General features: G+C 37.5%; 1 long non-coding RNA gene across 5 annotated transcripts; it reads right to left on the bottom strand.

Annotated features, from left to right (window-relative positions):
- Positions 1-19922: 19922 nt before the first annotated feature.
- Positions 19923-197898, bottom strand: LOC137865507 (uncharacterized). Of its 5 annotated transcripts, XR_011101944.1 has the most exons (12): positions 197762-197898; positions 191067-191168; positions 112064-112101; positions 111793-111938; positions 97598-97640; positions 79288-79331; positions 79075-79159; positions 78877-78936; positions 77776-77847; positions 76909-76989; positions 21677-21930; positions 19923-20899 (listed from the first exon to the last, which is right to left on the bottom strand). It is a non-coding gene; the product is annotated as an uncharacterized lncRNA (long non-coding RNA). The 5 variants fall into 5 exon arrangements; XR_011101947.1 differs by lacking the exons at positions 19923-20899; positions 21677-21930 and adding an exon at positions 24352-24410 and having other exon boundaries at positions 76913-76989; XR_011101946.1 differs by lacking the exons at positions 19923-20899; positions 21677-21930 and adding an exon at positions 55665-56251 and having other exon boundaries at positions 76913-76989.
- Positions 197899-209738: the final 11840 nt, after the last annotated feature.

Raw genomic sequence — 209738 nt, 5'->3', positions numbered from 1 at the left:
TGACACTCATTCAACAGATTTAAATGCAAAGCATTTGCAAATGCAGAGGCAGATTCACAAGTCTCTAACTTGCCGATTTGTGAATTGGGCCAGCTCGGCTTATTTCCACTTTCCATTTGACATGGCTAAAATCTTCTTACTTGCTTACACGAGTCTTTGGCTAAAGCCTTCCATTTACTGGGTCTGCAATTTCTCAGAAAGAGAGTGAAGTACTTTCTTTCAAACAGGGATTTGAAACCTATATAGACTTTATTCCTAACCTGGAACTGAACCATGTTTCCTTTCTCCAGACCTAGATGTGATGGCATTTCAGCATCACGGATAAGCTATTTTCTTTATGAGAAAGACTGCAGAGCCTATAAAACAGAAGTCAAATTAACAGGCTTGAAAACAAGGATGCAGAGAAGTTGATCTGGTATTTCTGTGTATTGGGGATTGACATTTGCTTTCATTATGGTGCTAACAACTGAAGTTGTTTGCCTCATCCTTTCTGGATACTTCAGGCATTCAGTATGTGGCCAGAGCTTAGAAAAGCTGCATTTCAAGGAACTCAGTTGCTTGTCAAGGAAATTAGTCCTAATTGTTAACCAAGATATATCGAGCCACTGATGCACTCAGCATCCCTGTTACATCCTGCTGATTGCTTTCACAAAGTTCTGCTCTCTGCTGTCTGCTGAGGTATTCTGAATGCATGGTGTAGGCACAGATAGCACTGTCTCAAATAAATAGCAGGTTACTGATAAATCTTCAGCCTATTTACTAAGGCTGCCCTCCTGCAGATTGCTACACTGAGACAAGTTGTTGGACAAAGAGTAGAAGAAGGCAAAGAGCTGTACAGAACAGGAAAGGGGTTACAGAAAATCTACCCCAGAGAAGAATACAGCCTGCTTCTGATTTCTGTCAGGTCACAACTCAGTGTCTTCAATGCCCTAAGTAAAAACACAGGTAAATGCATCTGTGTCTGTTTGAGGTCACCCAACAAAGCCATAATAACTACCACGTGTCTGACTAAACAATTGAGGCTTATATAGTTTAAAAATGGCTTTATTGTCGTATGGGAATAGATATTTTCATGTTTGTGAGGGATGGCAAGGGCTACAAGTACTGTGAACAAGAGACCTCATGTAACAACAAAATTTGGTACTGCTGTAATACTATTAGGAAAAAGTCTTGCTGCAAACTGAAATTGTAATGCTGGATCATAACCCATGTGTAGTCCAGTTCTGAATGTGAAGATTACAGGTCAAAATTGAAGGCTAAAAGTACAAAAATAACATTTCAGGGTAAGTAGCTAAAACCTTTTATAAATAAGAAGAATTGAAGGTTGCAGGTAGTTTCTTTAAAAAACAGCCCTGGTAAAGGACAATGTTTGAAAAATACAAGTAGATTCCAGTAAGAATCTGGAAAGGTGAGTCCTTCATAAGTCCTTTGTTCTGTTAAATGCTGATGTTCTCCACCAATCCCTTCCTGTCCTCACCAACACCTATGGATTTAGCTGTGCAAAGTCTTTAGGATTCAGCCCTGAGAGGATCTGCAGCTTTTCTTGATTCTGGTAAAAACAAACCCTGCCTCATTGTCTTTTATGAAGCAGAGCAACAGCAGCAACATCTGGCAAAACAGACACCGGCTTGTGTTATGTGGCAGCTTTCCTCATGGTGCTGTTTCACCCTTCTGTATGATGCAGAGAGCAGTTTGCTAACATGTCAAGTCTCTGGTGAAAGCTGAGATCTTTTTTGCCTCGCAGTGTTGCAAACTGGGCCATAACTTAGTCCATCCATGCAGCTGCCTAAGACCGTTTAATTGCTTTATAACTGAGAAACAAATTGTGGTGATTTAACTGTGTTATAAAAGAGGCTTTGATATAATTTCTTTGCAAAGTGCAAAACCCTGGCTTTTTTTTTTTTTTTTTTTTTTTTTTACTTGAAAATTTACTGTCTTTTAAAATTTCAAGTTAATAGCTCTTCTGACAAATGTGAAAGAACTGTATTTATGACATTATCATCCTAGTTCTTACATACCTCAGTCTCGGGATATGTCAGCACTTTTATTCAAGTGTTAGCTTTTGTTGTATTTTTTCCTTATTCTAGTTTTAATGAAAATTTTAAGAATGTAATGAAAATATAATCCTAATGTTTAATTATGGCAATTGCTTGTAGGGTTTATGCATAACAAAAATGTCAAGGTCTATACATTCTACTGGAAAACCTTACTTTTAAGCAATGAGATTAATTATTCTTGAACATCTCGGAAGTTTATTGCTTCAGATATAAGCATTCAATGCAGCTTTTTTACTATGATTTCTCAAAGACAAACAATGTAAAATAAAGATAATTAAAGTATCTTGGACAGACTTTTTTTTTTTTTTTTTTTAATGAAGTGTGTTGCCTTAAAAAAAGAACCTCCTTAAACAAATTTACTAGAAACCACTTTGCACACAAAATTTTATGCCAGGCTAGATCATAATTTACTTTATTCTGTGCTTTTAAATATACCATTGTTCATTTACATTGCTGATCTAGATGCCAGTTTAATTATCTAATGTCAGCTTCTGTGAGACTGATAAAACTATTAAAACAGAAAGTCAGTGCTAGGGTGGAATAGCACTACTAAAATTGAAAAATAGCCCTTTAGTTCTGTCAGCAATACTGACACTGCTAAATTTCCTTCTAATATAAAAGGTGTTCGGTGTAAGTGCTACTGAATGGAAGCCCATGACCATATTATGAAGACACATGAAGCTAAATCTGAGGGCTGCGCCTTCAAGAATTGCACTAAGCTATTTTACTGTGGTTAGGATTTTGACACTAATGTGATTGACTGCTGTATGCATCTTCTGGAGGAGGAAAAAAAATCCATTAAAACGTTACACTTAAATAAAAGCCCCCAGCAAATTACTTGCTGCAGTGACATGTTTGCATGAGAAAGAAGCAAGGACATAAGAAGCTTTTTCAAAGCAGTGGTATACGTTTCCTGATTAAATGTGCAATTCTTACCTTCTCATTGTGCATTTTAGTCATAACGTCTAGTTATAACAAATTCAACCTGATTTTTATCAATTTGATTTAAAAGTATATATCTTTTCCAACAGCCAGGTTTAGTTTCTTCTGGAGCAGCTTTTATTTTGTTTAATCAATGATATTGATTTCCCTTTAAATATAAGGATTGCACAGTTCAACACTGGATGTAACAACAGTATTTTAAAGATGAAGTGACTGCCTGGTTTGCTAAGGTCTCTTCTCAATAAATCTCCCTTGGTTTAACAATTTTGGTTAGAATGAATCTTCATGAATTAGTGTCTTTTGATCCTTGATAGTGAAAGCTTTATAATATGGTAAAACAAAGCTCATAGCTTTTCTGTATACATTTTAGATTATTTTTTTCTAATTAATTTTAACTAATTAAAAACTATGATATGGAATTCCTGGGCCTCCTTGAGTTTGCTTCTCTTATTCTTTTAAAATATTCTCTTTTTTCTTCCTCCTGTCGTTTATGGAATTATGAAAAATTATTAGCCTATGCTAAGCTCCTCCTTGTCTCACTTTTCTAAAACTTTCTTGTAAAAATGTTGGAGAAAAATCACCACAAACAAACAAAAAATCCAAACTGGATCCCCAACTCATCCTCTTATTATGTTAGGTGTTTTTATTCAATGCATGTGAAGGTCTACTTAATATATAGGAATATATATATATATAAAGATAATAAATAGGAATGCATTCTCAGCCAGCCCTCGTCCCCATTTTTCTTTCTTTCTTTTTTTTTTTTTTTTGGCCTTCCACCACTTTTTTCTGCAATAAAATAAGAAAAAAAAAAAATGAGAGAATCCTTTATATTCTCCCCATTTCATTTTGTTACAAGTTTCCCCAAAAGAATTTAAGACATGTTAGATAGTGGTGGTTGTAGTGAGGGGCCTCTGTGCTCCAAATAACTCTAATTTTCCTACACAAGAAATTGAAAGGACCTAAGCTTTTAATTCAAGTTATTAGACTGGAATGCAGATGAAAGAAGAATGCCTATTTCATTCTGGATTGAAACTTCTGAGAAACCTTTAATGGAAAATTTCTGAATGGATTTTGAACACCAAAAAGAACTACAGGAAAAAGAAAGAGGAGCATTTGACCATCTGCAGCATGACATGTTGAAGTCTGATCTTTTTATCCTTCTTGTAAAGAAAGGCTGATGTCTTTTCAGAAGAGGTATTTTCAGTTTCTGCTGTTCATGGTTTCTGTGTGCTGCTTTAAGCTGAGCTCAGAAATCTGGAGGGCTAGAGATGTTCATTCTTAAAAACATTAATATTTATTAGATGTAATTAATGCTTTTACACACTACTTACACCTAATAGAAAAGATCTGTGAGCTTGCTACAAGGTGTGAAATGCATCTATTTATAGTATTCAGAAATACATTAAGTACTTTCACAGCCACTCTACATAATCAGCACGAGAAAAAGGAAGCTATAAGAAAACAAAAAAACCCAAAGCTTTTGAATGAAGCTCACTCCTGTATGGAGGGGTGAGTTAAATGGTGATTCAGCGAATCAAAATCCTTGCACTGATGCTGTGCAAAGGGGTAAAATTCATCATAGTGGAAATAAGAGGGAAACTATAGCAAGACTTGAATTAGGAGATATGAAATTACACCACTAAATTTTATGAACTTTTAAATTCCAAATGATACATCTAACATAAAAACAACAACAAAAAATGAAATAAAGGAACCAAAATATTGGTTTCTGACAGAGAAAAAAATTAATGAATTATCATGGCAATGTGAATTGCTGAATATTTTTGCTGAAGGTAAGACAGGACAAGTACTGGTCAGAAGATTATCATCCTTTCCCATATAAGTATTTGGGTTTGCTCCATGCTGTCCTATACAGAGCTGAGCTGATTACACTCTTCTGAGAATCACTAGAGCAAGCTGTCAGTAAGACATGAAGTGGGAGTTAGAAACGTTTGCTCTCCATATGCTCTGATTTGAGAATATCTTCAAGAGGATGACTGTGAGCAAGGGCTGTGTGTTTGGTGACTTTGGGTCTTCCTAACAGAACAGCAGTTATCATAGAAAACACACTGTGCTGATAGCAGACTTACAGATTGAATGGCATATACATATTAGCACAATTAAGCATGCTTCCTTTAACATCGACTGTTTTTTTGAAATCAGTGGACCTACTCCGATTTATTCTACCTGGAGATCAGGATGATATGCTTTTGTACAGTCTCAGGAAAGAGAGCAAGATCATGTAGTTTAAGTTTAAGTACTTTAATGTAGTTTAAATCATCCTTTAGTTTCTCTAGCTCCCAATTCATGCTTGTGGCTTCCTGTCTTTCCACTTTGTCCTGGGACCCTCAAAATTGTCTTTCTTACATCATCAAACCTTATTAGTATTGCCTCTATAGCATAACACATTTGATATCCTATAATTCAATAACAGTCAACTGGTCTACTTTTGACATCTGAATTATATTAAGAAAGGAAAATCATTATAAAGTGAATATGGTGAGTTTCCAGGACTCTGGATGATGCCCTCCTGAAGGCTGCTCATGTGCCACTGAAGCCAAGGAGAAAGAAAGGGCATCACAAATGCCTTGAAGATTTTTTGACAGTCATAGTGTTTGAATATGAGCAAATTCTTATTTACTTTGTTCAGTGCCACAATTAGTGAAAATCAAAGTGTCCGTAGCTGCATTTTATACTGTAAATTATTAGGTAATTAACCTTAATGCACCCTGCTCAGACTCCACAGCTTTCAAACATAGCCAACAGCATCTTTCAAATGCAACAATACATATGACTGCATCACTGCTTAATTATAAATAAAACAAGCCTCTAATGCAATGTGAGGGATTTGGATGGTGCTAATGGAGAGTGCAGGAGGAAGAGGGAAAAAGAGAGATAGAGAGAATGAAATCATCTTTCAGCAGAGCAGAAAGACAAAGATTCATATCACAAGGATGCAAATAAAAGAGCATCCAACCAAAGGATGCACACTGATTTATTTTATTATGTTCATTATCTTCCACAAGGGATTCTGTTTATTCTCTTTCACATGCAAAAGTGTTTTATATTTAATAAAACATGGATGATAAATAATTAAACCAGACTGTCTATAAATAAAATTGAGATTTTAAAAATCTGTATCAGTGCTATCCATTTCTGGTTTTATGTCAGAAGTGGGCCCTAGCAATGCCAGGGACTGCAAGACTAAAACTGGTACCTTCACAAGGATTTTCACAGGGAAGCAGCTAATGTTTAATAGAGGATCCTGCCTCCTAACAGACAGTAGGAATGTGCATAAAGTAACAGGACCTGCTTAGATTTTCCAGTGTAAGAGTGCTGATGTACTCCTGGAGGTCGAAATATTTCCTTCTAAGTGTACCTACTGTGTTTGACAGGAGCAAGACAGCATTAATCCTAGCTACTGGAATTATATTATGTGTATTAAATAAATTATTATTCTCTGTATTTGAGATGTAGGGGAGAGAGAGTTTGTATCACCGCTGGCTATATAACTTGATTTCAGTTTGAGGCACTGAAGTTGCAGTACATGAAAGTTTTACCCTCCACATCAGAAAGCTCAGACAGGGCAGCTCAAAGCAGCTTCACTTGCAGTGAATTTTCCCCCTCCTGGACAAGATGGGGTTTGTCCCCTAGATCATTCCTTTGCACTTCACATCTGTGATAGCTGGAACCCTATAAAGAGCAGTGATACAGAAAAACCCAGCAGGGATGCACAACATCTGTAAGACAGTGTTACAGGTGGGGTTAGATGAGCTCTACATTAGGTAGAAAACCACCATCAGAGGCAGAGCACAGGAGGGCAGACTCCCCTTCTCTTGCTGCAGCAATGTATCTTATCCCAGATGTGCTCCACCTTGTCTGTGAAAAAGCTCATCCAGATTTGTCAAAAATGAATGTGTTACCTTTTGGCTTCAGCCTTGCAGCTGGAGCTGTTAGGCAGAAGTAGCTAAATTATGACTTACTATCCAAATAGTATTAATATGAGAAATGGGGTATTTTCCCAGTGAATGGGATTGCTGTGACATTGTGTTTGTATGAAAAAAAAAAGAAAAAAAAGAAGGAAAAAGAAAAAAAGACACTCATTTAGTAACACGTTGCTGGCCCCATGGCTGTTTTCAAAGGACCAAATATAGGCCATTCTTCCGTAGTCTGAAAGGGGAGGAAGGAGGAACAGGTCTGATGACACAGATGAGATCTGTCGTTAAATTACAGCATTAGAAAGAATATTTCAAGATTTCTGCATGCACACAAAGAACTGAAAGGGCTATTTGTCCCTCCATGGGTGTGAATAACGCCTATTGACATTAATGTCACAGGTTTAATTTATGCTCTGCACAGCTCAAGGGGTGAGGCTGGTTTATGTGCTGAGTAACGGTGGTGAAACTTGCTGGGGGAAGCAGAATAATCGGAGAGGAGCTGCTAAGTTTGGCAGAGCCTTCAGCTCCTGCGTGCTGTTAGCAATGCTGTACTGTGTCAGCTCTCCACAGCCGAGCAAGGACTGCAGACTTCTTAAAACAAGGGAGTTGTAGCTGCAGGTCCCCCACTGTGAAAGCAAGTATAAATGCAAGTGTCAACACAAGAGTACAGGGCTATGAGGAAATGGCAGGAAACAAGCTTTTACACAGCAGATTATTCATCTCCTGTGCTGTAGCTTTCTATCCTGTGTGCTGCCATATAATATGACTGCAAATATTGCACTGTTCACACTTTAAAATACACTAAATAACATTTATAAAACAGTCAGAACTGAGAAACAGGATTAGGGATAAAATTCAAGACTGTTGGCTCTGGATCTGCTGTACATGTGGATGCTGCTGCAGAGGTTGATGCTCTGCATGGCATGAAGAGGAACGCAGACACCGGTGCCCGAATACCAAGCAGCAGGGTGGGTAAAGGCTCCCAATTTCAGTGGGAACTTTCTCTGGAGTCCCAGGGATGTTTTACCTCCATACAAGCACTATTGTAAGGGGATAGGCAGGATGGAGGACTTTTGCCAGTTACAACAACCAACCACAACTACTGCTACCTTGCAGGACTTCTCTTATAAATCAAGAAGTGATTATTCTCTGTCATTTCAGTTGTCACTAAACAGCCAAAGCCAGCAAGCACCTTGTGAGTCACAGCTTCAAAAATGGCTCATTACAAAACGGCTATTCCTCTAAGAGCTGAGCAGCACAGGTCAGGTCCAGACGCTGTCTGGGCCTTTTCATCAAAAGGCAAAGAAGAGGGAAAAAGGCTTTTCCCTTGTGATCGTGATCCAGTCAGCTGGATTTTTGCTCTGTGTGAAAGAAAGTACCAGACATGCTGTCTTTCCCCTATCCTAGATCTCACTCGGAGGCTCAGCATCTTCCTCAGCATCAAACACAACACTGTTCCACCTATGAAGGGAACAATGTTGCCCACCTGTTTATCCCACAACTCCACACAGTTATAACAGTTATACTTCTGGAAATGTTGTGCCAAGACCAACAGCTAATATTTCATTAGGACTCATTAGGACTTAAACAGGGAGAGATTTAAAATTGCCAGGCTACACACACAGCTCCAGCAGCCATGTCACCTTACATCAATGGGGTATCTGAGGCCAATTTCCCTAACCAGAGGTCATTGACTTTTAGCACATAGAAAGGGAACATACTTTTCTCCACTTTTTTTTTTTTTTTTTTTCCAAATTAGGTGTGCCTAAAAATGTCCACAGTCATGAAAGACAGCTCAGCAGAAATGTACAATATATTATATAAACACACTAGAACACAAATCAATTTGAGAGGTTGAATCCTCTGTGCAAAACAAGGAGCACAGTAACCCTCAAAGATGAGTCACAGAGAAACAAGCTGCAGAACTGCAAAAATAAAAAATATAAATTTATCTGAGAATAATCACTGTTTCATGCTTGATTACAATTATAATTTAATTATAAACCCAACTTTACAACAATTTTTTAAAGTAGGCAGTTAGCACTAAAGTATTTTATATGCAATTATCTGCTATTGAACTTCCTCATTATACAATTGTTACACAGATTTTCCTGTTGTTTAAGCATATTTTTTGCCTCTTGCAGATTTCAGTTGTAATCTGATAATATAAACTGTTTGATCCAAGATCAATGGCACTATTTTACATATCACATTGCGAGAAATGGTTGTTGAATATTTGATATAATATATATTGATGGAGAAGCTCTTATTTTTTCCTTTTGCATGCAGATGGACTGACAAGTAGCAAACTTTTGGATATCTGATAGTCTTCCCTGCCCCCATAATCTTTCATCTTAAAAAAACAAATCTATTTAATAAATCAGAAGTTTACCCCATGTGATGGCCCCTACACTTCAGCGGAACTTCTAAGTAGAAGAGGAACTTCTAAGAGCAGAGGGAAATCCTAGATTAAAGAATAAATGATCTCAATTTCATGCGCTAATCCAACTGGTTCAAACCACTGAAGCTTCACTGACTTCAGCAGAACCAGGGCAATTTCTGTTTTTAGAGGATCTGTCACCTAACTTCTAGAAAGAGAATAAATTTCTGCCTCTTGCAGTGCACAAAACTAGCTTATCTCACAGGTGTGACAACTGGGTCTCCAAAATCATCAGCAGCTATTCCTTTGGGAGAAACATTGCCTTGTGGTGCAGATGCTGTTCTGGTAGGTAACGTCGTGCAATCAATATGTAGAAAAGGACCTCACATTTCATTTGAGCCTGCAGGAGTCTGTAGGAATCATATTGTGTAGGGACTTTCCTATGATTACATATTGACTCTTTTACAATATGATAGAGAGAGGAAACTATTTCATTTGATCTCACTGAGAGAAGGGGGAAGAGGTAGAACGCAGATTTTTCTCATCAGGTGTTCCCAAGGAGGCTCTGATTTTTTATTGTGTATATGGTAATAGCTTCGGACAATTTTAGCAAATGGCATGAGTTGCACCTTATGGGGAAAAGGATAAAGACATTCTTTCACAAAGAAAATCAGAACATATCAAGCTATAAGTGTTTGGGGATAGTTGCGAGCACATTTTAAATTTGGGTGACTTTTTGTTGAAACTGCCACGTTGTGGTCTGCAGTTCTGAAAGCTACAGAAAGTAAATCCTGTGTGAAACAGGGCCCTGGCAGTAATAATCAGTTCAGCCCCTGAGCAACAGTGGCTTAACAGTGCTATTGAGAGGTTCCTGAGCTACACCAGGCTATGCAGAAATTCCTCATGCTTTTCCACACATTCAGATGTGTTAGGAGAGGTGTTTGGTGAGGCTCCCAGACATTTCTTCAGCTCCGTGGGAAGACCCAGTCAACACGTGGCTATGAGTGTTGCCAAATCAATTATATTTGCAAGCACAGAAAGGCAGGGAGAAGGGGAAGGGCTGGGTTTCCATGTGGCATATGCTCTTCAGTTTTCCTGCTCTAAACTGTCATGCAGAATGATTTAACAGTATTGGAAAGACTAAAAGAAATTGATTTAGCCATTAAAGAATAAGAAGAGCTCTCAGTGTTGTATCAGCTGTAGCTGGAAGGAGAGTTCAGGCTGGCACTAGAAAATTTATTAAATTGTTAGAGTCCACAGAGAAGATGAACTTACAAAAACTCAGTGGTTGATCTATTTTAGTATTTTTGGAGAGCAGCAAAGTGCTCCTCTCCTGAAGCACCAGTGAAGATTTCAGGGAGATTTTTATACGACCATAGCTCTGCTTTAGCAAGAAGGGTAATACTGACAATAATAATATATACAGTTCTATTATTTTTTTTTTTAATCTGAGCTATGAAAGGCGTGAATATCCTGGCCCCAAACTGAGATACATCATTTGGCTTCCTAGGGTGGAGCTGGAATTGCTCCTAAATTCCACTGGGATAAATCAGAGAACAAATCTTTAAGTTTTGAATGAAAATGTTCTTCATTGAATATGATTGCATTTAATAGAAATAAAACAAACCCACAGACATACTAAACTAGGGCAAATCGACCTCAATGAATAATACACAAGTCTTTGAAGTGAAGCTTCCCACTCAATTTTTGTATCTATTTACACTGATACATTAATTAATACTAAGTAATTCCTAATTGTAGTGATTTGATGGCAAACTTTTAAGCATACTGAAAAAGGGAAGAAAAATAAAAAGAGGTGAAAAATTTCCAGTAGCCTGAACTATTTTCTACTAATAATTTCACTTGAATGTAAAATACTACACAAAGCCAACTAGTCAATTAATTAACAGTTGGTGAATAAACATACATTTTACTTCTGGAAGATATATGTAGTTATTGTGTAGCATCTATATTCAGGAAGCCATTGTAACACGAAAATATACCTCACTGCTGTATTAGTAATCATAGAAATGTTATTCTGTCAGCATTATAAAATATTCCTAGTTGAAATTTAAGCTGGTAGGATGCAAGCAAGTATGAGTCAGGGAGTTCTGGGTTCTCATATACTTGAGTCGCATTTGAAATAGGCGTATAAGCACAGATTTCTCCAGCTCTTACATGTGTAGACATTTTTAATGCTTTCTGCTCAAAAAAAAAAAAAAAAGAAAAAAGAAAAAAGATAGAAAAAAAAAAAAAAAAGCTCTGCCCTTTGTGCTTCCCATTGTGAACAGAAATTAGAAATTGTTTTCCCTCAGATTGATAACTTATTGATAGTTACCTTGCTAATCTTGTGGAGTTACGTCAGCTGAATTCATTTAAACAGTGCTGTTCACTAAATCCCTCTGATCTTAGAAAGAAAGCAGGGCTTGAAGAAATCAGAAGGCAGCAAAAAATTCCAAATTAGAGAGAGCAGCTGATCTATGGATGATGAACATCTACTCCTTCAGGACCTCCTGGATCCATCTTGAGCAATGCAAGACATAGACTTGACTCTGATTGTCTGAACAAATGACCACCAAAGGGTTTTTGCTTCAGGAATAGCATAAGCAATTTTATAATCACATATTACAGACTTATAAGACAGGAATAACATGGGAGATATGATCATCATAGCTTTGTACTGTTCTTTCATATTTAAAAGCACAGCTGGAAACTTTCTGGGGATGAAAGATATAAGATTCAAGTAACAAAGTACAAGAATCTTAAAGGTATGAGGTAATATTGCATATATCACAGAACAGTCACTCACTGTCCCCAGATTAGATAATTCAAGAGACTGATTTCCATGAAGTTGAGATATGCAGTTCATAAAATGCATGTGTAATTGCTTTCCTAAACTGATTAAGCAATTCCCATGTCTGTGCATCCCAATCAGTAATTGCAGACCTAAACATCCATTTGCATATTTTCTGTTACCCACTCGGCATATACAATCACTGTGCTTGCAAACTAAGAGCAGTATTTTACATCCTAACAATTTGAGAATCAAATCTCTAAGCCTTTTTCTTATCTAACTTTTGTAATAGGTTTCACATTGTTATATTTAAAGTGGATTTTGGCCATTCCTCCTTCAGAACAAATAATAGGAGTCTTTCACTGTAAACTGAGATAATGAATCAGACACTTTCTGGAGAGGTTTCTGATAATTATCTCCTGTAATTAATAAACCTGAATGAACATGCATTGATCTGGTTACTTCTTGTCCACCAGTGATACCAGAAAAATACAAAGTTTGTGAGGAAATTTGAATATTTATGTAGGAAATTAATAGAAAATAATAGAATACAACATTCCTTGTTTCTCATTCTTTGCATGTCTATCACCTTCTCTTTACCACACTCTTTTATTCTTTTTGTCAGCTTCCTCTCCCTCCACCCTAAGCCCCCTCTAAAAGAAAAAAAAAAAAGAATTAATTATTATCTGTTTACTTTGTCACCTAAGGTCTCAACTGCACCTGCCCCAAACTGCATGTAGACAAAAACAGAAGATGGTTTTGGAATGCCTCTCCTCAAGGTAAGCCTTTGCTCCACCCCATGTAAGCATTAAATCTGCCTCTTGTTGAGAAGTGAAAAGCTTCAACAGGGAGAGGGAGAGGGAGAGTAGCACCAACCTGGGAACAAGGGCAAGTTCCTGGGCCTCTGTCTCGGCTCCCCATGCAGAGAGTGGAACTGAGCTGAGTAGGTGTGCTCCATCCCAAATGAGCTGTGTTCTGCTACCCTTTGTTTATTATAGTAAAAAAGTGACCCTTGCTTCCTTTTAAGAAAAAAAAAAAAAAAAAAAAAAAGATTTTTACGAGGTAACTCCTCAGGTGACCACAGAGTGACATAAAGCAAGAGAGGCAAATGCTGTTCTTTCCCTTCCCAGCCTGTACTGGCAACCCTCTTACTAATGTGCTGTACCTCATAAGACTTATTCTGAGCTGTTCTGTACCTCCCCTAAGCTGCAGATGGATGCATGCATAAATCCAGAGGGGACAGCCACTGACAGTTGAGATGCTGTGATGCTTCCTGATGCCAATGTCCAATATGGATGCGCTTATTTGTTGTCTTCTCAAAAGCAGTCAGAATTCCTCTTCTCTGAAACTATTTAGGTGGTTCAAGATGCAGATAATAATGACAGTGTTTTCTGGTCTCTAGGAATAGATCCAAATTTGGGATCCAGATCCAAAAGTTAAAGTGTTGTAGGTATTATAGTGCTCTATCATCACCCATAGTACGCACAGGGAGGAGATGGGTCCCCACCCTCTCCATCATCAGCCTAATGCACAAGATTCTGAACTAACATGAATCAAAGCTGCAGGAGATTTTTCTGTATTTGTAATTTTACCAAGTCAGACTTTATGGATAGAGAAAATGAATAACCTCATTTTTAAATGGGTCTATATCTCTGAGATTGTAAATGCATAAGCCACATCAGTGTTAATGGAAGTAATGTGCATGCATGTGTAGCAGAATAAACACATTAAGTGCTGTTAATCATCACTTAAACACAGAAATCTCTTTGAATAACAACAGTGCTGGCAGCTCCCTTGACTACCACGTTTTGGGATGCGGAGCCAGAAATGTCTTTCACTTTTTAATGATTTTTGAAATTATGTTATATTTTATGGATTAAACTCTGAGGAGGTGTGAACTGACTTAGCTGCACTAACTTCTATGGAGTAGTGCCAATTCATTCTTTAAGGCAATCTGTCTCTTCATATGAATAAGAGGGAAGATCAAATATAGATAATATGGCGGAATCACCTTATTTTTTAAAAATACAGAAAAAAATACTTCCTCACCGTATTCTTGAAAGTAGCCTTTTGTAGTAAAATAATTTAGATTTTTTTTTTCAAAAAGTTGATTTTATTATACTATAATAAAATATACTATAATATACACTCATGACTGTTCAAAAATAGTTTTCATATCTTTGAAAACAGCTGCCATCTTGAGTGCTGCACGGAAGGGTTACCATGGACAACATTTTCAGCCTTCCAAAGCTCAGTTTCATTACAGCTATCCTACTTAATCCAAAATTAAGCTAATGAAGCTTGGGTCAGAAGCACCACAGTTGATGCAGTAACAGTAGATAATAAGTTGGTATATGGGAACTGCATGCAAGGTGGAAACCTCAGGCCAGTGAAGGAATAGTAGGGACTTTATAACTGTTAACAGCCTTGATTTTTTTCCAAAGCCATACCCTACTATATGAATTTATGTTTCTTATTGATCCTTTTACATCATAGAGAACCCGAATGTGAACAAGTAACAGGAGCTACTGTACACTTCAGATCCAATGACTAGTTATGCATATGTGTACACAGGGTCTGAAGCATGGACTCATACCATACTTCATGCCTGAAGTATGAAGGCAGAGTTAATTTCAGTGTCTTGCTTGCGTCCCTGCTTCTGTTTGGTACACAGAGCCTGATAGAAAAAGACATTCTTCAAAGACTCACTGAATCACTTTTTTGAGTACTTTAGAGCTTACACATTTAATGCAGGGTGCTTTCTCCTGATTTCTTGACAGTCGCTGGCTACAGTCCCAAGGAAAGGTGGTAGAAAGGGAGAAGATACAATCCACAGAATGATCCACCCCACTCAGCCTTAATCTCCTTTGCTCTCGAACTGTATGGTTTATCAAAACATGTGACAGCAAAATAACATGCCCAGCCTATGTTTTCAGACATAAGAAATTAAATTATTTTGCTGTATTAATTATATTCTTCTATGTTCAAAGGTTATGCTGTAACTCCTTTAATCATACCAAACTGCAGAAGTCCAAATTACCTAGGCCTTCCAAAGCCTTTCAAACCTTCTCCCAGCTTTAAGTCCTACAAAACTAAAATCATTAATGTAGTCAATGTTAGGATTCAGATATTGGCCAAGGAGCATAACATTTTGGTCTTCTAAAACACAGATACCATCTGGAGGCCCTAGTTGCCACTGAAGTTAATACATTCCAGGGTAAGATGTGTGAGTCAGCCTCACCACATCATGCCACTTTGAGAGCTAGCTCCTACCAGATGAAATGTATTTCTGTATTCTGTGACATGTTATCTACCTCCAGCTCTTTGAATGAGGTTCAAAATCAGACTGAGACTGTCAAAAGGAGAAATAAACGGAGTTTCAAGCTCAGTTTTTCTAATGCAGCACTGGACTTATCACTGCCAGTGCTGAAGGCTGCCAACTCCTCCTGCAAGTCAGATATCTCAGATAAAGTCCCAGACAGCTTTTCTTTGAGGTCAATATATAACCAGAGTATAGCTGCGAACCTTATAGGGTTTAATTAATCATCTGTGATTTTTGAGGAAAAAAATACAGTCAATGACCCCTTTTTTTTTTTTCCACACAAAAGATTTTATATGCAGAGACAGTAAATAATTTTATATTCTTTCTCCTCCAATGCCTTTGGTGGTCCTCATGAGCAGAGCTCATCCAGAGAGATTCTGTTTCCAGCAATAAGAGATGAACGTACCTTTGATACATTCACTATTTGGAGCACGCTTTATTGCCAGTCTGCACTGTGTATTTGCTTGCCAGGGAAGTTATAACACAACTGGGAGCACCAAAGTGACTGTTTTATGCACAACCAGGATTCAAGTGTGATTCCATTCCATTGGGCTACTAAGGAAAGAAAGGGAACGAAATACCTGCTGAAGTGGATAGCCAGAATTTCTTGTCTTATACAAGCCATTTATTTCTGTGTCATTTGTGGGGTATGTTTTGAAAGGATAAATATTTTTAAAACCAGTCAGTATTTTACTGCATTGTCATAACTTATTTAAAACCTCAAAGCAAATTTTTTACTCTATTACTTTATATATGTATATATACATATATAGAGAGAAGACAGCTGTGTATCATCTGTAAAAATATCACTCACTATTAGTTTCTTCTATTAAAATGCAACTTTATTACCTACTGTAATTATGAGAAATTTAGGCTGGTTCATATATTTTCCAGTGTATGGAGAATTACATCATATTATTTTTGCTAGTAGACAGCAATGCATTGTGCCTTTCTCATAGCTAAGTCTAAAATTATATACTAAGACAGTGATTCCATTACAGAATATAATTTTAAGATATTCTTCTAATTTTTTCATTAATGGCTTGAATGGTCACAGCAAATTCCAGATGATGTGTGGTAGTAACTGCTTTTCTGGTTCAGATATGAACCATCACTTAGCCTAAGAATTTCTTTCAGCTCGGCTGTGATTATATATACAGAAGCAGAGAAAATAGTACTTCTATTAGAATTAGTGACAAGCTAGCATAAGTCATTGGGACACATCAGCGAAGATCACTCATATGAGAAAAAGCTTTCTGGATTGAGTCCTAAATCTTTAGGATGAAATTCTAGCCCCACTGAAGAACTGATCTAAATTCTACCTGTGCGTACAAAGCAGCTTCTCTCAAAGCAGGTATTTCTATGAACCTACTTCATTGTTTAAAAGTCTATTTGCATTTTCTAAACTCCACGGAGCAGACTGAAGAGAAGAAATATTTTTAAAATTTAAACTACTGAACTTGAAAAGTTTTCTGGATCTCATGCAAAGGGAAGTTAATATAAATAAAACAAGACTTCAGTACCTCTGAATTTTTTATTATAATAAAACAATTTTCACTGTGTTCACAAACCTGAGGCAAAATATTACTCTCAGTGATGTAAATAGGAATCTTTTCAGTATGCATAAAAGGTACCAGCCCAGTCCTAAATTCATGTTTTTATTAGAGAAAACTGATCAAAAAAGCTGTTTTTAAACATTATTGGGTTAGATAGCAACATCATGCATTCCCATATGATAATCTAAAGTTATTTCTGAGAGTTCTGTCTCCCATGCTAGCATTGCAGAAGTATCCGCCAAAAATTCTCAATGTTTTTAATTTAAAAAAATGCCTGAAAATGCATTTTACTGAATTTGATGCTGTCACTTCAGGAGCAACAATGCTCAGAGTGGGCTGCATTCATGCTTGATCGGTGAGAGATAAGAGTGTAACCAGGGGGAGGTGGAAGACAGGCAGATTTTGGGTCTGAGAGCAACAGGAACAGTATTTCTCCAGGACACGTCCCAGGGAGATGGAAGAGGCGAAGCCTTTTAGGCTAACAGACATTTGAATGAGCAAGGGATTGGACTGTAGACCCAAGCTGAATAGCCTGCTTAGTATCCAGAGAGGTGTTTGACTGCGGCTCTAACAATTTACTAGACCCTTAATTACTCGAATAATTAGTAGGTGATCAATTTGATGAATTTGGTCCATCTGAAGTCAAGGCACTCTACTTTATTTATTTATTTATTTATTAATGGAATTAAACTGTGTTGTGATAGATTTTTCCACTTTGCATTTGTAACTCATAGCATTCCATTTAACATAGAGAGGCAAAAGTTATGTTAAAGCAAATCAAGTATAGCTCTGCCTTCCTTTTCCACTTTTTCAGCTATGGAGAAATATATTGCTAATCAACATGAAATGCAATTTTGACTGCATGAAAAGTACTTTTGCAACTTTAGGCAATTATAGCAAGTCTATTGAAAAAATTTCACTCTTGTGGTACTATCAAAATGCAGTATTTTTCAAATTACACACTGGATACAAACACTGTATTGAACTGACTTTTTCCACTACCTTGGGATGGACTCTTATGCCCTTATCCCTGCTGAATAGGTATTTCTTGAAGAGCAAAGCTATTGACTTCTGAGGTGCTATTTGCAGTATCAAGTTTTAAGAAACTCAAAAACTCATCCTGAAGCTATTTTCTCCCCTTGGTTTCAGACAGTTATTAGACAGAACTGAGAAGGGGCCCAGGATCTTAACACCCAGAACAGCACCCAGAGCTCCCTCAGCTTCTGCCTTTGCTAATTCAGAAAGTATTTCACTCAGCAAAAACTTTATTTTCCCATTTTTTTCTAAAGTCAGTATGAAAGCATTCACAGGGACCTGGAGATTAAACTTCCTCAGCTGTGATTGTGTGGTCTGAGAAACTGGAGCCTGGGCAGTTTTCAATGCTGAGAGTAGCAGCACAGGCGATGCTGTAGCCTGGAAGAGGTAGAAGGAACTCAATGTTTGCTGTGTTCTGACCCATCAGGATCCAAACTTTTTCTTGCTTTGCCTGCAGAAGTCTCTTGAGTTCCAAAACTGAGGGAACAAAAGCTGATTTTCATCCTCTGGATAAATTTTCTGATTTTAAAAAAGCTCATTTCCAATGTGATTAATTTTAAGAATACACTCAACTCCCATTGCATTCAGGGGGGGCTAAGAGCGTAGTCATGGCTTTCTGGATTAAAAAAAAAAAAAAAAAAAAAAAAAAGGACTTTACCACCCCCTAAGAGCTGTGATTTACAGTTTTGTTAAATTACAGGATTTCCCACAATCTCACTGCCAATCTCACTCCAAGTTCAATGAGCACCAAATTAGGCAGTGTTTGCATGCAGTGGTGCACACACTGCTCAGTGACTGTACACAAGCTTCTGCTATATTTGCCAGCTATGAATCACACTCCAAAGTGGATACTTGGTTCATCACACTTATTGTGCTGGCAGGTTACTGTTGCTGGAGTAGGGTAGTATTTCTTATAGATGATTAAAATGATGAATGAGTTAGAAGAACCAGAAACTGGACTGGGAGCTGAAGTCCTGTACTCAAAGCTTATGGGATTATATTTATTGGGATGTAACTCATGAAAGACAGGGGCTCTTTGGAGTACATGGGGGGAAGAAGCTCATCTATCTCAGGTGTGAAGGTCCATAAAGCAACAGGTAACAAATCACCGGCAGAATTGTTGGTGGACAGATGGGCAACATGCACCAGCCTGCATCCACCATCCACAGAGTGTCCTTAATGGTCTCTGTCTACAAATCTGGCCTTTATTGCTCTTAACGTTATTCATAGAAGAGAGTATGCAAGCTGTGCTGATGTATAATTTAGAGGTTCACAAGTGTAATACACACCTGGCTTGGGTTGCAAAACTATGGCATTTATTCCCAGTATATAAGGAGTGGCACTTGATATCCTTTCAATTAAAGGAATACTTGTACATAGCCCAGAATCTTATTATGCAATTCAGGGCTTCTTAATCCTCTCTAAATTCTTTTTTTTTTTTTCTTTTTTTTTCCTGTCTTCTTCCAAAAATTGTTTTAGTCTTCTTTCTTATATTTTTTGCTTTAATTTTCAGTTTTATTCATTTTTATTCTAATTAAGCTCTGAAAAGCCTTTCTTCATATTATATTCAGATTGATAATTAGTTTGAAGGCATGCGTCAGCCTTCATTATAGAGGAGTTTTTATAAAAAAAAAATAAATTAAATATTGCTACCTTCTCACTCCTGAGAAGCCTGTAATCCAACTTCCACAAATAACAAGGAATAAGGTATTAGTCCTGATTTTATATCTTTTAAGCTTTGGTCTGAGACCAAAGAAGATATATAGATTTATATAGTCAAACAGAATTAGATTTATATTAGTCAAACACTGACACACATTTAATGGAAAAAAAGGGTAATTCTAATAACAATCACTTAATCTATGACAGTTAATACTGACTTCCTTTCTTCCTTCTATTCCAGAGTCAAAGATGGGAAATCCAAGAACACAAAAAATTTTCTCCCAGTGTATTAGCGCTAGTGTCAGGTTATTTGACCTTCCCACTATCTCTGGACAGATTCCCCCAAACACAGTAGGACAGGAATAGACCCTTGACAAGAATGCTAAATTAAGTAATCCAGCAGCCTTGCACGTAGTGTTTCAGATATTTGTTTGTATTTGTTTATTACCTTACCAGAGCTCGTTAGAAGACTCTTACCAAGGGCAAAACTGAAGCTGGTCATGTCCGTGTAGGGAGGCCTATGTGAACACTGATTCAGTGGGGCTGTATAAAGTCCTACAGAGCATTAGTCAATGCCTACTACGGTTTAAATCCCTTTATATGCTGCCATGCACGCAGTTCCAATTGGCTCTCTCATAAGTGAAACTCCTTGCAGACATATAATGAGGATTTGGTATTTTCTTAATAGAAAGTACTAATACTGAAACAGATGGTAGAAGAGGGGGAAAGTATCAAGAGAGATTATTGAGTTTTTATCTTGCAATCTGCCAATAATCGTGAACTGGTGCCCTGGGATGAAGACAATGAAAGAAATCAGAATTAGCAGGTGAGGTCAGGCCTGTGAAAGCAGAGGGGATAAAAGTGCTCCCTCCCTCCCCCCCCCCCCACAAACACACACACTTGACACTTCAGGAATCGATCTATTAGTCAGTTTCTTTAGGGAAAAGCAACAGCAAAAAAACAATTTGCAATTAATTTTCCTCCTAACAAACTTTATAATAGTCATTAATAGCTATTTATTTTGGCAGTTTGATGAAAAAATAGTCCTTGTTTCATATAGTTCCTGTGGTTACTGCTGAGCACCCAGCGGTGCTCCCCAGCACATGTCCTCCAGATGTGCTGTGCTTCTGCTCCACTGAGCAGCCCAAGCACTGGTTGGCACTGGAGCTCCCTTCCAGCACTTTGGTGTTCTCCCAAGGAAGATGAGGGCCTGTACAAAGAAGGAGGAAGATGGGAGAGACCCCAAGTTTGGACACCAGCAGGAGCATCCACTTACCAGTATTAATGAAGGCACGTGACTCGTAGGAAGCGTACGAAAAATAAACCTGCAGATTTCATCCTTCCCACTGCTAACACAGAGAGTCAGAGCCTGCTATGATCAGGTAGTAAGAAAAGTTGTTTGAAAATAATTATTGCCTAGCCTCTTGAAGGATCAGGGAATAAGACAGAGAAATATGCTGTGGCCCTGAACATACATTTTATAAAAGCCAAACAATATTCTGGCTTCAAAGGATTTAGAATGTGCTGTAAATCCAGAATAGGGTGTATGCGTTTTTCCCTTCGTGAGAAGCAGCTTCTTAAATCCAGTCTGAATGTGAAAAAATGAGTCAAAAATAGGCAGGTTGCTGACTGTTAGAATTAATGAATTCTGATTCCTATGGATTTGTGTTGCCTGATTAAATAACTCTGCCTGAATTCTACCAAGGTTTCCTGTCATCTGCATATACCACTTTCTGCATGCAGCTACAATCTCCTGAGTTAGATATATTGATATATATCGACCCCTGCAACATTTTCTAGCATAGACAAGCCCCTGGAGTCTGGCACTGCTACACTTATAGAAGAGTCCTGAGCAGCTTGGCTTTACCCAGCCTCTCACAGTTCCCATCAATAGTGATTTCTGAATGCTAGGAACTAAAGCAATCCACAATCCCCTTCTTCCCTCCAATCCCATCAGCCCCAAGCACTGAACAGTCCCCAGACTCACCGGTTAAGGCCCTTATGCAGCCACTGGCTGGTGCCTGGTGTCTTCACAGTTTGAAAGCTGTTTTCTCTCAGGTCACAAATTCACCCCATGTGAATTTGCTCAGGAAGTTGTATGTCTGTGTAAAGCTTTTCCAGTATTTTGAATCTTGAAGTGTTTATAATGCTGCCGGCTGCTGTAGATTCTCTGGTGTTTATTAAACTGCAAACTCCCACTTTTCTCACTTTTTTTTTTTTTTTTTTCTTCCCCAGAGAAAACTGAAATGAAACAATGGGAATTCTTAGAAGTGATAACAGAAGGACAGATGTACATGTGTAAACCTCCTACCCACCCCCCAAAGTGAGGATTTCCTCAGGGAACCAGGCTCAAAATGAGAGAAAACATCCTTAAGAAAACCCCCAGTGTTTTACATATCTACAAGAGACTGCAGTGCCTTGACTACAAAATGGTTGTCTACCTCAAAAGCCAAAGGATTCCTTAGAGATTGAAAGGTATAACGTACAGTGAAGGAATTTGTAGTAGTTATCTGGCTCAATACAACATTCAAAAATTTTTTGGCAGAATGAGCTTTCCTATTTCTGCTCTAAAAGCCATCCAAGAGCAGAACAATCCTTTAGCAAATGTCAGCAGCAAAAATATATATTCTGCTTTTTATTAAGCTAGTCTGTGCTAATCTGTTTTAGACACTGGTTTCAAATTCTTTAGCCAGAGTCTTTTTTGTTGTTGAGAATGGGGTGATTTGACATGCCAGCTGCAGAAGTGTCTTTTGCATACTCAGACATAGTCTGAATCTCTGCCAGCACTCAAAGAAGGTCCTGCTGAGACTGTGCTACAGAAAACTGCTTCTGAAGCTGGAGAGCTTCTCTTCCACAGCTCGTACAGATGGTTAGGGCTCATCTACTTGACTTGTCAGCACTAGGTACTGTCAGTTGTGCACTCACCTGGAGTTTCCCAAGGATCAGTAAAGCCTGATTGACTACCTGGCTCGTGATTCACAATAGAAGGAAAATTCTTGACTATGTTACCCAACTACCCTCTCATTCTCTTATTTTGATGTGTGTGCATTTTTTTAGGGAAAGGGGTTTTCATGCCAACAGGCACAGTTGGCAGCAGGCTGGAAGCCTCCTCTGCACAGTGCTGGCAGCGAATTAGCTGAAGATCACAGCCTCCACCGAGCCAAGGAGGAGTTCAAAGAGACAAGGACTGCACTCCCTGGGAAGCTGGTGTAGATAAAAAGATGAGGGGTCATGTAGTGTTTGTAGTTTAATAATTTAATTCGGGAGATCTTAGAAAAGTTTGTGATGTTTCTTTGTCCAATCCAAGCAGGTTGATAATGGGACATGCCTGGCATTCCCTCCTCAAGTGGCCCATTTGCCCTCTGTGTGACACTGGGCAAACCATGAGGGACAAGACTTTTGTGTAGTTCTGAGGTTTGACATCTGTGGCTCTTCATATAGATCAGAGTTTGGCATGTTGAAACAATTGCCAGCCTAATAAACCTTAGCTACTGTGAACGTGCTAGACTTTACTAGGAGATTCACAGAAATAGCTATATGGTTTGTCTCACAATTTAATACACGAAACAGCCATTACAGCCATTCTAAGCAGTCAATACTGAGAATTTTTTTCCCCAAGATGTCAGCTCAGAGCAATAATTTTGGAAAGAAATGTAAACAATTCTTAGCTTCTGTCAGATTAAAGTGGTTTACACTGTGATACCAAGCTTATCTCAAACGCACCAAAAAAAGCCAACTGTAATAGTCTGATAGTCTGACTAACTATAACTACTTATATTTTGCAAAATCAGAGATGTTACATCACATCTAAAAAAAAGAAAGCTCATCCTTTTGCTGGCTGCAGTATTCCCTGTGTACTGTTTGTTAGAGACTGAACAAAGGCTTCAGGCATGAAACAAACAGCCAAGAACAGACCTATCTAAATTATGGTACTTTTGAAAAACAAAACAAAACAAGAAATCCCAATAAAATCCAATCCCAATTTTATTAAAATACTTATTTGCATAAAATTTTCATTTCACCTTTAATGCCTATAATTGGAAGACCATGACATATTGCCAAGGCCAGTGTCTATCTCCAGAGTTTGCATGCCATGCAGAATGAGATGCACTATTAGGTAGGGCCACCAGGCTTGTGTTGTATTCTTCATCTGTGATATGTTAATAGCATCTGTCTAGTTAAGAAGTATTGCTCTGTATATGCGAGTTGTAGCCCAACTACAGCAAGGAATTCTGCATATGAAACAATTTGGAAATTTCATATTTTTGGTAATGCTTAGTGCTTATTTTAGAATGGAGAAGCAGCACGTCAATGTGTTTGTTTATCCAAGGTGTGTGTAAGCACCTTGTGCAGGGATGGTTAACCTGTGAATGATTCACAGTTTCCCAGTAGATCAAGAGCAGAGGCTGTATTTTGTTGTTGTTGTTGTTGTTGTCACCTGTTGCTACATGCCCACAGTATCAGGAAAGTATGCTGATTAGTGGGTTTTCAGAAGAGCCAGAATCTGGCACCCAGTGCATTTCATAGAGAATCCCAAGATGGAAGGAACATACAAGGATAATTGAGTCCAACTCCTATTTCCCAGTTTCAGTGGGAATTTCCTACTCTGCTAGTAGCCATTCTTTGTCCATCACAGTATATGTATCTTTAGTTACCTAAAAGTCCTTCTGCCTCTCCGTTCTGTTGTTTCTTCAAAGTCAGTCATTTTTCATGTCTAGAGACTAAATAGAGAGATTTGGACTTTATATTACAAGCACCCAACAGTCAAATACATGAAAGAATTGAAGTCCCATACAAAATTACTTGACACACACAGATTTTCAAAGATTTTGACTTTAGGGCATTTCCAAAATCCCACGGTTACATACATTGGATTTTAATTTATATTATTTTCTCCTACATAAATCAGAAATAATGCCACTAGGGTCAGTGGAACAGCAAGGATTTAGAACCATCCTTAAAATAATACATATTGAAAGGTTGCATGGAAGCACATTCTTGAGTGCAAATGTAACAGGAATTTGGTACAAACCATTACATAAAACACTCCTTGAGAATCAAACTATTCAGATTACTTCTGTGTCTCCTTTTCTAAAGCTTTGCCTATCAAGCTATATTGGAAATGGCTAGATTGATTAGAAGTCTTGGCAGGCATCAGCAGTATATTGTTGAAGGTCTTTTGGAGATCAGCTCATTTTCAGTAATCTTTTCTTTCTCCATGGACCTGAAGGGTCTAGGTTCCATGATATTAAATAAAGCTAGTGCTTTAAAATAGCTCTTTAAATGTAGTTAATGTCTTATTCCCCAGAAGTTTATGCAAGAAAGTAAAGTAAAAAGATGAAGACAGTCAAGAATTTTCAATGAGAATGGTGGTTTAGCAACCATCATTTTCTGTGAGAAAATATAATTTTCATCAAAAATTTGATGCATCTGGCATCTGACTCTTCAGGAAAAGGGAAAAAACAGAAGCCAAAATGCCCATTTGATGTCTCTTTAAAGAGTATTTTTTTTTTCTTTCTTTTTTTTTTTTTTTTTTTTTTTTTTTTCCCTATGTAAAATTGGAGAGAATTCTGTTTGTTTGGGAAAGGGTTGTTTTGAGTTTTGTTTTTGTGGTTGGTTGTTTTCAATCCCACATTAAAAATGAGATAAAAATTATGTTTTCTGGCCATCATTACTGGCTGACTTCCGTATGTATCTTATTTATTTTGTGATTCTACATTCTTTCTTTTATTGCCAATATAGACACTTCCATTACTGTTGAATACAAACTAAATGAAAATCTGTGGTCCATTGTACATTCCCTTTTCATTGCCTAGGAAACCATGAAAGATTAGCAAGGCAAACTTGCGAAGACACATAATATCCATCATCTGTATGGCTGTGTGAAACTTTATCTCAGGTATTAATGCTTCTATGACAGTAAGACAGTGGATTTTTATATCCAAGGCAAAAGGATGTCAGTAAATCCCTTCTGAAACTGCAAAAGTGAATAGTTCAGGTGATGTGGCCTTGGATCTGGTCTTCATTCCCAGCCTTGCCCCTACTGTGTTGGCCATAGCAAGCCACTGCAACATCCTGTAAGTGATCATATTATCCTAGGCTTCTTTTTAGATAAAACTTTATTCTAAGGGCTATCTGCTGTCCTGTGCCTGCTTTCCCCTAGTGCATGCAGATTCTGATTACAACTGAGGTGTCCAGACAGTGCTGCAATATCTGAATGTAATGAAGCACCATGCAAAACCAAACATACTTTTTTCCTCTTGATTTCCTTAAAACCTTCCTCTTCTCTGTAGACATCATCTCACCTAAAGTACAGCCCATCTGACTCAACACAGCCTTCCAAGTCTTGTTGAACTCCTGAAGCCTCTGCCTTTGTTGTACAGAGGACTGGACCAAGCAGGGGTATGTCCTAGAACAGCATTTCCTCTGCCTTGTCTTACACCTGTCTACATTGAAACATGCCATGGGAGCCATTAAAATCTCGTAAGTTGCAGTATCTCCTTTTTAAAGTATAAGAATATGTTACAATTACTGCAAATGCCTAAGGCAGTGAATCCCGAGCTTTTAGCAGCACCCATTGTATGTATGTTTTACAGTCCTTTTTTGCAAACCAAATATTTGATGGAATTATAGTTCTGGCATCATGAAAGGGAATGGTTATCTGTTACTTTTTCAGTGTTTCCCAGCCTGGGGCATCTGTCTGCAGATGACAGCAATAACACAAAGAACTCTTATCCCAGTAACCTGAAGTGCTCTGGATCTCAGACACATTAGAGATTTACATTTACACTTTGTTGGTACCCTCGATGAAAAGAACTGCAAACTCATCATAATAAAGAGATATGCAAATCCCTCTTTTGTTTTCAAAGAAACCATTTAATTGTCTATTTTTCATCCTCAGATTTTTCCCAGCAGTTTCATTAGCTGACATGACAAAATGCCAGCTCATTTCATATTTAAATATAGGACCAATTTGAAATAATATATCTTTACTTTGGGAGCAAATTCATCTGTTATTATTCTATGAATAATATCCAAAAGAAAGAACTTAAGCCCTTTTCTCCTATTTGCATTATACCGTATAAATGCAGGGTAAGTTGACAGAAAATTTGTAATTTCTGTAATAAAATAAGGTGCTTTTAGTTGTTTTCTTTTTTATTTTCTGCAACTGTAAATGTTTAAAAACAAACAATTATCAGAAAAATTGAAAGAATCCTATAAAGACTAGCAGCAACATTTTCTCCAAGCACCCACATTGACTGCCTATTTTAATGCTCTGTGTGAATAGTAGACATGTCTTAAACCTTACATTTTGGTCTTCAACCTTCTACTGAAAGAGATATAGGTACATGTATGTATCTTCCCCATTCTCCTTTTCTTCTTAACCAAAAAGCCCTTTCAGAGTTCCTTGTTACAATATACATCCAAAATAACAGGGCCATCATTCTGGCACTTATGTTTGTCCATGAAAGTGACTAGAGCTGCCCAAAACAGTTCTACCTGCTGTTTCCACGCAGTAGGCTTGCTAGTATTTGGGCTTGGAAGTGAATGTTGGTGAGTGGCTCCCCACCAAGGTGGCTGGGTGAGTGACAATACACGATGGTCCCAGGCAGCCTGCAGCACCCAACAGCTGCTTATAGATCCCTGGGTCCTTCCTGACTCACGAAGAATCAGTGGGAGCCCTGCTACGTTTCTGAGAGGTTTTGGATCCTCCATTGTTGGAAGAGTTTAATTCACTCCTCCCGACTTTTTTTTTTTTTTGTCTTTAACATCTACAAATTTAGGGGGTGTGGAGCATTGTGCTTCTCCCTGCAGAATCCCTGTCCCTTCCTAACTGCCGATTTTACTGCCTTTTAACGTAAGTCTCCCTCTTTCATGCATGCACAAAAAGGAAAAAAGAAATGTAATTACATACATTGCTACTGATATTTCCATTGAAGTGGTGGATTTTTTTGCTAATAATAGACAATAAATGAACACAGTAACAATGGATCCCATCTGAACTCTCACTTACACCAAATTGATAAAAGCAAATTCCAATTCCTTTGCTATTTTTATCAGATACTTTCAGTGTAAGTGACTCATATGGTGGATAATGGTTTCCAATCCCTGCTGCAAGATTAATGCCTTAGTGAAGTCCATGAATTTATAGAGAACATATTTGTAAGGTTTGAAGCTTGGTTTTATTCTTAAGAGGGGACACAGAGAGGTACGTCTTCTAGGTTCACTCACAGTTCTACTCTTACACAAGTACCTAATGATTTATGTCAAAAGAATTAAAGAGGAACATGCAGGCAGGAAGCCTATGTACTCTCTGTCTTACTAAGACAATTCATCCTGAGACAAAAGATCTGTAAAATGGACTGTGAAGTTACTTAAACCCATCTTTAAGCACTTAGAATAATAGAGTGAGGGGCTCTGTGTGATAACACTGCTATTTCTTAAAACAAAAGAAAGCAAAACAAAACAAAAAAGTTTTCCAGCCCTGGCCTACAACTTACAGTCTGTGAAAGTCCACAAAAACCCATGGAGTTCCTTCTAAAAGGAGCAGAGTGCATTCATGATCCTTTTACATTTCCTTCTAGGCTAAGCAGGTTTTTCCAGGAAAACAGAAGTCAAGCAGATATATAACAGGTAGGAGATGTTGCTTTCATTCTGAAAAATCACACTCTAGATACTGCTAAGCTGTTTCACCCGGGAGTTGAAGATGAAAATTTTCTGCGGAAAGTGAAATAATTCCTTTTTTTCCCCCACCAGAACATGTTGACTCATTGAAATAGGAACATTTTCCAAGTTCAGTTTAACATTTCTAATCAAAACATGAGAGACAAGGAACTTACATAAGACACAGAAACCCTGAGGTCATATCCCGCCCTGCCTTATTATGTCCAGATAAATGTCCTAATTGCAGAGCTATGGGTAACTGGGGCAGATCTCACTTTCTTTTCTGAAAAATTTCAAAAGATCTGAGTTTCATTCTCTTGGAGAACAAAAAAGTCTGTTTCAGAACTCCTGATATTTTACAAAACACATATTCCCAGACAGGTATAATGCCTGAAATCAGTGAGTTTCAATTTTTACTTCAAGGAGGACTTTAGAATATCAACCACCTCACATAACCTCCTCAGCTGCAAAGACACACAACAACACCCTAGCCTCACGCACATCTGCCCACTATGGTCCATTTTTTGTAGGAACTGTGCTATAAATATCTTTCCAGAGTAGTTTAGCCTATGGTTGAGTGCCAGCTATGAAAACTGCAAAAAATTCTTATTTCAGCCGTAGCATCACAGGCAATAAAATCTGGGGAGAAATCTAATGGGATATAGCATGTGCAATGCAGTAAAGAGACAGTGGCTGTAGCAGTGTGGCAACAAACCTAGGTAGGTGACTGGAAGGCTTCAAGGCAAAGCCCTGCCTTTGTGAGAGGCAGTTAGATGGCATGTAGTTTTGCACAGCCGAATACCATTCCTGCCTATTCTATGCTACATTAAGTTTTGCTTTAGCAAGTCACCGAAGAACACACTTCAGACCAATCATACAATCACATGCTTCCTTGAATGAAATCCAGACCTTCTGTGACCTAGGAGTTTTGTACCTGGAAGACTTATTTTCTATCCATAAATGGTATTATTTTTTTGCAGTCTTGAATGTTTTAATTGTTCCCTTTTGCTTTTGTTGTGCCCTTAATTCCAAAGCAAAGCATTTCCTGTTGTCATTACCACAAGCACCTTTCACAATGCACTTAACCTTGGGCACATATCACTGTCAAAAAAAGGTATTTCAGTAAAACTGCATTGTCAGTAAAACAAGCACTGCTATTTTCATAAATATCTGCACCATGATATTTCTGACAAGGACTGACAACAATTCCACTCACTGACAGTCCATAGCAGAATAATATAATTTTATAGGAATGATGAGGAGTAACATTATTTCACTGTTTGACCCAAATTATTTGGTATTTGACCAGATATCTTCCTTCAGTATAGCTTTTATTACTGTGAGGGAAGGGAGCTCTTTTGTGATTGGCATGCACCAAGTTCATAACTCATCAAAGATAATGTAATCATGGTGTTGTATTAATTGATCTTATTCAAAATGACTGCTGCATGTCATGCAGGCTATCCCACAGCTAAAGCAGACAGTAGTATACTCCTTAATATATTATTTAGGGCAGGAGAATTCACTTCTGACAATGCAAGTTTTTATTCTACCCAAGTTTCAGAAGCTCTTGTTTGGGAGATATTCAACAATAAGGCAAAGCTCTGATCTCCTTTCTCATGAATGATGGAAGAAATCTTAGATTTATTGCCTAAAATTTCCACTTTATTAAGCTGTCAAGTTTTGCTTGCTGGCCTACTACAGAGTGAAATACTAAATTTGATTTAAAGGTCAGAGGAGATGTGTGGCACCTACAATCTGCCTTTGAATTGTTTTTGTAACACTAAATAGAGTTTACAAGGAGAGAAAATTGGAACTGGTCAGCATAAGTCATTCCAATCACAGTGTCTTTGAAAAGACAGCCCTACTTTTAACTACACTAAAGGAGATAAAGGAAATGGATACATTAGTGTGTTGCTCTGGGATTTATGAAACTCTGAGCAGAATTCTGTGACTGTAATTGTAACAGCTAAGTAAGGGAAAGGCATCAGAAAAATGGTTCAGGTTTTACTATTAATGCAGTAACCACAATTATAAACAAAACAAAACACTAATTTGTGGAGATGTTTTAATCTGAATTTACTAGAGGTTTAAATAAACTTGCAACAACAAACTCTGACCACTCTCCCAACAGACCTTATTATTATCTCTGCTTCTCTACATCTTTTAATTCACAAGCCAAATAGGGCCCCAGAAGAAATTATTTTATTTTAAAATGATTTTACCACTGATGCTAAATATATTATCATGTTAATTAAATATATGAAGTATAACAAGGGCTGAGATATACATTTGTGGAAGAAGGAAACTTAATTTAATGTCCACATTTTATATATAAAACTCTTGAAATATAAGAACTCCTAATATCCTTATTTACCTCTTAGTACAGTCCTTTATCATGAACATTTCATTAGTCACATAGATAAAAGAAAACAATTACAAACTAGCTGTTAAGTCTATATGAGACACTGCTAGGTAACAAAATTTGGTATTATACTAAGTGGAAGTTTGTGTTTCAGAAAAAAAAGAGAGGCAATTTCCTTCTGCCTCATTAAAGGAAATAGAAGTTCACTCATAATCACTATCTAATTCCCTAACGGTGTCAGACTTCGTTTTCTGATTTTCTTGTTTGGAAATGTAGAAGAACATATCTCTTGCCTTGATTAAGAATCCTGAAAAAGAACTAAACCTTCAAGGACTTATTCTGTTACATTGCTCCTCTGCAGATAGAAAAAGAACAATGGCAACACTGAAACAAACGAAAATAATGACATTCAGCTGAGAAAGGATCAAGGAAGAAAATTCGTCCTAAACTTTCCAATGCTACCTCCTGATAGAGGCAGTGAAACACAAAACAACTTGGGTTTGCTGCCTGGGAGCACATTGCTCAGATTTGGCATAATCCAAGATCAGAGTAAGCAGAAACACACTAAGGGTGCTCTCTGTGTTTTTATTTGACAGTTGCCATTTGGGCTGTGTAAAACTTCGTTTTGGAAAGCTCACACTTCTCTCCCCAACCGTTTTACACAACTTTCAGCAAAAATGTCTGTAACTATACCTAGCAGTACAAACATTTTAGCTTCTGTACTTGAGGTGCTGGTAAATTTGAACATGACTGCAATGTGGTATATTTTGGGACATGTTGGGAATAAGACGCTGTAAAATTAGGAAACGGTCACTATTTAAAGCTGTCCTGAACCCATCAATAAGTCACTGATCAAAGGACTGCACAAATTTTAGCCAACCTTGGCAACTTTATTTTGCAGTAGAAATGAACAGAAATTAATGTCTCTGAGCTGGGGGGAGAGAAGTAATGAAGCAGAAGTAGGTACCATTTCTAAGGCTTTGTAATAACGAGTCTGACATGCCATTATGTTGGTTTTAGAAAAGCAATTCACATAAAGTAAAGTAGGTTAGAACTGAAGAACAGCACCAAAACAAGAGCCCATAACAGCGAAGCCTGGATTTGCTCATTCTGGAATGGCACAAGAGAACCTTTGGTGTTTGCTCTTTGTTTGCTGCCAAGATCTCTCTGATACCTCTCAAAATTGAGGCCAATTTCTCTGCTGGAATCAAAGATATAATGTCACAGAAATGCTTCCCAGAAGTCTGTCTAAAGTGCCAAGCTAAACACATGCTAATCATCCGTCAGATTTCATTTCTTTTACAGAGACGGATTCTGCTAAAAGGTGTGACTTTAGGAGTGTCCTATAGGCTAAATAGTGATGGAGGGATTGGTTTTCAAACAGAGAGGGATTTTTTGATAAATGGGGCTAGTGGGGTCTGGACTTTAAACAGTAAAGTGGCTGCATGCCAAGTATGGCAAATTGCTGAGGAAGACAAAAATTATAACTATATCCTTTTGGTTGATCACTCAATCCCTTGGGACTGCCCCTAAAGCAGTAAATTCTGCATATAATACATAGAAGTTCTACAAGCATTTGAAAGATACTGAGTGCCTTCAACTTCTATTGATTACAGTTCTGCATCTTTGCAGAATATAAATGATGAATTGCTTGATTCAGTAGCTCTAAACAAAAGAAGAGCCTAGATGGAAAATGTTTAGAAGAACCCATTTAATAAGCTAGCACAGAAAAGATGTCAAAGCTTTCTTCATACAAATACTTTCAGCAGCAATCATAGAAGCATATCCATGGATTTATGTACTCTCATTATTTTGATGTATTGCTGCATTTCTGCCTAAAAATAAAATGAAATGTGTTAAGTTTGGCCTGAGATGAAATACTGAGTTTCCCATACTAAAATGTTTCAATTATTCATACTGAAAGATCAGGAAACTAGCAAGGAGATAAACATTGTTGTTCATATACTGACAAAGTGTGCCAACTGTTAGAAACATGTGTTTCTATTTCAGAATAATCTAATTAACATTAGCAGGAGTGTCAAGTCATTAACATATTCTTCTGAACAAAGTTATCAGGCTCTGATTTAAACTTCACTTTCACTCAATTAAATGTATAGCTAATTTAGCCATCATTCAAGTAATACTCTCTTAAAAAAAAAAAAAAAAGGAAGAGAGAAAGAAAAAGAAAATCATACATCATACACCTGTTACCGTAGACTTCAAATTTCTATATTAAAATGTCATTTTCAGGAGTTCTGGCCTGAAGTTTTGATTCACAGCTATCTCCACATAAGAGTGAGCACACGCAAATCAGAATGGTGTTAGAGAGAAACCTGAGAGCACACTTGAGATACATACTTCAGAAATATCTCCACAGGAAATAACTCAATAACTAAGATTAAACAAGTTGGGGTCTGGTTTAAAGTAACCTTGGTTATATCTCTTTTTTTTTTTTATTATTTTTTTTTTTATTTTTCATCTCTGTTTTCCAGTTTATCATTAAACTTAGTGAGAAGGCTCCTTTCATTTTAATGGAGCCACAGAAATTTTAGAAGCAAGATGTGGTTATCGCTGCTGAAATTAAACCAAGGAAAGAGAAGATCTAGTTAGTAGTCAAATAAGCACTATTTATACTAGAAGACAATATTTTTCAAACCTTTGAAGACTGATATTCTCACAGCATGAAGGACAACAACAATGTTGTGAGGTAACTACAACTAAGGATTAGTAAGCAAACTTCAATGATCAGCAATCCAAAGTTGTTGGAAAAAACATTTACCTGTCTATCTCTATTTATTTATTATCGATTATCATTAATTGTAAAGCCTCTGACTACTGCAATATCTGACTGATGATTTTTCATTTTTCAGGAAGATCATTAGCATATTCATCTGGATACTGCAAACACTTTCAAGTATCATAACTCAGCTGCCATACAGATTATCTAATTATACAGCATTCACCTATAAAGAAAAATACCTCAGATATGAGAACTATACTAATAAAGGCAACAATTCACAGTCTGATTCGAACTTTATATATAATATGCAGAGACAGAAGTAAAAACATACTCAAACCTTTGGAAATTGAAAAACAAAGCCCCTTGCAAACAGCACCTTCTATTCAAGATAGCAATGCTCAATCTGCCACCTGTGTTTTGGTACATAAAATGATCAGACTGTGATTTTTCTTTGAACCTGAGTATTGGTGTTTCTTTAAATTGGGGTTTGTACAGAGCTTTTATGATGGTATCTCAAGAAAAAACAAAACAAAACAAAACAAAACAAAACAATGGGGTAATGGGAATGTCTTCAGTTATCTCATAAATACCATTGATCAGTTCTAGTTGTCAGTGAGGAATGACATGATTTGCGAGCCAATTCCCACACAGAGGTTGGAATTGGGGGCCACTGTGCAAAATGGAGATACTCAAAAATTGTACTCAAGGTTTTTTTGAAGCTGCTTGGTGCCCTGCTTATTTATACAGCAGCTACAGCACTGTTATGGTTTTCTTTACTTTCATCTATAATGCTGAAGTATGTCAACACATCCTGTAATAGTACTTTCAGCACCCTGAAAGCACTCCCTGCTGGAAACCTGCAGCTTTTTGTTTGACCCTCATGCTTGGATAGATGCTCAGATAGCTTTATGGTCATCTTGCATGTTACTTGGCTTTCTGATGAGACCTCTTAAACCATGCAATGGCATCAGGATTCAAATTCAAACTCTCCTTTTCCAAAAGTATATTCTAAACTGAATCAACCATTAGTGGGGCAACATTTGAAAAAGAGGATGGTTTGTACAATTGATGGAGCTCACCCCCTGTATCCTCACTAGTTTGTTTCATTTAAAAAAGTCCATTATGTATAATATCATATACTTTTGCTGAAAGTTTAATAAGAAGTGACTTCTATGAAGCTCAGAATAGCAATAGTAAAACAGAAAGATCCCTATCAAACTACTGAAGCAATGAAATATATATCAGAGTCCCAAATGACCTTCATAAATCCTTGTTCACCAACAGTGATATTTGTTAACAGCAAAATTAACTTTTATTACTTTCTTTCTCTGACTTGTATTTGCCAACACTCATTTTTGAAGCTCCTCAGATCAAGCAGAACAGATAAATTAGATTAAATTAGTTTCAGTGGCCAAGATGTGAAGACACAAACATAACTCTGAGGTTTATATTAAGCCATGATTTGAAGAACTTCATATAATGTACTATACACTGGAGGCTAATGGAGAGAAAGAAAAGGAAAAGAGCTGCTCTATCTGGTTTGTACAACATCTTCTGGATGCTGTGTACATAAAGAGCTACCTCCCAACCTGACATGCAGCATATAGTACTCTGCATGGGGGGGGGAAAAAAAAAAAAGCCTAAATAAAATCTAGTATTTCACTGATGAAGTGGCAATAGGACCATGCTCTGAGTAAATACTATGGACAAGTTTTCAGAATAGAGACAAAGATGAGACTCTGAGGCGCCAAAACAGCAGCAGGCATAGTCTTCTCTTGATTCAGATGAGAGTAAAAAATGTCAGATGCAAAAAAAGTGTTTATTATTTCAAACAGGAGGGGAAATAAAGTGTGAAGGTCATGCAGGTGACAACAGTAACAGATAATCGTTTTTGGAATGTTTTTTACTGGTGACCTCAATAGCCACAGCCATGAGACTGTTGAACCTTGAGTACAGAACTGATGGGCAGGCCATGGAAAGGCCAGAGAGATGCAACAGGTGACCTGAACTCAACTAGGTGAACTGAGCCTCAACTAGGCTAGTTTACTTGTTTCCTGTTGTTCATACTGGTGTCTCTGTCTCAGTGCCAAGGAGATAGACTTTAATACAGCACCACTGAACACTAACCTTGGCCCTCACTGTGAAAAATTTGCTAAGTGATATATAACAGGGAAATATGATTCATTTTTATCCCATCAAGATTGTCTACAGGCAGCAGGCAATATGTTTTTTAGCATACTGCCTTTATACTGGAGCTTTCCTTGACATGTTTGTGCTGTTTATGAAGACGAGAGGTTAGGATCCTTGGCAGAAATGTAAATTGCTTTAATATTTTCTTAACAATTCTTTGGCTTGAATTTATGTGAGAAACCAGATGTGAGGATTTATGAAGGACACTTGTGACAGGTCTGCTCTGCAAAAACTGAAGAGCAAAAATCAATAAATAGCATTAAAATAAATAAATAAAGACAAAATAAAAGTTGAAAGTATCTCAAAACTACTCTGCTCCATCTGTAAGCAAGTTCCTAGAAATGCACCAATATCTTCTAGCGCTCTGCCTGTACATTAATCAAATGATTTGAAATGAGACAAGAGACGAATCTGAAGTGCAAAAGAAACTAAAGAGATAAAATTAATCTTGCTCCAACTTGACTTTCTATGATTTTGCAGCTGCTCCAGTATTTTGTGAAGTTCCTGAGGTTTATCTAGTGAAAATAACTATGAAGTACCCATGGGTAAATGTCAATGCTTTAGTGTAGATTGGCATGAGGCCTTACCTGGCTCCCCCTCTGATGATGTAAATCCTGTATGGGGTCTTGCTTTGGTCCAGTGAAGGGGAAAATCACTATAGCCTGACTGGAGATGTGTTTGCTTGGTTTGCCAAGAATGCAAGTGTGCAAAATTTCTTAAAGAAGCTTATTCCTAAAACATAACTTCTCAATGTGCAAAAGCAAATTATCCGTGAGTCCTTAATTTTACTGATGGGTGACTTTTGGCATGGGACATGTGGCCTTTGAAAGAAGAGGATTATTTTTTAAAAAGTTAATACCCATATATATATACATGTATATGGGTATATATATATATATATGTATATATATGTATAATATATGTATTATATATATATGTATATATTTGAGAATCTCTATCTACAGATAAGGAAAAATAAATAAAATCTTGCCTCATGGAGAAAATAAAAAAAATGGCAGAGCTAGGAGAAACATTATTTCATGGATATCAGAAACCTTAGTCTAAAATGACTGTTGCATGAAAATATTTTTACTATACCAGAGCAGGGTGCCCAAGGAGCTAGCTCAAGGCTCCCTGTAGCTTTTTCCCAGGTCCAAGAATTTCTAGAATTTCTAGAAATTCTAGTATTTCTAGAATTCCCAATTCAGACTAACATATCGTTCTTACTCCAAAACTTTTTTTTTTTTTTTTTTTTTTTTTTTGTGGGGAAATAATTCCAGTATTCCTCAAGAGTCTTAAATTCCCTTTCCCAAACATTTTGAAAACTGCAGCATTTATACTTCTCCAGGAAAACACTATAGCCTGCCCATTCATATGGACTTGACTCAAATAAATTCACTCCAGAATAGACTGTACAAGAAATTACCTCTGTTTCTGAGAAATACTGAATTAGTCAATTTCTAGTGTTGTATGTCTTTGAATTAGCTTAATAACCAGGACTTATATGTCCCAACTGGAGCAAAAACAAACAAACAAACAAAAACAAACAGAAAAAAATTATCCGATCTCTAGATTCAAAATTCACATTTGTGTTACTGTTACACCAAATCTGGGCTCTACACTGCCCTGGATGAGGCAAAGCACCAGGCCCTGCTGTGCAGGTGAGGGTGCTTGTCTTTCAGCTTCAATTGAGAAGAGCCCAGTGCTGCAGTCCCTGTCCTGGATCCCGGGCACAGAGCTTTGATCGGCTTTATATTTCACTGCAAAGCTTTGTGGTAATGTCAGACCCAGAAACATTCTCAAATGTGAAACATTAGAGCCAGACAATAGTTGTTTGGAAGACAGAAATATGTGCTCTATGCCGAGACTGCAAAGCAGCAGCTGCACTTTTAATTAAAACTTATGTCCTATATATCTTTGTATGTTTGAGTGTTTCTTTGTTTTTAATGAATTTTTTAGATAAAGGGAGCTTTTTTAATTATACTTCTGCCTCCTGGTGCACGCCTTCCTTATTCATTTTTGCTATCATGGCTTTTTTTCAATTTACGTTAACAGATTAGGCCATATCAGAGCTTCTGAGTATATTAAAGGTGACGGCAGCAAAACACAGCTCTGTTTCTTGATCTGTTCAGTAAGAGTCTCTTTAGTCACCCTTCTTTGTGCCCCTCCCCACCACACACACTGTAATTACTGTGACATATACAGATCTTAAGCATATTTGACAAAGTGTAATGAATGAAGTCTCAATGATCATCAAGAAAATGCCTCTATTTGCATAAATTAACATTGCCATCATTCTGGGGATCTGTAGGTTAAAGTTTGGGATTTTTAATTTGGGTGATTTGACTGTAACAGCAATTCCTGAATAGCTGTTGTTCCAATGGATTTCCTCACATAGAGCAGTTTGAACTTTGGAAGAGCTGAACTCATGTCCAACAAAAGTCAGGGGAGATTCTTTTTGGCTGCTTGAAATCAAAACCTTAGATCTTTCCAAATGGGCAAACATGAGGAACAAGGAAGCTAAAGGAAAACTATAGTGGGAGCTGGAGATAAAGCAGATGGAAGCCAAAAGCTTTAAAGTGAAAGAAAATAATTAACCAGGAGAAGAAAGAGTTGAATCTAACGTGAAGTAAAATTGAAATTAAGAAGCAGATCACAAAAGAATTGAGAAAGATAGCATTAAACACAATACATGGATGATGGCCTAGGTCTCCAGATACGGGACTTTGTATTCATTGTTTGGATGATACATGAAAGAGAATTCCTTGCCATTAGCTCGATAACACAACACGAGGTGATAGGAATTTGTCTGCTTGACAATTAATAAATAGATTCAAGGAAACAACTGAACTATATTAAAATGCTGGCAGCTAATTTTTATGATGTTTTCTTTCTTGCTTGCTTTTTCTTGCCTATGCAGACAACTTCTTTAGTTTTCTTTTTACAGGCTAAGACAAAAAACAAATCTTCCTTCCTATGTAGAAAACAGAACAATTTTAGTAATTCTGTCCCTTGAAAAACAGGGAAATCTAATTTAATTTGGTTCCAGAGAACTAGGCAAGAAAAAGGATAATTGGGATGAAGTAGACTTAGTTCTGATTTCCCAGTCCTGCCAGAGATTTTTTTTCTTTTTTTCTCTTCTGTCAAGACTCAATATCTTACAAGCTGCTTGCTACAATTTTATTCTTCATGCAAAATAATTGCTGAGCATAAACTGTGTTTATATCAATCATTGTAGAAATGTAAACAAAATAGAAGCAGTAGAATTATGAATGAAGACTTGATTAAGAAGTGACAGCAAAGATTTGTGATAATGAAGGGATGAATAGCACTTGTTTGGTTATGTGCCAGTTACTTGCAATTAATTTTGCTAGCTAGCGAGCAGGACACCTGCTGGCTTGCAGTCAGAGTGGGCATTTTCTACTCATGTTGGTATGCATCTATCGATTCTTCTGTACTAAGACATTTGTAATTATTTATGATTATGGGCTGGAATAACAAAAGCACAGAAGGCCTAACAGCCCTGAGAGTAGTTCCTGTTGAAATTAGGTGCTCTAATCATAAATTGTTCTCCAGACCTTAGAGCCCTGGCTTTTCACCACAGGTGCTCCTGCCTGCCTGCTGACGGGTATGCCCAGAGCCCCCACTTCATGGGGCTGACAGAGCAAGTTCTCAATTCACAAAGTAGTTGGAGGGTGTTCATCTTTCATAAACAGACAACGGGGCATCCTAGGTTGATCTAGCAAAAAAAATCTACACCTTGCAGATGTGAAATGAACGCTAAACCTTATTATATAGTACCAGTCAATGGGAACGATCCTTTGACTCATAGGCACATTGTCCTATGCATCAGCTGCTTGCAGCTTGGACACAAGCCTGGGGAGCAGGCACTGTGCCCTGGGTGCACTGACCTTATCACAGAAAGGTCAGATTCTTAGCGTTTTTAGAGTGAAAATAAGTGTCACAAAAATGCCATAGCACAGTGTAGTCACTTGAGAAGGGGCCGATATGGGTCCTGGATCCTACTCAGTAAAATGGTTAGCCAGGACCAAGAAGCCTGGCTTTTCTTCCTAGTGAACCCATTTGCACGTAAAAACAGTTTTCCATGGTGAATTCATGAGTTTTCATTTATAGAGATGGATTAACTGAAATGGATAAGAAGAGAAAATGTCGTATGATGTATTTTTTCTTTTTTTCTTAAAATCATGCAGCAAAGTGACAGACCAGGACAGCATGCCCATGGTGTAATGATACTCTAGTCTCTCCTTCTGATCACATGCCTATCTTGCAGCTCACTTAAAGAAAACCAAACAAGCCTAGATCAAACCTCTGGAAAAAAAAAAACAAAAAACATAGCACAATGTGTCCACATGTTCAATGAAACTATTCCCTTATGCTCCTTAAACAATAAAAAATGCACATTTTTATCTACTAGCTGAAGTATTTAACTAGTCCCAAATGTAGGGTGATGACTAATCAATCCCTGGCCGATCAATCTATTGAATTCAGGAACAACCAACAGCCCACCAGTAGCTTTGCAAAAGCTAGTGTATGAGAAGAATTTCAAAACAAGATGCAAGTTTGAACAGGTCCAATGTTTCTTTCTGTTACAGACACATTACAAAGAAAGTTGTCTGAATCATAGTGTAGAAGGTAAGATTATTAAAATGCAAAGTGTTTTTTTTTTTTTTCTGCTGGTTGTATGATTAGGATCATGAAGGAAAACTAGGATGTGAAAGTAAAAGCAGGAAACCTAATGATTCTTTTAATTAAAGGGCTGATTAAACTTGAAGACTTGTTAGACTTCACATTTTCATTAGCAAACATTTCTATTTATTTACTTATTTATTTATTTTTCTTCATTTGTTGAAACTCTTCCAGATACTGCATGCAATTTACTGAGTGTGATTTATGGACCCAGCCCAACCTCTGCTGAAATCCACAGGAGGCTTTACATTGACAAAAGTCACTGCATTCATAGCTTTGTGCATCCCAAATGTTTTTATGTTAAAGACCTTTGACATCACAAAATTTTAGGAATGCTTCCCCCCTCCCCTCCCTTCCCCCTCCCCCCACCCAATATTACTTAGATGTAAATAAACTTAGGACCTATGAGTGGAGATTATAAATTTCCTTCCCTGTTATTATATCCAACTCTATGTCATTGTAAACACTGGACATAGTCAAATTACTGAGATGTCTTTCAGAGAGCCAGATAATATAATGATATCTGCTAATTTATCAGAACAATATTAGCAATTAATGAGGTTGCATTTAGTTGGTGCCAAGTAATTAAATAGAATGTAATGAAGTGCTAAATATATCTAAAACTTTAAGCTTTAGTATTTTAATATAGAAGTCGTGTGTGTGAGAGAAAGCAGGAAAAAGAGAGAGAAAGAAAGAGTCAATATCATTTAATCTTCTATGCTTCTGTCATTTAATTTTCAGCAACCCATTCACTGAAATATACTTCACTGCATAGACGAAAACTAGAGAAATGAAATATATGTTTTAATTTGTAGTTACAGTGAAACTTTCCCAAAACTCACAGATTTAGCTCACCTGAATTTTTAGACAATTAAAACTGTTAAAACATGGTTAAAACTGCATGTACATGTTCATGCATATATCCATACTAAATAATTACAGTTTTAAAATTAAGTTTTTCTCAGAGGTACCTTTGGATACAAAATTTCAGATGTCAAGGTCCAAAAGACTAGGTGAAACTTCCTGCAAATCTTTGGTCACTAAAGTTTCACAGAAAATCTGCAGAACAGCGAAACTATTTGTCCTGTAGAATTTCCTGGTAGAAACAACTCAAAAGCACCCTCTGTTTTGGCACTCAAAATGGAGCAAGAGTAAGTCTGGTCCTGGGAGTGGTCCATGCCTGGCTTTTGCTAGGCAGGAACTGGAAATATAAAATGCTCAGTGTTTTCCCTACCTCGGGCTGCTGCACATTCTCTATTTGTTCCTGATTCAGTATCTAACAGATACCATTTTCCCTTTCCAGTTAGATAACACTATGTAATGTGGGTGAGAAATTTTCCCTTTCCAGTTAGATAACACTATGTAATGTGGGTGAGAAATATAGTGATCATGTACATGATCATGAACATGTAGCTAATTGCAGACTGGAAGATATTTTGATTCCAGTAGTTCTTTATGGGTTTGAATTAGGTTTAATCCTGCTCAGAACTCCACTTTTAAAATCTTCCTTCCAGTATTTGGGAATAAGTCCACTATCACTCACTGCTTGTTAAAATACATGCATTAGTACAGATTCTTCTTTAATAAAATTTCATAGTTTATATATGCAGAAATGCATATACGCTAGAATATATGTGCTATATTTTAAAAGCATTAAAAACACACCATTTTATTGATAAAAACACTTAAACTATCTCCCTTTCTCTCTCAGTGCTTCTCTTGGGAGCTTTAAACTCAAACGACTCTGATAAAATATGAAAGCTTCCATTGATTTATTGTTAATAGCAAATAAATAAATTTAGGGGAGAAAATGTACTTTAAGGCATTATTGTCACTGAGGGACCAACAATATCTTCAGTTTTCACATATCTGTACAGAAATCTGTTGAGAATCTCTTTTGCATATTCATGGACATGATCATTCTAGTAAACACTATCTGTAAGTAAAACTTTTCATTCCTTTACCATACTGCCCAGTTTACAGAGAGAGAAAAAAAGCACAAACATTAATAGTATTTTTGGTAAAAGGTTGATATTAAAAATATAATTTCTAGAATGAAGCAAAGAGGATGTTTATACAAATGATTAAAAAAAAAAAAAAAAAACAACAACAAAAAAAAACAACAACACAAAACAATAGTATCAAGATCATTGCTTTAGAGATTCTCTATGAAATTAAATTGCCATGTCTTTTTGTCACTTGATACACAAATGCATGTTGTGCCTTTTTAGTGTTATTTTGCTACCTTTCCTCTTAAGTGTTGTTATTTCTTTGAAATGTAAATTCATTTGTAAAATTATGATAAAGACATGCCTTCTGAAATGATCTCTAAAAAGAAATCCCTATTAACTGTAAAAGTTAAAGCTTACAGAACCCAAATCAAGTTCATATTAAACATGACATTTTTATGGTTTATGCAATGCTGGCTCAATGTTTCCTATAACTTCTGATTTCTCTAAGAATTTCTTGGAAGAAGAAAATTCTTCAGAAATCACTGTTTCTGACCAAAATGCCATTGAAGATTTTTTATTTTTTAATATTAAGGGCCTTTGTGCCTATTAAAGAGCAGTGCAATCAATTGCTGTAGCTCTACAAGGTTTTCCTTTTCTTATTCTAATGTTAATAAAAAAGGAACCAGGAATAACTTGAACTGCTTTATTTGATAAGGGTATTACTGGCAATGTATTTGCCATAATGAGAGAAAAACCAACACCATTGTGGACTTTTGTTTTTCTTTTTCTTCTGTTTTGTTTATTGCTGTAGCATTTTAAAGTACTTTAATTTCAGATTCTGTGCTCAATTTAGGGCTTAAAGTAAATATTATGCTTTGCACTGCTGCTCAAATGAAACTCATAGTGTAGAACCTACTGGCAGCAGAGTGTGACTTATATTTCACATTTCACAAATGTTATGAAGTCTTACTTAACAGAAAATCAGGGTTTCACAGCCTAAAGCTTGTTATTTAAAACCAACCTTTTTTGGGTAAATCAAACTCAGTACAACACAGTAATAAAATTTTACCTCCAGTACCTCCATAATTCCCTAGTTTCTGAATAAAAACATGCTACTGCAATGCCACCCAGCTTTGCCAAACAGTAAGAAAATACCTCAGAAAGCATTCTTTCTTTCTAGTTTCACAGAGATTTATGAGTGTAAAAGAGAAAAAGAAGCCCACTCTGTAATAACTTTTTGCAGCTGAAGGCTTATTTACAAAAATGTGATATTTGTCTTAGATTATAATTCACTGTAAGTAGAATTATTTCAAAGATTTTTCATGCAGATTGTGTGCTACACATTTTGCTCTAATCCATTTAAACAAGACTATCATTCCCGCAATCTAGACACAGACTGTGATTCACCTCATGTAATTTCAGCCCTGGAGAAAAATCTGGTTTACAGGGGAAGCCAGCGGCTCAGCTCCCTCCAGAGCTGAGGGAGGGAAACACAAACCTCTTGGGAGCAGTTCCTCTCCTTCATGCAAGTCTAATGACAGGTGGAGAGCACTGCTTTCCCTCTGACTCGAGAAGGAGCCTAAATGCTAAGCTGAGCTCCAGATCTGGGGGTCACCTGCACCAAACCTGCACATCCAAACCTTGCACAGGCATCCTTGCATCCTAGCAGCACAGTTGTGCCTTACTCTGCTGGTCACCCAACTGGGCCTTGTGTAACAGGGGCTGTAGGAAGTCCCTGACAAAGAACAATAGCAATTTACTTCATTAAATGATTAAGAAGAACTATAGTCAAGGATTTATGTTTTCCAGAATCCCTTGCACCGGTAAGCTGTAGCCAAGCACTTATAATATAAAATCCTTGGACAGAAATTGAGACCTGCTTGAAGTGCACTTATTGCTGTGTGGTGGTAGATGACCTTGGATGAGGTGGCTGGGTACCAGTTCAGATAAATATTAAGTGGAACAATAAACTTAATGGTTCTTTTGAAAAATGCAGTGTGGCTCAGACTCTAATATGGTTTGTTTAACAGTGAAAAACATTTTTCCTCATAAGCTTCATTTTTTTTTTTTTCCCTTGCATGGACTTAGTTCAATTGGAGACTTCTAACTCCGTGCTACAGAAATAAAATGACTTAATGTGTACCTTTAAACCGGGTCATTAATCTTCCATCATTCACCTCCTGTATTATGCCTTAGCTTACAGTTAATGGAATATTTAACTGCCTTAAGAGGAACAATAAATTGAAGTCAATGCTTCCCTTCAAGTTTTTATCCATAATTTCACAGAAATAAAAGAAAAACTGTTGACTGGGAACCATTGTGATGTTTTCTTAATAGCATTTTTTTGTGAGCATACAGTGAAATTCCATTTCAAAATGTGCTAACAAAAAAAAAAAAAAAAAAAAAAAAAGATGGTTATAATTCCTCGTCTTCAAATGCCTCAGAGTGTAATGCATAGAAGGGTTTTTCCTTGGTTATCCTGGGAGACCACATGATTTTTAGGGCTTGATACAGGGTTCTAAAATGAAAAGCTTTTTTTCCCTTTATTTTGAATAATATATTGTTTAAAAGCACATATTTGAGGATAGGTATCCTCAAAACAGTTTCTAACAATAATGAATTCAGAAATTCCCTTTCCACTGCTCACACCCAAATTTCTTTCCCCATGGAGGATTCAGATAATAGTAAACCTTTTCCAACCAAAACCTCACCCCAAGTATTGAAACATGGAGCATACCCTGAAGACAGCAACACACCAGGTAGAAAACAATCCGTAATGATTTTCTACATAGACTACAGATCTATGGGTTGGTACTTCACGCCTACCACCAGCCCTCCTCTCTCAGGGAAGTCCGTGGGGTTTCTGCAGTCAGGAGGGGTGAGTCCCTCTGCTCCCACAGAATGAGCACATGGGTGGCATCACCAAAGAATTGTTTGGTGGAGATGTGGGATGAGATCATAACACCACGAAGCTAACTCCCCTCTGTTCCCAGTCACTCACAGGGAACCTATTTCACACTGGAAGAGCCCCAGAGTCCTACTCGGGCTGCAGCTGTCCTGGCACACTACCTGCAGAACAAGACCCAGCAAAAGAGTGTTTTCATCCTATTATACCTGCCAAAATCATGCTCACGTGACAGTTATGGTTTTAGTATGCCCTGCTTGACCTGTCGCTGTGCCACAGTTTTAGAAAAATGAAAACAGTAAAATCCCAAGAAAATATTTCAAAATGACACACGTAAATACTCTGGCAGCTTTGAGATTCATTTTACCATGTGCCAGGATGGTGGAGAAATGGCTCTGCCAGTGGATTTCTGGGGACATTAAGGAGACATGCTGGCTGCCAGCTGACTCTGCTGAACAGCCTTTTCCAGATCAACATCCTTTCCTTTCTTTTTCTTTCTCTCTGTCATTATTTTTTTATTTTTTTTTAAAAGGAAGAGTGCCTACAACATTAACAAATAGCTGTCACTGTACGTATGCCATACCTCTGTGCCCACCAGAAAGATGGGATGTGCTCTGATGCACCCAGACAATGATAAAAGAACTACAGCAGGGCCAAAGGGTCTGTCTGTTGCATCATTATTGACCAAAATTTTTTGCATTATGACACGAAAAGAAAGCAGTCTCTTGCCCCAACCCAGGTGAAGAGGCTGACTGACATTTGCCACTTGGACATTTTGCTGCATGAGACTGGTCCTTCCCCGGTTACTGCAGGCAGCAGTTTCCTGCTCTGTAGGTTTTGACCTTGTCCAGATGGCCTTCACAAGTTTCAGATCCTTTTACTCATTCCTCCAGGAAGTACAATTTCTGGTGGCATGTAAGTGCCAAGAAGTAGGATCAAACTGATAGGTACATGGAGCGCAGTGTGTAGGTTTCCACAGACAGCCAGGTCAGTTGCTCTGCTCTGCAAGCTTTACATATAAATCATGGTTATTGTTATTTACCCTCTAAGCAGGGAATCTGGCAGAGTTAGGAGTGAGTCCATTGCATCTGAACCAGATGGCCTTTGAAGAAGTTGTCCAGGAAATCATATATTTGTATCAAGTATCATTTTTTCCGGGAGATTGCAAAATAGAATCCTTGCCCAGATTTCTTCCCTTTCTGCAGACAGCATACAAGATTAGTCCTAAGTGTGAAAATCCAGCAAAGGGTAATAGAGAAATGAACACAGCCTTGGTGTGTGCCCAGCCTTGGTGTGTGCCAGGGACAGGGTTGCTCAGGGCTGAGGTGACACGTGCTCCTGCTCACTGTGAGGCTGGTGGCTTTAGCACGCCTCCGGGATGAGCAGCCACAGTGCTGTGCTCAGCATCTGCCAGCTACTGTGTCAGGCTCTGCAGGCTTGTCAGCCTTGGTGATGCCAGGGCAATTTGTGCCGACGCAGGTAAAGATCACAGAAACCCTAGTCACTTCTCTTGGCAACCTCTGTAATCACAGATGTGCAGAACAGGCTGGGACAGGATGGGGTGTCAGGAGTCAGAAGTAAGGCCAATTCAGATCATTAGGAACTGTTTTCCTCTGTCCCTAGTTTCTGTACACGGAAACAGCTCATCTTTTAAGGCTAACCTTTCTGTTATCAGGGAGTCTCTGGCCTCTTTAAGGACTTATTGGGGAAAGCATTCCAGAGAGGTATGGCTATTACACCCTTAGATGTGGAAAACCATGAACATATACTACAGGGGTGTTGCCAGATTTCACTCCTGTGTGAACAATTAGAGTTACACACATATTCTGTGCAGATATTGTTAGAGTTTAAAATGTGCTTAGCTTGCATGCTGACTGGAGGCACACTGCTTGAAAATCTGCCTTTGCTCACATCTTCTACTGAAAAGGAGAGAGTAAGTTGTTGAGACACAAGCCTATATATATATTGCATATATATATATATATATATATATATATATATATATGCAAATTTCATGCTTTGCAAATGAGGGTCAACATATTGGCTTCACCAAAAGGAAGCAGCCAAGCCCTCCTGAAAGGGTGCACACCTGCAGTGCTGCCACACCAACTCTGAACTGTATGTGGTGGCATGGGGGAAGCACCCCACAAAATCTGTGCAATGCACACATGGGGCCTGCCACATATGCTCAGCTCTCATCCTACCAGGACTCTCTCTTGCTTCAGGGAATCAGGATTTGTCTCTTAATAGTGTTTGCTCCAGTCTTTGCCACTGCTATAATGTAGACCTTAAGCAAAGTTTTGAATAAGACCAATTAGGAAAGTAACATTATTTTATTAAATCACATTAAGTATTAAGGGATCATAATTTACACATAGTCAGCATACATAATCTTATTCCTAGGGCAAAAAGTGTAACCCTAACTCAATATTAAAACCAGAGAGAAAATGAATCTGCATAATATCAAATTATTTAATGCCTAGACACAATAACACTTTGCAGGTAGTGAAAGTTATCTGGGCATCAGGCAGTAGTGAGTCAGCTTTAAAATGGTTTATACTAATCCTGGAAAATCAGTAATTCCATCTGAATTAGTATTTTCTTTTCACAGCTTTTGTTTCGATAAGTAAAAATTTAAAAAAGTAAAACCATTTTTTTTTTAATAGTATCATAGGGAGTTGAATAAAATTATTCTACTCTTCACTAACTATAGAAGAGGTGTTTTGGTTAGACGCTTATCTCATGTCCTCCTCTTCTAGATTTTGTATGTTGTGAATGCTTGAGTATCAGTTAGGAATGGAAATCCAGGTGGCATAATGGATGTAAAAAACTTCTATTCGAGTCCTAAGGATAGCAATGACAAATTGCTGTAAAAAGGTCAAATACTTTGTGACAGTTCATCTCACTAGAGACTGAGTAGTTAATGAAAACCTTATCCAGTTGTTGCACGTTACACTCTTCCCTGGAAAATTTTACTTTTAACTTCTCTCACCCCCGTGACTTTTATAGAGCAGGGCTTTGCCTTTCCTCCAGAGTTTAATGAGATAGAGAAGGAAGCAAATGAAGATGGTATGTGACATGGGATGGATAAGCATGGAAAATATTGATAGTAGCTCAGTATACACAACAGCAAAGGGTCAAATGGACAAATACGTGCTCGCATTAAGTATCAGCATTTCCAGCATGTAGATAGCACTTTTCAGAAGCAGAAGGCATAGTCCACCCAGCCCCATGCCTGCATTTCCATTCTGAACACTGAGAGCAATCACGTAAGCTCTGATAGCATTTTGGTAGGCATGGCCTGTTGTGATGAGTTGTAATCAGCGTTTACTTCACAGATAAAAAGAGCTCTAAAGTCAATGACAACAGAAACACAATTTTTCCTGTTGATTTCTTTCCTTTTGTGCTCCTAAAGTGGCTTCTTTTCATTTCAGCCCAAAGAGACCACAGCTACGGTTCACTTCCATAATGACACAGCTAGGAAAGAGCAACTCATTTCAACCAAATCCTGCTTCTCCTGGGGGCCTCAGACACTTAACCCTGGCAGTCTCTCTTTGAAGGATAAATTATCGTTATGCTAGTACTACTGCTCAGGAAAAATTGTGTATAGTAGGGTTTACATGCCAAATGGCTGATTCAAATCTACTATTATCATCGTTTAGTAATCATAAAGGTAATAGGTCTGTTAAATCTAAGCATGCTGCATGAGTGTTTTGTGTTTTGGAAATCCCAGCCATATTTCCTGCTCACCTGGTGCATGCTATAGGACAAGCAGATGTTGAAATATCAGAGTAACTATTAAATTTCTATCAGTTAAACCAAAATAGGATGCATGTTTCTAGTTTGAGGCCCCTGCTATTTGTTCTGCATGTAGAATGTAGTTATTTTTTAAAAATGCTGTTTTAAAACACAACATCGAGCCATTCTAAATGATTACCAAATACTTAGCAGAAGCCTAGACTCTGACCTTTCCAGGATACACTACCACTAATGATACACCTTAGAAACTAGCAAATCTCCTTTATCCATTATGATTAATGCAGTTTTACTTTGACCATACGCTTTTCTTCCAACATTAGACAGCTCTGACGGCACGAGCTTAGGAACTGGTTTAACTTTTAAAGATATAAATAGCCTTACTGAAACCAGGGAGAGCCCAGTACACACTAAAATAAAGTCTGTACTTAGGCAGTTTTCTCCGTTAGGTTTATAGGTGAGAGAGAGAGAGACTGAAAGTTAAGGTTTCATGTGCAAGAGACCCAGCTGAAACACGTGTAATGGGCACAAGTGAAGAAAGTGAAAAAAAATAAAATAAAAAGGGTGTTCAGGGCTGTGCCCCACATCCCAACACAGAGCAGACAAGGTGCGATGCTAGAGGTAAACCTGAAAGTAGCATTTAACTGACAAATGTCAGATGTATGTCCCTAAGTTTAGATCCCCAGACTGCCATTTCCCAACACCACTGAGCCTCAAAACTAATTTCTGCAGGATTTACGTGCTGCTGAGGCTCCCTTCTTCATCTGGCTTGCAGAGGTCAAATTAGCAGGCACTTTCAAAATGAACCTAGCAGAGTAATTTTTTGCACAAAACACAACCTGGAGAGCAGAGAACCAGACAAAGATACTGCTCCCGTATCAAAGCAGCAGTGTTTTGAGGACTTGTTACTGCCCCACAGCTGCTGTGGCCCCAGCCCACGGGTAGCTGAGCAGAAGGGACAGTGCGTGGATGTAGCCAGGGAAAATGGTCACTTTGGAAAATTGTGCTCCATTCCTACCCTTTCATTGCAGCATCCCTGACAGCTGAAGAGCTGCGATTTGATCAGTTTCTGCACTGATATTAACAGACCTGCAGTCCAAGATATAAAGCGCAGCTGAGAGAGGAAAAAGGAAAAAGTCCAGAGGCTTTTGCTTGAAGGGCTGTAATAGTTTTATTTCTCCTGCACAGATTATAGAACAATTTCACTGTCTCAGGTTTATATGGTGAATAGAAAATTCAGTTTCAAGTGATTGGGTTTAGATTTCCAAGTAGCTGTTAAAATAGAGCCCAAATATAATGGAACATTGCTGTCATCTGAGGGCTCTTTGGTGTTCTTCATGAAAGGAGCTCAGTTCAAAAAGGAATGAGTACCTACAACCTAAAATATCTCGGCACATTTGACAACCTCATTGAAAACCTCAGTGGAGAGGCCTATTCTCAATTTTACAGGTGACAATCTAGGCAGAAAGTGTAGGGTTGCATGAATGTTTCTTCTACTGATGTTCACAACTTTGTTTGAACAAGTCTTCGCCCAACAGTTTTGCTCATACCCCATATCAGCAAGGCATTTGGACACATTCTGTACCTTAACGGTGTGAATTTTTCCAGTGAATTCTTTGACAGTTCCCTGCCCTGCAAATCTTTGAAGATTCAGGGCTTGGATTCACACAGAATGTGGCACGAGTAAGAAAGAAAAATATGTGATGGTTTGTTTCTGTATCTGTGGCATTTCTACTGCCTTATAAAAGTGCTCGTTATCACAGCCTCGTCTACCTTGTCATCTGTACTGAGACAAGGAAAGAAAATATTTGCATATATAATGAAGAAGGTACTGAAGGTAATGAAGAAGCACTGCCCTGTAGGTTCTTCATGGGAAAAACCTAGGATGCTGCTGATACTGTTGCTCCTCTTTGGTTGTTTTATGAGAAGATTCAGCCATACATGTCAGAAATGGTGCGTGGATGAGGAACTAATCAAGAGCAAGCTGCTGGAGAGCACAATACACATAATACTTAAATGGTACCAGGTTCCAGAGTCTCACAGCATAGAGATGTCTCATTTAAACAAACAAACAAACACAAAAAAAACCACATCACCGTATTTACTAATCACCTTCTCTTTCTTTCTCACTCTCAGTGCTTTGGTTTGTGACCTTCTTCCAAAAAATAAAAAAGTAAAAAATTAAAAGAAAAAAAAATTAATTCTCTAGCTTGAAAGCAAGAAATCAAATTTCAAAGTTAATACGTGTTTCTCACCTTCGTGTATATTTTATTTTGTTGTTTTCATTTTTAGCTGCTGTGTAAAATTTTCCCCTCTCCCTTGAGAAATTTTGTTTGGAAACAGACCTGAAACTTCACAGCTTTTATTCCCTTTTTCCTGACTGTCCTAATCCTTACAATACATAACTTTGAGTTCTTTGTGGTTGTTGAGCTGCTTCTCTATTCATCTTTGAACCACCTCGGTGGTTGAGAAATAGCAATATTAACATTGAATAACAGTAAAATAGAGGTAGTAAAAGGGCTATTACCCCCAAATTCCCAAAAACAAAGAGCTTTTTTTTTTTTTTTGTGTGTGTGTGTGTGTGGTAGCATGCTAGCATACACTGGCATGAATGGAAAGCTAACTAGAAAACTAGAATAAGCACAAAGAATACAGCTTTGTTCCTAAGGCAAAGATGATAAATATGGCAACACTTAAATTTCATTTCTAAATGAATGGAATGAAAGCGTTTCGCTACCTGTCATGCCTGGCTACTGCTTTGGATGGTTGAATTCAGCTCTGCTTGCAGGCAGAACTGTGCCAAGGGTGCTTGGGTACCTCTGCCACCCCTTCCAGTTCCCAGCTGGCACCCAGTGTGAATGTTCCCAGGGGAAAGGCATTTCAGACCACAGGAGCTGAAAACCCAGACTGCCTACTCCCCAGTTTTCAGTGTTTGAGGAAAACCAACCTTGAGCGGACCATAGCCTTTTTAGTGTTCAGCCTGCCGGTTTTCCCATAGCAATGTATTTCCAGTGGCAATACAGGTCCAGTACTATTATGTTCTCTTACAAGGACCAACCTGTGTTATAATTTGTTCAAAGAATCCATACCGTTATTAGCTGAATATATCCACTTTTGGCTGACCCCTACCTATTCATAGCAGAGAGAACCAAGGGACAAATTATATCCTTCTGCTTCTGATGTAGATAAATATGATCATATAAAATTACTCCTTCATTTACGGAAATTGCCTTTCAGTCTTAAAAGAGATGTGTGTGTCCATTGTACCCCTTTCTTGATCAGATATTATTTGAATCATCATCTCTGTGATTCACAGTATGCATCCTTATAATTTTTTCCAGATACATCTCTTAGTAATATCTCCAGAGAGAACTAATTATGCATGCAAAGAAGACTGACAGAAAAACTGTTGCTAACAAATCATCCAAAAATCCCAATTCTTAGCAAGTTTTTCTTTTCTCTTCCTGCACTGATATGATCTTTTTGTTTCAACCCTCTAACTTTTAACTCTTTTACCTCCAGTCTCTCCTTCTCCAGTATCTTTCAAAAGGAATTATGCTAATAACAGATGAAGTTTAGATCAGTTATTTTTTCTTTTTGTCAAAAACTTACTGAAAGAAAAATAAGATAAAGATATCAAAACCTGTTCAATAAAGAAATCTTTGCTTTCCCAGCCTACTCAAGGAATCATCTTGAGGAAGTGTGATTTGTCTCTGATGACAGAGACGAAATTATAGAATGTACTAAATAGTCACCTGTGAGAAGGTGGCATTGGATTTTTCATTACATTTTTAAAGAATAAAAGCCCTAATCACTGTTCAAAAGAGAACCATCACAGAACCTTAACATGATTTTACATCTGGTCAAGAGATTGCTCAGAAATGATATGTTGATAGAAAACATAGAATATGATGTGCCACACAGGAAGAAATTCATATTGCTTGGACCATCAAGGAATGGTTTTAATATTTTTAATTTCATGAGGTCTGTATTTGGTAACTCAAACACGTGTTTTGAAGACAGTAGACTCCAAATTAACTGGGAAAAATCTTGCATAAGAATCAGAATATCCTTGTCATTCTGAAGAGTCCATAGAGTTTTTTGTGAAGTAAATATTTTTAGAAAAAATAGTTTTACTCTGATGTTACACAGAAGCAAACTCTGAGAACTTGTGAACACCTCCTTTGCCATTTCTTGCCAGATTTGACTCAGAAAGGGCAGTGAGTACAATACAGACAAATCCCCCAGTTTAGCAACACTACACCTTACCCATGCCACTTGTTGGGCACTGTACTGCTCTATGGCTTGTGTCCTTGCACTGGGTGTTCAGAGGCTGGTGCTCTATCAAACTGCCCATTTTACAGACCCTTTCTGTTCATGTTTTTAGTGTTTTTTTTTTGTTCTTTATAGGACCCCAGGTCAGAAGGATTGTTATGACTAGAGGTGCACAGCCAATTCTTCAACTTACAAAGTTCATTAATATAATTCATTTTTATTTAATAATAAATGGCTATTTCAATTTGCATAAATCAACAGGAGTATCTGATGCCCTCAGCACTCACAGGAGAATCTGAGAACCTAAGAATTCATTGGTTTAAAACTAAAGGCTTAGACTGGAGTTCTTTGTTGACTCAGTGTGCAGAGGGACTACCTTCCTTGTAAAGCTATCCCAAACGTTTTATTAATAGTAAGAATTTCCTGTTTGGCCTCACATTTCTGACATTTTGTGACAAGGTTTTTTCATATAGCCCTATGATTCCTTATACAGATGAATCCTGACTGCTGATATTTTCAAGTCATATTTAACACTATTGTACAACAACCATTCAAAAATGTGTTCACATTCTTCCTTTTCTAATCAATAGCTAAAGCAATTGGCAGTAAAAGTCAAATAGGAAATTATGAGAGCTTAAAAGAGAAAATTGCCCCAGTATGCCCCTCTCAAAAGTCTATAAGAAACTGATTTCATTATAAGTTATTTCCCTAGGTTTGGGCTTTTCTCAATTGCTGATGATTGATGTGGCAAATTTTATTTTCACATTTAATAGATTTTAATCTGTAAAACATTTCTGTATCAAAATGAATCTGGAGATGCTTTTTATGAGGTTTACCTCCCAATAAACTCCTGCAGAATTCTCCCAAGCTGGCAATGAGCCTGTCATTTCAAGTTTAGCAGCATATTCTCAGCAATAGTTAGAAAAGCTGTACCCTTGTGACAGCTTTACTGTGCAATAATATCACTTTGTCCATAACCTTGAAGAAGCTGCTGTCCAGGTTACACTGTCACATTGGAAAACATTTTTCTTCTTTCCTGTATTAAGTCTGTAGGTCTGCAAGTGAGAATAATTAAGCACAATGCTAGGGTTTGGGGCCCAGTGCACCACCTAGAATAAGCCAATATAGCTCCTTTAACATAAACAGATATTCATTGCCTCTCACACAAAAAATCTTGCCCTCAATATATAAGAATTTGTAAAGAAAACAAATAAATCAATTCCAGAGGCAATCCATAGATTTACAATATCACTAAAAAAGAAAGAAATATCTTTTAGACAGAAAAATATTGACTGCAATGGAACCACCATTCAGCAACACCTGCTAATGTCCCAAGCAAAGCTAATGGAAAGAAATATTTGGTCTAACTTTGAGATTTTTTTCTTATTTTGTTCTGAGGATTTCCACAGCGGAAGTTAATATCTTACCCTAAACGTAGATTTTCTCTCTTTACAATAAGTAAATAAATAAAAAAGAAAAAACCCTACCCAGCAAAGAACTTTACTAGGAAACTGAATTGCCCTCTCAAAAATGCAGCCACCAGCAAAAATGGAAATCTTGACCACAGCCATTTCTCTTGGCTGCACATCTCTTAACAAAAAATAATGGAACTGAAAGAACAGCAAGAAGATTAGATATCAAAGAAGGATTTATTTAAGTGAGTGTGAGCTTCTCCATATCTATCTTTGTACAGAACCACCTAGAAAGGGACAAGTTTTGTGTTTTGGGAAGCTACCTATAACCTTGGTCCGTTTCCTACAGAGGCATAGTCTACATGCCTATCTATGACCCTTCTCAGAAAGTCAACAAAGCTCTGACATCAAAAGTGGGAGAGCCTGGATCTGAACATTTCTATATGAAATTTTATGCAAACATCTGTGAGAGATCTCAACACACCCAAATACTTGCTTGTATAAGGCCTAGTGAGATAACAAGAAAAGATATGGTATTGTGAGACAATTCCACATACAACTCCAGCATCCAAACCTTTAGAAACCCAGGCAAAGTCTCATGTTTCAAGTAGTAGCTGTTATTCTATTACACAGCCAATAAATGTAACTAACATATCTGTCATTGTAAAAGGATAATTTTGAAAACCCCAAATTTATAACTCATATTATTTGACCTTCCTTTAGCAACACACACACCAAGTGGAATACTACCCATATTTACCTGTGAAAGCTGTATTGCTCATCTGAAGATAAAGGAAAAAACCTGTCTTCATAAAACTGGCAACATAACTGAACAAGGGGGAAATGGCATTTTAAATCAGATGTGCTACAGTTTTCATGGTTAATGCAAGTCTTTAAACTTGATTTAGGTAACACATGCCTGTGTTACTGCAGCAGGGTCTGCTCTGAGATAGAAAGGGCATTGTTTGATTGAGGGTTTGTAGCTTTAAATAAGAACAATTAAAATGTATTTGATGTTTGAAAACAAACACACTTGTTTTCTTTATTGACTTTTAAAACCTGCCAAGCTGCTACTATTGAACCTGTCAATGGGCTCATGCGATGATTATAGACAGGAACACAGTGACTTTATTTTGAAAATATACAGGAAATGCTCTTGTTCTGGTAACTCAATTTTAAGATCAATATCATTCAATTATTTAGTGTTTTAATCCTACTGATAGTGCAGAGAGTACTACTGTGTGTAATGGAGGGAAGCTCTATCATTATTTATTGGATATGGCATGCTCATGACAGACTGGAGCTAACACTTGTAGGGTAGCTTTGAATAAATTTTATAAAGATGATCCTGACTCATCCTGGGAAGCTGTGTTTCTGAGCTGGTGGCAGAACCAGCTCTCAGCCGTTCCCACGAGGCATCATTGAGGTGTCAGCACTGGGGCAGCAGGGGACCATAACCCTGAGTGCTCAGTGGCAGCAGGGCTTGCGATGTCAGAGCAATGGTGTGGGGGGGGACATTCTGTCAGCCCTGCGGCTGTCCCGAGGTTGCTGGTCCCAAGAGTTGTTTGATAGCATGGCCCCAGATCAACAAACATGCTGGGAAACCAAAGAGAAAAATGGGACAAGTGACTAGCAGAGAAACGATCTGTGAACAGTCTCAGAAAATTAGCTTTGAAGGTTTTCCTGGGAAACAGGAGGATCTGAAACTTCTCCCCACACTTGCACTGAGGCAGGTGTAATGGAAAGGTCTCTGTGAAAGGCTTTTCATGGAGATTTTCTGTCCAGGGATTTTCTATGGGACAGCATTATCACTTGTCACTAAATATTTAAGAGTATTATGCAAGAAAATACATACTGTCATTACAACTCAACACAGCTACAGTTATCAATATTTCACAAAGAGAACTGGCACAAGCCAGAGCTTGAGGATCACTTGACGTATTTTTTTTTCAGCTTGCTATTTGTCATCAATTAATTAGAACTCACAACTTGGAACCAAGACTTTAAGAACACCCGGGAAGCCAATGGCACCAGTCATTTCATAGTTTTGTGCCTCCTTTTCCCAGCTGTACAACATTCAGAAAAGCATTATATCACACGGTAGATGCAAGCTGAATGTTTACCAAGATTTGTGGCAGGATTATTTTCTGTACATTAAGTATATCTTGTATTTGGAGTGGCACAGGACACTGTGAAGGTCTGAAGTGAAGTTTGTGCTCTGCTTCAGTGCTGTAAAAATAGCACTCAATTTTCACAATAAATGAATATACTTACTACTAAAAACATAGAGCAAGCACTCTTACACGCTGCTTTAAGAGCTTCTAGAAAATAGTTTGCTATACTGTAATTTGAGAACAATATATATGGGAATATATTGGCATGACCCAAGTGTGTACATCTGCCTTGTTCACCTGATTGGCACCAGGCTTCTCATGCAACTCATACTTGCTTTGGCTCACTGTACACTTTTCTCCTTTGGAATTGGGTGGCACTTCTTTCCTGTGCTTCTGTGTTTCTGTTTATTACTGCATATCTAGAATCCTTGTGCTTATAGACATTATTCAATTTAACATCTGTTCAGTTGAATGTAAAAAAAATAATAATAAATCTACTTGTTTAAGAGAAGTCAGGGGCTTTATCCTTTGTGAAGCTTCTGTTTCTGGGCACTTTCATTTTTCCCTAACATTTAAGTTGAATTTGCACAATATTGAATTATTTTTCCCTGAAATTAAAGTAAATGGATTTTGAATATATTGTAAATTTACAATGAAGGCCTTGCAGCACTTTCTATAAGTGATCAGATTCTGGATTAATCTAATTCACTCTGGGAACCCATTCCACAGTGAAATCTTCATTACTGAAAATACCTTAAAGATTATTACTGTTTCTTTATCAATTTTACAGATGATGGAATCCTTGAAATTTTGTGGCTAAGGTCTGAAATGGACTCTTTCCTCTCTCTTGGTTAACCGCAGCTACAAATTGTATAATTCATGTCTCCGCAGTGAATAAATATGATTGTATTGAACTATAAATTGCAGTTAGGAATCAATATGTTATATCCAAGAGTGTTTATGGAGAATGCTTATATCCTTCTAAAATGATGTAATACAGCTGCATTTTCTTTCCTTTCCTTTCCCCCCCCCCCTCCTTCTTTCTTTTTTTCCTCTCCTGTTCTCAGATTTACTGTCGTTTGATTGCAGTTCATTATGTGCAAAGGTTCTGCTGGAATTTGCTAAGGAAAATTATCAGGACGTTCCTTTCTCTATTGCTATTGTAGTGAACTGCTCTCAGTGAAATCCCAGGGCATACAAATTGAATAAGTTTATAGATGTTAGTAATCTCTGTCTAGAGACTACCAATCTCCCTCCTATTAAACCACAATATCCACACAATTAATTGATCAGTTAAGGAGGAAAAAAAATCAGTCTTGCAGTTCACTCAGTCTAACTTTTCTGATAAGTACTTCACAGAGAGTTGAAATAGAAGGAAATAATTTTCTACTTAAAAATCTTCCCATGACATTGCATTATTCTATCAGCTACTGAATTATCTTAGTAACTTTCTTAAAAAAAAAAAAAAAAAAGAAAAGAAAAAAGAACATGCTAAAAGCACAGTTGCAGTGTTAGACAATAAACATAAATTGCACAAAGCTATGAAATGAAAACAAAATAAAGAGTGCTTTGTCATGCTACTTGATTTTAGCAAGCATGAACATCTTTTCTATTTGTAATATTCCTTCTGAATACTGTTTCCATATTAATATTAAGTGGTAATACAGAAATATCATATGGCTGAGCAGTAAAAAAATAAGACAAAGTGTAACAAAATAGATGCAGTCATGAAACCTGCCCCACTGAAACTGTGAATTTTGCTGTTTGTTTCAGTAAGTCCAGGACCACCAGTACTAATTTTAAATTAATCCAGATAAATGTATTCTTTCTGACTTCAGTAGAGCTGAATCACTTGCCCTTTTATAGGGAAAATAATCCAGTTTTGACAGAGCCTTTTTTTTTTTTTTTTCCAGAAAAGATTTTGACAAATAATGGTAGTAAGTTGGGAAAGAGACAATGAATGTAGTGCTCTGTGGCTAATTGTATGCCTGGAGTACAAAATCTTTTTGTAAGAATAAAATGCTATAATAGTTTAATAGTTGCCAAGTATAAAAATCTATCTGCACAGAGCATCCCCCAGAAATTTCTATTTTAAGAAATCTAGAACTTCTGAAATAACTGTTAGGTTAAGTGAATTATTTGCCCTAAGACTTAAAAAAAAAAAAAAAAAACAAAAAAAACAAACAAACAAACAAAAAAAAAAAACAAAAAAAAACCCACAACACAACCTTTGTCTTTACTCAGAAGAACTATTTTGCCCTCTTTAAAGTTTTATTTGTATTATATATATATATAAATATATATTCTAAGGTTTATATTTGTAATGCTAATACACTAATGGATCTGGTTGCTGCTTGTCACAGAAGCCTGTGCTTCCAGTCAGTAATTAATTTTCATATCTTCATTGACTTGCAGGACAAAACACGACTCAAATATCACTAGGGTGCAGCTAGTGATATTGTGGCTAATGTTTGAAAGATTGCCGAGGAATTTGATTACTTGAAATTGCACACACAATTGCAGTGTGTGCAGCATTAAGGAGTCAAACAGCCAGGCTTAGTGAAGGAATTCAATGCCTAGCACTGAGATGCTGCAGGAACTGGCATCTGAGCCAACTCCAAAACTAAGTAAGCCTCCTCAACTTTTTAGGCAGCTGGGGGAAGGTAACTGCTTCCAAAGGGCACTTCAAAGCCTCTGCTTGCTGAGCTGAGAGCTGCCTACAACTGGTCAATAGGAAACATGAAACTAAACCCAGGTCTCTGGACAGATTAATTACTTGGATAGATTTATATCCCAAGTGTGTCCAGAAGTAAAAGTCAAAGATACAGGGATGAGTTTCTGCTGGACACATCCTAGAAAGAAATAATCCTGTCTCAACAAAATCTTGCAGCAGGCAAGCATTTTGCTCCTCTGTACCTGTTCAAATAGCATCAACACACAGTTCACGTAGCCAGAGACAAAAGCGATTAAGTACGAAACTGTTGCTTATTCAGAATGTTTCTTGCATATAAGCCCAGTCCTGCTTTCCCCCTGCAAAGAAGAGCTGTGTGTAGAAGTTGCCTTGTACATTTGAAAGACAGTAGAGCACTCTTCTGAACAAGTCTTCCTTCACTGGCTCAGTGACAATCCCCTGGCAGTTTGTTGTTGTTGTTGTTAATCCAAACTTCTTTTTTTTTTTTTTTTTTACCTCTTTCTGCTAAGCTTGTAAGACTTCTAAAAAATACCATTTTCAATAATTCACTAAATAATATTTAATATCTTAAAACTTTTATAGCACTTCAGGTTGCAAGCTGGAAGAGTTTTTGCAACCTGTGAGTCTGCTACAAATCAGAGAATTCATTATACAGCAAAATACCCTCTCAAATAGAGACTAGTTTTGAAAACAAGTCTATTTTTTCTGCTATGATAGCTGCAAAATAAGTGGAGCTCTTAAGGCAAATAGACTCCTTCACCTATGAAATAAGTGTTAAATAATTTTCCAGGCAGACACAGTAGTGCAGAAAGGATTCCCACTGCCCTCCTTCACCAAAATGACCTAGGCAAAGATTCACTTTTAATCAGCTATGGAGTGTCTGGAAAGGCTCAGGTTACTGCAGATCAGATGGTTCTGACAAGGCTACAGTTTGTTCCTGGGTGACCCTGGCTATTTCTCAAGTAACCTATTCAGTAGAGAAAGGATATATTTTTTTTTCCTCCAATATTTAGTTAAGGATAGGAGGAGATACACTTGTGCCCTGAAATATCAGAAGAGTTTAATCACATAAAAAGCTAAAGAAATATAAATGGAAATGAAAAATAACCCTGGACTTAATGCTGTTTGTCACTCCCTCTTATCTTGTGCAATATCAAGAAGAGTGTGATTGCATTTCTGCGCTCCAACCAAGATGCTTCTAGGAAACAATGGCAGACAGAGTAAAGCAATGGAGATGCCAGTTACTTTGGGCAGAGGCAGAATGAAAAGTCTTATGGCAAGGCAAACTGATAACATTTCATTATTTTACTGTGCTTTATAATAGAAACTGAAATAAGCTTTGGTTGTCTATAAAGCAAGCCCAGAAAATATGTCAGTTTTATGCAGAATACTCCCTGAACCTCTCTGTTGTAGCTCTTTTCCTTGGAGACATGGAATTCCTACTCCACAAATCCAAGTTTACTCCTTGTCAGGAAAGATTCAGACCTGTCATGAGAAACTGCCAGGTCGTGTCCACCTTCTGCCCACAGTTAGGAGAGGAAAGCTCACAGAGGTTACACCTGGCAAGGACCGTGGAAGACTTCTCAGCTGAGGATGCCACTAAAGTGGGTGGTAAGTGGGTGAATAAGACATTCTCAAACTGACAGCTTGCATCTAGTTAAAGGCTGGATCCATTTAGCATTTAAGAATCGGAAGGCTTATGCTCTGATGGAGCAGTTGTGAGCTGTCAGCTTTGGATCTAAGAACATGCTTTTGTTGCCAGAAAGATTTCCCTAACTCCCACAGCATCCCTGTCCACTGCACCTCTCCCAAATTGTTAATGTCACGGTTCTTCTGTCATTTCCCTCCAAACTAAAACATCCATCTATTACTTATGCAATGAAGGGTCAATATTTTCCCCTTGATTTTGCAGCTGCTCTACGGCACATCATTTTGTGTCTGCTAATACGTCTTCTCCTTTACAACGTACCTAACAAAAACTGATTGCTTTTGGCAAATCATGTTGTTAGCACAATTTCACTGCATTACTTCTCTGCTGAGTGTCTCTACATTACAGGAGATCTACTGCCATTAAGAGACAAGGATAAGAAAACAGAGTCATTTGGTTTAAAATGGGGTAGGAGATGAAAACACTTCACATTGCTCTTACAGACTTAATCTAGTTCCCTGGGAACCTTTCCTTTCACTTCTTCTTTCTTACTCTTTTACTAAGTCCTCAACAATCAGAAGTCTAAATAACAGAACTATTAAGCAACACACAATGAACTAAATAATTTACTTACTGAAGGGCTTCTTAAGCAGAGCTTTTTCCTTCTGAAGTTTAAGGGCTGTCAATGTACTTCAAAATCTGTTGCTTTTCAAGCTCTCCCTTGCCAGGAATACATCTGGTTTATCTAAGTGTCTGTAAATGTTGAGCTTTAATTGCTTGCTGGAAAGTCTGCATCTACAACCCAGGCTCCTTATTTAAAGGACTTCCTGAATATCTTTACTAAGAGAAAAAAAAAAAAATATCTCACTTGATCTCATGGCCTCAACTTATTTACATACTGCATCAAAAGAACAACAACAAAAATTTGTTATCTTTGTTGTCTTCTGTTCTTTATTCTTCTACAGTCAAACTCTTCCAAAAATTAGGTGTGTGGGCATAACTTTAAATATACAAATATATGAAGCAATTTTGGCAATTAAAGGCTTCTAAGTCAAATTTCAGCTGTAAACAAAGATTTAGAACAAAATTTGAAGGGAAGAAATATTCTAAGACAGATCCTAGTATTTTCATAAACAAATGACACATAAGGCATATGCCAATGAAAAACCCATGGCCCATGACCTCAACAGCACACAGAAGTACACGGCTCACGTACCAGGTAGGAGACAGATGATGAGATTTAATGGTAAAAAGATAAGTGAAGTCACTCAAGAACAGACCCCTATTCAGCCATGAGGTGGCAGTTCATCAGCTGAAAGTCACAAAAGAAGGATCTGCAGGGTTTAGATGCTGTTAGGAAGGACTGTGAGCAGCTGTGATTCAGCTGGTGGGATATCAGTTGAAATCATGGAAAATTTTGCTCTACTTCCACTTTAAAGTGAATGGGTTGCAATACATCCTCACCAGCAAAAACAGAATGACAGCACATGCGATTGCCTTTCCATATCTTTACTTGGTTTTTGTTTAGGCAACTATCTGTTACCTCTCTGAGAAGAAAATAAAGATCTTTAGTAACACATTATCCTACTGCCTTCTGTATTTAGGAAAGTGCTGCTCTGCAGCCACCTTCAGGTCTGGCTGCTGCAGCCCTCCCTTCTCAAGGATACACATGTCAGTACTCAGAAAGTTACGGAAGAATTGCTTGAATTTGCCCTCCTCTTGACCAGATCTCTTTGGAAATTTAATTCATGAATTTTAGCACAAGGTGGATTATAGTAACATGATTTTGGCTGATCTCTCAAAGGTAGTAAGTATTGGCAAACTACAAACAAATTGTTGCTGTCAAACACTTGACAAAGTACCAAGAGCCTGATTTTGTCAGTTTTACATTGGCTGTTAGAGAATGAGAAGAGTTGAAAGTCAACCTGGAACTAATGTCACAGAGAACAGATCTGTGAATTAGGAGGCACAAGTATCGTGTAAGTCATCTCCTTTCCCTGTTTACCCATTATTTCTTCTACAATAATATCCTGTGACTAACGCATTCATACGATTATGTGGAAGTTTAGCTCCTATCGATAAAATTTGGCCAATTATTATTTTGTCATTTGGAGGCATTGACTCTTGACTCAGTTACATTGATAATTCCCTCGTAGTACTACAGAAGTACATGGTTATTTTGTGGGCATAGATGTTCTTTCCTGAAATCCTCTCATTTTAATTTACAACTGCTAAACTTTCAGTGAAGTGCAATTATTTCTTATGACTTTTTCCAACTATTTTTTTTTTCCCCAAAGAAGTCACTTTAAATGACTTCTCATATAAGAAACATTCACTGGGGGTTTACAGAATGCAGAGCTTATTTACTGAACTGGTTGCTTCCCAACCTTTGGAAGGGAGGGGTGATACAATGGTGCCATACAATTCTATAAATTCAGATTAGCATAAAATACATTATTTAATGCAGACTGTGCCCCACCTCCCCAAAAAAAGATTGGTGGAATATGTATGAAGTATTCCAAGTAATTGCTTGATTGTCATGCTAATATGAAAGAAGAAGAGTTACATTTCTCTCTCTTTCTTCCTCTTTTTGTGTGCATGTGTGTGAATTTCAAGACCTTTTCTGAAAGCATTTCCAGTTTCTAGTTATCTTTAATTTACCGGTATTCAGAAACATAAGAAAGAAGGATAGGGAGAAAAAGAAAGGTATGTTTAAGCTTCAAAAAACTCACCAAAAAAAAGATGAATGTCCAATTTAGCTCAAAAATGCAATACCATTTGATGTCAGATAAAAGGCTGGATTTTCATTTACTTTGTTAATCATAAATACAATGAAGAGAGGAGAATATCTTTCTTAATTATTTCATTTCATCACAAGTATGATTGCAGTGATGCAGATCATAAAAAAGCATTCACCAAGATGAACGAAAACCCTTTTACTTACATACTCAATAAAATCAGCAGAGCAAATTGTGTTATTGAGTTCTCTTTGCCAGCTGCCCATACCCTCTTGGAAGCAGTGATCTGTGTGTCAGACACTCATCTACAAGCATGGTTAGAAGTATCAAGGACAGTTGGAAAAAAAATGCTAAATTAAATAAATCAATAATAAACATACTGACATGTAATCACAGATGATCTGAAGTCATGTTGTTCAGCTGGACAGCAGTAATAGGCAATACATGATTGACATCCCTGTCACCTTTATGCCAGATATTGCTGTCAGCAATATGTATTAGGTATAACTAGCGTCAGTCTACCATAGGGGAATTTCTAAAATTTGGGGAGTTCCATCCTGAGAAGAACCTGCAAGAAACCACAATTCACTATCTACAAGAAATGAGTCTCAGAAGTGGGGGAAACTTTAGGAAACAACAAAAAAAAAACAGAAATCAAACTAAAGAAAAACAACAAATCCATAGAAAAAAAAAATGACAAAACTGTCGTTAGCTTGGAAAACACAGCAAACTAATTGCACTAGTCAAGTGCATCTCAGGCAGGTGTTGTGAGCCCTGCACATCTTTGTCCCTTCCCTGTTACTGAACTCCACTTACACAATGCTGACAGCGGGAATACAGTCCTGAGGCAGCTTTGGGCCCAGATCACTCCCATACTGTGTGAAATGGTGTCTCATCCAGTTCTGGAAGCCCACTTCTCAAAGCAGCTTTTGCTCAGTGGCTCCATGGAAGCAACATTACACAAATTCCCTCTCCCCCCACTGCAGCCCTCTGCAACAGGGGTGTAAGGGTCCTTGGTATCACATTCCCCTGAGGGAGCACCATGTTTTCTGTGTCACTGGTTCTTTAGTTTCTCCTTGTAGTGCAGAAACACTGTTTGAAAGGACAGAGAAACATAAAAACATGACTGTGTCCTCAGTGGCCAAGACACCCTCCTTACCAGAGACTACCATTTCCATCCCTGAGACCTAAACTGTTCACATCAATTTAACCAGTTTCATATCATTTTTGCAGTTATGCTGGCTCACAAAGCATCAATGGAGGAATGTGGAATGAAAAGTTGAAGAGAAAGAAGCTGTTTCAGTCCAAACTCCTGTTGCCTGGGGCATCAGGAAGCGAGGCAGCTCACTTTGGGCAGTGGCAGCAGTTCACCCACTAATGCAGGTGAAGAGTTTTGAGATCCTCCCTCCCTGCTCATCGGTGCACAGGGGCAAAGGCTGTGCATGCCCTGTGCACCTTTACCCCCTGCAGCTCTGGTCCTCAGGGCTTACAGGAATTGCTCAAATGGAAGGCAGCAACAAAAGAACACAGAAGGATCAATGTATGGGGAACATACAACTCAGAGAAATCAATCTGCAGAAGTCTGAGGAAATCTTATTCCACTGTATGTTCGCTTTCTGATATTCATATAGAGAATAGCTGAAAAGCATGTTTAGAAAAAATCCCCATGGAAGGACTGATTAATATTCTGTTTACACCTAAAGAAAGGTATGGATCATCAAATGAATAACAGGATTTCAAGTGAGAAAAAACAACAAATAGTTTTTCCTTCTGCAACTTTCTCTCACTCTAGCCACATGGGGTTTCTAATTTTAATACTAAGATTAATCCTACTAAATCCTTGCTTACACGAGTAGAGTCCTTAGTTACACAGTTAGTAACACTGTGTAATCAAATTAGTTTTTTGACACCAGAAATCTGATAGCTACCAAAAGCAAGTGTTGGCAAGCCTAGGAGCTGCTGTCTATGTTTTTAAATCAGTTTCTGTGACCTCACTCCAAGTTAAAGTGTTGCTTTAATACGGAGCATCAGCTTGTTAGCAGCCTCCGCCTTTACTTTGCACACTGGAACAACTGGGATGCCCAAATCCAGAACACATTACATGAACATCACTCCCATCCCCCAAACATTAATATCTTACTTAAAATCACAAACTAGATAAGCCCACATCAGGTTTACTCTTACTAACATGCAGCTTAGTAAAGATTTGCAAAATCAATATGAAAATAGTTTCTGAACCTACTAGTTGTTTTTAATAATATTGGCTAGGCAGGCGGGGATGAAAGGCTTCCCTGGCTTCCACGCAGTTTGCCAGTGCTCTGGAGAAGACACACTGGCACAACAAATCCTGCGCACACAGAGACAGCAGCTCACCATCAACAACCCAGGCAGCAGGGATGATGCATTTCATGGATCACTCACTATGGGCTGAGGCTTTTCTTAAAGCAGATTATCTTAGCGTTGCCAAAGAAGAAACACAGGTAGTTTTTTTCAGATCCAGAGACACTGAGCAGAGGTTTTGTTCCAGTGTGTTGCACTGGAGTACAAAGTCACAGCTCTCTTACGCAAAATCACAACTGTGCAGCAGGGATTGTTTTAACAGCCTGATCAGCTGTCTGAACATTGGTTTCGTGTTGCTGCTGTATTACAAGCTTGACTAATACTGAAGAGACATGTCCTGAAATTATCACTGAGCAAATACAAATGGAAAGATGCGTGTTGTTCTCTGAGGACTCAAAATAAGGCACATTTTGAACGCCTAATTTAGTGTAAAGTATTACAAATAAGGAAGGCATGAGAAATAAATGAAACTTAGCATAACTTTCTGCTGCTAGAGTATGGAAAGAAACATACCAGAGATATACATTACAAAAGGACCAGACAAAGATGAGTGGGGAAGAAAATAATTTGAGGGGTAGAAAAAAAAATAAATGCAAACCCACAAGATGTGAATATTCATTGATAAAGAGCAAAAGAGAATCAGGACCTGCTGTTGGAAAGTCTTCCAAGGTGCCACACCATACACACAGAGGAGCTGAACTGGTCTTTGCCAGAATAAGACAGGTTTTGGGTAAACTCAGCTGCCTCCTGGGCATGCCCCTCTTTGTAGTCTGTCAATGGGGTGTCCTCATTACGGAAAAAGTTTTTAGCTGTTGGACTACAGGTGATCACAGGGAGCCTTGTGGGAAGAGTCACAGCACAGCTCTGAGCACAGGTGCCAAACATACAAGAGTTGTTATTGCAGGAGATTTATCTGAGTGTGCATAAAATAGTTATTTCTAAAGGAATCTGGAGAGAGAAAGGTATTTCTCCAGGTGCTGCAGAGTTTCTTCCTTAGTTTTCTGAGCAGCTTCACACATTTAGAGGGAACTGGAGCAAGTCTTCGAAAGAAATCCAGGCATACTAAATAAAGTTGAAGCTGAAGGGCATCTAGTAGGGACTGGCTGCAATAGCGGATAATTAGATATGCCCATGAGGGTACACAAAGGGCTGGGGCATGTAAACCAAATGTTTTGTCTTCAGTGAGAAATATAAAATATACGGAAGAATTTTCTATTTGAACAGTCACAGAAACTGACATTGAAAAGATGGAAGCATTTATGAAACAGTGGAAACTCCTCACTATTCAGGATAAGCAGGTAAAGTTATTACCTGTGCCAGCTGAGGGGGTCTGTTTGTGTCCCAAAGCAGGGCCTATTGCTGACAGCAGCAAAATTCCCACTGACTGTGGTTATACAAGCTTGGCCTTCATCGTAATCAATTTTCAGGCAAACTATAAATAGACATATAACATCTCAGCAGATACAGCCTCAGAGAGTACAATAACTTAAAAGAAAACACACACACGGCTGTCAGTCCAGACTGGGTAACAGTGCTGGCCAAACAATTTCTTTTGTTAATATTTAGCTTCTTCCTTCCCCTCCTCCCTCCCCCTCCCTTCATTATTGACAAACAGACTTGTCGGATTTCATAATTAACTTGTTCATTAAAAATTATTTTCAAGACAGTTTATGCTAATGCAGAGCAGCCTGTGAATGTGCCATGCCTGCTGTTGCTCTAGGCACTCATTAGCAGCTCCATGCAAGAGGCAGCTCCCACCACAGAGCATCGCTCCATGAGGAGCTGTGGCTGGGGCTCCCCGGGAGCCCTTGGGCAGGCACAGCCCTGGCTGAGGAATGCTTCCAAGAGAGCTGCCTCTGCATCCCCAAAATCCTCCGTAGGAAAGCCACACTCATAAATATTTACAGGAAACAAATAGAATGGATGACGCCTCATGAATGCAAAGTGATTGCTCTGTTTTCATCAAATAGTATCTGCAAATATTTTTCTCTCCCATCTGTCCCATGGAGATTACTTTAACTAAGAAAACTCATTCCTATTAGCTATCAGAGAAGAGTTACTACAAAGGCTAAAATGAATATTGTCAGGAGATTTGAGCAAGACATGTAGCTAACTTTAAAATGCCTTTGTAAGTTGCTGGCTCCATCTTCATCCATTAATAATAGTAGCTAGTGATGGAAATAGCCTCTGTGAACACATGGGATACCCCTACCAGTCCAAGATTGTCTTGTCAAGTGTAGTTTTGATTTTAGCAGGTTATTTGAAGTTTTCAACAAGAGAATAGACCTCCCACTACCTTCCCTCATCTTTATATGTGTCAATTAAGAAATTCACCTGCAATTTATTAAAAATAAATAATATTTTTAAAAGTTTAAACAGGACACAAACTTGGTGCCTATGCAGTGTCCACGTGTCTGAGGCTACTCTGGTAGCCACATCCTGAGTTCTCTCACTGCCATTTGGCAACAAAAGTGCATTTTTGCACCTAAAAGTGTCTCTGCTCTGTGTTGGCAGTTCTGACCAATTCTGGTCTGAAAGCCAGTGTGCAAAATCAGAGAGCAAATTGAGGGTGACTGGAAATGCAGTCTTTAATATATAGTTCCTATATTCTATACTAATACTCATTATTCCTTTCTCTGCAAGCTAGCTTTATGATCTGGCATGTATTCATTGTGAAGGATCAGAAACTATTTTTCCCCTTGTTGAATAGGAGACAAAGGCTTACTTTTCACAAGCTCCTGTATGAGCTGAAAGCATTTTTCCTACCCAGTTGGTTAGTGGTGCAGGCAGAAACAGTCCTGCCTTCCCTATATTTTCTCTGAAAGCTGGCATGGCCAGAAAGCATCTATCAACAGGTTCTTGTCCCTTTTTTCAGGCAAATGAGCTGGCCAACCTTGCTGAGGCAATACAGAGAGGAAAGACACCACAGTGAGGAAAGCAGTGCATCTGATGGCAGGAGCCAAGCAGGACTGGATGTGCTGCCCATCACCCAGGCCCCTCCACAGCATGGATCATGGCCGGTCCTTGGGATGCACCGAGGAGCCCCAGCACCCCTGGGAGAACTCCTACAGCCTGCAAGGAGTTGTGGCAAGAAGCAGGAGGTTGGCAGCTGGCCCCTGTGATGGTTTCCATGTGCTGGCTGCGGAGGCCCATCAAGTCAAAACTTTCAGTTCACTTTTTTCTCCTTCTGTGTTAATTTTCAGTCACAAGTTCAGCTAAGTGAACCATTAAAAGTGAAACAAACTGAGCTGAGCGACAAATTAAGATGTGCCTCAGGCAGCCAACACGTTTCTTTTTTAACTTCCATCTGTCGAGTGCTGGCGTCTGAGGTATGTGACAAAAAAATGTCTCTGCTTATGAACAGCTTCTGACTCCTGCTGCTAGGTGGCTGCGCTGAGGAAGAGGAGGGGGGAGGCAGTGCAGGCTGTGGATCTTGAGTCTATCACTCACACTACTGAAATCTGCCGGGTGATTTGGAAATTACATGGAAGTAAATAAAAAAGACACACACACACACAAAAACACAAAACACAACTTCAGAACTGGAAAACTGATTTGAATGAGGAGATTCATTTTCCTTTTAAAGAAATGTAACATGGGGCTGAGCCAAAGTACCTGAGCTTAACTTTTGTCTTTAGCCAGGAGAGAAATTGAGATGCTCCAAATACAACATAAAGCATCTGATATGGATGTTAAACATTAGGCAGTGTGAATATGCTCCTAATATCTAATATAAGTGAAAGGACATTTGTGGCACTGTTATTTACTGAATTGTAGCCCTAGTTAGAAAAAAAAAAAAAAAAAGGAGTTTAGAAGTATAGTCCCTTCACTGAAGAGTTTAGAAATAACAGTGCTTCTCAGCAGTATGGAAATCAATGCATCCCTCCACTTGTTCATGACAAACCCCGATGCATTAAAAAAAATTATTGCCTGACAGGCTAAAAAACATTGAAAATGTTTCACTGGCAGTGCGAGAGAAATACCATTTCTGTTTTACAGAGAGCTGTGTAATGCTCAATTTTTTGGTTTTCCTGCAGCACATGAAACTAAAAGCCTCTGACAGCAACAAATGAAGGGCTCTGTGAGGGCTTGGTCAGAGCTGAAGAGGGAAGGCTGATTAATTCTCAGTTAAAAAAAGGCTCATTGAAATCACCAGCAATAATTCCACCTGAAGATTACCAGTGAAGGCATTTATTAACATATTTATTAATTTAGCTATATGAACAGTAAAATGACAGCTGGTGAATCAGAATTATTCCTCTCCAGAAACACTATTTGTGAGGAAATAACTGAACAGCCCTGAACTGGGGGATGCTCTGCAGTTTGTTGGAAATGTTCAGTCCACCACAGGATTAGTCCTTGGAGAAGAAAAAAACACAGCAAGGAAGTGCCACAAGTGTGTGTGTTTGTGCCCAATTTTTGTTTAAATTGGATTCTCTTTTAGTTTCTTCAGTATTAGAAAGACCTCAGTGCACATGAGCTGCAGCTCTCTGGTGCAGAGTACAGATTTTAGCAGTCCCCTCTTGCAAAGCTAGCTGAGCAACTGATGACCAGGCCTCGTAGGAAGACAGACTAAGGATTACATAGCAGGCTGGTTCACTCCCTTTCCAACAAAAGGCAAGCTAGTTTGGGTACAGGGAGTTTATAACAAACATTTGTATCTAGAAATGAACATCTGCCAATGTGTCTAGTCTACCATGACCTTTCCTAGCTGGTGCTTTTTAACTAAATCTTTTAATCTTAGCTCTTTCTAAAAGCGTTTGGTTTTAAAACAGTCTGGCATTCATTGGTGTGAGTGCTTATATAAGAGCTGGAAAGCCATTTGCAGGCTACTGACTGGATACATCTGGTAAAAAGATGGATATAACAAAGCAGACAAAGAAAAAATCCTCCAGGGTGGGGAAAGAAGATTTTCCTATCTGTTCCTTTAGCTGTACATTGAAGCTTACATACTTGGCCAAAGCTTAGGCTGACCACAGTGACATCGGGCTGCCAGCCACAAGCTCTTGAGGTGCTCCAGAGAGCTGTTTTTGGGAGAGGGGCAGGATGCACAAGCATGCAGCTGGGAATCTACTTTTAGTCCACATTTTGCTGCAGCCCTAGCTGTATTCACAAAAGCCAATAGACACACGTTCCCAGCTTCTCACATTTAATACCATTCACATTTCAAGACAGTATTGCAGAGTTGCTGTAATTTCAACATGAATTACCCATGAAGCACTAGGCACTAAAAGGTTGGCTGAGGTTATAACAGTGCTAAAACAGTGCTAACCTGGAAGCTCTCCTTGCAACCTGGGAAGACAAAGCCATGTTTCACTCCACCAGCTCGTTGCTGATTCACCACAGCACCCTTCTAACAGAAAGAAGCAAGGACCTGCAGTTTCCTGCTATCACAACCAGAGACAGCTAAGTAAATGCTAGTACTTTGTAGACACACACTGCAAGCTCACATATTTGCCTAGTAATGCATCATAAAACTGATGCTCCCTTTGCATTGTAAAGGCCAGCTCATATCTAAACCTTTCACAGAAGTGTGCAGAAGCACCTTTAGGTGCTAAGCATACAGCCTGGCAAGAAACGTATGCATTTCCAGCATCTGTAGTAGGAATTCTAATACAACAATCGTAACAGAAAGCCAAAGCACCAGAAAGGACATAAATACACTTGAGATGTAAACTGAACACAATTTATAAAAAATGCACTAGTCTGCAACAATATGCACACAATGCTAAATGTTGGATTCACTGGGGAGTTAGTTGTTTTAGCTAACTTGTTTCCCAATTTATCACTAACTTTTGCCATACTAGTTTGTTTTAGTTATTCTCTGACTAGGTAAAAAATACTTCTGTAGATAGCTTACAAGAGATCTCATCTGAGGACAGTACTACATAGAAATATATTTTTAATTTGTTTTTAGCATAAACCCATATTATATACAATTATTAAAACCTTTTCCAAGTGTTGAATTGAGGCTGATTTTGTTGCTTGGATATGGAAAAAAAATGGTTCAGAGCAACATCAGATCTACTGGTTGTACTGAAATATTAAAAAGTATAAAATATTTATATACAGACACAGAAGAGATATGAGTTATTCAGAACATTACATAGATTATATACAATCCTCAATTTAAGTAGAAATTTAATCTGATAGAAAACATCCACCTGAACTTAATTTCTTTTTTTCTTTTCCCTTCCTAAAATCAATACTAGACTCATGCTTAAAAGAACAATATTAGAATTTTAGCTCAACACTTTGAAAGTAGGTTAAAAAAGGCCCATCAACTATAAACATTATCTCTGCCTCCCTATAACAAAAACAATTACATTTACTGAAGAGGAAGATGTACCTTGAGTGAAAGGGAACACCAGGAATTTTACTGTAGTAATAAAGATCTTCATGAGTTTTGAGCATACTCTGCAGGACAGCTGCAGATTAGGATGACACCCCAGCAAAGTCCCAGCTCTTTATGGCTCTTAGCAAAGCTTCTTTCTTAATTACGTTACAGTACTGATTTAGCAGCAAAACTGCATAATAGATATATAAATCTACAAAAGCTTTCCTAACTGTTAGGTTTGTTCTATTTAAAGAATAGTCTCTTTTGTTTTGCATTCTTTATTCAGGCTTTCTGCTGGGACTTCTCAGAGATCTGGATCAAAGCTACAGTTTAATTTTATTTTGCATTGGGCTGTATAACTTACCACAAATAAACTTGCAGCAGGGAAATAAACATCCCCTCACCTTAAGTGCTCATTTATTGTTCTCGATCTGTCACACTTGATTAAAATATAGAGCTTGCCTCCCAGGCTGAAATTAGCTTTTCATTTTAAATGACTAGCATTCAGGTCTGAAAAATAACAACCCATTTGTTTCAATATTTACCATGTCCATTCAGAAGGGGCTTACATTATGGCCAATTAGTAGTTAATTGTGATCCATAATTCAAACATTTGCTTGCTATTTGGAAGTGCAGAAATTGGATTGTACACTCCCCCCCCCCCCCCCCAAGGCTTTGCTCTTCCATTGAGCGATGAGTCACAGCATAGACCCAGGAGATAGTGCAGCACAAGGGCTGTCAGAACTTGACGTGTGTTAATCTTGGGACAGGGAAAGACAGTGTATAATTTGGATAGAAGCACAGATCTATTTGAAGAAGCGACCTTACTCTCCCTTTGAGTGCATGTTCTCAGGCTATGTATGTGTCCACTGCAGAATCCAAGTTCAATACAGAACACATTGATCCTTGCTCTCTACTTACAGGATTCCAACTCCTCAAGCAATATCATCAGTTATGCTTCCTTTTCTCTCTGAGTATGTGCATGGAAAGGGATAGAAACAATTTCACTGCAAAAATATGTTCAAAAAGGAGGCCCTTACATGGATCCTACACTGAAGAAAGTAGGAAAGTCTCCCTAAGGTGCAAACATCCCTACATTGGTTATGGTGAACCAAAAGGCAGGAGTTCACTTCATCCCATGTTCATTCAAAAGTCTGAAATGGACAGTAAATGAGCATCCATAGATCCCATCTAACTGATCTGGATGGCCAAAGCTTTCATGTTCAAACCGGAAGTCCTGCGACCAGGCCTTCTTTAAACAAACAGTGCTTAGGAAAGATAAAACAAAACACCTTCTCGTTTCATTGATTTTCATAGGTATTGCTCTGCAGAAGAGTGTTCTGCACTACTTACAAGCTGCAAGTGTCCAGCAACCCAGGAAAGGACATCCCTCCTGTCTCAAGAGCAAGCACACACAGATGAACTGGGTGCAACAGGATTTGTCTGGAGGCTTTCTCCACCACAACAGGGCCTGCATTGCCTCAAAAAAGAAGCCACCTTTTCAATAAACTTTCCAAAGAAGGTTTTCTACCTGAGCTCCACATATAACGTCACTGTCTGCCACAGCAGAATTTCGCCAGTTCCCAGTGCCACTTACCAGCGGTCACACACAGCGGTGCAAAGCCTACAGGGCCCATGCAACAGGACTTAAATTTTATGCTGGCAGTTTACTGTTTTCCATTTAAAAATACAATTCCTCTGGATTATTGTCATTGCTACGGGCTACGCTTTGTGCTGGAAGGCAAGGAAAATAACAACTTTATTTTAATGGCTCTTCCAGTGGCCTGTAGTTCTGAAAACAATTTTGACAAAGAAGCTGGTAACAGGATTGAATTCAGAGCAATCAGTCTCCCAAATGAAAGAAAATATGAATAACAAGAGATCGAAGTATACCTAAGCTGTTTTCCCAATGCTGTCTTACTCATCTCCTGGCTTCTGTTCTTCTCTCTCCCTTGTCTTTCCCCTTTATTATTGTCAGAGTTATTTTATATGAAGAGAGGACTTCCAGAAATGTGCCCTCAGTACCAGGCTCTCAACACTTTCTGAAAGGACTGCTGCTAATTCTGCATCATAGTCAGTACTAAAACTTTCCTGAGGTTCTCTTAATAGAGGCCTGTTCTAAACGACTTGTGGCAGAGTCATAAAGCAGCTTAAGAACTAAAATCAATGTCACCTGGCAAACTAGCCACTGAGAGATCATCATTTTAATTACACATTTTAAGAAGCAACACTGAGAAGCTGAATTTGTGACAAAGCTTTATGCCTAAAGGAGGGGATTATTCAGCAATGATGGCTTTACCCTTAAACAGTGAAGAGATTTATTGAGATGTACTGTGACAACTACCACATTACAGCTGTAGAAGCGCTCATGTGAAATAACCAACCAGAGAGGATTTTCTAATCAGTAGCATCTACTCTTTTTTATTAGCACTGCAGCCGTGATGCCTATGAAATGATAGCATTGCTTGTCTGTAATACAGGATTTTTTAATGCATCTAATCTGTGGGACCTCAATGTTTTACAATATATTAATATTTTATAGGGCTTTCTTGCCCTCTCCTCCCAATTTTGATAGAAAAAGGAAGGGTGGATGATGTATAGAAATATGAATTTGAAACATTTTTTTTTCCCTTTCCACCTTTTTTGAGGAAGGTTCTTTCTAACACCACTAGGTCTTGACAAAGCAGGTAGTGATATCTTAAGGCTCTTAAATCATAATGTAATCAACATTTGATCCTCTCCCTCCCACAATACATGATTTTGGATACTATAATTCCCCCTTCCCAGCCTTTTATTTTCAAATATATTCTAAAAAAATATTACAGAAAATAACCTGAAGCGTGAGGTGATTTAACCCAGGATACATATTTGACCAGCAAAAGAGCATGACAGAAAAGGAACACAGACTTTTTTCAGACTTCTGAAAGTATGATGGAAGCCTGGAAGTCTGTAATGCTGAACAAACAAGAAAACTACTCCTTGGCAGGTGGACATGGAGTCCAGGCCTGGATGCATTACTGGAGGGGAATAGTCTGTTGCAGGCCACAGGGCTACAGAGAGATATGAGTAAATTTTAAGGAGTTTTGGAAGTGGTAGTGTCCCATGCTCTCACAAATAGCTGTCTCAGCAGCTAGAAGGGAAGTGGGATGGGTAGGGTCAGAGTGTGTGCTGTGCCTATTACCTCCCTTCTTCTTGCTGGGCTGGATCAGGGTGGTAGCCTCATGATGCAAAGCCCCCTCATCAAGCTCTAACTCTTATGTAGAAGCAAGCAAGACAAACTCAGCTTGTATTTGAAGAAGGTAAAATTTGTTCTCTAAAAGGCAAACCACTTCACCCCTTCTCCCCCAGAATAATAAAGACAATTTAACCAACTTTCATTGCCACACAACTTTTTGCTAAGTATCTCAAATATACAAGCACTATACTTAGTTTCATAATAACTTGGGGAAAGCAATTAAAACATACAGCTGCTGAAGCAACTGCAAATACTTAGAAAACAGTATCTTTCAAGCTTGAATACAACACATTTTTACTTCCTGATGCTCATACCTAAAGGATTTTATCGTCTCTGAAGACTAGAGATAAAAACATATTAGCTCAACACATTTTAACTGATAACTTAACAAAAATGTAATTTATGAAATATAATGAATTTCCTACTTTCTGAAACTGAAGAGCTCATCATCCAATACTATCATATACTAGACTCCAAAAAGCACTGCTCCCCCTGGGTAAGATCATCCTCCTTTTATGCTGTTTCTAACTGCTTGTTTCACAGATGAAGGCTTGCATGGGGACACACACACAATTCATTTCTTGAACTTAATGAAACCCGTGTTTCATCTCTCTTTCCAAGAGAACTGTCCCAACAAGAGCACAGGTGATCCACATTATCATGAAACATTTATATTTTGCAGAACTTTCCTTCTACTCTGCTCAGTATAGAGAGCTCCTGAGCTCCACACTAGCTGTACCTGTGCTACAGGAGGAAGTACACAGCAATTTTCACCTTCTTCTTCTTCCCACCCAGACTTTCTGCCAGTGCAAAGCCCGAAATACAAGGAAATAGCATGTGCTCAGGCATTACCCACATAACTAGTGGGTGCAAGGCAAATCACAGAGTGCAGCTACCCTTATGATATTGAGGGAAAAAGTTATTGGACAGTAAGCTAGATTCAAAACAAACAGGAGATTCCCATTTTAAAAAAAAAAAAAAGCACTAACAGCACTACAAATAAATTAGGATACCACAGCAGTTCCCCTCAGACTGGTCCTAAAAGGGCAAGAAAATGAAGCTTCTTTCTTAAGAAATGCAGAGCTTTCATTTCTTTCTCAAAATACAAAATCCATTTGAACATCTCTGTGAACAAGAGAGACAAGCCACCTACCAGAAACCAGGTCCTGCCAGGCTGAGGACACCTGTGGATCACTACCTCCAGATGACTACGTTGCTTTTCTTTGGTTCCTGAGAAATAACACGGTCAACACAATAAAGCCCATCCAACTAGAACTACTGCTTAAATTCATACCCCAAAAGTTTTGTAAAATAGTAATAACATCCAAAGAACTAAGAAAGTTGTTCAAACATAGGGATTGTCTTTGAATTTATACCTTGTATTAGTTAGCATTAACATCTATGCAGATTCAAGCTTTGACTGAAGATTCCTAACTGATTGAGTATTTAAAAGGAATTTCTCTCAGCTTTCTGTGATGTCTAAAAAGGTATTAACTGATCCTACAGCTGGGATCAATTCATTAATTTCCATTAACTGGGCACTGAAGACCTTCTTTCCTTAGCAGAGCTGCCTATGAATGTGATTTTAGAAAAAGACTTTTAAATATTTTCTTAAGAAAAGGCCATGAAACTTAGGCTAGCTCCCCAGAAAGACTAATATTTAAAGACCATTGAATTGTACCCCCCTTATCCCAACCTTTTATGTCATTTCTCTAAAGTTAAATTAGTACATATTAACAGGGCAGTAGAGAAGAATTCTGTCATCTTCCCTCCAGCTGCTGTATGGCACAGCCTAAACTGTTTAACAACCAAGTGGAAATTAATAACTCTTAAAAAAAAAAATTAAAAAAAAAAAATAGGAGAAAAAAAACACACAAGACTATCAGAAATACTGTGAAACAAATCCGTTCATGTGAAATCATGACATTAGCATTCAACAGCTGAAGATTTGCAAAGCATAAGAAGGGTATAATCAGCAAACAAAAGGAAATAAAGCACTACAGTGAGTTGCCATACCTTCTTAGGAGGAATTTGTCAGGCTTTTGATAGCAGGTGCTTTAATTTAGTTGACTTAATTGAGCTCCGTGTCTGTAAGAAGAGAGATTTTGGATTTTTAACACATTCTAAAGCATGGTCTTCCAAAACGGAAACTGTCACTCATGAAGATAAGAAACTTTTGAACAAAGGGTTAGTAAAGCAAGTTGAACACCATGAAAAGATGCAATTTGTGCCTTCTGAACTCCGATAGTTGCATAATTGGATCATATAACACTCCTTGTCACCATTCTCCATTTTTTCCCATTTTCTCTGATTCTCTTATTTTTCTGTGGTTTCCTTTTCAGTTTAGGAAATTAAGAGGGAAGAGAGGACAATGAAACTGTTTTTAAATGGCCAAATGCCATTTCCCTTGCAGAACAGAAGTCATCTGTTCTGCCTATGCATGGAAATATTTTAATTCAACAGCATAATAAACATTTAGAAAACCATTAATATTTGATTACTAAGTGGTGTTATTATACTAGTGCCACTTCTTTCTTAAAAATATTGGCTCTAAAATTGTATAGATTAAACATCTAGAGGATAAAGTGTAAGCACTAGTTGAAACTCTCTTGAATAGCTTGCAGAGAGGGATTGCTTATTGGCCCTTAAATTAGGCCGTATCCTGGATTTTAACAGCTCACAGAGAAAGCTTTAAAATTAATCAGAGGGTTTCTTGTTAGTAGTTCAGTTTTGGTACATAAAAAGGAATGATTAGGATGTGAAGAAACAAAACAGAACAGCGAATTAAAAACACAAAGTGGGACAGCTCCAGAAAAAAATGCAGAGAGGGTGTGTGCAGGGAAAAGCAATGGACTGCCAGGCAGAACTTTCTTTTTCTTTTTTGATATAAGGAAAGGCAGAATAGAGAACCAAACATCAGAGCCTGAATTTCAACCACAGGACTGATAGCAATTCTGGAATATTCTTACTCTCATGTTTTGAGTAGAAACACTAATATTTAAATGTCTTTTTCTGCTGTTCATTTTCCTCAGAGAAATCCATTAACAAAGAAAATTTAACAGAATTAAGTGAAAGAAACACATAATTCTCCAAAAGTTTTGGTCCAGAAAAACTCACTTCCCACCATGCCGTCCTCCAAAGCCGTTTTATGTGCCAAACATTATTTTATATGAAGTCCTGTAGGGAAACATGATGGACAGTCTCACTCAAATGCAATAGATGGTGCTGCTCAGTTACGGTCCTGCCCCGGAGGCAGTCATCAAAGACTCCCATCACAGCACAGCATTTCCATTGCTCTCAGACATCTGTGGTCACCTTGCTGCTCTTCTGTATGTCTTGTTTCTGTACTGAAGTGGTCATTTAGAACTTTTTTCCATGTTCATCGTGATTCAATGAAATGCTTCAGGGAAAAAGAGGGTGAGGAACTGGCATTTGGGATACAGAGACACCTTATTTATTTATTTATTTAGACTACGTTTTTAAGTATGTAATACTGCACAGCCAATATCATGTCTATTCTCTACTTACCCAGAAACATCAGGAAAAGTTCCATTTGAGCCAAGGACATCAAACTGAGGGAAAAAAAAAAAGGAATAAACAAATGAACAAGGCGAGGATTAAACATGAGCATGCCAGCAATTGCAGTGTGATAGAATTGATAGTCCTTGTGTAGGTGTTGTGTTAGCACTGTATTTGTGCAACAATTATCCTTTGATTTTTATGTCTTGCAGTTCTTTCATTTTTACTACTAAGCTTGTTTTTTGGTAATTCAGTCTTTCATTCACGCTATGAAAGTACATCTGTTTTGCGTGAGCACAGACACAATACAAGTAGTGAAGAGTTTTTCTATTAAACAGATTGAACATTTATTTAGTTTCACACCTGTAGTCCAACTAAGAGGTAACATAGAGAATGCAAAATGGCAGCTATATCTGTTCTCACTAATGCACTGGCAAATATCACTCTCTAGCACTAAACACTCGAACCCATTGCACTGATGATTACGGATTTCTCTTTTTCCTCAGAAATCAACATTATTTCCATCCAGAAAAACATTATACATAATGTTAAGACCTAAAGAACACTAGAATAAGTAAAATAAAGTAAAATAAAATAAAAATAAAAAACATCTCTATTCTCTGCAGATCCATCAGGAACGATTATTTCCCCAGCCTGGGTTCAAATGAGAATCCTTCCAGTACAGGCACACATATTTTCCAGGAGAAAACAAACATTTCTGCTGGCTCAATGCCTCATAAAATGAGGCGTGAGGTGGGGGAAAGTGCAGGAAAGCGATGCTCTGTTGTGCTAAAGCAGCACATCACTGCTCTACACCTGCAGTCACCCTCCCTTGGGCAGCCCCAGTGCATACAGGCAGGCAGTGGTCACTCTGTCTGTGGCAGGGAGACAGACAGACATTTGAAATTGTCACAGCCACAAAAGTTCTGTCAATGGTGATGCTGAAGTCACTGTTTTTTATTTTCTCACATTCTCACTTTTTTTTTTTTTTTTTTTAATTAGCACAGACACATTTTCAAATAGACAATCGAGGAAAAAATATTTTCTGTAGCTTTATTGTGAAGCACTTGGCATTCTTTGTTCCTCAGTCTTTTAGGATAATGTGTCTTTTTATAACAGAGGGGGTCTTATGAGTCTCCTGAAATGGTAAAATCTGATCATTTACATGTGGGAATTGCCAGCTGGAGAGGAGAAAACATACGCTTGTGTTCAAGAAAAGTTTCACATGACGTTAAAAGAAACCATCTGTTTTTTCTTTTTTGTTCTTGTTTAAGAACAGCTTGTGTTTGCAGATCACAATTTAACACATGGTAATAACCTACAGAACTTTGTGAAGCATGGATCTCGTTTTCCTGCATGCATAAAAAAATATAAAAGATTGTGAGGAAGACATTTCCTTCTGATCAGTGTCTTTTTGTGCTTGGTTATGTTTTCACAACGTCTACAATACTGCAGTAAAACCGAACTGATGGGTATAAAATGTAAAGTAAGGCATAGATATCAATTTATACTATACACTCAAGTAAATCTGAGCATTTTTTTTTTTCAGTGCACATGCAGCCAGTTTCTGATTATGATAGGCAAACAAATTACTTATCTGCTCGCAATATAAACTAAGGTTTCAATAGTGTTAGGACCTTCAATCATACTACCAATAAAAATATCCTTATCAGCCACAGAACTCCTTCAAGGAATTCCCTCCAGCCCTTTCTAAAGACCATTTCATTATCTGTCTGTTTCAGTGAGTGATTTTCTTCTCATGCTAACAGTAACTAGAGGTAAGGTACATATGATGTAGCATGAGTGATGGCTGGACCCTGTGGGGGCAGTTGAGCCTAACCTTCACACATACTCGCCCATTCATTTTTTTGCTCATCTGCTCTGCGGCATTTCTGTCTGAACCAGGACAGGTAGATGATTATAAACAAAATGCCAGATTTCCAGGCAGATTGTAATTCATTTGATGGTAAAGAATTCACTTTCATTTCCTGTTTCAGCAGAGCTTTGGGGCCCAGTGTTATCTTTTCATAAGCCCCTTCTGGATCCCTTAAGTCAGCCCAGATTTTAAAGTGCCTAGCACAAGGCAGGACTTCTGTGTGACAGGATTTTCAAGAAAATATCCTGCCATCCTACATGAATGACAGATTTAAGGGTCATGTATTTCGCTGCCTGTGTAGCATGGCTTAGAGTTTACCTCTTATTGTGTTTTACATTTATAAATCTTTCTAGGCATTTTAGTCATTGCAACTGCCTGCACAAAAAAAAAAAAAAAAAAAAAAGCAAAAAAAAAAAAAAGCAGAATAAAGCACTAACTGAAATTAGTGATCTTGAACAACTGATCTTTCTCTTAAAATGCCAGTCTGGCCGAATCTCTGGTTGAAATAATATACTTTAGTGCATTAAGAAAGGTAGGATATTACTGAATATTTCATTTCCCTTGTCTCTTCCCTATATCCCCTAGAACATCTGATGATTTGGTCTGGCACATGAATGATCCCATATGCACCATTATGATATCAGACATCTGGTACCCATCAAGATGTCAGCTTAATTTGAAAAGAAAACATCTCTAAAAACATGTATAAGCACCAGCCAGAATGCTTTGTGACCTTTGGATATTTACTTAAAGAAATTAAATGCACATCTGATAAAATCAGAATTATGGTAAGTGTGAAAAGACCTGGTGTGAGTTGGTTCCCTTAAGTGGAACTGTGAATTCAGGAACCTTTTTGTTTTTATTCTTTTGCCTCAAAAGAAGAAGTGACCTTCTACTTTCCCAAATGAAAAATGACCACAGAATATTAGAGCCACTTGTTTACCACATGTTGCTCTGATGGAAGGACAAACTAGTAGATTTAGATGGTATAACTTGCCATCCATTGCATTTCTAGTAGATCTGAATGTAGAAAGTTGTGGAATAGGTAATAAAACTTCTGTCTCCCCTCCTGGATCTCTTCCACTTCTCCAGAATCCAGTAAGATTCCCCAGGTTCACTCTTTTCATGAGAGAAGTATCACAAAAATATAATTTTAAGTAGGCTGGGGAAACCACAGCACAAAATCAGGGGGAAGGTGGTAGTGAAAATCCTACTTTAACATGATCAGAGATCCTGGAGGGTCTTCTAGGTTAAAGTTGTATATGCTGTAATATGTAATGCTGTAATGATGTAAAATCATCATTGTTTATTATTTATTTTACATGTATATATTATATATATTAAAACTAATTATTTTGAGAGAAAAAAAAAAGCATGGTCAGAAATTGCATGGATGTTTAGAGAAAATCTTCAGCAAGTGTCATATGTAATAATGGAAGACAATAATACTTTGCAGCGGCTTTTGATTGCTATTAAAAAGATGGTAGTAGAAAATCAGACCAGTCAAAACACCAGTGTCAATTAAATGGGAAGAGAAGAACAGATCAAAATCAAAGGCAAACTCAATCTGAGAATGGAGGAAACCAGTTAATATGATCAAATTAAAGTGACAAACTCAGGAATGTAAATGCAATACAGGGCTAACTGCTTTAATTCAAAGGTGCAAAATCAGCCTGGAATCTGTAGCCGAACCAGCGGGGAAACGAAAGGAAGAATTGCAATCTAACGGGTTGAAAAAAGCATACTGCAAGTACGTGAAAAACTGCTCAAAAGTCAAGCTGAGTTAGAATTTGCCAAAGGATATTAAGGGGTAAAAGACTTTTTTTAACAATATAAATAAAAGGAGAACAAGAATAAAAATGGTCTGCTATGCAGGAAGGATGGGGTCAAGAGCAAAGGTAATCTAGGTATTGCCCCCAAAATAGTGCTGACACATTTCAGCGTAGGAACAACAGCAGAATGGAAGATGGGTATGAATGTATTGCAATTCATTACCACATTTGAGGTGGCAACAAAATCCTAAGTATTTCTTGCACTCCAGGTGAGAAATCCCATTAATCTCCAGCCCAGGCATCTGCAGGAAGCAATACAGGAAGCAGCAAGTCTGGTAGCAAGCACTGATGAAACCTCGTCTGGACAGGTAATGGGCTGGTCCCTGGAAAGGTGACTTCAGATGAGGGTAGATGCGGACCTGGGCTGTGACAGAGGATGAAGAGTGTCTCACAGGAGGAAGACCTTGGAAAGTTCAGCCAAGCTACAAGCAGGTTGTGAGGGTACGAAAACACTCTCTGAGATTTTTTCATGGAGTAAACATAAGGGAGGGAGAAGTGCTTTTAAGCCAGAGGAAAATGAGACTTCATCCAACAAATAGAATAAAAGCTGAAAGCATAGACATTGGCTAGGAATAAATTTCAGAGGGCAGTTAGGAACCTTCAACACTATCAGGAGAACGATCCCTGGTTGAACACTAGGAACATGTCAGGTACAATACCAAACAGAAATCCACAAGCTTTATAGTTAATACTTTGAGGTTTATGAGTGCATTTCTATCATACCAACTGCTTGGATTAGGTGATTTAGGAAGTCCTTAATCCCTGTGCTATGAATCCCTCTAGGGCAGAAATCAGTAAGGAGTGCCAATGAAATTTGAATGCAATCTCACTTGCTCCCAACAGACTCACATAAAACTCTAATAGGGAAATACCAACGTATAAAAGATTTGTTTAGCATTCCTGTAGCAGTGTCTTTTAAGGCTGAGCTCAGGTGGTATTGTGCTTTTCCTGGCAGAAGCAAGAAGTCTCAGGGGGAACCAGCAAGCACCTCTGCTGTCTGGTTCCCCTTCACCACAACAGGATGTTTTATCAGCTGCTAAGCACTGGTACTTTGCATGGAGGATCATCTCAGTGCCATTTATCAGAGATATTTCTTAATTTGGGCACGCAGGCTGACAAACACCATGTTCAATGGTCGTCATACCACTGGGACTTGTAGTAATGAACCAGCATGGAGCTTTGCAGGTATAAGCTGGGAGCTTCATGCCCTTCTGGACACATTACATGCAGGCAAGCAGTGTGGGCAGGAAAGTGTCCTGTCAAAAGATTGTACAATGTCCTGTGCTAAACTTCTAATGTACAACTGATCATACTTACAAGAGGAGACAAGCCTCACTGTAGTAAACACTGAGGACAGATCATTTCCCTAGCTTTCCAGTCTGAAGAGACTTCACACATTCGATACTGCATGTCAGATTGGGCATATGGATTTGGCATGGCAGGTGAAGCAGTTTATACTCAGAACAGTGTCTGTAGGACACATTGCTATCATGGAAACACCATCCTACCAGTCTGCCATACGAAGTAGCCAGCCAAATACAGCCCTGCATGGGGAGATGACTACCCCTCCTTTTCCATGGTTATTTTAATATTTGTGTGATGACATCTCACTACTTCAATTTATGAGAAAAATGACAAATGCTTCAAAGTCTAGATTCTGTCCAGTCTTTTGATTAATAGTAGAAAACTTATTTTTTCTAGCATTCCTTTCCCTTAAAATCAATTTTAAAACAAGCTGATAATTGGTATAAGCATGCTAATGATCAGGACAAACAATGTGAATCTGGCTTAGAAATTTAGTTAGCTTTTTATAAAATGCTTCTGGCTTCTAAAGCCTATAAAATCTCACCATAACACAAACATCTCATTTTAAGAGGTTTGCAAGTTTCACATCCATGCCAGGGGATCTGATTGTACCAACCAGCAATGTAAAAATGGTGCACGAGCAGACAACAACCCACAGCAGCCCAACATGTCTAAGCCTTCACTAATCAGAGATACCTGAAGATGTTTATCTCTTTTGCCCACTGGACTGTGGAAAGAGTTAAGCTCTCAGTTAAAGAAGCTTTTGTCAGAAAAAGCTTAGTTTGTAATGGATCAGATGTAAGCTAATTTCACAGGGCTCTGAAGACCCTGAAGGTTTGTCACAATAAATAACATATTCCCTGGCCAGCTAATGTTCAGCCTCCCGTTCCTCTGAGCAGCAGTGACAATGCTGACCTCCCCATAGTCGTTTTCTTCACAAATCTCATGGTTTGGAGTGGTTTGTTCTTGTTGAGTTTGAAATGTCTGCTAATTTTGTTCCCATATATTATGATGTACTGGAAATAACATGAATTAATTTAACTAGGTGACCTTTTACAACTGTCAGAGTGAAGTAATTTCAGCTTTCTTGATTGTCTCTGGACCCACTGAAAAAGCATTAGAAAAGGAAGCTTAGTGTGGCTGACACTTTGCATTATATCATGGATATGTTGGAGTCTTGAGAGGTTACCTGATGAACTGCAGCACCAAGAAAAAGAACAATCTACAGTAAAATGACATAATTTGTTTTTTGAGATGTCTCTTAGGCCCTTTCAAAGTGAACAGTTCATGGATGGAAAAAACCTTCTGTGTAAACTTATGTTAGAAACCTACTGGATTATACTTAACAGAAAAATAAATATAGGAATAAGAATATGAAAGCAGATAAAAGATGCTATTTCAACACTATTTCATGCTTCTTGCTAATTCGATTATGTTGTTAAAACCTGACAAATTGGAAATCAAAATAAAACTCCAGCTTTGTTCAGGAGCAGTAAAGATTTGCAACTATATTAAGCAACTTCAGAAGAAAAAGGAATGGTCTTAGAATTTTGTTCTTGTTATTATAGTTTCTGTGGTCTCTGTAGGCGTAAATAATAGTAAGAATGCTCCACTTTTTGTTTTCACAGATACAGTGAATTTACCCTGATGTGTAAGTTAACCAACTTCATTTTGTTATCCATGGTGAAGCATATCTGTCCAGACAGATCTGCTAAGTTCCTAAAAGCAGAATTTGCAGTGAGTATTCACTGGCAAATTACTTCAAAGCCGATTTGCTTAACAGAAGGAGTCTCATAAAAGTCAAAAAAGTCTCTAAAATGAACCTAGCAGAAAATAGGAGAAGCTCTTTAGAAACTTGAGGCACACAATAACACACCTAAGTTGATTGGCAATTCTATGCCCCATTTTCACCTTTAATTCCCACTGTGTGTGTTCAACACAGCTAACTGTATTTGCAAGTAAGTCTTACTGTTTATTTATACTCATTTCTGCTCAGTGTGTTTGCTGTCATGGTTACTTTGCACTAGTTTTTCCATGCAGTTTATATCTGAAAATGCTGGGTGCATAAATATTTTAAAATTGGTAAAAATGTTCAGTCTTGTCTTCTCTTTCATTAGTGCCTACTTGACTACCTGAAAATTAGCTCTTCTATCTAGTGACCTGAGCTGCACTTACCTTTCCCTTATAGATAGAGAGGTGCTGAGCATTAAAATATCTTGCTGCAAAAGTACACTTGTTTCCATTATTTAAGTCACTCATCACAAGAAATTTTGGGTGATGTTACTTATGAAGCTGAGATCCCACCATAAACCATAACTCTGGAGGTTACAGTCTCATTTTAAAATATTTGTTGGGAAATATACTGGAGTGACAAGTGTCAGTTGATCTATTACCATCTGTTGGGCTGCTTGACTGTCCTGGACCTGAGGAGCTACAGAAAAAGATTTGTTCCCGCTACATATTCACAAGCTTTGGAAGATTTCTCCTTTGCCTTGTATTTCTCCCACTATTACTGAGCAACCAGGGCAGTTACCTGGTCTGAATATAGATGTTCACACACACAAAGACACTCACACAATGATGACCCAAAGTCAAGGCTGGGCCAGAACCCATCCTTCCCTTAGCACTCAGAACAGGCCAAAAGACAAAATGTTGTGTTTAAAATTACATTATGCTGCAATGAGAAGGATTTTTAAGTAAACTGCTTTCTTTCTCTTATGTCAACTAAAAACAAAGGGGAAGAGCTAAGCTGAGACATCGTCTTATGGATGCAAAAAGAAAAGATCCAAACATTGCAAGATCTGAATGCAAACAGTTGTGGCCAAAATTATGTTTTTCAGAAAACTGCAGGCAGGCAGTTTTCTTTCTCTACCAGCTGCAGAGCAGATTTACAATGCATATAAAGAGAGTCTATGAGAGTACCTGTACATCCCTACTGCATGCACTGAGGAGTCCCCGTTCTCAGTGCAGGAGCTGGGGAGATGGCACTGCTGACTGGAACACAGCAGTGCTGCAGGGGTGTCTGGGACTACCTGGCACTTGTAGCCAGCCCAAACATTTTTATGGCCTCCATAAGAATGCACAGAGCATCATTCGAAGCCAGTCAAAAACTAAATGACTCATCTTAAAAACAGACAACCTAATCAAACTAATGGCAATGTTTTAAAATAAGAAATATTAGTTTTGTCACTACTTAGCAGTTTTGGAGTGCTCTGCCATGTCTGGCTGTTACCTCAGAAAATCCTGGAAGAAAACTAACACAAACAAACCGGTATTTTCAGCTGCTGTTGCAACTTCAGATCATTTTTCTCTGGAGATGTGATTCTGTCTTCCCATAGTAGTGACAGACGGTGCCTTATATTTTTTAATTGAATTTAATCTTTTACTTACCTAAAGAAATAAAGAGAATTCTTAAGTGTATCATCATGCAAAACAAAGAGAAAATGGCAAAAGAAGAAAAAAGAAAGACTCGAAGAAAGAATCTAAAAGACTTTTTTTTTTTTCTAGTCTGTGACATGAGCAATGCTGCAGCTTGTTATGCCCTTTGCTTGGCATTCTTCTGCATAATTTTTCCTTTCATCCTATGCTGATATAGAAAAAGAAGAAAATACAAATTTAAACCCTTAACATTGAATTTTCACCTTAGGAACAGTAAGATGTGATTTGGCAAACATATAGCTGATTCTCTTATTAATTCTTTTTTTCCTTTTCTTTTTCTTTTTCTTTTTCTTTTTCTTTTTCTTTTTCTTTTTCTTTTTCTTTTTCTTTTTCTTCTTTCTTTTATTTTTCAGAGATGAATTCTCATCTTGCAAATATCAGCTTCCTTAGGTTACAAATTGCTTACTTGCAACTCCATTATTACTATGCGTAATAAATTTACTTATCATTAAGAGGAGTCCGTCAAGTAGGTAATATAAAACAATTAAAAATGTTCTTGCTCTTATAATTTCCCTCTTATAATCAGCAGACGTGATTTACATGAAAACCCCAGAAGTCACAACCCTGACATGGCTGGAGATGTGCAGCTGTGATGCTGTGTGAGAGCAGCTTCGCACTGGTTGTTGCAAATAGTAGGGACAGGCCAGGATTGTGGGATTGTGAGTGGGATTGTTTAGCTCCACAGCTTGCCAAGAGAAGACTTGAAATGGTGCTTCACATTGCCAAGTGTAGCCTTGGAACCCCAACAGGAGCGCAGCCACCTAGGCAGGAGCGCTGGGGTTTTTGATCTTAGCCTTAGCACAAATCCTACTGACTTTGTGTGTGCCTGAAAGTAGTATCATCCTGCAGTAGTAGCTACTGGTCCCTTATTTGCTTTAAAGGTGGATATCTGCTACTGTCTTATCTTTACAATTGTTTCATTTCCAGTAAGTTTCTGTTATGTACAGACTCTCAATGTAACTGCTAATATTTCGGCATATTAGTATCAGAAAAATATCCCAAGACCACGCTATAGTCAAAACTACCCATAATTCATTCTACACAATTAACAAAACACAATGAGTAGGCCAGCATTACCACAAAGTAAAAACAAAACCCTTATCCAGAAACAAGCAAAACCCAAGAAGGATCCATGAGAATGAGAAACCAGCATTATGAGCTACACCACAGACTCCTTTTCTTGTCAATAGTGCCAGAAAAAAGGTTTGAAGAGAAGCTTACACATCTAAATCACCCAGAAAATGGTGTTCTAACAGGATCTTGAACTCAATAGAGCTCACCATAGAGTCATAAACACTCTTACACTGGAGAAAGAAATGAAATGCTCTCCATTCTTGAAAGATATAGATACAAAAACAAGTTGGACTTGCTCTTACTGTGTAGAAGTTAAAAGCAAATGAAGGATCATCTTTCATTACAGTTGAGTGAAAAGAGTATGTTTTTTCTGTGCTGTTCTGTACTGAGCTGGATGGGTCACTCTGTTAAGTGGTCATCTTTCAGTGGAGTGAGCTGTAAATGAATTGTACACTGAACTGACCGAAAAGCATACTGAAAATCTCACCACTGGAAAATGTCAATTCTTGGACCCATAAAACAATAAAATGCCTTTTGAAATGGCATGAAAAAGTTTTGCAAACAGATTTCTCACAAAAACAAACAAACAAAAAACTGTTCAGAAAGCTAAAAATATGCTACCATGCTTAAAGTATCCGTGTGCTTAGAATTAGACCGAAATGTTCTCAATTGGGATTAAAAACTCATTTCTTCCATGACTGCGCAGTTTACAAGGGTGATGTTTGATCAGGACATGGGAACATTCATTATCATCAGATATTTGTTTTGATGGGGGGAATCCTGGGCTGCTCTTCTTATCTGGTGCTTTCTTCTGCCCTCGAGAAAGAGTGCATGCCACAGCTGCTTGTGAAGAGCAAACAGAATTTTCTTTCCCAGTTCTCATTCCAATCTGGTCCCCATGGTTCATTACCCTCACTATCACTTTGGCAATTTCCCTTTTCAGTTTTAAAGGCCTTCTTTTACATGGGAAGGTATCAGCAAAGAATTCATAATCCTTTCTGTCAACCGTCAGCTGAAGAGAGTGATTGATGTACCGTACTTTCTAAAAAATCACAACAAAGCTGTCTGCCACTGCTGGTTTGCTACTACAGGTGTTCTTGACCCAGACAGTTTGCTTTTTCACACATAGTTGTTTTATTTTACTTTAATCTCTTCATATAAGATAAATGCATCAGAACTACATTGATTTAAGAGCTTTTCAAATGGCACTCCAGTCAGGTCAGAATACAGAAAACGTATGGCAGTCAGAGTGTGTTCATTTGCTTATACTAAATGAATTTTAAAAAGAAAGTATTTGTGAATAATAAGTTTGAGTTTTAGCTCCTATGCATAAGGTAAACCTTTTGAGACCCATTTTTTATGGTTGCCATCATGCACAGGAGGTACCAGAGGTATAGCACTTCAGTTTTAGAGTGAGACATCTCTCAAGAGGGATACCAGCCTCCAGAATAAATTCCTGCCAATTTTCTATAGAGGAGCCAAGGAAGCCAGACACACAAATAACTTTGGAAGACCCTTGAATAAAACTGCTGACATGAATTAGAAGGTCATTCCTGAAATGAATAATCAGGAATTTAATCCTAAAAAAAGATTAAATGAGCTTTTGACATAGGAAGAAATATTTCCCTCCTCTCAAAAACAATATCATTTTTTGGTGATAAATTTTCTTTTCTGACAGGTGTCCCCCATCTTATTCATTACCAATGGACTTGAAGAGTTGTACTGGGAAAAAAAAAAAAAAAACGGGATACAATGAATCCTTTACTTTTCAGTAACTGAAATGCCAAAAGATCTGTTGCAGATCATTGCTGTAAAATACTGAGTTCAAATCCAACAATAAAGGAGTAATAGGAACTGGAAGTGTCTGTTCAATGGGGAGGTGCTATAGAATACTGACCAGGGAAGAGATTTATAAGTGATTACAGAAAAATCCCTAAAGCTGTCTGCTCATTGTAGAGGCTCAGTGGAGGAAAGCAAACAAGATTTTCAGATACAGTGAGCTGTTTGAGGAATATAAATGAGAGTAGGTAGCAACACTGCACTCTGTGCTGGGCAGACCGCCCCCAGAAAGCTGTATCCAGCAACGATCAAATGGTCACCATGCTTTCAAGAGCACGTGAGAGCAAGGAATGGATAATGCAGCTTGGTAAAGGGCCTGAACGAGCTAAGGCAGGAATAGTAGTGGGGAAAAACATCTTTCTTTCTACTTGGAAAGGAGTCACGATGAGAGCAATGAGAGCAGATGAAATGCTAATGACAAATGGAGTGAAGAATGGTACAGACACTTAAAATGTAGTAGCTTGAATTGATCGATCTACCTAGAGATTCACCGCCACACCAAATGCTAGAATAAAGGGAGGCAGGGAATAGGCATCACTGGCTACCGGCTCCTAGCTGGCAATACAAGCAACAAATTAGTTGGTTTCTGCTCCTCTTACATGAGAATCTGAACTCACTACAGTTGATCTTTTCTTTGCCTGTAAATTATATTTGATTTTCAAAGTAACCAAAAGATTTCACAAGTTCAGAAATTCTTCTCAGGACTAAGAATGCACAAGTTGAAAGAAAAAGATTATATTTAATTTATACATTGATAAAAGTGATGCTTAAGAAGTCCCCACTAGGTAACACAATATGTAAAGAAGCTGGTTTGAGAGGAAATTCAGCTCCCACTTCACTGAATATAATTTTTAAATTCTAAGCAATGCAGTCATAAATAAGCCAAGGCCAGACCAGATTTATCTTGTATTACATTTTTTATGATAAGATGTACATTAGTCTTAACTTGTGGTTGGTGCTCTTGAGCCCTCAGGCTGTTTTCTCAACTCAGTGTGGAAGTAGCATTGTTATTCACCTCTGATATAATGTTATAAAGGATCTGCAAGCATATTCAGAAGCCAAATTAGTGTTGGTACTCACTGTCTGTTCATGCTAGTAAAGGTGGACCTATGGGTTAGCTCTCCAGGGCCTGAAGGCAAAATTGTTAAGTCAGTATGAGAAGCATGGCTAAGCCTAGAAATGAATAATCAGGAATGACCTTAACCTTCACATTTTGCTCATGACCTCGTTATAATAATTAGTTTTGAAATGTGCAGAAAGAGTCATGGAGCATTTCTTTTTTTTCTCTCTTTTTTTTTTTTTTTGTATTCATGTGTTTGTGTGCATTTTTTTTTTTTGGTGTTGTTGTTTGCAAGGGACGTTCTGCATTTTCCTCTCTTTCTCTGTCCACATGTTCATCTATCTGTGGTTACCCACCTGTACCCTGTGCTCTCACTCAAAACTCTCTGGTCCCTTTCCAACACAGTTTGCTCCCTAAAACCAGCTACTAGTAACTTTTGTTTTAGCTGGTTGGGAGCTGACGTACTAATAATATGCAGTGGGCCACCTTTATGCATTTCAATGAGCTAAATCTCCAAAGATGTGTGCTCTAATATTCACTAACTTCCTCAGGACCTGCAGGAGCTCAGTGGGGTGCCTCTTGGTCCTTTGCTTAGAAGGGAGAAGCAGTAGCACATTGAGATGCCTGAGATTCTCTGCAATGTATCCAGATAAATGAATAAAAGGGTGGTAAGTCTCATAAGGAAAGAAAAGGGGATGAAATGACAAATTACATGAGATCCCAAGGAATTACACTAGGCAATAAAAAAAAAAAAAAGCATTGACACAAACTTAGACAGTGTCAAAAAAAACAGGGCTTATAAAACAATGTAAAGATAGCTCCAGTGCTGTGATGGAAGACTAATTACCACAGGAGACAGCTGGGAGGAGGCTGTTCACAACTCGATGTTTGAAAGTCTTTGGCCAGGCCCAAGAAATGCTATCAGTATGGCCTTCTTAGAGGCAAGAAAACTGGGAAAAAGATTTCTTACAAGATTCAAACCACCTTCATGCAAAACATTTCTCTTTTTTTTTTAATTTTTATTTATTTATTTTTTTAAGTTGTGGTTATTGTAAATGTAATCCAATACTATATAATCTGATAACAAAACTATACAAATCTGCATCGTTACAAGTGGATATGACTGCTACACATGGAGCATGTTATCCTGGAGTTAATTACTTTCCCTTCTTAGAATTATTATTAGTGTTAAAGCAGCCCATGGAGTTAGACTCAGAATAAAACTATGTGGTGTGGATAATTTCCAGCAGGATAGGCTCAGTGACATGAAATGTAGAGGAAATGAGAGACCCAGTGCTGCCATTCTCAAAGTGTCATCTCCTTTCTGTAAAAGAAGGAAAACTGGTAAATTAGGAAACACCACATCTCTGGTCTTTATGTGCTTTTAATCATTTGAGCCATAAAGAGACATTACTTAAAAAAATGATCTGGCATAAGACTAGAAATTGTTGCTTCAGTATTTAGGGAACTCTATCAAGATTTTTTTTTGGATATGAGATATGAATGTGTGTTCCTAGTAGCTGAGTCACAGATTCCTACGTCTCCTCTGCTCCAATTCCAATTTATCCAAGAAATGGTCTTATCTTTTCATACCATCACTTTCTGTTACATGAAACCAAGCCAATTTCATCTGCTGTTATGTGTCTGAACAGAATTGGGCATGTGAAATATATTGTCACCTAGGTATTCCAGATGTACCAGTACAAGCTGGAAAATAAATCAGAAAGGACCTCTTCCTATAGGGAGACTTGATTTCAGATTTATTACACTGATGCTTAGACTTTGGAAGGTCAGCACATTACAATTGATTTCAGTGAGAACAGAAACAAGCCCTTGTTATTCAGAAAGTAGTTATTCCTGTAGGGTGAAAAGGAGAGTTGTCTCCAGGAGGCAAATGTAATAAAAATTAATTGGTACAACTAAATTAAAAAAGTATAGGTATGAAAAATCCTAATACCTTGAATCTTTTAAGACCAATCAAATGTAGTTAATCAACTGCATATTCCCATATCTGGGCACCCAGTAACCCAGGTTCTAGAAATGGTGAATAGGGAGAGAAATTAAAGACTGCTGAACTCTGGAAAAAAGAAAAACCTCAGCTTACAGTTTGGTTATGGATCAGGAAAAAAAAAAAAAAACTCTTATTAAGCTGAGAAACTGAGCTGGTCTTGCAGGAGTTAGGTCAAACTCCTCTAATTAGAGACCAAACCAATAAACACCTTACTCTAGAAAGGGCATTATATAAATGAAGAACAATTTATTAGACCACCAAGTTGGATTTTGGCACAATTGCCTAGCAAACGAGGATAAATCCCCTGTTCTCTTTCAAAAATTTCTACCTTCTGTTATTTCAGATGACTCTTGCTAAGAAAAGGCCAGTCTCAGAAACTATTTGGAGTAGAGCTCTGTAGGTTGCTCAGCCAGACATTTTTTACTAAAGAAGACAAGACTGATCTTGCTGGCCTGTACATAGAACTGACGTTAATCTCCAAACTAGCTGTTGCTTTGAATTCTCTGCAGAGATTTCAGATGTCTTTGTTCAACCATTTCTTTTCTTTCCGGAATGTATCTCAGACTGCACTCTGATTTTCTCATCCTTTTCATGCTTGTTTTACAGTGGCAGAATTCTCTTCAGATTATTGGGTCTTTACCAAGCACACTGTATTCTGGTGTACAGCAGCAATAATATTTTAGATTAGATTAGTCCAAATTTCCTGATGGCACCTCTTTAATTAGAAGATGAAAGAGGGAGAAAAAATATTGTAAGAAAGAGTCTTGGTTGAAACTCTAAAGCTAATAAACCAAAACAAAATACAAACAAAACAGAAACAACAAAACAAAGCAAATAAACAAGAAAAACAAAACAAAACAACAACAACACAGAAAAACAAACAACCAAAACCACTTATATATTTTTTTCTATAGTAATTGGTAGCTTTAAATACTTAAAATATAGGTAATGAATAGAAACACAGCAGACATTCTTAATCATAACATTAGCACAGATGTTGGAAGGCAGACTTTCTAAGGTATTTTGTAGATTTTAATAACACTCGGCTTCTTCAGTTCTTTGGGAATTACCTATTTTTGTAAATCTGGAACTCCTAGCACAGAATAAGTCATAATGTTTTTCCTTACATTGAGTGATGTGTTTGAAAGTGATTTTTTTTTCCCTAAAAGCTCTGCTAGATCACTGCATACTGCATAGTCACTATGCATACACTGCATAGGTGGCAACCTAAATAAATGTTTTCTGGCAATAAAGCTTCCATCTTTGATCCACATGTTCATGACAACAATAACAATCAAAACACAAATGATTTTACTATAAAACATATCCTTGATTTTCCATGTTTTCACCGCTTGTCTAATATATGTTCTTTAAAAATTGTTTTGGGAAGGAATAGGGCCCAGGACAAAACAAAAACAAACAAACAAAAAAATAATGACAAAGTAACATTTACTTTTGAGAAAGATTAAAGAAATAATAGTAAAAAAAAAAAATGAACTTGTATGAGCAAAATCTTTGCATATCTTTTGACATATAAAATGTCATTAGAAGTCAGAATAAAATTATATATGATTTTAATATGATTAAAACATAATTTGAACATGTCTTTTAATATAGAATCATAGAATCATTAAGGTTGGAAAAGACCTTCAAGATCATCTGGTCCAACCATCCCCCAACCACCATAATCACCCGTTAAACCATGTCCCTAAGCACCATGTCCAAACTTTCCTTAAACACCCCCAGGGATGGTGACTCCACCACCTCCCTGGGCAACCAGTTCCAATGCATGATTGCTCTTTCTGAAAAGAAATGTCTCCTCATTTCCAGCCTAAAATCTCTCCTGACACAACTTGAGACCATTCCCTCTAGTCCTATCACTAGTTACCTGTGAGAAGAGGCTGACCCCCAGCTCCCCACACCTTCTTTTCAGGTAACTGCAGAGAGCAATAAGGTCTCCCCTGAGCCTCCTCTTCTCCATACAAAATATTCTATGATATTTTAAATATGATTCTACATATAACATTAATGGGAATAATTTGTAGTTTTCTTTTTGTTATAAAATAAGAACTAGGTTTTAAATACCAATGAAAAGCCTAAATTTGTAGCAATTTTACTCAGAGCCTTGAAAAATTTGAAGGCATCTAGAAACTATAATCAACACAGAAGGAAGGGTCTGTACTATTCTTCATCATTTTTGTTTCTGAAATTAATGGATGTAAACGGAGTACAGAGCAGTTTGCTCACATAAGAGTATAGGGGGAAAATAACACACCAGGGAAAAAAAATAAAAATCTTTAGGACTGATGCCTCTGCAGTAGCAGCAAGTTGCGACTCTGGTTTTCATAAAGGCATTTAGAAATACAGTGTGTGCAGAAAGGTACCAGTGTGAGAGAGAAATGTATTTTGAGAGTATGCATGGACAAAAACACACACCTCAAATAAAGGCTCACAGTGTAAGTTAGGGATAAAGGGGTTATCTACGGGAACACTGAGGACAATTAATGCTTTTATCTCTTGGCAGTACTATACAGAACAGAGTGCAATCAGATTGCAGGGGGATCACTTTTGGATCTTAACTATCAGGGTCAAGTAAGCCCTCAAATTTATCTGCGTATATTCTAGCAAAATCTAGGGGAACTGACCCAAATTGCAATAATATCTTTTACTCTGTTCACTGGCAGAGGTACGGTTGACATCTGAGCTGCACCAAATGGAAAAAGTGTGTCATCTGGAGCCCCTGCCACATCATATGACAAGCGCACATTCATCAGTTCGGGGAAGTCAGCAAACCCAGAAGAGCTTGGCACTATTACTCTAATGTAACACAGCAGAAGGGTGCTAAGAGTTTTCCCCAAAGTTTTGACTCTTTTCTATCTGAGACTGTGGAAAAGCTAAAACAGTTTAACAATCAGAGTGACATTGTAGCTATATTTCAAACACAGTTGTATGAATCCACAACTGATAAGAACTCCTAAATGCTATTCCGTCTGCTTCTGACAAAGCTGCAGCCCATCTCCTTTGCCTGCTTGCACTGTCTGGATTCTTATATTAGCAACATCACACATTTTCTTCATACAACTAAACAAACTCAGCAGGAAGTCAAGAGCAAAGGGATTGTAGGATCACACCCTAAATCCCCAGCATGGAGCACAAACATATGCATTTCCCAGAGAAATTAGTTTTCTAAACTGACTTGGAATAAATTACCCAGACCAGGGTCACCTTAGCTGAAGTGAACAATGAAATGTGAAATCTTCTTTCAAAAACGCTGGGCAGAGAGTGAGCAGCGAAGGGTAAAGTAGTATATTTTGTAGTGCCTCATGAGAAAAATATATCTAATCTGGGTATCAGTTCAGCCATGGTGAATAATTTAATCATACTTGTAAATGACGTTGTAATAAAAGGTCACCAGATCTGTCAGACCCTCAACTGCTTAGGTAAAATTAGATCTGCTCTACTGATGTTAAAAAATTGACATGCATAGTTAATCCTATCTTGCCATTAAAACCAAAACAACAAAAATAATGAACTTTGGAAGGAAGGACTAAAAATTCTCCTTGACATAAACAGCATTAAGAATTATAGATCTTGAATTATCATGATACAAGGGACTAGATCTCAGCCTTCATATAATAAGCCATTTTATACTGCTTCAACAATACAAAACAACTTTAAAATCACTTTTTTTTTTTCTTTTTTCTTTTTCCCCAGGTTGTGCTGGCAATTCCCATCATGAGTCACAGTTCCCATCATAATCCAAGTCTAGTGTATAGATAGGGTGGGGTACCACTCAATACCATAAGGTTCGATAACAAAGCCTCTCCCTGGGACTATCAAAATATGGTCTGAAGGTCTGAAGTAGTCTCAAGTGATTCTTTTACCTGCATGAAGTGTGTATCTGGTCCACACAGTCCCAGAATAATCCTGTGGTAAAGAAAGAAGGTCAATATTAGTGCACATCTACCCACCTACTACTCTGCCATTACACTTCAAGCTGTGTTTGCATTGAATGCTACTGTAGCTGAATAAACCTTTGCCTTGTCTTATCCTTCATGTTCAGTGGCAAAAGGAAATCAGATCTATCTCTGAGATCTTGGTGTACATCACGGAGCAAAGATTGCCCAGGGAAGGAGACTTTGTGCACCAGAAATGGAAGCTTTGCTTATTCACGTTTGATGGAGGTGTTTTCAAATAATGTGTCTTCCTAAAAAGTATATTTACCAGAGATAATTGTTAATAAAATCTTTGTCATCACTCACAGTTTGCTGTTTACCCATGTGATAAATTGGATAACTGTATGATAAATGAACGCATCAATTTATCAAGCACCTTTGATCACTTCATCTTTACTTTGATTGGGAATCCATCATCATAAGGCTCACATTCATAGTCCAAATGTCTCTGCAGCCAAACCGCAGAAAACAAGTTGGTTCATGAGTATCAGAATGGACTTGGCCTGATACCTAGGGATTTAGCCCACATATCCCTACAATTACCCAGTGCAGTAACCCCAGTTCTTCCTGGTGTATTTTGTAGAATCAACCACCAGGTGCCTCAACATCTCTAGTTCTGCCTCAGTCTCTAGTCCCTTCCAGAGTTGTTATCCTTGTCTTTCTCTAGAAACCCCTCAGTAATGGCTGGGCAAGAGGCATAATATATTGTAGTGAGACCAAAGTATACCTAGATTTTTGCTATAATTAAAACTGTTGTAAATTTTGTACCCATTAAAGGAAGATAACACAAGACCCAGTAGATACCAACACCTTTGCACATGTGTGGGCCTGAGCAGCTGGATTTGAACAGCTACATGCTCTTCAGCATAAATTAGTTCTTTTATTTATTCAGGTTCTTCAGTGTTATTTATTAATTTATTTATTTATATAACTTGTAGAGTTAGAAACACTAACAAAGGTGCTAAGCTTTACAGGAAAGATCACAATTATAATTAACTACTTGTTTTACAAAGCATTTAATTATAATTAACCTCCAAACCACATCTCAAATATTTCTGTACTGTATAGAATGCCTGGCCTTTGTGATACTGGGATAATGGAATGGCTGAAACACATTTGTATTGATCTGCATCACTGCTATCACTTTTGAGTAAAAGGGTCATGATAAACCCTTGCTGTCTGTGCGCACACACAGAGGTACATGCCAGTAATAATTAGGTATCACCAAGAAGCTCCCTAAGTGAGCCTAGCTGTTTTATCTGATTACACATAATTTAATATGAGAGCTGCAGTATTTACCAAGACAAAAGTGGTAGAGTTATGTCCTTTTTCCTTGCAGTCTAACCCCTCAAAAACTTTTCCTTAACTTCACTGAATACAGGACAGATATGGAAATAGGTAACCCCTCCCTTTTTACTCATTGAATTATTGGCAAGATAAATTCACGCACAGATGTATTTGGATTCCTCATCTGACATAATCTTCAGAATTTTAGCACCTTTCTGAATTACAATCTGCACATAATGTGACATGTTGATCTATCATAATTAGCTGAACTGTTGCTGCAGAAAAAAAAAAATCTCAAGAAAACACCGAATATACCTAGTGATTAAAAGTATATAAATATAAAAATATATGTAAATATATATATATATATACAGAGTTTCAAACAATAGTCACAATGTCTTCAAAATATGTCATCTTTGTCTGTTTTCTGTATTTTTTAGAAAAAGAAATCACACCACCTTAAAGAGTTTTCTTTTTCCAAGCTTGTCTGAGCTTCCCTTTTACTTTCAGCTACAAAACAACAGAAAGAAAACAAAGGGGAAGAAAAAGGAAGAGAACCAGCTGTCCTATAACCCCTCAAAGTCCTCCAAATATCTTCAAAAGGAACGGCTGAGAGGCAAAGCAGAGAATAAAATGAATTAAAACTCTATTACTTTAAAACCAATTACAGGAAAACAATTTTAGAATCAGTTTTCCATCAGAATAATTTTATTCCAAAATAATTATACCTTTTTTTTTTTTTTTTTATCAACACTTAAAAAGAACTTATTTCCTCGCTATTTGCTTTCTGTGCACAAAACTATCAAAATGTTGCAAAAATAACAATACAGAAAAGCATCCATGAATGTGGAGAGAAAGACACATTGTTTACTTGGCGTGGAAGCTTAAAGTTTGGTCAGCCTACTCAACCTGAGATGAAGCTGTCATCTTTTATAAAGCACCCGATTATGTCTCTTTTTCCCTTTAAAAAAAATAAATCAAAGCTTTTATAAATCAAAGATCTTAAAATTACATCATACAGGAGTTAAAAAGTCATAATTTAAAGATCACAGAACTCAATGAAAGCTTGAGAGAATATGAAGAGGAAGAGATCTATAAAAATGTTTTAAAATACTCTAGACATAGACTAAAATACTCCAGATGAACAGTGTTTTAAGCAAGAACTGTGATGATTTCAATTTTATTTAGAGAGGTCTCTGCATATCATGCTACACAGATGACAAAGGCACATGCAACTACTATTGTGAGGAGACGAGCGATATAGCAAAATGGAAGGAGAGTGTTGTTTTAGGAAGAAAAGAGTTTATGATAAGATACACAGATTTGTCATGCATGGTCAGGAAGATGACAATGCTAGCTGTGCTGGTGCTGATTAAAAATATGGCCGGTGCTCTATGAGAGGCATTTAGCCAGGCAAAAAGAAGAGATTCTCTACTCAGGCAATTTATATTTCCCCTTCCTTATCTCCATTCACTCTTGTTTTCTAGCAGAGGACAACTTTGGTGGTAACCGCTTCAATGGTTTCCCTTGAACTCAAACTCAAACACAGAGAGTTGTCCAGCACAAATGCTTACGCCCTACATTACTTTTTGTATATTGTTTGTTGTGTCAAGAAAAACCCTCAAAACCAGTAATCTATATAAATCTATAACAAATGAGTAAATCTGTTATGCCGGTTTTTGGTTCATTGCTAAACAAACATCTGAAATTTATTGTGCATCAGAAATATGAAAAAACTTAATTCAGTTACTCTTTGAACAGTACGGGAAATGGTTGTGATCAGTGCTTCTTAATTGTATGTTATTCATAAAGTCTAAAGAAGACTGAATGTGACTACTTGAAGGACTTTGTGAAATTAGATGATAAAATTAAGTGACAGAAAGTTTATGTGCATTTAATAAATTACATTATACTATATTGTCACTGGTCAAAAACTTTTTTTCCTGCAAATTCAAGAATAGTCTAAGATTCCTATAACAGACAAGAAAAATCTCAGCTAACAATTAGTTAGCATTTTAGCTAGACCATCATGTAGTTCTGTGGCCTGAGGTGGAACTAAAGTGCTGTCGTTAGGTCAGTTATACATTATCATTTATTTATTTGTATTTATTTCATAACAAGAAGGGCACTTATCCAAAGGTCTAGATATGCCTGCAATTAGTTCCAAGAATGAAAATAAAATTAAATTCAGTTATCTCTGTGACAGTCAGCCAATAAACTCTACTCCCTCAACATGTATAGCTTCTTAAATAGTTTGAACTCTCAAAGCTTTCAATATTAAGATGATAAAGGCTGAATGTGACACAACTGTTCCTTTTATTTTTAGCGTGTTTGCATTTTTTCCTGGGTCTCCAAGGACACAACCTGATAGATGATGTTTCAAGGAAACAAATACAAGTTTTGTTATTCTCAGCACCTTTTTGCATAATAATGAGACTGGGCAGAGAGAAGGTTATGCTCAAGTATTAGTGCACAAGGTTTGCCTCTAGGCTGCTCTGCAGGAAACCTAAGCCCATAACAATTACAGTGTTTGTTACTGGAAAAATGAGAGAGAATAATTAGAATGATGCTCTTTGTAAGTCACCTGCTCTTTGTAATATATGTTTTCTAATTTAGTTTGGCAAAAGTGGCTTGTAACAGTATGAGTACATATTAAAGATGAAGCAATTAGGCAACTAAACAAGCATGATGACAGCTTTTTAGTAAATGGTTTAGCTTTTAATTTTGAAATGGCAGGTCCCACTGAGCACAATATTCTAGAACTGTAATTTTGTAGAATGTGACGATGTGTTGTTGGTAATTAATTAATCCCCACACCCCCTTTTTTTTTTTTGTCCTAAGGAGACAGAGGGCAGTGGTTGCCTGTTTGCAGAGTTCAGCCTGTGATTAACACCACTGTCTATAAAACAGGTTGCAACACATCAACTACAAATTGGAAGCCCTGTTCTTCTACTGTCTGAAGTCGCTTTGCAAAGTGGAAGTTTGAAGTCTCCTCCAGCTGACCTGCACCATACTGCTGACATCCCTGAAAAGTTCCCTATAAATCCTCTTGCCAGCTTGTGTTCACCAAAGCTATGGAAATTCTTTCTTACAGTCCTCCAGGTAAACAGAAGCCCCCAGGGAAAATAAAATAATAATAATAATAATAAATCTTTTGGCAAAATTCTTAACTGGAGGTGGATCTGGTGAGCCTCAAGAGTTAGAGTGGTTCCATTAAATTTGATGGGGATACTCACTGGTTTCAAGCTACACGAGTAGGCAGAGTTTGTACTGGATCAGGCCCAAAAGGAGAAGGAGTGAAACAATGGGCCACCATGACATTTCATTAGAAATGTTTAATAAGCATCTGGAATGTGAGAGAAAACACCTCAAGAATTGAAAATCCCCTCCAGAGAAGAGAAATTTACCACTAAGCTAAAGAGAAAAGTAAGGGTGACACTCAGCTGGACACTGGGATAAAATCCAGCACTTTTCATTTCACTGCTCGATGTGGACCAGGATGAAGTGAACTACAGAGGAGAAAGACATACCTCAGGAACAACCAGGAAGCTTGTTTGCTAAAAAATACCTATCACTCAAACCTGGCTTTTATCACTCAGCTCCATCATCATGAACAGCTGCTGGTAAATATATTCACCTCTAATTTTTTTTTACCACCTAACTGAGCTGAAGTGCTACTGCTGCTCTCACTTGGCTTCCTCAATAAATGCAACAAAGCAAATCTTGTAATTGCTTTCTGATCTAACCTACTTAGACATTATTTCCCATTCTGCTTCTAAAATTCAGATTGATTCAGGTGATCAGAATCATTGTAAATTATCAAAAATGTCAGTTCTGTACCATCATTTTCAACAATTGCCTGTGATCCCAATTAATAAACTGTGTGGTATGGGAAAATGAGATTTAGACCTAGAAGACAGGCTAATCTATTTCCTACTCTTATCAGGCTGGTTGGAAATAATTTATTGCAATGCTGGAAAAGAAAGTTCTACTTTTAATATAATACCAAACCAGTGCATAAAGTACCATACCACCTCATGGCATTTCTAGCAACAATGCAGTGAATTTCCTTTTTGAAGAACTCCAGTACATACTGTAACATTGCTCCTCTTCAATCCCATTTTACTGCATTAGACTGATATGAATTCATACAGCAAAACACTTAGAATTGCTGACAAACTATTTCATCACTAGTATGAATTATCTAAAAGAATTATTAAACAGTATGTTGTACAATATTACATCTAGAGTAAGAGAAGAAATAAAACCTTTAAAACACAATAAAATTAATCAGATATTTCTCTCTCTAGGAAACAAACAAACAAAAGCATTATATTTGCTTAAGTTTAATAGTATCTTTCGATACTATTTCGATACTATTTTGATACTATCTTTCGAAAGATACTATCGATATAGATTAGAAAGTAGAACCGATTCACAGAAAAATCCATTGTTTTACAACTACAAATCAATAAAACTCCCATGTGTGAAAAGTTTGTCTGCTTTAAAAGTAAATTGGAATTGTGTTTGAATTTTTGTTCTTAATATATCCTCTAGGCAATGCTGGAAAATTGTTCTGATAGCATACTGGAAAACTTGTTCAAATTTACCTAGTTCGGAAGACACAATTTAGAAGTAACAGTTTAATATGGAAAAAGTATCTGGCACTGCCAGCAGCCAAGAAGAGCAAAGGAGAAGAAAGGAGGAGATATGGTATTGTAGAAACTTTATTTCCTGTGCTTGTGCAGCTTCTGTGAGATGCATCATATAAAAATAAATGCATTGCACTGCAGTTTCCACAATAAGAACTATCTTGCAGCAGCTGTATCCATTTGAGATGAAATAACCGAGAAGCAGTCTAGCCCCATTATCTAATACCCAGTACTTGATTTACTCTTTAATAAAGTAGCAGATGCTCATCAAATGTCACGTATTGATCAGCACATGCATGGATATTTGCACTTATTTAAATTCCTTGCATTTTTTTGTTCCATCTCACACCTATACGGCACTCTAACTAGATTGGTTCACGACAGTTATTGCTGTACTGTGTGACTGCTACTGTTAACAGGAAAGGAACCAGAAACCCACTAAATCCTTACACATGAGCTCATTAGAATAAATTGTTCTTGCAGTCTTTGTTCTTCATTTCTGCTGAATAGGTTTATGATCAGAGTTTCCTCTCACTGATAGAAGTGTTTATTCTAAAACCTCTCCTCTCTTCAAAGGAAAACAAATCAAGTAGAAATCAGAACATTCTGAGCTATTGGAATTTGATGTTTTCTGTGATAAAACAATTGTTGTTCGTTGTGGCAGCACATTCCCAAGAACAATTTAAAGAAACTGCCTAACTCTCTCTCTCTCTCTTTTCTTTCTCCCTCTCTCTTTTCTTTCTTTCTCTCTGTCTTTTCTCTCTTTCTCTCTTTCTCTTAGAGTGCTGTGAATTACTTGTAGCTAGTGTAGGAGGTTTGGCTGCAAAAAGCAGCTGAGTAAGAAAAATATACATTTAATCCGTGGATCTGAAATTTCACAAGACAAGTTTGGAATTAGAGGATACAATCTTCCTTTAGGATAGACTGAAGAAAAATCTCCTGTTGATCCTTGATACGTCCCAGGTTCAAATTTGTGGAGACCTGGGCTCACTTAGAGCTCCTGGAGCAGCCATTTGTGCACACAACCACTCACACAGCATGCATTACCTGCTGGGCTGGGCCAGAGAACAGCTCAGAGAACAGCTTTGCACGAATTATGGTAATTCTTCCATGCAGGTTAAAACTTTAAAGTGAAAAAGGCTTCCAGAGGTTAAGCCAGACATTTGCAGCAGGGAGTTTGAGCAAATTCATATTCTTTTATGTTGCAACAATTTAGGGATGCTCACCCACTCCGTGACTGCTCTTCAGCAGGTAGGTCTGTAACACCCTGGGGGATAGTGAATTCTTAACACACTTCAGCTCTTTTGCAAGTGAAAATATAGCTTTGGCAAACAAAGCTAGCATGGGAAAAAAGGAGCTGAAAATGATCAAGGTTATCATGTTTTGTTGTTGTTGTTTGTTTGTTTATTTTTTTTCCTTAAAACCTTAATTTTCTTTCTTTCTTTTTTTTTTTTTTCCAACAGTAGTGTATCAGCATTCCGAGTATGTTATACTCTATACATACAGTTTTGTTATACACATATATACAGTTTTATGTTATACAACTGCTCTGTTGGCAGAACAGTATCCAAACAGCAAAACCCAGTGGGGTAAATTTGTTTGTACAAATAATCCTGCCTCATGCCCATGAAGCATGGGATTGCTCTTACTACAACAATTACTTTTGCTTTCCAAGTGGGGAATCTGGAAACTGAAGAACACCATTAGTGATGAGCTGCAGCAGGAACACAGAGGCACCCAGACAGAGCAATGCAACTGAAACGGGTTAATCTGAAACTCTTTTTCCTTCTACCATCTCCTCCTTGCTCCACGTTGCACTTGTAAACTTCGAGTAAAAGTGTAACAACATCTCCAATGGAAAACTGCTATCTTGTCTGCACAGCCTATTATAGGCTCAAACATTATTTCAGTCCAGATATTGAAAAAGGCAAATACCTGGTTAAGATAAAAAAAAAAAAAAAAAAAAAAAAAAAAAAAAGCAGCACACAGGCATGTAATTAAATGTGGCATTTTTTCTGCAAAAGGGAGAAAGACCAAGTAGAGATTGTAGTGGCATTTTTATGCTGGCATTTCCTAACTTGAGCAAAATTATTTTTGTCTCCCTTCATAAAGTTATTCTAACATAATATGCAGTTCCTTAGTGATGTTACAGGTTTAAAAAATTAATCTATGCAGAAATAAAAATCTTAGCACATAGGAGTATGACACCCATTGGATCTGTTGTAATAAATAAATAAATAAATAAATAAATAAAGCCTTGTATTTTTGTTGTCTTTGCCTGCAGTTTAGCATCACTATCTCAATAGCAAGCTTTCCATGGGCCAAAAGATTTGTCAGGCTTTCATAAAGTGCTGAAAGGTTTATCTGACCTCTTGTTAAATTCTTTTCATGGCCTCTCTGCCTCCTTACAGAAGTCTCATGGGAAAAAGCAGTAGCTAGAAATATTCAGAATATGGTAGTTAGGCAACTAAAGGCTGTTGTTCAAAACAATTAACACAAGAAATGGTACAGCACTCTGACTTGAAAATCAGTCAATTAATAAAAGTCCATTTGGGAAATGTTTACCAATTTAAAAGCCCATGCTTGAACAGACAATAAATGTAAGTCAACTTTTCTTTTAATCTTTCATAGACTTATTATGGGTAACAATTCAGGACAACAGTCCTCTGGCCACTGATGCCTTTACAAAGTTTTGATCCCTTACTGTTGTAGTAAGTGGAGGCATTTTGCATCTATTTCTGTACATAGAGCTCCAAAATTAATTTATGTCTGCCTACTAATGCGATGTATTTGTCATGTCATGTCCTGCCCCCCCATGCTATATGCTTTATGTTTCAGCTACAATCTGCCAAAGCTATGCTTTAAACATGAAACCTATCCTTTTATAAAACTTCATGACTTGGGCATTCTTAAATGTAGAAGCTTTGGTTTTGTATAAAAATAAAGTGTTTTTAAGGAATTTTGTTCCCCTGAAGTATCTCATGGGTCTCTCAGGAACACCTCTGAAATCCGTTCATACTGTGATACAACAGGGTCCTTAGAGAGTCATTTATGCAATTACCAAAAACAGAGACCTGTGAGACCCAAACTTCAATTCACAACTTTTAATCAGAAAATTAGGTTAAGCCTGAAAGAAGGATCTTCTGGTGGCTTTTAAAACTGGAGTCTCCCTCTACTATTCTCTCAAGGACCAGTGATGCCACCCTCATTCAGGTCTTCTTCTATGCCCAATTTCATTCTGGGTGCTACCCAGAGAGGACAGTAGAGCAGAGCACCGCACAACTCCAAGCTCTAAGTATCCTCTCAGAAGTATTTTCCTGATGGCTTTGCTCAGTCTACCACATCTCAAGCTGTGAAGAAGTCTGATGTTTTGTATTTTAATGTCATTTGTATGAAGAAGCTGCATTTTATTCTGGACCCCCATAGTCTCTTGCCAGAAAATCAATGCCTAGAGAAACAGAACATGTGAAATTTCAGAGGTATTTTTGCTGACATGGTCGGAAGAAGAAACATTGCTAAGGACACCAAATGCTTAGGAAACTCCTGGAGCACTTGAATACCCATATGAAATATTCAGAAATTCATGGAAGCTCAGTCTGTTTACCCCTTTACTTACTATAGGACACACAACGGTTACCACTAGGGAAAGACTTACCTTAAAAACATGCAAAATGAAATATATGTTCTACAATGCATATTGCTCAAACTGCAATACTCACAACATGCAAGTACAGAGATTACCACTGTTCCTGAAAGGATTAGTTATACAAATAGATAACGTGAACTTAAAATACAAAAAATAAAACAAATGATGCAAATCAGTGAGATTAAGGACATTAGTTAGTTGCAGGTTGCCAGGAGGTAGGAAAATATTCTCTAAAGGAACAAATAATTTTTTTTTTGCAGCAGAGCTCTTGCTTCTCTCTCTGAAATATTATCATTGGCCTCTATTGAATAGAAAATCTTGAATTAAATGAGTGCCTAGTGGGATACAGGATTTATCATCATCATACCTGTGCATATGTTTGACCGGGGGATACTGGAAGCTGAAAATCATCCACTTAAAAGTGCCCTCACTGCATTCTGAATGCAGTGTAATTAATACCATCTATGTTTCAGGTTAGACTTTCTCACTTTTGTCTATTGTCTATGAATACCCTCCAGACAGTCTAACGGAAAAGCTAATCCAAGGATGGATGCTTGCTTGTAAATAAATCTAGATGCTAACCTTCTAATACTACTATGACTCAGGGAGGATACAGCTTGTTACAATATTTGTTATTTAAAAGACTACTAGGACTTAAAAAAATGTAACTTTTGTTGTGTTTGATGTAAAAAAAAAAATCACAAACAAATCCCGCTGAGCCTGTTTTGCAAACACGTTGAATTTATGAGGATGAAAGGCAAGTCAGAAAAAGGTCACACCTATTAATTTCAATCCTTGTGAGAAACCAGCATATTCTATACACACTTAGTAAGATTTGTGACATTTGGCTGAATACATTTGTATTCCTTTAATGCTATTAATAGTATCTATGCTCTACATTGCTAAGTATATTTCAAATAGTGTCCTTTGCAATTCTGATATACTTCAGTTAAATGCAAGCATGATACTACAGGCTTATAATTATTTCCATCACATTAGCTCCTTCTCACTTGCAGAAATCCTTTATGCTTTGAAAGGTCTGTTAATGGGTTTGGACATTTTTGCACTTTCTACTGTGATTTTTTACCTTGACATTGTTATAATCTGGCAATGTCGTGATGTTTGGCAGTGCACAATCAGAATTGAACGGGCCAGAATCAGGAAGAGTAGGACTTCCCCATCCCATTAGTACTGCTCTTTGTGGCTCAGCCACACGATGGAAAGATGCTGCTCTTATCACACTGAGATCCTTCTTCACATCGTGTATATATTCAGACTCCAAATGAAAAACTTTTTCTTTTTTGTAAAGGAAGAAAAAATGTCTTCTTTCATCTTTAAATAAAACCAAGTCCCTTCTAAGCTTCTCTGTGAATACAAAAAGAAGAGAAAGCCTAGCACAGGACAGTCTTGTGTTAGCATGCTCATCTAAAGAGCCTGGAAATGAAAGTTCAATTTTCATCTCATTTTATCAGTCACAAATAGTGGTGAATGTCTGGCCACCAAACACAGAATATTTTTCCTCTGCATTTTCTCACTGGTTTTGGCAAAAGAAATATCAGTCCTGGATCTAAGATAATTTGTTACACTGAGATAAAGGGAATTTCATGTTTGTGGCAGTGTGAAGGTGTGGTAGAAGCAAGCAAGAGAAGGTGCATGTGAAACAAGCATGGGGACTAGTTACATATTAGTGAGATAGTCCCAAAGCTATAAAGTAAGAGTTTGGCGAATATCTTCAGGTCTTACCACCAAGTTGTGATTAGTGAAGGCAACACAACTAGTCCCTGCAGGTAATGGAATAAAGACTGTGGGGCTGTGAGAAGCATAAACTTCACAGGGGCTGCGTAGCAGCTGTGTGTCATGAAAGGCTCTTTGCCTTATATAGCAACATAGCAACATAGAGATGTGTCACCTCACTTCAGCTGATAAGTTCAGTGCCGATGAAGTAAGTGCTGGTTGCTCAGCAGAAAGGGAAGAGTTTGTATGACAGGGTGGGAGGCATTGCCTACAGTCAGGATAGGAAGGAATTCAAAGATAAGATTAAAAAGTAATTAAGAAAGGTTGTACAACACTAATCTTCTAAGTGGGCACAGATGAGTCAGTTTTCATCAGTCTTGTTTACACAACATGTGAAATGTTGGTGGGGACATTTTTTCTACTTTGCTTGCATCAGTATTTAATATTGAAGACTATATTAGTAAATGGAGGTGAAATAAGAGCTTATACAGTAACTGATGGGACTGTATATCAATGCTTCAAACAACACACGCGATTTAATGGATGTTTTGTGACTAGGGACCTTAATCATTAGCATGGGAAGGAGGAGTTGAATGAAGTACTAAGATGAAATTTTGAACAGTAATTGCAAAACTCCCTGACATAATTGTATCAACAGCAATCTTCTGTTCTGTCTTAATTTACTAAACACCAGAACCACAGTCATTAATTAGGAACCTACTAACAGTACAATCGGAGAGCAATTTTACTTGTGTGAGTACATCTACTGATGTCGAAGTCATATGTTTCCGTGTCTGCAGAATTGGATATTAGATGCAATATACCAATCTCTGTAAAACACCCTAGTCCTATAAAAACAAATTCCCTATCAGAGTCCTGAAGACAGCCTCCTAAGCTCAAAAACAGCTTAGTTCTGCTGAAGAAAAATCATACACACCCTTTCATCATATCATGGACAGTTTATGTCAGAATCTCATTTTATATTGAATTTTTAAGAATCAGATTGCAACCATTTAGAGTTCTCAGTTCAGGTCTGGAGGCAGTGATAAGAAATTGATAAGATTGTAAATGGCCTGATTCTACATTACAAATCAAAAGTGATTATGAATTAATCATTAATATGCTCCTTGTAGCTTTAGTGATTGGTAAAACTGGAAGTGCTTGTCCCATAAGTGAATCTTCATTCAAAACAATCAGTTCTCACAGATGTGACTTCTCTATGATCCCACAAACAGGTCATCCCTTCCTCATGAGATGCAAGCAGATTAATTAATGTTACAAAGGTCTACCCAATGGTGAATGCATTTACATGCACTTTTAAGGTCTTATAAAGTAAGCAAATATACAGGAAGGTATAATCTAATAGCTCATTTGCAAACAAATAAATCTGCTTCTAGTGTCTCATCAAGAAAAGCAGATGTGCCCTAAACACAGTTGAGACTGATGCTGATTGACTGAACTACAGCTGGGGTCAAATTTCGGAGAGGAAAAGTTCTCTCATCGAATATACTATGTGTGTAGCTACTGGTGCAGGTGCTTTGATTTGTGCCTCTAGTTCATTTTCTGGTGATATGTTTTGTGACTGCAAGTTGTTATCCTGGAAGAGAACTCCCGTTCTGCAACACAAAGAATGGAAAATGTATCCTCAGTTACACTGTCATGCCCTCTGTGATATGTACCTTTCTAACAGCATGCCTCAGGTTTTATTAGCAATAGTATTTGACACCATTGTGAATACATAAATTCTAGAACCAAGCCTGTGAAGAATATTAGATATGAAATACAGATAACTCTTTCCAACCCCAGGCTTTGTGCAAAGATTACTTCTCACGAAGTGATCCTCCGTCCTGAGTTTAGACTTGCTACATCACTGCTAACAAATCAATGCACAGAAGAGGAACAGAACATATATTTTTGTGGCATAGAGATCTTGGCTACAGGAGTGAGGTCTGATGCAGGACTCAGGTGTCACAGTGCCAGCTTGGGGGTTTTATTCAAGGCTTCCGTGTCTTTTTTTTTTTAACCCAAATGAAGAATTAGCATTTTCATTAAGACAGTCTTTTTGATTAAATCACTGATCCTGTAATACAGGATTTATGATGAAGAATCTTCTGTAATAGAACTACTTCAATAGATTGTGCTTCACTAGAAAATAATTTTTAACATGGAAAAGGTCATTTTAATTACATTTATTTCATTTTCTCCAGGGTATTTTATGCCTCTTGGTCTTTTTAACGCAAGGGTGGTTGTTTCTTTTTTTCCTCCCAATTTCTTTATTTTTTTTTTTTATATTTTCTACTATCATTTTTGCTCAGTAGAGAATGAGAAGAACAAGGCAGACTAAAGCTATACTGAAAAAATGCAACATTCTTAATTCAGGTTAAAACAGCAATGAAGCCAGGGAATCTGATTTTTATTTGGTTTAGTAGTAGACATCTGGCAAACCTAACAATTTGATTTCGTTCAATTAAGTTGCTTTGGTTTATTAATTATAGTTATTCTATCTCAACCTTATTATGTTCAACTTTGTGACCAAAATGAATAGCCCCCTTCCCCCTCCTTTTTTTTTAAAGCTTGCTTTTGTAAAGAAATAATTTCTTTTAATCATCATAATGTAGGTGCATATGCATGCTGTCTTTATAACTTCCAAACATGTTACACCAAATTTATAACCTGTTCCATTTGACAGATCTATCCTAAGCTAGTAAATTCATTGAAATTTCATCAAAGTAGATAGAGAAGAGTGATTGAGTTAATAGTGATGGCAACAAGATGCCATGCTTAAGACATATCAGCAAACCTACCCAGGAGAATGGCCTCGAGGATCATCCACAGGAAACCAGGCTTCACCAGTGCTGGAGCTCATGCTCTTGTCCCTGCAGGATGGGCATGTGGCTGTCACTAGGGCGTGGAGTCCAGTGGATGGATGAATAATTCCACTTTGATCAGTCTAACCAACAAGAGGATTAAGATGCAGGGAGCCATCACTCATCTGAAGATACGAATGCTTCAAAACTGCAAGGGAAGGAACCAGAGAGCAGCAGACCTTCATGAAGAGTGCTCTGCATAGCCCACCTGCCCTGGAGTCAGCCTGCAGATTTCCAGTGCAAACTCTGAGCAGAAGAAAATAAAGAAACATTAGGGGAAAACTATCGAATGATTTAACAACTAGATACTATTTTCAAAAGAGAATTAGGAGCTTAATTTGCCCTGGACATCCAGGAAGATATATAATCCCATGCACATATTTTTAATTTTTAGAAACACATGAAACCATTATGGGTTTCTAAACCACTACTATATATATATATATATTTCAGTCTGCTCAACCTCTCTCTCCCTTCAGACCCAAATACATGTATGAGAATGACTGACAAGCGTTCAAGTCAGCTAGGAATATCCAAATTAACAGTTATCTACTCAGCACCTCTAATTTACTACTTCATTAGAAATGATGGTAATTTGATACACAATAATCCCGAGAATAGCTTGCTCAAAATCCCCTGAGAAAACCTGGGAGAGACAGTTCTGTCAGGTAAATTAAATACCAGGGAGTAAGGGGATGTTATTTTACCTACTGCAAATCAATCATAGGTGCTGTTTAAAAGGTCATTTGTATGTAAGTGGAAAATTTTTAATGTCCCTGTTTAAAGGCACTAACTGTTATATGCAGAGGCATAAATCCATAGAACTCTTGAATACTAGAAAAAATGCTCAGAGGCTTGTCTGTAAGAACCAATTACCTGCTGATTCATGAAATTTTCTGAATTATTAAAGAAAATAAAAGATTGATGGGATCTATTTTCACCCATTTGAATTGGCAATAAAACTATACAGTTTCCCTTTCCAGGAATATTTCAAAACTGTGAAGTTTCTGAAGACAGATATGCCTGGAGCATTGTTTACTCACTGTAATATGGCTTAATTGTAGAAATATGGAGATCAAGATCAAATGTTATTTACCATGAATAAAATAATACTATAGAGTTTTAAAAAAAAAGTGATACTCTACTGCTTTTAATTTTAATTGTACAGTAAAAGATGAATAATTACAAAGCACAAACTTTGACAACAACAGTGACATGAGGAAGCCACAAAGTTTTAGCCTGCATACTGAATATGCACCAGTACAAATTTATTGAAGTGTATTGTCTTCCTCATGGAGTAACCTGAATTTGTTAGCAATAGTTAGCAATTGTTAGTCTGATAGAGAACAAATTCCTTCAAGACCATATGGGGAGAAGTCATGTAAAGCCATGAATTTCCATCTGTATTTGAATACATTGTACATATAAACATATTAATGGCATTTTTTAAACTGCCTGAACACAGAATTGCTATGTTTTTGAACTCAGAAATATATGGACCTGTGTGTCTGTGTTGGTGGCTCTTCCAGTGAGATTCTCAATTTTCAACATCTTTAAAGGAAAAATGCAAATACTTACATTTTAATAAAGTATGAAAAACTGTAGTTCAAGATGGCTAGAGGAAAGATCTTACCACTTCACACAGAGTAACCAGCTAGCTAATCTGCTTGTCTTTCTCCTTGAAGATAAAAGACCCAGTACTTTCACCTCTCTGTTAAAACCATTACTAAAACTTGAAGCCATTACTAAAAGTTCTGGTAACTTACATAAAAGAAGATGGCTCACAGTCTTTGCAATAACTGTCATTACTCATTAATATCTACACAGTACTCCAAGAACTTTGATACTTTTCTTCCTATTGAACTTATTTAAAAACTTTAAATAGTTTCTTGAGATCAGCTAAATGTCCTTTCTATAGCAACTGCTTTTTTTAAACATATATTATTATTATTAAAATTCACTTCTATCTTGTCTCACCTTCTCCCTGAATTAGATGCCACCTTTTCATGCTTTACTGTGTTCTAGATTTTCTATTCCATAGTTTTGATTTATTTTGTAAAACAAGGAAAAAGGATGCTTTTAACAGCATCCCATTTTTTCCTTCTGATTAATTTCCCTGTTCTTTCCTTCAGATTATTCCTATTCAACAAAAGAAGACAACAAAATCATCATTACTGTAACTCAAAAGAGCTTTGTCTTCACGAAGGTAAAACCAATACTTGCTCTGTTGCTATAGTGAAAATTGTCATAGACTAATAAACTTGTACTTAAACAAGAATTTTATTTTTACTACCCAGGATGAAGTGAGCCTTTGACATCAGGACCCTCGCAACAACCTTTCCTTATTAAAAAATGAATTGACAGAAAAGAAGGAAGGAAGGAAGCAAGCAAGCAAGGAAGGAAGAATGGGTCTTTCTATAAGTCCAAGCATTACATTTCACAGAGCTATCTTTAATGAAATATTTTAACATCTTACTGTTTATTTTTATATGAAAAAGAGGAACCAGACTTTCTCTTTTATTGTACTCTCTTAATACCATGCAAAATAATCAAAATACACGAAGACATGCCGTCTTTGCACCTTAAAAGCACCATTTAGTGCATATATTTCCTTGCTACCTTTCCTTGCTACCTCATTGAGTGCCAGAACAAGGAGCCTCTGTTGTGTCTGATTTCAGAGATTGCTTCAAGCTTCTTTTTCAGAGAATTATACTATTTTGGACTGTTAGCATTATTGTGAGCATAAAGCCTTATGATAAAGGCTGCTTAACCACCTATTTCAACAGATACAATGATACTGTAAATCAGACGACAAGATGTGAAACAGATTGAAACTTGAGATTGAAACTCAACACTTGATCCTACCATTTTAGCACTTGGCAAGGCATATATTCTATCTGTTTTTCTGCAGGAGAAAATTGGAAAGATGTTGAACAATGTGAAGCCATTTAGCTTGATCTGAACACTTCAGAAACAGTGGGGCCAAAGAAACTCAACTCTGACCATGAAACAAGAAAGCACTGATATACTTTCAGTTAATGGAAAAGTTGGAAATAACTGCTTGTAGATATGTTGTTCAATGGAATGCTCTTTGAATTTATTTTTAATGAGTATATGATTTAAGAAATACCTTCCAAATCCCATTAGGATTATTATAAATGCTATTTTATTTTGTTTTACATTATACCTATGATTACTTTGCACAGAGTCTCTGAACAGATGAGCACAGAAACTCAACATGTATGGGAAGCCACCAGTTTCATGGCAATTCTGCTCTACCCTTTCTCTTTTTCTTCTAAGCTTTCTTTTAAAGCATACTGAGATTTAAAAATAAGAGGACAAGGGCTTTTTTGGAATTGTGGTATTGTCAACACTATTACATTCAGGCTTCTTTGAATTAGATATTTGTTTTTCTCTTCTGGTTTTATATGCAAGCTGCTTCCTATCTAAGAATTGCATACAAGGGCAAATATTAAAATAGATTTTACTCCTTACTTTTAATTTCAGTCTCAATGTGGTAACGTAATCATGACATTTCAGTAACAACACCAAAAGGACTAATGAGCTGTCTCTTAATTTTCTACTACTTTATTCTTCTGTATTTTAAAATGTCTTCATATATGTAATTTTATTCTGTCTTTCATACAAGAATTGACAAAGCAACATTTGACATTAGTAAGTTATTCAGGTCCTAAGCTAACCAAATTCTGTTCTCACCAAAGCAAAAAATAACTTCATTTAATTAAACAGGAAGCTTCACAACACCATTTGCAACAAGAATTGGTAGCCCTGCTTAGTAGAAAATGTTAACTTAGTCTGTTTTACTAGCAGGGGGCAGAGAAGCTGACAGCATTAATGGAAATAGAGAAGAGAATGAAATCAGGCAGCCTTGTACTGTAGTTATTCTATGCAGTTTTCAGCACTGAAGGCAAGTAGGAAAACAAAACAAAACAAACAAACAAACAAACAAAAAACAACCACAGACAAAGTTTGGTATATATTTTGAATGAAATGTGTTGGATAGCAGGAGCTACATCGGCTGGCCAGTCCAAAAATAAAAGGATAAGGAGGATGATGTATACGTATAACGTCCACCAGAGCTTTCTGAATGCAATACTGGGTTGAAAGCAACTAGAATGAAAGATATTATCCATAGAATCAATCCTGCAAATGCTTGTGTGTGTGTGTTCTGCAATATTTGTCAAAGAAACAAAGCATTTATGGTTACTGGAGAAGCTCAAAATTTATGTATTGATCATAACACCGGCAGTTGTAATAAACAGTTAATGAGTCTGGTAAACCCTGTTCTGCTCTTCTTAGAGAATCTTCTTACAGAATGTTCCTGCAAATTGAGACGGGAGCTCAGCCCTACTGTGAAACATCTAAGTCAGGAAACGTGTGATGTTAGGTAAGCAACAGTAAATTAATTATACTAGATTCTTTTGGTATGCAAACAGATGATATTGATATAGATGTTTGCTCACAGCAGGCAAGCACTGAGCTTGATGCAGAAATTACTATGGGAAAATTTCTATTCTTTCCTTTGCTGAAGATCAGACTATATGGTCTCATTCCATTTTACAAGATTATTTTAATGTTCATTTGTTTGCATTTCCCTGGAAAATCTATATACATTTTACTACCTGGTTGTACCCTCACATTCTTCAAAGCCACAAAGACTAACTCTGCAAAATGTCAAACCTACAACAGAAGTAAAAGAAATGCTATGAAGTGAAGAGCAAAGATTCGTTCTTTTTGGAGTGGTATAGGGTCTTAGACAATAAAGAATTGCAGGGTAAAGTTAAGGTGAAGTAGTAGAGGTGTTTCTAAAGGAGCACACTTCTAAGAGTGCACATTACCCCACAGATTTCAGGCACTGGGACAGGGGTTGAGGAAGGGCTGAGAACAGCACAAGAATTTCTCTCTGCTGCATGTATCCTCCTTAGAAAGAATTGGAGTAGCACAAAAGATCACAGAAAATATCTAGTCGTATTCTGCCATCTGGGAAAAAATTCCTTCTACCACATCTAAAGCTAATGCCTGTGCCATACACTGGCAACAAAGACTAAGGCCTTATTGTAAACTGAAAGCATTAAGCGTATCTGTTCAAATGCAATATTGCTCCTGCTGAGCATATTCTGCTGCTTCTACTTTTTCATATTTTTCAGTTAGAAAGACTGGGTTGAAGTCTGAGTCCTTCAGAGTCTAATAGAAGTTTTATCCGCATTCAAGCTAGAGGAGACACAATTACTAGGAGCATAAGATCACAACCAATTATAGCTTGATCATTGATGCTGCAACTGTGATGGGAAATTTTGCCCAAATATACAGTGAAAGGGAGTTCTGAAATCATTCAATTTTGTGCAAAATAGAAGTGCAAGTTTATAGAGGCATTGGAAAGCTGGGGAAGGTGATAGGAAAAGGAGTTAGCGAGGGAGTTTCTTTAGGGCTCTTCAGTGTATTATTTGCATGATTTTATTCTTGTGCAAACCCAGCAAAATATAGGACTGACCCCAAATGAAATAAGTCTCCGCTGCAAATTTAATGTAAAATTTAGTTTTTGAAAGATACAGCTTTAACCTGCAGAGCTTTTTAGCCCTGTTTAATATGAGGCACTTTTATTACTAAATCTCTCCTGAAGATTGAACAGTCCATTCAAAACAGATAATTTAGATGATATTTAGACCAAATTTAGACTTGATATAGACATTCAAGTATCTTATCGGCACAAAAAGAAAAGAAAACAAACAAACAAACAATAGAAAACACACCTTTTTTCAACTCTCTTACTAAACAATGAAAACCCACAAAGGGCACAATCAATTTTAACATACCTGTTCATTTTAACTCTTCTCAGCCTAATCGTTACAGAGTGTGTGCATCTGAGAACGGTTATTCTCAGCATACATAGATTGATACAGGTGATAGTGCTAAAGAGATAGTGCCTGTTCCCATTATCTGAAAGACATCTGAGCTGCAGGTAAGATTATCAGGACAACTTCCATGCCAACAGGCATGGTATCTTCTGATTCATTATATGCCTAATTATATTCACTGGATGCATTTCATTTGAATAACTGGCCCAATACATAGGACCATTTTTCCTATTAGAAACACCTTACTAAGAAATCAGGTGTTTGCGTTTCCACTGGTTCATCTAGTTTAATAGTCTAGTTTAATAAGCAGCCAAGATGCATGATGGTTTGGGCACTTACAACGCAAAGGAAACCTCTTGTCTATTTTACCTGCAGTAAAATCTCATTGGTAGATCTCATAGGAACATCAAAGACTTCTCATAAGGCCAAAAGCTGAACATTCTTTATACTTAAAGGGGTTTTATATTATTAAATTCACACACGCAAAAGGAAAACAATTTTTGTTTGTTTGTTTTCCTTAAGATCAATTAAGTAATAAAGTATATCACCCTAGAAGGAAAACCCTGAAAGTAAACAATGCATTTTAGTTACAAAGGAGCCCAGGAAACAGTTGGAAGTACTTGGTAATACTGATCAGTTAAAGCTGAAACACTAAGCAAAGGATGTGTCAGAGACTGTAATTAGTGAAGTAAACACCAGACCTATACAGAAATATAAGAATACACAGAAAACAAAAATCAAACAACAACAACAAAAAAGAAAACAGTAAAAGTTGAAATTCTCCAGAAATTTGGAGGGCTGCTACAGAAGGCTTAAATAATGTCCCTTTTTGAATCAGCCAGGAGTAGTGCCAGTAAAAAGAAAGATAGTCAGAGGGCCTTCTTTTATTTTATTTTTTTCCTTTTCCCCAACAATAGCTTATTCTCAAATACTTGATGTTTTTAAATAGCTTTCTTTTAAGCTAGGCAAAGGAGACTAGCCATGAACTGTATTACAGAAATTTCAGGGATAATACTTGAAAATTAAATATAAGGGACTTAAAAAGGTAAAATACAGAAAAGCTCATATAAAAAATAGTCTTTTTGCTTTTCCAAAAAAAAAAAAAAAAAGTTCATTCCTATCCTTCCTTTCTCTCTCTCCCCAGTATAGAAATTACTTTTTTTTCAGTTACAAATGCACGAGTTGCAATTTATGCATTGAATTTAAACATCTGAGCAATCTGGACAAACTTTCTCTCATCATTTAGTAAAAATCAAGAACATTCAGCAGCTCAGTTGAATTCAGTTGAAAAATGAAACAACAAAAAATCAAAAGCAAAGCCTGCCCTGTTCCAGAGAATGATTGTGTGAGCTAGTGTTGTGGATGAAGGCAGGTCAAGCCAAGTATACAAGAAAGGCCAAACTGCATTTATTTCCAAATCATGTTATTAACAGAGCAAGAGATTTATGTCAAATACAGGAGTAAAGCGTACCCACTAGAGGGGAGCAGCAGGCACAGGATTGGAAATACTTTTTAAAGCCACTAGAGGGGAGGATTCTTAAGATGTAGAATATTGTATCTTAGAAATCATGTAAAGACTGAAAAAAAAAATGAATGTGGAACCCAAAATTTTAGTCTTGAATGAAAAGAAAGAAATCAAAAAAAAAAAAAAAGCTGTTGAAACTTGGATAGTTTAGAAACTCTGGCCATTAGTGAACATAACAGTGTTCAGTACAGCAAATCCAAGGGACTGTACAAGGAGTTTAAGCAATTTCATCAGTGCTGACGTATGTCATAAAGATGTATGTTTGCACAAGTCTATATGGCATCATATAATAGTCTGAGCTGGAATTCCTTTTAAACACCATCTAATTCACCCCTCAACCCCATGTCCCCTCACCATGGTCAGGGACATCTTTTGCTAGATAGTGTTGCTCAAAGCCCCATCCAAACTGACCTGGAACAATTCCAGGGATGGGTTCTCTCTGGAGAACCTGTTCCAGGGGCCAACCTTCATAGTGAAGAATTTCTTCCTTATGTCTAATCTAAATCTACCCTCCTTTAGTTATATCCAGAATCTAAAAATTAGTGGAAAGCAGTATCCAAGTAATAACAAAATTTTTGGAATCTGAGTTGTCATCTGTTGGCATTTTAAATTCTTTTAACATTATATACAGATGCTCTAGATGGGGCAAAGGAATGTTAATCACAAAACTGTGACTCCATGGTTCTGCCTGCGTCTTTAGTTGCATCAATTTACATTGGAATCATTTTCCCTCAACAGTAAATTCAATGAATGAATTTGGAAGAAAAACCTTGATAGAGAGGATTTTGGATCTACCATTTTGCTCCCTGATGGAACTCTAGAGTGGCTGACCTGCATGGTAGGCCAACTTCTTCTGGTTCTGCCTGCGTCTTTAGTTGCATCAATTTACATTGGAATCATTTTCCCTCAACAGTAAATTCAATGAATGAATTTGGAAGAAAAACCTTGATAGAGAGGATTTTGGATCTACCATTTTGCTCCCTGATGGAACTCTAGAGTGGCTGACCTGCATGGTAGGCCAACTTCTTCAGAGAAAAACAAAACAGCCCTTTTCAGTGCCTTTGAAATAGTATTAATGCTTCATCTGAGTTGGCATAGACTGAAGTGATTGAGAAATCTTAGAAGACTTCAGCAGATACCACTGGAAGAGAAAGTGTCTAAAAATACTACAGCTTGACAAAAGCTTACTTTTTCCTTAGTTAGAAAAATGCTCTTAAACTAGAACATATCTCAGCATGTAGCAAGGGAAAGATATGCATTGCTGAATAGCTTGACCATACACTGAGGGAACAAAAGAGTTACAGAAGTTCATTACATTATGTAACATCGAGCACTTCATTGGGGCCTGGTGGTACCGATCCAGGATATCTGAGAATAAAGTCTGAGGAACCTGAAGAAGCAACATCTGAAAATATGTTAAAACTATAAAGAAACTGTCATACAGAGAAATAAAAGGAAATGTTCAAATTCAGAGTGATGTGGATACTAATCAGAACAGAGAAGAACATCTGTTAAGTATAAAAGCAACTTTAAAAAAAATCTATTCATAGCCAAATTATTTGTCATTCTAGTATTATGTCTCTCTATAAGAAACCATGATGTGAAAAAATATAAGTGATATTTTTCATGTAATAGAATAACTAGAAAAAGAATTCTAATCAATTCAGACCAAGTGTAATATTGGACCATATGTAGCATGCCATCTTAATGGAATAAAAGGAAAAAAATCACACACACAGAATTTGATTTAAAAAAATGAGTTTGGGTAATCTAAACTAAGTTATTTGGCAATGTAGGCAGCCACTGATAAAGGACACAAAAGTATGAACGATGAAATTACAGGAAACTACTCAATGTGTATAGCAGCCACAGTGGGACATGCAATAAACTACATTTTGTTATGCTTCATAAATGCAACATCTCAACAGTTTTGCTCCAAATGTTGTGTTGAATTTGGAGAAAACCACAGCATCTATTGAACTTTCAGGAAGTACCTTAAATATTGAGTACTGCTGAAATTTCTTGTTTCTATATGTGAATTGCTCTTTTTCTTTCTGATAATTAAGTTTGTCATTTTAACCCCAGAACTATGTGACTATGAAATTTTTTCACACATAAGCAGATGGTAGTTTAGTTGCAAATAATTGTAGCTTCTCTTTAGGACATTTTATTTGTAAATATAAAAGAAAGCAGAAGAAAATTCTTCCCAAGGGTTCAGGTCATCTTTACCACATTTAGACAGGGTGAAACACACTTAAGAAAAGCTAATATTTAAATGCTTATTGGTATCTGGTATTGTACCACAGGGTCACAACCAGTCCTATACTTCAGTCTTGAACAGCCCCACCACACTGGTACATATGACTGGAGATGTATTCACTCCACTTTCAAACCTCCTGGTTTTGACATGAAAGCTCTCATACCCTTTGCAAGGCAGCCACATTTTCTCTTAAGAGTTTGATTTTGTATTTTAATTGAAATCTATTAAAAATATTTGGACACTGAATTCAAGTGGTTCCATTCAGGTTTTATGCAAACAAGGTAAATCAGAGCCACTGACTATAAGCAGTTACCCACTTGATCTTACATATTATAAACACACATATTATAAATACATTTTGTATAAACATAAATATATACACACCTCTATCTATAAATGTAGATAAAATAAAATTGTCAGATATCGCTTTTAAAACTGTCCCTGCTTCTGAAAAAAAAGTTTAAGAAAACACCACAAACCCATTTCATTTTACTTTTAGATGTTTTTATCCTGTTGGAGCTTTTTTCTGCAGAGTAGTTATATTACTTTTCAGATAATAGGATAGATAGCATCTATCTTCCCCACTCCTACTGAAATACAAGCTACACAAACACATCTATCTGCTTAGTGCAAACAACAGTATTGCCGTTTCATTTATTTTTTAAAAAAACTCATTCCATCTCTCAATTTTAGTTTGGCTATGAAAGAAAGCTACCAATGAAAAATACTGCATTCAGATAGATGAGGACAATTTTACTCTGCACATTTACACCGATGTCATTTTTCATCAGTTAATTGGAGACAGTTATGCCTCAGTGTTAAGCTGGGTTCATATTGATGGTAAAAATAATGACAGCATAACAAAAATGTATGACAAACTGTGTTACACACCAATTAGCAAGTCTTACTCTGATACTATTATGAGGGAAATGAAAGGCAGATCCAGATAGAAATGATGCATTTTGTTTTGGGGAAGCCTTTTCCACCCTCTGAAGCAGTAACTTAGCCCCAGAAATGCCTGTAATGAGGCCTCGCAGGGACCACTTTCTCCATACGTCTTATTAGCACGCTTCAGTGGGCTCCAGCCATCCCATGCTCGTTTTGCCATTGGAGACCTAGTTAGGCTGTACAGGAGATGGAGGGCAGAGCATCTATTGCAGGGACTTTTTGCCAGACACTTCATCACTAATGAAATCAGGATTTATAAGAGCAGCAGTCTCTGTCTATCTTAAATCTCGGCCTAAACAAATTGGGAAGGCAAAGTAGAGCTACTGACGGGTTGAGAAAGCGCCACTGAGGATGAGAGTGATAAACCGTCCGGTTCAGTGCGGGCAGTAATTTATAAAATCAACCGAGGAGAAAGTAAGACGTTTCTGTACAAAGAGAGCCATCAGTCTCTCCTTCCAAAAATACCTACTTTGTGTGTGGGTTTTTTAGTTTCAGCTTAAAGAGCTGACAAACACAGAATTGGAGGTAACAGAACAAATCTCAGCAAAGCAGCTGAGTAGGTGGCAGTGCTATAAATGAACCTGAAAAGCTCATATACTGTATTTATATCACGTCACAGAAGTGAATCACAAAATCACTGTCTGGACTTGATTGCTTTAGTAATCAACAATGTACTTCTCCAAACACCCAGACACATACACAAATCTGTTCTGAAAAACAGCCATGATCAGAATTGCATAGACTGATTTCAGCTGAAGGGGATCTAATCTGAGAGTTCCTTGATGATGCTCTATGTCTTTCAGCAGAAAGCAATTTCAAACAGCATTGAAAACAGAGCTAAATGGATACAAGCAAAACTGCAAACAGAATTCCTTGAGTAAATTACATTAGGCAACAGAGTTCTCATCCCTGCTCCCAATTAAATCAATAATCTCTACTCATTTATCAAGGATGGAGGATTGTAACCACTCTAGTTGTTGAATGATAAATAGAATATTGACTGAGAGACACAGAACAAGTGTAACCAAGGCTGTAAGGACAACTGGAAATGAGCTGCTTAAATTAAGCAGGGAAGCTTTTTAGCCTTTGGCTTCACCGCTTATTTCCATTTCTTTTACTTGCTTCCATTGGTGTTGGATTTTGACAGGGCAAACTCCTGTATTTATGCTCACTGACTCTGCTTCCACTTCAGCCATCTCATCCCTCCTTCATCCTACAGGTAAAGGTCTCCTCTGTTTTCTTTGCAGCTTTATGACCCTGATGATAAAGTATGCAATTACTTAGAGATACACTAGGACTTCATGCTACAATATGGATCAAAAAAGTTTTCCAAGAAAACTTTGGGGGAAAAAAATGAAGACAAGATCATTGAAATAGCTACACAAGGATTCTCCAGTTTGGCTGTGCAAAGTGAAAGTGGCTTAAAAATCAGAGAAGTGGGACCAAAAGAAAAAAAAAAGTTTTTTTTTTTTTTTTTTTTTTTTTGCAAAGGCCATTTTTTGCCACTGACACTGCTTCAAACAGAACTATTTTATTTATTCTTACTTAAGGTCTGATTTTAAACATGTTTTTACTTGGGAAGTGCAAAGACTGAGTTAACTTGTAAGTGCAAGTAAATGTATTCAGATTACTCATGTGCCTAAAGGAGGCAGAACATACTGAGTGGTCCAGAATAAACTGGTCAATGTTTTCCACATGAAAACAACAACAATCACCAAAACCACACACCTTTGTTTTTTGTTTTTCTTGCTACTTCTACTTTTTTCTTTTTTTCTGCTTTCCTAGTTTGTGCTTATGTAGGGTAAAGGATATTTCATACTTTCGCTTAAAAATTTGCTAATCACCAATCTGGAAAAACATGCAGTGATTTCCTTTTTGTCAGAAAGACAATCCCAGTTAGCAAAAACTCAGCACATCAATGCTTTTAAGATCACCCAAAGAAAAAAAGAGTTGTTATTATCATTTTAGAATGTAATAATAAGAAAATTTATTGCAGAATTCTTCCTTTTATTATGTGCCATCATTGTAAATGCAGGTGAGATGGCTTGTGTGTTCCCATAGCCATCTGGATCCACTTCTCTGTTAACGTGAATTTTACCCACCCTGTCTTGAGCGGGGGGGTGGGGGGGGGGGGGGGAGGAAGATTGAAAATGGAAGTCTGCTAGAGCACTGAGAGCCCCAAGCTTTTCCCCTTGTTCTCCTGCGAATGGCTCTCCTCCTACTGGCATTTGTACATCAGGAGGTTTTCAGTCTAATATCTGGGATCCTCTGCCCTGAAGACAAAACCCGGACCTTCTCTGCAGGGCTCCTGCTTGCTATCCACTTCTTCAAAATTTTTTAAACTAATTAATTAATTTTTTAATTGCAGGATATAAAAGTGTGCTATAAAGGGGAGAGGTGGCAGGGCTCTAAACTCACTCATCCCTCCCCGTTGCTCAAGTGTATCAGAAATAGAGAAACCTGTGCTCAGCGACTGGAGCTGAGGGTTGGCATGACAGTACTTTCCCTGCAGCAGGTTGCCCATCGCAAAATTTCCCCTTAGGAAAGGCACCCTTGCGCTTTTCCTTCCCAGAAGAATAATCTAACTGCCAGCAATTTATTTTAAAATCTATTTGCTGGAGTGCTGCAGCTAAGCAGCTCAAGCAGCACATTGGCAGGAACATTGGCTGGAGTCTTTTGTCTCTGCCTGAATGGCTGAAATTCATTACAGAGAGGCCATAAATTGGTAGAAACCCTTTCGCTGAGATGCCTCAGAAACATCCCAGGACATTCACAGCCTCAGCTGTGATTCTGGGAGCTGAAAGCTTCTGCAGCACTGGCAGCAGTGATGGACGCCTCACAGGGAAGGGCTGAGGAGCTGCAAATGGGCTCCTTCTAATGGAAACTGGATTAATAGCATTAGCTGCAAGGCCTGGATTAACTAATTATGAGCCCAGTGGTGAGTTGCCTGTTCAGAGGATTGGCAGGAAAATAGGAAAGGGATTTTATTTATTTATTTATTATTCTGGTGGGGACATACTATGTTTAGGTCCATGAGAAGCAGCCTCCTCCATGCCCCTATGCTGTTTCTCTGCATTGGAGCTGCACTCTCCACTGTTATTTCATTCCTTACTGGTTTATTAAAGTACCCTCTGCTACTGTTCCTATTAAGTGCAGCTTAATGTGTAAAGCTTTATGGAAGCTCTCCAGACTATATTTAATGGTAGTCAGTCTGCAGTGAGAGAGAGCAATTTTTCTTCATGGTCCCATGCAGATGGCAGAGTAACCCCTGGGGATAAAAACCGCTGCCCAAGAAACTTCCTCACAAGGCTTACAATGAGAAGGGTGCTCACCCCTGTCCCATGTACTCAACCCCATGAAAATAAATAAATAAATAAATAAAGGAAAAAATTTAAAACCCAACAACCAACATTTTCAGTTCAATCATGCCCAATTCCTTTTGTTGTGCACCAGGTTCAGTTAAACCTTCCAAACTGGGATTATTTCCACTTTCCAAAGAGGACAATATCCACAGATCCCCCCTCCACCCCCCAATAATTCTCCCTTTTTTCATAAATATAAATTGCATACATTAGAGACTCTGCCTGAATTTGGATTTGGTCCCACAGTCCCTTCTAAAAAGTAGTACCAATACCTCTAGTGTTATCTACATGCACATCATGTTTAGGCTCAGTATTACTGTGCAAACAAATGATATCTGCAAATATGGCTTTTTTTCTCATATAAAGCTCTATCCCTCTTCTATTTCTGTTTGCAGAGCTGCACATCAGTTTATAGTCTGGAAGTTATGTAAGTTAATTTATCTTAACTTTGTATTTTTTGCCATTTTCTTTCTTGCTCCCAAGGAAAAAAAATAAATTGAATTTCCTATCAAAAGACTTTTCCTATCTAAAATTGATTTTAGTGAAATGGGGTCTTTGTGTGAGTTCTGTGCTTGTGTAATCCTTGCTAAATGTCTTTACAGGTTGGTGAGCTAAATCTCATGACCCAGATCCTGAGCTTCTTAATTCTGTCTTCATTCAAGCAAACACCACTGGTATCAAAGAGAGTTTGCCTGAGTAAAGGACCTTGGGGTTTATCCCAGGAGAGTAAATAGTGCTTAAGCTTCAGAGTAAGTGCTGAACTCTTTAACATTTTGTTTGCTGATATTGATTTCTTTGTACCCAAAGAATTTTTTCGTATCTACATTAGAGAGTGAATCATTGCTTAAATAATGCACTACTGGAAATACACAGTTTCTACTAACTACAGTTTGCCCTACAAGATAAGAGAAGTTTTGCATAGTATTTGTGTTGTGATGTTCTAGCACCATGACAGCATGCGATAGGATTAGGCCTACAAGGCATTGCATTATATACCCATATACTGCAATCAATTTTTGTTATTTATTTCCTTTCTCAACTCACACTTAATCTGCAGAACTTGATCTTTCTAATAGTAAATAAAAATCATGGAGACTCCCCTCTCTTCTTTAACATGCCACTTCCATATTGATTTTAATTGAGTTACTGAGTTAGCAGCATTGCAGGGAGGAAAGGCAGATCCACAGAACCCAGACACGTTATAAACAGTATAGACATAAAAATGAAATGGAATAGCCCAATCATCCTACCCCAAAACATTTTCACTTCAGAAAAATAAATAAATAAATAAATCTATTTTGTCATAATATAATGGTTGTACTGTGCATGCATCTCTACATTCTATCTTTTTCCCTACAGCTGTTTCATGGATATAAAGATATTTTTCTGGCTGGCTTTGATCATTTTGAATCCAGAATTTGTTCTGTCACTTAAAATGGGCTGACTATTTCTCTACCTGTCGGAATAAGTAGACTTTCACAACCACCAATTTGTTGCCGTTGTTGCTACCAGAAGGGACCACAGTCTAAGTCGCCAAATTAAACACAACCTTGCAGATTCTGAAGCTTCTGAGAAATTGGGCAGCAATTCATTCCAACTGTCTCCTTCTCTTCCCCTTTAATGTCAGTGAAGGCCTCCAATTCTCCAACCTTCAAAATTAGAGACAAATACAAATAGCAGATGTTGCTTCTGCTGCTCTGAATAATTCACGGCAGTTCCCTTTCAGTTTTGTGATATTTTTTGTACCCTATAACATGTATGTATGTCAGTTTTATGGGAAGATTCCTGGATTTTCAAGTTATGGAATACAAAGACATTTTGGGAAAATAACAGACATTACCCCTTTTCTTCTCCCCTTTATGTGTACCCTCTGAATTCATGCTAAGATATGAAATTCAGAAACACTCCCTGAAGTGTTCAATTAACAGAGGATTTGTACTGAACACTTTAAAATATTAAAATCCCAACAAACTTACATCTTTTATTGTTTTATTGTATTTTATATTGTTTTATTTTATTTATTGTTTAGTTGAAAGTCTCCAAACTGAATGTTTGGGGTAGGTAACCTTGCACTTTGCCAGGGCTGGGACAACCTGTCTGAGCTGTGATTTTCCTATACAGTTTTAGAGCAGATGAAAATAAAATCGTAACTACAGACAGCTGACAATTTTTCAATTAACTATTTTTAGCTAACGTGTGCTAGTGTATGAAAATTAAAATGAGTCATAAAACTGTGACAGTTTTGACAAATCCTCCATGTTTCAATATTGTCAAACTGAAACATGATACTAATCAAAAGGACTTGACAACATTTTTAAAAGGTTAAAAAAAAAATAATAAAATGTGTTGAAGACTTTAGTGTTAACTTCTCAAAGATATTTAGTTAATGTTCATATCAATCCTGAATAATGTTTCTTTTTATTATTATTATTTTTTCCCCCCAAGATCTCAAAAAATTCTCATGTAATGGCAAAACAATTCTCTGCAGTGATGTAAGTGCTGAAAACACTAACATACTGGGACACTTCCAGAAATTCTCAGAAACTGATAAAATCACTATAAGTGACATTAGCACATGGGAACTGCTGGTTCTTGCAAAGTGCCATCCTAGAGAAACAATACAGAAAGAGAAGTGCATGGTTGCTTTAATAAATAGTTTCAATGAGAGCTGAAAGGAGATTGTTATATCGCCTTTTTTTTTTTTTAATATATATAGAAATAATATCACTTCTAAATAATCTAACCACCTCTAAGTTACTGTTAATTTTCCTATCAGGCACCATGTTCTACTGATAAATATTTTAGAGAAAGCTCTCATCCCCGTGATAGCTTTGACTGGGACAGAGTTAATTTTCATCACAGAGGTCTGTATGATGCTGTGTTTTGTGTACGATGAGCTCTGCTTTCCTGGAAGTGGCTGAACATCTGCTGCCGACGGGAAGTAGTGAATGAATTCCTTGTTTGGCTTGCACACGCAGTTTTTGCTTTACCTTGCAATCTGTCTTTATCTCAGCCCATGAGTTCCCACACTTCCACCTTTCTGATCCTCTCCCCCATCCCACCTGGGGAGAGAGAGAGAGTGGCTGGGTGGTGCTGAGCTGCCTGCCGGGGCTAAACCACACCAGTCACTGACAACCATGTGTTACAGTGATGGAAGGTACTCACAGAGCAGACTCAGAGGTCTTTTACATAGGGCACCCCTCCAGTAGTCTGAAGGAAAACAAAAATCACAGAAATGAAAGCATGAAAGAACTGCTTATGGCATCATGGGCTTGCTAAGACCCAGCAAAACGTTTTTATGCAGCCTGACCATACTTTTTTTTTTTTTTTTTTTTTTTCCTCCCCAAAACCTCTTGCAGACCAAGCCCTCAGTGACAATGGCTTTGACACTGCTCTCATCTCCCACTTTGGCCATGCAACCACTGCCAGGAGAGGGATAGAGGGATGTCACAAGACAGACTGAGCAAAGCCACTTCCCCAGGAGCTCTTTCTCATTTCCTCAGTTGTTTTCTTTAGAACTGCCCTGAATGATCCCTTGGTCACATTCCCAAACTATTTTTGAGGAAAGTCTAGTATGAACTAATTAACTAATGAATAGACAAGACTGTACCAGCAACCATGGGCATCACCAAAATGTTATTTGGTGTTTGCCTACTAACACAGCTGCCTAATGCAGGTATCACTGCAATTCAGTGCATACCCGTGACACAGCACCCACCAAACCCAGACCAGTCCATGGCGGGGGACACACGGAAGAGATGGCAGCACGGTGGTGCTCACACACAGCAACAGAAGGTTGGAAGGTCAGCAGTACCGAGCCTTACATCCACTGCTGCTCCTGCTGACAGCACAAGCCTCCTCAAGGAAAGGCAATAGGAAGAATTTGGATCGAGTTCTTTATCTATTTACTTTCAATTTATATTTGCTTCATCTTAGTGCAGAAGCCTGTGTTTTAGTACTTCAGTCTATAACCTTGGGCTTACACTGCTGAGATGCCAGTTTCTAAAGAAAGCAGACCTAGCTTTACCGAGTAATAAAATGCTGTTTTCATATTCTCTGCTTTTCAGAGAAGAATGGTTTGTAGATTTAACATCTTGCTAAACACAAAGCAGCATCTAAATATGTAACTGCCCTTGGAGATTCCCCCCTCCCCCAACCCCCCCCAAATTCAGTTCTGTAAATCCTGTTGTGACGTCCCCCAGGAGGTACAATGTGCCCCCCTCTGGAGGGCTGGGTCTCCACCACCTTGGCTGTTTCAGACCAAGACTAACTCTGGACATTTGCTCTTACAGAGAGCTCTCAGGCTGGGCAGAAAGAAAGAGGACATGCAAGTGTGGGAAACTTTCTGGGTCCCTGCAAATTGTCTCTTCAGGCTGGTGCTGTCAGCAGATTGATGGGCTGGGACTGTGGCTGCACTGAGCCTTTCTCTCCAGGAACACAAACAGAAATGCCTGAGATATTGCCCTGCAAGTGACAGCTGCCAGAGCTGTCATCTGCTCTGCCCTGCATGCAGCAGCATGGGTGCCATCCGCTTGGCTCACTCGCAGGAGCATGGGCACGGATGGGGAAAAGAGATTGGAGGTACCTGATGGGACCAGATTGTAATAGCTGTGTTCAAATGAGGCACCTAGCTCTATATTCCCTACAGACACCTGATTCTTGACATGATGCAGAAATAAACTGTCAGCCGTGCAGCAATGCTGTCATTGTAACTCTGCATTTACTTGTGCTGGTGTTTGCAGGCACATTGTGCAGTCTCGAGTCCCAAAGGCCAGTCCCATTCCAAAATAAAATTAAAAACAAACAAACAACAACAAAAAAAAAACCTACAAACATCCACATTTACCAGCAGACTACAGAGAGCTTGTGGCCAGAAGTACTCTACGGTAAGGAGGAGCCATCAGTACAGATGATCACAAAGTGAGGGGAGGTGGGGAAGATAAAGTGATTTTATGACATGCACCAAAAGCATCACATGCTGGCTTGCAGCTGCATGCTTGTGCATTCATCAAGAGACATTGGGAACAAATCACCTAAGAAAACCTGGCATTTCTCATCTTTAATGTTTGTATCAAAATATATACTTGTTCCAGTTCTGCTTGTTTGCAGAATACAACCCTGACTTTAGAGCCAATATTTTATTCCTTCCTTTTTTTTTTCTTTCTTTTTTTTAACCTGGCATCTGGCGTATCAGATAGCAACTGGCACCAACATAAATAAAATTTCAAATTAAAAATAATGAGCTGCATGTGTGTAACTCACTTTGTTTTTACTTAATTGTCCCTAATTTATGCAGCTGAAGTGCTATGCAGTTTCCTATGATTAAAGGCTACCGTGTTTAACTTGTCATGGAATTCATTTGATGTCAATATAAATGAGCTATAAAGCATGTCTATGATTTCTTTCTGAATAATATTAATGAATTTCTTCTGAAATTGGTCAATAAAGAATGAAATACACCTGATCTGTAAATTCCACGATGACACTTTTAGAGCTTTAACATGAATGAAAAATTAATCATAGTAGAATATATTTTTCCTAACATATATATAATTACTGTGTTAATGGAGTGCATTTATAGAATGACAGCTTTATTCAGAATGGAAGTATGGGTCCTCAAAATTAGTAAAAATTTCAAGAAACGGATCTCAAACATAACAATGTTAGTGTAAAACACAAGAGAAAAAAAAAAAAAAAAAAAAAAGACCAACTCCTGTACAATTTTCCAGTGATTCCTCATTCATCAGCATAAGCCCTTGATTCAGAAAATTGCTTTAGGTAGGCACTTAACTTTAAGCATGTGCTTAAGCTCCTTTCTTGCCTGGAGATGGCTTTTGCTGAACCTACAGAGAGTTAACAAACCCCACACCGCAATGTGCAAAGCCAATGCAGGCAGGGAGAAATTCACATCGATGGCTTCTATTTTTAGCTCAGTTTCCTAAACACAACTAGTAAGATCTAGCTACTACACATCTATGTCTTCTTTCTACCCCCTTCCCTTTATAAACTGTTGGCTAACTACAACCATATTTGCCTGCATCAATCTGTACAATTAATTAGTTACAACCAAATATCTCTGAGCAGCCTCAAAGTTATTTTAGTCCTGTAGATTACAATGGACAGCTTGGTGAATGAGAGATTCCCCTCTCTGTACTAACACAGTAAGGAGGTTTCCATCAGAGCTCAGGTCTTAGCACACCCCAGAGATTTGAATTGTCAAGCCCAAGCCCATAGGAAATCAAATGGCTTCAACTCCAGTGCTCAAAGAGCTATGTCTTTCCTTTGGGGCTTGAGGCGGATAGGGAGAGGTAAAATCTACATTTTTTTCTACCCTGTTGGTAAAAGGCAAGCACTTCCTAATTACAGCATGAAACAAAGCACTTGTATACGGTTTCCAAGGAAAGCAGCTTTTATATAATCAATGTGCTGTTAAGAGCCTGAGGGCAAGATGTTTTTCTTAAAACTACACAGATGATCTTGACACAGATAGTCTGCTCTCCTGGTATGTGCAGAAGGCTATTGATAGCATTGGGATGTACAGAGAAGAATTTTGATTAAGGATATATGGGGGATAATAAAATTGCCACTAATCAAATATACAATGAAATAGCTTATGTGACACTTAATAATAGAAATAATGTACTAACGTTGGGATGAAATACAGACAGTTATCTTATTCAAGTCTATTTTCCATTAAATCTGCCTGTTTGCAGGTTGCAATCCAGCCAGACTCAATCTTCCAAAAATAATAACAATAATGTCCAAAACAGACCCCATAAAAATAAACTAATTGATTTTTCCATTCAATTTCTAGCAGTTCACAGTCTGATTTTTTAAATCTTATTTTTTGTAGATTTTCCACATGAGGAGTTTTACTTCTCTGCAAAAACAGGAAACTTTGAACTTCAGGTTTTCACATTTCTAAATTGTTCATTAACACTACAGTTCTGTTTTCAGTTAAAAAAGCAGGCAACCTGAACTCAAAAAAAAAGTCAATATGGGCTCATTAAAAAGGAAAATAATTGTAGGAAATTCAATCTTTCAAGAGGAAGATGAATGTAGGATATTATGTTAGCATGATTTTATTCATATTTTTAAGAGACCCACCTAACATGATGCGTTAGAATAAGTTTCAGTAGCAAGCTCTTCTCTAGTATTGATTAGTACTTTTGTACTTCTACAGTTTGCTAAAAAAGGTAAAGAGAAAAGAGAAGTACAAAAATTTGGTCTTATGTTTTATTGTTCTAGAAAAATTATAGAAATAATAGGTCCAGCTTGAATAGGACGGCATTAGTGTACAAGTCACATTACTCCAGCATTAAGCCTATCATAAAATCTTAAAATTTTGCATTCTTTTGTTTTTTCTGCTATTAAATTTTGTATTATGCAACTTGAGCATCCATTCTGCCAGACTAGGGCAAGCTAAATTACAGTGTTTTTTGTTGTTTGTTGTTGTTGTTTGGTTCTGTTTTCTGCTATTTTCAGCAAAACCTTTTAGGCTACTATTAACATAACAGAAAATTCATCTCAAGGAAAATGAGTAATGATGAATTGCAATAATTTTCAGCTTTTACCAAGAGTCACCAGTAAAGCTTTTATATCTTGAATTATGTTTAGTTTATTAGAAAAAGAGAGATAAATTACACAATGTCATATTTACAATTCACCATTAAAAAATAGTCCTTTTCTTCCTCATTCTCTCCCCACATCATCATCTGGGTGCATAATTTAATGTGGAATCAAGTATATAAAAGAGTAAAAGCCTTTGGTAGCTAACTATGCTATGATATGATGTGTATTTGCTGTTCATGCACTTAAGGGAAAAAAAATGCATGATATTGTGGGGAAAAAAAATTGACAACATTCCAAATGTTGTCGTCAGAATACATACACACACACACACACACACACACACACACACAGACATGACAAGTTTCGCTGTTACTCTACATTTTGTTTGTTCACAGACAGCCATTTTCTATACTAATTGGAAGAATGCTCTTAATTTCATGGTTTGGAGAGTGGAAAAAAACCCACAGCCTGACCCTTAAACTATTCTTCTGTCTCACTGTTTAAAATTCATGGTCTGGTAATCTGCTTTTAACTGACACTCTACTTAAGAAAGGGCCTTGCTAAAATATTTTCTGACAATGAAATATGATGCGATTAACCTCTTGCCATACCTACCCCCTCAAAGAATGCAGGCAGCATATTGCAGGCTGGCAACATTTAGCAGGTTGGTGAAATAATAGTCTTATCGGAGCTTGCATCAATTATTCATTGCAGGGTCAAGGAGGTTGATTTGGGGAGATGCTGAATTCTGCATCTTCTGTTTATCTGCATGGGAATGGAGGGCGTTTGGTGCCTCAGGACTCTGGCTGCATTTGGTAATTAGTCATGTCCTGGTTCCCTGGGTCTGGGCAGGGAGCGATGCATTTTGGGATGATGCAGCCCACAAAAAGCTGGAAACTGCATGAAAGAATGATTCCTTTGAGAAGGCTGAAGTATACATATAATTTAACACACACACACACACACACATATATATATACACATACACACACTATGGATCTACTGCATATTTTGTTTTTGCCAATGCTGCCCTTATACCAAACGTTACTGGCCAAAGAAGAGGAAGAGAAAGTAATTAGCGTAGCTAAAGAAGCAGTGCCTGCCCCTATTCAGAACCAGGAATCTGTCCCTTAGGTATTGGCTTTCGCATTTCAAGAAATGGATGTGGCATCACAGCTGGGAGGACTTCAAACAGTCCCAGGTGAGAGACTGGGGTAGGGGGGTCCTCAGCTGGTTGTGAGGAGCAGCTCCCTGCCTCTCAGGAGCTTCACAGAAGTCTGCCTGTTCCTTTCTTTTACCTTTGATCCAAGCCACCTCTGACTAAAATGTTATTTGGGACAAACCAGTGCATTCCTCAGGATTAGGTACAGAGCACACCACCAGGATCACAGTGCTAGAGGCAACAGCCCCTGGCTGAGCTGGGAGAAACATGACAGGCCCAGAGCACAAAACCCTCTCTGTCACACAGGGAAGTCTCCCTAATGCCTTCCCTACAAAATTCTCCCCCCTTCTCTTGGAGTGGCTAAAAATGCCAGCTGATCTACAAGATTTTGTCACATCTGCATCCATGTAACTTGCTTGTCTGATGCAATCTCATATCTGTCATCAGTAACAAGTGACAAGAACAGCAAACGTTGCTCAAGCGTGCTCTGAAGTGACCCTACACTGATAAGCTCCTCGCCATTTGTTTCTCAGGCCAGTAAGGAGAGCACAGTCTCCCCTCTGAGTGGAGAAAATGATCCAAACACCCTTCAAGTGCAGAAGTCAGATAACCCTCTGAAATCATCATGTCATACAAACAGTGTGATAAACATGACATTTGGTTATGTGTTTGTGAATCACCAATTAGCCATCAGAGAAAGGAGATGAAGAACACTTCCTGTGTTTGACAGCCTGCATGCTTTAGGTCCATGAGCATTGGCATTTTCTATGGGGTTTCTGGAACTTATACAATAATGCCCATCCTCAATTTCCCCTCACCCAAACTATTCCGGTGAGATATAAATAGGTTCTTATATTTTACTGTGTAGAAATTCATTTATAAATGTTATTTTTCCAGCTCAAATATCTTCTCTTCATTTGTTCATTGTGTCTATATAATACACTGTTAAAAAGACATGAAATTAAACAACCAGTGTTTACACTTACTTAAAAAAATAAAAAAATTAAAAAAAATAAAAAAATAAAAAAACTGTTGGGAGGGGGAAAAGAATGGAATTATATTTCTTCTTCTATTTTTAAATAATTGATTTTTTTTTAAAACGTGCAACTTTGAAATACATGACTTTCTTTGGCTTGAAAAAAAAAAGACCAAAAAACACAAAGTCAAGTCATCTACAGAACTCTATCAACTCCCATATCTAGACATTTCTGAGAGAAAGCTATTGTGTAAGTCATTTTCTTTCATCTTAATAGAAGGAATGAACTAGTTCAAGTTCATATTAATGAAAAAAGCAAGCTATTACATGGATGTTTTCAAAATCCCATTTGTGAAAACGGTTGCTTTCATGCATGATCACAGCAAATATTAATGTTCTCATTTGTTAGTTAACCTGTTTCTTAGGAACACTTATTTATAATTTACAAAAATGGAATCAAATCTAATTTAATAATGCAACCTATTAAGGGAACAGAAGCAGCAATAAAGAGAGAAACCCCACTAGTTATAATTAAAGCCCTATTGGGAGGTTCGGCTCTATCTACTCATGTTAAGCCACATGCAGGAAAACACTTGGAGAAATTTGGAATGAGTAAGGTCTGTGACCAGCATAATACATCAACACGCAACAAGCCTGAAAGGTGAACTGCAGGCAGCTAAACAGTTGAGGGAGCAGGCTGTGAAACTCCTGCTCTTCCGGAGAAATACCTGATTCCTCACACAGATCTGTGAAAACCCAAAGGGCTGCTTTTTCTTGTACTCATCAGTATGAAAAAGCTGATCAGAATACTGCCCATGGCTACTCATTTCTTACTGGGCCAGTTTGGGACTGCCTGGTTATTTTTTCTTTGGTGGGGGAAGCTACTTTGTGACCAATGGGCAGATCCAGCCCTGGAAACACCAGGGTCCTCACCCAGTCACCCTCCCCAGGCCTGCTGTAGAAGCTCCTCCAGCAGTACAGCAAAGCTCTGGGGGAAGCGCCAGTACTTGTCAGAAAATCCCATCAGCCCCACCCATTAAGCCAATAGTAGGCTTTGTCAAGTTAGTATCAAAACAGTAGCAAAAAAGCCTTCAAACCTTCTGAAGCGTTCTTCAAACCAAAGATTTAGTCTCCTACTAAGGCCAGACTGTCAATTTAAAAAACAGCAAACCAAACCAAACCAATACCTCAAAATTTCACTGCTATATAAGCATACAAGTTTTTTTTGTTTTTTTTTTTTTTAAAACAACAGCAACAACAACAACAAAAAAAAAAGAAAATGACTTTCATGGCTTATTTATAATAAAACTGTTTCCACAATACTGAGTTTTGTGTAAGGTTAAAAAAAAAAAAAAAAAAAGATGGGTACATAATTTCAAGATCAAAAATGCAGTTACTTATTATCCCTTCCTTCCTTTTATTTTTTTTTTCCAACCTACAGAAATTTCAGAATCACAAATCAGGATTACAGAGCAATCACAGACTTCAGCCACAGCTTTCCTGACTTCATGAAGTCTCATGTTGACGCTTCACCCAACTTACACCCAAATTTGTTTTAGAGATCTCTGAATACTCAGTCTAAAAGGTGTGTTTTTCACCTGTCAGTGAAAAGTTATCACCTTGCCTTTAAAAATTCCTTCTCTGTGCAAATAACCAAGTGACAAATTCATAATAAAACAAAACAAAAACAAACAAAAACAAACAAACAAAAAAAAAAAAACAAAAAAATAGAAAATAATAGGAAATATTAACTTAGATGTCTTCATTTTTTTTTTCTTTATTTATATCCTGTAGTGTTTTTTGTTTTTTTTTGTTTGTTTGTTTTTTTTTTTTTTTTTTTTTTTTTTTAAGCATGGAGGGAAAGAAAACAATACATTAATAAACATCTATTCTTTACTACGGAACAAGCCTTGAAAGGAAGATCATTTAAATTTTGATGTTGAGGTTGAAGTAGAAACTTTGATACTAAAATAACATGACAGAACAACAGCTACTAAAATAAAGCATTTTTGTTTAAGTAAATAGATAGAAGTTTTAAATGAGGCACTTGAGCTTTCTTAACAATTATTTTTCATTTTTAATAAAAATGAAAAACTGACCACAAATTCTTGGGCTTTCCTTAATAAAACAATCTGCTTACAGTACAGTAAATCATTGGATACAGTACTTGGATTCCAGCAAAAAAGAGTGAAAAGACTAACTGCAAATATCCTCTACTGAGGAGAGAATTACTATGCTAGAAAAGATCAATGAAGACCATAGAACTGAACAAGAAGTTAAACAAACAAGTTGCATCATTTATATTATGAGAAACTGAACTTAGCAGAAGGAGAAAACTAGATGTGGCATGGACATTGATTTGTATGAATGTATGAAGAGAAATTTGAGAAAGAAGGTTTTTAATTTTGTCAACAAAGATGCAAGTAACTGGATGAGGACTGGAGACAAATTTAATCTAGAAATCAGGAATGCGTTTTTGAAGATATCCTTGAAGGCAACTCTGCACTGAAGCATTTTGTTGGAGGAGATGGGCTGATTAATCATTTAAAATGATATAAATAGTAATAATAAATATTTAGAAAACAAAAGCTTAGAGCAATCAAAATCACTCACTTGTCTGAATACGGCAAAAATCATTTTGACAGGAAAATGAATTTTCAGTGGGATGTTTCATTCTGACATCTTACAGAACTGTTTTGACTTTTCATTTCAAAATTGTAGGTGCTTTTCTTTGAATTCAGTTTTTATTTTTCAAAGAGTAACAACAAACGTTTCACATTGAACCAACTTTTTCAGTTGCCCTGGAACAAAGCTTTTCTATGTTTTTGCCAGAAGTACGGGGGAAAAAACAACACAACAACAACAAAAAAACAGGTCTGCTTGGAAACTGTTCATCCCTTCCCCACTCTACCACATTCTCCTGCACACCACATACCCAAGAATATGATGTTACAATAATCTTTCTAAAACATTTTTTTTTAAGTGGTACTAAAGGTAAGTTAAAGATGCATGACTTGCTAGTCCTCCCTGGCCTTTGAATTTCTGGGTCAGTCTATCTGTGGAGTCTTTGGGGAATACCAAATGTTCTGCGTGATTCCTACTGTGCTTGTTAGACTTGTAGTTCTGCAGGAATGCACTGATTATAACAAAATCTCCTGATATTAATGAAAGGTATCTAAGTAAAACCTCATTTATCAGCTTGAGAGGTTGGGTATACCAGGAGGTTAAGTGAGGTATTTTTCATGCCCCTATCTTTCATGCTTTGTGCTTAAAATTAGGAGAAAACCCAGCTTGCCTTTAATCTTCTGCAGTGCCAGGTACTCCAAACTACTAATGAAGTAGTTATAACCTGAGGTAATCAGCACTCCACAAAAATTAACAATTTTCAGGACCAAAACATTGTATAACTGACACTATTAACACTTTGCTAACCCAAATACTATTTACCTGAGAAAACCACACAAGTTTTGTTTTTGTTTTTTTAAACCATATACACTTGACCCTGTGAAAGTGGCAAGTTCACAGCTCAGGGACCAAAGATTTCTGTTCATCCCTGCAATACAACAAAGGTGACAAAACTGACAGTCAATATTATTTGCCTATATTTTGTTTGTTTTTGTGAAAGCCTTGTCCAGGAGAAACTAACCCTTATACATTGAACCGTCTCTTTATTAGGCAGCAATCATTAGCCCCCATAAGTACAATTGCTAGCCCCCATAAGTATGGGTTCACTTTAGCTGCTGAGCCAGAGGTGAAAGTCTACCTAACTTTTATTTTGTAACCTTGCAGTGATCACTATTCTGAAAACAAATCACCGCCAAGAAAATAAGAAGTAAAACTTTAGCTCCAGGCTCTACCAGTCTATGAAATCTTTATTGTTTCTCCTACAATTTCTTTCAAACTGTTTTGCACATCTGCAGTGCATAATCAAATTGACTTTTGATTATGCATTTCTACTGCAGCACATCCCCTGTGCTGAGTAGAAATATTTGGATTTTAAAAACAAAAACCAAACAAAACGCAGTGTTTGCAGAGAGACCATATAGTACAGATTTTGTTTATTAGCTTTAAACTCCATGTAAATCATAGAGGGATTATATCCAAGAGTCTTAAAATCCTGAATTCTAATGAAGACCAGCCATACTTCATGGGAAAATTAAGACATCAAAAGTTGCCATTTCCGAAGCAGATTTGTAAACATTTTTGATGGTTCCATTAAAAATTGCATAAAACAGCGTGTAGAATGAGCAAGGAAATATTTACAAAAATGTCTAATATACAATATTTACTCGATCATTAATCCATGTCAAACAAAGCCCCTTATTACATAAATGCAACATATTCAGGCAACCTCTCCCTGTAAATATCTCAAACATTACCTCAGTCTGCTGATCCTGTTACATTAAAAGGATAGCAATTAAAGTACATGCCACGCTATTACAGATAAAGTTAAAATAATATATCTTTGTGCATATTTAACACTTCTGAGGAAGCCTGTAGTGTTTACAATAATTCAACAATAACTCCCTAACTTGCTCTTGACTTCCCTTCCCAGTTTTGTTTAGAAGTTAATAAAGAATTTACAGAACAGAACTGAACCACATATTTGCTGGATTAAATGGGATGTGCACAAAAAGCAACCAGGAAAGGGGAAACTCCACAAGCTCCACACAGCAGTCCCTCACCATTGTGGGATGCTGAGTTTCCCTTATCAGATAAAAGGGATAAAACTTTCCCTTAAAACACCCCAGCTAATTTTCTCCTAGTTACTTGAGCAGTGTGCCAGAACTGATTCAGCTGTGCTGTGCCTGGCAGAGGACGTGGGGCTGGGAGACCTCTGCTCCCTAGCTGCTTTAAATAGCACTTCCACGAGGGGGGAGCTCAGCAGCCAAGGATTGCCAGAATTTATATAAAGTCCTCATGGAGCTCCATCTGCCAGTTTTCTGGCTGCTTTGCCAGCACAAGCACTAGGATGGATCCTGCAGCTCTTGAAGGAACTGGTTTATTTTCTTTCATCTTCATTAAAGATGCTTATATACAGCAAGCAATGAATAAAAGCAGTAAAATGTCATTTGTCTGAATTATTTCTGTCCCTCCAAGAAACATGAATACAGTGCCATGTCAATAGAAAACCAGAAATTCTTTACAAGGTGATTTTGGTTTTCCTTTTTGTTTTATGCTAAGCTGCCCCCAAAAGAGAATTTTTAGCAGTTAATTTAAGTAGTTTCAGGCATGAGCTGGTGCAGCAGCAACCCTACCATCTTTCTCAGTGTGTTTAGGGGCTCAGATTTCTCCCCAAGATATTATCAGGTGAAAACTTTCTTTTGTATGCACAGTCCCAGGGCAATTCTGCCAAGGATGCATGTAAAATCCTGATTTCAGCAAGTTCAATGAGTGTTTTGCCAATGACTTCACCAAGACTGGGGCTTCAGACCTAAAGGTGATATCAGATCACACTGAGGATGATAAACAGATTTCAAAATCCTTATGTTTTCCTCAGCAGTTGTCATTTATGTACAAACTCTGAATTCCAGCCTGAATAAAAGTGATTTCAAATGGCCTATTCATAGGGAAAAGAAAAAAAAAAAAAAGAAAAAAAAAAGTATAAAAGCTTCCAGAATTGGGCTTAAATCCTTGGAATATGGTCATGCAAAATATAAAATATTTTTGACTCAACCTGCAGTAATGTGAATATTGCTTTTTGGGGAATGAATTCAAATCCAAAATGAAACACTGCTCTTCTGGGAAGGAAAAGAAAAGGCACAAAAAATCTTTGCTTTCATTGATAGTTTCAAGCTGCCCACACCTTTTCATGCTTTGAAAGGTAAAACACTTGGAATTGATATAGTGCAGTTGGGAGGACTTCTCCTGGTCAAGCATGCCAGAAAGCCTTTGAAAGCACAGTTTCTGAAAATTTACACCATCCAATTTGTATAGACTTGCACAGTTCAGAGAAACCATGCTTGAGCATCTGATTATGCAGCTGAACCCCTACTTTGAAAACAGAAGAACCCCAAAGTTTCAATTAAGAAGCAAACACATCACAGAAGTGGAGTTGCTTTATCTTTATCTCTGCAAACATATGCCCCTTCCTTTCCAGTACACGTCTGTTCTTCTAACAGCTGAAATGCCAAGCCTAAATGTGCCCTGTGCAAAAGCTGAGGCATTGCCTGGGTACCTTCGCTACTGAGCTCAGCGTGAGAGCCTCGGGAGAGCTTTCACTTCACTTTGAGGCTTTCTTGCTTGTCTTTAATTCTGAACTATTATTCCTCAGAAGTGATTTGTAACCCAGCTATGCCATTACAGTTCAGAGTCTAGATTGTATGGCTCTGTATGATCTGTCATTAGAGAAATACCTAAATCGGGATCATTTGATAAGGCACAGGCACCCATCACTTTTACTTCCCAAAACACAATCAGTTGAGTCTGTCTCAACACCCAAGTACAAATGCAGCTGCACGCTGGAGCCCGGCTGGCTCCCTGCACTGGGTTCCTGGTAGCACAGTGCCTCCAGGGCAGTACCTCAGGCCATAAGAGCGAACCCTATCGGCTGCTGCTCCTCCAGGGACCTCTAAGCGCTACTGGACTGATCTGCACAGCCCCTGAGCATGCAAGGGAAAATAACTAAGCACATAACGGAGCTGCACTGCTATCTGCCCTTGTTGATCCATTTTGGTGATGACCTGGGTGAGGAGCTCCCAGAGTTAACCTGCTCTAAGATTTCTTTTCCTGCATGCACACGTGGCTGGGGGCAGCATCTCAGGGGGTTTCACAATCCTGCTTTGTCATTTTTCAGTCTCATCCTTTTCTTGCTGCCACACTGGGCACCATGGTTACCACAGCCATCGCTGCAGCTGCCTCAGCTCTGGTTTCTCTGGCAGATTGCTGAGCAGGGTGCCAAGGCAATGTTGTGCCCAGAAGCTCCCCGAGCTGCAAACAAACCTACAGCTTTCCTCTCAGCTCCACTGCTTCCCTGTACCGGCAGGCATCTGTGCAAAATCAGATCAGATTCCTCTTCTGCTGACAACCAGTTCTCGAGTTATATGTGGAGATGTATATATAAATATATATACACACACATATAGATACATACACGCATGTATGCATATACCCATAGTCCACTAGCTAAAATCTGGTGTGCGAATCTGAAGAAAGCTCGTACACTGTTTCTAAAACAAAACTTTATTACTGATCTCACTGTTCTCTCACAGAGAACTGAAAGAATAAACTCTTATTTCAACAGAATTCAAACTGACAGATGTTGCCAGATACTCAGCATTAAAATCTGCTTTCCCAATTGGGGTTGATACAGATTTCAGAGTTTACAATCCTATGCAGGTCTGTGGTTTAGTCTTAAAAAAATAAAAATAAAAATCTTTTTTCCTCTTCCTTCCGACACTTTCTCACTAGAAGCTTACTTTCAATTTTTCTTTTCAGCCCCACAGCAAACAAGGGGATTTTGACCTCTGCAATGCCACAATAACTTTACATTCTCATGGTCTTGTCCAGCTTGCTGGTGCACTGAATTTGCCCTTGGACACTCATCTGAACCCCCAAAAACATAAAGAATTTGTGTGTGTTTCAGGCAAGGACATAAATCAGCCTCCCAGAACAACAACAATAATACTAATACTACTAATAATAATATAGAACCCCAAACACCAGCAAAACAAAGCTAAAAACAAAGCCTGAAAGCTCACATTGTTTTTACTGCTGAATCATCAAGTAGCAACTTTTAAAAGGACAGTAGTGAAGAATGACTTGCTCTTAATTGTAAGGCTGAGGCTACTATTTGGTTAATATTTTACTCTTAGTTATTTAACCTCTCTTAAACAACTTGTCTTTACACATTGCTGCCTTTTGTCAGCAGCAGAAAACATATTCAGTGATTAAATATTCTTTTATACTAGTAATAAAAAAAAAAAAAAGCATATTTGTGTAGATGGTCATCATTAATCTATACCTTAAAACTCTGTCCTTTAAATACCTACGCAACTTTAAGTACCTGATTAGCTCCACTGGCTTTAATTGTACACATGGAAACACCAGTAGGGAACATCCCTTGTACACAAGGATGCAAAGTAAACTCTTAAATAACCCTTAAACTCTGACTAAGTTCAGAGCGGATATATATAGAATGAGCACTGTTTTCAGAACAGCATGATTTTTCCTCTCTTCCCCAGGCTAATTTAGCATTAGCAAAGGATTGCCTTGGTTTTCTTCCACTGAGTGCGATCACCTCCACACACTCGAGGAAATCATGTTATTGCCTTGGACCGCATAGATCTGTGAGTGCTGGCAGAAAGACCTCAGCTTCAATTGGGTACTCAGTGCCCTGTACAGTACTTACAGCAATCTGTGGACAAAGAAGGGAAGTTTATTTATCTTGGTGTTTATTCCAGCCTTTCTCACTTGCATCCACATTAAGATTTACCTGTCCAGACCCCCACAGGCAGACAGAACAGCAGGTTGGGCTCAGCCTCACATCTCTTGTGGTTTCTCAGCCCAGAAGCTGCACCAGGACAAAAATGGGCTTTTAGCCTCCCTCCCCACCCATCCCTCTGTGCCACCACTTTCTGAACACAAAAGCCATGGGTGGTGACTACATGGGGTCAAGATCTATCTTTGCCAGAATTCATCTGGATTCAGATTCTACAAAATTAAATTAAATAATAAGCAGGTATGAATAATTAAACAGGGACTGCTATCTGATCTTACAGCACTGGTCACTCTAACTCCACAGTTTCGTGAACAAACATAAAACCAAAAAACATTCCCTTCCCTCTCCACGGAGGGAAAAAAGAAAGAGCTTATGAAGTTTTTTCTTAACTCTTTTAGTAAGGTTTTTCTCAAGAGGCAGAGTCATTGTTTAAAGAAAAAAAGGAAAAAAAAAGAAAAAAAGAAAAAAAGTACCCTATAATCTCATATGAATTTTGGTGACATTATTACTCTGAAAATGTTTCTTGTTGCATACTTCAGTAGCAAAAGAAAATAATACCCTCTATTATATTAAACAGAATGTAAGATCTTCCCAGAGCAAGCTTTTCTGCTGTTCTTTTTAACAATGAAGTGTCATTTTGGCAAGAGAATCACTAGTCTCCTGAAATTTCTCTCTTTTCTAAGAAGATAAACACCACCAAGGCTTCTGGAACAATGAAAGAGCAAAGGCTTATTTGAATCTCACTACTTCACCCATAAAGAACAAAAAAACAAAAACAAAAAAAAAGAATCTATAGTTTCATTTCAGAAGTATTTTCATTTTAACAGAGTTCCCTTTTCTGTAACAAAGTCTCAAGAAAAGGTTGAGGAAGCTACACATCACCTGCAGCACAGAATAAGCAGATGAAGATTTTTATTTTACTTGGGTACAATACGGTATGTGTACTCAGCTAACTTTTTATGTTCCTTTTGGCTTATACAACCCTTCTGCAGGTTTGTTCTAAAGAACAACTCCTATAGCTTGTAGAGTAGTAAGAGTAAATGCATATTTTACAAGTTCTGATTCTTTAATGCATACTGCTTAATACTAAAACACAAAAAAATGCAACATCCTTAAGAGATAAAGAAAATCCTGATTATTTTCTTAGGCTGATTAACTGTATGTGTAAGTGTAAAAGAGAAAAGCAAAGTTAAGTTTTAATTAAATATATGAGGTGGATGATGACATTTAATGATAAAAATTGATAATTAAATAATGTCATAATTACTATTAATTGATTCCCTGCCTGTTCCTCTCTATCTGATCTTTCTAGGGAACTCTTCAGAATTTGTTTTTCTTTGTGTGCCTGTCTGTTCATCATGGTCTTTGAAGCCTTTCTGATGTTGTCTGCTTTTTCAGTAAAACTCAGGAGCAATAACTGTCATTAATAAAAATCCAGGGAAGAAAAATTTAACTAAATTCCACTGGTGCCAGTGGCATTAAAATAGAAATGGAGTTTTACATTCCAATCACCAACTTAAAGCTTACATACAAGTGAAGACTTAAACACCTAAGGTCCTGCTGCCTGTTCCTGTAGTAAGTAGCAAGAAAATGGGGAAATAAATGCATGGGTGGAAGCAGGAAGTTGGTGTTTTGCCTTTACAGAAAATAAGGGCTTCCCCCCTACCCAATGAGTTTCTGAAGATTTTGATTCTGTTTGTTGACGGCATAATTTCTGAATCTTCTGAACATCCCTTACTGCACGATACCACATTGATAAAAACATGAAAACAAAATACTTCTGATTAGACGTATGTGCCAACTCAGATTCACACTGATGCATCTAAGTCAAGGACACCTGTGAGAAAGCAAAGGGAAACCCAAGAGAAGGCTAATAATTTTGGCAGAAAAAAAAAAAAATAAATAATTCTTGGATCCAGAATCAAACAGCACTGAACATACACACACAAATCTGGAGAACTTGGCCGAGTAGTTTGGACTAACCATTGTAATTATATACGGGAGAAATAAAACAACCCATCTTTATGGACTTTGTGCCTCTCTTTTGTAAAGGAACAATCCCACTAACTGCTGACCGGTCTAAGTATGTCCCAAATCTACTTAACAAAATTTGCTTGTAAAAGCCAATTATTGGTTGTAGCTTGCACTGTTTCTCCTCCCTAAGACAAAGAGAGGAAAAAAAAGAAAAAAGAAAAAAAAAAAAAAAGGAGTTTTTAGTCATGAACTACCAATATTTCTTACAACATGAGAATACTTTCCTGAGGCATGAGGCAGAAGTGGCTCGAGGAGAATACCATTTTTCTATTTGGAGCGTTTTTCATCCTAACAAAATTAGTAGCAGATTTCATGTCGTTTTGTAACAGGGAAAAACAAAACACATTTGGCACTGTTAAAGCATTGCCCAGTTGTAAACCAGAAAACAGTCTGGCAATCTGTATTTAATCAGTTTTATTGAATTTGCTCTACATTTAAATCAGTTCGTTATTGTCATTATCCTAGAAGATTGTTCTGTTCATGAAAGGTATTTAACCATGCATAACCTCCCAGCACTGCTTATTGCCAGAAATATTGTTTAAGTGATGCCAAGAGTCATATTGGCTTATGCAAAGCATGACTGATATGTTATTATGTTTAATTGTATCTCAGTATGTGTCATCACTAGCCATAGTAATGGTACTGGTTTCATAATTGATATAAAATAACCTGTTCCCATTATTTTTGCTAGAATACTCTCTCTTTGCCTTCTCTGAGTTTGTCACTGCCAACTAAAGGTTTCCTAGACAGAACAAGCTCATCAAAGAACAAAAACCTCTGAAACTAGAGCAGCAAGCAAGCAGATGTGAATCAGCTTTACCAGCACAGGTCAATCTGCCCAGGTGTTGACTTGATGACTGCTCTGCTCAGGCACAGGTGCTGCTGAGGCTGGCAGGGTCTGCAGGGAAGGGACAGAACCAATGCCAAATTGATAGGATGCCTCCTCACAAAGCTCCCAATCTTTTCTGTAATGTCACTTCATTAAGTTTCATTAAGAGAGAAGACAACAGGCCTAAAGAGAAAGTCAAAGATCTGATGGGAATCAGGAGAGGACAGGAGAAGAATTTTGTGCTGGGCTGGGGTAGGGTAGGCCCCAGCAGGGCCATTCAATTTTACATGATCTGATTTATCAAGTCTCTTTTCTGCTTCAACATCTTCTCAGTCAACCATTGATGCAGTTCACTGGACCAAAAAAACATTGTGCAAAGCAACCCTTACAATTACCCATACTTAGAAGAAATACATCAAGGCATTATACTCAAAATTAAACCATGGAGGTTCTAAGAATAATATCATCATCTGAAAATATTTTTTTTTCCTGCAATTAAGGGAGTTTTTTTTTTTTTTTTTTTTTTTTTTTTTTTTCCCTAGTTCTTTCCCTGTTTCTTCAGAGCACCCAAGTATTAACCCAAAGTACATGATGTGTTTGCATTTTGCCATTTTTTGGTAACATGCAAACACAAATTCCCCCTGTGGTAACAGAATTTCTGCTTGTAGCATAAGCACTCCAGATGTCAGCAGCATGATACCATCAAAGGTCATCCCCATCTGAAATATTATACCTGATAATGGGTTTCTTACTACCTATTGTACTTGACAGTACTTTTGTAAACTCTTTCTCACAAAGCAAGATGGGCCTGACAGTTAACCATCTAAACTCCCCACCTAAAACCTGCTCTGAATACTTGGTTTCATTTTACTTTAGCAAATGAATCATTTTGTCCCCAGTTCACCAATCATCCTCATAATTTTCATGTGCATGCTGTACCTTACCAGTATCACTGGGATTCAAGTATACGCATACAAAATTTGCTGCAACAATGCCTTTTGTGATTACAGAGCATGAACAGAAATTCAAACACATTGTTTTAGCAAGGTTGAAAGAGCTACAAAAAATGCACATAAATTTATTTTGACCGTGACTATTCTGAAAATGCCTCATAACTTGTTAACTGTATGGCACAGACAGTAACACTTTTCTTAGAACCTAGGTTAGCTTTTTGAGATTAAAAAAAAAAAAAAAAAAGTTTAGTTTATGGCTGAAAGTTCAGATTGTTTCTGAAATTTAGAAATAGGCTCACTTCTAAATGGATCCACTTCTACTTCCATGCAAACAATGAACCCGTGTCATGTTTACATTGATGCACAGACCTCCGTTAACACAAGAGCCATAAGCAAAGTTTCCTATTTATTGATTAATGGAATATTGCTTTCAAGGTGCTGCCAATAACTCACCCCTGGTTTAGACAATATGAACAGCAACTAAAAAGTTGGAAGATAGCAAAATATTGCAACTGCCATATACAGCTCTTTTCATTTCTGAATGGTGCCAACATAGCTCTTTGAGACATGCAGTGTATTTTTACCACAAATAGAAACAAATATATTTGCATTAAAAATAAATCTTCAAATAATTTTAAAATGTATTGTTAAATGGTAATGTTAAAAACATGAGTATAGTTCGGGTGCAACTTAAAATTTCAAGAGTGCAAATAATAAAAGGAAACAATTCCTTTGCGCCTGATTTCTAACCATAGCAGGTGTTCTCACTTCAGCAAGTTGTTAAGAAAAACTACATAGAACATATATTTCCCATTGTTAGCTGCATAATCCAATAATTTAGACATGCACCATATCTGCGTTCGTGTGAAAGCAAGGCAGTATGAATTATTTGTAAGCTAAACAGTTTGTGATTATTGAATCTGAATTGCGTGGATGATTCGGTCCATTCTTTTGTGGGTAGGAGAAGAGTTTAACTTGTGCTGAAAGCTAGTTATACAAATGGCATAAATATACAAACAGGGTAGGAGTCAGCTTACTAAATCTATTAAAAATCATATCAAATATCTAGCATTAAAAAAATATCCAAAGTAGTGAGCAGAACAGATGACAACTCTAAACAAGGTTGAATGGGAGTAATAATAATCAAGTGTTAATCCCAACCAGAGATGTAACCATAAGAGCTGTATTACTGTTTTTGCAAGATTTTTGTACAGCTTTAAAACATTTAATCAGGTGTTGAAATCTATATCAGAATATTACTGTGTATGTATTATTAGTTAGAGGAAGCAACCTGCAACGAATTATCCAAGGTCAAACAAAGCATTAACAGGGTGAAGAAGCCCAGAGGCATCCTGGCTTCCAGACCTCACTCTGTTTGTGAGACAGCACGAGGACATTATCGTTGCTTTGGGTCATGCAGCAGCACCATAGCTTTTCAGGTCTGCTGAAGAACAACACATGCTGCTAGATCATTGCAGTGTGATTTTTTTTTTTTTTTATTGGTAATTATTTTCAAAGAATAACTCCCTATAGCTTTGAGCTAAATGTCTGCACTGCACCAGCTGCTATGACTGCAACCTAGACGGATGTACCTGAGGTAACTTTAAATGAACACCAGCTGATGACCACCGCAGAAACCAGCTTATGGGGGGGTACTCTGAAGTTGCCCAGATCCTGAGCTCTGTACTGCCACAGCTATGCTGCTAATTAAAACTACCTGTTGCATGTCTGCACCATCTGTAATCTGGAAATCACAGTGCCTGCAACATGTTGCTATGATACCTCTCGTGTAGCACAGAGATGTACAGCAGATACCTGTCCTCTAGTGTAAGGTGCCTGCTGCTGGGTGTGAGCAGAGAACCACGGACCCAAATCAGATGGGGAATTAGGGGACTAGGTCATTCATGAAACCACAGAGTTAAACAGAAATGAATTACAAAGAGTCTCAACCAAATCTACTTTGAAAAGTTGCTCCGAAAATATTGTGTAGTTCTTTACTTGCACCACAACATAGATCAAACAGAAATGTGTCAAAGTTGGGAATCTTGCCAAAAAACCCTGTCTGCACAAGTACTCACAGGGCAGTTGTGTTACCACTCCACACAGGTACCCTGCCCTCCTATTTAGAGAGCTTTGATTTAAACAAGGAAGGATTCTCTTTGGTATACAATCTTCTTCAGGGCCAAAGCTGTTTAAATGTGTTTTCCATATATAGGAAACATATTGTGGAATATAATTATTCCAAACACAGACACATAATTGCTACTCCCAATTTTATTCTCAGTGCACAGGGCAGAGCAACAAGTAGATTCTAACTTCTACAAAACCGGTGTATCTGGAACTCATTTTCCCTCATCTTTCATCTAACTAGAAGGTCAAATCAAATCTGTATGGCCTCCAAACATCAAAACTAATAAGGTCCCAGTAAATATAGACTGCAGTTAGAAGTGGAAAAAAAATAAATAATAATCACTCCAAACTCTCACCAAACCCTCTCCCTCCTGTTCTGGGAGACCTCTACAACTCCCTTTCCAAATGCTAGTAGTTAGTAGTCTAACTACTTCTCAAAAAAAAAAAATCATTTTATTAGGGCATCTCTAATGAACAACACCTATAAGGTATTAGTCATTTTCCTGCTCTGTGGTGAGTCATTTTCACTGGAGGAATGCAAGTTCAATAAGTACCAACTTACACGTGCACACAAACAAATGGGTATGTACTGTTCTGAGTAGCATACATGTATTTTCATCAGGTGGTATCAGACACCATACAAGGGGATAAAGAAGGCTCTGCAAGAATTTTAAGGATCTATTTCCTTTTTACTTTGAAAGGTATATGTACCTTAAAGTTACCCAAGTTCCGATGCCTGGGCATAAATCAGAATGTTAACCCCTGCACAATACAGAACCAAAATCAACCTTCACCTTCTCTTCCAATAAAGGACTTGAACTCTCATACACATGAGGAAAATGCTGCTCCTTGCTGAGCTATGACGACAATGTTCTTCATGGGTTCATTTCTATCTCTTTTTAAAAATGGGTTGTTTTTATCTCTCTTACTTTGTTTACTGTATTCTTAGGCACGTTTGGAAACAGGCATATTTGGTGACTACATTTTTTGTGTATCTATAGTCCCCAATTTTAAACATATAAATAAGAAAGGACTTACAATTTTTCAAAAGTTCCTGCTGAAGCAGAAATTTGCTCCTGGTGCTACCAAGATATCCATCCTTTCTCTTTTAAGCATAGACCTTCTAACCTGGCAGGTGCAGTGGCTGTACAATATATTCAGCAATAATTACTTCAGAAAAACCAAGCCCCATACTGTTCTAGCACCTGGGAGAGATTGTGCTGAATGCCCACATTAGCTCACATTTCAAAAGGAAACACCTGCTTTTGACATTTTAAAGAGACGAGTGCAGCTCCTGGGCAGAAATGCATCTGCAAGTGTCAATGTCTCTCCCCCTGACTTTCTGTACCATACTATTTTCCTTTCAATTGTGTGGGTTTCTTTTCTCCTTGGTGCGCTTGTCTTCCTTCCTGCAAGTACACCTTTGATTTCATTTTGTGACATACCAGTTTGTCCTCCCCCTCTCAGTTCAAAGGCTTTTTCCCCTGTTTCTGCCTCCAGACACTGACTTTTGTTTCTAGAGAAGCACCATCCCATATTCCTTTTCTGAATAACACACACGTTCTTATTGGCAATGATCACTTCTTCATTAATGGACAAAGGAGTCTTATTCTTTTTTTTCCCCAAAATATCCTTTTATCTTGTTAATAGATTGATGGAAGTGCTTCATTTTTTCCTGGCACTAACGAAACTTTTGGGAGTGGTTTCAGCTTTCACTTGGTGCAGTTTTAATTTTCTGTTGTTCTTAACATGTAACTTTAGCTGTTACAAGGAGCAAAAAGAATGCAGACAGAGGCAGCACAGCGAGCATGAAGCCCTCCTCACTTGTGCTGCACCTTGTTTTCTACTGGCGAAAATAAAGGCCAGAAAGCAACTTAAGGAAAAAAAAAAAAAAAAAAGCTTTCATTACCAAGGTGGACTGTTCCAAACAATTCCCACTGTGTGCCACGTGCCCACCTGCCAGGTGTCTGGATCTCTAAATAACAGCTGAGCTTTTTTGGAAAACTCTCACCAGCTCTGAGCAGCTCATCACCTCTCCACAACACTCAAACTGTCAACAGGTCCCTGCCACAGCTTGTCCCAAGGAACAATGCCTGCCAGCAACAAAATTAGTTTCTTAATATTTAAATGCAGGAGGAGCACAGGGTATGTCTTTGGGCAGCAGTCCCTTGCTGCTGTCTTCGTGTTTCTTGGCATTCAAACCAGCTCCATCCAGGCTGGCTTAAACATCACCTCCACGTGCTGCAACTGTTTGTGCTATCCAGTCAGAATAGAAGAAAAGATGAAGTTAATGCTAACGCCTGTTTAAATCCTTCTGCCACTCCTTCGCTTTGTGAGAACTGCTGCTTTTATCAAGTAAGCAGATAGGAAACAGATAGGGGATGTTTCAGGGACATGACTGAAGCAAAACAACAGCAATGGCTCTGTTTCAATTGCTGGCTGTGATATGTAGAAGCTATTGGTGCCAATGGCTTAATTTTTGTTTCTGTGCTACAGCTTTGGGTAATGCCAGTTGAAATGGTGAGGAAATACAGTATCAGACTCCTATGTGCCAGATAACACCACTAACGATTCATCTGCAAAATATGTTTGTTTCATTTACGGTTAATTTGAAGAGGAGGGGGATTCATTAGGGAAGACCCCACAGCATGCTGACATTAATTAGTTTTGCCTCTGACTTGTGCACTTGGCAAAGTTAGAAATCCCCAGCCCAAATGGGAGCCCTTGGATTCTTTGCAGATTTGCAGACATATTTAAGTAGCACTGACAGGAGGGCATGGCTGGAGAATGGCAGGGGATGAGCTCCAGGCAGAAGGAGCAGGCTCTGCCCTGAAGCACAACACCCTACAAAGCCCTTATATCCCTAAAGTGAGGGAACAGGAACCTGGTATGTTTCCTGTTTGCTACTTTTGCCCATCTGTTTGTTCCCAGAAGTCAAACATTAGGTTCCTTTTGGCTTTTTGCAGGAGGGAAAGGATTGCCACTTGTGTCTCTCTGAGGGGTGCTGCCACCCCCAGTCGCCAGGGCTTGATCCCATCAGCAAGCAGGCTGGTTTGTCAAAGCCCTGAGCAATAAAACTTTGTTTTCTATATATCACTTCTTGGGATTCCACAAACCTTTTCCCACCAAGTCCGTTGTTATTGTGCTTCACTGAATTAAAAACAAACAAATGAAAAACACACCAGGCAAATATAAGCAACAAGGACAGTAATCAGAAGAGTGTGAAATACAAATCATTTCTTTCAAGGAAATGTGTACCTTTCTTGAAACAGGAAATTTTGGTACCATAAATTAGTTGGGGATTGGCAGCTAGAGCCTTGTTCATTGGCAAGTATAAATGACAGCAATATTTAATGGCTTGAAAGAAGTGACTGAGCTCGGCAGAATTTTCTGAGAAGCTCAATCAAATCTAACATTTCCTACCCCATGTTTTATTATTTTAAGACAGGTGAGGTTAAAAAATAATAATCCTGACTCACTTCAGTGTTTTCCTATGGCTCCAACACCCTGGAGAAAAAGCACAACACAGCAGCACACAGGTGCTGAGGTCTCACTGCAGCCAAGTCACAGCACAAATTTAGTCACCCGAAGAGGAGGAAAGGGACTGTAACTAAATTGATACCTATTTAGGTAAAGTGGTTGCAGAGCAGGGATTCTGATAAGGAATGAAATGTCTTGATAAGCATCTCTCCTTTGCCTCTATGCCCCTTCTTTTCCTGCTTCCTATTTTGCTTGAACTAATTCTTTCTCTCAGCCAGGCTAGCAAAGCTGATCAATTTTTGATAGGTGGTCAATTTCCCATCAAACTGTTCTTCTCTCCCAATAGATAATTGCTTTCCAACAGAACAATATTTTTTTCTATGAAAATAATGATTTCCCTCTGAAAATATTCTGATTTTTCTCATAACAAATTTTGTATATATGAAAAAACCGCCCACTCTACATTTTCAAGGTTTTTGAAAAGAAAAAATAAACATCACCTAAATTAATTTTGATTTCTTCAGTGGAAATATCAGGCTCACTTTCTACACTAGCTGCCTTGCACCGTACATAAATTTTTTAGAGAAAACATGAAATCTGTTCCTGAACACTGCTACAGAAGTTTTTCTGGGAGAGGAAGACCAAAGATATCCACTGTTAAATTGTCGTTATCATTCCTATGGAAGTCACTCTGAGCACCCAACAGTTACTGGAAAGTCATTATAGCTGCTACTGTACTCGTATATCATGGTCTTCCTTGGTCTTCCTTAATCTGGGGAGTTTTTGATTAAAGAAGTTATGCCTGCTATCTTAACAAGACAAATATATATATATATATATATATATAAAATAAATAAAGTTTTTCTCAAAAGCTGTGCAATATCCTCACCTAATAGCATTTTTCTTGAGCTCAGGAAGTTTAAAAGCATGATGCTTTAGCTGGTTACTATCATAGATTTTGCTTAGAACCAAACCACTCCAGCCTGCATGAACTGAAGTTTCAAACTAATGTACTAAATCACTTGCCACAACATATTTACTCAAAAAAAAAAAAAAAAAAAAAAAAAAAAACAAGGGAAAGGTTAAGAACAGTTCCAGTTAAGGCACCAGGCAGCACAGATCTCGCTATATACTTTAGGGCAAGATCCTACACCCTTACATGAGGGACATCCAATCCAAACATGCTGTAGCAAGAACCTTCACTTGCTTTTCCATAGAGGACCAATCTAAAATGTCCCTCTCTTGATCGCAAATATATAAAGGAAATAGTGCTAGATTGACTCTTTCTATTGTGGAAAAATATTTTCCCCCTCCAGGACTAAGTCTGTGAGTACCATCAGGACAAGAGGAATTCTGTGAAGACGGAAGAGAGAAAATAATGTGGTGCCTGGTAGGGATGTGGGGAAAATGTCACACGTGTCACTTGTGAAGAGACCTGAGGTTCAACAGCCAAATTTTTTTTCTCTGCTAGAGCAGAGACACATGTTAAGTCTTAAATGGGTTTGGTAATTCATCCCCTTATTTTCGCTTGTGGGTTATAATATACACTGAGGTTCTGACAGTACAGACTTTACCTCTGCTGCTCGCATTGATGCAGTTGTCTCTCTCAGACAAAACTTGGCATGACTGAAACCAGTTGCTACACGTGTATAAGGCATGCACAATTCACCTGGTTAATAGGCAGCAAAAAACATCCTGGTTTTCCATGTTCTGAAGGTGGCATACCTGGGGCCATTCATAACACCCCAATATATGAATGCTTGATGCTGCCGAAATATTTGTACAAAAAGTGTGAAATTCTAAAAGAAGAATTTCATGTTCTTTGTATACAGAGTTTTGGCAATGACAAGCATTAAAAGTAGATTGGCATATTGACTCTTCCTGAATTTCATAGGGCTGATTTTTCTTTCTCCATATGTGCCAAAATAAATTAATATCCTAAAGACAAGTTGTTGAAAAAAATCCTCAGATGACTGCCAAAATCTGACTCTTAGGTCAATGTTAAGGCTTCTAAATACAGTGTCTGGTTTTCAGAATTTCAAAGCACTCATCTGATACAATTACCAGCAAACTTCTAAAGTGCATTTGAAAATTTGCCTAGTTGTTTCAGCTTTGTGAAGATCTGAGAGCCAAGCTTAAAGCCTGTGCTTTATGATCTGCACTTTTCCCTGAAGTTCAATGTTGAGCTGAATGGAGGAGGGAATCACATGGAGTCTGTGTGAAAAAATGAGGGAGGTTTCTGTGTAAAAGACTAAACAGATAAATGAAGAATACATGTCTAGAATACCAACGCTCGCCTTATTAAGGAAGATGTGTTACCCGCAAAGGCAATCATAAGCACTTTTCATCAGTGAGCTTCTTTCTCTCTCCTTCTTCCCCTCTCCCCAGAAACAACCCTCAGTTCTGCAGTTCAGCGTCATCTGTGATATGGTATGATAACCCAAAAAACTACCAATTCAGAAGCAATATTGTTGCCAATCGAGTCACTCTGACAATAACAGATATAATAACTCCTTCTTCCCTTATATCCTCTGCTGCAGGCGACTAAGAATGTTATTCTTATTTTCAGCCTGGGTTTCTACAATGCTGCAAAATGAGAAGTTTACAGACTACAGATGTGAAAGTACAGAAAGGGACATCTAGTATGATAGGGAAAAAATATTGTACAAAACCCTTAATAAATATTCTGTTTCCCAAGCGGATGTGACCTGCCTCTGGTTACACACAGGAGCTATGCTGGATGGTACCTCACAAGCCTTTGGACACTGACAGTCTGTCCCATCTCCAAGTGTGAAGAGGAAGGCCTAATTCCTGAACAGTAATGCTTAATATTCATTCTGAAGGTTTTCTTCACCACCAGTTATAACTCCTGACAGGCCCGTTATCCATTTATTTGCCCCAATTTTTGCCTTCAATGAATTTCTCTGCCAGTTAGTTCTGGAGTTTAATTACTCTCTGCAATAGAGTATTCCTCTAAGGCACTCTTACTTGCATTTTAGACAACTATTGCTGGCAGGTGACTTTATACACTCCCAGATAATCAATCACATGCAAGGAACAGTGTTTGAGTATGCAAAACTGTACACAGAAAATCAAAGGTTGTCCTATAAATATCTGGCCTATACTATTTTCCATTGCCCATCTGTCTTATACTGCAGAATTTTGGTTAACCCTCAATTTCTCTACTTTCTCTTCTTGTGTTCCTTGGAAGGTTATTTCACACTCCCTCCTGACACTCCACTGCTATGGAACACCTGCTATTTAAATGCCTAGATGGTCTACTGCTTATTGCACAATGTTTCCTTTCCAGACAAGGGGTTAATTGAGGAGATCTGTACACAACATTTTCCTCAGTCTGTTCTACATTACAGTAATTAACCTTGGGTCCAGGACAGCAGACATGAGCAATTTGTTTCCACATGATCCTTCAACTGAGAGTAGTCTTCCAGAGAGTCTCTGACAAGCTTTGAGAATTGCTCCTTAAATCCCAGAAGTGAGAATACCTGCCTTGTATCAATCACAGTTTTACTGAACTTTAGTTTGTTTTCAAAGATAAATGCTACTTAAACGTCTAAAAAAATCATTATACATGCCTAGAGAATAAATAGAAATCTAACTGACAAAGTATGTGGCAGCATTACTGTAAAAGTGCTCTGTAAAATTTCCATCTATATTCCAGCTGCATTACAAGTGACCAGAGTGATAAAATGGGATTTAAAAAGCCTCATGGTCAATCAGATAGTTGACTCTACCGATGCAGTTTTCTTCCTAAAAGTCTTACGTGACTGCTAGCATCAGGAAGACACGTAGGAGCAAGTAGGGAGCATATCCAGCCTTGTGGACACTGGGGTCACCCCCAGAGAGCTCCACAATGCTGCTGCAGTTTAGGTAGACCATGCACATAACAGCTATTTGCACTGTGCAGGTGTGCAGAGAGGCACAAGAAGAAGGAAAGAGAGGGCCTGTTTTCTAAAATCAAAACTTGAAAACTCCAGAAAGTGCCTAAAGGCCAGCTGAAAGCTGATAGTCCAGTCTGGTCTGATATGAGGCCAGCATCCATACCCGCAACCAGTGAATCCCTGAAGAGCAGTAAACAACCCTGTGCAATCTTCAGAGGAAAACAGGTGTAGCAGGTCACATACGATTCATTCCATTATCAATTTCATAAGTTACATACTTACATATAGCACTTACATACAGTAATTTGTGTGAAACAAACTGCATGCATGGAGGAGAAGAAAAAGGCCTTTATCAGATGCTTCCAGGCAGGTGGCTTAAAATAGATGGGAAATTAAACTTTAGAATTCCACAGTAACCTAATTACAAATTACAAGGTATAGTTCATGCAATTAGGAGTAGATACAGTCAAATCATAGCTTAAGCAAGCTTGAGGTCCAAAAATATAGAAGGAAAACACTCTGTAAGCCACAGGCAAGGCTCACAAGAGACGGTGACGTGGGCATCAGGGCCAAGAATGCTGCCCTGCCCAGGCCGTGCTCGCAGGAGAGCTGTGGATATGGCGCTCAGTCTAATACACTGAGGAAGATCTAGTCCTCTTTTAGCACTTATACATGCAGACAGAACACAATACTGGAAAAGACTACCTCACTTTTTCACAGTATTAGATTAGAGCTTACATTTTGCAGCTGATACTTCAATAGAAACGAGAGAAGATTTAGACTTCTGCAGATATCATCCCTAAATTGTCATGTGTAATTACAGTGTTCCTTGCACAAACTATGCAAGCAGCTATTTTACTAAAATGTTTACCATTCTGTCCTATATAACATGGTAGCATGGCTGTATGAGTTATTCAGATGAATCATTCCAGTAGTCTCAGAAAAATACACATTGCTTTAATAAATAGATTATTCAGATGCATATTTGTTAAATTATCAGTTCATCACTCTAACAAAATGGTTAACTTTAAAATACTTGCTCAGCTACCTATTTAAAAGCACCACAAAAGTCCAGCTAATCCATTCTTTGATAATAATTACTCTACTAGCTGTAGATGAAAGCAACAAAAGAAAAAGCTCCTTTGACAGCTTAATTCCCACATCTCAGTATCATCCTTGATCCAATGCTCTAAGATACTAAAATAAGGTAAAGCTCAATGTTAATTTTCATCTTATTCATCATTTCTTTTAACATACAGTTCTTAGCCAGCTATCCACAAGAACTACTCTATGGCTGTCTCTATCATACAAAGCTGGGTATAGATTATAAAGTGAATTTGTATTTTGGATCAGGAAAAAAAATATTATTTAATTTTCTTGTTAGGTAAATGGTTGCATTCATCAGATTTCTTGTCAGATGTGACTAGTTTTAAAATGTGTGCTTTTATTAATCAGTATGCTTGGGCCTCATACTACTTTTTATTTTGTTTAGATAAAACCAAAATCAGACAGAAAGAAACAAGTATCAAGGGCAGCTTCTGCAATGAACAAATGGAACAAATTTCAAATTTCATTTACCTGAGTTCATAACTAGAATTTGGAAGCTTATAAATTCCCACATATTCATTTGAAAAAGTATATTTGAATTTTTCAGTTACAGAGGGTAGATCAAGGTCTCAGTCCTAGAAGCTTTTTCTGGCCTTAAATGCTTAATTGACCTTCATAATTATGTAAAAACAACCAAAAAAACACACAGATAATTCTGAAAATGTGCACTGAAATAGAATGACCTGTATATTCAATGCTTGTGTAACTGAGGCAAAAGCTTTCACGCAATGTTGAGAAGCACAAAACATTTTACTTTCTCTCCTGCCTCCTCTCCAGGGTTGACTTTAGTGATTATACACGGAGTAGGAACCCATAGTATATTTTCTTGATTTTCATATCTCCTGAGAAATCCACAACTCATCTTTCCTAAGAACTCCAGTAACATTTCCTATCTGTTTTGTACTGTAGTCTTCTTGATTTTTAGGAAAAAAAAGAAAAAAGAAAAAAAAAGAAGAAAAAAAAAAAAGACAACAAAATTTGTAGACTTTCCCAACATCACAAGCAAAGTTAGTGGTAGAAGGCCAGAAGAATCAAGAGATCTGATTCCCAGGTGAATCTTCCAATATTGTACCATAACCTTCAATTCTGCTGCCTTTGACATGCTGAACTGAAATTGGAATAGTTTCAAGAAAGCTTCCAATGCACCTGCAGTCATCTAAAACTTTTTATTAGAAATCAAAAGAAGGTGCTCTAGCTTCTCTTCAAAGCTTTACAGCATATTTTCCCCGGGGTGTTAGTTGTAGTACAGAGAAAGTGATTCACAATGAATAATTTATCCAATGAATTTAATCTGGTTTCTTACTTCTGCAATAGCTATAATCAGATTGTGATTTTCTCCCACCGATTTGTTACTTAAAACTGCTTCACAAATTAATTTAGCAATTGCTGCCAGTTTACTATAGTCTCATTTATCTGATTACCAAAGGAGAGTTTGAATTGTTTTGACAATAGGAGTTTTGTAAAATGGATGGAATTTGCAATGTAAGTTGTAGTCACCAGCAGCCACCTCAGCAGAACACAAAGTGTGGAATGCTATGTCCAATGTGCAAACAGCACTGAGGCTTTAGGCTTTAAATTAGAACTAATCTTTATATAAATATAGAAAATCATTCAATTACAAAACAATTTCTATCCAAACGTACTGCAAAGGATTTTATTCTAATTATCTAGACATTTCACGTAGAATATAAATAAGTAATATTTACCTAGGTGTTCTTAAATTTGAGGACTCTAGTTTACCATCTACTCTAGTAGCTTGCTACCAATTCCTTTCTTTATACCATTGATTTCTTGGCATTTTATGCATGGGTGTAATCCCACATGAAACAAACAAAAAAATCACCATATGAAACAAAAAATATTCAAATTCGTAACATAAATCAAGTAATTTGTACATGGTATGCTTCTGCAGAAGAACTTTATTCCTGAAACAGGAAGTTTAAATAGCAATTAGTTTAACAAAGTTTGAAGAATTGCTATAGATATTAGTCTAAAGGCAGTTCTAAAAACTGTTCAATATTATATGAGAATAGTGGCAGTAGACATGGCTCTGGAATTCGGCCAGAAATTGTTTGAGAAACTGTTCAACAGGCAGCCCTGAGGTAGCCCTAGAAACGGACCCACAAAGAAATCAAGCAGTGTCTCCTGAGGCTGCTCTATAGGCCATGCCAGAACACACCCTCAAAACCAAAAAACAATTTCAGAATTTGCTGGAGGAGGGAATTTGTGCTAGAGGTGATTGTGGGACCAGAGCAAACAATGGGAACCTCCAGAACCATCAAGGAGGAGAATCAACAGAACAGTTCATCCCTATTTGCACTCAGAAATTGCTACTTGACCTCTTTTAAATGATCCATTTTCCACAAACCCTTCCTTTCAATAATTTTTATCCAGAAACTACAGTCTGCTGAAATTGTTTTCAAACTCAATAACTCAGTGGAGCTATTTTCAACTTAGTTTGAAATGAGGGAGATGAGAAACACACTGAGTAGCTTAAACAAATAGGAAAGGTAGGATTAGGACAACCAAGGAGACAATACCATTTTGTACAGAGGATGGGAGAGTGGCAGGACTGTCCATTTGTTTGGTTTCATCTCCAGAATTAGATACCTTAGATCTGCTAACATATTGTTGTTAGCTTTTTATATCCCTTCTTTATGAGCTCTGAGAAATCATTCTCCTCACATTTCAGCAACGATTATAAAAACATTCATCACTTGCTGGTGGTTCACTGTATGTTACCCACGTATTTTGGTTTTAAGAGAGGACCAACCAACTTTTACTAATGAACTTGTATTAATACATTGGCCACCATCCAATGATCTACAACCACTAAAACTTTTATCAAGATTGTCAATTTCCTTCCTATTTCCCCGATTTCTGCTTAACTGACAAAGATGGTTTATTTCTCAACACCTAAAATATATTATTTCTTAAAAAGTTATCCAACACTAAAAGTCCTATGAATTTTTAAAGTAGAGTTGACAAAAAAAAAAAAAAAAAGTAAAAGATAGATACACGTTACAAATATTTATATTAAAGGTACATTATCTGTTGGGGATCAAATACCAAATAATAAAGTATCATAAGTCACAAGTATCATAAGCTTTAGTCTCAATTATCCCAATTATTATGGGACTTCAACAACAAGAACAACAAAAATGACATGAAAAAGATTGATTGGGAGGCCTTTTCCACATGCAAAGGACAGCAGAAAAGACAACAGATCTATCAAAGGCAAATAATCACCGAATAAGCAGATAGCAGCAGTGTGCTTAATCCAAACGCAGAAGTTGTCTGCACACATCCAAGAGTTTTCAATCTCTAAATCAATCTAATCTTCTTAGGACAGCCTCTTAACAATTCAGAGTAATAAATATATTCCTTAGAAATGTCACTTCCAAGATTCCTCCCCAATGGAAAATGGGGAATTGGAGTGATTTAGATTGGAAGGGATCTCTGCAGGGCATCTGGTCAAACCCCCGCACAAAGCCAGGCCAACTTCCAAGCCAAATGCTAGTGTACAGCAACTGGGAAATTTCAAAACCATTTTTACAATTAATGCCATTTTCACTCTTTGTCAGATAAAACAGCTATAGAATGTCATAGACAGATCTCTGACACCTCCTTGCGTGAAGAATTCAAAACACAAATGTCAATACTTCAGGCTCCTAGTAAGCTTGAGCCAAACCTCTTAATTTATTTTATTATTTTGCACTGATAACTCTGGTTTTATTCCCCATTGAGAAAGCCCTGTTTGTAACCATTACTTGTTTTGTTTTGTTTTTAATACAGTCACTCTCAATTTAATTCTTCTTGTGCAAAAACTTCTGACCATCAATCAGAATATCCCACTGTAGAAATTATATTGTTTTAAACATCTGTATTTCCATTCCCTTGCACTTTTAGCGGTAAAAAAAATAATAATAAAAAAAAAAAAATCAGCAGTTTAATATCTATAAAATTAACTTAGCTATTGAAGTAATAACTCAAGCGTACCTTTTGTGCTTTGATAGTTTAATTCCCTACCTCTGGAAGGAACACCAAAAGATCTCTGACAACATCTTGTAACAGAACACAGCAAAGTGTTTGTACTGCTATTGCCAATTATTACAGGGCACATTCAAAAAGAGACTGAGAAGTAATTTCAAATTTAATATACTAGAAATGTAATTAAATGATTATTATTGTACTTCACAGGCAACAACAGAATTTCTTTATGAATTGTTAAATGGAATTTTAAAACAGCACTGGTACTTCCCATGATCTATCGCAGGGAATCAAGGTAGTTTCAGTCGTTCACAACTCTGAAGATTAACCTTTTGTACTAATTCTGGTCTATAGATACACATGTTAATTAGGTTCAGAAAGCTTCAGAGATTTTGTAGTTTTGCTCTGATTACAAAATCAATAGCAATACTGTCTTACTGTCTGTCAGTCAAAATGAGGGCACAGTTACTGACTATCTAAGTCAATGACATTTTATGATGTAGAAATACTGCAATAAAGTATTTTATCAACAAGTTACTACCTCCTCCAGACATGCTCTCTGCGTAGTACTTCTTTAGAATTCAAAATTCTCCCAGAAAGTGAAACTACATATTATTGAAGCATAACTGCATAGACCACAAAAAAAAAAAAACAAAAAACAGAAAAGTAGCCAAATAACAACATTTAAAACAACATGTAACAGGGGCTGAATCCTCAGCTAAACCAAAAAGCAAATGGAGTTTTAATACTCTTTTCTGATCAAGAGCTTATTCTAACCTTCAACTAAAACTTCCTCATGTGTGATCTGTTACGGATGAGATGAATCAAATCTGGACACCGCATGCTCTTTTTCAGATATGTAAGGAAACAATAGAAAATACCATTACCATGGCAACCTCATTTTATTTGAAGTTGTTTCACACCATTCATGGAATCACAAAACAATCTAATTTGGAACAGATCTCTGAAGGTCATCTCATCCCACTGTTCAAAGTGAGGCCAACTTCAGGTCAAGTTTGGAGTACCTCCAAGGATGGAGACTCTGCAGCATCCCTGGGCAACTTGTTCCAGTGTTAGATCACCCAGAGAGTGGAGGAAAACAAAAAAACAAACAACAACAACAACAAAAAACACTCCTTTTTTATGCTTCTATCCCTATTTTGGCAGCTTCCAGCACAGAGGCTGGCAGCTCATGGGTAGTTCATCCACTCCTTTTCTCCACACTGTCAAGTGCCAGAGGCATTTCAGTTCCACCTTTCTTCCCTGGCACACTCCACAGCGTTCATCCTACCCAACCCCAAATGTAGTCACAGTGTGTAGCTGGGAAGGGGATTGGACCTGTGTTTGTCTGCACAGGCTGAGCAATGGATGCCGGAGATGGTCAGAAATTTCCCTCCCTACACTGCATATTTGCTTTTGCTCTCACTGGAGAACACTGTGCACATGCTTGTTTGCCATCCAGCAAATAGGTTACAACAGCTTGTTGGACCCTTCCATGGGGAAATAAAGACAGAAGCAAAACAAAACTACAAACACCAAAAGAAAAAAATATATCAAATACAAAATAAAACTCTTTTCACTCTAGCCTAGCTACATGAAGAGCTGACCACTTTTAGATGAAGCAAGGTGTTGGCTTTGCACAGCACCTGGCTCTCCTGGTGCATAACCAGTCTCCAGGATATTTTACAATTCAGCTAAATGGCTGAATAACGTAATGCTGCTGTATGGGTCAGGGTTACAATTACACCACTTATCCTTCCAGGTGACTGTGCCTGTTGCATACCAAACCAATTTGCTCAGGGTAGCAATTTTTTGCCCTTCACATCTGAGCAAAGTCAAAGTCTTTGTCAGAGCTACTGATGTGTGCCTGAAAGCAGGGCTCAGTCCAATGAATCGGGAATAGAACGTACATAATGCCCAAAGTATTTAAGTGGTTGTGTGGTTCTTGGGGCTTCCCCTCCTCTCGCTATTCCTTTTCATCTTCTGCAGCAACAGAAACATTTGTCTACATAATTACAACGCTGAAAGGCTGAACATTTTAAAAGGGAAAGTAAATAGAAATGTTTCTGAGATAATTGTTTTAAGTGTTCCCCTTTGCGTGATGAAGTACAGCACTAATTTCCCTGGAAGGTCAGAGAGGAGAAAAAAAAAAAAAAAAAAAAAGACTAGCAAAAATAGCAACTATCAACATGTTTTCTTTGTGGTTTTTGTGTGTGTGTGTTTTTTTATTTCTTTGAAACAGTTACTAATTAAACGTTGGGAAAAGGAAAAGAAAAGGGAAAAAAGTCTTATATACCAGTTCTGACAGAGGCTGGAAAACAAAAAAAGAACAAAATTGTCTGCATTTTCAGGCAGTTACTGCTGTGTTTTCATGCAATTACATGCAAAGTAGTCATTTCAAGTTTGCAAATTTCCAGCAGGCATTGCATGTACAAGCAACTAATTTCACATACAAAATATTAACAGTACAGATGCTTTGTGTGCTGCACATTGGCTTTCCATTTTAACACTTAGTACACAAGTTCTGCTCAATTTTGTTAATACAGAGAAACATTTGGCTAAGCACAGACTTCCAATTCCAATCCTTTTGCCTGATAGTTTCTAAGTGTTCTGAAGGTGGGGCAGCACATTTCCTACAGCGGGGAAGGGCTGCAGGTCTCTGTGCAATGCGATGCAAAGCCAGCATCCCCCAGCATGAGCTGTGACAAACATGGGCCAGAGCTGCCTAGGTTGATGGGAGCTACTCACTCATCTGGATGGACACAGCTCCATCTCTCAGCTCCATCTACCCAGCACCATCATCAAACACCTTAGCAAAGCTGTTCTGGGGGAAAGAACAACTGTTCTCTCAGTCTCTAGTTGCAACTAAGCCTTAATAACTATCTCTGGTTATAAAACAAGAGAGCGCCCTGTTGCTCTTTGCCACAGCTTCTTATGGTTGAATGAGTCGCAGAGTCTGAGGAGATTGACAGTGCTTTTAAGTTGAGGAAAAAAAACATGTTTTAAAGCCCACACAGCCATGTCACCTGATGTCTTTCATTGTGTAAATAAAATCTTAATACTGTTATGTCAATTGCTTTCAGAATAGATGTTTATTACCAGTGTTGACATGTCTTTCCACATCATCATATTTTTCCCTTTCCTACCATAAATGCCAAAATAAAAGTTATCAGCAATTGCTTACAAAAAGAACCGTACAGTAACTATTAATTTATGCTGCTTTAGCTGTCACAAACAGAAAGACCTCAACAAGTTTCCTCTCAAGAAGAAATGAGAAAAAAATACTTAATTTTTAAAAGTAATAACAGCCTGTAATTCCAATCACTGAGAAGATCTAATAATGTAGCTTGGAGTATGAAAATTATAACCTCAAATTGCTTTTTAATCAAATGAAACTTCTGTGTTTTATGATCCAGCAATTGTGTTTTAAGCAATCTGTGTATTACAGATGCTGGAGGAAGAATAGTTTCCCATGGAAAACTGTAGCTTTTTGATAAATGGAAACAAGTTGGTGTTCTGTTTTGCATGAATAGACTTCTCAGCATCCCTCTGACTAAATCTGTGAGATGTTGTAGAGCAGGACACACGTCAGGAGTCAAACTGCACCTTCAACCAAGTGATATGCCCTTGAGCTTGAAAAATTGGCCCAAAGCTCTCAAAGGTTTAGAGGGCATCATATAGTAGAAATGCTGCAAGGAAGCTGAGAATTTCAGTTGCAGATGAAATAACCCAGGCCCACAAATAGATAGGAAATGGAAAATTTGCTTCATGAAACACTTTCTGGAAATACTAGTCTAAAAGTTTAATTTTGATAGTTAATAGAGTAGACTAAATAGGAAGATTTTATCAATAACTACTAATAGAACCGGAAATTTTCTGGAAAGCAAATCCGTTGCTTCATTTTTCATTTATTCATGTGTGCTCTGTGTATTTACCATCTCTGCACAAAGCACTGAAAGCTCTTCCAGCCCTCAGTAAGATGCATGGGTTATATAAATATATATTTTAAAAAGAAAAAGAATTTCATGCCAGTAGTCTTCAGATAAACACCTAATTGACTGACAGTTAGTAGGTGTCACCTTCTAATTTAAAAACCAATTTAAATTTAACCGTCATATTGTTGAAGAAAAGTATTACCTTTCATTCAATAATTATGCTTAATTGACTTGAAGATTTAAATGCTACATTGGCTACAAACATTTCAAGCTGTGCATAACGTCTAAGCCTCCTGGGAGGACTGCAGGTACTATACAGTTTGAGTCTCCTTCCTGACTTATCATGGAAACAAAACCCAGCAGCTTTTCATCCCCTTTGCCTTGTAGTTGGTGCAAACAAATGGCAAGATCCCCAGCCTGGGGTGGGGGAAGATATAATTCAGCTTATTCAATGAATCTGTACCACTTCATATTGGCAAGAGCAGTGAGAAGCTTGGGGTTTTTAGTTTGGTTGTCTGAAGAATGGGAATCAGGCACCCAAAACGGGCTGGGAAATGTCATCTTCCAGAAATCAGGTCTTTGAGGGAAACATTAACTTCTGGTGATGATGGCACGCATGCACAAACCAATGGTCCCACTCTCCTCTCACACCAACATTTCACTTTCACCAATCATAAAAGTTTAATACTTTCTGTTTTGTGCTGCATTTCTCTTCCCCGAGCTGAAGGCTTTCAAGCTTCCAGCCTATGTTTGCTTTAGGAGGCCAAGGAGATCCAGTATTTTTACACTAGCTATTCAAAGCTTCCCAGGCTTGAGTCCTAGTAGGCTAGTGACCCAGCTGCTAACTACTGAAACCACTGCTGAAAGACCACAGTCATGGTAAGCTCAAAAGTCCAGGGCCATTTGCATTATAAATGATCATTTGGCTTTGTTCTTTCCTACTCTAAGCTTTGCTTTTAGCTCTTTTGTTTGTATGATTTGGGTTCACAACTTAGTCCTTCAAAATCTCTTATGACTTCATTCATTCAAGGTTTGAAAAGGATCTTGCAGAATTCAGCCTCCACCATATAAGCAGAGATTTACTACCCATAGAATTCTCTACAACCCAGTGATTTTACAGCAATTTTGCGAACCTCTGGCCTTTTATGGGATCTGGCTATCATAAGTACCAATTATGTCTTCCATCTAGCAGCCGGGTGCAGAGGAAACTTCTGAGAGATTTACCAGCAGCCTGCAAAATAAGGCTACCTCACCAGCTAGCAAACACTGCTGCTGTGATTTGTGGCTACTGACTTCAGTTCGTTTACTCTGAACTGTTGAAAAAAAATTACTCATGAAATCCTGCTAAATTACTTTCTGCTTCTAGGATACCACGACATCGTTTGTCTGCAGAAAATGGGCAGAATACAGAGAACACATTAACCTGCAGTTAACAGTACCCCAAACCTGGGAAAGCTTTTCCAGGCTTGACAGCACTGCCAGACATTTTACAGATAAGTTTAAGGGCCCTAAGAATCCACTATCCACTGCTATTTATGACAAAACATTTACAACACCCAACAACAAGAAAAATCCACTTTCCTGTTCCATACAGCTGTGAGAGACAAACAAGGGATTCTTTCCCTGCCCTGCAGAGAGGCAGCAGGAGTGCTCAACCAACACAAACCAACGGCTCCTGGAAGTTGGAGATCCGAGGGCCATCTCCCAACAGGAGTTAGGCAAGGCATCGAGACCCATCCCTCTCCCTAATTCTTGCTATACAAATGCTTTCATCTCATAAGAGGAATTTCCTTATAGCAGAAATCAACAGGTAGCTATTCCAACAGCTACCTTATTTGGAGAGACTCAAATCTGGCATATTTTTCTTATCAAAAATATTTATCAGTGAACTAGTTGGAATTTGGTCTTGTAATCACATATGAGAAAAATGACAGGCTGCACCTGCTTACAAATCAAATCAGAAAGTTTCACACAGATGAAAAATTTCCTTAGACAATGCACATCAGTACAGCATCTTGAAATTTGGTTGTGAACTGAAAAACTGGGCAAACAAAACAAGCCCATCAATACAGGTTCCTCTGTTACCACCTCACTGCATTTCCCAAGTGCAGGAAGGGCAGGAGCAGAGCATGGTGAAATATGGACGCTACCACAAGTGTGTGAAGCCCTTAATCCTGCGCAGTGCTCCCCCTACAATCGCCGGGCACACAACATTTCTTTCTTAACTAGGTATTAATCATGCCTCTGGTGATGTGGGGGAGCCTTCACTCTGCCGCATGGAGAGAACTGCTGGTGAAGACGTTATAAATCTTCACTTTCTTTTTAGGGATTCTGGCTCATGTGCTCTTGCTCTGCCAGGAAACCCCTCTGCTCTTCGTGATAGATTTTCTGGGTTGATCTTTGCTATTTTCTGGCTTAGCCAAGATGAGATGCCTGGTAACAGCAAGCATCTGAGTGTGCGTTCATCCAACGGAGTTCTTTCATGTAGTTATATTACTGTAAGATATGAATAGGCCATGATTTTAATATAGCTTTCTCACTGAAACTACTCTTCTCCTGGTTTTAAAATCAGAAGACAAGGCTTTAAGTGCCAGACAATTACAAAAAATTGAGACTATTGGGATTTACAGATTTTTAGCTGTGCAATACTTGATGGAAAACACCAAACCTACATGACAAAAAATTAAAAAGCTCCCCATTTTTGTAGTTTTAGCAACGCAATGAGTTCTGCAGACTGCAGAGTTCCAGAAGCGATTTATTATTATTATTATTATTATTATTATTATTATTATTATTATTATTATTATTATTTAATGCCTGCTGTTAATACAAGTTTATTAGATTCGGGGCTAGTGTTCAGCATATATTTGAGAATTTTGGATTATCATCTTTCTGGCTCCTTTAACCTCTGTTTCATACACAGAAGGCAGGGAATTAATGTCATTAAGACCACTTTTTATTTCCACAGGATCGAAATGGGCTCATACAAGAGTAGAAAACAATGACCTCTTTCCTTTTTTCCCCCTATGGCTGTTGTTATTAAAGTTACTGAGCAACCTTACAGCACCCACAACTTTTAGTGCCACATTTGCATGCTTGAAGAGACCTTTCATTGCTAAGAAAAGACAATGCAAAGGTTCATGCTCCCTAACGAAGTCCAGGTGAATGACAGATCTTAGCACAATCACTGCCTGCCACTTTAGGGCTGTTTTATGAAATTCCTATGGCTGGTGGTTAGTTCTTCTGGCAACTGCTGGAGTTGGAGGGAGATCTGAGAATTAAGGACTGCTTCTGCACAGTGTGCAACTCACACACAAGAATGGATAAAACCTCAGGAAATAAGTGGTTTCAAAAATCAATACAGACAGATGTTCTACCAAAATGAAGTATTTTTCATTAAAATAACAGCAAGCATGTCAGGCCAGAGAATAAAGACTTGAGCTGAAGTTAACAGAACCAATACAGGCCTGGGTCTGCCTGACAGTTACTATCAGTGCAGGAGAAGACAAAGGAGGAAGCAATAACAAAAGAAAAATTCAGAAGAACCTAAAATAGATACTGTTATAAAACAGAATAAAGTCTGAGCTTCTCAAAGGAAAACTCAAGATTAGGGAAGGAAGCCTTCAGAAGTCATACATTTTACTTCATGTATGACAAAATTCAGGCATGTGTTCCTCACCCGAAAAGCTTCTGATGGTGTCTAACTTGTCTCCAAGCAGGATTAGGAAACGGGTTAAAAATAAGAGAAATGACTCCACAAGTCCCATGAGTCTCTTCCTTATCAACAAAGGATTACTGCCCTTTTCTCACAGCTGGGAAATAAGAGAGAACACTGAAGGAGAAAGCAGCTGCTAGCAGGCTGTGGTTGCACAGGTTGCAAAACCTTCCCAGCAGCCCCTCAGTGCCCAAGGGAGGAGCTCGTTCTCTCCTCTTCTGTGTTTCCCACCTCTTCCTCCCCAAAGCCCACACTTCCAGCACAGGGCTCCCACCTGTCCTGCCTGCCTCACCTTCCATGGGGTTCAGCAATATTTCATGTAAAACCTGGGTGCAGCTCAGCTCCTGTAATTAAGCTTAGAAAAGGAGGTCAGCATCCATCCTCCTGCAGAAATGAAATGCTAACTGCAGTTCAGTCTAAGATTTTTTTTATTATTATTATTTTTTTTTTTTTCCAGCATGAAAACACTAGCTGGGACAGTGAGACTGAGACAAGTTGAAAATACTCTTAAGTTTTCAGAAAATATTGAGATTTTTTTTCCCTTTTGCTCTGCTCAAGCCAGAAAAATCAGATTGGTTGCTTGTTAATTAAGTGTGCTAACAGATTATGCAGTTAAAGATGAACAGCAGTTATACTGATAACCCTTTCCCTGTCAGGTATCATCATTTTATTTCCTTTTGTCATGTGAGGGAGAAAGTCTTTTGTAGTGGTAGAGGAGCTCTTTGTGAAAACCTAACTTCAATGTGTTTAATAGTATACCCCAGATGTTATTACAGTTAGATTTTATCCAGAGGCTAAATACCAAATCTAAGTCAAATCTTCTGAAAATTTTTTGAAGTTGAAGGAGCACAGCTTTTGGAGAATTTTCATATCACTTTCAAATAATAATAATAATAATAATAACAACAATAATAATAACAGAAAGAGTATTCTAATATGTCAGGTCTATAGATATCATATTAATGTGCTCTTAGAGAACTAAGAAGTGCAACAAGTGAAAATTGATACTCCCATCAATTCAATAATCCTTAAAGCTACCCTATTTTATGTCCTTCTTTAGTAACTTTGAACAGGATAGCAAACTAATAAGCAAATTCTCTAGGCCATCTGCCCCTGAAGTTTCTTAAAATGGTAGCTGACGACCACAGAAGTCTCAAGAAAAACTGTTTAAAACTTCTGAGAAAAGCCTAATTTTGAAGATAAGACTATTTTCATTTAATACACTAGGAAAAAAAAAAAAAAAAAAAGTTCATCCGTATGAAAAAAAGGAAACATTTAATATTGCCAAGGACAGTGAGTCCTTGTACGGTCTGTACGAGCACCAGCCATTCATGCTAACACAGCTAGGAAATGGAATACCAGAATTTCTCTAGATGGAAACTGACTGTGGATTGAGTTTTGTGCATATAAAAGATTGCAGTGACCTGAACAAAGCAGAATGCAAAGACATCACTACCCATGTAATGCAATCTTAATTTGTCAGACCTATGCAATTTTAGCACTTTTCTTGAAATCAAATTACTGGAAGGCTGGTTTTTTTGTTTTGTTTTGTTTTTGAAATGGATAAGTAGCTAGAATATCACTTATCCAAGTCTCAAAACAGGCAAAATTTGCTTTTGCTTTGTGCTAACTTATGAGAATTCTTTTTCTATGGGTCTGAGATTTTATTTACAATACTCAAGAGACACAATTTCATGCTTAAGTCAGACTGGATCAACATGTTTCATTTAGGTTTCCTGAAAAACTGTCAAGCTGTTCCAGTTTCACTTAAAAGGTTTAAGACCTGAGCCAGTAAGAAAATCTGAAACCAGTTGAATTACCCAATTACCTTTTTTCTTCAGTTCAGAGAAACTGACACTCCAAACTTGGTTCTAACTCTATTTACCAGAAAAAGGTAAAAGTTTCCCTTCAGAGTTTTCCAGAGGCCACATTCACTTCCTCGCTCTTACAAGAGCATCAGCCCTCCAGCCACCCTCCCGGCTGTCACTGGCACTGACCTGACTATCTGAGAAATCACAGAATTCCTCCCAAAATAATTGTGGTAAAGCTGTTATCTTTCCATTGAAGGTAATGTTTCAAGATCTTCAATCTCTAAAAGACTTTTGTACCAACAATTAACAACTCTAACCATGTGTGCCAGAACTGAATGTTGTCCAAACTTCAACAGTTTTAAGACTGTCACCCCATTTTGTTCTCTGAAGATCCACCAAACAGATGTAATGCACATTATTCCCAATGTAGATATCTAGACGGATGTTCTTCAAAATTAATAGCTAAAACTTAGTTATCTTGCTCTACTTTTCCCCTCCCAGACATCAGTAATACATCAGTATACAGACACATTACTGATGTATAGAAACACCATACATCAGCAACTCCTACAAGTAGCTCCTGCTGAAGTCACGAGGCTGTTACACTTGTCCCCCAAGCAGAAATCAAAATAAGCTGTTTTTTCACTGTGCAATCCTTCCCAAGGTCTTCAATGCTTTCCATGGGTTCAGAATTTGATTTGTGTAAAGAAGAACCTGTCCTTTTATTAGTCAACTTGGCTTGTTTGATGAATTTGTCTAATGTGGCCATATTATATATTATAACTTGCTGACATCTAGCAATTGAGCTGAGGTCAGATTGGAAACTCAAGGATTAACCAGCGTTTATTCCATATTTCATCTCTCAAAACCAATAAAGTGGCATGCTCTCCTCAGCCGTCTGTCGGAGGAAGAAGCGATGCCTCATAAATATGAAGCAGTATTTTCAGTTAAAACTTCTCAGAGGAAAATCTGAAATGGGAAATGCAGAATAAACAGTGCCAATTTAAAACAAATTAAAAAGAGAAATCTCTATTCTTTCCATGATCTGTCTGTATGTAATTATACGTTAAATTAATTGCTCTTAAGCATATGGAAGAGTAAAAAATACCATAGGATAATTACTAGCTTATATACAGTGCAGTTACAAATAAACTATGACATACTTCTCAAACCAATGAATTGAACTAATTCGGTGTCTTCTCACTCACTCGTAAAATAACTCGTCAAAATCATCACCGTTTTTTAGAACAATTTTGAAGACTACATGCTGTATGCCTATATTTATATCCAAGTGGTTTCCTCGTGCTGCTCTCCTTCAAAGCAGTTAACTAATGCTAGCATGGCAGAGTTAATGTGGATGAAGGCCAAACTGTAGATGCAGAAGGAAGAGGATGGTACAGACAGAAGGAGGAGTTCTCATTTTGCTTATCTCCTTCACTGTAACAATAATTCTTCATTTGCACCAGAACTTTTCTTCTTTCTAGTGAAACACATTTTGATGTATAGACTATTACATTGGGGTACCAAAAATAAATAAATAAATAAACATAAATAAATCCTTTGGTTCTTGCTTAAATACTGGCATGGTTTCTTCCTTTCACTGCCTTCTATGACCTCGGATTCCTTGCAAAAATCAGGATTTGTTCTCTCTGGGAGTAAGCTGGTCTGTAAACATTACCTTATGTATAAATAGTACTTTTATAACACATCGTCCTGTAGATTTTTTATTCTTTAAATATCTGCTGTCTTTATAGGCTAGCAAATAATGGGTTCTTCATTGCATCCATCTGGCAGCTAAATCAAAACACTTTCTTTACTTTGCAAGTTTTTGATGAAATAGATGTTTTGTTGCTATATGAGGAACACATTGTTTCTTCCAGATTAAACTGATTTCAAGTAGTTTCTACTCTTTGTATGAAAATGAACTGCACAATTACTGCAATTATCTCAGTCGGTATGGGAAGGGTAGATAACATCGCATTGTCAGGTCCACCTGTCTGACCAACTGTCTAATGCAATTTATTCAGGAATATTTCTGTCCATAATGGGGATCTTCCAATAAGCATTTCAACCTTTACCATTTATCCTAATTATATTCAGGCTGCAATTAGCTAATTAGAAACAGTATGGCCATTTCAAAGTAATTGAAATTACAGTTATTCTCTTATTTCTCAGATGCTTTTATACTGTTATCACAATGTGTTCCTTATTAATATAGTGACACCTAATTTTGTATGCAAGAAGCCATGGTGGAACCATTATGAAATTAATTTGTTTGATCAGCGATCAGTCTGATTTCACGGAGATTAAGAAAACAGAAGCTGGAGGTGGCAAAGAGCTTGGGACAATCAGAGAGCCTCCAGGAGCAGACAGTAGGGTCCTGGAGGCTGGAGGACAGACTATGCCTTTGGCTGGCAGTGCACCCTGATGCTGTTCTAAAAGGCCCCTTATCTATGCAGGAGCCTTCTCACACACACAGAGCTGTGCTTACAGCTACTCTCTACTATTGCCACAGTGCATGCATTTCTCAGGGACTGATCGACAACTGCACCAGGTGACAGTGACAGAAGCAAGTCCTCTGTCACCCTCTGGGCTCTTATCTAGCAAATCACAGACACAGGCAGGTAGACACAAGCCTGTGAAACAGAATCAGGAAGGCGAGACCTCAGCAGATGACTCTGCCCAACTTCTTAGAAGATGGCACCTATTTCTCCGAAGACTTAGTGTCATCAGAGAGTCTCAATACCTCTCACAAGCAGCCAGAATTGCTGTCACAGCTGCTATGCAGCTCTCAAGCTCCAGGAACAGAGCTAAGTACACAACATCCATATGTCCTCGTGCTTTGACTTCCACTTCTTCAACATTAACATTTATATAGCATTCTATTGAATAAAGAAGAAAGATCAAATATGAGCCAGAATGAATCCTTTCATCTTTTTATGATTCTGATATTGGATTGTTTTTAAAATAACCATTCTGCTTTCAATTGGCAATAAACAATATCATTGCTAAAACTTATGGATTAGACTGTAGTCATCAATTAATTATTTGTGTGAGATGTGAAAACCTGCAATAACAATTATAATAATAATGTAAATCACATTTATTGATTTCAATCAAGCTGCTTTGGATCTACACCACAGTCAGTGTTTCAGGCATATCTGCACACAGATCTTACCAAGCGTACTGGGAAATATGTCCAAAAGTTATTTGAAGCTGTCTGGATTTTATTAGGTATTTTATCACCATTGCTCTTATAACAAGTGGCTATATATTACAATAAGCATATTAAAATCTATTCAGAGCATCTCTCCTATTATTATATTAACAGAGCATCTTACAGCATTCACTGCATTTATTCTTACAGGTCCTAACGGGGAAGAACTCTTACTCACTTCACAGATGAAGAGGAATACATGGTCCCAACAGCACTGTGCTGGGACAAAACTCAGCTAAAGCACCAGAAATAAGCTAGCTGTTACCTGACCAATTGGTCTGCTCTGCCAGACAAGTTGCATCTAATCTGGACAGAACACAATCTTGGAATGATCACATTCTCTAAAATTTTAACTAGCTAATTTAGAGCTGTCCTGGATATTTTAAGATAGCACTGCACTAGACTTACACCTAGAAAGTTCGGATAAATCAAGATTAGAAAAGGTCTACATAGCAGATCAGTGCCCTGAGCTGATTTTCTCCTTCCCTGTTTCCCTCTCCTGAGATCTAGCAATCATATAATAGAAGAAAAATTAAATACTTATTTTCTCCTAATTGAAGGAGACTGAAAGAGCTATCTGGTATTGTATGTACAAATTGATAATAGAGAACAAAAACAGAAATAACACCTCTGAAGATAAGACAGTTGCAGAAAGTCAAAAAGCCTACTGATGACATTAGGAAAAGAGAAATCAGAGCAGTTAATACATACATTCCCATAACTGTACAGGTTTTGCAGGTGGAATGGAAAGATGACACTTATAACATTTTGTATGTTATAGAAAATAACAAGACATTAAATTAAACACAATTTGGTGTGTGTGTATATAAACTAAACTCAAGACATGTCCCCTTAATTGCCAAATGTATGACTAATGGAGCATTCCCAAAAAAAAGGAACCCTGACTTTTTCCAAAGCATCTCAGGACATTGAAGTGGATTTCAAGGCTCTCACTCTCATTCATGTATGATTACTTCATTACCAGTTTCTTTTCCTCTCTGATCTGAGCTTGCTAATTTAAATAAAGTTTTGATAGGTATTTTATAAAAGATGGGAAGGATTTGATAGGACTTAATATTTCAGCTCAGTATACTATCCAGTAACAGGGTATTTATTCATAGCCAATTGTTCTCAGTAATGCTGAGAAGAAAAGCTTGGAGTGGCTTATTGTAAATGCTTGTCCAGATTTTACAATGAGTTCCAAGCAAGCAAAGATGAATCTGTATTTACTCTGCTCTTGACACTTGCCCATTAGTGTAAAGTAGGAATTGCCAGTAACATAAATGTGAGTAGACTATCAGACATACAAGCAGCTTTTACTCTTTGCTGTGTGCAAGTTATGTCCCCATTAGATGTGGATATGACATACTTCAGCTAAGTTATACAAATGATTGAATCCTTCTCCCTGTGCAGACCAGGGACACTGTTTAAAATTCACATAAAATATGCAGCACTATTCAGCTGCTGATCTTTTTGGAGTTCCTTTGAAATAATGTGTTCCACTTGGTTCAAAAGAAAAAAAAATCCCAGGGGAAAAATTCAGAATAAATAAAATATTTGGCTTCCTAGACAAACTAACGCAAACCTGAACAAAAGGTATTAGACAGCAGTGGGGAAGGCTCAAAGGAAGGGGGAGGTTTGACAGACAAAGAAGCTCTCTTTCAAAGAGTGAGATGAACAAGAAAGAAGGTGACCAGAAAAATATGGTGCACTAGAAATGGTAAATGCATTAAGAAGCACAAAATCCTGAACAAAACTGTCATGTGACATCAGAAGTCATGATTAATTGGGACTGAGACACACATACCCCAAGAAAGATGCCTCTCTAGATCTAGCCCAGGAGAAGATCTGAGAAATTGTGCTCAACGTTAAACCTCAGAGGCTGGACACAAACCTCATCAGCACTGGTGTGCCCACACGGTTCTGAAATGCTTTGGCATTCCTGCACAGGGATCACAGCCTCCTGCAAATACTGGATGTCCACGTGCTTTGTGGGACAGTGCTTTACATAAGGCATTTTTCCCTGGCATACATGTAGTTTAACCAGAACTCTAACAGCACACTTGCCCACTCACAGCCATCAGGAAAAAGTTACATAAATCTGCAGAGCTTGGGGGATAGTCTGACAGAGTTCCTGAGATATATATTGAGTGTGAAGAGAAAAAATTATACTACTTATAGCACAATCCACTGAAGAGTTGCAGTAAAGGTACAAGAACTTGTAGGTATGGATTTTGTTTGTTTGTTTTTGCAGAATAAGTTTGACTCCAGCAGAGTGCCTCAGGCACCAAGACGTTAAATGAAACAGAAAAACAGTGTCCGGCAGGATTACAAAAAGTGTTTCTGTTTTGAGGTACGCAGTCATCTGTTCTCCATTAGAAAGATATTATTTAGGCATCATCTCCATATTTATCTCAGCATGACATAAGAAATAAAAAGACTGGGGGAACCAATTGGTGTTGCTCTTTAGATCAAATAATTCTTTCAGTATCAACATCTGCTAGCTTATTAGTCAACTTCACAGTCAGCAACAGTGCTTCCATCAGACAGGGAAAGTGATCAGCATTTCAGCTGCTCAGGGTGATTCAACCACGTGCAAAAAAGCATTGCAATGCTACGAACCATTAACTTCCATGTAAGTCTCATTGTGAAGGTTTAAATGGTTATCATCTTTATGGTAGCTCTGCGTATCAGATGGATATTTGCCTGGAATCAGATATTTAAGCCAGATTCTGGCTTCTTTTTGGGATTAGATTGCAATATTTGAGACAGTTCAGACAATACTCTGTGTACACGTGAACAAATGCAACACATATAACTGCATGCTGCCTTATTCTAAAGTAAGAGAAATATGATCAAAAGCACTTGTGCTAGTATAACTTGGCATAGTTTCATGAGCAGTAATTAAGATTTTTTTTCTCACTGTGATCCTTTTTTATAATGTAATCCCAGACACATACAGGTAAAAATAGCTCCCTTTGCAATAGAAAAGCAAATAATAAACACATTAATTATTTTAATCATAATTAGAGACTCCACAGATCAAATCTGTACAGATCACATCTAAATGAAGATATACAAAATATACAGTCATCTGATTGCCCCTGCTCAAGGAAAAAAAAAAAAAAGAAAAAGAAAAAACAGGGAAAAAACTAATCAGTTTACCTCAGTAATCATACATAAAAGTATACAGCAAAACATCGATAGCAGCAAGCACAGCTGTGGAACTAAGGTAGAGCAAAGAATACACACACAATGACAATTTGATGCAACTGTCTCTTGAACAAAAAGTCGTTTGCTAATTGAATCTGACTCCAAAAGGAATTTGTTTTTATTTGATATGGTGTTTCAAAGCTCTGTCCTCTGTATTTAAAAATGACTGTGTCTTTGCTGCTGAATAGAAATTTTTGACACAATGTACACTGAAATCTCTGGAGTCTAACGTTGACATTTCAATTCTGAAAATGTATAGGCACATGCATTGGTTATTTCTAAAATTTGTATCCCAGCAGCTTCCAAACTGATACTAGCACCAAAAGAGAAGAAAAGACTGAATTAAAATACTCAGTTATGTAAATGTAACTATTTGTATTAATCCTGTCTGTACCACTTGCAGTTTCAGTATTTGTATGAACGTTTTCCATGTTTTACTTACTAATTGCTGCTCTGGATTAGTGCACTATAGGTATAACAGACAAAAATTGTTTTGATTGAAGACATGAGGCTGGTAATCCAACTGCTTGGCCTTACTGTTGGAATCAATTTCCTTTGTAAATAATCTGGAAAACAGTTTTGCTACCATAAGATAGCAAGATTAATTATATATCTATTAATAACATTTGTGTTCAGTGAAACATTTCAGCCTTCAGACTGGACGTCTGTAGCATTCTATTCATTCTCTTAAGATTTAAACTTCCACCAGTTTTCAGATGTTTAGTGAAAAAATCCAGAAGAGCAGAAAGAAGGGAAATATCAAGAAATACTATTATTACACATACATCAGCAAAAAGTCCTGAATACTTTCTCCTATCACTCCTGATTGAGTTCAGTAATTTTTAGATTTGTACTCATTCATATTGCAGAGGCCAATTTATGAAATTACCTATCCTAAAGAAATGAAGGCAGGGAAATCAAAAGGATAACATAGCTTTGTAATGGAGCAAAGGGAAGGCGAAAGAGGGAGCTCAGCTTGGCAGGGAGCCGATACCAATGCTGCAGCCAGAACAGTTGGCAGAGGTGTCATCCAGGATGTTTTTCCCAGCTGAAAATTCATACAGCCAGTGAGGACAAACAGATCTCCAAGCTGGGAGATTCACAAGGGAGAAAATTATATATCTCTGTCACATCTGCAAAACTGAGGTTAAAGACAGAAGTCGGAAATTGAGAAAGCAGCCAGGGTTTGCATTTTACATCACTATATTCCCTTATCTGACACTAAATTTAAGTGGTTTTCAAACCAGGTCTAAAACTTAGTTCACTTTAACTTCCCCTAGAGACCCAAGCCCAGAAAGCACAGCACAGAAATCCTATGGAAAAACACACCTGCTTGATTACTTATTCAAATTTGTTGCTTTAGGTGCAATTATACTTATTCTAAATCTGAAGCCTAATGCACACGCGGTTTCAAATATTTCTTTTATATACAAAAGTAGAAAATATATGTCATATAAACAGAACGCAGACTGAAGAGACTTGCACCTGGGGTCTAGTCTTGTTTATGGGAAAACTGAGAGTAAAGAACCTAAAAATGTCCATACCAATGCAGCATTTAAATAAATCCAGTATCAAATGTACGGATGTGATTTCAGTTCTTACACAAACTGTCTTTAAATGAATAAACATAAGAGCATAAGAGAATGAAAAATCCTCCATTATTCATTAAAGGCTTTTAGTGGTTCATTAGTTTTGTTGCTGTAATCCACTTCTGATTAGTCGGGTTGTTAAACAGCCATTGTCAAGAGCTGCTAAAGTGCATGATTTTTTTTTCAAACTACAGCAGTGTCATTTGAATGTAGTTAGCAACATCTCATCAGGTGTTATGGCCATGCCTGCAGAGTATAAATTAACTGTGATTTCTCTAGCACTCCCTTTTTTAATCATGTTTTCATATGAATTTTCATTTAGACATAACACAGTAGAAAAGCTGCTAGTATTTTAGATTGCTGAGGAAAGCTATCTTGAGAAGCCACAACGATAACATAAGTCCGGGTGGATGAAATAAAAGTAAATATGAAGAAAGAGGAGGGAAGGAAAAGACATACATGTACATCCTGACCCAGCAGTGTCTGCCGATGACCTGGTGGGGCAAACAGTAATGAAGCATTTACATGCAAAACTCCAGATCCCAGAATTTACATTCCAGGAGCTTCCTCCCTGTGGGACAGAAACCTTCAGCAACCACAGTAGGGACTGCTAATACAAGAAAACAGCTCCACTAACCTTGAAGAGCCATTAAATTGCACCTTCTCATTTATTCTTCTCAGATGTCCCAGCTCCCCCTTGGGTTGTTGTCCTCTCACAAGAGCTGTGACTTTAAGAAGTTACAATCTCACTTTTAAGACCTGTTTTGTTAGATATTTTTTTTTTCCTAAAATTCTGAAGAATTGAAACCCAATCTTCAAACTATCAGAAGCAACAAAATATTTCTTTGACTTCAGTGAGGTTGCTTGTGGCAAAAATTTGGGGAGCAAACATGGAGTAGTGGCAGCCCAGGGAGGGTCTGAAGACAAAGCTCGTCACTGAGCTGCAGCTCGGTGAATTGCCAGGTCAGCGCCTCACTAGCAAAAGATCAGAGTTATGGTAGGGAAAGGAGCTCAGCAGCCAACGTCTCCACTAGAAAGTGAATTTACTCCAAGTTCATAACTAGCTTTACTGCACTAATCCTCAGGAAATGGATTAAAGCCTATCTGTTCTGCTCTCCCCGAAGAAACTGGCACAGGAGAGTCAGCAGCAAACTCCAAGATTTGTGCAAAGGGTCTGCTTTTATTCAGTCCTTTTGCATTACTATGGAAGACATTTTAAAGTTTTGAAAGAGACCGCGCTTTCATTTTCTGTGTCCAGCTTCGTAAAATGATAGGGACTGTTCCCACCTTGTGTTACTGGAACACAAATAATTAAGAGACATTCAATTTTTCATATAAACACTTCAAAGGTTAAATACAAAAGCCATTCTCATGGCTAAATATTTTAATATCACAAATTTAGATGGGGTACTTTTTTTTTTTTTTTGTCGGTCAGAAATAGATCGTGATTCAAGGCCATGAAAAACTGCTCAGCCACTACAGAAGAACTGAATTGGTCCCACATTGATCCTAAAGGAGCCATTTATGCAGCTATTTTTGTAATCTACCTGCTACACAAACTGTCCCTTTATTTTTCCTCTTAACCTTGGTATCACTTTAACAACTGAACATTTCAAATCTTTGCGAAACTCTGTCAAGAATCTTTAAGAAAAAAATGTAAGAAAAATAAAAGAAAAGTTCCCATGATAAGGCTTTCTATGGCAAACCACAAACTCTATTTTCAACGACAGAGGGGGATTATCCTCATCCCCCTCCATCCTTCATTTCAGAACTACAGCATTATTTGAGAACATACTAAAGAATTTATACAAAAATCCATTGGGAAAATAAAAGAATAGAAAAAGTATATAGCCTAGGAAGCATGAAGTCTTTATTATAATAAAAGCCTACTTGCACAGTACAAAACCAGGAATTACTTAAAAGTATTTTAGATATGCAGTTACTCATTTCAAAATCCAGACAGAAGATTTTTTAGTATTCAAGTGATTTTAAGAAATCAAAAAGAAGTACTATAATGGACTTAGGCAGAAAAGATCTGCTTTTCCATATTTCATTTCTTTAAATCAAGGCTTAGACTTCTCACTTGCTAATGGTATATTCAGAATACGTGTCAACTGTAAAGAAGTAGTTGGAAGTCTACAATGCTCTTTAATGATTTAGATGACCTTCAAATAGTCTCAATTTAAATAGATTTTAAATGAATCAGGGAGGATTTCAATTATTTGGCTGCACTGTTTTCAACTCCTCTACTTCAAAAATGTATCTTTATGAAGCCTTCACAATAATTTCCCAAATAAAAGTGATTTAAGACAATTTATCGGAAATTGCATCCATACACGGTAACAGACACCACAGGATTTTGTAAGAAACAGGCTTTCTGCACTGCCTCTGAATCAGATGGTACTTTTTTTTTTTAAAAAAAAAAAAAGTTGATTCTTTAAAAGCTGATTTTTCAAGATGCAGCCATCAGTGTTAATATACTAAGTTAAATAGGTCAGGTAATTATATCAGCAAGTCTTTGGGTGAAATAATTTCCATAGGAACAGCATCCTGCAGTCTACTATCCAAGAAATCTCCCAATTCAGGTTGCAGATATGTAACATCAGCTTTGAAACAAAAGGAAAAATTTAAGTTAAAAACTTACATATTATTTCAACCATTTTTAGCTTGTTCAGTGGATGCTTCATTTTGGAAGTATAATTTAACTGAATAACAAAAGAAGTATAAACCATTTCATGAATGATTGAGACATATACTGTAAACACTGCAGACTTTTATTCTTTTAATATTATTCTTTTCACTTTTAAAGAAAATTTATGCATATTTAAAAGTCTAATGTTGAGAAAAAAAATGTAGACACAAGCTTTAAACATATGTCAGTCCAAAGAAAGCATAGAAAGCAGTCAATCCAGCAGAGAGGAAGGTTTTAATTCTTAATTTAGCGTAAGGCACAAGCTGACGACAAATGCAAGTAGCAGCAAGTGTATGTTTTATATTACAATTCCTTGGACCACTTAATCTTTTTCTCTTTTGACCAGCTGGTATATCTGCCCATCCTAGAGCAAAGGTCAGGCATGTATGCCTTGTGGACACAGGATAGCACATACCTTCCCTGTCTGCCTGTTTTCTCAGTACGGTCGTTGCTTTCATTTCATGAAAGAGAACTTAGGAAAGCAAACACATGATCTCACGTTAAGACATCATAAACACACGGCACCATTTATGACACATAAGGGCACTATTGATCACAGAGCACAACCCTGACTTCTTCAAGCCTGATCGATTTCAATGCAATCTTGCTAGAGAAGGGAAAAAAAATAATCTCATGGAGACTTTTTCCTTTCTTTCTGAGCATTTCTCTCCAGAATTTTCATATACGTATGTCCAAGACAGGGACAATTAAACATTTCATACTGTAACCTGCCAATTATTTTATTTCACAAAAAGAGTTTGTGGAACCCTGAGTTCATAACATATTCAAAATGCATGTGAAATGCCTTCAGAATCATTGGCGCATAATCTAAAGGTTTGGAAATAAAACTGTTGCTGTATCATATTATACTGAAAATCCCATGATCCCATTTCCTCTGTCACCACAGCAGGATAAAAGAACCCTGATTGGGAAGTGTTCTTTGCTGAGGAATCCATTAAAGTGCAGGTCTCTGTATTTCATCAAAGTCCTGCGTTCATCTCCCCAGAGTGGATCGCAACTTCTTTGTGTCACTTGCAGGAAACAGTGTTTGCAGAGAACATGTTCATAAATACTCTTTTTAGCTCTCCTTGACTAACAGCAGCATTAAGGCTGAGTGAAGATCGATGTTATTTGAGGACAATTTACTAATTGTGGATGAGTAACAAGGACAAACAAAGGGAGATAGAGTACTATCATAGAAGATTTAGAGTATATTTAGGCCTTTGTTAAAATATGTAGTTCAGAGGGAGTTTGGAAAATTAATCTGAGGAACCAAAGCAAACATTCAGCTGAGAAAAGTCAGCAGCTATTCACACTGCTGTATGTGGTGTCATTTTCTGAACACACACACTCAAGTCAAGCTTCAAAATCAGGCAGTTTAAGTACATTCAGAGAGCAAGTGAGTATATTAAATAATGCCAACACTACACCCCATCTCCATGTTTCAAACTGGGATTCTCAACATGATATTAAGAGGGTCTAATAATCCTGGTTGAAATTCATGTTGTGGAGAAACAGCACAAGAAGAAGACCAACATCCAAAAGACTAAACATGGAGATTTAAAATAAGAAAGGCAACTTTGCTACCTTGGTGCAAATTATTGACGCTAACTTAACGGCTTGCACAGCAAGCACAAAGCAGCAACTACAGTAAATAATTCTAATAAGATTTGCAGTGATGTGTGATTATCTGCACAATCTACTTCAGGTGCACAAAGATTAATTCATTCACTTTACTATGAGCCCTTAATAGGGCTCATATCTTGAAAAAGAAGGACACTCTATAGTCAATGGAAGGAGATAAATTGAGAGGGTGATTTGTACTGGTTCTTTTGGATGGGAGTAATCGCATTCTGGAGATGTCTGTCTCTCTTCATATACAGGGGGAACTAACAACCAGTTAAAGGAAGGCACCACAACTCATAGGTGGATGAAGTCTGCCTCCCATTACTTCAGAATCTCTTTGTGGGTAGACAACTTCCAGCTTCCTTGGATACAGGAAACTCAGATAATGTGTTTTCTGTCCTTAAAACAAAAGGTGATAGCATTTTAAACTATGGACAGATTTAACTCTAAGACCTTGTTCACAAGGTGAAAGTGTTACTGAGATGTGTGAAATTTTTTTTTTTTTTTTTTCAAATCAGGATGTTAAATGTATTTTGTGGATAGATAAAAAAGACAAAAAAAAGTTGTGCCAGACCACTGAATCATGAACTTCTATAGAAAAAAAATTGACAAAAATATGCAAATCTAAGAACAGAGGAAATTTTATTCAGCTCTCACAGATTTTTTTTTTTGTAAGAACAGTAGTAATATACAGCACAAATGCTGTATTCAAAGCATACATGCTCAGACTGTACAAACACCAGAAATCAAAATACTTCAGTTGTAATTTATTTTTCCCTATAGAACAGTAAAGATGAGCTGAATAGTCACTAACCTAAGAGTTTGAAATCAGTAATACAAAAACTTTTATACAATACACTTTATTGCAAATCAAAGGCTATTGCTTTTAGGACACTACTTATAGTGGCTATTTTTTTCCCCTCTAAACTACAGAACATTCAAAAACTTAACCACTTCCAGAATGTAAGCAGCATGAAATAACTGCAAAGGCTGTGGTTTGGCTCTGAGCATATATTGCAAAGTGAATGAAGAGAATCCTAGGGAATATTAAGTTAACTAATCTTCTAAATGAAATTTTAAAATCCTCACACAACTCTAGTAACAGTCATTTAAATCTCTATGATTTTTAAAGAGCTTAAGAATGATTCTACAAAACGCCTTTAATTGCTGGTGAAGTTTGTTGGTTTCATTTCCCCCACATCCCCTGGTTCTGCCCACTGATGGGTCACAAGAGCATGGCAGCCAACATGGAAGTTCATACTGCCAACACGTGATCTGCTCCAGGACTTGAGAAACCAGTACTTTTTCCATGAAAATAAACTGAAAATAACTATAATGGTGGCATCACACTATCATCATGATAACCTATGTATGATCCTAATGCTTACTACTCTTACTGCAAAATCAAAATTTCTTCATGGGACTGTAAGTCTGCCTTAATATTTAATATGATCAAAGGCTCATTTTCAATAATGGGAAAAAGTGCATATACTAGTGCAAGATGAACAATAAGATCATGATTTCTATACAGAAAGCCAAAAATATTTTCAAAAGCAGTGTTTGCTATGGTAAAAATACCACTTGAAAAAATAAGTTTATGGATTCTTTGCTGTTTGTTTATCCATCAACTAAAGTCCTGTTTGAAGCGTGGCAGTTCATAAACATTTATTTGGATTTCCACAGAACTCAAGGTTTATGTCCTCATGAAATAGAATTATTTAAGTACACAGATCTTTACTGCAAATATTTTTACAAATGAAATATATGGATTTTTTTTCTTTTTAAATGGCTCTAAATAGAATAATATTCATAGCTCTGTAAAATCTACTGGCTGATCTGTAACCCCTTGAAACGACTTGTTGCTTATTTACAAACCACATAACATTTCAATTTCATGCCTGTGTCATGAACTCAAACTGAAAAGAAATTTCAAGCATTCGCTTTCTCATTTCCCACAGTATGGTTACTCTCACAGAGGTGAGCAGGCTCTGCCCGCCATGTCCCATGGTGGCAGCACATCCAGCATCACAAACTACAGGGGTTCCACATGCTGGTTGAGGCCATATTTTGTTTTTTCAGCGCTGAAGCTGCGTTCATCCCTAGACTTAAACAGTTTTGTAGGGAACACCATTTATTTGGACAATCCATGACCTGAAATGTTACTCCTGCTGCCTTGATGTGTTTTTACTGTGGAGAGATTTAATTAAGCCAGTTGTAGGTTGTAATACATCTAGCTAACAGACTGTAACTTTTCTGTTAGCCATGCTGCACAATTTGGAGTGAATAGCCTACCAGTGCCACTACCTGACAAAAGTTACCATAAAATGCTTGCTGAGCAATCTATAAAAAGTTAGCATGTATTGACAGATTACTCCAGCCACATTTTTAGCCTCTGGAAGAAGCTGTATACCGAAGCAACAGGTCAGCTTGGTGACAACAGACCTCAAAGTTACAGGACTGATGGAGCCAAAAGGGTAGAGCTGGGCAACATCTCGTGCTCAGCAGGAGGGACTTGGTAGCCCATTGCTCATGGCTTGTTCACTGTTCTAACCACGTTTGTCCAGGCAGAGCACCCACCTCGACCCTGGGACACAGCTCATTCTTTCCTTCCACCTCTGCCTGTGTAATAAAGGATTACCACATCAGGTTGCTTACTTAACTTACGTAACTAGATGAGCCAAAACATTTTTAAAATAAAATTAACCACACACAAGCCTCTAATTCCTTCTTCCCCTTCCAATTTTCTAGGTGTTTCTTTCCAAAAATACAGACATTTTCTGACAGGACAGTTGCAGGTACAAGTTTTACCTCAGTGCCTGAGGCTAGCACTGCATTTCCAATGAGCTACCGACCAGCCATTCTGTGCTCTTAAACCAGGCAAACAGGATAATTCCTATCCATCAGTAGAGTTTTATCTGCATTGTGCAGGACTCTAAACACTGTCACCTCATAACTGACCATTTACCCTGAAATTACTTCTCTTTGAGTGGTTGTCAAAAGACTTATAAACCACAGTGAGTTCTGTCTATGCAAGTTGGGCAAATAAAAGTTTCACCATTACACATTTTGGTCTGTTACTTTCTCCCAAATGACCTCAGAAAACAGATGAATTGCTCATATACATTTTTGTTGTTGTTGCAGAGTACGATGGAAACTGCTTTCACCTCCAGAAGCCTCTCTCCCCCTGCTCTCAAATTATTGTCTCCCTATCCTTTCTTCCCTTTCCGCTCCTCTTGCTCCTCTTCTGTCCTTTCCCATCTCATTCTAGAAAAGTACCTCAGGAAGTTAGTGCACTCAGCTCCCACTGTTAACCAGGGGGGAAAAAAAAAGAAAAAAAGGAAAAAACCCACACCAGAAAACCTCAGAGCCAATTTAGCACATCATCTGCAGGCAATACATTAAGGAATGTAAATTCCCCTGCCTGGCACAGTACCATCCTTCCTCTTACTTCATGCCGTGCTCAGCTGGATGACAATGCTTTAGAAGAGGAATGCAGCCCCTTCAGAGGAAGTTTAGTAGTGTGGCCTGTAGCCATTTATACATACATCTAATATTAACAGAGATCTTCCCACAGACATGAAGAGCTCGCATTGTCTATTAATGTAGATGTATGGGAGCCCCAGGCTGATGGTTTTCTTGTTTGTTTTTATTAACTGTAGAATTAATCCTCAGCAGGTTTAATACCTGCCACCATAACTCCTCCAAAGATTTCAGATGGGTAAAACATAATCTACTTGATGGGTTGTGTGGCTTTGATTAGTAAAACACAAGTGGTTTTGATCAGCAGCAGTACATCAGAATTACAAAATTGTTCTGCCAAACAATTTCTTGTAGTTATCAGAAAGAAACAGGGACAAGAGCTGGGTGGAGCAGTGGGAAAAGCACTAAGGTGTTACTAGTAGTGTGAGTTTCTTCAGTTTGAATAGTGACATGTCGCTGAGGTTAGCATCCCTACCTCAGATAATCATAAGCACTGATGTTCCTTCTGCAACATCCTGCTTAGAAATTTTAAGTCATCTAACACACAGCATGCACTGTTTTTCAAAGCAGATATAAACTTTTCTATTATTTTAACTGTCAGAACAGACTGCAAGGAGCTTGCATCTTCCATTCACATTTCATTAGAGTATCTGAACATAACTTGTTTTCTCTCAACATTTTGCTGTGCAGTATTTGCAGAAAGCATTTGACAGCGGAACAAAGCAGTCATCAACATATCTTGGGCTAAAACAATGACAACAACATTATGACAGGTTCCTTCATCTACCCATGCTTTTGCTGAGCTGAGGGATTTTTCAGCAGTTTTTATTACTTTTGTTTGTTTCTCAGGATACACAAAATGAGCACACAAACATAGCCAGCTATTTTAATTAGATATAGGAAAAAAACTCAGACGAGACCAGCTTGAATGAGTTTTTTTTAAAAAAAAAAACAACAATTTTGCACGTTAATTTCCGATCTACCTCAGATGTATTGTGTTTTCTGACCAGTATACATTTCAGATTATACTCATTCAACTGCTGCTATTAACAGACAGAAGCAATATCGGTAAGCTTGCTCTGTTTCTTAAGACTATGAATGTCTTAAGATCCACAATTTTGTTTGCTTTTAATTGTGATCTTTATGACTTCAGAATGATGTCAAAAGTCCTCATTTTTGGTAACCTGAATGCAACAAGGGCATCATGCAAACTGTTCCCAAAGGGTCTTTTCCCCCATAACTCAGTAGCATAATATGGCAATTCCAGGTTTTGAGATAGCCTGACTTTATACTGAAGAAGTTCAGGAAACCTTTTAGTGTCTCCAGGTCAAATACTCAAATGGCCTGAACCCTGAATTCTCTTCAGGAATGCTTCTCTCCAAAACCACATGAAGGAGCTTTGGGAATGTTTTTTAGGAATCACTGCTTTGCCCAAGCATGTCAAGTCACTTGACCTTCAGCATTGCAGCTGCACCTGGGGTGAGCTCCAGCATTTCCTGGAAATGCAAAGCTTACTTAGCCACACTGCTTGCACTAAGTAAAATATTTAGTTGTTTAATAGCTAGCTCTCTCACTGGTAATAATTACACTGCCAAGATTACACTCTGTTGTTAAATCTTGTATTGGTTTAATTAAAAAGAGGTACTTTATTCTGTATTCTTAAGTAAAAGCTATCATAAAATAATTCCCCTGGTCAAGGTACCAGTAAGTTCACAAAGAAAGGCCTGTTTTGCTGTGCTATGGTGAATACAGCTTTATTCTATGGTCTCACTGGGAGCATGCACAGATTAGATGCTACTCAGTGCAGAAGGATAGCAGAACTATAAAAATATCTTCTATTAAATGTTCAGAAATCCTATTAACAGCAGCCATGAATCACAGAAAAATAGGACTAGAGAAATAAATAACACAAGACAGATATTTACACAGAGAATCTCTGCTTTTTCCTGTTATGTCTGATCACAATTTCCTCAATAATGCTCCTTTCAAAATGATTTATTGTGGAGCAAAACCTGAAAGTGCTATTGATGCTTCTTTTTGAAGAACAGGCTGCAAATATTCAAATGCTTCCTTTTTAACTAGTCATATTCTCCTTCTCTGTCCCTTCATCTGAATGAACATCAAATTGGAAACATTTTGAAGTTCTTTATACTTCAGACAATAAAAATATAGTTTCCTTATTAATTACACTGTTGAAGTGTATGCAGTGAAAATGAACAATCATGACGACACACAGCAGAAAAATAAAATGGCTTCAAGGCTATCTGAAGAAAAACAAATCTCAAATCTATAATTCATATTGATGAAGACCAAACAGGAAATACTGATCAGACAACTGAGCGATATCAGAAGTAAACAATGGAATTCACATACTGTGTCAGTACCACACAGATATGTTAAATAACAAAATGTCTCCCCATGGTCTGTAAGTCATCCCTTTTACACAAAGTATCCTATAGGTGGAGAATAGGACAAGCATATAGGATTGAAAGGAAAAACAAACAAATCAAAAAAATCAATGCTTTTTAGTTTACCAGACATCTTTGAACATCATGATTATGTGTTATCGTGGACTCATGGAGGGATTTTATCACTACAGGAAAGCACAAAATTGAGCCAAAGCCTACCATGCCAGCTGAGTTATACCCCAAGTTTCTGATATACAGAGAATTGACGTCCACCGAGAACTGTTGTTTAGGTAGTCAAGTTACAGTCACATGTGTTCACTTTGAGAGACCAACTGATTTAAATAGGTATTTTTTCCACCCATGGAAGATTAGAGCTAAACTTCTAAGAGTAAAAAAGATTGCACCAAAAAAAAAAAAGTTTTAAGAAAACGTTGAGTTTGATGTATAGGGAAGCTCTTAACTAGTTGTAATAAATGCTGCCCCTGAATTATACATTTAAAAAGGTATATTTCAGTAAAGATCTAGTAAATACATAGAAATGTTAGCTAAGGTCCTCCAGTATCTTTCAGAATGCATTAAACCATATTGGTGAAAAATCAGCAACTTTTTTCCTCTTGCTCTCAGTTTGAGAGAGTTTAAAGATGCTGTCACAATAAGGTCACACTAAAACAGCAACTGCTAATAATACAAAAATATGTCCCTAGCAGGATCTGAACCACATTCTTGATACTTAAGCATGTTAGACACTTAATTTACATTTCTGAAAGTTCTTTAGATATTGCAGAGTAGCTGCCATGTGATACCATACCAAAATAGAAGGAGAATCTGGAGCAGAAAGGGGAATGTGCTGACAGTGACGGAGGTGGTGATAGTGATCACCATTTCTAACATCTTCCCCTGTCCAGTGCACTAGATCAGATGTGTCTGAAAACCCAGATAACTCAAAGAAAAAGCAGATACGCAAATCATGCTCCAAGCATACCTGTTCTACCAGCCCAGTAGAAGGTCAATGGGACATTTGGTGGATGGTAGACGTGCCTTGTTTCAAGACAAATGACTCCACTAGATGCAACTGTTCTACCACCTTAAAAAAAAAAGTATTTGATATTCCTATTACTGCTGTGCACCCATTTTAACTACATAACATCAAACAAAAAAGTGTCCAGAGCTCAAGCACACAGACCAGTGTCCTGTACCCAAATGATGTCCTTCTTTGTGTCAAATGCAAGGGAATAGAAAGAGATTAGACATCATGGTGAAGGGAAAAAATAAAAATAAAAACCCGATGTGGCTTTTATTCTAGACCTATAGAGTTCTGATCAAGGAAACATAGCTTGCCAACATTTGCTATCCCACTTAGCACTGGAAACATCTAAGTATGTGGCAATGGCAGGTAAAACACCACTAAGAGTTTCAGCTCTCTCCATCCATCATTTTATTCATCCATCATACTGAATTATTCATTATCATTCTGCCTAGCCCACATGCTGTAGCTCCTCTTCTGTAAAGAGTCTGTTTACCAAGTTTCCTCCCCCAAAAAACATTAGTGAAAATGAAGAAAATAACATTTCCATACAGAAACAATAAGCTTTTACCTGTAGTAACCATGGAGGAAAATTCACTTTGACAAGCTACTACTTGAACTTTATGAGTATCTTAAAGCATCTTGTAATCAAGCCTACAGAGCACTGTCTGGCTATTAACATGCTTCTGAAGAATAGTTTGTTGTTATTTTATTTCAAAGCCTTTTTTCAGGACAGATTTGCCTTACGTTGATGATAACGAAGGCTATCAGGATATACCCATTATAGCTCCTTGAAATCCGCTCTTGAGCAGCTTCAGACAGTTTTTCAGCATTTTACAGCAGCATTATTATAATTTCAGCACAAAACAAAGACATATTGCATTGTCTTCCCCCTCTGCACACATCCCTACATCATGGCGATGTTAGTTATGAATCAAACTACACAGCGTTCAGGAGATTTTTTTCATTATGCCGACTCATTACACGAAGCAAAAACTAGCATTAAATAATACATTTAAATAACAAATGTGTATAGCTTTTGACCATTTTCCCCTTATTACTGCTAGGAAGTACAGCCACCCTACACTTTGTGAACCTGCCTGACGGTGCTGGTTCTTACAGGGACCAGAAGTGCTCTGGAGCCCAGAGAATGAGAACAGACCAACATCTTTGGTCCCCACAAGGATTTTCACTTGCTACCTCTCTCTCAAGCAAGTTGCTCTTTACACATCTGAGGAGAGATCCTGTCTGCATACCCGTGCACGCTGAGGACCAGCAGACAAGCTTTAATTTTGCTTCCTCATGCCTCAGTCTGACATGCCTGAAAGGAAGAATTACATTAGACTCATGTTCTTTGATTCTGACTCAATTTGATTTCCACCAGAATGCCAATAAAGTGCTACTTTCAAGCATTTCATTAGAAGAGCTAACGTCAAAAGCTTATGGCTCTTGTGTATGTAAAACAACTTAGGATGCCATTTTTTCTGAAAGACAATCTACAAAGAAGGACAAGTTCTTTCTATTTCATGTTTTCCAGGAAGGTAATATCATTCCAGGGGCAGGATTGTTTTGGAGGCTAACTATGCATTCCTGCTGCACGTTTAATAACAGCAGCATTTCAGAGTGCAGCAGCAGAGACAAGCACAGCCAGGATGAAGGGTCTGTCAGCATTTTATGATAAAACATTATCTGCACAGGGTTACAACATGGCCTGGCAAAGCACTGATGTGAAAGAGGACAAGTCAGAGCTGGGAGAAAAAACATTCAACAAACATTAAAAAAAATAACCCTATTTATCTGAATATCTTTTAAAAATGGACTAGAATACCAAAAGCACCACTGAGAAACAATTATTCTAAACCTACACAGAGTTTATACAGTTAAATGTCCCTATGCCTTGCTATATGTTTAAACCGGGTGTCCAGCCAAAAAGCTCAGTTTGCAGAAGAAACTCATTCAAGTACTTTAAATAAGAGGAAAAAAAAAAAAAAAGTCCATGAGAAAGGACTCAATTTAGGACTTAACACAGGGTGTTAACTTCACATCAAGGCTGAACTGTAAGCCTGAACTCTGATTACTACGTCCTTACAAAGAGAAGAAAATATATCCCAAAACTCAGAGGGGAGATAAAAAAAAAAAAAAAAAAAACAAATAAATAAAATCTACCACCCCCCCAGAGAGGGAATGGAGATGGACCTGGAGCCACGCAGTAATGTCAAGAGGCAGAAACCAGCTCCTCCATATTTCCCCCCACTCTCAAAGGCTGTTTCTGGAAAGAAGGGCTCCAGAAGGTGTTAGGAAAATTTGAAACTACTAAGCTAATTCATTTATTTATTATAAATATCCAGAAATTCTGTTGATTGAAGCCTTTGAATACTTCACCCGTTAACAAATAACTGTGCCCTGGAAGCTTGAAAACTACTTTGCTCACACATTGAAGGAGTGAGAATTAGCAACCTGATGTTTCAGCATGTTGACTAATTTATTTTTTTCCCCCTTCCTCTTACCTTAAAATGTCTCTGAGTTTAAAAACAAACCCACCCACTTTCCTCACAAGAGGAAACCATCACTTCATTCTGCTATGCAGAGAGAAGAAAAGTTCAGAAGACTTCTGTAGGTCAAGTGTCAGCTCTCTCTGGCTTTTCTTCTCTTGCTTTAAGTTCTCCAAACAGCAATCAATATTTGCTGTAAAACCCAGTCCTGAACAGGTGAGTTAAGGATGGAGTTTCATTAATTGAATCCCTCTGTGTCCCTTTCTGTTTATTTGCTCAGATCAGATCTTTGAGGTTAGCTGAGCCTTCAGTTTTCTGTGTGTTTGTTTTAAGGATCACATAACTTTGTGTTCTCCACAAAAATAAGAATGACATTCCTAATTACCATGGTAAGCAATCACATTAAATTAGAAGATGCTCTTAGTCATCTGTTTATGGCTGATCTTTGACAACATACCTTGAACAGTGGCACAGACAACCAGGAAGCCCTTCAAGGTTCAGAGGGGAAAAAGCTTGGGACAGTGCACTTGATCAATGTCACGACGAGTGTCAAGAGATGGTCATTATTGCCCTGTAGATTTATTGCTTAGGTCAAAGCAAATTACTTTTTCTCTTCAAGCTTTTTCCTGGCTATGTTTTTAATCTCTGTCTTTCTCTCTCTGCTATGGTGCAGGCTGACTGTGGGCTCGCTGTGGGACTAGCGAGTCTCTTTGGTCAACGGCCAGAAATTTTGGCAAAACGTCCCCTAGAAATCAGAACAAAGGTATCTTCCATTCTAAGAAATTTTATTCCCCATTCTCTCTAAGCACAAGCTCATACCTAAAAATAAAGGGAAGAGACACTTATTTCGCTAGCACAAGTTCAGTGGCACACTTACGCTTTTACATGGTAAAGCCTCTTTGACGTGGCAGCGCAGTACCACATTGCTTAGAAATAAACACCCAGCAAAAGGGCAAGACAAGGAATTTTGTAAGGCATTTGTACAAAAATAAATAAATAAATAAATAAAACACAAATATACACTTCCAAGGCACGCCTTCACAAGTATATCACAGGAAGAGGTTGCACACAGCTAACACATTAAGTGACAGTCATCTTTCTGTAAAAGCCTACTGCACTGCAAAATCTGTGCTGGAGAAAAGTCTGTCTTATTCTCAGATTCAAAGAAACAACATTCATACCACCCCTCTTTACTTTTATAAATATAGGCATAGATATTTGCAAAGAGAAAATCTGGAGAGCATTTCAATAGCAAAAGAGAGTGAGCCTTTCAAAACAAGTATATGTTTTGATAAACCTGAGAGAACATAAAACACATTTGATTGTGTTTTTCTCTTTATTTCTTTCACGAATCTTCTGTGATTAGTCAAATAGGTAAATCCTATCACTTGTCATTGGGCAGGGCTTTTCCCCCCTCAGACCTGGGATTACTCATACATCAGACAGTCCAGACGTGACCTGAAACACAGCTACTGCAGGGTTTCCAACTTTATTTTTAGGGGAAAAAAAGTACAATATTTGGTGGGAGACACAAGGACCTATTAGGAAAGAGAATTAAAAAGAAAAATCAAAATTAATTGTCCATTTAAGGAATAGTTTAAAGGAAGGTATAGGAATGCTGAAAGGCATATAGACTTTACTTTGAAACATGAAAAGTAACATCTGCAGTCAGGCTTTCAAATTAAATAAATAAATAAATAACTGAAAAAACACAGACTAGAACAGCATACCTGTTTTTCTGACTATGCCAATATAAATATACCTTCAGAATTTTTCCCCTTTGCAAGCAAGTTTCATGTCAGACAGGCAACAAAATATAAAGAACACATAAGAATATTTGATTCTTTATCTGCCACCACAAGAACAACAAAATTAGCTTTCCATATTTACAGCCCATATTTCTGACAGTTTTTCCACTAAATTATGCTGAGCATCAAAGTCCTCCAGGTATCTTTTATTCCAGAATTTTGAGGTTTACCATTAGCTTCCATTAAGAGTTTATACAGATACTGTATATAAGTATATAAGATAGTAGACAATAAGTGTAAATATACAGGCAAGACAAATGCTCTGTTAACTCACAATTCCCTCTGTAGACTTATATGTTATAAGTACATTTTATAAATAGAATATTCACACTGAAAAGAGATGGGATTTCATCTTTACAAAGGCAAGGCATTGATGTCACCTAAATGCCTCTTACTTAGGGCATTACTTCTCTGACATACACATCCAGAGGGTGGTGTGGACACCATAGTCCAACCCACATTCTCTGAGTTCTCCTCCACTGCAGTGGCACACTGTGGATAGCACCCATGGTTTCCCAGTCTTAAAATAGTCAAAGACTGGATCTAGCAGAATCAGTAAGCCTTTTCTTACCATTTCTTACTCAGTTATTAGGAACAGTATGTTGTTCTCACAGATTTTGTACTTTTATATCAAAAGCAAATTCCTCTAGACATAGCTAGAAGTTTGTGGTTTCAGTTTTCTTTGTTTGTTTTTAATAAAAAAGAGCAGAAATAGATTTGATTGACCATATTCCAAATTTATAGTGTTTCACTTTTTCCAGAAGTTGAGGTGTACCAGATTCGCTAGTGACTTTCATCAACTCTTCAGTTTGACTGAATTGGTATACATACTGCTTACCCTTCAGGGAGATTTTGGCAGAGGTTTATAGCTCACTAAAATGAAAATTTAAGGCAAAAGCATAAAAAGTAAATTTATTTAAAATGCGAGTGAAGGGTAAACTGGCATGAAACTGATCTAAGCCTAGAAATTTTAATATTTGTGCCCTGCTGATACTGAGGAATAAACATGCATGTATAATATGCATTTATTCTATAGGCAGATTATCCATATTGCTAAATGCAAAATGTTAATTTTCAGGCATTTATATGTTGACAATCACAAAACTACAAAAAAGCACAGCAGGAATTCTCTGCTATTCTAATATATGGTAAAATATGAGTTATTTGAATTGCACAGGAGGCTGGGGAGCAATAAAATGGGCTTGCAACTAGATTGTATAATGAAGTCCATGGAGGTTGGGTAGAAGTCCAGAAAAATATATTAACATAAAATATTAATTAAGAAGGCAAGACCTTCATTCTAGCAATAACTTTCAGGGTTTAGAATATATGTTATTTTGCATAATAAGAGTCAAGTTTTCCAAAGAGCTTCAATAGAAATTCAAAAAGACCATATTTTGATAAGAAGAGAGTTTACTTCTTTGTAGCCATATAGAAGCATGAGACACTAGAAATAAAGAGAATTGTACTTCAGGATGTCTTTTGCAATTGCACAGCCTCAGAAAGACATCATACCTTTGGTCACTGCAGCATCTCTATCTTATTACACTGCTTACAAATGGCCAATGAATAAATTGATTTCTAATCATCAGAGTAGCAAAATCAGGAGCAGTCTCCTGGCAGAATGAGCAGGGATAGGAAACCAAACTGAGTTCTTAAGACTGATCATCGTGTTTTTATAGTCAGGATTACTTTATGTATCTTCCTCTGCAGGCAGAGAAAAAACTTGCTGTTTTTCTCTTTTTTTTTTTTTTACTGAAAGCCACCTCCTTAGAAGGAGGTGGCTTTCAGTAAAACTTGCCCAAGTTATTTTTCCCCATCTCTGATTCGGGTTCTCCTAAAGCTTATTATGCCCATCTTACTATTTCTCCTAGCAGACCACAAAACAAAATACAAAAAGAAACAAGGCAACTGTGGATGCACACAGCAGCCTAGAACCCAACTGCATGTCTGAAGTGGCAGCTTCGTTGTTGGGAACATCTGAAAATGGGAACCAAACTGAAACTCCATGCAAACAACCACTTGAATTGTAACAGCTCAAGCAACATACTCACACCATGAACTGGAAAGTCTTGGAGTTGAACACACACAGATGGAATTTTGTTTTAGAACATCATCAAGAAAAAAGGCAAACTTTACAAAGCTAGCTGGAAAACACCTGCAGGGCTTACCGCATATTTTGGTTCCAGCCAGTTTAGGAACATAATTATTACCTCTTTTTATTACTTTCTAAGCTAATTCTATGAGAAAATCTTCCGTATCCCTCTTCTACTAGAAGGAATAAAGAAAGAAAAGAAAAAAAAAAAAAAAGGAGGAAAACACTATTAATGCCCTCTTCCTCCCTCGCACTCACTTTTTCTGGTGGCAGTAGCAGAATACTGCACCTTTCATGAGATGTAGCCATGCAAACAGCAAAACAGAGGCCCCAGACCCCTATCTATTTATGGCCAAACCAGCTACTGCCCCCAGCCACACCTGGGGCAGCACAATCCCTCCCCACAACACAATCACCCCAAGCTAGCCCTATTATGGTTCTCAGCCCATCCAGAATACTTCCAGGTGACTTTGTTAAGCAGACATCATTAGATATCACTTTAATTACCAGTCTGATTAAGACAACAGCATGCCTAGCTTTCAAGCCAGAGAATTGTAAATAAAAGCAAAGAAACACTTAGCATTGACAATACTTACAGCCTCTTTTGTTCTCAGCCCATTAATCACCATCTCAGGTTGGGGAGTTTAAGAACAATTTGGCAAGACTATAACTTCAATAAAGCTTAAGAAAAAATAGCTGCTTCTTTTTTAAAATGTATAGATATGCCTTCAGCTATACTTCAGAAATGGTTTAGAATTCATTTCTAAGCCAGAAACTGTAACAATACATCTTATTATTAAATGTGAAACACAGGGATTCTGCTGCCAAATAAATCTCCAGTAGTACAAAGTCCTCCAGGACCGTCTTCTGTTCCACCTCCAAGTTTTTCATCACTTGCTGCCTAAGGCCCAATTCCTGCAGTAACTTTGCCCACCTCCAGAGCTTCTCCCCTCCGCCTTCTCCCTTCCACTCCTATTGTTCAGTTATTTGTTAAATCATTTTTGTCAAGATAATTGGACTTTCCAGAGCCTGATGCACCGATTTAAGGTGAAAGGGACATATTTACTTTCTCACACAGAGTCAGTGAATCAATTTCCCTCCTGGCAGCCTCCCTCTAATAAAATATTTTTCTCTCTTTTTACTTAAAAGCTTATAAATACCTCTTTGGTAGAGAAAGTCTCTAACCTTTGTGCCTCCCTGCTGCACCTTTGTGAATGACAAAATGAACTCACTAAAGGTGTAGCCTTCTGAAAGATGAATTGTGTATTTAAACAAGTTTGCCTGTGGCACCCCCTCCCCATTTTGCCTTTTCAGAGCTTACCCATTGCTCTTGCCTCTCACCCCTTACTTATGCCCACAGCATTTTCTAATGGAGGTGAAAAACCAGGAGCAAATCTTTTTTCTTTCTCTTGAACACAGAACACAGACAAATATCTGCTAATGACAAAGTATATTATTTTCTGCTTCTTGTCTGTTTGTAAGTTTATGATCAATGTTATCAGGACTGGGTGTATATCTGGAAAAGCAAAGCATTTCTATTACACCTGTTGCACTGCAGAATGTCCTGGTGAAAAGATGGTGAAGAATTAAATGGACTTCTTCCATCTTTTTCTGCTTGTACCCTTTTTTTCATTTCAGAGTTATAATGGTAGAAGTATAACACGCTTATCTTTTCCTTGTATATTACATTTCAACAATGGTAAACTCATTTAAGATTAATTTTGTACTGGGAGCTGGGAAAAAAAATACACTTTTTCTGGAGATGACTAAAAAACTTTTACCTTTGCATTTTTTTATAAGGGGAATGGATGGGAAGGGTGAGTGGATAGCTATGGGTTACAAGGAACTCATATATATCTTAAAGTATGCTGAAGTAAGCCCCGATGTGGACAGATATTTAGACAGTTATTTAAACTGAACACTTCTGGCCCTACTTCACCCTTCCCTCTAAAAGCCCCCATTTACGCACACAAACATGTGCAAACCCATGGTACTAATTCCAATTTTAAGATCAGAAGAATTTCTTAAGAATTTTTAATTATTATTAATTTTTTTTAAGAAGTCCCTTGGAGATTATCATAACCTAACCGTAAAAAGCCCTGTAGCCCAGCCTTGAAGTTAGTGTTCCCTTTGGAGCATGAAGCTGGACTGGAGACCACCAGAGGTGCCATCCAGACTGAATGATTCTGTGTTCAGTCCCTGCAGTAGATGTCCGGGAGGTCCTCCAGCACAAAAGCCATAGATGCCATCTGACACTACCTGTGTTTGCACCCATTTACAAAATACATCAGTATTTGTCTGAAAATTGCAACTGGGCATTTGTGCTGGGAATGCAAGCACTGATGTGTCCTACCTGGGAAGCCCTGGCTACAAATTGGCATTGGAAAATGATGCTTCTCATTGTTGCAAAAGCAAACTATTCCTCCCCTTTACGGGAAATATAAAACATAACGCTTTTGTACATATTTTGCAGGTAATTATACTATATGTATATGTGTAATAAATTACTAATCAATTATTTTAACTGTGCTTTCTTTTTACTTTACTGGCAAACCAGGCAGATCAACTACTAATAAAGTATGCTTTTCTCTCCAAGATATTTTATATATAAAATATGTCTGTTTGTGTAAACAGACATATATTTGAGCTTGCAAATATTGAGCACTTGATTTTTCAGTGTGAGCATCTCAGCATATTGCTAGAAGAATAAATATCTTATTGAGAAGATTTGTTTATGCAGGTGTAGGTTGTGGGTTTTTTTTGGTTGTTGTTGTTCCCCTACATTCCTCCCAAACAACAGAAATGCTTTCTCACGTAAAAGCAAGTTATATTCATTCTATTCCCGTTGTGGATCATTTTTATAAGACGTCTCTGGTGGTATGTCTTAAAGTCTCCTCCCTCCCTTGGCTAATTAAAATCTAATGCTGCAGAGTTCAGTGCTCCGTTCCTGTAGGGTATATAAGAAGAAGAAAGGTTTTGTATCTTCCTTAGAGAAACCTTGTTGTTTTTTTTTGTTTTTTCTTTCCACAGGAGTGGAACATTTACAGTAATGGTGTGCAGTGACCTTCTTCTCCTCATCAAAGATCTGTAGTGGTCAGTAGAGTGGCTTACTTACACATAAGCACCTTTAGATTCAGAAATTGTTAGATTATTAAACTTATTTCACTTACTAAAGTTCATAGCTAAAAATTGAGACAAACACTTAATGTCTGTCTGAATTTTCTCTAGAAATGAAAGAATAATGTAAATTTCTTTCTTTGCATGTTACAGTCTTTTAGAAAATTGATTTTGTTTCTGCCAAATATTTCCACTCTGCCAATTCACTGACAGAGATGTTTATGAAGATTCTTGAAATTATTTTTTGTATCCTTGATGGAAAAAAAAGGAATTTTTTTTTCATATTTACAGGTAAAATAAAAAGTTTTAAACAAACTAGAGTAAGTTGTACAATTAGTAAAAAGATAAAAGAGGTTGCACAGTGTCTCGTGAATGTTTCCCCAAACAAACCCCAAAGAAAGAACAAAAAAGCTTGATGAATGGAAAGTGACAATGAAGCTCAAAGAAATTTAAGCCTGCTCCTCAGTTGTTGTTTGATGTGATGGTGTCATCTGCAATACCCTTCTCATGCTGCAAGGTAGTTGCCAGCTAGTTTTACTGCAACACCAAGAAAGGTGAAGATGGTTGGGAGTGGTTAGAAGTGATTCTAAGGTTATGCACCAAAAAAAAAAAAAAAAAGTAACCTTAAATTATCTGGGATTAAACCATTAACTCCACTGAGATTTCAGCTTTTATTTACACTACATGGAAGTCAAGGGTGCAATAACCATTTTATTAGCATGGATTTTCAGTGCTTTTGTAAGTGTGTGCCATAGACTTAATGCTAAGTAGATGTACAAGTTCAGAATGTTAATTATTCATTCAGCAGAAGCACAAACAAAACCTAATTGGAATGAGGCACACCATTGTTGCCAGTGACCTTTTTTGGTGTAATTATAAATTCCTGCCTAGGCTTCTTCATGGAATTCCTCTTATATTTTTCACATATTTAACTTCAAGTTCTTTAAAATCTTTTCTGTCATAGATAGTTTATGCTGAAAAAAAAAAAAAAAAAATGAATGCACTTCACAAGAAAAGGTTCTGTCCCCTAAATCTTTTTTTTTTTTTTTTTTTTTTTTCCCTCCTAAACAGAGCACACAGAAAACAGTACCTTGGTGTTTTCAATGCTCAAGTTGCAATGATATTCAGATCTTACTGAACTTCCTTTTCAATGGGTGAGGAATTTTAAGGTTTAAGAAGGGCAATTTAGAGCAGACACAAGTTAAGATATTCATCTATGAATGAACTTTTTGAAGTTTTATCCTTTAGTTTTGATATTTACTCCATATCACATAGAGTACATAACGGTCAAATTTCCTGATCTGACAGGGAAATCTTCTGATCTGGCAGGGAAACTTGTTTGTTTGTTTGTTTTTTAATAAATTATTTCTTGGTTCTGTTTAAAACCAAAAGTGAACATTAGCTTTAAAAAATATATATGTATGTATATATATAAATTAATTCTTTTAGATCTGACTCTTCTGAAGATAAGGCAGAAAGTCATGGAAAGTTAAGGCCTTGATTCAGCAAAGCACATCCTTAACTGTATATCAGGATCTCCTTGTTGAGTTCACTAACACCAGTCAAATACTTAAAGATAAACCCAGATTTAAGTTCTTTGCAGAAGCAATGCTTTTTCTGACTAAAACTGATTTGTTTTTGTTTTTTGCTTTTTTTCTTCATTTTTTTTCTTGTTTGTTTTATTGTTTATCCTGCTCAGTTTGTGGAAAGATAAGCATTTAATAACCATTTGTAGAGCAAATTCTATGCTTTAGCAGCAAGAATTCATAGGCAACCATGAATAATATGAAACTGCCTGTAATAAAAAGCTAAGTACAATTTAGCAAAAACTTTACTTTATAAAGCCATGTACAACCACATACAAAGGCCTTTGTAACAAAGAATGGATATTACTAAGAAATAATAATAAAAGAGATGATTCTTGGAGTGATGATGCAGTGAAACAATCTACTCATTAGTTGATTTCATAACTCTTTTCCTGAAGATTTTAACTCTTTAAGAGAAAGGGCAGAATTTCATAACTTGTACAATTTCTGTGCCTTAGAAGGATAGCTGTTTTGTTACAAAACAATAATATAAAACAAGAATAATTTAGAATTAGGAACAGCTTTAGTTTAACATAGCATACCTATCTGGGCTGATTTATAGGGATTGGAAACAAACAATTATTTTTTTTTTAAAGGAACCCTCTATACATATTGAAACATGTTAAAAGACATGCTACACTACTACAACAAAACCACCAAAATACAAGGTAAAGTTTCCTATAAATTGTTACGCTTTTTAAGAGAGAATTTAACACAAACAGTCAGAAGCTTGTGAAAGTATTTTAAACATGAGGAAATGAAAGAACTGGAAGTGGTATGATAAATGCTCCCAAACATGCTTTAAAATATATATATTATTTATTTATTTCAAAATTTGAATTTTTTATTTGTTTCAGGAAAAAAAAAAAGTTTATTCAGTTTTTTCAACATTAACAAGTTTTAAAAAGTAAAAAAAATAAAAACATGACTTGTTAAGAATCTAAACAGCAAGCAATAGCATAGTATGCCTGACTAAATTTATGCTTTATGATTCTTTAAACAAATTCACATAATTAGCTGTGATTATGCACTACAGAATGAGATTTTGATTTAGAGTCAATGCAGTGTAGGGACAGATCTTGAAAACAGGTTGATACACAGGCACTATAGAAAGTTTGGAGCTTTACAGTAAATGTTTGCCAAAAGAAGCCCTTGGATAATGGAATTCATCCATTTTAATGTCTCCTTCTTCATAATAAACTGACTGTGAAACTGCAGCACAATAGCCATTGGCCAAGAGAACTGCTATGAATCTTAAGTGAACAACATGATTAAGAATAAATACAAGAACAACTTATAAAAATAAAATATAGGTTTAAAGCCAGAAGTCCCATTTAGATAACTTTTAGTATTATTATAGGTCTGCACATTTAAACTAATTATATAATTAATACACTGGTGGGAATATGAAACATTATTTATTGATGTTCAGTATTTACATTATTTCAGCAGCTAATATCCTCAGGTTGAGTATTCATTGGAATCATCATATCTCATTGTTTGGCCATCTTATGATGCAAACAGAAGCTATTTTTTCTCATTAAAACAAAAAGTAAAAGCAAAATGTAAAGCCAAAATCATTGTACTTCCTTCAAAACTTGAACTAAGTGATGTGATTTTACTGTGGAAGTGCCATTAGAGGTGACAGGCTGAGGCTGGTTTACACTCATCTTTGTTTGTTCTGGTACGTTGATTTTTTGTTCACTGGCCTTTTTTGCGCAGCTTCCTTACCTTTTGGTTGTTTGGTTTTTTGTTTTGTTTTGTTTTCAGATGTCCTTCCTCTTCTTGAACCAAACCCCTACTTAGTTTTCTTTCAATTTCTGGGCTTAGTTGTTGAGAGACTCATAGCTATGGGATCTGGGTTTCTTAATGCCTTTTTTGTGTCACATACAGGACTGGTTGTGCATGATGTAGGTCTTGGACTTGGTCATGGCTCCACAAGGCTCTGCTCTTTAAAGGAAAACGTTCATAAAGCCCGAACCATCCTATTTCCTCCAAACATTGATGTTATTTTTGGTATTCTATCGTTGTTGTACATTCTCCGAGGGTATTTAAAGATCTTCCTGCAGTAGATGGAAGCAAGTATGCTCTTTTTCCAAGTTAGTAATTATCTTTTTAGCCATTAGAGACTTCTGACTTGTAGACAGCCTCTCAGGAATTAGCAACAGGGCTCCTGTCAGCTCCTGTGCCAGGGCAGCAGTGGGAGATACAGCAGCACCTGTACACCCACCACACGGGACACAAGGCTGGGGAGAGCAGAGCAAGGCAGGTGCGCTCTGACTAGGATGCACTGGGTTGGCAGCAAGAAGGCATCCTTAGAGTCCCCAGACTTGTGAAATATGGTGATTGTCATCATAAGTAATGGTGTTTATTGACTTGTGTGATCTCACGTGCAGCCTTGCATCATTACGGAGAGCACTATAATTTTGAGAAAGTTTCTGGTATGGGGATTCTGCCCACTGTGTGGCATCTGCGAGATCAATTGTTAGCATCATATTATTTGTAAATTAATAATTTTTACTGGTAAAATTTATTGCACTGGCTATGGATTTCAATGTTTTGAAAATATTATTGAGTTCCTAATGTTTCCCATACAGATGAAGAAAGAGGAAATACCAATCATCTGAAATGGAGGTTACATCTATTATCAGACCCATATTTTACCAGGATGACATCACACTTTTGCACAGTGACATTTCCTCTTCCTCTGCCAGTCAGTCTAACCATGAGCCATTCTTCCATTTTTTTTATTGTACCTCAGAGCCAAATATGTAATGAAATAACTGGATCCAGAATGAATATTTTCAAATGCCTGTAGTGTATAGGACACAAGGACAATGAAGTGACCTGCAGGCAGATGAAACTATCAACACCATGTAGAAGTAGCATTCTCCTAAGCTTGGTCCTGCACTAATACACATTGGCATTGAGGAAGAGCAGAATTTACAACAGAAAAGTTGAGCTGAACTCTCTACTGGAGTAAATGCACCCACTATTCAACAGGGATTTAAACAACCAGGGTGTGACCCAGATCATGAACTACAGAAGCTCAGACATGTTTTTTTCTAAAGAAATAACCATTAAAAAACAGCTTTGGAGTAACATTATGATCACCCAGCGGTAGATTAGGGAAACTTAAACCAAGTCACCAGCCATCTCTGACAGAGATCTCAAGAACGAGATCTTAACCACATGCACAGGTAAGTGTCCCCAGGAGTTGCTCCAGACAGCTCAGCCCCACTGAGCAGCTTCTCAGGAGGGGCTGCCAGAATACTACAAGTCTGGCCACACGCTGCAACAAATGTGCCAAGCATCAGATGCAGAAAAACTGACCCCTGCACCAGTTTGGTGAAGTAACGAGGCTCATCCACATGCAATCTACCAGCACTTATGACTGATTAGGCACCATAAAAAGTGGGTATACTTTTAACCTTGTCCACATTTTTGCCATATAAAAAAATGAAATATTTAAAATAATTGAAAATAAAATCAATATGGCTGCAAAATAAATAAATAAATAAAACTGCCTTCAGAACCAAAAGGCTAGAACAAATATCTGGAGACATGGGAGGAAAAAAGTCCAGTCTACCACAAATATTTGCTAATAATGCCAATGGCCTTCTTCTCCCTTGGTGAGCTTAAAAAAAAAAAAAAAAACCACAAAACTAAACTCAGAACATCATCAAACTGAGCTAGACTAAATCAGTACTGGTGAATATTCTCAGACGATTCACATTACTTTCACTTTCCTGTTATTAAGAGGAAAAAAAATAGGGGGGGTGGGGGGGCAGCAAGAAATAACAGGCTAAATGGTACTTTCCTCTAACTATATTCACACTTAAGACACTAAAGATAAAATGCATAGCGTTTCCGACACAGGAGACAGAAGCACAAGCATCAGCTGACTCCAGCTTTGTTTCGCACTGTAGCAAGCTAACTGCTTCTCCAAGCATGGAAACTGAGGCACTAGGTGGACAGGCTGACATACTTCCTAGCCCCATTCTACATGCATTCAGCTGGCCTAGCCCACCCAGCAAAGTCAAGATGTGTGGATGGAGTTTTTACTTCCATGCCTGGGAAGGGGACAAATGGACAAAACCAGCAGCTTGCAGGTGAATTTGTGTGGCAGTTGCCTGGCAACTCACAGCAGGAAAGAATTTAAATCCAGCATTAGCAGCTCATTTTAGGGGAGATGAAACTATGCCAGGAGTTTTTATCTGTGGGAACAATGGAAAATAGTTTCTTTGTAAAAATAGTACATGAAGAATATATCTAAAGCATGCTTCTGTCTAAAGGGAGCCATAATGGGACTTAACATATGCAACAGAATATGAAACTCAAACACTAATATCAACTCCCTGACATTTGAGCGCAGGTCCAGAATTCCCAAGTCAAGCAAATAATGTATTGTTCAAATACCACATATATTTTTTAATTAAAAAGACCAGTGTAGCCAAAGCAGGAAAAAGGCAATTGATAAGCCTGGTGGTGGCAGGGTACAGGTCTTCTGAGTTGGTTCTCTTCCACACTGATGTCACCAGGCAGCAGATAACTGCAAAATGCTGTTTTTTTTTATACCCCAAAACTCTACAGAGAATCATTAACTGTAGATGGACTGAGCTAGAGATGTTAAATATTTTTAGTGATAATACATGTATTTTAACTAATAATTTGATTTCTGGAAGAAAAAAAAAAAAAAAGGAACACTGAAAACATTGGTGGTGGTTTTTTTGGTTTGTTTTTCCCCTATTTTGTACTAGAGGAAAAAAAAACACCAATGACAAACAAAAAGGAATAAAATAAATGAAAGGTTTTATTTCAGGGCTACTTTAACCCAAACCAGAATATTTATTTTCAGTGAATTGAGTCAGACAGCTTTGTTTTCAATCTGCTTTAATTGAAAGGATGAAAATGAAATATTACATTTTTTTCTCATAAATAATTCCGAATTGTTGGTTCACAAAAGATTGGAAGGTTTCAGCTTTTCTCGTTCTGTGCACAAAACAAATATTTCTATGATGTAAATGTCAAGCTTCATTTAAATCAAAATATATCCTGAACAGCTGCATAGCCATTATGAGAAATTTCAAAGTAGCAGACTCATGATTTGAGCTATTTCCTAACTCACCACTGATTTTCTGTATAGCTTTAGGCTTATTACTAAGGGGATAAATTTTGAAATGCAACTTTTAAATGTCTGTTCTTAGGCATGGAAGATTTAAATTTTAACCAGAGTGGCTGAAAATCACCACCTCTCAGCTTGGAACCTTCCCCTCACAGATACTACACTTCGTTCAAAACATGCTCCCAGGTCCTTCAGCCAGAGGCTGCTTTTGATACTGTATTCACTGAAAGCTGTACCTTATTCACCCCTTGGGATTCTCGGGTGTAATTAATTCTAAATTATCAGTGAATAAAAGATGCCATATAATTGCAAAATAATTCATAAAAATAACTCCCACTGACATGAATGTCCTTCCTTAAACCATGACTTCCTCCATGATGGCACCTTACAGACATATGAGCCTATGAACCTTAGACATATGAACCATACAGACATATGAACCTTATGTTTGAATGACATAACAGTTGACTTTGTCTGGCACTGGGATGAAATACCATGACAAACAATGAGAATTTTTAAAAATCTTATAGTGCCTATATAATGCTCAGTAGTTTCCTAAAGGAGGGAAACAAGTTGTCTGTCATGAGTAAAAGGCAAATGACACACCTGGTTCTGCTCCACAACAGCCAGGCAGAAAGCACCTCTAGGAATAATGCCAATATTTTCAGAATTGTAGGGAAAAAATATTTAAAATTGAAAAAAAGATAGTGGTGTCATACATTTATTTTCCAAAAATAAAGCAGAGAGACAATACAGGAGCAAAGGGAAAAATGAATGAGTAAATGTATTTATTTTTTAAGTGGGACTTAGGCTTAGGCTTTTTGTGAACTCTGGAAAAACATGACGTTGTAAATACAAGACTCCAATAAGACTTTTCCAAGGTAACTCTTTCACATCTGCCTTTGGTACCCTTCTTTGTTGCCATCTCCCAAATAAGCAGTGTTCTCCCACCAACTGCTAGTGCAGGTTAGTTAAGATCGCATGTCAATCAAGTGAGGGCAAAAAGAAAAAGGGGGTGGGGAGGAAAAAGTAATGCAAAGAAACAACAAAACCCAAGGTTATTTACAATGGGATATGGCTTTTGAAATACATGGAATGTTGTGTGCATACCTGAAGTCAAGAAAAATAATGAAGATTGAAAGCAGGAACATAATCTATTAAAGTTAGCCTCTTCTGAGTGTATGAACAATCAGTACAGACACTGGAAGTGCATCAGTATGAAAGATTACAAAATACAGTGACTACAGAAGCATCCAGGAGTCCTTCCTTCAGCAACACCAGCAGAATAGCACTCCACACCTAAAAAGAGCTCTTCTGGCTCCTTTTATCTAGTCAAAGTCTGTGGTAAGAGAGAGTATTGTTTTATGGAATTCCTAAACCCAGCAAGTTCCTCCTCCACACATGAACTCCTGGATACTTGTTGCTGGGAGGATCAGTAACGAGAGAAACCTTTAACTTCTGCCTTTAGCCATATTTAAAATCATTACTTCTCACAAACAAGTGTAAACCTTACTTCAGCCCCAAAACAGTCTTGATTCCCATTCGGGTTGTAAAGAAATATCTGTTCCCTTTCCAAGAAACCAAAACATAAGTTACCTATGAGCAAATAACAGCAATACCTACCTGGTATTTTTTAAGCTACTGATAAACCTGCCACTGTGAATATTCAAATTTAATCTATCAGAAAATGCCACTCGTTCTTTAGCTAGGATCTCCTCTGCTTGGCTTTTAAGAGGTGCAAGACAGCTCTTTAATTTAAACAAGTTTATTTCTGCAGCCTTCATGTAAAATAAATAAATAAATAATTTTTAAAAAGGAAAGAAAATCATGAACCATGTATTTTCAAAATGCTTATGCTTCTTTATGTTCATCTCTCTAATGCCAGCAGTGGTGCAGGATCAAGGCCATGCTAGCAATGTGCATACACAAGACAGACCTGTTGCTACCATGGCTCGGGGCAAGGAGCCATCCTGCAGCAAAGACAGCACAATGGCATGGTAAATGGCCTCTTGCCAGTCTCTACCAGATGTATTTGTCTTTTTTTTGTTAAAATATTATGAAAATCTGGGGATACTCCAGATAACAGAGTAGCCCACAGGCAGCCTCCAGGAACTTGCTGTAAATCTGAACTCTGCTTTAAAACAGAAAGCTGCTGGGGGTGCTCTTATCTATGGCAAAAGCTGTTTTAACCTCTGGAGCATCACAGAATCTCCTCCAGATCCTTAACACCATCCACTTCTAAGTATGTCTTTGGAACAATCTCATAGCATAACCACACTGAATCATATTTACATATGTATGTAAAAGCTTTAATTAAGAATAACGATGCGTAAAGAATGATGTTGCTAGACTTGGTTTAGTATGGGAAAGACTGCCACAATGCTAACATGGCAGAGCAGCAATTTTT

The sequence above is a fragment of the Anas acuta genome, chromosome 16, assembly GCF_963932015.1.
Source record: "Anas acuta chromosome 16, bAnaAcu1.1, whole genome shotgun sequence".
In the NCBI taxonomy this organism is placed as follows: Eukaryota; Metazoa; Chordata; class Aves; order Anseriformes; family Anatidae; genus Anas; species Anas acuta.
Note: the sequence above shows the minus strand (reverse complement) of the source record. Positions and strands in the feature narration are given on the sequence as shown.